This window comes from Chaetodon auriga, chromosome 22, assembly GCF_051107435.1.
Source record: "Chaetodon auriga isolate fChaAug3 chromosome 22, fChaAug3.hap1, whole genome shotgun sequence".
In the NCBI taxonomy this organism is placed as follows: Eukaryota; Metazoa; Chordata; class Actinopteri; order Chaetodontiformes; family Chaetodontidae; genus Chaetodon; species Chaetodon auriga.
Window position 1 is genome coordinate 12,671,933 of NC_135095.1, and position 288,358 is coordinate 12,960,290.

Consider the following 288,358-nt stretch of genomic DNA (forward strand, 5'->3'; position numbering starts at 1 on the left):
CTAAATCTTTAATTTCAATGTGCTATATTTTGGATTTTTATGTTACCCTTTAAACATCTCGTTCATATTACATTTTTAACCTGTTATCAGATCAGCATCTTCTCATATCTTTCTTAACCTGCTTCTCCACCTTCTCATTCCCCTGTAGATTTGGTGCTGCAAGCCGCCGACCTCCCTGTGACAACCCCTTTTCTGTGACCTCTGGGTTTGTGCTGCACTAACTAGCTACTGTACTGTGTGTGTTTACAGCTTTCTGTGGTGATGTGTCAAATAAGCAGCTTGAGGCAAATCCTGTTTCTTCTCTAAATGTTCGTCTATATTTGGAGGTAATGACACAGAAAAGAAGCTTTAAAAAAGCATTAGACTGGTGGATTCAAGGGTTTAAACAGAAAGAAAAACACACATATGCGCGCACACACACACACACAGCCCGACACACAGCAGCAACATGCTCCCCTCAGTCAAAAAGTGTTAATTGGATTCGGAGGTGAATCTCTTTTCAACCTCAATGAAACGAAGCAGCAGATAGAAATGACTGACAGCAGAAATCAAACGACTGACAAAATGATGACGACACACTTTTGTCATTCACTGCTAATCCATTTGACCCAACTCAAAGGTTGGCGGTTAACTTTGCCTCAGTTGAGCTGAAACCACAAGTTGCCTTAATGAACCCGACTTGTTTCATCTTTTGTATCCGAACTGAGCTTTCTGTAACAGTTAATGTGAAGCAATGTGCCAGCACTGCTCAAATATTCAGTGCTGGCACATCACTACACATGAACTGCTTCAGAGGTATAAGAAGATAATGTTAACACAATGTGGCATACATTTAGGCGGCAGTGAACACAACATGGACATCTTATGCCCTCGTAAAGCTGATTTGGCTAACATGTTAGCAGTTACCTGTTTACTCGTCCAGCAGACATGGAGCAACATTAGCATTCATTTAGAGTTTTGTGTTTCTCGTCATCTGATCAATATAAATCCAATTGAACTACATTTGTAGCTCTGTTTTTGGTCTCCACCAGCTCTTTAGCTGCTAAATGTTTCACTATGTTCACTAGCTAGTTGCTAACTTTGTCTGTAGCGTGGTGTTGGGCAGGCAGTGTGCAGTAGGTTTATCAGAGCTTTTTCGCAGCAGCTGCAAACTCATCATATGCTCTATTGAGAATATGAAAATATTGATTGGTGCGCCTTTAATTTAACCCCACACTCAGTTATCTACTATGTCTGAGTTATAAGAGGTGATGCATTAAATGGACCATAAAGAGAGGCTCTTTCCACATTTTAGTATTTTCTGTGTTTGTGTTTCTCACACATGAAAGCTGTTTCAGGGATGTTTCATCAGCTTCAGCGGTGGTTCCCAGCAGGTTAGGCCTCATTCCACCCACCTTTGATGGGCTTTGGTCTGTCTTTGTTTCACCCGTACAGTATTTTCACCTCGCTGAACAATGCTAGAGAGAGGAAAAGGGAGTCGATATGCACAAGCTGCAGCCAATATGCATCTTAATACCAGCGCTGCACCATCCACAATTTTTACACCCATCACCTCTAACAGTTAAAGTTAATCTACAATGCCTGTGGCTTCACTCCCTTCTCATTATTGATCTCAGCTGAGCCAATAGGGACCGGGGGGCCTGATGGGTATTGGTTTTGGACACCAGAACTGGTCAGGGGTCAACAAGATGCAGCAATTAAAGATTCCCCTTGCTTTAATCAGGTGGAAGCTTTCAGAACAAACATGTAGTAGAAACAGATTTTATATTCAGCTTAACAAGAAACAGTTGAGATGCATTCATAAAAGAGATTGTGAGGAGACACACACCTGCTTAAAGCATTATGAATGACTGGATTTCAACAGATTTCTGGACGTGTGTGAATGTCGCAGTGCCATCCTTTTCAAGAAGATAGTTGAACAAAGCCATTATTATTATTGCCATTATGCTAATTGGAGTATGCACAGCTGCAGGTAAACAAGAAAATTAGTTAGACATGTAAACAGCTTCATGTGGGAATATTTAGAAACAAACCTCCAGCCTTTCCCCAAGTCTGTATGTTATGGACAAGATAGCAAACTATTGGTGATGTCTGGGGAAAGCAAATCTTGGAATCAAAACCCTCGACATGACACAGCGAGGAAGTTGCTCAGCTGATCCTATGTCGCCTCAGGTTTCCCTGGAGCCACTGTGTGAACAGCCTGTCTCAGTAAATTATTAATAGCGATGCTAGAATTTACCACAATGGAAGATTTTGGAAAAGTGCAACCTTGGAGGAACAGGTTTGCACAAACAGCACCAAATATGTAAGCCATTGTTTTCCAGATCTTCAAAGAAGTCTTGGTATTTTTTTTTGTGAAGACCAGAACCCAAAGAAACTCATTTTCAAGACCGAAAAAGTTCAAGAAGTTTACTGAATTCAAGGTTACAAACAAAGCAGAAAGTCAGGCTGGCAAACAAAGCAGACAAGGAGCCAGTAAAAAGGCTGAGAACAGTAACAGAAGGCAAGAGTCTAAACTCAAAACCAGGCAGAGATAAAACACCATGAAACAACACAGGGAGCAATGGTGGCTGGAATACTGGTCTACAGGGAGAACAATCTGGCAAACAGGTAGTACAGCTCGGAGTAGAAGTACTGATTGGATAATAGAGAACAGGTGATGAGTGAAACCGCTGGGAAACTGAACAATGGCAGGAAGTAAAAAATACTGGAATGCATGAAGGTACGTAATTACAAAATAAAACAGGAAAAGAAGTTGCCATTTGTCACATTTGCTTCAATGCATAAATAATGCAGAAGTATGGTTACTAGAGTTGCAGCTGCTTTAAACCACATCTCACTTGTATCAAAGCTACTTGTTTGCTCCTCTTCTATCTCCATCTCCTCTTCTGTGAAGAGATAATTGGTAAAGTCAATGAAGAACAATGAATTTTACCTGGACCCACCTCAAAAATTGTTTGCTGTATTTTCTACATTCAGTGTTGGTCTCTTTTTGGATTACATATTCAAATTGAAATAAGAGATCTTGAAGCCCCTCTTAGCAGGGTGGCTCAAAGGAGGGCAGAATCTGGTCCGAACTGAAATATCTTGAAAACACAAGGATTTTGGTTTTCAGTAAAATGTCTCTACAATCATTGGATGGGTTGTCATGAAATTTGGCACCAATATTAATTTTTTGCTCAGGATTCATTGTAAAACCTTTGGTGATCTGACATTTCATCGAATGCCACCAGCAAAAAAAAGCCGACTCTTGATGGATGGCACAAATTTTGGTACAGACACCCAGATTCCCCAATGATGTGCTCTGTACCTTTGACTGCACCTTTGATGTAACTTCACTGAACAGACTGTTCATGTAGAACCACTAGAAGCTTGACATTTGTGATTCAGAGTAAAATATTTGAGCAATTATTGGATGGATTGCCATGAAATTTGACATTCATGTCCCCCTCAGGATGAAATAAAATAGCTTTGGTGATCCTCAGCCTCAGCTGTACTTTGTGTTTAGTGCTAAACAGCTAATGTTGGCATGCTAATATACTGAACTGGTGTAAGCTGGTGAACATGGTAAACATGATGCATGCATATTAGCGTTGACATTGTAAGCATAACGACTTGCTGACATTTGCATTTATCACTGTGGTGCCCAGGTACAACCTCACAGAGCCATTGGACTCTTGTTTATAATAAAAGATGACCTTTAGAACACACATTTTTCCCTTTCAGTGTTATATTAACAGTCCTAGTGGTCACTTGGCTGAATCATTTAAAGTGCTGTTCTTACCACATGCTCACCGTATCAATGACTTGCCAACTTGCTCACCTTTACTGGCACTGCTGCAGAGTGTCACTAATGAAGAGTAGCATTGCAAGTAATTAATCTCTACCTGACATTAATTGCTTTATCGTGTCGTCTGCTCTTATCGCATCTCTTAATGTCATTAATGCTCCAAAGTCCTTGGAAAAATGTTTAATTCCTTTCTCCTTTGCATCAGGGTTTGACTTTCCCCTCTCCGGCAGTTTTTTACCACGTGACCTTGCTCGACTTCTCCGGCATCGCTCATGAGCAAAAGACGTCAATGACAGCTTCATTTTGATGAATCTTTCCTTTTCCGTTGTGGTTTTTTCTAAAACTTTTCATGCCAAAGGAATAGCGATGACACATAAAACATCCATAACCAACGAGTCATTTTAGGCCGTAAAATCTCTCATATTCTCAGTCAAGTCGGGTGCATGCAACAAACCATTTATCAGTATTAATGAGAAGTGCTGCCCCCCAAAAGAGCTAAAGAACAGAGCAGTTTTCTTTTATTGCTTAGTCTGAAGATTGGAGAAAAGAGAGAAATCACTTTAAATGCTGGAGTGATAGAATGAATGAGAGCTGTCACTTCAAATGGAAACTTCTCATATATAAATGCAGGTGCTGAGATCCATGGCTATTCAAAACAAAGGCAGGAGTCTAAGGCAACTTTCTATCTCTTCAAATGCTGCTTTGGGTTCACAACAGCTCAGTCAGTCTGTAAGTGTTAGACTCTGCATCAAATACTGCTGAATAATGAGAGAGAATACAGCTAGTCTGCTTTCAGCTTAGCAACAAACCCGAGATACAACAGCACCCTGGGGAGTAAGCCTATATTGATATAACACAGTTTGAAATTACAAGTTCTGGAGGAGGAGCCGAAAATGGGACAAAACTTTAACACTGCCAACCAACTGTCAAACTTCTCTCTTTCAGGAGTTAGGAATGTGATTTTCAGCGATCTCTCTGAGATGCAACAGGTTTTAAATGTAGTGAAATTCAACGTTTTTAACTCAGGTTTGTGTGCTTTTTTAGTCGTTTTAGTGGCATGGCTGTAGGGATGGCAAGACCAGTCTGCCACCACTTTGGTGCAGACTATAATATCTATATCAAAGCGGAAGAGGATTCCTTGATGGACAAATACAATCATATTTAGTACATGACATCGCCATCAGCCATGGCTCGACTTGGTGTTTAGTGCTACTTAGCATACCAAAAATGGTGAACATGGTTAATATTTCACCTGCTTAGCATCTGCATTATTTATTGTTGTGGAGATCATATTAGCAGGCTGACATTAGCATTTAACTCAAGGCAAGGCTGTGCTGAAGTACAGCCTCATAAAGACTCTTACCAAAACATCCTTAATGATTCCTCATTTGCAGAAGCACAGTAACTGAAGGAAAAACTTGATTATTCGCATCACACTTCGTGCCCCGTCCTTGTTGTTTCAGATCAAGGACGTGTGACCCTCTTAGGCCTCCGACTCCCCCAGAAGGTAATTGGTGTTAAAGGTGGGTCGTACCTTTTCAAGCAGAGAGTCCATAATAAGCAAGGCTGGACCTTGCAGACGTCACCCCAGTACCAAAGTCACTGCCGGCACCATTTCCATTTTCACAATCCCACTGCAAACTAATTTTTGTCTCTGTCCAACCATGTGTCGCTGGTCGGGTGCGCAAGCCATTTTTCACTTCATGCAGCTTGTAAAGCAGCCACATGGAAGGAGGGACCTGGCTGCACCCACAATGGCTCACCACGGTGGTCCTAATATGTCACTGTCTCAAGGTCTTATGATATTTATATTTCCTCTGAGCTGTTTAAAAAAGTTTCATGAAACTTTCAACATTGTCGGGAGAAAATAAATGTACAAATCCATTGCAGCTTTGCCTCTGCTCTTATGAAAAAAACAAAAAACAGCATTAGTCACAGCATATCATTAATGTCACTCTTGCTCTGGATTGATTTGGCACACTGTCCTCTGCTTCATTAGACTTTGATGCTAATTAACAGTCATTTACTTGTGCTGAATGTGGACACCCTTTGGATTTTAAAAAGACCAATCATGAATAAACAATTAAGATTTTAACAAAAGTTTTCCTTTGAGATCATCTTGTCAGTAAAAAGCGTTCTGTCAAACAGAAAGGCCTGTTAAATATAACAGCACAATTCATTTGCCAATAGACTAATGAGGAATATAAATCCCTGTGCATTTACAATGCAACTGAATGAAAGGGCAAATCTGAGAAGCATCACACTGCAGCAACCAGCACTCTGTGAGATATCACTTAGTGTGTATCAGGAGGGATCATCTCTGCAAACCTAAAATCCATTTCCTTTCCTTGCTCTGCTTGCATGCTATCTGGCTGGTTGACTTGCTTTTTATTTCCCTTTTGGTAAAGTCAGAGACGCCAAAGTACAGACTAAAAGGCAGCCTCCTTTGCTTGATCCAATTTGCACAAATCCATACTGCTATCTCACCAGAGCAGGAGCAGAGAATAGTTTTTTTTTTTTTTTTTTTTTTTTTTTCCTGAAAAAACTTTATGATTTGTTTGCATTGCAAAAGAAAATGGTGAATGTAAACATGCTGAAGAGAATCTGCATCTACTCTGTAAAAACAAATCCGCTTTTGATCAAATCATCTTCACACTGTGCTACTAAGTGAGCTGCATTAGACCTTAGTGATTATCCTCCACCACACCATTCTTTTTCAACCCTTCAGGGCAACATCCAAAAAACAAAACAAAACAAAACAAAACAAAGAAACAGTTACCATCAAACACACAAAAAGAGCACCACAAGCAATTCTAATCTCATCGCACATTCACACTGTCTTCATTCCTATAATTCACATGCTGAAGTCACATCTAAAGCACCAGAAGCAAATTTCACCAGATTTTGCAAAAGGCCATATTCAAAGAGTCTATATCCTCTTCTGTGATAATATAATGTTTGAAGTGAATGGGAAATGGAGAGGTAGTTGCTGACAAATGGCAGTTGTTGCAGCGTTGTAGACAAGAGCTCAGTGCGCTGCGACTTAAGAAGACACATGAAAGATACAAGCATATGAAGAAAACATCTAAATCCATTTGAAAACATGTACAGAACTGAGGAAAAGCTGTACAGAGTGAAAACACAACCAAATACACGCAGCAGAACCAAGTACTTCGATGTTTAGCTGAAACTTTCTGATTGCCTGGTTCAGAATTTGAATCAGGAAGCTGGTAATCAGCTAAAGGCGAGCGCCAGATTAACTGCAGATACCTCAAATAATATCTGAATCACGCAACCAGAATGTTAAAAGAAAAATTTGTTTGTTTTCTCACTTGGCCGCTTTTTTTTCGAAATGCCGCGCACGTGAACTTGGTGAAGATGTCCTCTTAATGTGCTTGAGTTTCATCTATTTGCATGTGCTTTCTTAAATTGCTGTGCATTGAGTGTTGAGGGCCACCATACGTCAAACTGCTCAGAATGCATCCCCAGATTGGGTTAGCTCTGTAGGATTAGTTTAAGTTCTCACCTGACATCTGAAAAGACAGACAAGTGACCAGGACGTGCAGTGGAGCGTGCGCGCGTAGAGTGAGGATACCTTCAGAGACAAAGGACAGTCTTTAGGGATTCTTTCTTCTAGGTATTAGTCAGTAAAATGGATTTATCTGGCAGGCAAAGACACTGGTCAAAGCATATGTGAGGCCATGAGATGCAAAAACTGTGGATTTACATGTGAAACGTGCAGAGCAGCCTCACTCCTTCCCCTGCGTGTTGACATCATCGGTCCACTACAGCTCCGCCTCCGCACACTGATGCTGATCCTCCGCTTGCATCAGCACCATTTCTGGTATCCTCACAAAGTATCGAGAGAGAGAGAGAGAGAGAGAGAGAGAGAGAGAGAGAGAGAGAGAGAGACTACACAACCCCAGCAGAGCGTAGAGGCGTCAGACGGCCGCCACAGCATCCCGGTTACGCACTGTTCAGAGGCCTCATCGACGGTTTGCAGCGCCAGAATCAGCTGAAGAAGAAGTCAACACAGCCAGGCACACGGCCACAGCTTCAGTCAGTAATGGAGAGCCTGCTGGATAATCCAATGAAAGCCGTTCTTTACCTGAAGGAGCTCACCACCATCGTCCAGAACCAGCAAAGTCTGATCCAGACGCAGCGCCAACGCATCGACGAACTCGAGCGAAAGGTGGAGGACCTGATAGGAGAGAACAGACAGTTGCGGGACCCTCATCACTACGTCCAGCAGCCCGCTCAACATCACCACCACCACCACCACCCGACTCACCGCAGCGCCAGCCCTCAGGCACCGACCCACCTCCATCAGCACCCGGGGAGCAACAAAGCCGCGGCTCACCTCGGCCAGCAGGCGCAGCAGCAGCAGCCGCCGCCGCCGCAGCAGCAGCAGCAGATTCCCGGTCTATCGGCCCAGCCTCAGCAGCACCCGACCCCTCCTGCGCCGTCTTCCCACCACCCTCAGCAGCTGCAGCTCGTTCCCACCTCCCCGCAGTCACCTAAAGCGAGCCAAGCCAGCCCGGACTCCGCCGAGGAGGACAAGCGGAGCCCCTGCTGCAAGTCCCTGGTTCCGCAGACTCCCACCGCTCTCTGCCGCTCAGTTGGATTGGCCAGGAAAGCGGAGTAAGTAGCTTTCATGCTGTGTGCGATGCAACAAAATAGTCTCCATTTTAATGAGATTTCCAGTAACTTATGCGGACTGTTCGAATTTGATTTTCCAGATAAAACCAACAATTTTTACACAAGAGGCTCTTAATGCAAACGAGCTCTGCCTTTCTGTCTGTATACCATTGTGGTCTTTTGCCTTTTCCAACATGACCTTTTATTGAAATGCTAGAAACTGCACAGTGTGTCAAACAGGAGACACTACTTCACTGTCAGTAGCTTCATCCCCCGTCTCATAAGACACACATGAAAGACTTGCATTCAGTGACCCTAATAAGATGGATATTTTCGCAGTGTACTCTGGCAAATTTTCCTGTCTAAATATAGCAAATGTGTTTGGCCAGAAAACAATGTCACTGTCTCAAGGGCCATCAGATGTGAAGCCATAGCCTGTTAAAACACGAGTAAAGACTGGCAGCTGAACATTTTCTATAGAAGCTACTGAAGAAACGGAAAAATAAGCGATACAGTCCAAAGTGAAGTAGCCTGTAGAAAGAAATCATATCACACTATACGAGCTCTGGGCTGGATTGCACATGATTAGCATTTGATTAACTTCACATCCCCTGACAAGCTGAGGCTTAATTTTCTGACAGGTAATTCAAGCTCCTCCTGTATCTTCACATTATGCACTCGGTTGTTGCCCTTTTAAATCAATCACATGCGTAATGGTTATTGATTTCGGGGGCCCAGGCCGGCATTTTAACAGTGGTGGTTTGTTCATTCTGCACCAAGGTAGACACTGCTCGGTGGGACTAAACTCTGGAGATAAAGTGTGTTTGGGTGAGTTTTAACAGAACAGAAGCTGGTTAAATGATGCACTCAGTGCTTTGGTCATATCCCTTGCAGGGTTGCTGCTCTTTCCGGTGAGGTTACAGCTCTCTGTTTTGTGCCCCCTTGTGTTTCCACACTTTGACTGTGCAATGAGCTGAGTGTTCTTTAAAAAAGTGTCTGTTTTTTTAGGCTTTGCTGAGGTAGAGATTTCACAGGTGCCAGGGGAGCGTTGTCACATTGTAAACACACGTTAAAAAGCGAGCAGAGCACCAGCTCCTAAAGGCACGCCCCTGACTTTGAGACAAATGGCAGCACTTTCACAGCGTTAAAAAAATAAACACCTACGATCAAGGCTCGATTGTTCAGACTATAGCTTCACAGCTTGTTCCTCATTAAGACACGAGCTGAAAGATGTTACGCTCAGAGGAACATAACTGGGGGAGGGGGGGGTAAGAGCAAAGACAAAGACATTAGCGGCTATAAATCACAGTCCTACAGCCTCCTCAGAGTTCCAGTACTAATAAGCCTGGAGTTTAAATCTACTTCCTTGCAGATATGTTGTGAGTCAGTGTCTTTTTCTGGTGTCATACAGATTAATGCCATTAAAATTTTGATCTTCAGTCTGTCACCCACTTCATGCTGCAATTTTCTTCCATTCTTTTTTACGAAACTGCAAGTCCAGCCATATATTCTGGGCTGGATTGAGATCTGGACTCTCTATGACGTCAACATTGATGTTTTGAAGCCATTCGTGTTCAGCTTTGACTTTATGTTTGATGTCATGTCTTGCTGGAAAACAAGTTTTCCAAGAAACTGCAGCTTTCTTGCAGACTGCATCAGGTTTTTGTCCAGTATCTCCTTGTATTTTTCTGCATTCGCTTACCCTCACAAGCTTTCCAGGACCTGCTTCAGAGCAACATCCTCACAGCGACGTTGATCAGTGTTGATCAAAAGCACATTAAATCCCCTTTGATTCAATTTTGTAAAACAATAAAACATGAAATCTTCTTTTTATTCGCACTATATTCAGAACTGTCCCGAGTGCTGACTGTTCTTTGCTTGCGACTATCAAGGTCACATGAATTGCCGCTGCCAGAGCTGCACACACATGCACACTACACACAGCGCACTGCACTGAGCCCCATCTGTTCCACTCGGCTGCATTTGCATTGTTTCTGTTAATCCAGATTGATTTATGGTGCCATTAAGACATAATTCCTAAAGAGCACAGGTCAGGAATAGTATACATTAGCATGCATACTAGAAAAAAAAAACTGCTTTCACATGGTTTCCCCCAGACATGGGCAAACAGACAAACCCGCAAAGATATGAGTTGTACAAAATAAATGCCAGAGGGGGATTCAATAAGTAGGTTCATTCGTGACTTACCAACCATGCCCCCTGACAGTTCTGCAGAATGATGAGAGAGGAAGACAACTGGAGAGAGAGAGCACGCACTGTACACTATCTTATCCTTAATGTAAAAGCAATGATACATGAAAGAAGGAGATGTGATGGCGCATTGTAATTTCCACTCAGCATTGATCCTGGTCGGACAAGATGGTTTATCACTGTGCTGTCAGTGCCGCCGGAGAAGTGATACATTTCTATTAACGGGTGGACGACAGGGACATGTCACAAACTTACTAATGAGGGTTGAGTTTTTATGTGTCTGTATATTTAGCCACGTTATTCCAAGCCTCATGTTACATGGCCCCACTCCTGGTTACTCCTGCTGCTGAACTGTCTGTGAGAGTTAGCGGTATGCTACAGGTGTAATAATTGATGTGGGATCAAAGTTTGTCACACTTTAAAGGATAGGTTTGACATTTTTTTTGTATGCATTAAAGAAACACGTTATTTCAGGTTAACTAGTGAGCTTTTGAGGTGTGAGTAGGTGAATTTTGTTACCTGTGTACTAAGCCAGGCTAGCTTTTCCCCTGTTTTAGGTTTGTAAGTTAAGTTAGCCTGGCTGCTAGCTTTACCTTCACATTTTGCGCACAGGCTTAAGAGTGGTATCAATATTCTCATCAAACTCTCAGCAAGAAAGCTATATTTCACAAAATGTCGTGCTTTTTTTCTTGAAACTAGAAATGTCATCATACCTGTGCCCTCTCCTGAGGAGGACAACCAGCAGAAGTAGCCTCAAATAGCAGGAACAAGCTAAGCCTTAGTTAACAAGGTTGTGCTCAACCTCTATTTAATAAAATATGCCCGACTTTATTTCTATTGAAGTACCGATAAGCTTCAGAGCTTTTCAGATTCGTCGTCGCTTCACTGGCGGTCGCAACAGAATCAAAAAAGTGCTACTGTTCATTATCCAAAGCCGCTTCTTCAGGTCGTCGTCCCATCCCTTCATAGTGAAAGGCAGAGGTCTAATCACATTATCCTGTTTAAGGTTTGACTGGCTGTGTTCCCACATCATTTATTTCCCCAAAGTCTCTTAAAAAAGGGGAGATACCTGTCACAAACTGCTAATTTTCGCAGGAGCTGGTTCAATGAAAGGAATAACTGAATGCAGGGTCCTAAACTCGTTCAAGGTATCATGGGGCTAGGAATAATAACATGAATAGGTTCTTGTGTTAATTAGCAAAGTAAGGAAACAAGGGAGCAAGCAAGTAACCAAATAATCCCTTAATACTGGCATGTACTGGATTTCCAACTTCACCACCATTTCCCCAGCTCATCTATGGTTTTACTTGATTGAAAGGAAGCAGAGAATCCATTTGCAAAGCTTGAAATGAAAAATTAAATGCTCGCTCACTCACATCATGCATTCCGCATCTCTTCCAGTGGCATAATTTGAAGAATGCAAATCAAGGCAGCCTTCAGCTTTCGAACAGTGAATGTGGTTTAAAAAGTTGTTTCCGTCCCTAGCAGACTTCTGCTCTGGTACGAGCTCAAACTTCTCAGACGGAGGAATCTGAAGTGTTGCAATTGTGTTACTCAGTCTGAGAAGGATTCTTAAGGGGCCCGTGTGATGTGAGGGAAGCCTTCAGCAATCCTGTCTACTCTTCTTTCTTCCTCCTCTCCCTGTCAACTACACCTCCCACTCTCAGCTTCCATTGTTCGCATCCTCATTTTCTCCCCATCTTTGACTCCTTGTTCCCAGCCTACAAATGATACCTTTGTCCACCGTAACTCATTACTCCTTCCCCCTCCTTGACTGTCCTCGTCTCTTCTCCCCTTCAGACTCACTGTATTTTTACATTTCCTCTTCTCTCCTCCCCACCTCCCCGTTCCCCTTTCCTGTAATCAGCAGCTTATGCTACAGTGGCCACCTCTGCAGTCTGGATCAGTATTCAGCCCCATCCTCTTACCGTCAGGCTCTCCACCACTTAACCCATCTCCATCTCCTGGCTGGGCTGTTGCGTTCAGTCCACCCTGTCCTTTGGTTCTCTGCATACACTTGGGGGATGCCGTGTGTGTTGAAGTGAGAGAGCGTGATGGTTGGACCCTGTGTTCAAGAAGAGGGACAGCAAGGTGGTGTGTTTAGAGGCGTGTGCGTGTCTAAAAGGCAGCAATCCTGTTGCCTGAGGTGGAAATCCCAGGGTTCTCACAATGCTCTAGGTGCTTCTCTGCTGCTTTCCTGCCTCCCACACAATCCTGCAGATATATTAGGCTCTTACACGCAAAACACTCACTAATGCACACAAACCCTAACAGGCCACCTGGCAGTATATTTTTCCGCGCTGGCCGTGACGCCCACCATGCCCTCGTTCCCCTCCTTCTGGCTTTGTACCAGCTAGAGCACAATGTATGCCATCTGATGTGCCATCTCCTGCCCTCGTCTCTTGCAGGAAGAAACTGGGATGAACAGATAGCACTTAGAGTTGGGAAGTTCAGCACACTCTCACACATGCATATATTCCAGAATATCCCTGCTGACTGCCTGCTGGATGCTGCAGTGTCTCCTGGTTCTGATGCTCTCAGATCAATGAGCCCGAAGCTTTGCCAGGCTCCCACAACTATGCTAACCCCTTGGAGCCACTCTAGCCTTCATCTCCAGGTGCCACATCCTTATCTTCAAGCCAAAATATCTTTTATCTCAGTTTATCAAGGGCATTTTTTCCAAATAATATATTAAGCTTTAAGCTTTGTGGGAGAAATGCACGACCAACACAAGGTGAAACAAACTAACCTGTGTTAACAGTGTGCTGAAGAAAAGTTAGACTTCTAAAAGCTTACACAGCTGTGTGGCTCGCTGGACGACACCGTCCTCACCATAAATGGACAGTATCAGTTATTTGTTCAAAGAATCAAAATGACCTTTATGTACATTTACCCAGAGAGATGCAGAGTTTCCATCTCACCTCTTACCAAATCAGCTATGCATGGTGTTCAAATGGCACACTGGTCCACACCATCCTTCTCTTGCTCTGGCCCTGTCCTCCTTTCTACATTTCCCTTCCTGCCATCGAGACTTGGACCCTCCTCTCTCCTCTCCACTTTGCTTCCCCTCCCCTCGGTCTGAATGGGAATCACGTCTGCTCGGTTATGACAGGGTGGCTTGGCTCGGCTGCTGCTGGAATGCAAATCATGAATATCACATTTGATGCGTAGTGCTTTTAAATTGCTTCATTTCTCAGAGGACGTAGCTGCCGGGTGATTCCTGACTCCCTGGTAGAATATTAGCTGTTTTCATGCACAACTTGAGCAAAGACAGTCCCAGTTGTCTGTAATCCAGCAGTGTGCATTCGTGTTTGCCTGTTAAAGATTGCATTTGGGTGTTAAAGGGAAGAGAGAACAGCTGTTGTAAGGGGATATAGGGCATCATTTTCGGGCTTTTTCATTTATGTGGTGGGTGTATGGTAATCAAGGATATAACTTGCTTAGGCTTTGGTTTCCTGGACATCTCTGTTGGTCTGAGGTGTTGGTTTGATCCAATTTAGTCAACACGTTACCACTGCTAAATTGATTATACTGAGTACAGGTTAGAAATAAATAAGTTTGCTCCACTCTGTATCTTTGCAAATAAAGTTACAATTACCCGAATGTGTATTTCTCAGAAATGTGGTCGGAAACACAGAGAAACAATTCAGGACTGCGCACACAAAATTGGATCAAAAGTCAGAATTTCCTGATTTTATTAAATTTTAAACAGATCCCAGACCTACATCCATATGAAACCCCTGAAAACATTCTTCATTCGTTCAGTGTTCTTTCAAAAATACAGTGACTAAAGAAATTGATTTCTTTGGATCTCTTTCTTTATGCGTGTCAGTTCCAGCCAGCAGCTTTTGATTGATGGTATATTTTGGCAGTCTTTATGCACCTTTCAGGTTGCAGGGGAAGATGATTATGAAGAACATGGTAAAATGATACTGTAGCTACAAAAGAGAATGACAGACAGGCTAAATAATTAGACAGATTAAAGAACAGGACAGGGGCAGAATAATTTAATACTGAGAGGCTTCACAGGGCTGAAGAGTCCAAATGTTGTCCCACTTTCCTTGCTTGTAACTTGGCTAAAATGCAGACAGATTCTTTCCAGTGTCCTCTGCCTCTATGATCCAATCAATCAAAATGACAACGTTTGGCCCAACCATGAGTTTTTCTTTCAACATGGCTCCCAACTGGCAGTCACTTGGGCAAGATGCCCGACTTACTGAAAGACAGACGTGTCATCTTCATCCTTGACACATCCAGATGTCTCGGATGACATCATCTTTCATATGTAAATACTGCACTGCCATATTATAGCTCTGCATACGATTTGAATATGTTTTTGCTGTTAGTCATGTTACGCTGGCTGCATAGTAAGTTGCGTCCTTCATGGTTGGAGGTAAATTATTCACACATCTGATTGATGCATTTCAATTCTTCTTCATGCAAGTGAACAGTATGCCTAATGAGCAATCAGGAGACAGCGTGGGACATCAGTATGCAATCTGCATATTCCAGAGTTATGGCTGCAAATGGGAAACTCATCAGTGTTGTCATCTGGCGTCACTCAATCTGATTGCATAATATAAGCAGATAATTTGATTAAATAATCAAAAGTCTCTGCAGATCCTTACAGTTTTATTATCATTAATGTAAAAATAATAGAATTATTATGTTAAAAGACATACTTAAATTTGTTATCAAAGCAAATCTCTTGTTGTTTTTACATAAAAGAGAAGCCTTAGCCAACAGTTACAGTATATTTTAAGCAGTTGGCCACTTTAACAGCAGCTTACCAGCGATACAGTTTAATAGCACAGTCATTGTGGAAGTAAGAAAAAAGTGGTAACGTGTAGATGTGATAAGTGTAACACTTGATAATACACCCCTCTTATCACACTCTTTTCATGGCCCTGTAATGCATTACAACCAGTTTTATCTTTCAGCACAAAAGGTCTTATTAGCTGGCAGTCAGCGGCTGCTAACATATGAGGTGTTGTAATAATGCAAATGTGTGGACCGTAGACTAACACTTACAGATGTCTTGAAAATTATGCATCATTTAAAAGTGTGTTACTCCAGTGTTTGTCCTTCTGAGACGGTGGGATTCCTCAAGGGCAGATAATGCCGTGGCGCGACTCTCATTGGTCAGTGAGCTAATGACCTGTGTAGCTCTGGGAAAAGGGATGTTTGAAAGAAGGAACCATGTGCAGTTGTGGAAAAATGTCCACCCATCTGTCACAGAGATTTCACCTCCTGAGAGCTTAGTGCTGAAAATCCCTCAGCAGACAATCCAAATTGTTTTGCACCATGTGTGCTAGTGTGCATCTGTGTGTGTGCGCGTATGTGTGTCCAATGAGGGTTAGACGAGTGGTTAAATTATGGACTTGCATTAGAGCTGAACGTTTTGATCTAGTAGTGATTTTCTGCATAATTTTGTAATTGAAATTTTGATTATTAAGCCTATATCTGTGGTTATGATAGTATAAAGTTATTTTGCTTCTAAAAACAGATGAAATAATGCAGTTATTTGTTGCTGAGGACCTACAGGTTCCATTTGGAGGCAGCAGCAACCCCAAATCTGAACCTTAGCTGCCTGAGCTAGCTTCAGCTTCACAAACTGACATAAAAAGACGACTTCATAGCCCCAAATCCTGGAGGTCTCAGTTCAGAGCTCCTAATCTGAAAAGCTTAAGGATGACATCATATGCTTGAAAGTCTAACTGGCCGACTCAGACATCTCTGTCCATCAGCAATGTCTTTACATTTATCAACTGCCAGGCTACCTGCTATTTTTATGTATAAAAAGACAACATTGGCCTTCATGAACAGCAGAAAGACACTCTTAATCTCGTTCCTCATTTTTTCGTCAAAAAGGACACAAAGACAGAGTAAACATGAGAATCTCTTTTTTTTGTCAATGTCCATTAAACAGTTGAGTAAATTTACTGGTGGCAGTAACACATTGGTGAAATCAAACGTCGCTGGTTTAAAATTGTACTCGCCACAGCTTGGTCACACACTGTTAATTATGTAGGTTGTAATAGCTCGTGCAATTTGAAAATTGCACTCTTTAAAATTCAACATAAAAACGATTGATTGTTCAACCCTCGTTTATGTTGCAACAGTAATGTTTATTTCATGCAAGGTTGCGGTTAAGAATTTTAATGTGCATTTGTATACTATTTACAAGCCACATATTGCCTCTCAAAAGGAAAGATGTAATGTGATGTTATGTATTAGTACAAGTATTACTGGGATTCATTTGTTGGCCATTGCTCTCCATCCAGTCTAATCTCCATGTCCACTGTTGCTTTGTGTACAAACACACCGATGCACAGGCACACACTTGCCATGGGAAACGTCAGGTATGGTTAACTTTACGACCCAGAGTAATGTTCAGAGCTATCCACCTAAGGCTGCGAGGCATTGGAGAGCTGATCGGAACAGGCACAGCATGTCCAATCGGCTTTCCTAGTCTTTTCAACACATCACACAAAGCCTCAACTGAGGCCAGCCTTAATTTTCTTGTACTGTGCATGAGAAAAAACAGGGGACATGGTCCTTGGCTACTAATTTACACCCATGCTTAATTATTCATTTTATTTTTTTACACATTCCTACATCAATTACCTTATCTTACCTCTCATATAAATGATCACTTTTTGAATTGTTCTTGTTTATGTTTGCTCGCCTGCAGTTTTTGTTGTGTGCTAATATAGAGGTGGGTTTGTTACGTTGCATTAAATGCTTGGTTGAGTGGAGAATTGAATCTTATCCTGAAGGCCACGACTACAAATGACTAACCTGCATTGGTGTGAGTGGCCGTGCATTAAATTCTGTGTGTGTGTGTGCCTCGTTGGTGCTTCACCTCATGACATTTAATAAGAATTTGGGTTTTCCACATAGTAGACTGTCTTCACATTCAGATGACCATAAAAGCATCTTGCCCTCCCCCTGCACTGTGGTTATATCATCAACGCCTTTCTGTCAACCCCTTGATGCCAGGATTACATCATCAGGTACGCATTGCCAGGGGGAGGAGCTGATGACTCTGCCAGTGATGTCATTGGAGGTTTCATCCTAAAAGAAGCGAATGAGATGAGCAGGACCTGAATGAGTCATACGTGTGGGAACTCAAGGAAAGAAGTTACTGCACGTGGATGACGTGATCTTTTTCGTCACGTCTCCTCCATCATCTGCCTACATCTCTTCCTCCTTCTTGTCCTGCACAGTTTTCCTTCCTGGTGCAGAAATCCAAAACCATAATTTACAAATGCTGAAGTTTTGTGCCTCCCTCAGTGTATAAATGAAAATAATTCAGCGCAAAATGTATGGGTGCTGTTGCTGATCTGCTTGATGGGATTTTCCTAATCAGCCCAAGCCCTAGTTCATATATGACAACCACGTCAGCTTGATAGCTGTCAAGCAGCAGCATGAAGCATGGAAAATATCTGTGAAATTTGACCCACTGCCAAGTCTTCAGCAGATGGCCCTGCAGCAACACAGTGTAGCGTGATGCTCGATATGAGCTGCTAAAACTGCTCAGTAATGGAGGCACCAGCTGGAGATCAGATGAAAACAGTAGGAAAAACTTCTGCTTTCATGGAAAAATGAGTGACGACAATTTTTTTTTTTTCCGCTACGAGTTGAAATTCATCCTTTTGTGATTTTTTTTTTCTCTTTTGATGGTGGCAAAGTTTCCATCTTGTAAGAATGTCTTTCTAACAGTAGTTTACCCTGAGATGTCATGCGTTGCAAAAAGAACGATATTAAAGATATTTTCACATTTTTCCTTTCTAAACACAAAACTAGTTACATTTTAAATCAGTATGAGAATCATTTCAGTCGGAACAGCTAAGCTAACAATGTTTGCAAGCTAGCTGCTAGCTGTTGTGTTTTTTTGTGGCTAAAGACAACACACCTTTTACGGCTGTTCCTCTGTAATGCCTGTACCATACTGACTAAAATTTCTGTCACAATACTGTAACTGCTTGGTAAAAAACACTATATTTTCATTTCTAACACAAACTTGTCCGGTAGAAAAAAATCCCGCTCGCTGTCAGTTTGAACCCCTTCAGCTGACGGAGCTCTTTCTTGACAAGCGAGCACCAGGAAGTGGTTCGCTCCTGCTCCCCCCCGGGCTCAGCTCTCTCCTTCTCTGCTTGTTTTACTCCTTCGTCAAAGGCTTCCCTTTTAAGTTTTATTGAAGGGGGACCAGCAGTGGGGAGTTGAGTTGAAGACGTACGTAAAATGTTGAGAATCTAGTAAGAACTCCTCCTTTGATTTTTAGGGGATGACATCAAAACTTGACATTTACGTTTGATATTTTCGATCGTGTGTAGTTTTTCTTCTGCAGCTGCTGAAACCAATGACGTGCTGCTCTTAAACGGCCTGGTAAACATTCAAATGAAATCTTCAAGAATCTTCAAGAAGGTCCGATTTTCATATGAAAGTTATCACCCAGCACATTTCCTTCTCTTCTGTCTGTTCTCTTACAACTGTGCGATCTTGACTTGTGATCTCAAGAGGCGTTCAGACAGACATGATGCAGCATAAATGAAATCGTTTCGTATTTACTTTTAAGTGCCGCAGTGGAACCTCATAGAGGTGTGAATAAGGCTCAGATGTTGCTGCTTTCCTGGCATTGGAGTTTTTTAGGGGATAGAATTCAAGGCCACAGTGTTTTCTTCGTCCTCCTTTGTTTGCCCTCCTCTTGGGAAAAGTGGTCTCGCTCTCTCGTCCATCTCCTCTTCTCTGGGTTTTGCTTGCAGAAGGCGAGCTAAGCCGCTTGGGATGGCCCGCGCTGACGTAAATCTTTCAAGGAAGCTTTTTTTAATTCACTGTGCGTGTGTGTAAAGGAGTCAATGTGGTAGGCTTTCAGGACTGAATTTTGAGGTGTGTATCTGTGTGTGTGTGTGTGGTGCAGCTCACACAAGAGAAGTGTGATTTAGTTCAAGGATATGTGTCTGCTTATAATCCTCTGCACAATCATGTTTAATACATCACTTTAACCTGACACTCCACCACAAAGCTCTGGGTGTGTGTGTTAATTTTTTTCTATCTGCGACAGCCTTGCACACTTTCAGCCTGTAAAACATAGTGATAAACTGCCACTTACAGCGACTGCCAATTTGCCAAATGGAAGTGAAGTATTGCAAAAACATTCTGAGTGTCTTTTTTTTTTTTTTTTTTTGATTTTACATGATAGAAGTGCTTCCAGCAATACCGCCATGAGATGAGTTGACTTGTGGAATCCATATATTAGCCAGTGTAAATTTAATCTCAAGGGTTGTGATGATCTTTTTGCTGATGCAGAGCACCCTTTTTTATTACCTTTTTCTAAATGTGAAATACAGTAAATATGCATGACTGACAGAGCAGCTTGGTTGAAACCATTTTAAATAGAAGGTTGTTTCGCTGAGGATTTATAGCCTGTCCACACGTATACGGATAGTTTTGAAAGAGCGTCTTTCCCCCTTTGCTCTGAAGAAAAGATCCTGCCTACGCAAGCACTGTTTTAAAAGATCCAAATCCATCCAAATAAAAAAGGAAAAACACAGCTGAAGCACTATCAGGAAGTGACATGACCCTAACCTTAAAACCACGCAGGCCAATCAGAAGCTATTACTGGCATTGGCTACCTGCAGCTAGAGGTCCAACTGGGTGTTGGATTATGACCTCTGTAGCACATTCAGCCTCTGTTGCTCAGTATGGTGGAAGAGTAACTGTACATGCGTGCGCGTGTGAGTGAGGGATTATTTTTAACTTGCCTTACTATCGCTATATATGCATGTTTTTCTGACTCTTTCCAAATTCTGCTTTTGATTTGACTTTGACCTTGACTCTGAAATTCATTTATTCCAAAGTGTTGTGTCAAAACAAACAAGGAAAAGAAATAATGGCAACAAACCCAGAAATCCCTTTTTAAGCAAACAGTTGTGCATCAGCCGTACCACTGTTGTTAATATGTTTGCCTCCTCCAAGGTCAATTGTCTTTTTGTTTACCATGTTTGGCCTTCATGGGCAGCCTAATACTGCATATTATGTTATTTCAATGAGTGAGCATATTCACAACTATTTTTTCCCCTGACTGCAAAGGAAATGGTCTGTGAAAACTAATCCATCAATTATTGTGAGCTTTGATCCCCCCCCCGTCCCATGCTTCAAAATGCATCACTTCAGCGTGCACAGATCTTTTTCTGCCTTGAGCCGAGTTGAATCAGCCGGAGAGCTATTGACACAGCAAAGCCGAATTCAACACAAGGAGGAGTGCATCGACAAACACATTAGACACGAGAAGTTAAAACAAAATACAATGAAACCATGGTGTGCAGATTACACTCTCCCTCAAACAGACCCAGTGTGTGGAAGAGCTTATAAAAGCTTATAGATTTTTTATAGGTGGTGTTAGTGGGTTAAGACCACGAGGGGAGCTGAGTCAGTGGTGTGGAAGATCAGAAACCAAGTCATGTGAGTTCAGTTTAATCTTCGACTCCCGTGTTGATCAAACAGCGCGTGGCGTTCGGGGGAGGCGTGTTTGAAAACGGAGGAGAGGGTTTGTATTGCAAAGTTTCCAATGTGCCGAGCAGAATTCGTGTCGATGTGGAAGAAATGCGTAATCCTGAACATGGGAATGTGTGTCGACACAATGAGTGTGAATGTGGAATGAAATGCGGAGATTAATTAGGGAGCTATCGCTCCTAGTCTTCTCATATCAGCTTGTTTCTAGCATGAGCAGATGAGAGCTGACTTTTATGCAGTTTCAGTCGTGTGTGTGCTATCTCTGCAGCACAGCGGTGCCTTTTAAAAGGTGCCCTCGTAAACCAAAGTTGTTGTAAAATGCTTGCAAGCTGTTTTTGAGCGGAAAGATGGAGGTGATAGTAAAACTGAGGAGAGTGATGGCAAAAGTAATGGAGAGAAAATTGTGAGGAGTCAGAGATCAAAGGATGGTGAAGATGAATCAAAAGGAAGGTGCTTTAAAAGATAAAAGGGCTTCATCCGTGAGGTGATTTTCTCAAATATGGTGTGAAATCAATGATTCAGATGTAACCGTATTATTTTATTTATGACACAGTTTGGCTCAGCGAGGCTACATGTCACTTCTCCCTGTTTCTGTGCATTGTGCCTCGTCATCAACTAACCCCTCTACACGCTTCACCCCCTCGCCAATAATACCCATTGATTAAATTCAAATGAGCGCCACGCTGTCGTCAAGAAAAGGACGACTCAGCAGGTTTGGAAATGTCTGAGATCATGTCGTCTTTATTCATACCTACTGTGTATCGGTCAGCACTCAGAATCAGCTTATTCACTCACTTGCTGAGAGTTAGATGAGAAGAACGATACCACTCACATATCTGTGCGCTATATATGAAGCAGAAGGGAGCAGCCTGTTAGCCTAGCTTAGCACAAAGACTGGAAAAATGGAAACTGTCGTGTCATCACCATGGGGTTGGCAGGCAATAACTAATAAGAAATTTTCAAAGATGCTGGTAGGTGGATCTTTTAATTTTGGGACAGAGCTGTTTCCTGACTTTATGCTAAGCTAATCTGCTAGCTCTAACTCCATATTTAGCGTACAACTCTTGGCAATGTTGAACTATTCAGAGATGCTCAAGCCACTGACTGTATGAAAATTCCATTCTAGCCCAAAAAATCCCCCAAATTTATTCAATTATAAAGTTGGCATGTTTATAATAAGATCATTTTCTGTCATATCCTGAAGAATTACTGCTTTTACTCATGCTGACACAGTGGATGTGACTCACGGCCTTTATTACAGCAGCACTAATTCAACACCGTTGATTCACGTCTATTACCCTGATGTTTTTCTACCTTGTCCTGTAGAATATACACCCTTTATCTGTGTGAACAAGTGGCTCTGCTGCTTCCAACGCTTGCACTAATCGGTGTCCCCCCAGAGACCGCCTGTGTTCTCGACCTATTAAAAACGGCCACAGCGGTGTCACGGTCGTTAAGGCGAACACAATTAGAGGAGACATTAACAATGGGAATTAATTTGCTGTCATACCCTCCCTGTACTGTCTGCTATTGTTGCTGTCAAATACCCCCCAACCTCCTTTTTTAAGGTCTTCCTCTGTTTCTGCCGAGCCTAAAAATTCTAACTTCAGTTTTTTCAAAGGACCTTGTGTGTCGTGTGATAAACTATTGCACTTCACAGCACGGAGAACAGGGTGGTTAGGCTGAACAGATTGAAGTGCTCTTGAGGTGAACCAGCAGTCACGCTCTTGAAGGAGGTATACAAGAAGACATGCAGGTCTCCTTGTTTTCTCTGTCCTCCCCCAGGGGACAGACAGGAAGGGGAACAGAAAGAGATGAGGCCAGGGAGATTGACTACAGGGCAGAAGATAAAAAGGCAACAGCGGGGTGATAAGGGATGGAGGTGTGGTTGCTGCTGGGAATATTAGCCTTGCTTTCTCATCTTTATATCCCACCTGTCTGCTCTCCGTCCTTCTCCATGTCCCGTGTCCAGGGATAGGACACGGCATATGGAAAGCGGCTGCTCTTTTTACTGGCTACATCTTCTGACAGCAAGAGTAATTGAGCAAATTCCTCTCTGGCATAACACACCGTGCCTGCAGGACGCGGAATGGGGGGATGGGGACTTGCAGAGAGTGATGGAAAATCAGTGGAAAGGGGAGCAAAGGAGAGGAGTGGAGTGGGGGGAAGGGACGATACTGAAGAATGAGATGGATGAAAGTCAAGAATGTGAGCATTCAGGTTGAAGGAGAGGACACACTGATGGAGGGAGAAAAGCAAATGCACTCATGGCTGTCTCACATGCACATTAAAATTTGATATTCCTGCTCTTTCCTCACTATATTTCAGTATCAACCTTCACTCGTGACTGTATATCTGGAGTGCATGCCAGTAAAATAAGGGAATATCTTAAAAAATGCTTTGAAGCATTACAGGTAGACTTCCACTATCCAGTAAGCTGTATTTTCCTTTTCTTCTGCCAAAATGTGAGAATGCTTTGCAGTCTGTCCAGATTTACCTCTTTTCATTGTCTCATTGTTTCATGGGTCATGAGTCATCATGAGTTTTGGGAGGCATTTGTCTCTATTTTTCAACATTTCATACACAGTTAATCAGTGACCCCAGAAAATAACAGGCAGATTAAACCTGAATGAAGATAATTATTAGTTGCAGTCCATATTTTGTTTGGCAGGCGTCTTTTTTCTGAACTCTCCTGCGTCTCTGTCCGTGGTGCTGAAACAGTGAAACCTCGTCTCTTTCTGTCTATCTCCATGGTGATCAAACACTCAAACTCTCACGCTCTCCGTCTGTATCTCTCTCTTCAAATCATTTTCAGATCAGCTCAGCGCAGACAAAGCATACCAAAGCATATCAAAAGCCGAGCACACCATGTTGAATGTGGCCTTTCGCTTCATCTGCAGCTTTTATTAAGTTTCTTTTCCAAAGCCAAGAACATGAGACCGTGTTCAAACTGCACTTTTAAGACTACAAACACGTTGCACTTCATGTTGATATGATCTGGATAAAGGTGACCTGCAGAGCTTTCTTGTAAATGAACAAACACTGCCTGAGAATGTAATGGACATCTGGTTGTACCATGGCCCTGTGTGAGTGGCACTGCTGTAAACCAGGCGACAAAGCTGTCAATGCCTCAAATGCAAGCAGCCATTGTCTTGTGCCAACCAAACAGACACTGGGTCAGTGATTTTATGCTAGGGTAATCTCCCTATAAATAAACTCTGTGGCAGCATTGTGTCTGGGTTGAGTGAGGGGGTGTGAGGACTGGAGACAGTCGCTTTAAAAACATGGACTGAAAACAAGCAGACAGTGCAGGCTGAGGTTGTGGTCGGGTGAAACAGTCTTTCCTTGGTCAATAATCAGAAAAGAAGTTGTGTCTGGGAGATCACACAAAAATGCTGACAAAACCAGAAGGCCTGAGGCAAGAGGGAGTAAAAACCAGGCAACGGGTCAAACAGGCAAGCAGGCAAAACAGGGGAAAGGCTGGAAATGCTACAGCTGGGAAGCATCGTAGATAATTTGGCAAGAGGGTGAATGCTGAGTGTGGAGTATGTACTGGGCCTAATGATGGATGGGAAGCAGGTGTGCAGGTCGGAGACTGGTCAGGTGATGAGCTAGAATAATAATTACACTGAGGACAACTGGTGGCCAGGTGAAGAACTTACCTCTTCTTCTCAGTAAATTTTAAAACAGTTAGTCCTTGACTTCATTTGTTGGCTGAAAGGGCTTTTTCTTGTTGACCTTTTATGAGTCAATTTGGTTTAATAGCCTTTGCAAAGTCTAGACAAGGTGCAGCATTAAATCATTTTATCCCCATTCAAGTGAGCAGAGAACTAAACTGGAAGTTAGCTGGCTCAGCCGGTGGAAGTCTCTGGTGCACGTTCTGCATGGCCACTGCAGCCCATAGACAATGTACAGCATGCATTCATCTGGGAAATTTCTTTACAGCAGGAAGTGGCTTTTTTTTGGCTTCATGCTCCACAGAGCAGCGTTCAGAGGCATGAACGGAGACCCGCCTCCAATGCTGTATCCAGCTCTAATTGCACAGTAATGACTTCCACACAGCGGGTAATTACTCATGGATGTGCTGTAATGATCAGGGCTTTTTTTAAACATAACCTGTAATAATAAAGTCTAGTTTGTGAAGTCACGCTGACCTTGGAAGTAATACTGGGTTACCACTGCAATAAGCTACTTAGCTGCACAAGATAACGTTTGCATGTTACATTACAGTTGCTAAGCTATGATTGGACAATAATTAACTGGGGGAGGGGTTAAGAAAATAGCCAATTTTAAGGGATAGAAAAAAATAATAACCAAAAGAAAGATCACCTTTTACATGAAGTACATAACGAAACCCTTTTGATCATCTGTTGATTCTGTTACTCTGTTTCTGCTCTTCACACAGCAATCAAACAGTGCTTCACCAGTTCTGCTGCCCCGCCCCCGAGGCCCCCGAGGGGGAGACCTCTACTGCCTGTGTCCCCAGGTAAGACGACTGCATCCTTGTAACATCTGCACAAATATTTCTTTTACTTCTTTATTTACTTTGACAAATTTGATTTTTATTTTCTGTAAATTTTAATTGCAGCCACTTACCATGCATCCTGTTAGTAGCGGTGCTGCAGTAGCTACTTTAGGCAACACAACTACCCCAGCAGTGTTCCCTAAGTTGAAGTGGTTGTAAATGCTTCAGTTTCCTCCAGGGGCAATCTGAATTTCTTCCCCTTCGTGTTAACAATGAGCCAATAAGAGGAAGACTTCTGTCCCATCAGCTTGGGTTAGGGTCTCTTTGAGGCTCTGAGATTGTTTTCCGAGTGCATCTGAGACACACTAGACAAGACTTGTTGTTCCCACAGAGTGTCAGCGCTTTGTTTGCCAGACTATTGAGATGAATCCACTGGAACACAGTAGTAATATCCAAATCAATCACACCAAGATCCCATTTCCTGGACAATGGTCAAGTCCTGGGTGAAGCTTTGAATAATTGGAAAAATATTACATTGAGTTTAGCAAGCAAAGCAGGATGATAACGCTGTTATCTTTCAGTGGCATATGACAATGATAGAGCTGATGCCGCCAGTTGGAAATCCATCTGTGCACAAACACTTCTGTTTGAATTCCAAGTCTTTTATTTAGTTTTTCAAGTCAGCCAATTTAAAAGCTCTAATGTTAGTCTGATGCGGTAATTTGTACCCGTTATCCTGGGAAATATGAAAATAGAACAACTAATAATTAGCTGCCGGAATAACTGTACCTTTGTATGACGGCTTTGGGGGAGTATAATAATTGATATTTACTGTTGAATAGGCAGTCTACAAAATATAGAATGACAAAAAGCAATAATAAAGGCCTGTGATGATTATTATCTCGCCCCCTTCAAGCAGAAATGACAACGCAAAATGTTGTTTGCATGCTGCTTTTATTCACCCAAGTGCACTCTACCACCAGAGCTTCACTGAAAATTATGGCATTCATCTGGCCAAGGCTCATCAGTAGCAATTAAGCCATCCACCCCAAAATGGTTTGTTTGTTGTGGGCTGCACATTGCACAGGGCTGCTTTGCTGCATTGTCTGAGCTTGGCAGAAAGTAGCAGATAAGCAAACGTGTGCTGATGGCAAACCGTAGCCCCCGCGGTGCTGGATATAATAAGTGGCAGGCCAACAAGCACAGATCAAAATCACACTTTAAACACCGCAGAGGCCTGGTGTGTATTAAATCAGCCACATGGATGGACTGAAGGACAGAGAAATGCAGGAGATCAGGGAACTCTTGTTATGGATTTGTTTGCCACTTTAAAGAAAAGCAAAAATAAAAAGCAGCTTCATAAAGCTGTTTATCAGATAAATGGTGACTGAGTCAAGTCTCACAGTCTTGCAGTATCCCAAAACACTCCTTGAGCTTCCATTAAATACATGTGGAGATTCCAGAGGCAGCAGTTAAAATTGAACAGGTGTGACTTTCATAAAGATCAAAGCTGGAGGGGAAATTGGAAAAGCAGACAAAAAAAACCAAAACAAAACAAAAAGAAAAAGAGACAAGAATCGATCGGAGTTCAGCAGCTTGAACTTTGCTTGATAGAAGCCGTTTGGTGCTGTTGTGTTTTGTGATTGCTTTGGGCTTAGGGACCATTAGCTAAAGGTACAAACAAAGTGCACAACAGAAGGTCTTTGCTAACTTGTCAACTCCTCCAACTCCTCAACTCCCCCCCTGCACCAATCTCTGAAGCAAACCACTTCAAAGGAGGACTCTCTGGGGCCGAGACAGAAAGCAGCTTGTGGTTTTGTCTTTCTTTTCTGTTCTTGTTGCGTCTTATCTCTTTTTGAAAGCTGTATTCTGTTGTTGTTGATTTCTGTATTTCCGCATTGTTGTCAGTGATTTGTTGATCATTTACTCACGTGGCATCACCACATCACATCACAGCGACATAACTCCACATGGCACCCACACCTCATTGCATCCATCGTCACTCATGTTCACTTCATTCGGGCTTGTCTCTCCACTGTGGTCACGTTAAGTTTGAAAGAGTCATGTATGAATATTACCATGTAACAAAAGTGTAATTTATGCAATGTAAAACTACCATAATGCATTGATGTGTGTACTGTAGGGTCTTTCCCATGCTGGAAACTGGTGAGCCTCCTTGTTGACACATGTAATGCATCTGTGTTCATGTGAAAAAAAAAAAAAGTTCTTATCATGTTGCATGCTTTGGCTTGGCAGTGATCAGAACATAGCTCCCCGTCTATCTGTGCGTGTGTGTGTGTGTGTTAATGTACGTGTGTGTGTGTGCCAGTGTGTCACCACGGTACACACGGCATACGACGGGAAATTCACATACTCCAGGAAAGCACACAACACTGTGCACGACACCAGATCAGTAGGGACCGGCCGAAAGAGATGAGTGAGTCGCACCACCATTACTGAACCCTCTCTTTATTTACAGGCTTTTAGAGGAGTCACAGGCAGGCTGTATATTGTTCTTCTCAAAGGACAAATCCAGCATCTGAGGAGAGTGTCAGTGCTACAGGAATATGAATACCATGTTGGTGGGACAATCTGAGCCTTTGTGATGTCGAAAATATATATCAATAATGCAACGAGACACTAATAATAATGGATCATTCCTATCTTTATCTGAGGGATAATCATGCTCTAAGTTTCTCTACATTGTGGCCCTGCAGCTCCCACAATGCTTTGGGAGATAGTTACACTGTGGGCTACAACTTGAGCCTGTTTGGGTTTTTTTTTTTTTTTTTTTGGCAAATTGGCAACATTAAAAGTATGCCGAATGAGGAAGTGGCCCCTCATGTTTGCACAGGCAGCTACGTTGATATTGAAGAATGCAAGTTCTGAAGCTATGGAGCATCTTTTCTCTATGATTTCCAACTTAATTTATGGCCATTTATTTGCAATGGAGATCTGAGATTATGATATCCTCGAAAAGTTCAAGTCACACTGAATCAAAAAACATGTGCATCATGTCTGCATTATCGTATCGGAGCAGGCCTTTACAGCAAACTGCTGCAAGGAAATAACTTACACCTTGCAAAAATCAACAAAAGCCTCTTATAGAAATAAATGTGACTGAATTCTGTGGTCTTATATTATTAGGAGCTCCACTTGCCACCAAACAAGATCTGATTAACATATAAAAAGGACATCTCATTGCCTCTTTGTGCACGGCCTCCACTCCAGGATGTAATGAAGCCTTATTTCACACGCTGAACCTGACAGACAAAGTGCAATCATTGATATTTCATTTGCACTGCTCCTTCTGCTGAGGGTAATTCAAGCCTCTGTGTCAGAGGGGTCAGCTCAGAAAAGGGCAGCGGCGTGAGCTTCAACGAGAACTGATTGTACGAATTTGAGGCCATTCGTGCTCTTGGTTTGTATCTGTCTGCAGGGGAGCTTTATGTGATCAGTTAGGAAGCGGGAAACAAGCAGGTGGTAACGGTGGATGTGGGATCATTCAAATGGGGAGAAAGTAGAAAGTTGTGAGCTCAAAGGAGATGTGAGGGTTTCACTGTCACATATAATGAGGACCCCACGGAGGCTGGAAACTCACCCTGACAGTCTGGTCACTCTTGCCAGGCTTTAAGGAGGCACCGGAGGGTTTAGAGACTATAGGGGATTTGTATTCAGGGTCACCAAGTCAGATCTATAATCACTCATGGAAGGGGCTGATTGTGCGGGATCTCCACAGCCTTTCAATTAGTAGGCAAGAGTGAGCCATCTTCTGCTGCTCTGTGCTAAAATTGCACTCAGGAGTTTTGTTGTTACTTTAACAGTTCCATAGGGGACCTTAAGTTTAACTTTCTGCCTTGCAGCAGAACTGAGAACTGCTGTGGTCAACACACAGGCCCCAGAAACCTAATAAATGGAAGGAAAGCGTTATTAGAATATTCTAGCATGGAGAGTGGCACAGCAGAAGAACTATAAATAATGACACTCAGCAAGATGCCTGGTGGACAAGCCGCAGGTAGAATTATTACGTCTGAAATTGCTGCTGTGTGTTTTTGTGTGTGTGCAAGCGTCCTCTCTCAGAACAAAATCCAGCCTTTAGGGTTAACTGGAGTGCAATGGATGAACCGCGTTTGAGTATGTAAGTCTTTAAGATTCACATACACATGATCACACATTTATGCAATCTCTGCCTGAGTTTCCAAGTGGCAAACTGATCATATTCAAAGCTTGATTTCAACTGCCGCACGAGGAAAACCTTGAAACAAACAGGGTCTGCTTGTTCTTCATATCACTTCCAATACACAAATTTATCTTTGAAGTTTTTAGTAATTGCCTCTTTTGTCCAACTCTTCATTTACTGTCATCAATGACAAAGAAATACAGCAAAACCTTACATTTAAGAGGCTTGAACCAGTGAAAGTTTGACACATTTGCTTGAAAAATTACAGGACTGATTCATCAGCAGTTCATTTTCTTTCGACTGCTCCACTAATCGCTGCTGCTCTAGTGCACAGTACACGTAAACAGTATGGACAGTGTGAAGTGAAGCTCCTACCAGCAGATCAGTAAGAGTGCAGCTGCTTTCTCAGCTATCTTGTCCAGCAAAGCAGCCAATAAATCTTTGGCTAGGGTTGGTTAGAGGTGTCACTTAACTTAAAAGGTCACTGGTGTGGTATCTGGCTCTGATAGAGCACAATACTGCAGAAATCCCCCAGACAAAGGGCACATTACTGCCTTATGGGCTGAAAATATAAACATTAGTGATGCTAACTTTTTCATATAAAAGTGAAGCCATTTTAGTTTATTGATTTCTCTCATTAAATTCACTCCAGCTGCAAAAGAGGAGATGCAGACAGAGAGGGTGCAGCTGGTAAATATAAATCAGTATAAGAGATACTTTTACTCTGTGGTAGTTCTCTCTATTTTTCCAACAAAATGTCAAGATGACTGTGAGATAGCATTTTTGCAAGTTTTAAACAAGCTGGGTCCTGCATTACTTACTCTGTCCACATTTCATCCTGTCTGAAGATGCAACAAGCACACAGAGTCACTGCAAACTACACAAAACTAGACTCAGTCAGTATGATTTATTAGCAGAGCCACAGCCCCGATGGTCCAGATCTGCAGTTCAAGACACAAACAGCCAGCCATTAACCTTCATTAATTAATTTAACTAACTGACCGTTAGCAAACTTATTAGCTTGTAGAATGTTATTCTCCCTTTTCAGTAATTTTTTTATTGAACAGAATGATTACCAACTAGACTGCGAGTATAGTCACTCCACCACGAAGAAGTATTTTGCAAAAACGCTCGGTTAATTTTGCTAAACCCTGGTGTTCTCGTGTTACCAGGCCTGTAAGCAAGAGTAGCAGCAGCAGATTAGCCAATTTGCCCCATCTACAGACAGGGAGAGGAATAGCTTTAGCAATTTTAGCTCCTGTGCCACCTGCAGGTAATGAGTGGCAAAGGCATTAACTGGGGTCTAAACTGCTGTTGCAATTATTAATTAGTGAATAATCTAATTTCCTGTCGTGTCAAGTGTTCAACTTTTCTGACCAGCCTCTATGACAGAGAATCTGCGTCCTGCAAAATTTAGATGAATCTGAGTCTGTGAGTGAGTTACAAACTAGTTTCATGAGCTGCTTCGCATGTAGAAACAAATAAATAAAGAGAAAATATGAAAGCAACGACAGCAGACTTATAAATAGAAGAATATTTCTGGAATAGCATCCCAGACACACAGAATAATGTCTTGCAGAGCAATGTCTTTAAGACTTTTATGTCTCCGGTGAGTGCCAATATGTATTGCAATGCCACAATTTGCATAAAAACAACCGTGCTGAGTCTTCACACTTGCAGTTTAAATTTAACTTAGCTTACCTGAACTTTTTTTAGGCAGAAAGTCTGACAAAATATACTGTTTACATGCTTCCAAAGTACTTCAAGCTCAAGTAAATCACATTTTCTTTCTGGCTGAGTCATCCTGGACACAAATGATGGTGCTGATGGGATAGTAAACACTCACTCTTTTCCTCACAGAGTTAAATATAAACTGACCAGTCAGCCTTTGGCAGGTGACAACACATATTTTTGGCATGATCCTCGAGCCTGTCGGCGATTCAGCTGCCAAACCGACTGCTTTCCCCCACCAGCTCACAGTGCGCACGCAAACACTGATATCCTGCTCGGCATCAAAAAACCCCTTTAAATTAGTCCTCCTGCTGCACTCCTGACAGATGACTTGCACGCACATGTACACACCAATGCTTTAATGAGGGATGCTATGCTAATTAGCTAACGCAATCTGCCATCATGATTTACCTTGTCAGAGAGGAAATTAGCTATCTAGTTCATGTGACTCCTGTGTCTCTTTTTTTTGTCAGAGAAGAAGTTCTATCCTAATGAACACATGATTAAAGTTTATTTTTGGGGGGCAAAGGTTTGTTGCTGGGCAGTAAAACCATTCAAAAGTTAAAAGTGAAATTTGTAGGTAAATTTAGGCTCGTCTAATCAGAGTAAATTAGAGGTGATCTCCACTTTTGAACCCCCATGTAATTAAAGTTTACAGCCTTATCTTTTATGATAGGCTATAAAGAATGCTAAAGTAGAGGAAAAGAAGGCTTACGCTGTACATCTGGTGAGGCATATGACTTTAGAGAAATATAAAAAGAAGGACAACACATTTGGATCATTGCCAGACCAGATTTAGGAGGCTTGTGTCATCATTTTTATCTGCAACTCAAAAATGTCCTTGATCACAAACCCGAATAAAATGTCGATAAATGCCACGAGTGGTTAGATGAAGCTGACACCTTGAGAGAGCACGGCAGGCAGAGTGATGGCGTTCTGCAGGAAATGAATTCACCTCTGGTCGTGGCACGAGTAGACAGCTGTGTCATCTCGCCAAGACACCTTTTTCTCTAATTAATCATTGGAATTAATAATAAAGTGCACTAATTAGTGGAGTCATGCTGTCTGCCAAATGGAAAGGTGACGTGGGATGAATAAGGACACAGCTGGAAATGCTTTGTCACTTTGGATAGCAGCGGAGACAAATAGGGGTACTTGTTGCTGGGCAGAACTACAGGGACCATGATGCATTGAGACAGATGGAGGAACTGATAGAATGATTGATCCGTCCTGCTGGAGGACGTTCAGGGACATGTTGGGAAAGTGTGCCCGAAGCTTTTCTTTCAGTCGTTCAGGACTTGCCTTTGAGATGTGCAGCAGCCACAGGCACAGCAGTGTTTTCATCACTTCAGAGGACATTACACTGACTAAAATACATTTTTTGAAGCCTTACCCAAACCCTAATCCCAACTTTAATCTAAACCTAACCTTACTTCAACCTTAAGCCAGGTCTAATGGGAACAGATTTATGTCCCCACAGCATGAGTAATACACCCACGCACACGCACACACATTCTCACTGTACAAGGCCCGGACTTGTTGAAGTGCAAGGTCACGTCTGCTTTTTGTTTTCACAACAGCAGACACCCAGCATTAGTCTCACCTGTGCATCCGCAAATTAAATTTCTCACATGTGCTGTCCCTCAATCACAGTTCGCCAAATTTTTATCACCTCTTCACCCCATGATTTAATATTTGTCCTCCGCCTCTGTCTCCCTGCGTTGCATGCCGCGGTCTTGCTATCATGCTGCCTCAGCTGGAGAAAGTGACCTTGTCGGCTTGCTGTACTGTTGTCATGGGAACAGAGGGCGCAGCGGGAAGATACGACATAACATCCAGACACTGTCTGTTAGGAGCTAGGCGTGTCTGAGTGTATGTGCACTTGAATGAATTTGTCTTTTTCCTCCATTATTGTACTAATCGCAGAGCCATCAGTGTGTTTAATTTCCCTGTCTTTCTGTTGTCATCATCCCATTGGCTCAAAGGGTTTGTCTGAGCCAATCAGAGGAGCACTCAGTGTCATCCTCCTCGGGGGTCCGTCCATTCAGCAGTAGGTTTTTGTTCTCACTTCTTCCTCTTTAAACACATCCTCTGGGATTTGAGTAGCCTAAATTCACTTGAAAATTGAAATCAGCACTCAGCAGCATTGTGAATGAATGAAAGGAGCCTTTAAAGAGTGTGAGTGCTTGGAGTAATTTCTAATTAAAGTGATGCTGCGACTAATTTATTTTCACCCTAAGGCCTGCTTTATGCAAGACACTTACCACAGAACAGTGATACCAAATCTGCTCATGCATCATCACAGACATCATTCACTCTTTTGTTCCTTTTAATGCATGTAGATCTTGATCAGACTAGACATGCTATACATGCAGAAGACCCCAACGCTGCGCACTTTACACGTTGCTCTGCCGCATTCCTGCACGTCAGCGGTACAGTGGCGAGCGTCAAATGTTCAGATCTGAGAGCTTCTCCTCCTCTTCTCTCTTGGTTCTGCAGCTTATCTCAGCATTGTGAAGCAAGCGGAGGGTTTTATTACAGAGGAGATTTAATAAAAGCACAACATTTTGATGACTTTGCTGCAGCGTCTCGTGTGTGTGTGTGTGTGTGTGTGTGTGTGTCTCAGTATCAGCAGTCTTTTAAGTTTCAGCCTCTGTGTAAATGTCAGGGCCTGGTTCTTAGATCTTCTTTGACTCAGACAAACTGCTTTTAAAGGCAGAATGAAAGCCGCTGTTAGTGATTTAGATTATTTATATTTTTAAAGGGGCACTCCACCAATTTCACATGTCAAAGTCGGTGTGTTAGTCATGACGACTGCTCCTCAGCCTGTGTGTTTAATGTCTCCTGCGACTCTGGAGGGGCTTTGTCATGTCAAGACTACAAGATTATAGATTTATGACCAGACGTATGTGGTACAGTCATGCTGGCGTATTTTAAAAGACTTGGATTTTTATCCACCAGGCAGGATTGACTGGAAAAAACGGTGTAAGAGTTGTATCATGGGAAATGAAGGATTCATTGCTTTTTTTTTTTAACCATTTGAGGGGCCACTGTCAGGATGTTTCAGCCTCTGTGGCTTCAGTTTTGATTAAAAATCTGTCTCTTCAGTCTTTATAAAAGTGCAATACTAAATTGGTGGTGATCCACTTTAATATATTTCATACTATTAGTAACTCTAATAGTGCAAGTTGGTAATATTGCTACTATACACTCTATATTCTTAATTAAAACCAAGTAAATGACAATGACAGAGGCAGGAAATGAGACATTAAAGGTATAATGTATGCAGTTTTTTTTTTTTTTGATTCTGTTCTTATATATCCAACAGTCGTTTTGGTCATTTAACTGACTCACTTCCCCCTGGAGGCGCAGCTCCTGCCATAAAATCCACTGAAATATGCTGCTGGAAGTAATCATAAAATCATAAATACAGCACAATGATTTTGATTTTCTGCAGAGGCAAGCAGGGAAAAAATACATGAAATGCCTAATGTGTGCAGTTTTTCTGACTCCGTTTTAGGATTTATGATCATTTTTATCCCGTATTGCACCATGTTAAACAATGGTTTCGGTCATTTCTAGGAACCAAATCGCTTCTCCCCGGGGGCACAGCTACTGCCATAGCATCCACTGAAATATGCCCCAGGAAGGCTTATTTTGTAGTAATAACCATTCTGTGCTAGCAGAGTCACTGCAAGAAATGAAACAATAAATGCACATTTTTTGGTAATGTTTTCCATTTTTCAGAGAAAAATGAGGCGATCATTACGAGCTGAAGTCGGATCTGTCGATTTCTTAAAGTCTCAGATGAATGTTACGGCTACAAGCAGCTATGCTTTCAGATAATGGAGATTTTGAGTACAGTGGCAGAGCTGCGTGATGCATAGGCTCATTGACATACAGTGGCATCCTTCTCTTTTCACTCATTCTCTCACACACACACACACACACACACACACACACCTGCTAGCACGCATACACACAGTTTGTGCCAAGGTAGTATTAATGCTCTCCCTTTCCATTCTTTTGTTCCTCTCTCCGTCCGTCTTTAATGGTCTGCCATCTTATTAGTCTCCATCATCTCAGGAGTCCCAGAATACCCATAGTCCCATTCTGCAGTCCAGTCAATAGCTCAACTCCTGCCTGACTGCGCTGCGATAAAATGTCCCCTGTGTGTAGGTGAGTGTTTGTGTATGCAAGAGAGAGTGTGAGCCAAGAGAGAGCAGCATAATGTCCAGGGATGAGTGTCTGTTTGTGTTTCTGTTCTTTGTGTTTAGCTGCCCCTCTATCTAAACTGCCAGCGGCTCCGCAAATGAAGAAAATAAGTCTCTTCTGGACAGCAGGGGGTGCTAATGAAGGCCAGAAGTCTTGGCAGTCAGAGACATCTGTCTGTCTGCATGCTGGCTGCACATTTTGTCCTGACCTTTCTGCTTTTGGCTGTCAGCCCACGTTTTCATCCTCTGTCCCTCCACCTAGTCATCTTTGCTCTTCCTATTAAACTGTAAAGAAGTCAACGACTGCAGATTTAAATTTTGAGCCCAATGACCATCACTTTCACCCACGCAGTCCATATCATGTCAGCCAGTGCCAATGTGTTACAGCATGCCTCATTGTGGGATAAAACTCGAGCCAAATGCCCCAAAAGCAGGCATCTGGAGCCCTCAGCTGCACTACTCATCAGCTTCAGAGGTAGTAGAGAGGGCAGAGTGTGAGCTGTAAACCTCCTGTGGGTTCAAATGGAGGGAAGAATTAACAATCTGCTTCATTCTGCAGTGCGCAGCAGATAACAGAGGAGGTACTAAGAGCTTGGAAATGTGAGGCTCTGTCCGACCTTTTAAATACAAATTATTCACATCTTTATCACGTGTGAATCACTTTAATGTGGTAAGTGCTCTCGCCCCCCATCGTCATTTTCTGCATTTGATTTCGAATGCTGAATCAGAGTCATGCCAGAAAATGATGTCTGTTCCCACACAAGTGATGTTAAACAGGCAGTGATACACCAGATAACCTCTCAGCTAGCTTTTAAGGTAGTCCCTATGGAGGAAGGATTTTTCACTAAGCTGAGTGGGTGTTTTTTTTACCTCATTCATGGGTCAATGTCATCTTTCTGAATAATAATGTGTGAGAGCACGTCCCTGTAAATAAAACAGCACATGGCTTCAATTAACAGAAGGAGTTTGGGGACAGTTGGCTGTAGGATTAGCTGCTGATGCTATTTGCCATGTTTAGTGTCACCTTACAAGAATTTTTATGACTTTCTTGAGGAATCTGGAACACATCTGTGGTTGTATATTGCTGTAGTTGAATATCTGACACCCTTACTTTTCCTCCTGACATTCAGATGTGCTGCTCTGATTAATTACCATGAAGCAATAGTAAAATGTTCTTGATGTTCTTTGTGCTTTGGTGGTCCCAACAAATCTTCCTCTCTCTAGCTGATCGCCTCACGTCAGTTTCAAGAGTCACATTCATCCAGTTATCAGCTTTATAGTTTTGGGCTGTCAGTAGTTGGATTAAATAGCTTGGGAAAAATAAATTAAAAGGCTGCAGTTGTTCTTCAAAGTGTCAGCTACATACCTATTGATAAGCCTAGTGTTGTGCTGTGTTTTATAATTTTCTATGACATTATCTAGATACAGTTCATAGCAGCTTTCCAGCTGGTTTGTCAAATATTTGATGGCTAAATCTCGCACAAACACAACCAAGATTGTTTATTGCCTTTAAACACAGCTGGGTGCCATATTGTACATCTGGGTTTGCTGCTGGTGCCAGATCCTGTGAAGGTAAATACAGATCATCCGCGTGTGTTTAACTTAATCCACGCCACAAGCAAGTTGTAAATAAGTAACTGCAGGAGCACAAGAGAGAGAGAGAGAGATTCAAAGGCACGGAAAGTAAAAGAAAAAGGGAAAATGTGTTGCTGCACACCTGCCGTACCCAACACACGCTCTGAAACAGGTAGTGATCAAATGGGTACAGGTTGTTCCCCCCTGTTCCCTGTGAAGGGACATTAGGTGTCCCAGGCGTGGGTGACACTGTCAGGTTCAGCGTACATCTCGGGTAGAGTCCTTGTCCTGACAGCTCGCCGACAGCCTCGTGACGGTAGATCAACAAGGAAATGAGTTGAGAGGAGGTGGAGGAGGATGTGAAAAACTGCTGACAGGGCGACCTGCCTCTGCTGTCGCCTCGCTCACTGTAATGAGAGACGGGGATGACGAGGAGGAAGAAAGGAAGGAGCGTGGTAGAGGTTTAGATTAGAGAATGAACAAAGACAGGGAGATTTAATGATGTAGATACTCGTCTCCATCTGGTAGAAAAGAAACTATCTTCCTCTCAATTATGTACGGAGCATATATTTATGGTAAGACGGACTTATGTGAGGACGATAAATCTACTAAAAATTAGCTTTTGGTGTTTCCTTGTTACACTGAAGTGAATGACCCACCTTCAGATGGTTGAATGCTGATGAAAGTAGACACAGAGCGTCCCTTTTTACTCTGTCATGCTTTTGAGCGCACTGTGCAGCCGTTACCATGACTTCAACTGTGAGGCTTTTTTTTTTTTTTTTTTGTGGTGAGTCATCTTTGCAGTGTGCATGTCAGGCTGTGTCATTCCCTGTCAGCTCGAGCCTTCTTTTGAAGAGGTGACGGGTGGTCAAAATGAGTTACTTGTTAAGAAAGACCAGCGGTGCCAGGCCCCCCCAAAAAAAACATTTTCCACTTTTCTTTGAACGGAGGCACGAAGGAATCTTCAAGATGAAGATGCCTTAAGAAGCCTTGAACACAAAGAAAGAAAAAGAAGCTGAGAATAGTGCCTGTGACTCACGATCATTCAAAGTTAATGTAGCCTCTCTTCGCACAGCTTAGTTTTGACCTTTTAATGTAAAAGACATTGTTGGTGGAGTCAGACTTGTTATTGCGCCAGTGTTGCAGGCCAGGTGTCCTTCTCTTTTTGAGTCGGCTCCTTCACTCCATTTGGTAACCATAAAACGCACCATTAGTCAGCTTCTACAGGAGCCCACTAAGCCCATTTTCAGATAGCCCTGCTTTGACTTTGCCAGCCGGTCTGGTCGCTCTCTCACGGCCCACATCACCTCCAGCGAGGACCAATGTCAGAGAAAAGATTAAACGTGAGGGTCCACACAGGCATGGACGGGCTCTCACTCTGGAAGAAAAACCTTTCACATTTCACTGAGATGTAATTGAATTTTGTCCCGCTCTTATCTGCACCGTGATGGGATAGCATCTCACCGCTTTCTGGTGGAGAGTCAATGGAAACACAACGCTGGCCACCTCCTGACTTAACTTTAGTTTTGCCATGGAATGAACGGAGTGAAACTTTTTTTTTACGCCCTTCCCTTGAAAGCAATTTCACCGATGAGGAGAGACTGATTTTGAGTGTATGGGTGTGTACGTGTGTGCATGTGTGTGTGTGTGTGTCTGAGAACAGTGACAGATAATGGAGAATGTGCCAAAGAGTGAATAGTGCTGCCTGATGCCAGACCATGCCTCTCGCGCCTCCGCTCCGTCGTTACGATAAACAACCTCCTCTCTCGACTTTTTCTTGTGTAGCGCTGGTGACAAATACACCCTGTAAGGAGGAAAATAAATGACTTCACACTGTAAGTCTGCGCACATAATCAGGAGACTGTCTTCTCCAGAAAAAATCGACAGCATCGGTTGCTTCTCCAAACTGTTCAAAATGACCACAGACTACACAAAACATGGACGTAGTCATTGTCATTGTGAAGCTCAGTGGCAGTCGCCATCTCTGCAGTACCTGACTCCACCCAACTCTCGGCTAATTCTGCTGTAAAGTTGGGCATTTTAACATGGGGGTCTATGGGGACTGACTCGCATTTGGAGCCAGCTTCAAGTGGCCATTTGAGGAACTGCAGGAAGTAGTCTTATAGCACAGCTGAAGGGTAAATTGTCACGATATTCGATCTGCAGAATTGGTGCACACAGATACGGATTTTCCCTTTGTCCCCGACACTCAGCATGACTTTCAAACTAATGTATTGCAGCTGTATTTAAAAAAAAAAAAGAGTTGCGTTATTGTTGTGTTATTGTTTGACAAGCCCTGAGCCCCTGCTGTGTTTGGCTGCATGAACTATCTGTGCTGTGCCGAGTGTGTGTATGAATGCATGTGTGTTTACGAGCATCAAGACCCACTCGGGCGTAATACACTGAAGAGCTTACAATGTGTTTTATCAGATGCCAAATGTGCTGTCTTGTCCCGTTATCTCCTCTTCAAACATGGATCAAACAGATCATTCTGTATGTACAGGACAGCTCTCACCCTGACAGTGTTATGTATACTCTCTTTACTGACAGAGACGTGTGTGTGAGTGTGTGAGTGATCATCGGCAGGCTTTTAAGGTTGCTGAAGGTGAATTGCAGTGTAAGGAAGTGGATTGATGTTTTCCATTTTGGTTATATTGGCACTATTTTAAAGTCACATCACAATACTGCAGAGTGCAGTATAAAGTACATCAGCTTTTACTGTGAATATCATTTGTTTCATGAAGGATTGTAATTTACTTTAGATCACTAACTTCAGAAACTCTCTTTCTGTTTTCAGTATCCATAAATAAAGCCGGCAGGCAATTTGAACGGGGATGAGGAGGGATGCCATCTCCTTTGTTAACCTGCCATCCCCCCTTTCCATCCCCTGGTAGCAGAGAGGGGTTGTTTAGTTGTTAGTCAAGGCTGTCTGACTCATCGATCCTTTATCTGATTAAGGTTTGTGTAAGTTAGAATCTATGACTCCAGCCATGGCTCTGAAATATCAGTAGCCTAACTGTGCTGTGCATCGATAAATCCATGCTGCTCCTGAAGTAGCAGACGGCTAGTGCCTTTTTCTGTCAGTTCCGCCCTTCTGTCAGTTTAATCTTGAATCTGTAATACTCTCTAAACTATATACTGTACATACTCCAATCTATACAACACCATAACCTATATACTCTACAAAGTAGTGTCACCTTCAGAATCAAAGTGACAAGTCGCAGAAGAGCGAGAGGATCATAGAGACGCACTGCTGCCTGTAGTATTCCTATAACATTCCTATGATATTCATGTACTGGCGTCCTGCAACAAGGTTTACATGGGTTTGTGTGTTGGTTGGTGGTATTGGGCCATGACCAACATAATTCGCTTTTTCAGCTCATTGCTTTGGTTATACTGGCCACAACTTACTGATTTGATTCGCACTCACCGCTCTCATCAACTTCATCTCCAGCTCCGATGTTTCCCTCAGGAGCTGGTGGAGACCAAAGCAGAGTTAAAAGGAGAGCAGATATTGGACTTAGATTTGAAACTCGACACTACGTGATGGTAGCTTCATCACCCGCCATATCAAATTCACATGACACGATGCCAGTGTTGTGTTTACAGCTTGCTTTGCCTCACTGAGAAGCCAAAAAAAGATTTAATGCAGGTTTAAAACATCCCATTCTTTATTCTCTTTTCTCCTGTTGGCATTTTGCCCTAATCCCTAGCAGCTGTTCTCGCTGACAATTTCTCAGTCAATCCAGTTTTTCTGAAAAAGTTAATGGGATCACCATTAGTGTAATTAGCTTTATGACAAATTCTACATCTGTTGCTTGTTTGTGTCTTACATTTACAGCGTTTTTTTCACCCGTTGTCTCTTCAAATGTTTGAGAATCTGTCAATATTCTACAGAACATCTCCACACTTGATCTTCCATTTTAATATCTCAGCCTGCACTTGTGTTATTTTTGTCTAAATTGTTCTGGAAATTGGTGTATTTCCACTCCCCCCACTTGTCTGTTTGCTTTGGATGTAATCTCCTAGACAATCAGTTTCAGTACTGTGTTTATAATCTTCTCAAAAGTCATCTTTTTCCACCATACAGCGAAGGCATTCCTCAACACAAGGGAAATTTCTCATTCGCAGCCTCTTGTTTGGTGTTAACATTTCAGCCACCGCCACGCGAAGCAGATCTTATTTCCATTTAATTTTCATTTTCCATGACATGTCTTTCTGTTGCATTTCAGTCTGTCTCCTCTGCTCCTCAGAGGGCTTCATCCTCTCACTTTTCCCACTCTAAAAAATCACTTCATAGATATTCTTAAACAACTTCCAGCTCCCAACATAAATTTGGCCACTCATTCCCTCTCTCCTCCTGGATGTAATGAAAGTCTGGATTTATCTCCATGCAGCTGCCTCTGATTTCCCTGGATGGTCTGACAACTCCCTCAGCCATTTGTCTATGGGTATTTCTTTTCTGTCAGCCGGGCCATGTAATGTACACAATTCATCTCCTTGTCCACCTGTCTTTCCAGCCACCTTTTCCAGCTCATGATGAGCAGCTTTACTCTTCTTCCTCTTTGTTCACTGTTCATCTGTTGACTATAGCCTTTTCCACTGCAGCTATGTTGCCAGTCTTTTTTCTCCTTGATGTGAATTGGCATACTCTGAATTGACCATTCATAAGCCCATTTCAAGTTAGCTAATGGCTACGCCTGTCAAGCTTTCTGCTCTTGTATTGTACATTTTACAGTGATAATGATGACAGATTTACCACTCGAAATTCGCAGCAATTTTGGACACAATGAGTCTTCGATTTCACACAGAAGTAAACAAAAGCAAGCCTCTCATTTCTAACAAACAACCATGGATTTTGTCAGCTGAAGTGACAACTGTTTTATCAGCTCTGGCTCAACTAGTGTAAGCTAATGCTAAAAACCCCATGCAGAGGTTGTCTCTCTCTCAAGCTGATGTTTAAATGTTTCCAGCTTATTTGTTTTAAAAATGAGAACCATGGGTCTTCAGTATGTCCTTGATGGCTGCACACATGTAAGTATGCTAAAAGAGGCTAAAGCTACATGTTCCAGGTTTAAAAAAAAAACAAAAAAAAACAAAAAACAAAACAAAACATAGAAACAGACAAACAGCTCAGTAGATTGCTGCTCTTGCAACGATCACTTGAAGTAAACTTCACCAGTTTTCTTATTATGAAACACCCCTTTTGTCTGTGTTTCATACTCAAAAGAGATTGTTTGGGTGGAGCTTTTAAGTGCGCTCATATTACAAAGAGCTTAATCAGAAAAACATGGCTTACATAAACACCTTCATCCCAATAAACTTGCTGATTCCAAGAGAAATTTCATTATATTCGAATGTGTTATATCTGTGCATGCTCGCCCACATGACGTTAAGTAGCTCCCGGGAGATTCTAGACCATGGTGGGTGGCTTGTCTTCTCCCATTTAATAACTGCATGACTAATAAAACAGTCGCTTCAGTAGAAAGCACTGAAGTGAAATTGTAATAGTTCAGAGTTCAAACTTTTGTCAAAAGTTCAATCTTTGCTTGTTGTGGAAGGAATTTGGTCTTTCTTGCGGCAGAAATTGTGACTGTGGGAGACGTGAAGAGGACACCCTCGATGATGCATTTCATTTATATCACGTCAAGATTGTCATTCAGATTACATTTAATCAGAAGAAAACAAACTGTCTTGTGTAACAAACCAACAGCCACGACCTCCTCCACTGGGCTGGCTTGCTGTCCTTTAATGAATCCTGAGTGATATTTCCCTCAAGAATTGGTAGAGTCTCTTCAGTCAGAGTTATTCCTTCTCATCCTCTTTCTGTCTCATAGCTATCTGTGTGATCTGGGGGAGATACTGCAACATGTTGGCATTGTATATTCATTCTTTAAAGACACCTGATTTGATTTCATGTTGTAAGTTTTTCTGAATAACCAGGTGAAGAAAACTCGTAATCCTGGCACACTCCAAAGTGGGCTAACCCCGACTTTAGCCTAGGGCTTGCTGGCACTGCTCCGAAGCAGGGTTTGCTGGTTTATCCCCTGAAAATCGACTAAACAGAGAGCTAAATGGTGCCAGTGTGAAACAGGGCTAAGAGTAGTCAATGCAAACGTTCGTCACGTGTTCCTACTGACATTTAACCCAGAGCTAGAAATGCAGTATGAATCGTGTAGCCCTGGGCTCAGGTTAACCTTGGGTTAACAATGTGTGTGTGTGAAAAGGGGTGAGTTATCCCAGGGTCAGCTGTAAGGGCTATCCTCAGCCCTGAGGTAGGAAAATGCTCTGAAAAATATGATTCAAATATTGCTTTGTTCTGAGTGGTGTCCACCTCACACCAGTCCTAATGCTCAAATACCAGTGTTCCAACTCAGCAGATTATTTCATGCTCATGTAGAACTCCATCGGTCACGGTAAGAAGCTCATTTAGAAAATATACTTTCTGGGTCTTTTAAGTATATTCTGCAGCAGCAAAGAGTTACAATATTCCCCTAATTTAATCCTAAAATAATTTACACTTACCTTTTCACTTTATGGCAGCAGCTCTTTTTCAAGTCTTTTTGTTTCATTTTCACGTCTTTATTACAACCTCCCCGAGCGCACAGCCAACATAACTGGGGTTGACAACCTGCACTTTGATCATAACCACTGTGCATGAATTACAATACATCAAACACTGTACCAGCTGAATTATGATGTCATATCTTCCATTTACCCTCAATAGACGAACGCAGGAGTGGCATGGACTAACTGAATGTACAACATTTAGAAAATTTGCCATAAACAAACAAATTTTCTGCGTGTATGTGAGTGGATGTTCACTCATTGTTTATGACATATAACATTATAGCTATATTTGCTAGAAGCTCTGTTACTCAATATAGTTTCCCCTCCTTTGGAGCCAATAACTTGATCATGCCAATATGGCCATTGCAGCGTCATGGCAAAAACTTCATCAGATGTGTCTGAACCATCTCCCGTGTTATCCAAGCTCCTGTGATTTAGCGTCATAGAGCCTCTGTCATGTGATCCTTGAAGTATTGAGCTATGTTGTTTCAAGGAGTCCAATTCAAACAAGAGACTCATGCGTTGTGAAGCTGCCTTAGGATATTTTCAAAGATGTGAAAAAGGAAGTGAGCCAAATAAGGAAAAAACAGTTATTTCCCCCTGACGGGCCACATAATAGGCAATTAGCTTGTGAAATCGTCAGGGTGGGGGGGACAGCTCAATTGTTTGTTCCACTCACAGCGAGGCGAAGCAGCAGCTGAATCCTTTCTTCGGGCATTGTTGTTCTTGAACGCACCCTTTTCTTTCTGCCGCTCTGTTGTGCTGCTTTTGCCATGAGGTATAAAAATAGCATTGTGATTCGTATTTGTAACAAGATGCGAATAAGAAGCAGGGAAAAAAGCATTAGAAAAGACAGGACAATCTAAAGCTGCTACTGTACATGGTATTGTAAGGCAAAGCAGGAATATTGTCATTCAAAGAACCACTACTGCATGCATTTCCCCAAATTTAATATTTTTTAGTTAAATTAATGTCTTGTTACCTCAGAGAATTATAGATATGACCATCCACAAGCAAGTCTCCCTAAAAAAATTCTATCAAATATATTAGTGAACTACGAGATTCATACTGGACAAATGTGCAAACTGGTTTATGCTCATCTGAAGGCAGCTTCAAGCACTTGGATGAGGTTGGTGTGTTAGTAGCCAAAACCACTATATGTGGGATGCAGGACAGTTGTTTTGAAGTTGTTTTGAAATTATATAATAGGGCCAATGCTTTTTCGCCTGGACACTTTTTATCTGTTTAGGATTTTTATATGGCATTGAATCTGGTGCATTATGACATGGGGCTCGTTGTGACTAACAAAAACAATAAGTTTGTCCCACCTCTGAGGATCTCAAACTTCCTCAATTGGGGGGAAAAAAAAAGTGGAATGAATGTTGAATGCAAACAAGGCAGCAATTAATGTTTCCTTTAAAAGCTAGTATAGTATATAATATAGCTTTTAGCCTAAAGAGGATGATACACAACCAGGCTTAAAGATGACATTCTGTAACACTGAATGTCTGTCATTTGAATTCCTGTTGTACGAGGACTTGGTTGGATATATATCTGTGTATTTGCAAGGTGTCAACCATGAATCTACTGTGCAGTTTCCACTGCTGCCGCCTCTCTCTCTCTCTCCTTCTCTTCATTCTCTCTCTCCCTCCATTTTACCCACATCCCGGGGCATCGGCTTTTGAAGAGATTCAATTTGAAATCCTGTCTTGCATACTTCACGAGCCTAACCTGTTTTTTATACCCTGTGCCGTGTTGTTGCTGGAAAGATGTTTCGTTGACATTGCGTGGGAATGCCTGTGGTCATACTGGTCTGTGTATATACTTGCATACTGTATGTGAAAGCAGTTTGTTCCTAAATCTTTTCGGGCGACTATCTTTGCACACCCTTAAAATTCAACACGATAAATAAAAGCCTCCCCTTTTACAGCACGAGGCGAGAATCTTGAGTCGGCTGTGTCTTTTTTTGTCGTCTCACCTCAACCTGCTCACCCTGTGATACCAATCACTGGCCCTCCATAAAAGAACTGAGTGCCTGCATGGGATTTTAACAAGAGCCATAGGCTGATTCTCTGCTTTTCAGATACATGAGTTGGTGGACACTGATCTCAGTTCCCTTCAGTCGTGCTCAGAATGTATGGATTACATATAAAAATACAGAATTACACACTGCCTTTATATTACACTGGGGTTCATCTCTTCTCTTTGCCTCCTTCTTGCTAAATACCGCTATTTATGAGCTATGTCACCCCGCCTACATCAGCGCAGTATTGATTGGCATCTCCATAACCAATCCATCACTTTAGGATTGATCACATGAGGCGAGCGGAAAGCACCAACCATGCATCACTGCATGTCTACTCAAGGTGAATTTCTAAGGCAGAGTTACCCGTGTGTGCTGTAATGTAGTAACTCCATGCATGTTTTCGGTTTATTTAAGCATTAAAATATGACTTTATTGCCAGTTTTCATTCAGTTTTTACATTTTATCCCATTTTCCAATGTTTATCAGATCATTGCTCTGGAAGGAATGATCAGTTTTATAACAGTTTCAAAATGACCTTTCCCCCAGCATGCTTTAAATCATAAGGAAGAGAAGAGGCTTTGACTTCTTGTCCGTGGGGAAAGAGTGAAAGCCCAGATACCGTTGTAGTGCCATGTGAGTCATCCGCTGCCTATCTCATGATTTAAACATGTCATGGCTATATTTGTTCACCATTCTACACTGAAGCTTCAGTCAATATGGCCAAGATTGTGCTGCCAGCTCTCTGGAGATTACACAACATGCAGAAAGCATGTGAAACGGTTTTCCAGTCCTATTCTGGACTTTATTGTCTGCTGTGAAACAAGAGGGTGGCTCTTATGGGAGCGAGGGTGCTGCAGATGTGTGTGGATGCCTGATGTGCTCAGTTTGACCTTGAAGATATGTGGCTTTTCAACTGCTGATGAAGGGAGACCCAGAAAGATGTATTTGATTGCAGAGAGATACTGTACTGCTTAATTGATATTGTAGGCCTTTATTCTCATTAAAGGCTCTGTCCTCTTGAACCGTACTGTGCACTCTCGACAACCATACTCATCTCAACAACTATCGGATGGATTGCCATGATTGATAGACACATTCATGTTGAATTGATTCCAGTGCCTAAAAACCTTAAATTGTATTGCAAGGTCAGATATTTTGGTGGAAATCAAATGAAACATATTGTCAGTGATGACTGTATAAACATTTCAACATTTCCTCAGTATATTAATAGAAATCATAATGTTTCCTTTAAAACAAAGCATGGTTTAAGATGACTTTTAGTCCTTGGGGTCTTTCCTTAGATCCTCCCTGCCTAAATGCGCCCGTCTCGAGCCTTTAACATCATGGGTCTTCTGCACATCAATATCGTTCAGTGTGATTAGGCTTTCGCTCATGCACTTCCCTCACACTCTGCCTCATCTCCTCATTCCTAATTCAATACCTACCACATCTCCCAGTTGACACTCTCCCCACTGCCCACACACACACTCAGGGTCTCCCACTGAAGCCCCAGCCGCTCTCACTAGCATGTTATAATTTAAAAAGTGACACAAAATAAGTCAATGGAGCATCCCATCCGGAACCACTGTAAATACATCATCACAGACAGGTTAACAAGGGGCTAGGTCATAGATTACATTGAATTCAGGGAGGAGATTATGTTATGTACTCTTTATGATTGTTAACATTGAAGTAAAGCAACTCAGCTTGACCTCATTATTAGAGAGAAACAGCGTTTTTTTTTTCTTTATGCTAATTTGAAGCTGACGTGCATTTTAATAGCTTGTGTTTTTTTTTTATCTGGGGTGAGAGCTTCTGAAATGAACTGGAATGAAAAGGATTTGCAGTCTGAAGAGAAATGGCGATGGTGCAAAACCGGGTTTGGACGTTGTGTTTTTCCTGCAGTTTGAGATGGGAGCAAATTAGCTGAAATACAGATTTTTTTTTTTTTTCCAGGATCAAGGATTTGTTTCTTTTTATGGGAAATAATGCAGTAGCATAACGTGGTGAACGTTCAGAAGTCAGTCTGACGGTCTGAATTCTCTGCTGTGGACGTGGCACTAAGTCATGTTTGTCCTGCTCGCAGAGACTGAAGAATTTCAAATACACTCGGGTTATATATTCAGCAAATTCACCCCATACATTACCCTCTGCATGCATTGGAAGAAAGAAATATGCTTATTTATGCAGGAGCTTCTGCTCTCCAGTCTGCCCTTGTGTTCTGCCTGATGAACTGATTAATTCTCCATGAGCAGTATGAGAAACAGATATACGGGAAGCAGGAACGGATGAGGAATTTAGCATAAGTGACAAGGCAGCTGATAACTGCTTCGTTTTAAAGAGGAATTATTTTGAGAGGCAGAAAATAGGACAGAAAGTGAAAGTTCTTGCTGGTTGCAAATATTTCAATAGGAACCATTCTTCTATATGGGAAAATAGAAAATCCATGTCCGAGATTGAAAAACAACTACTTTCTCGAGCAAGATGTGGTAGCTGCTTCTTCTGGGATCTCATTTGCTATGACTTCTGCTGAGGTGGTTTTCCTCACATAATGCCCTCTTCAGCGGTTCTTTGGCTGCAGTCCACCAGAGGATAGACCCTTTGAACCGCACTCGTCACACAGGCTGATATCTCATCTCTGCTGCTGTGCCCCTCCATGGTGATGATGCAGCAAAATCCCTGCGATCAAGGTTAATGAAAGTCGAAGCAGCCCACAGCGAGCGAGTTCACACTGAAGACGTAATCAGTGGACCTCCTGCATAAAGATGGTGGTGTTCCTGTCGGATGTCATCACCCTTACAGACAGTGCAACAGATGCTCAGTGGCTGTAGTCAGCACTGGGACTCAGTTTTATCAGTGTTTTACTCTCGGTCCCAAAGGAACCACTCACCCTGGTTATTAACTACATCTGAGATACAGTGCAAAAGAATTCAAGCACAGGCAGCCCTCCGGTTAGCACTTAACGTTTTAAAAGGGATAAATATTATTATATTTAAAGGAATAGTTAGAAATTTTGTCTTCTTGCTGAGACATGTCTGCTACAAGAGTTAGCATTACACTCCTGCAACATTGTGAGTCTCACAAATTCAAACCATTACCCACAATGCAACTCCACTGCTGACAGTTTCATGATTCATGTGTATGTTACACTAGTGGTGGCTAATGTAGCTTCGACCTGATGCAGAGATGAGGCCCCAGATGTTATTTTCCATTATGTCAAACTATTCCTTTATGCCAAAGCTAGCCCTCATCCCAGGCTGCCCCTTTAGAAACAACAACATTTTTCATGTGGGAGAAGAATTGTACATGTTCAGTGAACTTTTTAGACATCATCATACCTCCACAGGTTCGTACTTCACTGTTGGAGTTTTATAATTTCTTAATTGGAGCAAAAAGCCAACAAATCCCAGGCTTCAAAATGTCCCTTTAAAAGCTGAGATTCTACTTGTACGTTTATGGCAGAAGAGCTGAATGATGTCCTTGTTGCTGCCCTTCGGCTCCCTCTCACTCGGCTACAGAAGTAATGAGTAAGAATGGAGGGAATGCAGCATCTCCTCGATGCTCTTTTGTTGGGGCTGAAAACAGGGACCACAGCTGCATCTGAGCCACTTGGGAGGAAACTAGATTGAGAGAAAATGTGTTGATACTGGTGACATCTTTGTCACCATGATAGGAATTCTTAATGTCATGTTTATTTTCTTCGTCTTCTTCTTTTTTTATAAACCATTTCTGTCAGCAGCATCACTGTGTTTGAATGCTTGAGACTGGCAGCAGCTGGAGAAAGTGGCTATGAAGAGGGGCTGGTGTACTTTATACTTCTGCTGTGTCTGATTCAGTGGGAAATACTGTACTTCTTACTCTACTACATTTATCAGATGATTATGATTACTAGTTGTTTGTTAGTAGAGATTTTCCCTCTAAACTTCTCAGATGGTTTCATTTAAGTAACATTTTGAGGCCCCAAAGAGGTAAAACTATCCAACTTTTCGCAGAAATAGCTAAGATTAAGGAAAGAAAAATGGGAGTTTGGGCCAAATGGGACATTTTTTTTTTGGACTATTGGGGTTTTGGAATAATGGCATGGCACCCAAGAGGTGCTGGAAAAATCACAAATTTGTCAGTTAATTTGAAGGACTTAATTAACTCAAAGTAAGGTTTAAAGTAGCTCCACCTTGAGCAGCTACTACAGTAAAATCCTGCCGACACATTGATGCATCAGTTTTTAAAACAGGTAATGCTTATTTTTTGAGGAATGAGTACCTAATACTACAATACTTTTGATACTTTAAGTGCATTTTACAGATTTTTTGTGAGTATTTTTACATTGTTGTACTGATACTTTTACTAAACAGAAGTAATGAATTTAGATATCTGGTGCTCCGCTGAACAAAGGGCCTGTGCTTACACACACATACAGAGAAAGATAAAAACTGTGAGAACACACTACATTCACACGTATTTAGCACAAACATGACATGTTTCACACGTTTCAAACATTTGCAAAGGCTGCACATATGGAAACCATGTGCAGCCCAAAGCAGAATGAAACCTAGACTCTCAGTTCAGTGCATATTTATTTTATGGCTCCCATCATTTTTATTTACGGATTAGATGTCCTGCTGAATTTCACAGCTATAAATCAAAACTGTGCTGCACCTGATTTCTTAATGTTAAACTAGTGGACACTTGCTTTGCAGGTCTGATTTTGTAAGTTGTCGCTCGGGTTAAACACTGAACAGACGACACACACCACCAACAGTCAGACCTAAACTCTCGTCACCCTCCAGCACCAGCCTGTTAACAATCATGGCAGAGCGAGCAGGAGACTTCAGCGGTCACCGTAATTATATTCTGGAGGGAATGCATGGAGGCCATGGCGCTCATCCGTCTTCAATATTAACGCATGGGAAGATGAGAGGTAGAGAGAGAGGCAGCATCCAGGGCTTGTCTCCGCCTCGTCAGTCTCGTTGACACCTGGAACTGCTCAATCTCCTTACCTGGTGGAGGACGGAGTGTCAGGAAGCGATGGTTGGACAGAGGAGGATGACAGGGATGGATGAAAGGAATGAGCATGATATGCTGAGAGGGAGCGTGAGTGACAGACGTAGAGGATGGAGCCGCTGAAGTTGTTTACAATAACTCTTCTGCTTTACATAAATATACACACATGCATATATTATGTTATCAGTGACTGTCCACAGACACATGGTGACTTACTTGTGGTGCCCCCTCACAAATAATCCCTTTTGAGTACTTTATCCACAATGTGTGTAACTTTTCTTGGTTCCCTTATCGGAATTTCGACTTAAATCCAGCCGCATGAAGCCTGTTGGTCGTCAGATTATCTCTCAGCAGAACAAGTGCTGCTGCAAAATGCAAATAGGAAAAGACTACATTTAGATTCACAACAATGAGCGGAAACAGTGCGAGCAGAGATGGTAGGCTACGCTCTCCTCCTAAGAGAAGTCTTCTGTTTTTAGAGGCAGGTCTATTTTTCGCACAAGAAAAAGAGCTCACCTCCAGCCGAGCGTCGAAGCAGCAGACTTTATTTCTCTATTCATTATTCATCACTCATACAAGCTCTATTTTAGAAGCTGTGGACCCAGCTATATCCACGCTAAAGATACTTTCTCCTCAAGCTTATGTGCTGCCATGCGTGATTAAAATGAGAGGTGAGCCTCCTGTGCAGGAGGACCAAGCAGATGTATTTTTTGCTGTGCACATATCTGTTTGAATCTTTTTTTTTTTGCTCCAGACTTTAAGACTTTGTACACATAGAACAGACTCCAGACTAGAGCGGGAAATAAGCAGATACAGGGACAGATGCACACTTTTATGAATTCACTTTTTTATATAAGATAGCAAAGTTTAGCCAGAAGTCCACACATACGTTAGGAGGGTATGTAGAGGTTACATTTCCCCCCGTTTACTTTTTTCACTTGTCTCTGCAACTCTGCAAATACACAGATTTCCACTGTTTAGACTCGAAGTTTGTCATCTCACTGAAGCCTCCTCCCCCTCTGGGGAGAATCATGCTGATTTTCTTCTGCAGCACTCTGCATATGGCAGCCTGAATGTCCTGATTTTATGCTCACTGACTCCAGTCTCATCACCATATCCTATACGATTAAAAAGAAGTCTTAATCTGGGTAATAACATGCTGAGCTGTTATTACAACCACTGTCAACTCGTGTGTACATCTGGCTTCAATTCAAAAGGATCTTTCAGGAAAGTCTGATACTCATCACGTCCTTATAAAATGTGTGCATCAGCAAAACACAACAACTGTGACAACACTGAAGCAGGGACCAAAGCAGGACTTGCCATTTAATCTGGATACTGTTATTAATGTTCTGTTCAGATGTTGATTCATTTGCACATATAGCTGTACCATGCTAGCAGCATAGCTCTCGTGATGACGTCAATCTGATACTTCTGTTTAGTCTGGAATTTCTCAGCGACTGTAGGTTGTGGATTTCCATTTACAGACATTCATAGTGCTCTGGAGATGAACTCTAATAAATATGATGACCCTCTGATATGTAATACAGCGCCACCACCAGGTCAAATTCTGATTTACCCAATGAATATCTCAGCATTTACTAATATTTTAACTTGTTTGTTTTAATTGTGAAATGTCTTGAAAACTGCTGAATGGATTGCCACGATGAAATTTCCAATATATATATATATATATATATATGTATAGACACCCTAAATATAAATGCAGATGGCCTAAATATAGATTGGCTGAATTTTTTGGTGGAACGCCTACACACACCATTAGAAACTCTCTCTCTGTGGTAATATTATCCATTTGTATTTGGACTAGGGTAAGGCTTCATGCTGTGGTCCCATTGGGTTTTCCAGCTAATAAGGGGGGGGGGGATCATAATGTAAAAATGTATTCAAGAGGAAATAAAATCCTTTTACTTCAGTGTGTTCAAACTTGTATTACTCAATGCCAGTAGCACTTACAGTAATATTGACTGCTGGGGATAAAACTTCAGAGCGTTACATTTCAAAAGAGACCAAAACCATGCATGTACTCCAAGTGGACCAAGAACAGCTTTCAATTTACTGTGGGTTCGCCTTTGATCGACATTTTAGGCTAATTTGACAGGAATGGGAACAAAAAGGTGTGAGGTTTCATGTTTTGGTGTCTACTCTATTATTTATGTAGCTTGTGGCTGAAAGATGTACAGATAATTTGCTCCAGTCTGTCACTGCTAACACCAGCATGACAGACGACTGCTGGGCTACCACAGTTTATTCAGTGCATGACTTCATCACAGAACGTCAGAGACCAACAGAAATTATTAAAATCAAGGCTGTCACATTTAAATGGAAGAAAAGACACTGAGACGAGGGTGACAAAGATAGAGACTAAGAAAGGAGATGCTAACCCATGTTTTTCTGACAGAAACAGATCAAACCAAACACAGAATCCCCCCCCCCCCCCCGTGTTTCACGTTGCACTTCTTGTTATTACACCATAAAGAGCCACCTCCCACACTAACACTCTTACGTGCAAGCATTCACACATATACAAGCACACATGTAGTCTAAAAGGCGTGGAGACATTCGTATTAGCTGCATGACTATCCCCCATGTCTGTGTGTGTGTTGGGTGTGTGTCAACGTTCTTGTTTTTCACATTTCCTCCTCTGAAGATTTCTGAAATAAATAATCGCTTTTGATCTTTTCCTCACTCTTGCACACTGTGGTTTTGTCAGCTGTTCTGTGCTGTGCGTTTTAAGTCCGTTTCACTGTCTGTCAGTGTCTAGACAGACAGGAGAAGCAGACAGAACAGACCAGGTAGACAGATAAGCTGGCCCTGCACACAGTTGGTAGCAGATTGAGTGAGATCATACAAAAAAAAGGTCATCTTCTTACCACTAACCCAGGCAGCCTGGAGAAGAGGTCAGAGCTCACCACGGATGCAGCAGCAACCTCACTCTGCATTTTCTCCTCCTTTCTGCAGCGATGACCTTTCTCCAGACTCATCTTTGGGGGAGGAAGGGAAGGGAGGAGAGGGGGAACTGCAGAGTGAGGTCGAGTCACAACCACAGCCCCAGCAACAGCAGCAAGAGGCTCAGCCACAGACTCAGCCACCACAACCGCAGCCCCAGTCGGAGCCCCAACCACAGACTCAGCCCCCCGGAACCAAACCTCAGCCAGAACCCGAACCGAAACCCCAGCCTGCGCCGGAGCCCAAGCTGGATCCCGAGCCTGAACCCGAGCCTGAGCCCGAGCCCGAGCCCGAGCCCGAGCCTCAGCCCCAAGTCGAGGCTCAGAGCGAGGAAGCTGCACAGGATACCCCTAAAGTCCCTTCGCCTTGCAGAGAGGAGCAGACAGGAGGGGAGCAAGAGAAGGAAAAGACCGAAGAAGTTGCGGATAAAAAGAGAAAGCAAGAGGGAGAGGAGGCACAGGCCGAGCGGCGTGAGGCCGAGGCAGCACAGGAAGAAGAGGAGGAGGAGGAAGGGGGAGGAGCAAAAGGAGGTGGGGCAGGGAGGAGAGCCAGCCTGCACCACACGGCCTCGCCCTTGAGGGTGCAGCGCAACGGGGCCGGCTCGCACTCCGCCACCTCCGACTATGAGCTCTCGCTTGACCTCAAAAATAAGCAGGTAGGGTTGTGTTGGGGACGGGGGAGGGGGTGAGGGTTGTTGTGTTGTTTGGGTGAGGGGAGTGGGAGGGCGGCAGGTACAGTAACTCTGGCTTGTGTGTATTGTACGTCTTGTGGTCTGACATGTTTGTGATGTTTAGCTTTTTGTCTGAGGAGGCGGACCTTTGGTTTGGAAAAGCTGGTGTTTGATGACGTTTTTATTTCTGTTTGTCACTCGTATCGATTCCTGTCGGCAGACTTTCCAAACTGTACCAACTAATGATGAGCTTCCTTTTCTTCATCATCATGAACCATCATTGTCATTGCCATATCATCATCTCATCAGCATCCTCACATGGTTTCGTCTTTCACCAAATCTGGATTGTAACAGTATGTTTTCTGAGAGTACTATATAATATATGGCCAGGTATTTCACTGCTGTGTTGTAATTTACTGAAAGTCGAGTGACTCATGTACATTCAGTTTTAAATTCAAGTCTTTTATACACTGTATTGTTTTGACAAAGATGCACACGCACACACACACATCAGGGTATAAAATAAAGACAATGTGCAAACATGTTGCATTTGTATCTGCATGAATGAAAACCCTTTTAATTTGTCTTTTCTCTGCTGCTTTATGAGATACTCTGGATGATGAAAAGCCCTCCATTTCCACGGAGAAAAAGCATGTGACTGCTATCTGATCCCATCTTATTACAGCCAGTTAAACCAATTTTGTCCGAAACTGATATGTCTCTGAACTGTGACTGTATTTAAACATGCATTTCCATGTTCTCATGTTTGTGTTTTATCACGCTGTTCATCAGGGGCTTGGAAATCATTACATAATCATCTCCATTTCGAGAGCCATCCAACATTTCCCATCTGTATTCATTATCATCCATCTAACCAACATTCTTCAGTCCATGGATCTTCGTCCAGGTAAGGCAGCAGCGTTTGGGTCTTATTTGTGGGGCTCCTGATCATTTTTCTGCAGCTGCAGTTTAAAGGGGCACCAATTTAACACATGAAGTTCAGTTTACTCATCTCTATGCAACTGTTTTCACAGCCTGTGCAATTTAATTGTGTCTTCTTTGCTTCTGAAAGGAAGCATCCCAAAGTTTGAAGACATAACCCTAATGATGTCATCATGATGTCATCAGGGTCATCTCGGCCTGGGCTTGAGACCTACAATTTTTTTACCAGTTTGCATTACAAACTTGAAGTGTGGGGTTTGAAAGGAGTGAGCATTTAGGAGTCGTATAAATATGTTGTTCAGTTGGATTATGGGAAATGTAGGATCCAGTGTTTCTCGGCACTTGACTCATACGACAGGGTATCTCACGTCTGCTGCTTTGAGTCTCATGCGAGTCCCCCAACTTCATGGAGGTGTTGTACTAGTTGGAGGACCAGTTTAAGTGATTTTCAGGCAAAAATGCCAAACTTTCCAAATTACAGCTTCTCAATTGTATGGATTTGCAGCTTTTCTCTCTGTTTTATAACATTGTAAACTGATTATGTTTGGATTATGGACTGTTGGTTCGACAAAACAAGACATTGAAGACTAATCACAATGGATATATACATTAGTTGCAACCCTAAACAGGTTTTTTTGGGGGGGGGGCTATTTGTGAAAGTTTTTGGATTAATTGGTTTTTTGAGGCACAAAGGTTGTTGACCTCCCTCCCCGAAATCTTTACTTCAATCGCTGTCACTGTAATTGTGGTGTGGCATACTTGACCACCCTTAATCAATAACCAATAGCAATCGGTAAACATAGTCACCCAGTGTTAAGTGTTTCTCAGCCTCGGGGCACCTGACCGTGAAGATGAATCTATTCAGAGGTGACACTGTCAGAGCCATTTGGATCTGGTCCTTCTGTGTCAATAATTGTTTATATTCAGTGAACAGGACAAAAACATACAAAATTACAAGATCAACTACTGATGCATTATGGCGGATCTTTACTAAAATCCATCTTCCAAGCAATTGGCCACCGAAACTAATGTATTCGAGTGAGATAGTTGCATTGTTTCACTCTCTGTCAGCTCCATTTTCACTCTGATTTGACTTCATTTCCTCCCTCGTTGCTTCTCTGTACAAGACTAAAGGTTCTTTACACCTCAGCTCCTAACCTGTGTCTCCCACTCACCTCCATTCTCACTCTGTTAATCTCACATCTTTAAGTCTCCCTGTTCCACTATCTGCCTGTCAACAATGCTGGAGATGCGCGATCAGCTCGATTGATCTTCTGTCTGTACAGTTGGGGGTGCAGGAGCTTGATGCATCTACAGATCAATGTCAGGGTAATTGGATCTGCGGGGCGATACCTTGATTGCTGTGGAAAAACCTCATGACAAAATATCTGAGCGTTAACACATTTCAGCTTGAGCGTTTGAACTCTAGTTCTTTTTTTTTTCATTTTTTCAAACTGGGTTAAATTTTATTTCATGCCTTATAGTAGAAAGCCGGTAAATGAAATGTAATTTTCATGCCAATAGCAAGTTTGTGCATCACCTCCTTCTTTACTAAGATAAACAACACACACAAAATTTACAAATTTACATGCTTGGGATTAATAGGAAACACACGCTGGCACTCTAGTCTGCTGGAAGACAAAGACATCCTGGCAAACAGGTAGTGGATCACTGGGGTTATAAATACTGGGGAACTGATAGGATGATTGAAAACAGGTGGTAAGCAAAACTGGCGGGAAACGGAACAAAGACAGGAAGTAGAGAAATGCATAAGGAGACTACTACAAAATAAAACAGGAAATGATGTTAACAAGAGTCCATGCACAGCGTCACACTGTGTTTGTTTGACCCATCCATCCACCCCACCTCCTCTATCTGCTGACTTTCTTGCTCTTTATGTCACCGAAATGGTCCCGTGGTTACATTCCCAAAACCAACACAAGGCAAAAATTAGCTTCCCTTTCTGTCTGAATTAGCTTTAGTCCATTTTTATTGCACCACTACACTAATTTGTCACTTGGTTTGAGCTTAAGAAGGCCATGATGAGAAAGGAAAAGGTAGCTCATATCCCAAACACAGCTCAAACACTGAAAAATTAGCAGTCCACAAACCCACTACCACCAGTGTCACGCAGATTAGTCTTAACGTCAGCTGAAGTCATTTTGCAATAATTCGAATTCCTTTCAAATGGTTTTTAAAGGACTCGGTGTTTCTCAGACTCGTTTGCTATCTCTCATTTACTCTGAGTCTATTTGAACTCTCTCAGCCAAAGCCTTAGGAGGACAACACGTTTTCCCCTGTTTATACAGCACTGACAAATTGACTAAAAAGTTGTTCCTCAAACGGAGAGATCTTGGAAAAGTGATGCAGGTTTAGTCTTTGCTGACTGAGAAGCTGTTTGTTTTACAGGGTGATGAAGTGATAGTTAATGAGAGCAGACTGCTCCTGCTCTGTAATCGCTGCTAATCTCTGCTCGAGTCGACTAATTGTGGTGCCCGTGAAAAGGCATCTCTATACATCTCCATAAAAGTGTTAAATATCAGACAATTAGCTAATGTGATGACTTTGTTCAAGAGGTCACTGCTGAGAACAGCGAAAATATGTCATCTCGTAGTTTTTTGCCCCTCTAAGGAGCCCTCAGCTTTCTGTTTGACTGATAGGAGTCAATATAATCCAATTTTTTTGAATTTTTTTTTTTTTGTCTGCATCAGATTATAGTTTTAGTAACCGCTAACATTTTTCAGTAACTGACTTTGGTCAAGGATGAATCAGCTTAACGGATCACCGTCTTCTGATGACATCAAGTCTTTTATTGTCATCCTCCTTTTGTAATACAGTCAGCATTAGTTGTGTCCCAGTTTTGCTGTTATATAATCATCTCATTAATCATGCAGATGTTTCTGTGCTGTAAGACAGGGTGCATGAGCATGAAAGCTAATAATCAGGGCTTTTGCATTTTGCCCCTTATTTCTGAAGCATGGGAGATCTGATTATCTGCTGTTTTACTTATGCACATCGGTCTTTTCTTGCATATTTAAGGGGAGAACCGTGAACTCTGATGATGAATGATTTATGGCTAAATTCACAAAATGATAGATAGGGCTGTATTTAATGTCACAATTTTACCATTTTAAAATTAAGCATATCTAGAATATTGTTTCTGTCCTGTAATAACTCTGTATTTCCAAAACATCGAGGTTTCATGAGTGAAGAAAATAATCGTGATTTTTTTCCAAAATGCTTGCTTTACATGATAATTGTAATAATTACAAGTTGCTGTTTGACTCAGTAACAAAGCAGAGAAAACCTTTTCACCCCAAACCACTGTCTGGAATAAAATGTAATTTCTGGGCAGCCAGTGTGCGGCACCCTGGGAACCTGAACCTAAATGTAGTAGAATTTAATGGATATTGGGTTCTCTAAATTACAAGACTGCAGATGCAAATGTCACAAGTAAAATGTGTGTGTCAACAACTTCACCATTTGCTCAGCAGAAGGTAATAAGGCAGACATGTAATGGCAGGTTATATTTGGGGAAGGACATAATAATGACGGAACATGATTCTATATAGCAATATCTGCCTCTCCAAGTCACCAAAAAGGAAACAGTCTGCATATTGCACTTTTGGTTGACCTTTCTTTCCGAGACACATTTCCATTTGATGCACAAACATTTTCCAAACTGAAACACGTTGCTTTTCCAAAGCTTCTGGGTATTAATATTTCATATATAGGACAGAGAAAGTGCCATATTTCAAGCCACCATCAAATCAGCTTTTGCTCCTGCAACTCAAAAATATTCGAAATGACTAAGCTCATATTTCCATTTCAGTGTGATCATTACATCAAATTTCTACTAATATTAACCCCCTTTTTCTTGACTTGATATTTTTATATATACAACACACTACATATCCTCTCAGTAGTGTGTTGCCAGTTCTGCTTAAAGGTAGATCTGCATACTGCCACTTTGCACTGGTCTGTTTTCTACCTTACCCCTCCCCTCCCCTTCATTCAGAGGGGAACATGAGGTCAGCATGGTACTGATCTGCCCATCAGAATCGATTTAGAGACCCTGGTGGAACAGAGCACTGCCATCACCGTTATCTCTGCGTCTCCGGAATAATCTCTCTCCATCAGCGCTTAGTGAAGTGATCAGAGGTAGAACTGACAGTCGGCTAATGGGGGGGATTTTCAGCAGTGCTACTCTTGGCACGGTCATCTGTCTCAGCGCCTCTTTCTATATCTTACCCTCTCCTCAATACCCCGAGCGACTTGTTTTCTCGTTTCCTCAGCGCTCTGTTCATCCATCTTTTTCCCATTTCTTTGTCTTTCCCGTTTTTTTTTTATATGTATCACAGATGCTCAGCACTCTTTACAGTGGTCAAGTCCCAACCTGGGGTGTGCCTGTGTCAAATTTTCATGCTACAAGTATTGTGGCCTTAAATATCATGGTATTAACACAATAATCATTCCTGAAATATTACTATTATCGCTAAAATGAAGCAAAGCCTGCAAGCCAGTTCAGGCAGCCCAATGCAAGTCTGCCGAATCCCTCATACGACACACTCCTCTCACACCAACACATATCCTATACACTCTTTTTAACATGGCGGTGTATTTAAGCCGTCAGCCGAAAGCTATGCTGTTGCTTGCTGTGTTTAGCTTTCCCCTTGTGGGGGAAGTATCGTCGCTCACCCCACTCCCTGCTGAGCTGAGCTCAAAGTTTCTTCGTGGGATGTGATCGTCAGAGCCAAGACGGCAAACATTAATGCTGTACATGTTCTTCATTTGAATAATCAGTTATTCCACGTGAGTTGGCTGACTGAAATTAACTCCTGAACAGTGAGTGAACTTCACTGCAATTGTACCATCATCAGATACGCTATAAAGCACTATATAAAGAAAAGCAGATTTGGGACTTAAAGTTTAAAACAGCTCGCTGGCCGTTACTTTGAATTCAAGTTTTAGCTGTCTGCCCCACAACTTTACTGTTCTGGTTCACTCTCACTGCTCTCATCGTGCCGCTTTCGGCCACAGCAGGCAGCTGTCTTCAGTGAAAAAGCTTTTAAAACTGTACGCTACATGCTCAGCACCAAACGGCAGACAGACGCAGTGACTAGCTGGTGAACACAGTGGAGCATTTAGCAGCCAAAGAGTCAGATATTTCCCTCAGGCGTTGGTAGAGACTAAAAACAGAGCAAACGGAGGAAATAACACCAGGTGGCCCCCCCCCCCAAAAAAAAGCATTTTGGCATACAAGAACTTTGTAGCAACTGTTTCCTTCAGGGCTTAAATATTTAAAAGGCAGAACCTTAAAACATGATAGCGATGGACAGTTTCATTGGGCTCTTACAAGCCACAAGTGCACAGCATCTCCGCGTAGCTGCTAACAAATTCCACAGAGTTGAAACTAACCTGTGAGGAAGAATGTAGTGTGTCTGATCTCTTTCTTCTTTGTTGGACGTATAAAATGCATGTTCTCTCTCACGGAACGTTATGACTTAGAACACATAAACCCCAGAAGGTCTTAGAGGTAAAGTCAGCATAGCTTGTCATGGACAGAGTAGCTAAAGTCAGCTATATAATGAGCCTGGTTGTCTGGTCCTGCTGTGGTTTTTCTGCACTCCCTTGTGGTTAGTCAAAATCAAACTGCTAATAAAGGCAGGAGCGCTGTTCTGTGTTGTGAAAACTTTGATAATTACGCTATCTGGCATCAAATCCTGTCTGCTTTCCTTACGTTCTTCCTCCTCTCCTCCTTCCTCATGTCCCAACTCGTCCTGGTGGCTGTAATTCCATTTGAATGGCAAAGTGTATCAGATACACACACTGATAAAGAAAACAACGTGACCCAAATGCTTTATTCATCATCCCCGACCCGGCTTACGCAGAAGGCAAAACAAACAAGCTCGACTGCCACATTTAATCAAACGCAGCCACACTGACGGCCCTTTCTCACACTCAAGGGCACCTCTGCAGTGGAACTCTTTGCAGAATTTGTTTTGATGAGGGACACCTTTCTGAGTAATGAGGTCAATCATATTACTGCTGCGTCTGACTTCAAAAAAACCCTTCACAAGGTCTATTTTGGAGTGCAGTCATGGCGATAAGGTAACCTTGTCATTCTAAGAGTGCACACAGCGCAGTCACAGAATGATCCAGATTAAAAAGTGATGAATATTCAGGCTGAGTTCGACCAGTCTGCAAGAGTTGACAGCGACGGAGAAGTCGCCATCAGCAGATACAGTAGAGCTCCAAACCAGCATCCTATTCAGAAACCACCTTAATATTCTCAGTACGTCTCACTTTGCTCGCAGAGGCTCTGCAGCGAAATGTAAATGGAGTAGATAAGATGGATTTTCGGTGTCATTCCACTTTTCTAAAGAGCTTTGTATGTGATTCCATTCCTCCAGTGACAACGGCAGAGGCTGCATCTTGTTGAACTAACCACTTATCAGAAATTGCAAACCCTCGGGCATTACAGCATATCAGAGGGCTGTACGAGGTGGTTGGGTGACTTTGTCCAGGACTAAAGCGAAAGGAGATTAGCGGCCGAAAGTCACATTTTGATCCTTCGTGGCCACAGTAACCATTCGTTCAATTGCATTTGACTTTACAGGAGGGATGTTTTACACGGACCAAATTAATCCTCGTGTACGCATCACTGTGATACAAGAGGCCCACTTCTAAAGAAAACACTGAGGGAGTGAACAGCAAGGTTTTCTCTTCCCTAGAATTAAATGGCATGTTATTTTAACTCACACTTTCAATGCAGTATATTTAGAATGTGTACATTTATTCATATTTGTAAAATGGCATAACGTGACACTGCCATTCTTTCAAAGCTGAATCCTCCTCCACACTTGTGCCCTTGATAAAGTTAGAACAGAAACAGAATTATATTCATTTAGTCTGAATGAATAGGATTTCAGAGTGACTTAAGATAAGAGCTCTTTCTGGGCACTTCCAAAGATACCCACACCGTGATTGTTCTGGGAAACTCAAAGAGGTCTCATCTAGTGTTTGAGCGGCTGCCAGATGAGGATGGCTATATTACATCTCTATCTATTTCCCACAGTATTTGAGCAATTTTTCACAGGCAAGATTAATGACTTGTTCAGTTTCAGACAATTTAAAGTTGTGTGGAGGACCTCTCTATGGAATTCGCAGAGATTATGAGTTGCATTTGCTGAGGAAATGAACAGTTTGTCCAAATGCCATGAGTCAGCCTTTGCTGTGTTCTCTCTCTCAAACTGTGGCTTTGACTAAACTGTAGGTAGTTTCAGTACACACATTGCAAAGCAAGCTTGCAAAATAGAATTACTGAACCATCTGAGGATACTATTATTTGAATTTGGAGTACTTTAATATTTGAATTTTGCCTACTCCCCTCAAAAAGTGGGCTTTACAGCCCTTTGCATCTCCTGGGATTTTCAGTTATTTTTCTTTTCCCACCACAATTATCCCATCCCTCTTTTCACATCCAACTCATTCATTTCCCACCCACATACCAGCTGCTTTTCCACACTGCTATTTAACTCATATACCATATTCATCACAAGACAGTATTCAAAATGTTTGAACACTGATAGTGACATGGCTTGCATGTTCCCTTTCCACGACTGTGATACAGGGGATTAGGGGAGTCACAGGTGAAGAACCCTCTTGGCAATGTTCTATCTTACCTATCATTGTGTGAACCCTGTGTAACTTTTGCAATTTCTAATCAATATCTAGCCATAACTGTCAGATATAATTGAGTTATTTTTTTTTACCAGCAATTGCAGATTGTCCTGAGAGATTGTTATCTGTTTTTACATAAACTCCAACCTCCAAAAGAAAACTCAGCAATTCATTTTTCCCTCTGTATCCTTCTGTCTTCTATTTGTTAGATCGAAATGTTAGAGCTCAAATACGGTGGCCACCTCATCTCCCGCCGTGCTGCCTGCAAGATCCAGACTGCCTTCCGCCAGTACCAGCTCAGCAAGAACTTCGAGAAGATCCGCAATTCGCTACTTGAGAGTCGCCTTCCTCGACGCATCTCCCTGCGCAAGGTCCGTGTGCAAAACACGGAAGGTTTTTCTGCTGAACGGGCCCTGGCCGAAGGCTGCAACTTGGCAGGCATCCCATTGGTGCGCTCACCATCTCTGCCTACCACAGTTGGTAGCACCCTGACCGACCTGGAAGACTCATTCACGGAACAGGTCCAGTCACTTGCAAAGTCCATAGACGATGCACTCAGCAACTGGAGCCTGAAGACCATGTGTTCACTGCAAGAAGGCGGCACCTATCAGTTCAGTGCCGACACCTTCAGTGCAGCAGCGGCAGCAGCAGCAGCAACAGGGGTAGGAGGGAGAGGAGAAGGAGGTGGTGTGGGAGAGTCAATGATTCCTCAAGGTCCAGTGGACCCAAGTGACCTGTCAAGAAGCGCAAGCAAGCTGATGATGGCGTTCCGAGATGTGACGGTACAGATCGACAGCCAGAACTTCCGTGTTTCATCCTCCGTCTTGGAGTCATCCACTTCCGTCACCCTCGGCAGCTGTGTCCAACAAGAAGGAGCATACACCACAGTCCCAACCACTTCCACAACAACAAACTCCACTTCAGCCTCTATTCCTTCTGTCCCCTCACAAGACCCCCCTCCTCCTCCTGCAGAGGTCCCAGCTGAACCTGTTAATCCCCCGCCTCTCATACAAGAACCTCCACCGCCCCCACAAGAACTTCCACCGCCTCCACAGGAACCCCCACCACCCCCAGAATCAGATATAGACAGAGATGAGCAGGATGTTGAATTCCCTGCACCTCCTCCCAGTGAGGAAGAGCTGGGGGAATACGAGCAACCTCCCCTAACCCCTCTGGATAAGATGGCTGCCCCTCAAAGCCCAGAGGAGGTTGTGATGGTGGCACCACCGCCTACAGAATCCCCTCACGCTCCTCCACCACAGGAGGCTGTACTGCTGGGGAGCTCGCCTGTGGTAGAGCCGCTGGAGGTCAAGAGGTGCAGCTCAGAGACAGCAGACAACAGCTCAGAGCAGATGAGCAGCAGCAGCACGTCGACAGAGGCACGCTCCACATCTGAGGCCTCGTCCAAGGAAGCACTGCAGGCCATGATCCTCAGCCTACCACGCTACCACTGTGAGAACCCCGCGAGCTGTAAATCACCCACGCTGTCCACTGATGTCATGCGAAAACGCCTCTACCGCATTGGCCTCAACCTCTTCAATGTGTGAGTACCCACTGCTTTTTCATTCTTTTGTGTTTTCGTGAGTCTAATTAAATCTCATATCCGGCTGAGGTTTCGTGTTTTGTTTTGCCATGATTACCTGCAGTGAAACTCAAAGTGAAATGAATGATCGCAAAGAGATCTGGACAGAGTGAAGACAGAGAGGAGTGAAATGAGCTACTCCTTTCTTCCTTCTTTCCAAAAATATAACGGTACCTCAGTAACACAAAGTACAGTACGCTTCCAAAAATATTTATACAGACACACACACACACACACACACACACACACAATAAGACGTTAAAGCCAGTCAGGGAGTTTCATGGCATTTGGGAATAATGTGGAAATGGTTATTTTAGCATAACTCTCCAAGAATTAGAGGCCCTAGTGTTGTCAGCAAATCAGGGTTTATGGGAGATTTATGAAACAGTCTGTACCTCCACCTGTCCTCTAAGTGTACCTGAAGTTTGATGAAGCACTTGTCCTCACGGGTCCTTGTAGTACTAAAAAAACTAAACAGAATGAAGCCCAATTCCCAAGCTGGATCTGAGGTGCCTTGTTTTTTCCTCAGAAAGACTAATCAAAACAGGGACAAAGACACAGAGCGTGAAGACTGATTAAGAGGAAATTAAGGAAATGTTGGTACCTGTTACAGACACATCTGGACATGGTGGGAATGTTGGCTGAGCTACATGCCTCTTCCTTACTGTTGCCAAACCTGTTTCATTCATGCGCCACACATATGCAGCTTACAATAACAGTGACAAATTTTCCAGTCAAATTTTCTTCTTCTTTGTATTTCATTTGCAATATTTTAAACAAAAGACCCCTGCTTTCAGGCAGAGGTAGACAAAATCTCTTTTCTATCTAACAACCATTATTATGCCGGCTGACGGGGCATCAGCTGTTTGTGACAGATCAGCTGTAGCTAGCTAGCTCCTTACCTTGACTTGCTGTGCTTAGCGTGGGGGGCATCCTGTTGCACCCATATATTTTCTTTTTTCCTAAGAACTTGGTGATAAAATATATCTGGCATGTCAGGTATGACGTGCCAATCTTAAAGTGTTTCTTTCATGCCAAGAACCCAGGTGTGAAGCCTGATATACTTCTATATTCCTACCACTACCCAACTCTCATTGCGTTTTCCTCTGTGGCTTCACAAATTGTCAGCAGAAGAAAAACATGTCTGTCTTGAAAAGCTTGTTTGTGTTTGCAGCTTTTCAGTCGTTGTGAATTCAGTTCCCCCCTGCTGCCTAGTGAAGAGTGACAAAGTCAAAACCAGATAAGACCTTCCCAAGACGTGCTCCAGACAGGTGCAAGGTGGTTACATGGCAGCGAGAGATAGGAAGAAAAAGCGTTGCCATGGTGACTATGGTGCATGGCGCCAGCGCTGAGTGAATCTGTCGTGTTGGTTTGGTGAGAGAAACACAGAATCCACGAGATGTTTGTCAAACTCAATTTTGTAACACAGAATTGACAGCTTGACCTCCAGCTGGTCATCATGATTTACATGATCACATTCTGAGAAGCACTGAAAAAAATCCTGACATGTGATGTAATACCTGTGATACATTTATGTTAACGTTTGTTTCAAGCTTTAAAGGCAGAGTGAAATCTAGCATGGGAGCTGATTTTATGTTGGTTTACGCCTCAAAACAGCCCTGACTTTATTTGCTCAACACTTTGAATCCTCCTTTTAGAGATGTTTGTAACCACACACACAGCACACTTGGAAGGAATCTTTAAATAGGGATACTTACCATATGCTCTATTAGCTTTTCCCCCAGAGCGTACCCTAAAGGATCCAAACAACCCACATGGTCAAATAAGTATACTGGACTCACATACAAGCTGAGCTCAACCACTGATGGAGTAGCTGCGTACAATTAGGGGTGGATTCAAAAATAATGGCAATGATCCACAAAGCCTAAAATTCTCATTAGTCATTCTGCTGCCAGTTGTGAATGTAATTAAAAGTTCCTTCAGCGCTGTGTGAACTGGCACCTTGGGAACTGGAATGAAAAATTTGTTAACATTTCAATCCAAGCAGGTGTTTTTTTTAACCTCAACCATTTCTGTAGAAGCTCTCCTTGCTGTCCAAAATATCTCGCAGTCATGCAGAATGCACTGTGTTCCCTTGGGTGTTAAACCACTACAAGATTTTGCTAAGATATTGCCCCAATTAAGCCATCTCATACAAATTTAGAAGATTGGAGCTCATAAACACACATTATCTTTTTTGCTCACTGCCAAGTTCTGCAGCGCAATAAAAGCGCACAATAAAGCCGATTAACTTTGACTCAATGCTGGAGCGTGACGCTGAAAACAAGCAGAGCAGGAACGAGCTGTGCAGTTGCTGGATGGTAGACGCAGGGGGCATAATCACCAGGGGCAATGTAGAAAATACAGAAAATGAAGGAAATACGTAAATAGATACAGACACGCCTAAGAGAGAGTTGTCAAGTAAATTTGAGAATGATAGGTGTTTCAATTTTCAAAGGCAAGGATGGAGTTGGATTAAACAGAAAGTGCATTAAAGGCACATTTTTATTTAGATGAAATCAACACATCTTTTTAGGAAAGAAAATTCTTTATTGTGTTGTTCTAGAGGTCATACGAACAGTGTATTTTGTCATTTAATCTGAAGGACTTTCCAAACATTATTTCTACATTAGACTGTGTGTTTGTACCTCATGTTACTTTATATGTGCAGAGGACAAAATGGTACCACTTTCGTGAAAGACTGAGCAAGTTTAGGTAGAAAGTCGCTGCCAGTTTGAACAAACCCGATCACTTACATTCACTGTACATTCACCATTCTCTGCACTATTAGTTTTTCAAACATGTCCACTTTGATAGTGTCAGTCTGAATGGCAGCTAGAGTGGCAGCAGGATTTATCTATTTGTTCAGATTGTATGTGAAACACTCAGCAGCTTTGTTTTATACATATCTTATGAAGGGAAGTGAGGACTGCACATATTTGTACTGACTGTTTAATGACAGCTTCCAGTTTGATTATGAGGTTCTGTGACTCTTAAGAGATGGTTTCATGAAATGAAATTGTTTCATGGCCTTTTCTCTCTATTTGCAATCCCCTCTTCTCATTCCCCCGATCAAACACCTTGAAAGATAAGCTGACTTTTAATAAATTGGCTACAAGGGAAGGAAGGGAGAGCAAAAAAAAAAAAAAAAAAAAGTAGAGAGAGGGCAATCGAGCTTGAGGCTTATTAGTTCCACCAGTTCATATCCTCCCTCTAATACCTGCTCTGTTGTATCCTTTGCATCTTAAACAGGGCTGTTTGCTTTGGGCTAAAACTTGGGTATTGCTTGATCATGCGGACAAAAAAGCTCACACATATGCCCGCAGTTGAGTAATGTAATGTGTGAGTGTGTATGAGTGTGTGTTTGTCGTGCAGCAAGTGGTCTCTGCTCCACCTCAGCGGGAGAAATAAGAAAGGCAGGAGGGCGGGGGGTAAATTAAAGAGAGGGAAAGTTTTGGGTATATGTGTGCACCAGCCTGCGGAGGCATAAAAAGATAGAACAGTGAGAGAGGGAAATGGAGTGCAAAAGCAAGAGAGAGCAATTGAATGGGACACAAAGAGGAGGGGTGTGGGGTTGAGAGAGAGACCACTTGATAAAGTTTCCACCTTGAGTGTGGATGGAATGACAATGACTCCATTATGGAAGGGGGGAGCGTGTCAAGGACACTGCCATCACACAAGGGAGCTGGTAGCAAACCTTCAGCAGGGAATGGGCAACGAGAGAAGGGAGGATGTGGCATTAATGACAGATCCCTGAGTAGATTTCTCTTTTTGTATGCTTGACTTTTCCATTTTATTATCCTGGGGTAGATATGTCCTTAATTCACTTGTCTCCCTCACACATTCTAGCGTAGTGAAGCATTGATTAGACATCAGAGCAGCTCGTGGTGGAATCACACCGACTTCCGAGCATGCATCAAAATGGAGCACCATCACAGCTTTATGAATTAAATAAAAGGTGGCATAAGAGATGTATAAGGCGACGGCGTAAGGGTGAGGAGAGGGTGGGAGAGAGAGAGGGAGAAGGATCTGAATATATATGTCAAGGAAGGCTAATTAGCATAGCAGATCGGCAGAGTCGGACCAACTCCTCCAGAGGGATAACATGACGCCAGGAGGAGAGAGATCTCCAAAAAACCCAGAGTACGTAGCCCACAATTTGTGCTTGTTTGTGCATACACGAACCTTGCCTGTGTTAACATTCTGTCCTCAGTGCTAAATGACCCCGCACATAATTACAAACTCTGAATTCCAGATGGCCAACAGAGGAAGCATTTCTAATTTCTCTTCTGCACTTGACAAGTGGTACATGCAGAGATTGTAGGGATGTTCAACTGATTAGAAAAAACAAGATAACAATATGATTTCTATATATATATATGCATATATATATAGAGAGAGATGAGAGAACTGCCTACTTAGCTCTAGTTAGCTAAAAATAACATATAAATGGTTGAGATAGTCAGCTAAAAGTGATGGATGAATGGTAGAAATGTCCAGCTTCTGTCACAATTAAGCAAATGCGATATGCCCAATCTGAATATCCACTGTTAAATAATTAATTGCATTAAAACCAATTCAAAATTGAAATGAACACATTTGGACCAAGACATGTCAATTTGACAGAGCTCTGGGGTGTAAATTTGACAAAAAAAAGGTTGAAAACCACTGCTTTAAAAACAAAAAGGTGCTAACTTAAGGATGGCAACAGCAGCCGATTCACAATATACTTGCCTTTTCAGCAGAAGCATACTTGATGGACAAGAGCAGCGCTTTGCAACAGCAAGTCCACATCAGGGTAATGATTTGGGGCTTTGAAGCGTTTATAGTCACACCACACAATCGTGTTCAAACTCAGAAAAATGCACAGGGGCGCTAACCGGCCATCAATCTATCACTGCTTAGTAATGAAACAGAAATGTGCGCATCTGGAGAAATAGGCAACATGCAGTGCTGACAGTTTAGCACTTGTAAAGGCCATAAAACACAGCTCTATGGCCACTGTGCACATCTGAAATAGATCTACAATAGAGGGCCAATAAAAGTGGATATCAAGGTGGTGAGGGAGGTGTGTATTTATGATAGGGTGCGAGTGGAAGATGAAAAAACAATGTGTGTGTGACAAGGAGGCAATAAAAGTATGTGTGAAGGAGAAAGATTTCCGGGCAAGTCGCTGTTTGTGGGCTTTGTCATTTCGCTGTGACATCTGGGTCCTGTCTGCCACCGTCTCTTCCCTTCAGTCCCCTGTGTTTGTGTGTCTCTCTTTATATTGTGCTCTGTACTGAACCCAGTTTTCTGTCGTCAACTGTGAATCACCTGCTACACCTACGAGTCCTCATACATAAATGACAAAAGAGGCCATTTGTCTGTGTCCTCCAAAATGACCCACAAAGGTTGGTTTGAAATCAACATTGACTGTAAGGAACTCTATGTCCTACAAATAAGGTTCTGTGTACTGCACTGTCTATCTTGCATAATGTTGCTACTGCACATAAAAGTTCACTGATGATGTGTTTCATTTGTTTTCCCCACAGCGTCCACTGACAGCAACTAAAGCGTGATTTTACAGCTATGCTCACAGGTTAGGTTAGGGAAAATTTGTGGTCCTCGTTAAAAATTAATAAAGTTAACACTGAAACATAAGTCAGGATGTGTTTACTGTACTGACATTTTACCCGAGACTACAATCGTTCTTAACCTTTACTGAAGTGCTTTTGTTTCCTCAACCAAACCACTCGGGACTCAGGATACAAACCCAGGTCTCTGGTTTCAAAGCGCTGTAGTTTGTTAGCCTGAGGTAAAGACACGTAGCACTTCCTTCAATCGAAAGCACGTTGCTTATGAACAGAATCCAGGTGACAATAACAATCCCAATCCAAATGTCACTGGCAAAATAACTCAGCAGTATATATGCATCATTTCAAGGAGACAAGGTTGCAGTGTGAGGCTGTCTCCTGTGTTGAAGTCACCAACGTTGTCAGTTTTGCTGCATTATAACATCACAATACTTCCACCTTCGCTCTTGAGAAAGGACAATCATCATCTGCACAATCACAAAAGGTCCACGTCATGGAAAATGCAAAAAGGGTTGCTTTCGGCGTTTGAACAAACAGTCCATGCCTGTGATTGTCTGATCAGGACGGTCTCTCCACACCACTCCTCTGAATCTCTCCATCTCCTATCTCCAGCATCATTTCCTCCCTTTCATTTCCTATCTTCATCCCACCATCCACTCCTGACTGCGAATAATAATCACCATGTGTGATCCATCTGTTGTTGGACAAACATTAAATGAGTGATATCTGCCAAACTCGTTTGGCGAGACATCACCTTCAGCTGAGAGGGTGAGCTCGAAGCTGAGAGTGAGCTGAGGCTGTCACAGCAGATGCTTTCAGGCAGTCTGGCCTGCACTCATCATCCTCCCTCTCTGTCCTCACATTCCCATTCCCCAACATCTGCTCCGTCTGGGCTTCTTCCAGCCTCCTCCTTATATCCTGCCCTTTATCCTCCCCTCTCCCCTCCCCTCTGTCCCGCCCTCGCCTTACTAAACCCATTAGCTGTGGTACACACACACACTGCTCTGTTATGTAAAAGCTGTGGTTTAAACACTGTATAGAGACTGGAGAGGGAGAGCTGTGGCAATAATGTGGTAGCCTCCCTAGAGCAACTATCCTCTGTGTCTAATAGGGTTATAAATAGTTCCAGTATTACTCCCTTGTTCATAGAGAAGTAACTTCTGCCATGTAGTCAGCTGAAAACCATCTGCATATTACTGATAGGATCATAGGAAAGAGATGATTTTCAAATACAAGGATTTATGTAAACCAATGAGATGCTTAGACTTTTTTTCTGTAGATATGAGCATTGGAGTATACCTCACTATCCAGGCAAATAAATGTTCACTCACACATAGACCTGTACAATCTCAGGTGAGCACATATCTCACATTGAAAATCACCGATGCTCAGGAGATGGAGATCAGTGATGGTCTGGCCACCCACTGCAGAGCCTTACTGTCCTGTGTCGTGTTTCTAGTCAGGATGCTTCCTGTCACTTCTCGGTAAAAGTTGACAAGAACATGGCCTGAGAAGTTGGCCTTCCTTAAAAGTTTCTCGAAGAAATTTGGCTGTTTCTGAGCTTTCTTAACAAGGGTGGAGACCATGTGAGATGACCATGACAGGTTCTCTGTCATGCTTATTCCCAGGAACCTAAAACTGCTCTCCTGCTCTGCCTAAAACTGTTCTCCTGCTCCTCAGCTCCATTGACGTAGACAGGAGTGTGTGTATTGTTTATAATCTGGCTGATGATGGTGGTGTGAAAGGAGGAGGCATGACTGCCAATCTGAACTGTTCGTTTTTGAGGATGTCCAGTATCCAGTTGTAGAGTATGGTGCTTAAAGTGCTAAATTTGCCAATTTCAAAACCATATTGCAATATTTTAGGCTGATATACAATCTGTCAGGCAGCCAGTGGTTTTTATCAATGTTGGTAAACTGTAAAAATCAGCTTGGAGAGACCTGAAATATCTGTCGCAGTGAAGAATTTCTCACTTAATTAATGAAAAATATAAGCAAAAGTCACAAACTCAGGCTAATCTTAGACAATTCCCTGTTGATCCCTGTCTCAGATGCCATCGCTTTATCACACCCCTCTGTGCCTCACACAAGGTATCTGTAAGAGACACACCGGGCTTTCAACTAACTCCACTGTAAATCCATCCAGGCCAAGGAGCAGGTGACCTCATATAAAGAGCAAGAAAGTCAGCAAATGGAGGAAGGTGGGGTGGATGGACGGGTCAGACTTTCACCCAGGAGACCGAGGTTTGTGTCCCATGAGAAACCAAAAGTGAACGATCTTTCCCTAAAGTAGTTTTGGTGCCTTAATGCAACTAAACTGCAACTGTTTCACAACACTGACCACATGCCAGAAAGTCTTTCTGCCAGGAAGTCTTTGTGCGTCACTGGGATGAGATTGCGTTGGACGGTCAGAACGGATGCTCTGAGTGTCTAAGACTGCCGCAGACGGGTTTACATTGGAGTTAGTTGAAAGCCCAGTGTGTCTCATAGAGACACTAAAGGATTCCTTGTGCATCTGTATGAGACGGTGAGGGATGTGGCAAAGCATCAGTATTGGTATCGGGCACTCCGGGACTGAGACCAGGTTGCCCTGTCCAACAAAGTCTGTTTGAGGATGCCTCATAGTCTGTACATACAGTATAAACAGGGGTTTTCAGAGTTGCTAATGAATGCTGTTATTCAGCACAGGAATGAATATGAGATTGTGCCCTGTGTGTTTTATCACCTTTAGCCCACCACACTGGTGTGTATAGTAAGCACCCAACCTAGATTTTCAGACCTCATTACTGCGATGCGTCATTTTTATATATCTATTTTTAATTTTTAATAGTCTCTCAGCAACTATTACAATGAATAAATTAAAGATAAAGGATGTAGCTGTAGTTTGTGTTGGTGTGGTTTGCGTGTCACATTTACACCTGCCCCTAGATACTGTTAACCAGAACAAATGGGCTCATTATGCTCCTAAGTGTGGTTAAGTACGTTAAAGAGCAAATCATCTGTCACAGTCACACCACTTCCACCAACGTTTAAGGAACTGCATCTCTGCACTGACAAGATCTCCGTTCACTAACTCATTCCTTTCCTCTCTTCTCTTCTGTTCAGAAACCCTGACAAGGGCCTTCAGTTCCTGATCTCTCGAGGCTTCATCCCAGACACGCCCATCGGCGTGGCCCACTTCCTGCTACAGAGGAAAGGCCTGAGCCGGCAGATGATAGGAGAGTTCCTCGGCAACAGCAAGAAGCCCTTCAACAGAGATGTCCTAGAGTGAGTAGCACACTGCATTTCCTGAAAGTGCTTCAAGATAATTTACTGGTCCAATAAAGTGATTGTCCATGGTAATCCCTCCATTTTCTGGGAAATCAAGAGTCGGGTTCAGCTACAGGACTGGATTCGATAGGGGTTTTAGCACAAGACATTGATTTTTCATGGTATTTTTCATCACCATTAATAAACTGGGAACAAGCTGATATTGAAGTGTCAGGATCCAACAAATAAGCCCTCATCTGATTCCTCAAATCTTATATCTAGGTTGACTTCCAAGACAGAATCGTAGAAGTTGGATAACAACACAAAAGACAAAAATAAAGTAATAACCTTTCCTGCCCCTTCTTGTTTTTCAGGTTCTTTTATCAAACTAAAGCCAAGACAAGGAGCAATTTACCTGTCATTTGAAAATGTAAATATTATTTTTGAGATTTCATATCTTATCCCAGCAGAATAAAGGATAATTTAGCTCCTGTTCTTCGTATTTTTAGCTGTGGTTTTGGCATGTGCCACCTTTTAATTAGATCTAAACCACCACTGGGAGATACATAGGTGTGTATGGGATACACTTGTGATAAACTACAGTTACTTTGTGTGGTGTATGGGAATATGTTCTCCTTAATACCTTATTTTTTATTTATGTTGAGTCATTGCTGCAGAACTTTAAGGTATATTTGTCTTGTACACAGACAAAGACCACCACAAGGGCTTAGGAACAATCCATTGCACGTTAATCGATTACGAAGCTTCGTGAATTTTCATTTCGAGAATGAAAGACAGATTTTTTGAGAATGACTTAAAATTCATAATAAAAACACCATGCATCAGTCATGTCAACCCAAGCTAATGTATGTTGTTTTTATGTTTTCAACATAAGCACTGATCAGTGTTTTTCTGTGCAGTCTGTACTTTACAGCGGAATAAAAATGAAAGGACGTGAAAACCCAGTGGGTTTAGAGAGCAACAGCAGATGCTCTTTGTTGTGTTGCTCATCACATACATGTGAAGACGCTTTAACACACACATGTGCACGTGACTCACTTCACCCTTTAATTCCAGGTCATTAACCTAATTGGCATTATTTGCTTTGAAACTGCAGAGGTCGTTTTTCCTCTTTCTTTTATTTCCATCTTTCAGAACCTTCCTTACGTTATCTCAGTAATTGTCCTTTTTATTCTATTACATTTTCCCATCCGCAAATTACCTCTAAATTTGCATATCATCCGGAGGAGGTACTGCCGATCTTCCCTTTATCCTCCCTTTTGTCCAAGTTATCAAACCAAGAGCACACTTTTAGTCTTTGCAAGGTCAGACGTACACGACACAGCACTCTAGCAAGTTGTTCGCCCGGGGTCGACCTCATTTAATATCTATATTTTCTTAAATGGACACTAGCATGGTTCCAAATACATTGTATTTTAACAGGATTATGCTTTTAAGGCTTGAAACTTCAGTTCACAGTGAAGACATGTTCAGCACAGGTGACATTGAGTTATATACCGTAGATGTATATTTTTCCCCTATTTTCATACAGAGCAGTCATACAGCTGCACTCTGACAGTAAGTGATGTGGAAGGGGAGCATGATAGGAGAGTGCAAAGTGTGTGTGAGAGCACTTTCGATAAAGTGTAGTCACAGGAGAGCGGGTGAGGGATTGCAGTCTAATGTGAAAATCACTCATGGTGATTTACTGAGAATGTGCGTGTGTGTGTGTGTGCGTGTGTGTGTGTGTGTGTGTGTGTGTGTGACCTCTGTCTGTGTGCGTACTGGGAGGGTGTGCATGCACACGCCTGTGTATATATTTGTGCTTTGTTTGCGTTGTCACCTGCGTTCCTGACGTCCTCTCCCTATAAAGCTGATTTTCTTTATTCTCCTCATGTTTCCTCAAGCGTAACCAACAGTAGTTAAAACGCCTCAAGTCAATTAAGCCAAATTGTAGTTATAGATTTGGGTTCCAAGAATTGTGGCACCCCGAGGACTCATTTACTGATAATGTAGTGTACTTGTTAAGCAGGAAAAATGAGGTCTGTTTTCAGCCTGTCATCTACTCATTGGCTGCTCAAAATATGGTTCCATCTGGCCTGCTGTTTCTCTTGATTCGCATTATGTGTGTGTGTTTGTGTAAACATACAGTTTAAGCCTTGCTATGCAGACAGATGTGTCTATTTCCCTGCCAGGTACTGTATGCAGATCAACAAAGTGCACGCATGTGTGTTCACCCGTGCATGCTTGTTATTGAGTGTGTGTGGGAAAGAGATGGGAGGGGAAGGAGAAGGCTGATGTACTTAGGCTAGAGAGCATCTCGTCTGACGTTACATAAACAAGGAGTGACAGCCGGGGAAGAAGGGAGAGAGGGGTGGTGGAGCGAAGAAGTGAGTCATGACGAGGGCGATAAGAGAGGCTCGCCAGTCAAGAGAGTTGATCAAGAGGGGGATCAAGGCAGAGTCACTGTGTGCTATAAGCTTTACCTTCATAAGCACTGTGTTGAAAATAGCCTCTGAATCCAATCACGGGGGGAAATATTATGCAGTTGAACTCTTGAAGTTATTATCAGCCAGTCATGTTATGATTATTAACTCCTTGAGTTGTGTTAATGGTTGCTGGTGTTAGAGCGGCTGTACTGGGATAAGCTCCAGTCCCCCGCAACGCCGCACAGGATAAGTGAATAGATAATTGATGTTTGTGTTAGTATATGTGGTATTAGTGCAGTACTGGATGCTGCTATTTCAAACAGCAATAGTGATGATGGTGCCTGCCATAGTAAAAGATGGAGGTGGCAGTTACAATGAACTGTTATGATTATAATTACAGTAGAAGAGGTAGCAGCAGCACGTACAACCACAAAAGTAGACATCAATCCAGTCCAAGACGTTTTATACTACTTCTGGTGACCAGAGTAATATAGTAGTAGTAGTACACATTAGCACAGGTAGAAGTGTTAGTTTTGGTAATAGTGATTGGATACTAGTAATAATAGTAGACATAGTACAAATACTAGTTGTAGCTGTAGTAGTCGTAGTACTATACAATAGCTATACTGGTAGTATACATAATAAGTAGTAATAACTGTACTGGACTAGTGGCAGCAGTAGCTGAAGAAGTAATAAAGTAATACATGGCATCGCACAAACACTAGTAGTAGCTGTAGTAGTGGCAGTAGTCAAGCTGTAGTAATACAAATGGCGAATGGTGAAGTATTGGTAGTAGGAATAATATATATGAGGAAAGTACTTGTGATAGAAATAGTAATAATGATATGTGTAATAGAAATAGACACAGGACAAGGTAGCCATAGCTTTGTATTGATGGTGGTAGTAATATTAGTTTCATAAGAGCAGGAGTGCTAGGTGTACTGTAGTTCTTGCTGTATTAGTGGTGGTAGTTATAGTGTAAGCATAGTACTAAATGAAACAGTGTACAGTTCATGGTTCAAACCACAAGCAGATTTTCTGTGGTTTTATGTTGTAGTACTGCAGTGTCAGGCAGTACTGTAGACTCAGCTATCTGACTCTTTTCTGCTGGAGCAGCATGTGTCACAGTCAAGTACTCACCTCATTAACTCGCTTTGTTCACAGTAATCCATCTTCACGTAGTGTGTGTGTGTGTGTGCGCGCGCGTGCATGCACCTCAGTGTTTCCCATAATACAGCAAACAGAAAAGATCTGAAACAGAAGGCGATGTCTTGACGTGACTACAAACTGTATGTTTTAAGGATTTTGAGATCAACAGCGTCATCTTTCTTTTGAACACGCTGTCCACGACCGTCAGCAGGCTGTCAAAGATCTTCATCTCGAACTAGTGTGGGTAGGTTTGGAGTAAACCACATGAAAGCCTATCCGAATGCTAAAAAGAAATACTTTAATTTCACAGTTCGATCATCACTCCACTTTGCGCCTCGACAGAACCTCTCACATCAAAGCGAGGAAAACTTTAAAACCTCCCAACTTGTTTCCAAAGTCACCTTTCACTTCAAAACCTCATTTCACCTCCAAATCGCCCACGTTGTACTTATCCCCCCTGAACTCATTGGACAGGATATTTTGCTTTTTTAATTAAAGTCATTAAGCTGGGGTTGTCAGGTAATAGGAGGATTTTCTGCTCGGAGGGATTGTATGCGTGTACGTGTGCGCGGCTGTGTGTGTCGCTTGGCAGCTGTGGCACAGAGAAGATAGCTGGGCCCAGTCTTATCCCTGGTGTCTGTGCGTGGCTAATACCTGCAGTAAGCAGAGTGCTGCAGTGACCGGGAAGAGTATGAGTGGGCGTCTGCATGTTTTATCTTGGGTGTACATCTACAGATCCACCCATGCCATCAGTGAAAGGGCAGCCACTACCATCATGTATATATATTGCTAGAAATGTACATATTTTCTTTACTCCTCCATCTTCCTTTCCACTGCTGTAACTCTTTGCATATCTCATCCCTTCCCCACTGTGCTCAACAGTTGTGTGGTGGATGAGATGGACTTCTCGGGCATGGAGCTGGACGAAGCTCTGAGGAAGTTTCAGGCCCACATTCGTGTCCAGGGAGAAGCCCAGAAGGTGGAACGTCTTATCGAGGCCTTCAGGTAATTATAAAAGCAGGAGTTGCTGCGAGAGTCGCAGTATTCTTGCTGGTATTTAAAGGGATTTAGTTAGTTAGTTTCCATTTTTACTGAATTTCAGCACTAATTCTGGGTGTGCTTTTCTTGTTCTGAATGAACCGTTTGCTCAACCCCTTCCAATTTTCTACTTTAACCCTGACCACGTATATCAAGCTTTGGATTTCTCTAGCCTCAGCCTTTTAACATAATGTCACGTAACCATCAAGTGCATATTTTAAATTCATTTTACAGAGTAAGCTGGAAATATTAAAAAGTCATCCACAGACAACCTTTTCAACGTACTCATGAAGCAAATGGTAACTTAGTTAGCCAGCTAGCTACAGCTACTGCTAATGCTATATATGAAAAGCATGCATCCTCTGAAATAATGGACCCATTGTTTCAAAGATTACTAGGAATTGTGAGAGGTAGATCTGTCACTGTTATATGTGCCACTTGAAAAGAGAGAGCGTGACGAGCCAGTGGTCAGTCGCCAGTGAACAGACATGCAAGAACCAGAGATTTGAATGCAAATGTATTAATATTCAGGAATCCGATTATGCAGAGAGAACAGTTGATTTGAAGGAGTTGGATATGAATATTTATCATCTTGTAGGTTATGCAAAATATCCCTCATTTGCCTGGTGTCATTTCTTTTCTACTTTAATATAACTCTGGGTGTGTTGATATTTGAGTGGGTGTAAAAAAAATGAAATGAAATACTGTCACTCAAGAATTACCTCTGGCCCAAACTTGTCTGGCAGTGCTTTAAGATGCAATTCATAGGTTTTTTGATCATGAAATGTGCCGACATCAAGTTTTGAAGGCGTGCTGAGAGGTACAGATGTGATTTTTTTTTTTTATTTATTTTTCTCATGAGATGTAAGCTCAAGCTTCTGTGAGGTTTTCTTTTTTTGGCCACGGTGGACAAAGATGACAAAGAGGGAACATGAAAACAAGCTGGTATGACTAAATCTAATCAGGCAAAATCGACATCCATGCAAACAAAAAGAGGCACATTCGCACTTAAACACTATTTCTGCAAAGCACCGGAGAAACCATGCTCTGTCAACCTATGTGAACATAAATAGGGATGACTCTTGATCTCAGCAGTCGAGTCACGCTGCCACACATACGCACTTTATTCTATCCTTTTTTCTCCACTACAATAAAATGTTGACAATGCAGCCCCCGTCTGAATAGCCAGGCAGCGTGTAATTTCTGGCCTCAATTTGCAACAGGGACACAATTTGCAGTGCAGCTGTGGCACTGTGTGTTAATGCTAACTGTTTGCCGTAGCCCCTCTGGAGTAACAACCACCTGTCACAGTTGTCGAGGTGCCCAATGAGGAGAAAAACGGCGGCATTGTCATAGTCAGTGGGCAGAGAGGTTGGCACTGGTAATGCCTGGACATCAGGCGGGCTCTGCGTGTTATCAGGAGCAAGAGAGAGGGGGAGGATTGGGGGGGGGGGGGGGTGTGAGGAGACACGAACTGGGAGAAGGAAGGAAGGAAGGGGAGAAAAGGAGAGAGGGAGGAAGGTTTATAAATAACCAGCATTGCGTAACCGCCACTGCCTCTCTGTGCCTGCCTCCCCTGCTCCTGGGCTTTGATATGCCTCCAAACACACACACACACACACACACACACACACACACACACACACACACACACACAGAAAGAGAGAAATCTCCAAAGTAAGTGAAGGGATTTGAAGCAGCAGTGAAAAAGAACGAGGGGAAAAGTGAAAAGCAGCCAGCCGCCTCAGTATCTGCTGCGTCAGTGTGCTAATGAATGAGCAAATATGAGCCAGCTCCCAATGCTGCAGATCTATATTTCCATGTCTGCATTACGGTGTGGTATCCAGACACCCTTATTTACTCACCCTGCAAACACGCACAATTGCTTTATTATCTATTGTGGCTGTTAAAGGTTAAAGATCATGCAACTTGTGTAATCTTGCACAAAAATCCACCCTCACAGAGTACATAATGAGTGTTGGATTACACCTTGTTTAGCAATCTGTAACAAAAGCAAAATTGGTTTGGAAGACAGCAGTGAAGGCCAAATATGAAGACTGCCAAATCAATCTGAGTGAGAAATTTTACCCTCTCATTTTTGTTTTTCTTTCTGTGCAGAGTAAGAGCACACTTAGACAGGAAGCAGCATAAATGGAGGTTTTTCACTGCGTGGTGCTACAGTACATTAGGATTTACTGACAAGGGTATAATTACTGGTTGCTGTCGAGTCACGGTTTTCAGACACTGAGATGTGAATAAGCGTCTGTGTGCAGCCCTGTGATTATCACGCTAAAGCAAATACTGTATGATGACAAACACACATGAAAGCACTGCTGCTAAAGTGGGGAGACACAATGAAGTCAGAGGTTCTTCACCAACGAAAAAGACACAAGTACATACAAGTGAAATAAATGCTATTTTCTGCATTTATATAGATTTGTATCATCCAGCAAATAATACGTTGTGGTTTAATTGGTTATCATGCTTCCCATGATGTTAATATACCACAAACAAGCTCCATAACTTGCTGCAATATAATGCACTAACCCAATAATTGTCTAGAATTTCCCTGATACAGGCTCACTGATGCTACTTTTTATGACTATTATATAAAAAAGAAAACATTCAAACTACCATTTCCATTGTCAACAAAAACCTTAATAAATCAGGATTTAACTAACTCTAACCATTATAAAGAGCGCTGTCTTCTACTGCATTATCTTGATCTATTATCTCTATCTATGATCAGTTTGCGTCCTTTGAGGAGAATTATCAGCAAGTTTTTGCTGAAAATGCAAAGCAATTTGGGGTGTTTTTGAGCCCTGAGTACTGTCTTGATTCTTGGTGGAGGTTGTTGGGGTTGTATGCAGCTTATGAGGAAGACTGCAAAGCAGCTCATACTTTGCCTAAGAGGCAAAATCTGGGCCACAAAAAGGTCTGGCAATCATTCTCTACTGCTTGTAGAGCTTTGTTTTCCCGTTTGCTAATCTTGGAAGGCTTAAGCAGTGTTGGAAAGCACATTAAAACTGTGTGTGTGTGTGTGTGTGTGTGTGTGTGTGTGTGTGTGTGTGTGTGACAAGGTATGAACCTACTGTATGCAAACCAATATGTGTGTCTTTACTCAGTCCCACAGAGACATTAGTTTCCAATCATGCGGCTCAGTGGGTCTGCAAAACGGTGCTACAGCCCCAATGTGGAAATGATGACTGATTAAAGTAACAATTACACTGTACACTCCAACATAGAGCCTGCAGGGTGCGCGCACACACACACCCACACACACACACACACACACACCTTCTCATTCTCCTTTTACGCTGTATCTCTGATTGCTCATTCACTCTAGATGTTGTACTGTTGTATTATTCATCCCATAACCAGGAAGTATCCATGCACCTCACTGAGAGAGAGAAACAATTTATCCTCTCCTCTGGGCACTTCTTTCTTAAACACACACACACACACACGCACACACACACACATGCACACACACATATGCATCCATCCAAGAGCAGGTGTCTACAAATCTTTTTGAGTCATAGTTTCCATAACCACGCTACGCAGAGCCATTTCCATCCTCCATCTCTTTTATTCAGGGTTGTTTTTTGGGAACTCCATCAAACTGAGCCTGGCCTCTGTTGCGTTCTTTTGCAGAGAAGTGCCTCTGTAAGGGATTTCAGATTTCAAACTTCATTCTGTGGCTCAATAGCAACCTGCATAAATCCAGCACCCAGACCCATAAATATAGGAGTGTGTTTAACCGTGGCTCAGGGCTCAGTAGACTCCAGATAAAGTCAAACACAGACACATGCACCCACACACCCATCGTTTTTCCGTGTAATGCTCCATCCATGTGACCATCCAATCCGGTGGGACAAATGTGTTTATACAGAGAGACTGGGTTTCAGCAGTGCCTGCTGTGAGGTTCATCGTTGCTGAGGGGCAGCTAACAGCTTCAGATGAAGCCACAAGCTAAATTAAAGCCATAACTCTTATTTCGGCGTGACACTCTCATGCTCAGCTTGCTTCAAGGCATTTATGAGCATGTCATGTGTTGAAGAATGTATTTAGTGTTTGAAAATGTTTTATCTCTTTTGCCCCTTCTCCCATCTGTTATTCCTTCCTATACCTGTCACTTATATTTTTATATTCATCTCTCTCTGTACTTGTCTTCATAGCTCTTTCTCCTTCATTCCTCCTGTCCACCTTCTTTGCCTTACACCTTTATTCTTTCGCCTCATACACTGTCACGTCTTCCTACTGTTTTTTTTCTCTGAATTTTCACAGTTTTCTTTCTCTACCTCCTTTGCACCAACAGTCAGCGCTACTGCATGTGTAACCCCGACGTGGTGCAGCAGTTTCACAACCCAGACACCATCTTCATCCTGGCCTTCGCCATCATTCTGCTCAACACCGACATGTACAGTCCCAACATCAAGCCCGACCGCAAGATGCTGTTGGAGGACTTCATACGCAATCTTCGAGGTAAGTGACGTGGCGACATGGTGTCTTCGAGAGGTACGGGCACATTAAGGAGGTTAAAGTAGCATTAATTATTTCACATAATTGCCAAAAACTGCAGTTCCTCAAATGGTCACTTGAGCTCTTGGCTTTGAAAAAAGAGTCAATTCCCATTGGAATGTGCAATTTTACAACGGAAATAAACATGTTTGTTATTCAAGCCTGGTACAGTATCTATAGCTAATTTCATAACATCTGTACATCTGTATATTAAGGCTTAAATCAGGAGTCAGGCACTGCCAAGATGGCGATGGCTGGAGCCACATCACAGGGACTATGTCCATGTTTTACGCAGTCTAAACACAAAGTACATCTGAGGTTAATGGAAACGTTACTAGTTTTGCAGAAAGTTTTGGCCATAAACCAAAAAGCACTGAACAAATTAAACATTTTGACCTGATTATGGCTCTAGATGAAAAGTCAGAGGATCACGAAAGACATTTTAGTCCGATGCGGAACTTGAGTATCAGAAACACATTTCATAGCAATCTATCCAATTGTTGTCAAAAACACTAAAAACACTAAACAATAAAAAACGCTCTCTGCTTGAGTCAGATTCACCAAAGTCAGTAGGCTTCCTCCTGGGTTTCGCGGATGTCTGCACAAGATGTCATGAACGATCCACGTGATAGTTGAGATATTACAGTTTAGATGAAAGTGGTGGAGGGAAAGACAGACTGGCCGACCAGTGAAAGTGAGACAGTGTCCAGCAAAGCTTGGATCTGTTATGAAACCACCCTGCATAAATTTAGGTGATGAAATAAAGCTACATTTCTATCCCTGCCCGCCGTGCTTTACACGTTCACAACTCACAGCGACACCGACAGAGAGCACCTGTAATTCTTGTCTCCCGTGTGCAGACAGATGCTCCTCCGCCGAGCGTTGCGGGAGAGACGGGAGCGTCGCAGTTATGCTCTCCCTCTGCGTAATCAATCAGGAAACACCGAGGTCGATGCAGAACAACTTTAATAGATTCATCCAGACTGTTCCCCACAATTAAATTAAGTTGGAAAATCAATTTCTGCATCTTATGCAAATTAAAATATGCCACTCTCTCTTGGCCTCTCTATTCGTCTTCTGCTCAGTTTACTGTTTTCTCTCTATCCAATCTCTTGTCTTGCTTTGGCTGCAAGAATACTGTTTTGTCTGTTTATTCATCTGTCTTTGCTTGTTTATATTCTTTTCTCCTCAGTCATGTCTCTCACACTCGCTGACAGAAGAATGGCTCACTCAAATAATTGGCTGAGGTGAAATGCAATTATGCAGCAGAAACCAATAGTAATGAAGAAGCATGGAACATTCATTATCTCAATTAAAACAGACTGTCAGTGTCAAAGCTATTTCACAACATAATATAAACCAGCATCCACCATAAATTAATCCACTATCGCTGCTCACTGAAAATTGAAATTGTTGTGTCTCACTCACTCGATGCTTTGCCTTTAGAGAGGCTGATGTCTGATTTGCGCAGAGATTTCACATCTTAGTTTAGCTTTTGCTAATTACTGAAACAAAAGTATATGCGTTTTTACCTTTACTCTTAAGTTAGCTTGCATGGCTAAAATCAAAGCAGTGAGGTTATGAGTGTAAGGGAGAGAACTCCAAACGTTCTGCAGAAGATGTAACTTATTAATCTGACACTTTACACACACTTCCCCCTGGACATCTCCTGCTCTCCCTCTGATTTTATGATGTGCAGCGATGTCTCAGCGGTGTCCCAGGGTGCCTCACTGTCAACGCCATCACTTGCGGCGGCTTCATTTTCTCCAAACACACCCCGGTCCATTGAAAAGCCAATGTACCTCACAGCGCGGTACAGCTGTGCGGATATAACGGGGAGCATCTCGAGGGCAACCTTTCAGCCTAATGACATGCAGTTCTACCTGCGTCGAAATGCCACGGCCTTGAACTGCACTGTGTTCCAGACAGAAAATGTTCGAGGACTGAGGCGGGCTGTTAACCTTTCACTTCCCAATTAACCTCCTCTCACATTGCCTTCTGTCATTACTTAATGGAGACAGCGAAAGACAGAAAGTCAAAGAAGGACAGACAAGTAGACTGAGAGAAAGAGCTCTCTTTTGCTCTGAATGTAGATTTTTTTTTGCTCACTCTTTGCATGTCGAGGCAAACAAATGTGTGTCAGTACAATATGTATACAGCCATGTGTATACAGTCACTCCATGTCAATTAAGAGCAACCAACCTTTAAAATAGAAATGAAAAAGTACCATGGTCTTCTCTTCTTAGGCCCCCCCCCCCTCCAGTGGGTTGCATCTCCCTGCATCATGCTTCAGATTTCTTGAGAAGCTCCTCAAAAATGCATCTTTGCATGATTGGATCAAAGACACCCCCCCCCCCCCCAAGTGTTACCCTCTGGTGCAGAGAGACTTTTAACACCCTCCCCCCCAAAGATTACAGGCTGTCTGAGAAGGAAAGGTTGAGCTGTTTCTGAAGGTTTGGTCACCTTTCCGAGATTATTTACCTGCTAAAAGGGGTAAACACTTTTCTGAGTGGGAGACCCCTCTCGTATCCCCAATTAGGAAACACACAATATGATATAGCTACTGATAACTCACACATATATATATAGTGGACTGGAAGCAACAATTTACTTAATTTACTTGTTTGGTGTCACATTCAGTTCAATTCTGTGCCTTTTTTTTATCCAATTATTTCTATGTGTTTTTGTTGGTTGTGCTGTACAGCTGTCTGGGGTGGGGGGTGTTGAGTGTTGTGCTGCTCCCTGTTCAAACAAAGCAACCGCTCTCTTATGTGTGTATACTTGCATTGAATCATCCTATTCCTGTCTTAGGTGTGGATGACGGAGCAGACATCCCCAGAGACATGGTGGTGGGAATCTATGAAAGGATACAACAGAGAGAATTGCGCTCCAACGAAGACCACGTCACCTACGTCTCCAAGGTTGAGCAGTCCATCGTAGGCATGAAAACGGTAAGATCACAGACAATTTCATTCTATACTTGTGAGGATCATCACTGATATAATGTATTCCCTAGCCCTTAACCACAACAGCATAGCAAATCCTGAAATATCTGGCTCTTTGGCTGCTAAATTCTCCACTATGTTCATGAGCTACTTGCTAACTTTTGCCAAACTGCTGTTTGGAGCTGAGTCCAGGAGGAGTCCATATGTTTTAGAAGAGCACAAGAGAAAGATATGTTTTAAATGAGCTCAAACATCCTCATTTTTCAGAAAGGTCCTTACTCTCAAGGTCTGAAATTCGAATTAATCAAAGCAATAGAGTACACACAAACCCAGAAGTAATGGGTTGAAAAGAGTGATGGGACAGACACTGCTGAACCTTCACCAGCTCCTCATTGTGGATATTAAAATACAGATTGACTTTCCATGACACTGTAGTGCAAATCATTCATGCTTCCCACTGTCCCTGTTTTTCTTCTTCTTTGCCAGCTCTATGCCAAGTCACTCATTCATTATTCAAGGCCTTATCACATAGCCTTAGTAGTGTTGGCGGAGCACATTTATTAGCCATTAAGTGTCTCATCAGCAGCTCGATCATTACCTCAGGTCATTACTCCAGCTAGATACGTCATTAACCACTGCTATCATTAGAGTCTATTTTTTAACTGTATAAGGTGAAGGCTTGGTCAGTGCACATGAGCAAGGCAGTGTTCGACTCTAATACTGAATATTCTTTAGTTAAGAGTCAACTTCAGAGATGAAAATGCTCAAGTAAATGCTAATGTGTTTTTTGTTATCGTTCACTGTGTGAATATTTCTGAGGAATGCTTTATGTGTTTTAGACGAGTCTGAGGCAGACACAGAGGCGGACGTATTTAGCTTCATAATTGATTACACTGATTCATGTGGGAGTGTGCTGTGTGTGCCCACTCATCGCACTGAAAGGCTTTTTAAAATGATTCAGAGGTTCAAGGAATTCAGTTTGTATCTTAACAGTGCACCAAGGCCTTTTTTGAATCCTTTATTCATGAAATATAGATGAAAGTTGTTGATTTTTCTCCCCATACACTCTTGAATTTAACACTGTAAAAACATTACATCCAACAACAAGTAGCTAAATACAAATTCTTTCAAAACTGAATTCAAGTCCCTGCAGATTCATTCAAACTGATTGTGGAGTTAATATCACATTCCCATCAGCCTCAGCTGCACTCTATAGTAGTAATTAACAAATGCTAGCATGCTAATAGGCTAATCTAAGCTGGTGAATATTGTGAACATTGTACCTGCCTAGAGTCAGCATGTTAGCATTGTCTTTGCGAGCATTTTAACATGTTCACATTAGCCTTTAGCTCAAAGAACTGCTGCGCCTAAGCTCAGCCGCACAGCTAGCATGGCTGCAGACTTTAAAGTAGGAAAAGACACTGTAAATTGTGTACAAGATGCTGTGAAAGTAGAAAAGAAAATGAAAGTCAAGGTAATAACTAATGGCATTCCCATCAACCACACCTGCGCTTTGTATTTGTGCTAATTAACAAATGCTAGCATCCTAATATGCTAAACTAAGATGGCAAAGGTGGTAAATATTATATCAGCACGTTAGCATTGTGTTGCTGGAGTCTTCTTGATCAATATGTCTCATGCTACTTCCTGTACATCAACAACATTAACCAACTTTCAAATGAATTTCACAATAAATTTCCTTTTTAATTTGTTTTCAGTTTTAATCTCCGTGCTCTCCTGTTAACATTCAGGATGACATTGGAGCTCTGCCATCTTTGGCTCATGCCTTTAAGTGTCTCAGTGATGGATGAGTAGCCATAGGATGACAGAAGGAGTGTTGTCATCGCCAAAACAATGATGAATTGTTGTGACAGGAAGTGACTGTTCCTGTGCCGCGGGCGCCGTCTGCCATAAAAAGAAAGACTTAAATAAAGTTTCTTCCTTATCAATACTCTTATTGCAGGTGTCAGTGGCCTTGTGCTGTGGATTTAAAACTCCTGATCTATTATTCTAAGGGGGAGTAACACTCACGAGAATGTATGCAATAAAATTAAGTTCTCCATAAAGAGTTTGCAAATAGGTGATGAAAGTCATATAACTCATCTTGAATGTGATGAAGCAGCGTTACATCGAACTGTTTTCTTCCTCAAAAGGTCCTTCAATATTTGATATGGGTAACATTTGGAGAATCCATTTGTCTTCAGGCATAAAATTAATTTGTTAACTGTATGTCTAAACTTTCTCCTGTCACGCTGCTTCTTAATTATCCTGCCAGGAAAGGATTGTTTTTTTTTTCTGCTTTTTTGAACGCGCAAGAGGCATTTCAAGCTAATGATGTCTTTACATGTTTCTGACATTAGTGTAATGAGAAAACAGGCTGGCTGTGGCCAGCTGGGCGGGAGTCTGTACACCCTGCAGTGATGAGAGATGAGAGAGCAAGAGACAGAAGCTCTGTGTGTACTCACTGCATTGCAAACAGTCCACAGGGAGCAGAGGGAATAAAAACTGAGAAATGCAGCCCGTGAGTATTTGTATTTTATCATGAAGGGCGGATGAAGTCCACATCGACTGACAGTCACTCCGCTGCTGTTTAGGACCGCGGTGCACAGAAAGCTGTACGAGGCAAGTCAGGGAGACAAGAGTGTGAAGGGCCGAGGACATGATTAGATCAGTCTCCGAAGGCATGAGCCATTTCTGTAGTGTAATCTGCTTTAACAGAGAAAAGCACTTAAGTCCAAGAGGAGAAGGCAGGCCTCGAGGGACACAGCTGCAGCATTTTGGAAAAAAATTTAGACCTCCATGTGTAGTGTTATCACCTTTGCTAATCCAATTTGGTCTAATGTCAGAGCTAATAAGTAAACAGCAATCACCTTGGCTGTTTTGGTTCACTCTCACGCTCTCTTATACCACTTTTACACCAAAAGAAACAGCGACTGACACCTTTACCATTTCCAGTCTGTCTTTTACTGCTGTCATGTTCAACATCACATCAGGCTATATGTATGTGCTGACATCTGGGACATCAACGTGCTTCATCATTGCGCTGGAAAAGGGGTGAAAATTAGCATGTTCACCTGGGTTTCCATCGAGGCCAATCGGAGCTGGAGTCGATAAATACTCAGTGACTACTTCCAGGAAGTAATGCCACTGCAGACAAAGGCCAGATGTTAGTGGCTTTTAGTGGGTTTTTGTCCGGGGTGAAAGAGGCTTACGATTTTTGGCCACAGCAGGCAGCTGTTTGCAGAAAAATCTGGTACGGTTAAGAATCTGTCAATAAGCTCATATTAATCTATGAATAAAAAGTGCCCATTGGAGGGAGGAAATCCTCCCTGTTTTGCACTTTTAAATTACCTCTCCTCTCTTTCCAAAGAAACAAAATTGGACTGTTATCAACCACACCATGAGTTTGCATTGTTATTAATGGGGGCAAAACTCCTCAGGGGGAACACAGTTAATATTTGGATAACCTTGAAACAACATGCAGTCTTATCTGTTGCTCTAATTACTGTTTTAATATCTCTTAAGACTCTTAGGTCCGTCTTCATGACACTAATTTGTCTCAGCATACTGTGTTTAATGGCTTTTCCTTCTAATATTTCAGTCTCAGCTTTTAACCCCAGTGAATAGTGTGCAGAACTCCGGCCAAAAGTCATTTGTATTAAGAGTCTCCCAGTTTGTCCTTGTCGCGTCCGTCTCTTCATTTGGTCTTTTGAATGCTTTCAAAGCTAATCTGAGTGACTGAAGCCCTCTTCTTACCTGGATGTTTGTTTCTCTGCAGGTTCTTTCTGTCCCTCACAGACGACTTGTCTGCTGCAGTCGACTTTTTGAGGTGACAGATGTCAACAAGGCCCAGAAACAGGCAGCACACCAGAGAGAAGTCTTCCTCTTCAATGATCTCATTGTGGTAAGCATTCAAAAAGAATTGGGATCATAATGAAAAATTCATGCAAAAATGCACATTTGTCATATGTTGTTTACATGTATACAGCTTCCTTTAAAACACCCCGGAAACGTCTTTCTGCAGCACACAGTCAAAGCTTTAAAGCTGCTTATTTTGTTGTGACAGCTGCAATGCACCATCACCTACTTCGACTGTGAGCTCCCCTCTCTTCTTTTATGTTGTTTCATAACTCAGGACTCTCGGTCCATTTCTTTTAATAATGGATAGCAGCAAACACAGTGTTGCGGTGCACTCATAAGCAAAGGTCTGTCCCCTACAGAGCAGTTTTAGGGGCCAGAAATAAAGTCTTGTTTCACTGGGGCTGCAGCACAGAGGAGTTGTTCATTTGGTCCAAAGTCGTGTGGATTGGAGAATTATCAAAGGTTTAATGGTGGGCATAATTAACGTGCTCATTAGGAGCCACATAGGGGTTATCCATCCAAAGTGCTTAACTACTTTCATAATTATATGACATTTTGATCTCATTCCAACAAAACACAGCAAAAGAAAAAGCAGTGTGGCTGTTTCTCCCCCTTCCTTTTTCTGCTAAATCATAAAAGTAATTGGTAGCTGCAGGAAAAGGAGGTTAAAGGGCCGATATTGAAGAAAGAAGAAGAGAAGTTATCCTCCAACATCACAGTGGAATTCTGTTCATTTGGCACTAGCAGTGAGCGGTGCGATATATTCCAGTGAGACGTCTCCTCCTGACAGCTTTGAAAGCATGGCAAGAAACTGTCTTTGAAAAATTTTAGTGCGAAATTAAAGTGATGGGGACTTCTCTTTGAGTTTGGCCCCTGTTCTAGCAGCTTGAACACGTCAAGAAGTGTTTAAATTGCCAATGTGATGTATTGGTTTAATACGGCTCGCCTGGTAAATTATGGCCCACAGTAGCGCTGCAAAAACAGATTCGCCTCATCTTTCTCCATCTGGAAGGTCGTTCAGTGAAAAAGCATAACATCTCTAATACATCCTGATACCCGCATGCCGTGGTGTTGCTTTTTATACAAATTAGAGCACTAGCACACAATCTGAAATGCTTTGAAGGTTGTGGTGTACGTTAATATGGTCTCCGTCTGCTCTTTAAATGTTTTTTACATTATCAAAAAGTTTTCCGAGCTTTCTTTGAGGTGACACGGAAAATCTCAGCAACAGTCAAACAGAAGCGCTCAGAACACTGAACAAAACAATTTAATGGGCTCTCCTGTCATTCAAGATTGTTACTATTATTTCTCATCGTTTTTTTTGGTCGCCTTCAGATCTTGAAACTTTGTCCAAAGAAGAAGAGTTCTGCAGCCTACACTTTCTGCAAAGCCATGGGTCTGCTTGGCATGCAGTTTCACCTGTTTGAAAATGAATGTAAGTATAAGAGCATAACAAATGATGCTTCGGACTGAAAACAGGGAAAAGTTCCCCCGAGTTGTAGAGAACAAGGATTACAGGAGTTATGGCTGTAATTGAAATGCATTTAATATTAAACTTCTTTTATTGCTAAGTGCACTACTTTTTGTTTTTTCCATTTATGATGGCAGAAATTCATCATCCTGGACTCATCTGGTCCCAGAGAACATTTTTAAAACTGATAGTTTCACATTAATCATATATTTGCAGTTTTTAAGATGTAATTACACCGAGCCCTCCTGTGCACATTGCAGGAAGTGTTTAATGCATATTTGAAATGCCTGGCTGAGATGATCATTTTCTTAAAAATATCTGCAAAAGGAGAAAATGAGTTTGCAAATCTGCATTTTCTAGCCATTTTATACCTCAAGCTCACAAATACCTTGCAAAGAGTTCTTGCAGTTCCTCTTTTTTCATTTTGTCTCAACATCTCAATGTCCCCTGTGCTCCCCAGACTACCCTCATGGCATCACCATCCTCTCACCGTTTGGCTCAGACAAGAAGCAGGTACTTAACTTCTGTGCCCAGAGTGCTGAGGAACTGCTCAAGTTTCTAGAAGACCTGAAGGAATCAATCGCGGAGGTCTCAGAGATGGAGCAGATACGCATCGAGTGTGAGTGTCTGTCCCTATGTGGTTTGATAACACAATGAAGGACTTTCCATACGCTGTAATCTTCTTTGATGAAGCAAAGATTTTCATAATGAACAAACTGATTTTGTGACTGGAAGTGTGGACTTGAAGCACCCAGATACGGAAGGGTAATCATGCCTATATGTGAGTTAAAGACGGCCAAAGTAATTTGCAAATGATTGATTTGAACACCTGTAGTTACTGGTGGTCACAGCAATTTTATACGATGGGGCAGCAGAACAAACTGTTGATGTATTAATAAAGAAGTCAGATAATAATTGGCCTTTTTCCATCATTCTGTGAGCCACTGTGATCTGACTCCATGCTGCACACAGCACGAGTCTGCAAACAGCAGCACACTTCTCTGAAAGGAAACTGAAAGGAGTTGTTTACCTCGCTGAAGTTGGACATGTGCAGCCTGTCGCCTGCAGCTCTTCATCTATCAGCTCACTGTGGCTGCTTCTTCTTGTTCCGTTGCTCCCTGCAGTATTTCAAAATGATCCTCCGTCAAAAAAAATGCCACAAATGACTGTTTTTTTGAGGAATGATACGTGTTGCATTTCCTGTGATTACTTCAAAATAAAAGTCAGTTTTGCCAGTTAAATAATTTAATGTTTAGCTGCAGCAGGAGGAAATGTTCGTTTTGCATTAGCAGTAACTTAAAACAGCTTTTTTGGGGGGGGTGAATGATGCTGCCTAGACTCAATATAGATGGTGACTTCAGTGTGTAGGATATTGTGGCATCAAGCCGCAAGGTTACAGATTACAACCAACTGTCAGTGCTCTATTTGACGTAGGTCTTGTGGCTGCATGCATTGTACAGTATACTTGGGTTGGATTGCATCCATCACGTTTGTGTGCACCCAGCCATAAAAGAAGGGTCAACATCCCATTACATTGTGGACTAAATCAATAACCTCACATCTTGGGAAGTGGGAGGCTACAGTGGATTCATAGAAGCTCTGTGCGGGAATCAATAGGTCCTCAGATGGTACACATGAGGCACAAGCCTTCCTTTGTTTTGTACTATTTGCCAACTTGCAGTCAGCATTAGAATTGTGTAGGTGCCGAAAGACTTTTGCATTTTGTTTCCTTTGGTGCACTGCAGCTCCAACAGACTGCAGGAGGGCAGTAAATTGGAGGTGAAAAGAGGCCACTGTTCCTAAAAGCAGCCGAGCATCTGAGTTGCTTGGGCCTGTGTGCACGTGAAATTCTCCAGACAATAGCACATGCACATACTGAGACACACATGGAAAACCAGAGTATCTAGAGCCTGGCTTGTGCCAGTGGGCATCAAAGAGAGACTCCCTGCTGGGATTTGACGCAACCGCATTACCCTTCGCAAAGGGGGAGGGCCAGCAGCCCGAGGAGAGCAGGCAACAACATATGGAGACAGGCAGAGGTTGACAGAAGGAAGTTATTTCTCAGCTATGTGCACAAAAACACATACATAAACCAAGGCACACAGACAAACACAAAAACAGCCCACATTTCTTCTTAAGACACAATATAGGAACAAAACTTGGAGCAAGAATGATTGCTGGCGCTTGCACAGACAAACACATCATCTCTTCTCCTTTAAGTGCTTTGTATTGTTGGAACATTAGTAAACATGCCTGCGGCTGCCAGACTTGTGTTGGGCTTTCCCTGCTTGAGATAGGAAGGAGGACTTAGCTTTTTATCTTTTCCTACATCTGGAAATTCATAATGGCGAAAATTTGTAATTGAACATTTTAATTCAGCCCGACACTCACTGTTCCCTTCAGTCAATATGCCTGTACTGTAGTCTGACCAAGTAAATAAAAAGATTAAACTGGAAAAACTATGTAATCTGGCAGTAATTATAGGTAAAATAGGAATTTGCTTGATAGAGCTGCTCCATTTAAGACCAGGCAATTATTATTTAAAATTTAATTCTTCATATATTCTTTATTCTGTATATATGTTGAATTGTTTGCTTGCTTGTCTCTGTACTGTAGCTTACACTAGAAAACATCTCTATTTTCCCTACAATTAGGACCAAAATAGTTACTTCCAGGAAACATTAAAATAATTTTTGGAGCAATTTGTTCTGAAAATGGCGACTGCTAAAATAAAATGTTACTTCTGTTCATTTATAGCTTCATGTGATGCTTTTTTCCAGCAGATAAATGATAAAACAGGACATTTCCTGTTCAGTTTGACAGATTTTTCTCCCACCAACGTGAGTCGGAGGACGTTGTGTACTGCACCCCTGAGGTCTCACCTGGCAGTTCTGTGGTTGAGCATCAGAATTAGAATGCAGCGCGGTGTTGGAGACAAAACAACATTTAGTCATCGTGATTGGAAATGACATGCAATTACCATCAAGTGTGAAGTTTAATTAGAGAGATGGAGAGTCGTGTTTTGAGCTGAGAGAAGAGAGTGGGAGGGTAAGGCAACACGAGCATATGTGTATATCATATTTGATAAAATAAAGTCGAAATAAACCACCTTCCTCGACTTGTTCATGTCTGCTTATTTTGCTTTCTGTCATGGTGATTATGATGATGATCATTTTAGTCTTCTGTTCTCTGCAGGGGAGCTGGAAAAGCAGCAGGGAGCCAAGACTCACTCAGTAAAGAACAACGGCACACAGCTCGAGCTGCGCAGCAAACAGGGCTCCCCATCAGGTGTGTGTGTGCGAGTGTGTGTGTGCACTGTTACTGTTTCAGAACCCACTGCAGAGACCCTGTCCCCAGTAGAGTTAATTTACCCGCTGTTGAAATACAGTTCAGCCACTGTTGTTTGTATGAACTGATCAACTGGAAATAGATATTTTATACTTTAAAAAAGAGGTGTTACATCGAGCATTTTAAAATGAAGTAAATGTTGGATCACTAAAGACTTGTGCTATGATTGCAAATACTCTAAATGAAGCAATTCACCAGCCCTCTTATGTGAATGTATAATGCCCAGCTTTCTGTTTACAGTGATAAAGGTGGTAATTTACCATCAGACTTCTAAGCAGGCTTCTCATTTCAAGTCAGTGATATGAAGTGACGATTGTAGCCAACAGATTTTTCAGCTGTAGCTCGCTAGGTAATGCTAACTGACGCGAGTTTGCATGAAACTGTCTCACGAAAAAAAGTCAGCATCCTCACCAGTTGATGATCCATGCAGAAGTAATGAGCAGCATTGTTCTGTTTGGATGCCTAGCGTTAGCTTACTGTGGAAAACATACTCGGACAAGAAACAGAAGTTCGGTTTATGCTTTATTGTTCATATTTTTGACTTTTGCATGAGCAAATTAGCTGAGCTGAAAGCTGTTTTGGAGAACAGGTTTGGCTAGGTTTGCTGGAGTCTAACCTTACTCTGATAGTATAGCATCCAGGACCGTAGCCTGCAATGTTAGTACTGTAGGTAGGAAGCTAGTTGGTGGACTAGCCAACATTTGCAGATTAAGAAACATGCTTTATTCTACTCCATATATTTTGGCTCTTTTGCACTTTGCAACTCTATTATCACTCTTATTCTCTGCAGTAAAGATAAAATCACTGTTAACAGATATTTTGCTGCCACTTTTGTCCCTTTTCCCTTCATGTTTTCTTCTGTCCAGGAAACCAGGAGATAGATGACAGAAGTGGACACAATGCAGTAGAGGTAAGTACTTAGCGATAGGGCAATGTCCCAAATAACAGGTAAGTCAGTGCAGTCATTATCGAAGTATTGTAGGATGAGAAACCAGGACTAGTCTTATCTTTAGGGCTAGAGGCGTCAAGCACGAGTGGTTGAAGAGCGAATGAGAGAACGTGTGCTGCTGGGTAAAGTGCTGCGGGCATGTGAGGTAACCCAACCAAACAAAATATTAGATAAAAGGACTCCTTTGAAAATTAAAGATGGTTTTGGGGAAATTAATGAAATCATAGCAGTCAGGTTCTAGTCACAGAAAACGCATCAGACTCAGAGGCTTAAATACTATCTGTACGCCTAAAAAGGAATAGATTGTAATTAGTTTCACAAGCTCAGGCAGAAATTACGACTCCTTTAGGGCCTTTAAAGGAAAAAAGAGAAAGCAGACATTGCTAAAAGTAGCTGAGCACATGTGTGAAATACATATACTGTGTGTGTGTGTGTGTGTGTGTGTGTGTGTGTGTGTGTGTGTGTGTGTATGTACCCACATTCAGCACAGAGACCTTAATTAACACAGTAACATGCAGGCGGATAAATTTAACGCTCATTTGATCTGGAGCCGTCACCTCCTCACCCCTTCCGAGACCTCTGGGGGAAACATGAACATTTCGTGCAAGCAAGGAAGCAAGCCGAACGACAGTACCCATGGGGCTTTGCAATTACCATCCGAGAGGCATCTGATGACCTTTCCTATTCCTTTCTGTGGCTGTGGAGTCGAGGGCTGGAGTGAAAAGCCAAATACACAGGGTCAATTTGACATTCAGTGGCTGTTTAATTTCACACAGCTCACTGGTACGCTATGCTAGGCTGTAAATCTTTACACAGGTGCTGGTTAGAGCAGGAGTAATTACAAATACATCACACTGAAAGGCTTCAGAGCCATTTCAATTTCAAAGCTATAAACGGCTGTAGAATGACAACAATTACAGCAGAGCAAACACGCGTTCATTGCTGCTGAAGAGACATTTAGGGGCATAAAAATAAAACGATTTTTTTTATTGTGCAATGGAATATCTGCTTGTTTTATGCATACAAGCTCTCTCTCTCTCTCGCTCTCACTTAATAGCCTTTAGGTCCTGATAATAGAGAGCTATGATCAGGTCAGTGTTCATGGTTGTGTGAGCTACCTTCACCAGCCATCTTCCCCTCTACCATGCAGCCTGCAGTAAATGTCAGTGGCTGGTGGGGAGCCGTTAGCTGTCGAAACACATTTATCTTGGAAACCAGGAGGGTCAGGCAGGGTATCCTGCTTATACTAGAGGCATGAATATGGGGATGTCAGAATCTCATGGCAAGCTTTTAACCAGAATTTGATAAGGAAAGTGTTGAGATTTTACCGTCTCCCTCAGAGCAGGAACACTGTGTTTGTCTGGGCTGAAGTTTCAGAGTGGCTAACGACCGGCAAGGGTGTAATTTACATGTCTCCTTCACTTTTCAACATCCTGTTTTTTTCAAACTACACCCATGAAGACACTCACGGTAATGGATTGTCAGTCAGCACTACTGTTGACATGGGGGACACATGCTTGAACAGAAATGTGGGTTGTTTTTTCTGACATGAAAAGCAAACCAAGCACAAAGAAAGCCATCATCACAGAAAGGAAGAGCAAAGAGAGGCCCGTCGTAGCCCTTTTAAGCTCCGCCAGCTTCTCTTCAGGTGCAACCAATCCAGCTAACGATCCACCCGCTGTGTCCACCAGCTTCACAAGGCGAGGCGAGTAATCAAAGCAGGGGGCCTCGTCAGAGCAGAGTACCGTCAGCTGATTACAGCCCAGTCCAACTCACATGCATCTGACTTTTAACCAGAGTGTCTATGGCCCTGTTCACACATGGCATTAACATGCATCTTGCGTAAATGACCGATTACTCAAACCACTTACTGGGACACGTGACTACATATCATGTGTAGTCTAAAGGCTAATGGGTCGCCGACAAGGACGTAACAGGAGCACGTGCACGGCGGTTGCACAGTCTTCACAGTGACATTTTTCCACTACACATTATATGCATTTCAGATTGTGCTCATTCCATGAATTTTTGATGATACTCCCCATATTTTGAGCTTTCTGATAAACGCAGTGTAAGGTAACTTGAGACGTGACAAGCTTCCTAAAATAAGCTTCATAAAAGGGACGATTCAATAAGAGCAGCAGACAAACAACTTTGAGGGAAGGAAAACAGAGCTGAAGAAACTGTGACATGTGGAGGTTTGCATTCTGATGAGTGTTGCCTGTGGACGTCTGTGGTTGTCAGTGTGCTCACCTCCTCTCCTCCTCTTCTTCCACCTCTCCCTCTTCTTCGTATGACCTCCGTCTATGTTCTGGTTACTCCCAAATCTCCTCGTGTCCGCTGTCCCCATAGCGCCACACAGTGGTTTGGAAGGGAGACACGGGGGCCCTCAGTGTCCCCTTTGGAACCACCGGGCCCCTTCTGTTAGTGTCGCACCAAATTTCTTATTCCCATTTCCCCGCCACTGTCCTCCACCTGCTCCCAGTCACACACCGGTGTCCCCAGCATCCGATCTACACTGTTCCCAGCACCTGCAGGGGTGGAGGGAGGGGAGTGTGCAGTAGTCACGATTTTACACCTCCACTGACCCCTCAACACCTAAGCCCCCACGCATGCCCTGTGTGTGTGTGTGCTGTGCGTTCACCACCGCCCCCCCCCCCCCCCCCCCCCCCAAAAAAACAAAAAAAACAAAAAGAGGGCTTGACGGATTGTAGAGGAGGAACCAGTTTTATAACATTTGATGCTGTTCTCTTGGCTGTTTTCTAAACTAGGTGTCAATTCACAACAGGCTTCAGACGTACCAGCTCAGCAGCAGCACGGCTCGGAGTCCCGAGAGCGTGGCCCTTCTTAACCATCGGGGGGAGCTGCTTTTCCAGCAGGTGCCCCAGGGGCTAACCCAGGGGCCGGCGCCTCCACCTCAGCACCCGCAGCTGCAGTCAGCGGCAAGCACCCCCGCCCACCACCTCCACCTCCAGCAGCTCCACCAGCCCACTGTCAGCATGGCTGATCTGCGGCCCGAGACACTCATCCAGTGTCAGCAGATCGTCAAGGTCATCATGCTCGACAACAGCGGCCACGGACGCATGGAGGCCTTCCTCAGCCAAACGCCCACACACCACCACTACCAGCATCACCACCACAGCCACCACCAGCTCAGTCAGTCGGCCATGTCCACCCCGGTCCGCTCGCCGGACGGCTCCCATGGCAATGACGGCCACCAGCCCCCGCTGCCTCCTCCGCCTCCGCCTTACAACCACCCGCACCAGTATATACCCCCCGACCCCCGCCTCAGTCTACACCGGACCCCAAGTGGCTCTCGGAGCATGGTGTAAATAAATGAATTAGTATTCTTCCCCTCAAACACACACTTCCACACACACTTCCTCACAAACCCCAACCCCACCCTTTCTCTATTTAAAAGTACATAATGTACATATATACATACAGATGAAAGAGCTATAATGAAAAAATGAAATCTCACTTATATGCATATATTTAAGGAAAAAAATAAACTAAAAGAAAAATCAAGGTTTTAAAAGAGATGCGGAGAAATAAAGTGCATATATGACGTTTTACTTGATTCCACATGTATTTTGAAATATTATGTAGTTTTAACAAATTTCTATAACTTTTTGTCAGTTTTAACTCTTGCTAGAGAAAACACAGATATTCAGTTTCTGGATGGATCCCTTGTAGTTCCACTATCCACCAACAACAACGGCAACAGAAACATGTGAATCCCTCAAACTTTTGTTTGTTTGTTTGTTTGTTTGGATTGTGATGGATGGACACACTCCAAGGACTTTCCGCTTCCGTTCGCTTCTATCATCCCAAACCTCATGCCTACTGTGCTGTATGTGCGCGTGCGTGCATAGTTGACACTTAACTGAAAACGTGTGCCAAAATACATACGCTTCCACTAATCACTGACTTCTTTGCACTTGACTAAAACGCTAGGGCTAGAAGAAAAGAAAAAAGAACAAAAAAAAACAAAAACAACTCCTTCCTTTGCTTTGAGAAAATAGTCCTTTCACGCTTCTCCCTCAAGGAGCACAAAAAAAAAGAAGAACAAAACTGATATTTCCGCTGTTGCTGATTTATTTATGTGATGGAGAGCCTCCTCTCTTCTTCTCCGCTCCCCTGGATTAAAAAAAAAAAAAAAAAAACATCCTCCGATAAGCTGTGTTTGTCATCCGCGCCTCTGTTGTGTTGTGGCTCTCTATCATCAGAAAACACTCTCACTCAATTGTCACTCTCCATAGATCATTCTACGGCGAAGGATGACAGGAAACAAAGGCAACCAATCACGTGGATTGCGGCCAAACCAAAAAGTCAGCCCAGGGTGGTCCTGCTGATTGCTGTTTGTCTTCATATTTAATAATGTTCACGCTTCCCGGGAGTCTTTGCCGCTCTTATCTGCTGATGGAGGGAAGGTTTTTCATACAGATTGTCTGAGCTGCTCTTGGACTTTTCTAAAACGATTCAGCATTCACGTGTAATATATGTGCAACACATCTGTTGTTTATGAGACGCTTCTTCGCTTTTTTCAGGAAATCGCCCTGAATTTCGATGAGGATGCTCCTGCTACAGCTGTTAAAAGTCAAGATCTGTGTTTATTTTCATTCGCGTAAAATATTCCAACCTTTGTGTGTGTGTGTGTGTTTTTCCCGTCGGTGGATAAATGCAGGACTGAGTCCACCCACGACGCGTCCCGATGCTGTCTCTTTATGTCGGTACAGCTCCCAGGTTTGGTTTCAGCTCCTTGTGACTGTTTTCTCTTCCCTCCTAACCTTTCAGTCTGACATTTTCAAAAAGGCAAAAACTACAGAGGCACACACACAGCTTATATCGCAAATGCTGGCATTAATGGTATTATTTGTGCTGCTGGCTAGCCTGCTTTAAATAAGAATGGGACAAAAAGAATGCATTATCTGATCTCTTTCTCTTTCACCCCAGCCGAGATTGTAAATACCACATTCAAGCAGTGTCAGAAAGGACAAGCAAGCTACCTTTAGCCCCCTTCAAAATGCTACTGCCCTGTCAGGCGTCCTTCAGTCTGAAATAGGTCAGCGACTGCCCCAGCCTGAATGTGTCCATCTTTTAAACATAAGCCCCACCAGGTACTGTGGAATGGATGTTAGGTTAACTCTGCTCCCATCTGACCCCCATCTGTCTGATTTGTTGATTTATAATCACAGAGCCACCGCAGGGAGGTCTCTATCTCATCTTTTTGTCCTTTTCCACTCACGATTTCACCCAGCGGAAAGACAGAGGCTGCAGAAAAAAAAAAGCTCTGGCTGGCAGAGATGATGAGTATGAGTGTGTGTGTGTGTGTGTGTGTGTGTGTGTGTGTGTGTGTGTGTGTGTGTGTGTGTGTGTGTCGCTCACGGTAGCGTCCTGACTTTCCCATAAACAAATCCGACCTCTCTTTTGTTATTATTTCATAACACAATGAGAAGAGTTAGTGCTTCAGAAACGAATGAGGAGCTGTTATGATCATTTAAATATTTTTACTGGCTGTAAACAAACTTTTGAAGGTCATGTATTTGAGCATACAACATGAAACGTTCTCGTTTATGGATTTTACACTGAAGGATGATGATCGTGTGTTTGTTTAAATCAGCATTCAGATATGACGTGATTCTTTTCTCATGCATGGCGTCAGTTTGGAGGCCTGTTGGACTCTGATTCCCAAACGTCTTGAATTTGTTTGTGCATGACTGAGTTTGCTGTGAGCGCACAAGTGGGAGATGAAGAAGATTTTTTTGTTGTTGTTGTTATGCTGTAAAAGTCATGGAACTGAAAAGAAAAAAAAAATCATTATTTATGACAGCAAACATCCCTTCAAACAGAAAACTGGATTTACAGTGGTAACTTGGAGGCCTCTGCTTTGCCATCCCTGTCTTTCACTACCCTTTGTTTATGGTTGCGCAGTTTTTACTACTTTACAATGTGTTTAATCATTTTGAGAGATAGATGTGCTGTGTGTGCAATAAACATGAATATGAGGCACGCTGAAAATCAGGAGTTTCGGTTTGAAAGGAGAACCAATGTAGCATTTTGGGAGTGCAGCATACGGAAGCGCAGCAGTAGCTAACTTTCTTAAAGACGCTGAAAAAAGGGCTCTGCCATACCAGTGCACTGCTTCATGAATGATGTGGATCGTTTGTCTGGCTCTTCAACACTGTGCTTGCTCATACTAGTTCAAAAAAATGACAAAAAAGTGGACATATTTAGGGGAAGACAGGTGGAAACTGAGTGTTGACAGAACCATCACTTCCCTCAGTTGGCTTTGAATCCCTCTCTACCTGTCATTGCAGTATATCAACATGCTATTAAAGATGATTTAAGTCTATTCACTACAATGGTTTGCTTTGGTTCTTGGGTTTAATGATTTGATTGTTCAAAAGTTTAAAGCCGCCATCAGTCTGGAGTTTGCTGTGGAAATATTTTCATTTTGAAATGTCATCTTGCACACATTTACTGTCCAATACAGCATGAAGTTAACATTTTATGGTGTTCTAAAAACAGTATGGTCATACATAGACACAGCCTCTATTTGAAACCGCCTGCCGTGCTAGCAGTACGCACTGATTTGCCCAAAATGTAGCATGTAGTATGCGAACAAAAGTAAAATCTGAACTATCCCAAAAATGCCTGTATGTCTTACCGATTTGCCAGAAATCTTAAGTATGCATCGGCCCAGTCTACCTTGCCTACCCACAATGCAAAGCGCTGGAGTGGTCACAACAACCAGCTGGTCCAACAACAGGAAGTTTTTATTTGCATGGTATTGTATCACTTAGGTCACAACTTTTGAGGCTAGATGAACTGCTGATTTTGAATATTGCGAGTCTGACAAATCAAAAATGTGCTCTGATATTTATACACTGCAGTACGCAGTAAATCGTACATAATATCTGCCCAGCACCAGGCTTGTAGACATACAAAGTTAGTGACTAGCTGGTGATTCAGGTGGAGCAGTTTGCAGCTAAAGAAGCAGATATTTCCCTGAGGAGGTGGTGGAGAGCAAGCAGAGCTAAGAGGTAAGTGAAGGTGGGAGTTTCCTTTAGCGGGTCCCTTCAGACATTACTCCAGTGTTGCTCAGTGTTTGCTAAATGTGGAACAATCCTTGTATCTTTTAACAAGGATATAATGTCAGTGTTTTGTTTACAGCTGCTGCCCCGCATTCAATATTTCATCACTTACCTCAAAGTAGGACAGGACAACATTTTCTTAGTGCTGATGCTTTATGTCACATCACTTTTCCCACCATCTCAGTTATGTATTGTATTTTCAGTAATTAAAATGCATTTTCTGGTCTCATGGAATTAAAATGTGTGACATAAACCAAACACAGATTTGAGCATCATTTTTCACCGTTAAGTCGTTGCTTATTATCATGCATACTGACTTTTTATTAGTCATAAGAAAGCATTCATCATTACCTTATTCTGCATGAGCAAATTCTACAGCTACAGCAGAGTTTTTCTTCAGTAACCTCCAAATTACTACAATCTCAAACTATCCCTAATCATTAATAACCCTAAACTCCAAGATAAGCATTATTAAGTGCTTTATAATAAAGAGCCAATATGCTACTTGTATGCATGCTCATAGGCAACTATTTAATGGTGAATGACTTTAATGTAAATTTGTATTAAGTGCCCTAAAATACTCACATTTTTTTCACATTTTTTGGGAGAATTACCAAACACTACACCACTACATACTGCAAGACACTGATGGAGAAAGGAGTAACTAGATGCAGTTTATCTTATTTTTATTGACATTAAAAACTGGAGTAAAATCAATGCAAATCCTTCATACATCTCATTTAACACATTCCCCAAAATGACAAAACAGAGCGTTTTATCGTACTTCGTCATAATCCACAGTATGAAACAACTCTTAAAAAAAAACTCACAGCACACTAAATATGGTGACACGATTCTATACACAGTTTTCTAATATTTTAATCAAACAAGCTGCCCTGAAGGCGAACACTTGAGATTATACGACATCATTTAAAACTTCTTAAAGAAGTGTTAATTGAGAAACTGCCTACGGTCAATAGTCTGTACAACTTTCACCACATTAACATGTTGTAGGTCCGGATCAGCAAAGACAAGAAATAAAACTATACAGCCTCCATATTTATCGCTGGACAAGAATATCACAGTAGGTTGGTCGGTTCTTATATTTGATGCGTTATATTTTTACGCTTACAGTCAAGTTTTACCAGATTTTAATGCCTCTGTAGAACAACATTCATGACATTTGTGGCTTTTAAACAAAGACAGTGATTTTGTTGAGTAGTAGAGAAAATGTACAAGTACAATGACGTACATTAATGGTATATAAGTGGTATATGTACACAGGTTTAGTGCTGATCTATAGCATTCAATTTGTGGTCACTTTTTTTATTGCAAAAGGAATTTTTTTTGTCCTCTAAATTTATCAAAAGCCTCATCTTCTTCCTCCTTTTGCCTAATTTTTCAGCACAATTTAAGATGGAGGAGCGCATCGTCGTAAAGTACTGTACAAGACTCCATCTGTCCAATAGTCACATTTCAGTGTTGACTGCAGTACGTCGAGGCAGACAAGGAAAAATGGCAGTCAGATTATTTCGACCTGAACAATCCTGGCTAGACAGGAGCTTCGCCCACGCTCCCTGTGTGTGTAAATTCTTCATGCCCCGATGGCTTTTTATCCTCCTGGGCGGTTGTCATCTCCCGCCAACGCTGGTCATGTAAAGAGAGTTACATCAGCCTCAGAGTAGTGTTAGATGCTTAACAGTTATTCTTAAAGGTGAGTCCAGACGAGGAAAGCTAGGTGGGACTAAAATGACTAAAATAAACAGATGAATAACATGAGAAGTGAACAACATGTGCTTTTTTGCTGGAATTTACATGCCTTTAACAACAAAATGTTAACTGCAACATGCTGTTCTCAGTGACATCATACAGTACCTTCTACAACCAGGATCATCATAACGACCTTTAGCCAAACTCATTTTTTCTTTTCCCTTCTGAATGACTGCAGTCTAAATAACTCCTGCCCTCCTGTACTGTATCTCTCAGCTATCGCCTGTTTCCCTCCTTGCACCGTTTCCACATAGCAGCATCCTTCCTCTAACACTGCAGGGAATACACATTAAAAACAGAGACAACACTGAGTCATGGACGAGGTTTGTACCTGTTTGATGCTGCCCTTGGTGGTACAGAACATGTAGATGATGTAGCCCGGGATCAGAATCATGGAAGACAAAGCCATGAACCAGCCAATCACTTGACCCCACAGCGGGTACACGTACTTCCCCAAGGTCAGAGGGGTCATCTCAATGGCACTGAAGGTAAAAACCCCCTAAAATATACAATTATGTCATTTAGTCCATGTAACCTTTGGCCAGTTAACCAATAACAGGCTCCAGAATCAGATCAGCAAGCACTTATTTGGTGATTTGAAAGACATCTTGGTTAAAATTCAGTAGAAAATTATGTTTTTTAGACGTCTATGTTATGTAAAACTGAAACAAAATGTGTCTCACACTCAAATATAGTGCAGCTCAACAGTTATTGTAACACTGATGTCTAAACAGCCATGTTAGTGGCAGCTAGCAGCTGACAATAAGACTGCGCTGAGACACAGTGGTGATTCAAGCTGAATGCTAACTAGCATGCTAACATGCTTACGATAACGATGCTAACATGCAGACGTTTTAGCCAATATAAAGTTTTCTGTGTTTGCCAAGTGTGTTTGCATGTTGATAAAATAAACCCCATGAAGGGAACAGAAATGATCTATCCAATAGCTGTCAAGATATTTCAATCCAGACCAAAATGATAAACCGACAAGAAACATTCACTCTTCATCCAAATTGAGCTCAGTTTTAATCTATACGTCTAGATGTCTTTTGACCTGCAAATCATCAAATCAGAGCTCACAGAGATCAAGCTGCACTGATTCATTTTGGCAGAATAGCCTTAATTTCCCACTTACAGTGTATAGCTTTCTTTATCACTACAGTAGTGAAGATAAAGACATTGCAATGATTTCCCAGAGGGCCTGAAGTGCACATCACCACAGAGGAAACCAGTTCTGCAATGTCATCAATTCTCTACCTATCGGCACTTGCTGCAGCTTGATGGGTTCATAGATCTCAGTGAGGGAGGAGGAAGCGCATGTTAGAGTTCGACTTCAGAAAAGGGCACATTATGGGGCTTAAATCGATAGCTATTCCCTGCCTACCAGGCAGATCAGCGGAGTGAAGAACATCCAGCAGAGCTTCCACCAGCCGCAGGGCCGATAGCCGATCATGTCCTCAATGTTCTTATAAAACCTTTCAGCTCCTGTGGCATAAAGAGAGGAGGACAAAGAAGAAGTGTGTGTGTTAATATGGAGATAATGACTACAAGAACAAATCCTTATGGGGTGAAAGAGAGGCAAAGCTGATTGGACAGAGAGTCTAATCACAGAAAGTGGAGCAGATAAATGTAATTTCCTGTTGGACAGCGACAGTGTATATAAGAAATCTACATGCTCGATTCATTACAGTCCTTTCTGTCCAGGTTGTCTCAACTTATTTCAGCTGCATGTGATTTCACTGCAGCATGGACAGCATGAAACAGATTTCCTACCATAAAGCCAGGATATGGAAACGGTTTCGAAGAAGACGAGGAAGAGAAGGCACATCCCACTGGCGGAGTAGTAATCAAACAGCTTGAACACGTACAGACCACCCTGGGAGATTTCAGCACACAGAGTCACACATACAGTATCTGCTTTAGAGGCTGAATATCACATCCCTGTCTTTATTGAATAAAATATGCATGATGAATGTACACCGCAGGTTGTTGTGAGATCATTTTGTCATTATGTATAATGCAGGAGGGGGCTTTATTCCCTGGTGTTGGAAAAATGTGCAAATATTCACTTGTGTCTGGGTACTGGGCTTTAAGACAACCAGCTGTTATGTCTTAGTCATATGTGCACACATCCTGAAGCACAATTCAAACCCGAACTTAACAGATCCTCTAATATTTTTTAGCGCAGAATCAGCATGGACCGAGGGCACTGAATATGCAGAGATGAACACAGCTTTACCTGTGTGATGTTGGAGAAGCCGATGACGAAGGAGATGAGGCAGACGATGAGGATGAACACCTTCTTCCTTTTCCTCAGCAGCAGGGGGTATTCATCCATCAGAGCTGTGATGAAGCCTTCCACTGTGCAGAACTAATACATGACATTGTTAAGAGACTTGGGTCAGAATGGACTGCCAAAACCTGGTGGCTACGTTACCCACAGTGCACTGAGGTCAGTCGGGTATTCAGGTGTGATATGCTAATAGCAACTAATGTAGCCTTGAGCTGCTAGCCATGAGCATTTCGATTCAATGAAAGCATCGTTTTAGGCAATGTTGACTGTAAATAAAAATTCATGAGCTTTTTCAGCCCTGAGTGGCGTCTTCAGGTGTTCATTTCAGGCCGAATGCAGCCCCAACAACCTTCATCAGTCATTCACAAATTCACTCACTGCATCACATGCTGCTTGTCAGCCTTATCGTATCCTAGTGATTGTATGCAGTTTACTCCAAGGACAAAATGGCAAACTCACATAAACAAAGTTATGTAGGATACTTCTATGCAGTATTTAGAAAATATTACTGTATATAAGTTGCTAAAATGATTTTGGTCATTTTTGCGTCTCGTATCCACATATTATTACCAATGACAAGCATTCAGTCTTATTTTGAGAATCTCTCCCAACGAAAGAGGACGTGAGTATTTTTTAGAACACAACTGCACTTTTGCCCATTATTGTCTCTTAAGCTCTGAATACCAGACACTCCTCGGTGTTACTCAGAAGGGTTTTTGGCATTTTCATGAGCAGCACACTGATCTAAATCATTCTTAATGAATAATTTCCTTCATTTACACAGCAGCTTCTGGTGGAGTTTCAGAGTAATGAATACCCACTTAGTCAATTAAGAGGAATGGACCATCTGTTGAGCAACAGGTAAAGTGTGTGTGTGTGTACCTGACTGTCCAGGCCCAGCATCATGAGCATGGAGAAGAAGAGGATGGCCCACAGAGAGGACATGGGCAGCTGGGTGACGGCCTGAGGATACGCTAAAAACGCCAGACCTGGCCCTAAACAAGAGACATCATATCACATTATACTGAAGCTTACTGACAGTCATGAGCATGGACGTATTTAAATATCTGAAAAACATTGGAAACAGTACAAAAAACAGCATCATATTTGCTTTGTAACCTTGTTTTTCTTTTTGAATTGAATTGAAGTAGTACTTCTACATGAGTAAAGGATCTGAATACTTCCTTCAAAGTATATTTTATACCTCAGTAGTTTGGAATTTGGAGGATAATTATGTGATAACATTTTCAGGCAGATTAGTCTGAAGATACACACAGCACCAAGGCAAACATTTTAAGATGCTCTGCTCTCAGCACAGTACTGCACCTGACGCGGCTAATTCCTGGACAGGTTTCTTGGTGATATAGGACATGAAGCCTACGATGGAGAAAATGACGAAGCCAGCAAACATGCTGGTGCAGGAATTGATGCAGCACACGATGATGGAGTCCCTGAAGAGAAAGGAATGAACAGTTAGGATGAAATAATAAAAAACCTCAGCGATCAGAGAGGATGTACAAAGCTTTGTCTGCGTGTTCCTACTTGTACACATCGTTGTGGTAAGTGTTGTAGCTGCCCAGTGCGATGAGCGAGCCCAGGCCGAGTCCGTAGGAAAAGAAGATTTGAGTTGCTGCGTCCAGCCACACCTGTCAAGACAGCAGGTACAGTATGTGCCTGAATTCACCCCCGTTTGACTATGAACATGTTTTTGTGTGATTGGATGTGTGCAAACCTCAGAGCTGATAAGCTTATTAAAGTCTGGAGTGATGTAGAAGAGGATCCCATCTATGGCTCCGGGCAGAGTGACCCCACGAAAGAACAGGATGAACAGCATGAAGTAGGGATAGGTGGCTGAGAAATACACCACCTGAGAGGAAGAGAGGGGGGATAACTTCTTTTTAGGGTTCAAATTAGCATGGATATCTGTTCTGTCCAAGCCAACAACACACACTTGATTGAGGTATAATAAAAAATGGAAGAAAGTTTGTGTTAGGATGGGATTTTTTTCAAATTAATCACAATGACAAACAAGCCATTTTTCTTAAATAAATAAAAGTCAAACCCTTGTTTCCACAGTAGACAGAGTGAAAAATGCTACAAGAATATTTCCATGGCTTCTCTTGCCGCAGGACGTGGCGAGCAGTTCTGTAGCATAATGATTATGCTTAATTGGTAATGTCCGTCAAGGCCAGGGCCTTGGGGGAATTCATTTTTCTCACACACATTAAAATCCAATTATCCCTGGCCGTGAATGTGTAAATGTGTTTCTGCTCACATACATCGCTTCGACTTGCTGTAATTTAAAAATCCCAGGCAGTCGGCAGAGTGATTCTTTTTTCTTCTTTTTCTAACTCTTTCCTATCACCTCCCAATCATCCAGCAGTTTGGATTAAATAAGAACTTTTTGAAACCGTTCCTGAAATGTGGAGAGAGGGATAAAATATGCACAGTGGAATGACTAAATACTTACTTACTATCTCTATCAAGTACAAAATAATCATTCAAATATATTTTTGGTTTGAGGGATCAGAATCAATCAAAGTCTTCTAATCAGGAGTGCACTGGGGCTTAAATAAAATCGATAAGCTATAGAGAAAATTTGAAAAAAGAGCCATCAGGTATTTCAATGTTTTTGCTCAGCAATGCAAATAAATGATGGCAGAATTGTCGGTATAACATTAGTATAAATAAATACTAATAAGCAAATAGCAAAGTAGGAAAATGGGCATTAATGATACCCCATAAACACAAAGGACTAATTAGCACTCACACCAGAGCAGCAGTGAAATTCTAATAAAGTTTAGAACATTTTAGTGGACAATGGGCTTAAATGTCACCACCACAGGATTTGAAACTCTTCCCAAAGTCTAACGGTCAATAAATTATGCCGATGCGAATTTTTACGATCAATGGATGAAATCCTTTTTTTCGCACATTCGGGGGCAGATCAATAGCCCGAGCAATGATGAATGATATCCAACAGAGCTATGACTCATGCCAGTGTGCTTTGTGAATAATAAACACGGCGACAATCAAGGAGAAGGGGCATAAATGATCTAGTAACCAATCGCACGTAACTCGTCAAAGCCTGAGATCACTTTTCCAAACAGGAGGGGACACTTAAATGATAAAACAAGCCAGTTCTTGTGTTTAATGGATTAATGGTCCAATAAACCTCTACTATCTCCTGATCATAGAAACAACAGGACTAGAGTCTGCAGCCATGTTAGTCTCTCTGTTAATGCATATGCTATCAGGCTTCCCATTTTTTTTAACTGGTGCTGATATTGGGTTTTATTGGGTTTATTGGGTTTTTAAGGTTAGATATCTTTCTAAAACAGGAAATATTAGAGATTATTTATTTTACAAACTGCATTTGTTGCACGTCTGCTAGATTCACTTCCACTTTGTTACATACTGAGAGCAAATACATGCCATTAAATTCCTCAGACATTGTCGGGACGTTTTTTTAAACACACACCAAAAGCAGAGTTATATCGACTACATAAGCACTGTGGTGCTTCAAGCTAAATGCTAACATCAACATGCTAACATGTACATAAGTCACAAGAAAACAAAAAAGCTGGTGATGCCAGAGGAAAAGTCAGGGGATGTCATTAGGGTTCATCCTTTGGGCTCCATGAACTGCAAATTTTTAGGGAAATTGGGAAATATGTTTCTCCGTTATCAGCTCCATCAGTCCAGACAGGACTCAGCCAACAACATCAGTTCTACATCCTGAGCAGCCCCACGTCGTCATGTGTGCGTGATAAAACTTAAAATATGCAAAAGGCAGAGGAAGATTCTCAGATAAAGCAGACTGTGTGATGTAGCAGAAGCAGCCAGAGAGAGTACTCTAAGCTCAAAGAGAAGCTTAAGCAGAGTCTGACCTTCCCAGTCCACTCCACTCCTTTCCAGATGGAGAAATAGACGAGGACCCAGGCCAGCGCCAGAGTGCCCACTAAGGGCCAGCGTAGCTCTCCTGGCTCCTCCAGACCACTAGACATCTGGTGCATGTTCCGCCTACAGGAAACACACAGACAGATAAGCACAAACAGCTTCCAGAAATAGCTTCAGCACTTACACATACTTGTACAGAGCGTCTCGTGCACACATTCACATGCTGTAGGACAGGGACCTATCTCGCTGACTTACTCCCAAAACTCGGTGACGGCGCTCGTCAGGTTGGTGGTGTCTGTCAGACTGTAGTTGGAGAAACATTTCTCTGTGTTCCAGGGGTTGTCGCAGCTCTGCCAAGGCAGCTCCTGCATCACAAAAACATGTGCTTGGCTCCAGTAGCACAAAAATATGATGAAATATTTCTCAGCTTTCATCCTATATTCTGCCTCAAAACAATATGGGAGATTAACCAGATGTAGCATTTTAATAAAGAAAATGGAAAAAATGAACTTCCATCATGTGTATCCTTGACTCTCCATAGTGCCTCGTTTTAATGAGCCAAGCATACTTTTCAGCCTTCACACAAAAACACAGCAATGAACAATATCTAATTTTCATCCCTGCTTCTAAAGTCCTCCAATTTCCCACCACGAGAGCCTCAAGCACAGTGTCTGCAAAGTCTTTAAATTTCTTCCTCCAGGCTTCTTCAAGCCAGGCGGTCATGCAGAGATGCTTAAAAGCACAGTGAGAAGGGCTGAGACAGAGAAAGAAAGGCATTGCAGAGGTGATAAACAAGACCTGAGCAGCTTTTCTTGGTTTATGTGAGGTGAGGAAGGCATGGCTGACATGAATCAGCTATAAAAACAGAATTTAGATTACACCTGCTACCATCCTTTTTTAAAATGCTTGTAAACAGAATCTGTAAAAGCTGATCTTTTTGCCACTTAGGGGCAGCAGAAACCGGCTGAAAACACGAAACTAGACGTGTTTCCAGTAATGTATTTTTATGAGCATTTTGATGTACGGCATTGAAAGGGTTGATGGAAATGGAAAAATTCAAAAGACTTCCTCCGTTTTGCAAAATAGCTTCTACAGTTGCTTCAGGTGGTTTTTGACTTTTTTGAAGGAGTTTAGCGCTAAATGGGAGATGGAAACTGTTCAGAATGAGCTCGAACTTAACAAACTCACTACTGATCAGCTGTTTCTGCCTGGAGAGGAGAAGAAGAAGAAGAAAAAGACAGTGTTTCTGTATAGATATATATGTATAAAGTCTCTGCTGGCTCTGTTTTAGTCTCCACCTAAATGCTATGTTACTTTCACCATCTAGTTGCTAATTCAGGTTGCTTTTTAATGCTGAGTAGCAGCATAGAGTGAGTTTTCAGAGCTCTTTCACAGCCGCTGACAGAAACGAACTGATGAGAGCTGCGAGAGTGAACCAAGTGAACAGTGAAACTACCCGACAACCAAAACAACGAGCTGAAAGACACAAAACGCTCTGGAGACTTGAGGGGAATTGCAGAGTTTGGTGATAATTCAACATGGGTTCGTCATTACAAATGATAATTTTCATCATTTACATCATTACATCACACATCATCATTTGCCTCATTGCTAATATAGAAGTACTGCTTAGTGCAGCTGCCTGATTGACACAATTAATCCGTCATCAAACTTATTAATTCTGTCACATACCGAACCAAAGGAGTTGAATAAGTAGTAGAGCGCCCATGCAATGATGATAATATAGTAGATGTTGAGCCAGAAGGACAGGACCACTGCAGCTATACCAACACCTGAGGAAGGCAGAGGCACAGACATCAGCATTTTACAGAATAATTATTCTACAGGTCAGCAAACATGCAAGTAAAATGTAATTTAACATGTAAGCGGCAGCAGAGAGAACACCAGAGCAGATGGCAGACAGAGAAAAAAAATGTTACACAGTATGTTAGTTGTAATCTTCATCATCCTTATTGTTATTTTTCCATTTCTTGTTGTTTATTTGCCCTTGGCTTTGAGAATCATTTGGCACAGCAGCATACTCGCTATCAGTGTTACCGTCTGTGCTGGCAGAAGATAAAATGTGCTTCACTCGAGCTCTAAGAGCTCGGAGGCAGTGGCATAATTGCCACCAACAAGCACTGGCTGCAAAAGATTCTTAAATGAAAAAAGTTGCCAACAAACTATTGTTTCTGCATCTCTTTGGTAGCTTTGTATGCATTTGCATTTGAATATCTGCAACAAGTGTGATGCAAGGATAAGTGTGTGTCCTGATGTCAAGTGGAGTAAAAAAAACTGCACTGAAAAAGAGACAACTCAAGCATCATCAAGGTAGATTTTAATCTAAGGACTTCCATCTCCAATTCTACAAGTGAATTCAAATGATATAACAACAGATGTCCATCCATATCGTACCTTTCATCATAGGCATGAGCCTCCACACCCCCAGCCCTCCCACTGAGGTGAACTGTCCCAGAGATGTCTCCAGGAAGAAGAGAGGGATCCCAGCAAACACCAGGGTCATAAAGTACGGGATCAGAAAGGCCCCTGATAGATCACCAGAAAGCAGATAAACAAAATAAGGTTTGGTTTCATTTGGTAAGATTATTCAGATAGTAATTAAAAGGACTTCAGCGTTGGAAGTAATTAGATAAACTCAAAGACTGCTGGAAGTTCTCAACAGGTTTTATCTGCAATACCATAAAATATGTCAGAGTAATACACAAAATGTATTTTAACATACTGATGCTTAAAACAGAGATTGACAGCTCGTAATATCGTTTAGAAACCTGTATGAAACCTAAATGTTTGATTTGAACAAATTAAGTTTCTTCATTCATTTTAGACTGAAGAACAAATGAATTATGGCTGTAACGTTGTGGTCTGAATGGCATATCCCTTTCTTTAATTTGATAAACCGCGACTCTTGCCTGAAGATGTATTTTATTATTAAAATTTTATGGAAATGATCCAGGAGACACACATCTTCCAGAAAATATGCATTTGCCCAGAGAGAATGTTTTACAACTGATTAAAAAAAGTTTCCGTAGATGTTAATTTGTTGCTAAGGACCTAAATATAAAACATATTCTTAAGCGGCAAGTTAGTCAAATAACAAGTCAAATAACTTTTGAAATATGTTCCTACATTAGTTTTATTGATTAATAAAGCTTGTGAGGAGGGCATATGGGCAGTTGCTAATTCAGATATGATTGGTGCACTGGAAAGGCTGAAAGGGGCAGTTTGGGGTTTATGAGACTGGCGAAAGGTTAGCTTTAGTAGGAGTAAATTCAGGAGATTGGCAGGCTCGTCTGAGAGCAAAGGCAACTGTAGGTAATGAGAAAGAGGCCATCAGTGTGCTGAAAAAATGTCAAAAGGACGAGCTGTATAAGTTTGGAGGATAGATGGAATGTTAAGTGAATGTTACTTCTGGGTCTGAAAAGTGAAGCCAATGCCAAAGCAGCTTGGACCTGCATTCTTTCTAATGGCCAGCAGCAGGTCTCAGGTTTCAAAAGGAAGTCTGATTGTATGTAAGCTTATGAGAAAATTACCCTACTTCTCACTTGATTTTTTGTTTCAGTAAACATTTTTCCTAACGAGTTTATGGTCTCAGTCGCTAGTTTCATAACTTCTTCAAAAGAACATGACGTTCATTTTGTAAATTATGGTCTCACTTAGAGAAAATAGACGCTACCTCGGCGTGGCTACCTTGTAAGTTGCTACCATGTTCTCCACTTCTGAGTCAGATGCAATCAGAGGCGTAACAATGCATATCCTCCCCAGCTCCACCCTTTCATTCAAATATGGTCAGTTTTGCCTCCAAAAAACCAGCATGGCGACAGCCAAAATGCAAAACTCAAGGTTTCAAAACACAAACCAATGGGTGACGTCACAATGGCTCTGTCCACTATCTATATACTCTGAGGTTTGGAGGGAGAACAGTGTCTCACTAAAAGGACTAGGAGGGAGTCACAGGCTGCCTTAGAAAAGATGCATACAAATAAAGATAGGAAAAGGTTCAACCGTGCCCCCCACTGGAGCAGTGGACCACCCAATGGATTTTAAAGCCTCCACTTTGAAAATGAGGGAAAGCAGTTTGGCAATTGTAAAGGGCACGCTTTCAAGTAAGAAGTTTTATATATATGAGGAGGCATTTCTAACTGTTTGAGAGGCCAGTTAAAAGTTTAGGGTGGGAGAATGATGCTTAGAGATAAGGGGCAGATCCAGGTTTGAGACAGTAGATAATGGAAGTATTGAGACATCAGGCCTTCCAGGCAAACTCAAATTGTGGTGCCTGCAGCTTTTTTCTGCAGCCATCTTTGTTGTGGCCCCTTACAGCGGAACCAGGTTATTGGTAGAGTGAATGATTAGCTCTTACATTAGAAAGGCTGGGAGCCCCACACCACTGAGGAGGTCCCCATAACCAATCTGACAGAGGAATCTAAACGTGCAAATCAAGGCTGGAGATGACGGGCGTAGTGATAGCAAGAGCAGTAATGAGTACAGTGCCAACAGTCTCAGCAGGGAGGAAGTGAAACCCAAGGGAGGCAGTTTTACAGACCCAGGCAGCACTTAGACATGGAGATATTGTAGGCCAGGTACAGCATGGGCCTGGCGGTATCTGGACTAAGCATGACGCAGCCATCATGGAGCAAAGCAACAGCAGTTGGCAGAAGAAAACTGGTTGTAGAGGCAAGAGGGTGACTACTGCCAAGGTTGGGAAAGCTGTAGAAGATTGTTTGGTTATACTGCTAGCATGCTACTTAGCTTGGCAGGCTAGCTAATTGAAGAGGTTGTTTGGTTCATTTGATGGTTCAATAGGCATGCTAGTTAGCCTGACATATTGTTAGCTTCACTGACATGGTAGATTGAACTGTATTTTGTTGCTTGCTAAAATGAGGTAGCTGAGGAAGATTATTTGGCTGTTGCTTGGTGTATTGAACAACATGCTGCCAGCGATAGAAGCATGCAGGCTCACTTGACATGGTGTTATGTAGTTGATTAGCATGGTGTTAGCTGGTGATACTGTAGACAAAAGTGAATATAGCCTGCTATGCTAGCCTGTTGAGTGTATGGGTACAAGGAAAGAGGGGGGTTGTGTGATGCTGGAACACACTGTTGAGCCTTCTTGGTGCTCTGGGTCTAAATCACATGAGAAGGTGCCCAGCTGATGACTAGCCTCAGTACAATTTTATAATAATAGTTAACTTTAAACAGACAGAAGTTCTTTTGGTGCTGTCAGTCACATGGTAGCACTTACCTCCACCATTCTTGCCACACAGATACGGGAACCTCCAGACATTTCCAAGGCCAATGGCGTATCCCACACATGACAGCAGGAAATCGAACTTTCCCTTCCAGCTTCCCCTGTCTGGTGGCTCCTCTGTTTGCTTCTTTTCACCTGCAGGGGGCGCCACAGGATCCAGTTCCTCAAAGGGAACTGCTTGTTTGACCTCTGTTGGGGAGTTTAAATCCACTGTACTCTGCCCAGTCTTCCCCATGGTGGACCACTACAGACCAGTGGGGTCAGGAAGCCACTTGGTCCTCACAGCCTGTAATGGTGACGGATTAATGTCTCTGTTCGTGTCCGGCTGAGTCTCTCACACTGAGTTTGGTTCTTGATTTGACAGATTCAGGACAATGTGCAGACACTGAATGTGCAAAAAATCTGTAGATAGAGAGAGAATGCAACAGTTTTGGCAGAGGTGTGATAACAACTGAGTACTGAAAGCTTTTTTGTTGTGTTTGGCAGTGTTGTAGTGGAGGAGAACACAACTCAAATTACAACTTGATGACGATGAGGCATTTTTATGGTCTTTTACAGCCATTTTATTAACTTGAGCAACTACGTAGCTCCCAAAACAAAAGCTAACAGCTACCACATAAACCAATGAAAGAATATAAAAGTAAACTTCCTGCACGAACAATTGAATAAGAGAGGAAGGAAGAGTGACAATGGTGGACCATATAGATTACATTATTCTGATTCAAAGGTGATAGCATATGACCAGAGAGGTCAGGAGGAGTCAGGCGGACCTGTTGACTAGAGAGTTCCTTGACTTCACTGCCTTGACTTTATTTTTGTCCCACTAACATCTACCGACTAGCTACTGATGTTTGTGACATTTCTGCTCATGGAAGAGTGTGAAAATGAGTGCCTTGATGCTTTCAGTGTTGGTCTTACTTGGTGAGTGGGCTGATAGGTAGTTAGCATAATGGTAACTGTTACCATAGCTGATAGCTACCAGAGCTAATACAGTAGCACAAACATCGTCTTTGGTTGTTGTGTTCAAATATTTCCCGAACTATTGTAGAACTATATGCTAGCAAGGCATAATATCTGGATGACTCATGATCAAGAACGTGTTGAATACTGTGTTGTAATCATAAAGCAAGTGTTTTTTCCCAACCCATACTGAGAGCAAGGCTGCAACTAATAGCAGGTATTATCATTATTGATTAATCTATTGGTTTTTTTTTTTCTGATTAATTGATTACCTGATTAGTGTAAGACATGTCCAAAAATAGTGAAAACAATGCTGATTACAACTTTCCATAGCCCAGGCTGATGTGTTCAAATGTCCTCTTTTTTTTTCAACCAGAAATACAGTAACGCAAAATGGAGAAAAGCAGCAAATCCTGTCAATTAACTAATAAATTGATTGATTAACGTGGGGTATTTAAAATGTTTTTGCTTCTTCAAATGCAGGTATGACACTAGAATAGTTGTAATTGGTAAAACTGCCCTTTAAAATCATGTTTTTGCTGAGCAAGTTCTGTGTATTTCCCACAGGTCAAAGGTATAATAAATCAGGAGGGCATAATTCCACTCATCTGACTTGAGGTCGTCTTTGTGGGTGTGCCAACTCAAGCCAAAAAATAGCACAGAAAAAGCACCAATGGCTGATATGAGCAGGCAGGTGGCGTCGTCCTTGAGAACGCTGCAATGTGCATCTTAATCACTGCTGACACGCCCCCTACCTCACCTTTCTTTCCAGTCCACCACAGTCAAGTTCATGGTGAGTCATCACAGTACCAAAAGATGGGAAAAGATGAGAAAAACCTTGACAAAAATACCACATACGTTCCACTATGTGCTAATGAGGCGTTCAATGTCTTGGATGGCTCTGCTTATTCTGGAGAATACACAGGCCTCTATAGTAGCTGTAATGTTGATTTAACTGCTGAATCAAGTGGTAAATTCATATTAATAAATATTAAGTCATTCTCTGTCTCTGGAATAATCCCTCATCTCATTGTCTAGATGACATCACATTGTCAGGAATTTAACTGGGAGGAAGTTGTTCATGATTAGTAAATATTGATTGACCCAGAAATGATCCAGATCCCTTCATGGCAGCCCTGGAGACTGTTTGCAGATACAATCAACAGAGATGTTCTCGGCTCAACCCTGAAATTTTCAAGGAAATTTCACTGTTTATTTTCACACGCGGAAGAGCTTTGAAACAGCAGGATCACGCTGAGCTTATTCTTCTGCGTACTTAATCATCAACATGTTACAGCGATTTGAAAAGCCTGCTGTATTTCATTATCTGTCTGATTCATTGTGCTCACTGTCAAAGAATTCAAATGTATATTTATGTTCAGTAGCTATTTCTAAGGATGAAACGCCTTTGCATGATTTAACAGATGCATCATTTATGCATACTGGCCTTTGATGTTTCTGGAAAAGAGTATTGGAAAGATGTACTGCAGACATGCAATGGACACAGATGATCCTCATTCAAAACACAAGAAAAGCGCAATGTAATGGAAAAAGTCAGTCTGATAAGTTTAAAAAAGTGCGCGAGTGAGTGAGTGATCATTATCAATCAGACAATGTCTCCCCTGCTGAAAGATGAGTTATGTTCGACACTGTATAAAAAGCAATCAGCTTCAATATACTTTCAAATTGTTGTCTAGGTGAGGACGGCAATCTGCTTCAAAAGCTTACCAATAATACGAAACACATCAGAGATTCCCTTTGAGGATTTCATCCATTTAGAATCAAAGTAGATTGTGCTGTTTATGACTGTAGAGACTTTTAAGACGTCAGTTTTTATTTTGCCTGTCTCTCTCGACAATCACAGCAAAAACTATTAACCAAGAGTTTCATCCAGTTAATGAATTTGTATGGTCTGTGCAAGTCCATTGAACTAAAACTGACTCTATCTTTGTCTCTTTGTTGTGGACAAACTATTCTGTCACTGAACAATTCAATTTAATAACTTCCTCGATGACAGACAGTTTAAAAGCAGAGAAAGGACGAGGGGGAACGAGGTCAGTCCTACCTGAGAGATTTTCCAAGCCCTTCGTCAGGTCATCAGCTTCAGTTCTGGACACCACAAAAGTCCTGGGACTTAACATCCAAAGGAAGAATTAGCATCTTTGAGTCAGCTGTGAGACGCTTCAAGCCGGCTCTCCAGGCCCGAGGGAAGCCACAGTGTATCTGCTGCCTGAAAAGCCGTTTCTGATTTTGCAGCTCTTTCCTGTATGCTGTATTTTTGGAGGACCTGTGGCTGTTCCTGCAGCTGGTATCGAGTGGTTGATAATAAACTTCGACCTGTGTGTCTGCTTTGATTACTGCTCAGCTCTCACTAGTGGGCCCCGAGGCCATGGGGGATATGTCAATCGCCCAACTCTGGTGGGGAACTCTAGTGGCAGCAGCAGTGTGTGTTTGTGCTTTGTGCGTATGTGTTTGCTGCGATAGCCGAGGTCGGCTCTTGCCAGCGCCGTTACCATGGTGTTTCCCAATTGAGAAGGGCCGGATCAGTGAAGGCGCTTGTGGAGTTTTGGAAAATGAAACGAGGGATGCCTGCTGGCAGAGACCCTGGAAATTGTATGACCACAAATGCGGTCATGCCAGTGTCAGACTCAACAATCGACACATAAAGTGACCCAATATTCATCGTCAGTGTCACCGCTCAAATGATTGGAAGGAAATGAAGGACAGACTGCAAAATAATTTTCATTTCTCTTCAAACTTTGAATACAATCAATACTTTTGTGATATGTAGATGTGTACAAGTGATAGGCCTCATTGGACTGACCCATGACATATGGCCATTTGGCCTGCATGCACTCAGCAACTCTTTCTGCTAGGTTCTACAAACATCTGCCAAATGGACCTTTGTCTCATCACATAATGCAGACGAACATGCACAGACAGAGAGAAAGGAAATTCAAAGATTGTAGACCAGAGAGAAAGAGACACTTGATTGTTTCTAAACTATCTGCCATGTTATACCTCACTTTATTTCAATAAACTCCAGCTCTGCTTTAAAGCAATTAGTGACAAATAGTCCCAGTTGCTAAATCTAAGGGACATCCAAGCAAGACTTTGACTTACTTTAACTTGGCCACAAGTGGCAATTAATGGCACATTAAATCTCCCTTCATTTCACTTCAAGTCGGTTGAGTGAAACTGAAACTGGACAACAACTGTTAAATAGACATGTGGTGGTAAACCCCTTATTGTATTTCACTGAGTATGTTTTATGGTTATGTATGGTTAATCCAGCCACCATGAAGCCGTGTTCTTAATATAAAAACAAGCACACTTGCTACACCCATAACGTTAAAGTGACATTATGTATATTGTCTTTTTAATTACTCTCATGACAGTGAAACAATGTCTTCATTAATATTAATGAGATTAGATATGAGGCATGAACCCCTGTTGTCTCTCCTGACAGGTAGCCTCCAAATGTTAATATCTGCTCCCGATACTTTATCAACAGCCAATTAGAAAGACTAATGAACATTCCCACAAAGGCCTTGGCAGCACCGTATCCAATGCCCATTGGCGTGCTGGTGGGTGGGGACATTTGATAGATATGGGGTTTCAAAAGTGAGAGATTAAATGATATTAGAGGCTTAATTACACCCGTAGCCAGCCGCTCCTATCAAGAACAGATTCAGCGTAATCTCTGGTGAGGTTCATTGTCTATGTGGACCCAAACGATGAAAGCTGGCTGGATTGGAGTTGTCAAAGCTGGTTTTCATCAATCTGTTTACAGCGTCCCCCGATCAATGCAGCCTAATTATGATTCCAGAGTGTCCACAGACAAGAATAATAGAGAGCGATTATGTAGGTGACAGACGCAGAGTGACAGAGAGATTGAGTGTTATAAAGAAAAGTTAAGTTTGCCAGAGTTTTGAAGATTATGCAACTATTTGATTGGTCGTATTTACTTCTTTGAACGTTTATGTTGAAATGGGCCTAGAAAATGGAAAAAAGCTGAATGTAAATATAGTGCTAAAAAAGTGAGAGGCTAAAATTTCACAGAGATTATCATGCTCTGTGCGACGTCCTATTTAACAGCATTAAATAACCCTTCCTGCAGTGATGCTTGTTGGCTTTCCAAAACATGGTGTGAATTTAAGATCTTCTTTGTTGCAGACTTAAGTCTCCTGCAGGTTTCTTAATACGGAGCAGTTCAGACTTTCATATAACAAATGTAGTGTGAAATTTGAAAGATAGGACAGGACAAACAAAGCCATGTTTCATTACACATTCCATCACCCCGACGTAGCGTAAAATCAATCCTATTTTGACATGTCATGTACTGCATATACACTTTTGTTTTTCCATTTTTGAGGCATGTTGTGCAAAGGTCACCATTAAATCCATTGTGACATCTTGTTTTCTTCACTTTGTAACAGCACCTTAACTTGGTGTGGAAACCTCTCAGATTTGCTGAGTCTGCAAAGCCAGAAACAAACTTTAGCAGCACAGTCATTTGTATGCATGAGCTCTGGCCCTGTCACTGCGTAATGATTGCCTGCAGCAACATCCAAACAATTCCTCAAAAAAATCAGAGAAATGGCTCATGTACCATATTCAAAATAAATCATGTGTGCAGTTTTTGAAAATGTTAAAGTTCTCAATATTTCTTTGTACAAATGTTAAAATAATAACATAAGTTTCTGTAAATCTATTGTGTTCAACAGAAAAGGTGAGTCTCATATATTCTACTTAGTGTCAACAATACATAAATGCTGCCACTGACGTTGGCAGATGTTAAATGGGAAAAGTCCATGGCGATGAAAACTTTGAGGCATTTCCTTCATCACATTCAAGAGCTGCACTGCATTATGATACATATGATTAATGACACAGCAAATCCAGATGTTGTTTTGCCACAGAATAAGCAAACTGTCCCAGAAGTTGCTTAAAAAGCTGAGTAATGGCTACCACACAATATACAGAATAAATCATCTGTCTAAATATTAGCATTAGAGGATTTTTATCCTTGCTAGCGATATGACTCTGTGGCTATCACTCAAATAAGATGGTGTACATGGTCAATGTTATGTCTGCTGGTCATTGGTATGTTAGCATTGTGAACTTGTTAGCGTGCGGACATTAGCATAGCGACTCTTTGTCTTCACAGAGTGACAAAGTCTCGATTAAAGTGTCGAGCATAAGTCGAGACAGACTAAAACTCATGCAGTTACTAGAGTCTTTCAAGTAAATGGAAAGTGCACATCGTAATAATTTCAAACAGTACAACTTGAGTTTTGAGTCCATACATCATAAAAGTGGGAGATTTGTACTCTTTTGAAAAACTACCCCTCAGCAGCAGAAATGGGCCACTGTTTGGAAGAAACCTGCGCCTTTGAGGCCTCCTTGTGAGCTGCCTTTAATTCACAACACGTGTTGCAGTCTGTGAATCAATGCGGGGGTTATTATAAAGCAAAGAACACCCAGAGGCGATTGGCATGCATAGATAGGAGGCTAATATTACCAACATTTTCATCCAGTAATGCAGTGGGACGATGCATGCCGCATAAATTTCCACAGGTTAAGGACAAACGTGGGGCGAGGCGCCCATCAGAGAGAGCATGATTGTGTTAAAGAGAGGGGAAAAGTGAGAAGATGAAAGATGATGGGGGAGGCAGGGGCAGAGAAATCACTGAAAGGAAGGAGGAAAAAAGGTAGAGATATGAGTTGGGTGGCAGAATGAAAAGATTGGGAGATAAAAATGGGAAAAGTTGATATGTTGCAGTAGTTTCTGGGTAGATAAGAGAGGAATGAGATGAAAAGATACACAGAAACCGGAAAATGACTGCAAGACACCACAGAAGATTGTTCCATCACTGGAGATAGAAAAGCTGAAAGAGGGAGAACATCAGATAAAAGAAGTGACAGGGGGCATTGAAATGTCTTCATTTACAGTTTGCTTGATACATGAATCCAGGAGCGTTTCATTGGCATCGCTGCAGAGTGTGTGATTCCTCCCTGGAGATCCATCAAGCACCTCATTCTCCATTTCATTCTGCTACTCCCACCATAACCCCTGAGTCATGTTTTATCACTGTAACTGTCTCAAACACCTGTGACCTTGTTGTATGCAAAGTCATTGTCCTTATATGCCCCTCAATAAAGTACAGACACTGTCATCATAAAAGCCCCCAAAGAAGCAATCAAGCAGAAATACAATCTTACACTGTGACGCATTCAGCTTTGCCTTTATCTCAGTGATTTTGATCAAACGGTCGACCGAACGATAAGGTCGCACATTTTTCCTTTTCTCACCTCGTGCTCTGTGGGAATTGTTGCTGAGTGCATCAAACAATCAAAAGCTTCATTAAACACTGATGAAGATATACAGGCTGGGACCGAATGTAGGATGCATGCCCTGCAGTGTGAGTCCCTGCCGTGTGTTCACCTGTTTTTACGCACATTTACAATTTGTGAAACAGGAGATAAGTGAAGAAATCTACTTTAATGACTCAAGAGTGTCGCTAGTGTCTTTACCTGACTCTTTTAAATCTGATAATGTGCACATACGCTGAACATTTCCTTTAATCAACTGTATAGTATAAAATTAACAGTCTGGTTAAGACATCAATAATTACCTGACAAGATAATTATTCAGCCCCATGCTAGTAATGAGCCAATGATAATATCACATTGCCTATAAAAAAAAAATCCATCATCTGATCCTGGAGACAGAGAGCCAGTGACAATTTTATGTGATAGTATAAGCTCATTAACAAAAGAGAAAAAAAGGGGAAGGAGCACTAAAACTAAAACATTTCTTAAATTACTGAGCTTTATAGCAGTCCACACACAGGAAATACCTACACAACTGCATCCCACAGTAGACTTTACAAACTTTTTCCAGTTATTTTTGTCAATCAATAATCTGATAATGTGATGCAACCAAGTTTTAAATCAGTATTTCAACAATCTGCTATTTCAAGCCAACATGAGAAAATGTTGAGAGAATGAATTGAAGATGAATTTAGGTGAATTGTTCTTGTTTTGGTCTGCTTTACTTTCTCTTTCTACTTCCACGCGTTCAACAGGACAAAACACAGTCAAGGTGTTGTCATGACCGAACTCAAGGTTGAACAAAGAGACAACACGAGCAACTTAAACTGTGTCTATTTTACTAAACCAAAAGACAAAAGCAGCTTCAAGCAAAGCAAATGAAACTGAACGGAGTGACTGCAACCAGCTTACATAGTCATGAGGCAGTGAGTCCAGGTGAGCCGAATCTCCCTGATTACCCGACTCCACCCTCCATGCAAGGGACACCTCTCCAGGGGGTCATCACGGCATTAAGTATTTTGCAAGATGTGAAAGCATGCTGATGGGTCTCTAACATGTGGTCACATCTACACGTCTGAATATATTATTGTCAGTGACTCCCAAAATGATATATTTGACCATATATTTCTTACCTTCATTTACCTTTTCTCTATTTGCAACAGCCAACTGTGGAATCGTCCTCCCACATTTAACTTAATAGAAGAAATTTCCCTTTAGACCTGAAATAAATTCCCAGTTTTTTTACAAGCCCATTTTTCTTATCTTCATTTCGGCTCGAGCAGTGTTGGCGTCGCTCCTGCTGCTTTCTCTTTGCCTTTTATGAGAAAGAACAAGAGAAGGGAATACAAAGATATCAGGTATCATTTGGGGAAGGTCCCAGCTCATTAGTGAGGGGAACTAATGATGCAGCAGAATTATCTCAGTGTGATGTCCCAGCATGCTCAGATTTGCCTGATGATTTCAAGTCCAAGCCCAAACATGTATTTTGTAAAAAGTTGCTTTCTTGATTATTTGCTGTCTTATTTTTGTTGTTTTGGATTTTCCAAAGCTCAGTGGTGTGTCTTTAAAGGGGAAACAGCTGAAAACAGTTGTATAAACTCTTCCGTGGCTCTGAAGGGAGCTTCCTGAGAAGTCTGGAGAAAATAACCCCAATGATGTCATAGCGATGTCATCAGGGTTATCTCAGATTTGGCTCCAGACTTCAGATGTTAAGCAGAAAGCCTGCATGACAAACTTTATTTTGTTAACCTCAGTGGATTCTGTATTTTGTTATAATCTGTGTTCTGTACTTGTAGATGTCATCAGCTGTTGGTATCAGTGGTTGGAGTTTTCCATTACAGTAACTCTATAATGTTCTGCAGCAGGTTAGTGGCCGGTTATGTAAACGCTGCTGGGTAGATTCTAATTATAAACACTGGAAGTGCTGCATTTGTGCACCACGTGTGAGAAAGTATAGTTCTGTACCCACCCTCAGGCAACCTGCAGCTTCTAATTTAAGAGTCATCAATGTATAAAATGGAGGCATGACCTTATCTATTTCTACTGCGGTTTTCTATAATTTGAGGAACAGTAAACTGCCAATTGACCTCTGGTAGCTTCCAGCTGTTCATTTTTATCTTCTGATGAATGAAAAAACTAATCCAATGTCAGTTTTAAGATGCACTTTGACCCAGCTGACCTGACTGGTGGGCTTTTTGAGCTTTGAAGGCCACTGTTTTTCAGGAGTGAGGGTCATTTTGTCTCGTCGGGGGTGGAGTGGAAGTGGTCCAGAGAGGTAGGAGGACACTGGGTGGAATAGCCTGTTAATTGAATGCCGGTTTGGATTACACAGATGGCTGAACTTGGCATTATGATGGATCAAGTTCACCAATCAAACATTTCCTGTAACATTGCACATACATGTACATACACAATAGCTTATCAAGTTACGTTAGGAGGTAGGAAGACACACGGGTCAGTGGAATATTTTAGTTTTCTTGCAACAAAACAGGAAACATGTGATTAGCTCATTGAACCGACTGAACGGCTGATCACGCTGAACTTGTATTGAATGTCTGTCCTCTCTGAAATCGATATGGACAGAACCAAAAGAGACACACTGCACCAGGATATATAGCATACCAATACTTTTAATGAGATTCATAAAGTTTATCGCCATTGTTTGCACTTGGAATAAACGCTGGGTATAAATTCTGAAACACAGTCCCGTCTGGCTGCATCAACCTGGATACTTGTTTTTAAACTGCCCATTGTCAGTCCAACAACATTATGGGAGTGCAATGCTAAATGTGTGGAGAACTCCCTTAAGGCAATAACAGTATAAAGGACTATAGGTGTACAGGAAAATGTACATTGCAATTGACTTTCACATATTCATTATAAAAAAATAAGGTAAAGATTAATGTAACAACAACAACGACAAGAGCAAGAAAACATAACAGGACTTCCCTGAACACTCATTAAATGTGTAAATGTTTGTCAAACTGTGAGGAAGATTTTAAAAAATGTGTTTGTTGTCACACACAAATCACTGAGACCATGGATGCACCATAATGTTTCAACCATCAAACCCTGTTAAGCTCTTCTATCACGATCTTCTCGTTTGTCTCGTCCGCCCTCCTGTTCGGCTGCCCCTGTGCCTTGAAGATGACGTATTTACACAGTGTGAGAATGGGCTTGTGTGGCCAAGCCTGACGCAGATCACTGGACGGTGTAGTCATGTTTTGGGAATCCTGATTAGGAGGAAAAGGCAATTAAAAGATAATGCAACGAAACATACTCATGCACCCATTACAGTATTTTAATATCAAAGTGACGTAGTACAACGTTTGAATCCACTCACCTTGTACAGCGAGACCAAGATGAATGCTGGGATGCAAATCAGTGGAATGATCATGAGCAAGCTTCCCACTGCGGTGGCCCAGGCGCCGACTACATAACCAAACACCACTAGAGTAAACGTATGTGCCAGGTTAAACAGCAGCAGGAGCTAGGGGGACAAGAAGTGGTCAAGTTAAAAGGCATCACAGAAAAACAAGCATTGCATAAAATAATAGAATCAAAGATGAAAGGCCAGGAGAGAGGGAAACAGGAAGAAGCAAAGAAGTAATATAGGGCACGAAATAATGGATACAAATGGAAGCATGAGAGGAACTAGACGTTAAAGCAGAGAGACGAGTCCATGAATCAAGAGGTGTGACTCAAGTGTGAGCGTCTCACTCCACAGATGAGCGGCGTGATGAACAGCCAGCAGTACTTCAGCAAGGAGAATGGTCGGTACCCGATCATGTCCTCAATGTTATCATAGAAACGGTCCGCACCTGCAAAGTCATGGATGAGAGGTGTTGGCCAATCAAAGGGAACAAAATGTTTACCTGAGTATTTCCATTTTATGTTACTTAACATTTCCATTCTGCTAGATTTACTTTATACATTAATTTTAACAGCTGAAGTTACTGCTCTGTCAGACTTAGTCCTGCGCACATCCTAAATACTCATGTACAGCATGGAGAAGTATATTCAAAGATTGATTCAGTCATCTTGATTTTATTGTTTTTATTTCTGTTGAATAATCGCTGAATGTAACTCTTGTTTTGGTGTGTCATGGGAAACCTGTAATGAAGAAAAAGTGAACAATTAGTAAGGAGAGAGGGGGGAGGAGGAAGGACGCGCCCAGGGAAATCAAAATCCAGTTTAATCTCAGTAAAGATCAGGCGCTTCAAATGAGGAGGAAAGGTGAGGTGAGGAGGAGGAGGAGGAGGAGGAGGAGTGAGATGGAGATGAGAAAGCTGCTAACCTTGAGCTGCCAAAGCGAGGAGAAGAGAAGAACGACAGAAAGAAGAAGAGACGTTAAAACACAGGAGGAGAATGATGTGAGATCGATAAAGTGAACGACGGGGCTGATGGAGCAACATCCACAGACTGATTTCTGCAAATGTGCAATAACAGAATAAGATGTCTAACCTATTCCAGAGAGCAGACACGGCTACATAAATGATGGAGTAAGCAGCCCTGAAACTAAATACATTTACACAGAGGAGGGAAGCGAGTGGTCTCATTTAAATTTGGTTCAGGACGTTTCTGCACACGTAACACAGACTCACTCTGAAGAGGCAGAGAGGCCGAAGCAGCAGCAGCAGCAGAAACTGATCCATATCTGTGTCAGTTCACAGCAGAAGATGTGTGACTGGGCCCTGATTCCAAAGAGCGAGGACTATTTGGAGGTGGAAATGCACTTTCAGTGAGCCAAAATTGAACACACACACACACACAAACACACACACACAAGGAATTCTCAAGGAATGTGCTGAGTGGTGTGTGTAGAGAGAAGTGTACGATACAGATGCTCTGAGATGTAGAAGACACATATGAGAGCATCTGTCATGTTGTAATTTAGCCAGTAGTACTGCTGTTAATGTCAGAGTGGGAAGAGGTGAGCATCTAAAATGATGGCAGTGGGAGGGCTGGGATGCAAAAAGGGAAGATTTCTGCCATAGAGAAAATAGCAGCAAGACACAGGCCATGGCAGGAAGTGAAGATCCAGAAAAGGAAGAGGGCAAACAAAAGAAAATCCCTCAAACAGTAAATCCTCTGTTTGTGTTTGAGTGTCAGGTCTCTGACTTTACAGCCGAAGGTTTGATTTCAGTCCAGTAGATGGAGCACTTGTCCTTCTGGTTTAGGATGAACTCCACAAACCCCGACTCCTCACAGCTGAGAGGAGGACTGTTTGTTTCCCCTATCCTATCCTTAAAATGAGCTGTTAAATGACGGTGATCTGCTCTAGGTGACTATGACTGTTGTACTATAACCGTACAAAAAGCCGTATTATAAAGAAAACTTTACTGTTAACTGATTAAAGTTGAGGTCCAACATCTTTAGCAGTTGTGGCATAGTCATGATTAATTTCATGGCGATCCGTTCAATAGCTGTTGAGAAGAGTAAAGCCATACCTGTTCCAATAATTTCTTCCATTGTTTGAGATAAATCATGTATTTAAAGAAAAACAGCTGGAAGCACCTGAAAATGATTTATTGAGGCTTCTGAAACAAATAACCGAAGTGCTCAAAGAGCAAAGGCTGCATCCTGTGTAGATATTGTTATCAAAGCCTTCTTAGAAGAGTGTATGTACAATATATGTGGCGCAAAGCAATGGGAGGAATAATGTTAAGAGAAACTCTAAATAATCTCACACAAAAATCGTTTCCATCTTATCAAAAAGCCCCTATTTGTTTTGTTGTTGGAGCTCTCTTAATGTAAAAATAAGACGAGCGTGTTTGAGTTTTTATCAGACGCTGCTTTATTACAGATAAGATTACACAGATACAGTAAGCCGACTGCACTGTTGAAACAGACGCTGTTGTCGGGATTCAGTTCAAGAAATATAATTTCTTTTTAGTTGCTACTGTGAATGCAGTGCGCTGCCGATGATGCTGATACTGAGCAAATAGCAAAACCATTTAGAGGGCACATTTTCACAAACTTTTTAGAAACCATTTGAAGTTGGTAATGGCTTTTGTGTTGAGACATGGTGCAGCAGTGGCTCACCGGTGCATGCAGCGTAGAATAAAAAGCAGCGTGTAGTGCAGTGGTAACGTCCACTTACCGTACACCCAGGCAATGACAATGGTCTCAACACTGGTAATGATGAGGAGACTGGTTGCACTGCCACCATACGAGTCTATCAAGTGATAAAGGACTATCCCTCCCTGAAACACGAGCAGAAAAAAATATGCAGGAAATAAAGCGTCATGGTAAGAGATTATCTGTTAAGAAGACGGTTAAGATGTGTTTTTCCATTTGACAATGTAGACAACACCCATTCCTATACAGCAATTTCCTGTGATGTGCAGAAATAGACTGATGTTACTTTTTTTAAAACTCAGAGTTTACTGCTAAGGTAGCTGCTCTGTGAGGCTGTGCATAGGCTTTGAGCTAAATGCTAACACACTGATGTTTAGCAGGTAAATGTTTATCATGTTCACCATCTTACTTTGGCATGTTAAGATAGTAGGCTAGCTGCAAAGATATACTGAAGTTAACAGTCAATTTCATAAGACTACAGCTTAATACTACAGTCTACAGCTAAGTTATGGTAGCAGTTCTGTGAGGCGTTATAGGCTGTAAGCTAAATGCTAGCATGCTGATGATATGTAGCAGGTAGATGTTTATATGTACCATCTAAGTTTAGGGTGCTAACATTTGCTAATAAGCGCTTAACACAAAGTATAGCTACTGATTTCAAGATTTCTGCTGCTCAGTACCTCAGTGACGAATGGCAGCCCCAGTAGAAAACAGACAACGGTGATGACCAGGACCAGTATCTCTCTCGCGCACCGCCTCCTCAGGTGCCGTGGGAACAGGTCCGTGATGGCTGTGGCCAGGCTCTCCACGCGCACAAACTGTGAGGACAGAACTGAAGCAGATTAGCTTATTTGGACTTTGTAGATTTGTGTGTATTTGTAATACAGCATGAACACTGTATATGATGCATTACATACAATACCTGACTGCCCAGGGCCAGGAAGAAGACCATGAGGAAGAAGACTACAGCCCAGAAGGATGAGCCAGGCAGCAATGACAGGGCCCTTGGAAAGGCCATAAAGACCAAACCAGGACCTGGAGAAAACACATGAATGCATCTATCAACACATGATAGTGTGTTGTAATCTTCAAGGCCAGACGGGGATTTAAAGCGCTTTAAGAAGGTAGTGCCCAACCCTTCCAGCTTGTGACACCTTAAAATGCCTTTTGAGCCTTCTGAGCCTCAGTACGGACTTAAGTTTCCTTTGAAGGACTTTTCGACACTCAAGAGGTGGAAGCAGCAAAAGTCAAATAATATAGAGCAATGAGATAAAAAAAAAAAAAAAAAATCATGAAAGATAAATATTTTTTTGTCTCATAATCTTTAATCATTGTATGGACCCTCAGAATTTTCTTGTGACCCTTTCAGGGGTCCCAATCCCCAGGTTGGAAACTACTGTTTTAACACAACTATAACTATTTTTAGTTTAATAGCTTTGTTTATGTAGCACATTTCTTGGAGAGATGCGGTCCAAAGTGCTTTAAAAAAAAAAGAAAAAGAAAAAGAAAACACAGAGTTAAGAAGAACAAAGACATAAACAAATTTAAAAAAAAAAAAAAAACAACTAAAATATTAAAAACATGCCACTGGCCACAACAAAGACACTTTCAAATAAAGATCTTTTGACTGTATGTGAACATAAGATGCCATCTTGTGGACATTGTTGGTTGTGGTCACCACTGCCAGAATTAAAGCCACAGTGCATTAGAGCGGCAACGATCCGTCAATTAATCAGTTAGTCAATAAAAGGGAAATTACAACTAATTTGATGATCAAAATATAATTTCAGCATTTTTTAAGCAAAGATTCCAACTGTTTGGTGTTTCCAGCTCCTTAAATGTAAGGACTTGATGCTTTTCTTTGTCATACATGACGCTAAACTGAGTATCTTTGGCTTTTGAATCACCGAATGGACAAAACAAGACATTTCATTTGAAGATGTGGGAAATTACAGCAGAGATATTTCAACGCCATCATTTATGAAATCAACAACAAAAGCAAAAAAAAAAAGAATGCAGACAATGAAAACAGAATTAACTCACCAGAAGCAGCGACCTCATATATTGGTACGTTCATTTCAAAAGCCATGAACCCCAACACTGAGAACACCACAAAACCAGCAAAGATACTGGTGGCACTGTTCAGACAACATAGTGCTAAGCAGTCCCTGTAACACAGCAAGAACAAAAAAGTCTTCACTGTCCTGTGAATGGAAAACTGTAAACGTAAGAGCGACGTGTCGGTGTGTAAGGATGCTGACCTGTAGCAGTTGTATTTGTATTTGTTGTAGCTTCCCAGAGCGGTCAGCACTCCCGTACATGTGGTGTAGGAGTATAACACCAGCATCCCTGCATCATACCACATCTAAAGAGGGTAAGAGATTGACTGGTGAAACATTTGAGAGGCACCTTGAAAATTGACGATATAATCCAGAGCATGTGCTTTCCATCAACTTCTTTCCTCACAAGGCAATTTAAAAAATCATTTGTCAGGTCAAAACAATTAAACTGTACAATAACAAACAGCTTTGCTTTATGCCAGCGTCAATAATGATTCAATCCCTGTGAATTTGTGTTGAAGTGCACATTAGACACGCATGCAGAATGTCCACTTTTGTCTTTTTCTGACAGTATGTGAGTGAGTGTGCACCACATGTACGTTTGTATATGTGAGTATTTAGGTTTGTGAGTGTAGGCGGGCTTGTTTATAGGAATGTCTGTCTACGGGCTCTCATTCCAGCAGCATCTGGTTAACATTAGCAGCACCACAGCGGTGTAAGTCTCGCCCACGAAGACATAGTGTTGGCAAGGCTCCATAGTAATGTACATGCCCCTGCTCTGGCCCCACGGTCGGCCCGGCTTATTCCTCAATGGAGGCCGGAGTCTGTCATGAAGGATCTTTACATTTGACTCTGGATAAAGGAAGCTGTTGTGTGTTTTTTATTTAAGTCCTCTTGGCTGCTCTACGTAAGGATCCACACACTGACACATGGACAAAAGGAGGCGCACTCACAGATTAAACAGACCCCAGATGCGGGCCAGAACTCAATTACGATTTCCTCTGTGGTTCGAAGCAAAACAGGCACTTGCATGCTAAAGCAAGAGTCATTAGAAACAGAGCTGTTTTTAAGAGCATATGGCATTGCATAACTCTGCCCTCTGCCCCGTAACTGCTTTCACCTGCTTCGACATTACTTGAAATAACACTTTCACAGTTTTCCCTTTGCTTCCTTTCATGATAAGATTCCCACAATGGCACAGAGCTGTTCAGGGCTCCATGAGTCGTGGTCTTTTTTGGGTTCTCTGAGGTGTAGCCACACAGCTATGTTCACACAAACACATGCAGGCTTTCACATCCACACAGAAGAAGAGGAAGCGACCCCCATCATCCACAAAGATGGACTCTGAGGCTGAACCCTCTGGTGAACACATCTGAACCACGAAGCTGAGAGTCATGCTCCAAATTTTCAAGGGGGAGACAGAGAGACAGACAGAGAGCGTAAGAGAGAGAGACAGGGGGCGGGAGAGGGGTGATGACTAAGAAAGACCCCTTTTCTTCAGCCGTTGTTCCTGCTGGCAGAAACAGATGCTGTCATTGTGCAAAAGCATGCCAAGTAATCCAAAAATAAGCCTCTGTTGAATTCCATATTCGCTTTAGAAGTGACATCATTAAGCTGAGTGAATAACACATCTGTTGTAAGAATGTAATGCAGAGCGCTGGTTCTCCCAAAAATAAAAATCAATAACTTGCAAAGATGGTAGATTACTGACTTTGGTTTTAGCTTAAAGCAAGTAATACTGACTTTCTATGAGGTACTCAAGGGGAAAGCTTTCTTTGACAGACGTCTAACTCAGAAAGGATCTTGGTTTGCTTTTCTTGTTAATGCTCTGCCTTGGGACCGGAAACAAGAGTAGAGGCAAAGAGAAGGAGGGGGATGAGAATAACAGGACACTGAGTTCATCCTGTTAGAAGAAAGAGGATTCGAAGACAGACAGAGGATTGTGAAATAAAGAGATAAATGATGCTCTGGTTGTTCGTGAGGCCAGTCCCCTAAGTTCTGATATGTTCACATGTTTACTTTAGAAAGTCTGTGCACGGCGTCTGTAATGTTGTATTTCAATCAAACAAGAACAGCTCTTACTCCTGGATCAGTGATGACGTGGAAGTCAGGGATGAGGTAATACCTCAGTCCCTCCCCGGCTCCTGGGAGTGTCACTCCGCGGAAGAAGATGATGAGCAGCAGCAGGTAGGGGACGGTAGCAGTGAAGTACACAGCCTGCAAAAAATTGCATGCAAACAGGTAGGTCATGATTTCACATGTGCACACAAGCACTCACTCTTACCATTGAACCTGTATTCACTGATATTTTGGGTCATTTCGGAACAGCAGAAAAAAGCTGAAAACCCCACATCAACATATTAACAACCTATAAAGTTGATGTGTTAGAACATGTGGGCCACATAGTGACCGTAGAGGCAGTATTCACTCTCCTTTTAGCTCTGATTTTGGTCTCCACCAACTGCTAAGGGAAATATCTGACTCTTACCTGCTAAATACTCCTCTATGCTAACAGCTGGTTGCCAACTTTGTCCGTCTGATGCTGGCCATGTAGTTTACAGTGGGTTTATCTGAGTTCATTTTGAAATCTGCACACCTGAAGCTGTGGGACATAACACTAAAACAATGAGCTGAGAGGTGCTAAAACGCCATCCTGAAGTAACAGTGACAGAAATCTGAGAGGTTAGGAAAGAGTGATGAAGGTGAGTTGGATGGAGCATAACTCAAAGATGTTACTTATGCCCCAAGCAGTACTCGCCTTTCCTGTGGATTTGATTCCCTTCCAGATGCAAAAGTAACACATAACCCAGGCAAGCAGGAGACACAGAGCCAGATCCCAGTGTACCGTGGTCACAGACATGTCATCTGACACTCTCAACACGCGGTTTCTGTGAGGAAGCCATCAGACACGTAAACGTATAAATAACACTGCACGCTCTGCATGTAATAAGCAGAACAATGACTGCGCACAGGCACGCAAACACACTTTGTTCTTTCTAAAGCTTTCACCCGTCACAACACAGCCTGCTGCAAATGTGTCATGACTTAACATCATGAGAAGAATGCACTGAAAGCCATGTTTCCTTTTAGTGTAACCATGACAGTGGAAACAAATTTAAATACGACGAAAAAGGGCCAAACATCTGCATCATGAATACAGCTGCTTTAATCTGTTTTCGTTTATTCTGGACGGTTTCAGTTTGCGTTATAAAAGTGCATATTGTTCTCATCGTGGCTGTATGGAGCCGAGTGATTTCCCAACGTCTGCTGTCACAACAGATCAGGAGATGATCATGTGAGGAGCAGCAGCCCAGTTTGAAAGTACATAAAGTGAGGAAAAAACAACGAGTCAGGCTGCTTTTAATCAAAATTGGGAGTTGAATAGTGAGGTGGTGATTGGTTATTTGTGGCTTCACAGGAATGTAACAGGCTCGTTTTCCCTGCTGTGTTACGGTGGTTTTGGTTGACCATCAACATCACGTTCACTCAGTACCCAGGCGGCAAAGATGGCCTCTTGGTATTTCGGATGCATTAAGAGTTATTGCTGAGGAATGTTCCACCCAAGGACTAGCACACAGGGGAGGATGATATTACTGTCGAAGCTCTTTTCATGTGTTAAGAAGATAAGTGTGTGAGTGAGGGTGTGTGCGTTTCTCACGTCCAGAACTCCTTTTCCGGTGTACTGCCGTGAAGTAAAGACTCAGTTTCATTCCTGGAAAAATAAAAAGACACTTCAATCTAATGATGATTCTGAACAGCGCTTGTTTTAGCTTTCAGTCACCAATAGTGATTTGATATTTAGGTGAAAGTTGATCATAATACATCAGACAAAAGTACATTTTTTTATATAAACACACACCATCATCAATATCATCACAGGTAAAAAAAAAAAATAATATTTCAATTTACTTTTTGAGGAATGTACCAAGTGGAATTAAGCGCACTCAAGTAGTCCTTGAGTTTAATCATTTAATCTCTAATGGAGACATGAACACAGAAAAGGTGCCAGTCGGACTGGATCGCCAGTCAGCCGTCATTTTGTGCAATTAACTTTTGCTCCATAATGATCCGTTAAAGCAAAAAACGTGACTAGTGCCAGTGTAAACAAACACAACGTGTCAATTAGCGAGCTTTAGAGGTGCTGGTGTGAGGATTTTGTTCGCCTTAGAAAGAGCCAAGCTACAGTGGCTGTTTCCCCTTGTATTCATGTTCAGCTAAACTAACCAGCTGCTGGCTCCAGCCTCATATTTACTCCACAACAGTGGTATCAAACTTCTCAACTAACTCTAGGATAGAAGGCAAGTAAGCGTATTTTCCCACGATTATTCTTTGTTATGTTTCAACACGGTGTTTTTCTACCATTCGACAGCCAACTTTTTTTCAGCCACTTTTAAACTATGGTCTGATAAGGTGTTTAGATTTATTGGATGTACTTTTCAACTGGAAACTGTCCCAAGACAGCAGTTAATCTTGTTTTTATTACAGTAACAGATGTAAGAACCTCTTACACTGAACACATAAAAGTAAGGGTGTGTCCCAAAGCTGCTGGCTGCAACTACGGAAGAAAACACTAATCTCATACTTCTTATTATTTCTTTGTATGTATCACATCAATATGATGGATTCCCGCTCTGCAGTCACACAATTATTAGCTGTGACAGTTCAGCTAGTCCAGCTTGAAAAACAACTCACAGTAAAGTGTCTTCAAAGTAGTCAGGGGAGGTGACGTTGTTTAGGAATGACCAGTTGGAGTCCGGTTGAAACAAATGGGGGTTGGCAAAGATACTGAGGTGACTGTGACATAAATCTAAGAGGTCGAGCAAAGACAAGAAGAAGGTGAGTTGAAGGTTGCACACTTCGAAGTGTTCAGATGTGTATACGAATTGTTCTTGTGCTTCCTCTGAGGTCTGTAAGAAAGCAGTAAGTCCACTACTTATCAAAAGCAGACGTGTTTAAACACACCAGCGTTGATTTGTCACAGAGTGGCTCTCACCAGTGTTCCACACGTTGTCACATGTGGACCAGGGCAGCGGGCTCTTGATGGAGTTATACAGGTAGAAGATAGTCCATGCCAGGATCATGATGTAGTAGATATTCAGATAGCTCACAATCACTTGTGATGCAATCCCCACCCCTGCAGGAAACAGTTGTTTTGCAGGCAGTTCGTGAAAAGCTGTCTTCTTCTGTATTACGCAACAGATTGGTTCCTAGTCTCCAAAGCTGAGATATACGTACATATCTACCTTATAGTGCCTTACTGTTCTCCTCAGAAGCATTTGATGTGAACCAATCAACCACCAGCAGTGCCAGCATTCAACATTACCTTCCACTTTGCATTTATTTTAATATATTCCCCGTTTTCGCTTAAGATAATAGTATAAAAAAAGTCACAAACAGTGGATGCTGAGGCAGCTATTGTTGAGGGTTGACTGCTCCTGAACTTTTGAAGAGGTGGTAAAATATCTCTCCAAGTTCTCCAAGATCTCCTGGGGAGATCTGGATTGAAACATTCAAAATGTATATCTTTATACCAGCATGCAAACAGCTGTATTTTCCAAATAACAATGAAGAAAGCACAATGAAAAGTATGCATTCCCTGCATGTCTACTAACTCCTAGGACAGAGCCTTGTTCTTACCCTGGAACATGGGGCATATCTTCCTCCAGGCGGTCACCCCGCCCTCGCTGGTGTACTGGCCAAGTGCTGTCTCCAGGAAGAACACAGGGATGCCACAGAATACGAGGAGCACAAAGTAAGGGATGAAAAAGACACCTGAGAGTAGATACCCATGAAGAAGAGTCATGTGTTAGAGCTCCACTGATGCTGATGCATGCCGCACACAAGCAGGTAAACACAAAACAAACCATAAATCCTCCACATATTGATAGTTTGGAATGAGTGAAATTCTGGTGAGATTGCACGATTTTCCATGTTACCAAACTTGCTTGTGGACACACACACACACACACACACACACACACACACACACACACACACACACACACACACACACATCTGCAATGCTTGCATTAAACCTCAGCAGCCATTTATTCTACATTACAGCCAGCAAAAATCCCAACACGCATCCAGTCCCTTACCTCCTCCATGCCTGAAGCACAGGTAGGGGAAAGTGAAAATATTCCCAAGGTCAACGACTGAAACAGTCATGGAGAGTATGAACTCCTTGTTGTTGGCCCATTTCCCCCTTGGATGAACCCCTTCCTCAGGAATCTTCTTATCTGGCCCGGGGTCTCCAGCAGGAGCCCCTCTGGCTGTTTCTTCAGACATGGTCGCTCAGTCTATTGTATGCACACATAACACGCACAAGTGAAATGCAAATCGCATGAACCCTCTTCCACATAGAACTGAAGCTTTTACCATTTCGTTGATTGTTCCCATATTTATTCTAATAGCTCACACTGCAGGATCCTCTGGTCATGTCAACCAAACGCTCAAATGCCAACAACTGCAGATGACTTCAAGAAATGATCGATTTACTTGTGCTGAAGGTTAAAAAAAAACTCGTACAAGAGACAAAAAAAAAAAATGTTTCTAGTTTTTGGAAAAAGATCTGAATGCATGTAACTCACCCGTGAGCTTGAAGTGGGCGCCGACAATACAACTCCTTGACTGACTGAGAGACGATTCAAGAAAACCTTTATTCTAAACAGGGGTGTGTCCTAAAGAATATCAAATACACTCACGCACACACGCGCACACACACACACACACACACATACACACGCAATGGCTGTTCCCATGGACATGCAAAGTTTTGCGCAAGAAGTATACAGATGTTTTAAGCGCAGTCGTGCGTGCAAACAAATGCAGAGGAAACAAATGCAAAATGTATTTCAGAACCAAATTATGCATAATCAGCGCACCAGTTTAGTTCGCTACTGTCGTGGATTATTTACTGCATATGTATTAATGTGGTCGTAGGTATGAAATGCATCGTATTTAACGAGCTGAGTGCGGTTTTTTACACAACATATTATTCCGCAAAGTCATCCAGACTATTTACTATTTATTACAGGGAGGTAATTGAGTATAATAAAGTGGCTACAGAGGTAAAATGTGTGTCTTAAAAGTAGAGGATTACATTTAACTGGCATAGAATTAAAAATATACAAAAAAAAGTAAAGTACTCAAGTATCCAGTAGTTGGTTGTTGACTTTCCGCCATTGTTCTTTTGCTTGCTTTTTGAATCCCTACAAACCCCCAAAAATTGTTTGAGTCACAAGCTGTAAGATGGTCTACAATCTAGGTTCCCAACATAAAGCCCTATATGGACCTTGGATATAATATTTCTGTGCTCAGGCGCTGTGTGCCAGGCGTCCACCTCTATACCCACAACCGAATGTCATAACTGTCTACGCTATAGATATCTATTGATACGTATTCTAAATCTAAACTCATTAAATCGCTTTGTTTGATGCGATTTCAGTACAGATTGTCCACCTGTCAGGACAAACTCAGGGCACAAGTACTAGAACGTAACGGAGGCGTTACATCACATTGACGCAATGACGCTTCGTGCGTAACCAACCAGGAAATAAAAGTAAACAACGCATAGGAAGACGAAAATGTTATGTAGCGCTAGTCATCCCTTCTCGTTCCGAGTGTGCGGTCTTTGTGCTGAGTTATTCATAATGCATGAAGGATTTATATCCCGATAAGGACAGGGACCCAGTTAGAGGCAGCCTGAAACCTGGTAAGATACCCGGAGAGGTGACAGGAGTCGGGTGCGGCAGCCGCTAATGATAGCTAGCTCGATATGGCAATTTCCTGTTATCATTTGAATTTGTTTACAAGATGAAATGCCCTCGCGACCATGACTTAAAAACAGCTTCTTGACGTTAGGTTTGACACAGGGACAAACCCCCGCGTCAGCCCCCTCCTAACGCCCTCTCATCCCACCCATAACTCTTCAGCTGCTCTTTGACTGTCCGCGTGTTTTCAGTGTGTCCGCGTGTTTTCACGTATTCATTTCAGATTCAGCAATGTTAGCCATCAGATCGTCAGAGGAGGAGTCCGCTGAGATTGAGGAGATGGACACCTCAGAGCCCAACTGGTGCTGGTTCTACCTGGCTGAGTGTGGAGTGTGGCACATGTTTGAGGTAGTTCACAGGACATGGCAACTTCACACATCACCATGCACTTTGCAGTAGTCCTGATGCTGCACTCTCCGCCTGTTGCCCCTCCCCTGGTGATACCTGAGTCTCTAATCCTGTGACATTGAGAGTCAGAGTCTGCAGGTTTTAATGTCAGTCCTCATTTGTTAGTCAAATTCCCGGGTGTAGACCTTGGTTGGCTGGAACAATGGAAGTCAGTGGCAAATGATTAGAGCACTTCTGTTAATTTATTCACCCATAACCTTTGCATACTAGTTAGAAGTTAGTGGAGCTGCAGTGATTAGTTGATTAACCAATCAGGCAGTAATCAGTTCAAGTTAATTGTGGAGCCAAATGGTGAAACATTTTGTCATCTTTCTTGTAAATTCAGTATTTGTTGTTTTGTTTTATTTTCAGTCAGACAAAACCCAGAGGTCCTAGCATCACATAAACACAATTAATTTTCTGGCAATCAACGTATCGATTATTCTTTTCAGCTCTCCTTTTGACTAATTTATGTTCCTCCATTTCCCTGTCAGATCGATCCCAGTGCAGCCTGCTCCGTGACCAGCGCTCAGATCGAGCAGTGCTACAACAGAAACCAGCGAGGCGTCATGGAGTTCTACACAGCCAAGTACACCTACAGGCTGGACTTCTCAGGTAAAGTGAAACTGAAGGTACTTCATCACACAGACAGTATTCAGCCCTCAGAGTTGTAGCAGTCAAGAGTTCTGCTGAAGATTTGGTGTTAATCCTGTTTCATAAATTATGCATGAGTATGAGCTCCTGTGGCTCTAATCTTGATTAAATTCCTCACCAGTTATGCGGCAGATAAATGTGACGACAGGAAAGCAGCGGCCAATCAAACGCTCCCTCCACTCTGCAACTGGCTTCAGGTAAGATTTGGTGACATTTATAGAACTTTGTCTTCAATTTATCCCTTCATCTTAACAAAGACAAGATGTTATGAGTACGGAGACCACACTGTGAAAGAAAGCGCATCGTACAAGCAACTGCTAACCTCAGGAATCCGTGACGTAAACCTTGAAATCCTACCAGCTCCACAGGGAGCTGCCCTGCAGCCGACCCTGGAATGTGGTCCCAAAAAACACAAGGGCAAAGACAAAAGAGGATGTCTGCATCAGATACAAATGCTACCCTGATTCCACCAAAGTTGACAGTTGTATAAAGGCTATTAAACCGCTGTCAGTAAACACAGTTTGTTTGCACATGATTGCATTCTGTTCTTTGTCATGTTTTACATGGCGTCCAAACTTTGTAGGAACTGGGGTTGTACCATAGAAGAGGGATTTTTTCTGCATTGCATGCTCTTCCTGAATGATATTGGTGCATTGACATAATGCAGATGCTGTTCTTCTTCTCTCTCCTTCACGTCCTCTCTCAGGTTTATTTGTGATAATCTTGCCTTGCCTGTTCCGTGTCACTGGGAGAGAATCAACACAGATGAGCCCTACCAGGTGAGTTAAATGACACGTTATCGGGACGCACACTGGCTTCCCACTTGGTACACACACAAACACACATCGCTGGTGGTGGGTGGAGTTTGTGTTTTGCTCTTGAAGAATGAGATTCTTTGAAGTTCACATTGAAAAGGTGCTGGGAATATTCCACTTGGATCTTTGCTGGTGTCTTGGAAATGTGTAGCCGTGTTGGATAAATCTGAAGTCAGTGTCATTTTACAGAAGGCAATGGATTAAATGAGATAAGGTTTATTACTGTTCTCAGTGATGTGACTTAATGTGGTAGCTTTATAATGATTCACATGCTCACTGGTTATATAAATATAAAAGTGTAATTTACTAACTGGACCTAGTCACAAATTACAGTTGAAAACCTTCAATATTTCTTTTGAAATCACAAAATAAAACCAGTGTATGTGAGCTTTTCCTACAACGAATGACTGTAGAAGCCTTAAATTCAAGGAAATCACAGAACTGATTCCAGTTCTTAAAAGATGTGCCATGAAAACAGACCTAAAATTTGTTGTTCACGGTTGTTTACTGCTCTTCCATGATTCCATTTCTTTTCCTGTTTGTGGGTGTGATTGGTGTTTCTGCAGCTCATCCAGCTCGGAAGAGACACCTACGAGTTTAAAGAAGTCGCCAGACTGTATGAAAGGACCATGGATCATCCAGTCAAATCCATCCAGAGGATTCAGAACCTGGACTTATGGGAATTCTTCTGCAGGTACACAGTTGTTGTGAATGAACAGCGCGTTGTCCAAAGCGCTCTTGTGTGTTAGCAGAGGATTCTGATATTGATTTGGGTAATTGTAGGACAATTTTTTGTGAGAAATACAATGGTACTTTTCTCAGCTCCTACTCCAGACGCAGCTCCTCCTCTGTCAGAGTAAATCAGCAGAATGAAACCCGACTGAGAGCATTCTCTCACTTTTCCTGAATCATTTCATAGATTTTGTCTTTTTAGCGTAGTTTTGAGCACATCCCCGCAGCCCCGTGCAGCTTGATAACACACTTTATAACAAAGTGATCAGTGCTCTGTGTTGTTGTTGTCGTTCCATGATTCTCCCCTAAGGAAGAAAACACAGTTGCGAAAAGTCAAGCGCACTTTGGATATTGAGGAGCGAATGCTGTTTCATGGCACAGGGCACAGCAACATACAAGCTATATGTACGTTTAACTTTGACTGGCGGCTGACAGGGAGCCATGGCGATGTCTACGGCAAAGGTAGATCCTTCTGTGCTGTGACGTGACATCATGAAACAATTCACTTTTTTAGGGGGGGCTGATTTTAACGCTTTGTTCGATTTTCCCTCACACAGGGAGCTACTTTGCCCGGGATGCCAAATACTCCAGTAAATTCTGCCACACCACAGGGAAGCACAACACCACCCTGCAGAGACACGGACTCGCCCCGCCAATATTTGCCAGTGAGCCGCCCTACAAGACCATGTTCCTGGCCAGAGTGCTTGTCGGAGAATACACGGTCGGTCATCCCATGTACTGCAGACCGCCCTCCAAGGATGCCAGCTTCACCAACTTCTACGACAGTTGCGTGGACGATATGGCCAACCCAAAGATTTATGTCATTTTTGACAGCAATCAGATTTACCCAGAGTATCTGATTGAGTTTTATTGAAGCCTGAAACAAGAAGATGTGTACGTCTTTCTTTTTATAGAGGCTGGATCTCAAACCTTTGGATGCAGAATCAGATGACGGGATTAAAGGGAAGACGCTGGAGGGATATTTGCTCTTTCTTTCAGCAGATCCAGTGCCTAACTGGAGCACGAGTCATCTAAAGTGCCTTTGGGGAAAATCAACGAGACAATAAAGGCTTTGTGTATAGTTTGTATACTGTACAGTGTATTCAAAGACGGGCCCATATGGTTGGAATGTGTCTGTGATCTGAGAAGATTGAAACACTGACTAAAGATGGGCTCTCGTGGCAGTTTCGTCAGAAAAGCTGTGCTTGCTTGTTCAATATCTGTGCACAGTTGTTAAAAATAAGAGCGGCACTCGCAGCCTGTAGGTTAGAGGTGACGTCCTGCCATCAGCCACAGCCCTTCCTTCACATCCACAGTGCCACGCATGAGCTTATTTACAAGTCATGTCGACATATTTCCAAATGACAAAAACCAAAAACACGTCCCCGCTCTCTCATTCAGCACCGTGATGCGTCAGTTAGTGACATCCACATCTGTGTGTACCTAGTACGATGTATTATGTAGGCATGGATTTGATTTAGTTGTTTTTGTTCAAAAAAACGCTTCTACCTCTACATGTTTTTTAACCATGCATCAGTGCACTTTTCCCCCCTTTCCATGAAAGGTTTTGTAATTGTGTCACAATGACATAAAGTCGTGATGTCGTGTTCACTTGTGGTCCTTGAGCGATATGTCTCTGTGTGTTTCTGACCAACGTCCTCGATCTCTTAAAAAGACTTGACAGCGACTGAGGTTGAATTTTGTCCTTCAGCCCGAACTGGAACAAGATAAAGTTTCAGCGTCACGTTTGACTTCACCGCCTGCTAACATCTTTCCTTAAAGGAATAAGCAGGTTATCTTTGCACCTGGTGTAAATCTATGAAAAAAAGAGAAAAAGAATGTAGCCAGCACATGTATAGTACTGTAATGAAATTTAACTAAACCATGTGATATCGCTTCGCTGTGTGTGTTTGTTGAATTCATTGTATGATTGTGTGTTTTTGAGTGAGGAGGACAACAAAAGCGTTGAGGGTTCTACATTTTCCACAAGGTGGCGTAACAGTACAACACTGGATCCACAGCCGCTTGTGAGTTTCCTCATAGTGAATGCAGACTAAGTGAAGAAGCAGCCGAGTGTCTTAAGTCTTAAAGACTGTGTGTAAGTGTGGGTGTGTATGAAGCTATATGTGTGTAATTTGCACGTTACAACTAATAAAGTTTTCAACAAAAGCATGTTAAAGTATCTCTTTGAGGACATAGAGAAGAAGAGGAAAGCCGGCCTCCCTCAGAGGTGTGGCCATTGATGCCACTTGATTCATCTGAGTCACAAACGCAATATCAGCCTTAATAGATACCTGAGTGGATCAGGGAGAGGAAGTTTGAAACATTTGATTAGCTTGAGCTGTGATATAATCAGTCAGGACAATGTGGGTGGATGAAGACATGGAAGACATGGACACACTGGACACCCCGTGGTGTTGGTATTACCTGGCTGACTGTGGACGGTGGCACAGATTTGAGGTAAACTGCTGTGAACATCTTTTATTTCAGTCAAGCTTTAGAAAAATGTACAAAGCGCAGAATGTCTGAGGTGTTGTGTCCAACCTGCAGGACGACCCCGATAACCCCCTACCAAGTGAGTACATTGAAGTGTGCTACAAAAGAAACCCAAAAGCAGTTTTAGACACATCTTCATCCAGCTGTCACAGCAAGATGGATTTCTCAGGTATGCGACCACATTTTGTTCCTCACATTATATCCTTATGAAACTGAAGGACTTGCTTGTCAAGACTTCTGTGTTCTTGTGCAGCAATGATACAGACGGACCTCAACACGGGGAGGCAAAGAAGAATCCATCGAGGCTGCAACATTGAGAGAAGGTGAAATGAGGATTAAAACGGACTTGTAACAGATGATTGAGGCTCACAGCTGTGAGTCGTGGCTGAGTCGGTATGGTTTCATGCAAAATGAAAGTGAAACTGAGCACAATCCCTCCTGTTAACTCTTTCCTCCCACAGTTGTTCCTGCTTCAGTGCTTCGCCGGTCTTCTGGGAAAAGTTTGATCCGGCTTGTCCTTATCAGGTGACGCTAACAGAAATGAAAGTTCAAAGTAACAGACTTGATCCCTGTCATTTTAAAAACAGCACTATGTATATGTTTCAATAGTTATTTCAGCTGAAGCCTTCATTAAATGTGCATTTTGAATATGTTTCACAGTTAATCCCTCTGAGTGAGCTCACCCCTGAGTATCAGTGTGTGGCAGGCTACGTGAGGAACGAGGGGCTGCTGCACAGATCCATCGTATCCATCAGCAGGATACAGAATTTGGACCTGTGGGATATCTATTGCAGGTCGGTTGGTCTCTGAGTGGTCTCCATTCCCTTCACCATTCCCCTGCTTTGTCATCAAACTGGTGCCTCTCTTTGTTTGTGTCAAAGGAAAAAGAAACAGCTGATGAGAATTCAAGGCGTCAAAGAAGTTCAAGAGAGAAGACTCTTTCATGGGACCCAAATGAAAAATGTTGACAACATTTGCAAGTATAACTTTGATTTACGGCTAACTGGACAACATGGCCACATATATGGCAAAGGTAACTTAAATGATAATCTAATAACTGTCTGTGCAGCCACACGGTGTTCACCAGTGTTTCCCCTGTTGATCTGACTTTCTTTGTTTTTATTTAGGAATATATTTTGCGAAGTATGCGACGTATGCGGACAAGTACAGCAGGGAGAGCACGGATCCGTTGCCTGTGTACGGCGGGGAAGCACGAGGCCTAAACGGTGAATACACTAAAATAATATTTCTGGCTCGGGTGATGATTGGGAAATCAAACGTTGGAGAAGCACACTTCCTAAAGCCTGATCATGGGAGTTCTGAAAACACTCACTACAGCTGCGTGAATGACATCCAGCATCCCTCTGTTTTCGTTATTTTTGACCCCAATCAAATATATCCAGAGTACTTGATTCAGTACAGATGAAGTCCAGAGAGGATGTGGAGCGTGTGCAGTGGCTGAGTGACAGTTTCTCCTGCATAACTTAGTCTTACAAATTTTACCAGTTTGGTTATTGGAAGAACTGTTTATAAAATGCATTATTCCAGGTCGACCCCACGTTACACAGATTTCTTTTGGAAGAGCCTCATCAATAAAGTTCCTGTCCTGGGAGAACCAAACCAAAGTCTCCATGTGTTTATTCCTGTGCCAACTTGTCGTCATCGGTATGATTACTGGAGATAAAAGGCCTAAAGTGACAGCGGATTCGAGATCACAGCATTAATGGGTATCACAGTTCCCCACTGCTGTCCAGGTGACTGCAAACATCTGTGTCACAGCAAACCCATTCATGTGATGTCGTCAATACAGGAGGGAAATCATTCTCATTGCAAATTAAGGCTAAGTGTGAGAAAATTCTTAGTTTTTACTACTTTAAAAGCTCATGTGTCTATATATTTTCAAAACTAATAAGGTTTCTTTCATGTTTGACAATATCAGTCAGCAACAGTGGTTCCATCTTTGGGTACAGTATATACTGTATTCAGGATGTGACCAGGTCAGATGAGTGAAGAAGACTCAGTTATCGGCACATTCAGTAGATCTGCCTCTAAACCATTAACAAGCACATTAAACAGGAGGGAGGAGAGCGAAACTTGTTGCACTGGTCTCTGTGGGAGTCAGTTTTCAACACACCCCAATCAGTGACGTCTAAACAGGTGTTGTCCTTTCACAACAAAAGCAATTACCATACCTGCACTGGCCTTTTAATACTGGAAGTGTTGCTGGAGTTTGGACCGTTCCTGCTGCAATGATAAACAGAGAATTCAATATATCGATATCTTTATGAATTTGGGTTTCCAACAGGCTTGTTTTATCCACCTCCTCCGTTTACAGTGAATCTTACTGACAGGGTATTCATTATTTATTCCGGCATCTGTTCAAATAGAGAGGAAAGAAACGTACTTCAGAGAAAGTGCCAGCAGAGGGCGCTGTGGACACGTGCGACATTTTAGAAATGAGAGGTTGAACTTCTGGCACAGGTCAACGCTGCCTGGTCCACGTTAGATTCAGCGGTTTCCACTGGCACATTTTGGCCATTATTTCTGCACAAAACTCCTTCAGAGGGAGCCAGAAGCTCATCGTTATATATTTCCAAAAAGCCAGCAGTCCTGCTCCTGGAAGCATCATTAGAGTCACAGCCAGTGGTTATTATCTAGTGGTGGGAAGGGAGTATATTCACTCAAGTGCTCCATGTCAGTCCAATTTTGAGGTATTTTTGAGTATTTTAATTTCATGCTACATCATACTTCTACTCCATGACATCTTTTTTTTCACTCCTCTACATTTATTCAACAGAGGGAGTTTTTAGTTACTTTTCTTGACATTGAAAGACAAAGATTAAACCAGTGGTTCAGCCTTTCCAGCTTGTGACCCCTTTCAAAAAATGCAGATGTTAATGAGTGTTAGCAGCTCCACCAAAGAGACGTTTCCCCTCTAAACTTCGCACAGTCTATCAAGTCCATAAAAACACACATTTGTGCAGTAAAACTTTTTAACTTTTTTTTTTTAATCATCTCATGAAACCTCAGACTGATCTTGACCAGCTACAACAGTAAAAGGTTTCCTTCTCATTCATGCATCAGTATTAACAATCTAATAATGTCATTATAATAATACATCAGTCACCGGGGCCATTTCTATGCATAATTAGTACTTAATTTTAAGTATATACTATATCTGCACTTCTGCTTAAGTAGTATTTTGAAAAGGACCAATTGAACCAAATAACCAAACTGATCTTTCCCCTGTAAGAGAATATCAGTATTCTTTTAATAATTAACTAATTGAATAATTGTTTTCATGTCTCATTGTTCAGTTAAACCATATCCAGTTTAATGAAAGACATCAGGCACCAGCCGTCAGCTTCCACTACTCCCCTTGCAGGCGTAGCACCGAGCGGTGGGAGGAAATCTTTCATCTTGTCATGGGCCGGCTGAACTTCCTTCCCCATTGTGTAGTTTTAGTGGTTTACTCTACATGTAGGCCCAGCTGTTGAGCCATATATGGAACGCCTGAACACACGTGTAGCCTCCATGTGTGAAAAACGTTCATCTTCTGACTGACAAAGGCAGCTTACAGTTGATTGGTCGTTAGGCGTGAGGAGCAGACAGAGGCACAGGCTGCCTTCACTGAAGGAAAGGAGGTTCTCAGCTGTAATTAGACAGGAAGCGACTTAGTGATTCACACTAGTTCCTGGAACAGAGGCTCCTGCTGACTATTTGCCCCTTTGATTAGAGGTTATCAGCATGCTTCCTCATTGCATGTCGAGTGTGACCTCGGATTCAAAGGTGGGAGCAGGTTTACAAAAATAGGAGCTCTTAACAGGCAGTTGGCTTCATCACTATAGAGAGTGTGAGCAAGGTCCCAGTTCTAGAAATCACTTAAGTTATGGAAATAATTTCAGTGTTACCTTCATTTTTGAGTTATGCCCTGAAAGGTTTTTACTATCATCACACCATCACAGGATGCAATATTTCATCACATTTGTGCATCAGACAGAATGTTTGACTGCAGTCAATATAAGAGCTCCATGACATTACCATTCCACGCGCACGCACTCGCACTCGCACAGACACACTAATTCTTTTATTATTTCATCATTTTTATGGACCAAAATATTCATATTTCATTTGGGGAAAGAAAATCACATCCACTCTCCTCTGTTTATATTTTTACATATTTATTCATTTGTTCCTGTTTATGTGGCTGTTTATTGTCATTGCATTGGTAGTTTTTGTCGTTGTACATGATTTAATTGGTCCTATGGGCAGATTCAGTGATGAGTCTTGCAGATGGGGTTTCAAAAGAATGTTATTTCTGTGCATAACAAACACATTCTTGATTCAGTGTTATTACTATTGCACAACAAAATCTGTCCTCACAGATTTACGCTCGCTTCCAGTTCCGAGTTTGAAATGTTTGAAACTGGGGCTGCGAGTTCCTCCAAGTCAATAAGTGAGTCGAGTTTGATATCTTCTTAAATATTTACAGCCTGGTGTGCTCGGAGTCTGGCGCGTGATTAGAACCTCTTTGATGTCTGCTTGATCAGATGATATCAACATGTAGAGTCTGTGAAAAGGCTCAGTCTAATTAGTGGTTCCTCTCAGAGAGCTGCCTGTGTGTCGTGTAGACAGACTGTGTGTGGCACTATTCTTCTCTGTCTCCACTGAAACCACGACGAGGTAACAGCCCTGGAGAGAAATTACTTCCTTTCTAAATTATTTAACATTTCAAACATTCAAAAATATATTTGGGATTCTCAACTGAATGGAGCAAAGTCGGCAAAACTAGTCCAGGAAGACGGATGCGTCACTGCTACACTCACATGACACACTCCTCTCCGTGTTTATCCAATGCAACAAGACAGTTTGTTTAGCTCTGATGTTCTGTTTGGGGCGCTGGAGACCCTGGGCCCTCTCCAACAGCACAAAAAATATGACTTTCATTGTTTATTCAGCTTGATTCTTCAAGAGTTTCCCTGATTTTATGTGAATTCCTCACAAAGATGATTTTGAACTGTCAAAAGTCCACAACATCAAATCAGAGAATAAATGTAGTACAGTAGAAAATACAATATTTGCCTCTGAGATGTAGCAAAGTAGAAGATACTAATACTCAAGTACAAGTACTGCCTGCTGCTGCTGCCTTGCTCCTTTACTGTAAGTGTGCTGTAAACACTTGCTGCTACCTGCTGCTGCTGCTGCTCCTGTAGAACAGACCTTTTCAGACCTCAATGCAGAGAAATCCCCGCTGTGGATGCGTGTAGTACAGTATATCTAATATATAGCACTTTACTGCTGCTATATGTTGCGTTGGGCTGCAACTACTGATGAAATGTCAAACCTATGAACATTACTGCAATATAAGACAAAAAAAAGCAGCAAATTGTCGCTATGACCATGAAACATTTCAGGGATTTTAGCTGAGAAATGACTGAAATGATGAATCAGTTAACGAAGGTCAGTGACAAATTTTTTGATAATTGATGAATCAACTAATTAACTGAGTAATCATTAAATTTATCATTTATGGATTATGTTTTAAAGGTGCTTCATGTTTTGTTCATCAAATCTGCATTTGCAAAGTAACTAAAACTGTTGGATAGTGAAGTAAAAAGTACAAAACCACACTCTGAAAGGTTGTTGAAATGTAGAAGTGTCATGAATTGAAATACTCATGCACCTCAAATTTGTACTTAATCATACTACATGAGCACATGTACTTAGTTAATGGTGGTGTTAATGGTGCCTGTGATTTTCCTGCTATGACTGTTTGCAGAGGCTGAATGTGCTGTTTTTTCTTTTGGATGTTTTGGCACATCCTGATGTCTTCATGCTGGATTCTTAGAGTGGTGAAATAAACTTATGTTTGGGTATTTTCTGGCATATTTCCTCCTTTTTTGTTGCTTGGTTTAGCAGGTTCATATTATCTCACTGCCGTACCTTGATCTCGTCACTGTGAGAAGCAGGTGGAGGTGTATGCTTGCATGCAGTGACAGGACTGGAAGCCAAATATCAACTGTGTGCATACTCCGTATTCATAAATATACATGTGGGTTGGCTGACTGAATTTACACGGTGGAGAGGAACAGGCTTCCCAGAGCACATCACACTGCTGAGAGCAAAAATCATGTCTTTTATTATGGAAAAAGGTTCACTTTTCTTTACAAAACACGACACATTTTTCAGCTACACATTTTCTATAATTTAACCAAACATCACAATCTTCAAAAACATCTAACGTCGTTTTTAAGAAGCTCTCTCTGTGTCACAGACTCATTCTGTGACAGGAAACACAACCTGATGTCCCTGAGCACAGAGAAAAAAAATATAAAAAAAAAAAAACATTTTAATGTAATTGTCATGTTGCCTACTGTAGCCTATCTATGTGGAGAAATCAGAGGGGGTGGGCTACTGTGACAGAGACGGCACAGTGTTGGCTTTTTCACATAAAACAACATGTATTAATAAATTAAGTTTGATCATTTGATCACATGAAGTGGAACATGTTCATCTGACACAAGGAACACAACACATAAGTGAGAACAGTTCTTGCTTGGCACAAGAGGCGTAAAGACTCAGTACACGCTTTGGCACCGCTGAGGAGTTTTCTCATGATCATCTTTACAGTCACAAGAGTTTAAAATGCACCAGGTGCGAACAATCTTCAGTGACTCGGACAACAGAATGTGACTGGCTATGCAGTACTGTGTGTTTTCACCTGCTCTTTTAATTGAAGCAATTTACTGTACAGCTCGGGATTACAGGGTGGTACCTGAAGACGTCTAAGCACTTGCATGCTTTTAATGTTATGCATTTACTGTCTTAAGAGTTAAAGTTGAGCGCACCCTGAGGGTAATTAATCAGGGTTTTAATTCTGAATTTGTTAAAAGAGTACTCCACTGATTTAACATGGCACTCTGACCACATTGCTGGACTCACGGTGAAGAGTTTAAAAGAAAAAGGATCAAAATTGCTGCAGTGAAACCAGAGATAATCTTGCCTGTCTGCCTGCTGCCTACAGTACCCACAATGCAACTCCACCACCAACAGTTTGGACAGACATTCTGGTGTGTTATGCTAGTAGCAGCTAGTGTAGCCTCAAGCTGCTAGCCTCAACCAGGCATGAGGAGCAGGCTACAGAGGTCCCTAAAGCTCACATCTTTCTAACGACACACCCTCAAATTTTTTCACTTTCAAGCTTGTCGTCTTCAGCCCCACCGGGCGCTGACTCTAGTGACATCACTTGAGGCAATTTATCAGCCTTCATGCAGCTCCCTCTGGAGCCACTAAAGGATTTGTACTTCACATACGCAGTATTACTCCCAAAGAGCAGTAAACAGACTTTGATGTGTAAAATTTGTTGGAATTCCTCTTTAACACAATCCAGCTGGCACCATGGGAGACAAAATGAAACTCATTCACCCAACGATGCCGACTGTTGCTCTATCCTGATCAAATTAAGCATTTTGAAACACCCATGTTTTAAATAATGATTTTTTCTTCATGCCTCTGCAGTTATTTGCTTTTAGAACGTCATTTAGAAACTGAGCATTACTTCAAAAAATGTAATGATAAAAGGTGACATTAGTCTTAGTCGTTTGAACCACCACACAGCACTGTTGGTGACTTATTATCGGGCTGAACACCCTTGAATCCCAGACATGCCAAGCCTCATACTGTATTCCACAAGCATCACAGGCCACAACTCAAAAGAATCTGAGAGCGTTTAGCCTCCAGCTCTTTCATAAGCTGTCATGTCATGTCATTCATCCTCTGGAGGACACGACGTCATCGTTTAAGAAAGACCTCAGCAACTCTCTCAGTTCAAAGGTCGCTCTTCTGCATCCCGAGCCCATGCTTGATCCTGAGTCCCTGCCTCTCCATGATGTTCCACAGCTTGCGCAGGTTGGACTGGGTAATGGCATCGTCAGGTTTGAGCTGTAGTGCACGCAGGTAGTTGGCCTCGGCTTCGGGAAGTTTCCCATTCAGGTGGAGGATGGCACCGAGGTTCATGAGAGCAGCCGCGTACTAGGAGAAGGCAAAGACACAGCAAAAAAGGGTAAGAAAAACACTAGAAAATGAGGCAGAGTTGTGCATAATGCCATATTACAGTGAGTTCCAAGGTCTTAGGCTGTGGACTTACAGGATTACTGTACTTACAGCAACTGTGTCGACCTTGGATTTATCTATCTGGGCAAACTATTTTAAACTTGCCCTTCTCAGTTCTACATTTGACACAGACAGTTATGTGAGACATACACGGTTTTTAGGAAGCTTGCCAGGTTTTTTTGGGCATGGAGGATTAAGGCAAGGGCTCTGGTGAAATTTGCTGAAGGCTAGGAAAATCAAATATGCATTAAATTAGCCGGAATGCATTCTCACTGCACAGTAGCAGGCATGACCAAAGACAAAGGTGTATCCTTTAACAGTGCTACAGAGCAAAAAATAGGTAGCTACAGTTTGTGTGTGAGTGTATGTGAAGCATTTTTTATGATATAATGAACAAGCCCATTTAGAGGTGTGTCTGGACTCTTATTTAATAAAATACCATCTTTTGAAGTTGCAAAGTGAAACCACCTGGCCCTGAATCATGTACCAGTTCTGGAAATCTACAAAATCCAGGTCATAGACATGACTCTCAGCAAGCCATAACTAACAAACGCACCCAAAATCTCATCCTAAAAGTCGTCGGCACCTCATCCCCCAGACCTGGCCTTGTTCCCAGGCCCGCGTCCTCAATGCCTGACATATGGCTAGCAACTTGGCAACTAGTTCACAGATTTTCTCTCTCTAAACGCAACTGTTGGTCTCCTCTCAACGCTGATATTTCACTTGTTTACATTCCACTCCTCAAGCAGTGTTAAAAGACTAGCTTTGGGAGCGGGAGCTTGTTTTTCTCACCTAATGTATCAAATGATCGCTTAAAGAGCTGGATTATTTCAAGTAGTGGCCTGGAAGACGCTGGAAAATTAACTAATTAGCAGCTGCAATGCCACCCCTTTTTCGGGGTGGGTTTGTTTTTCTCACCTTGTACACGACAAATGATTGTAGTTGAAGTGCTCCAAACCCCTGTTCTGCTTTTTGTACCATTATGGAACTTCGTGAGCAGCCAAGACACACTAAGCAAGATAAATGAGGGTCTCTTTTGTCATTCTAAACAACTGGGTGATATGTAATACACAGACTGGGCTAAATCATTAGAAACTGAGCCCTGGCTACATGTGTTCTGTGCACTGGAAGGCAGCCAGAAAATAAGTCTGCAATTACTTCTTTTGCCTTTCCTTTGACTGAAACAATTATTTCTGAAGTTGGGTCTGGTTTTCTGTAATACAGCGATGAAAGGGATGTAATGTCTTGACCTTCAGCAAGTTGGATGTACAGCATTTTTAAGATAGCATCTACCTCTGATCTTCAGCCTTTCAGATGCACCCTGCCCTTCGAGCTATAGCTGTAATCCTTAAAGATCCCCTCCAGGCATGTTTTAAGACACATAAAAACACTCCGCTTTGAATAATAATTGATCAAAAATATGTTCGAGATAAAAGAGGGGACATAGGGGATATGCAAATACTCAAAAATAATCTTTTTGACACATATTTGGCATGTGACAGGAGATAAATGAGCAATCACACATGGAAACACAAGATTAGACGATGGAAAATGTTTTTTTTCATTCAAACATACTCTAACTTAATAACTCATAGAATTACAGGACCAATTTCCACACACTAAACCGCCTATTTTGCTCCGTATAGAGCGTGATACTTGAGATGAACCTCTATCCGAGTGGTGTTATAAAGCACTTCAGTCTGTGTATGCAAAAGGAAAATCTCTATTTGCACCTTTCTCTCGAGGCACACAATCATTGGCTTTCTTAGCACGTTGAGCCAGCGCTGAATCTTTCATGACCTGAGAGCTATTGGATTAAGTTGATATTTGAGAGACTGTCATTCACTAAGCAGACGTGTGCAGGGAAAATGTCATAGACAAGAAGCACTTTACCCGTGACAAATGACAAGCCTGTCTGAATGTGCACATGAAGGCTTCCAGACTGTGAATTATAATGACTGTGACTTTGAGGCAGCTTATTTTTTACAGAATAAAATATAAATACATGCCTTTCCAAATTAAAATGGACAACCAGCTTTCTACTCTTCTACGGTTTTACTCAGCCTTTAGGATTTAAAACAGGATATTAACAGACAGACAGACTTTATCTAAAAAGGGGCAGATGCTACAAAGGAGTGATTCCCAGCCAGTACTTGTTCCCCATAGACCAGCTCTGCAGTTGCCAGGAGCTACGTGGAAAATTTGTAGAGTAGCTCAGCTAATTCGAAAGAAAATGAAATTAATTGGAACTCTTCATGCTTCCATTGAGAATGAGTGAGCAAGTTAGCAGAGAGGTCTAACAGTTAGCTAAAAATCATGCATATGCTTAATGGTTGAAGTAGTTCACTAAAGCAGGAACTGAAAGTAAGGGATAAATGGTTGAAGTCAACTAAAGGTATCAAAAACTGTTGAAATAGTTAAAAGAGATAAATAGTTGAAATACTTAACTAAACGTATAATTGAAATAACTAAAACTAACAGATAAAATGGCTGCAATAGTCTGCTAAAAGTAAAAATAAACAGTTGAAGTAGCTAGTTAGCTAAACATAATGGATAAATGGTTGAAATAGCTTAAAATGTGGTTTGAAGGCAGCTAATAGAAATAGATAACTGGTTAAAATAAATAGCTGATAGTACCAATAAACTGTTGAATTAGCTCAATATATTTAATAGATAAACGGTTGGAGTAGTTAGTGAAAAAGTAATAAATGATAGTTGAAATGGTTAGCTTTCAAAAGTATGAATTAACAGTTAGTTAGTAATAGTTAGTAATAGATGAATTGTTAGCTAATTAATGGATAAACAGTAGAATCCGATAGCTAAAAGCAAGATGTATTTGATAAATGGCAGCTAAAGGTCATGGATTACTGGTTGAAATATACCAAAGATTGCTTTATGTAATCAAAAGTGCTGAATCATATCCAGCTGAAAATCAATTAAAATGACCACATTTGGTGGTGGTGTTGATGTGGGGGTACTTGAGTTTATCTGACAGGGCTGTGGGAGTAAAAAGGTGGGGAAACACTGCTAGAAAAGGTGAGGCAATATAACAGGGTTTACTCAAGTGAAGGGCATGAAGATGAAAGTGTAACCCTTTCTGCTCACTGAACTGGCAACATAAGTCACAGAGCAGACAGTCACTAAGCAGACGACCATGACAAATGACTGCAGGAAGCTCCTTCTAGGTCTGCTCTGAGAACACAGGGGTTCCTATGACTCTGAGCGTGCCCCAGACCGGTCCACGCACCCTTTTCCTTTGAAGTGACTGATTCATACTGGGCAGAAACAGGATATAATAGCTCTCAACTTCCTCAACCGCATGTGCTGACATGGAGAGACATGATATCCCACAAGGCTCTGTCTGTTTAACTGTGATCAAGTATTTACTCTGAAGCTGAATGTGCGAATTCAATATCAGGCGACAGTAACCGCTGAACTCTTCTCACTTTTATGTTTGTATAAGCACATCGAGGCACGAACCAGTTCCCAGCCACGAACAGAACACAGTTTCCATTTTATATTCAGCTGCATTACTGTTTGCCAGGAACAACAGTACTATAACATAATGTCAGAATGATGGGTAACACACAGTTTGTTGTAAATTGAATTTACAGTACAAGCGTGTGTGTGCATTTCCATGATAAGTGGCACCAGGCCCACCAGTCCAGGTACTTACATCTGGTCTAAGGCTGGCTGCACGCTCGTACTGCCTCTCTGCTGCCTCGTTTAGACTGGCCTGTCTGAAGAGAGGGAAGAACAGAGAGAGAGGAAGCGTAAAAATCTGACATAACACACTACATATTAATAGAATTGTACTAATAGAAATTACTTATTATAATTGTATTCATTCATTATTGCACAGCTAATCATGTGAATTACTATAATTAGAGCTAGCCATTCATTAATTGTGTAAATTGCTGTAAAATGCCTCAGTGTTAATTTTACTTTGAATTTTCATTGGAGTAGTCAGATTCATTGCATGTTAAGATTATGTTAATCTCGCTGAAATTATCAGGAATCAAGCATTCAGTTAAAGCCTCTTGCCTGAGTGTTATGACATTGCAGTGAGTTTCATCACAGGTGATGCTTTTGTCACTGTTATGTGTTCTATAAAAAGGTGGGATGTCTGTGCTGCACATTATTTATATAAGGCTACACTGGAAAAACGGCCTCACTACTTCTGCTCTACAGACTCATCTAAATACAGTAATTATAATGTCGGGTCACAGGATATTTTAACTTTACCTTATCTTCAAAGAGAAGAACATCTTGGAAAAACTGGTTTTAAATACTATACTTTAAATCAAAGTCACTCTCTTCTATGCGGTGAATTTCTGTGTCTGGATATACGTGCCAACTTGTGACCCGAGTGATGGTTTCACTTATTTGTATGAATATCTTGAAGAGTCCTGACGAAGGATAGTGTGAACAATAAGTATAACTTTGTGTGGCAGAAATGTATTTAGTTTTTCTGCTTTTAGCTTCTGTTAATCATCTCAATACACCTTCAATTTCATCCTGGGGCCCCTTTATGCCCATATTGTGAATGCTTTGCACTACTGTGTTTTTTATTGCATACTTTTCAGTAAATTCTGATTGGTTAATGATTATTACTCAATGATAACTGTTGCTCAGCTAACCTTTTTACCCCGCATTAACATATTGCATCCTTTTGGGCAATTAGGAATTAATTTCTGATTAAATAACATTATTTCATGCCAAAATTACATAAACTCCTGCAGACAGAGATGTTTCTTGCCAAGCCAGCTCACAAACATGGACTTATTTGTTTATTCAGTAGTATCTGAATAAATCACTCCATACTACAACATAATAGCCAACGGTGGGTACAGATCCGTCTTCGGGTGCAGGGATGTTGAAATATTTTTTATGCAAGCTTGTAAAATACTTTTGTTTCTCATAAAATCATTAGGAAATAATGTTCTGTGTCAAGTGATTAATTTCTTTGCTGTGTAAGAACTGTGATAATGCAGCAATGACTTAGAGATGACGACTAGCTCATTGTCCATTATACTTCACATAAGAGAGATGAATGTTTTTATAATGACAGACAGCCTTCACCAACTGTTCCTCCCTTACTTGTTACAGCTGGGTTTATAGGATGGCAACAGTTAATCTGCTCCATACATATAATATAAATAGTGCATGAACCGGACTTCGCAGAGCCAAAGTTAATAAAGTCAAGGAAACCATTCTTTCCTGACATGGCAATTAATATTTATAAGACTGTGACTGAAGTAAAATATGCCTTGAGGATGCATGCAACACTTTATCAGGGTTCACTGGAGTTCATACGGGACTATCATAGCCATCGTCTTATAACCTTGGTCTTTGTTTTGTTTGGTCAATAAAGAAGACTGATAAAGACTCAGGAAGTCTTTTTAAGAAAGCCGCTTTGGGTTGAGGGAAAGGTAAGTCATTTTTCTTTCAAGAAGAAAAATGCATTCTAGTTTCACCCAAAACGTATAAAAACTAACCGCTTTATTGGAGAGATCACACACCAGATTACCAACACAATATCTGTATTATACGAGTGGTTGGCAGCCATGAATGTAGGCCTAGTACGTGCAAAACATTTAAAGGAAAACCTTCCATCAAACTGGATTGTGGGGTCATTATTAGAATCCTGGTTATGGTCAGTCAATATATGCAGCTCACATGTATTATCAGTGGAGCATCTTGACCCTTAAATCCAGCTAATGACAGGTGTGTGTCACATTCATTAAATCCTAATTGCTTTGGATTTATGTCAAAGCCGGCCCCATCAGAAAATAGCCAGTTCGACCAGAGCGCAGCACAATGATCTGTCATTTAGATTTACTCTCACGGTCCCGAAAGCAAAGCTCTGCCGAACGCTGAGACTTTGAACTGTTTGAGAAAACCTCTGCGGAGCTGTATTTAGAAGGATGCTCAAGAGCTGTGATGACTTTTCCAGATATGTAGAGCAAAAAGGAAAGAAGGCACATTGCTCCAATATTTCCTTGAGTGGCTGAGAGTGGAGGACTTTTGCAGTCCCTTTTGACACGTTTAAAGACTTCTACGCCGTCTGTGCGCGTGCTTGCCAAACTTCGAGGGAAAAATTCTCCAATGGCTTCTTTACAAGGCCTGGACTGAAACATCACCATGATGGACTGAAACTGTACTGATGTTTATGAATGTTATACATAATAGTTTTTACGGCAGCTATTTCCATAGAGAGGACATTTACTATCCTATAACATTGGTATAATTTATATTTCAAAAATGGTTATTAAATGGCAGCGGTACAGAATAAACCCACAGATGGTAACGCAGCACAGCGGTAAACTCTGATTCCACCCCGCCCCTGCCCAACATCTCTTGAAATATACATACTTTCATTGCATTTTCTGTACTGTGGGCTTTTTCAAGTGTTGTATATCAGCAGCTTAGCCAACCTGAGCATGTGAGCAGCACTGAAGACCACATCAAACTCTGAGCTGTCCAGCTCTGCAGCCCTCTCCGCCATCTCCGCCGCCTCACCAAGACGGGACTGCTCCAGCAGAAATTGACCTGGAGAGAGGGAGGAAGTGCACTTATTTCTTGGGGGTAGCAGAAGTTCTGTTAAGGACTTTTTTTTTTTTAGCCAGCTGGTGGTTTTGCTGTAGGGGCGGCAGTGCTGGTCTGTCGCTCCACCACTTTGGCCCAAACTGGAGATGTCAACAAGTTTTTCATGAATTTGATAAAATTGTGTATGTATATATTGATGCTCCCCAAAGGATGAATCCAAATGCTTTTTGTGACCCCTCACTTTTTCCTCTAGGGTCGAGAAGTGGTTGATTTTTTTGTTTTTTAGTGGAATAACTTGACAACTCAACAACGATTGGCTGGATTACACCGAAATATGGTACAGATATCCAGGGTGGCAAGAGGATGAACACATGCGAACTTGGTGTATATTTACAAAGATGGAGATCGGTGGTGAAAAAAGGAAGACGAATGGAGGCGAAGAGAAGAGCAACACAGGAAATGCAACATGGAGGCAGATACAGTGAGGGAAAGTGAGGCAGTGAAAGCATTGTTGTTTTGTTGGAGCGCACAGATGAGGCAGAGGTATTTCATGTGTTTTCCTGTGGGAGTCCGGCCACCTGGTGCGGCACCCACAAGTGCCTGCCTCAGTGGCTATAAATTAACAGCCACAAATGTCCCTGAGTGTAGGAAGAGGGGGATGCTGGGAGGTGCTTTCTGCTGGCTTTTCTTGTGCTGAAAGCATTTGCCTGAGTGCAGCTTCCAAAAACAAGCTATTAGGCACCAAAGCAGACTATTTAGGACTGGGTCGTATGAAGGACAGTTTGCATTAAAATGTGTTACTGTGAACAATGGCAGGAAAGCTTGCCTTGTCTTTGCCATCACCATCACTGAGTACACACTTCCTTACACTCTCTCGCATGTGTTATTGTGTGCGCATCCGTTGTGTTACAGCGAGGCCAGATATCATCACTCCTTACACACTCACACCTGGAGCTCATCCAGTGAACCCAGGATAGCTAAAGCAGCCAGATTTGTGATAAAGGAGGGGACCAGCCCAAATAAACATCACCTATAACAAAAAGCTACAAGATAACATTGAAATAAGAAAACAGTCAGATGGGCAGAGACAGAGACAAGAGTGTAAGAGGAAACAGCTCAGTCCAAAGACAGCAAAGCACCCCTCGTCGGGGACCGAACTAAACTCCAACCCAAAGATATCCAGCGCAGAGAAAGCACCAGGAGGACCAGAGAGAGATAAGGAAGAGGAGAATGGGACGACGCACAATGGTGTTTTCAGCCAGACGGCACAGATTTCATTTCCTGTGAATACCCTAAAGATAGGGACATGGTGCAGCACGGAGCCTGCTCCTCCAAGCTGATATGAAATGCTGCATTACCAGCAGCGCAGGCGGAACGTGCCATCGTGTTTTACTCTCTGTTACGAATGGTAAACAGTGTACTCTGATCCCATCTCCACATCGAGATAAACAAAGCGTGCGTGCCTGTTTATGTGTGTGTTTGCACCATCTGTAAAACCTCAAGCAGCTCCAACGCTCCCAGCGCTGGTACCGACAGTGACTTTAATGACAGCACATTTCAAATTAGTGACTGCGGCGCAGAGATTGTTAAATGTCCTGCAATTATTTTTGGGGGGAAAATGATAAAAGCAGTAGGGTATTTGACACTTTTAAATTATTACCACACTGCTTCGGGTCTTTCCAAAAGTCTTATCAGGTTACAGAGGCTATGAGCTTCGATCCAGGGTGGTTTACAACATAAACTGTAAGAGGATGTGGTCCATTTTACGACTCTCGGTCTGAGGGTGAAGCTACAAAGTTTAAGTCAAAAGACCTCAGCCAAAAAAATGATCCTGAGTACAGCTTACTGCAGCAAAGCCTGATCATTATAGAAAAGCCTACGGCAGAGGTTTGGATTATGGGCAATCAGGCATGTTAGAGTTGGTGGAGAAGGACTTCAAATTATATTTTCATAGCTCTGTCAACCACAGAGAGTCGTCTCCTTTTTACGATTCTAATGTCAGTTTTCAAACAGGCTTTGCTGAAAATGTTCAAAGGGAAGCCTTTGATATCTCCTCTTACCATAGTGCATGTAGCAGTTTCCTTTTGTGGGGTCTAGTTGAATAGCTCTCAGGTAGTACTTCTCTGCTTCTGTCTTCTGCCCCTAAAGGGAAAAAGAAGGAAAACCATCGATTACACCTGATATTAAATGTACTGTAATTGCAACTCCATATTTTCTTATATCTATTTTGTGTATTTACTTTTTTGCAATGACACAATTTGTCAGTTTTTTTTAATTCCACATAAATATATGAGACTGGGGTCTAAACACCTGATGCAACCAGAAGGACCAGGCCATCCCTGACCACTGACGCCTGTGATTTAACAGAAGTTTGTTTGGATGCTTGGGCAGGATGAGAAGCTCCAGCTTTGAACTACAGGAGCCGCAGGAGTCCTTTCATTTTCTCCTAGTTTAGGTACCGTTCCCATTAATACCCATTAAATCCAAGCAAAGAGAGTATATTTTTTATCTCCAAACTAGAATTATACTATATTATTATGGGCAGAATGAAATGTGAAATAATATGAGCAGGAATCATACTAAAATCATGAGTGTTAGGTATAACATGAAACTTTAATGTGTCTGAAGGGAATAGTTAGTGATTTTTGAATGAGGTACAAGCTTAGCACAGCACTATCAGACTGGAATTGAGTCAAAGGTTTAAATTGATAATAAATGAGAAAAAATGTTAAAAATTCAGATTTATCTTGGACACCGAGAGTCTTTACAGTATAACTTTATGCCATGAATACTGTGTAGCTGAACACAAATGCACACAGACACATTTAAGCACACACAGCTACAAAAATCACTTGTTTTTTACTGGTATTTTAGAGCACAGACATGCCTCAGCTGAAGAATGGTAACCCTGCTGTTAAGCTTCAGCAGGAAACCGACGCTCATAAAAAACACAGTACCCCACCTCCCATGCTGCACCTTTATAGAAAAACCTCCAAGGTGTGTGTGCGTGTGTGTGTACCTGCAACCAAACAGAGAAAGATATTGCTGCTATGTGCACGAGGCTCGACTTCTCCACCTCTTTTGTTCCGTGCTTCAGCACTGATTGCTTCCATATTGCCAATGGACTTGCCATGCAACAAGAAATGAGAAAACTGGGCATATTAGGTTTGCTTCATTAGCTCTTTCCCATGCCCGCAATCGCTCCAAATGAATGAGCGGAAATCGGGCCTTGATGGCTCATTCCACATTTTCTTTGGCTCTTTTCTCTTTACATTCAATTAAACCTTTTCCCCGGCCATCCGTCAGAACTGAAAGTAGGGTGGCTCAGTCCAGTGAGGCTGGAGCAGGGCATCATTTAGCAGATTTATGAATGGTTTCAGGTCAATATTAAAAAAAAAAAAAATTCACATTTACATTTTTAAGACACAATCTTTTTTGAATTGATTTATTGCACGTCTCCAGTCTGAATATTTGGCACACTTTTATGGCATGTAACGATATGTGCGTGTATTGTTGATCGATGCTCCACCGTGACAGGCAGTGGTTAGCATCAGTGCTGAATGCATCTAAATACACAGTTTATATTCATAAATCAGCTCAGCACTGACTGACCACAACTTTCCCCGTGTGCACACCACACCCGTCTGACTCCAGCAGGTCTCTGAGCGGCAGCGGGGCTCTAATGTTACACTAGACTCATCTGAAAGCACTTTGACCTTGGGAAGAATAAGGCAAATTAGTGGCTTTAGGAGTTGCACTTGCTATTTGCTGAGGGATGTCTATGGGTAGAAGAGTATCGGGTTCCTGCTTTATGATTGTGTGGATTTACTTTCAAATGAAAGGGGAGAGGGTCACTGTGAGACCTGGAGTAAGACTATGCATCAACTTTAAGAGAAAAACAGCACTGCAGCACATGTTGGGGTGAACCACGGTACGAGACTTCATTTTGACCTTTCGTCCCTGTGTCTGTATTGTCGACTGACTCCGGCAGGACGGCCAAAAATGTAGCCGATGGAGTGATTCAATAAGGAAGGGGAGTAATTGCATTATAAGCCTGTCCACTGGCCCATTGTCCAGGGTCCATCCAATCTCCTGTTCCTAAAGCCCTGTAGTAGTATAGGGGGGCCGCACGGCGAGGCAGGACCCCGCTTAGATCTGCAGCCCTGAGCACAGCAGATGTCCAGCTACACTGGGTGACTCTAATCTGAACCTGTGCTTCAGGTGTGTGTGTGTGTATCTTAAAATCTTTCAACAAAAGAGGGGAAACGATCAGAACTAAGGTTTAAAGCCTGTGAGGGCTGCAGCTGCAAGCGCGTAAGGCACTGCAGGTCTTTACTCAGCACCCACGGTTGTGGAAGGAAGGAGGTCAGACGTCTCTAGAGGGGTTACAGAGGACGCACAGCTCAACCCCCACATCTAAACTTGACTCAGCTGTGAACACATCTGTTGTCACATAAGTGCATATTTGTTTTCATGGAAAGGGAGAGGTGGAGGGAGGACAGGAAGTGTGGTTTTTTTCCTGCAGAAAGAAACAAAGTTGGTCAAACTTGTGTGCCCTTGACATCTTCTAATACTCACATGTACATACAGATACACACAGTGAGGGACAGAAAAAAACCCAGAGATAATCTGGAACTCATCCAATCACAGCTTTCACCCACACCAGACAAACTCCCCACATCTGTAACCTTCAGCGATCAGACATGAATTTATGCACAACAATGTTTTTTTTAAAGCTATTTGGCATCAGTCCTGGATCAGGGTCAATGCAAGGTCACCAAAAAAGACATTTATCATACAACCCTCAGTCCAAAAACTTGGAAACACTAAGTAAAACAGCATGTGATAGTTTGCTAATTCTTTTTAACATAAACTCAAACAAAAACTAGATATTTAATGTCTCACCTCATCACTTCACTGATTTTCCTAAATATGCTCACTTTGAATTTGGTGGCAGCAACACGTTTCCAACAAGTTGGGACAGGAGGAACTAAAGACTGGGAAAGTCGTGGAATGCTCCAAAAACACCTGTTTGGAACATTCCACAGGTAAACAGGTTCATTGGTAACAGGTGATAGTATCATGATTGGGTATGAAAGCGGCATCCTGGAAAGGCTCAGTCGTTCACAAGTGAGGATGCAGAGAGGTTCACCACTTTGTGAACACATGATTGGATAAAGGATATTTCTACATGGGCTCAGGAACACTTCATGAAACTGCTGTTTGTTTGCAAACGACTGTATTCTGTTTTATTTACTTCTCACACAACGTTCCGACTTCTTTGGAGTCGGGGTTATAACATTTCTGCCATAATTCCATCTTTCACACTGTGCAATGTTTTCATCCATCTAGTGCCGCTAGAGGTCACACAGCATGCTCCTGAATGCATCACAATGGCTCTTGTTGATGTCTGTTCACGGGAGAGGAGTTTGTTTAGCATGCGGCGTGCAGAGTCAGAAGCCCACACCTCATAACGATTATCACAGCTCTTCAGGCTCTGCAGGGGAATCCATAGGATGAGTTCGCCTCACGCCCATGTCCCATAAGTCACTCAATATGTATCATTCACTGCTGTGCTGTGCCTCTTCAGGTTCCATTTTATTACCCTCTGCCAGGTAATTAACCACTGCAATCATTAAGATAATGCGTTGGCTCGCCTCATGGTTCTTCCTGTCTGTGTGTGTGTGTGTGTCAGTAATGGGACTCACGATGATGGACAGGAGTTTGGCATAAGTGAGGTGGGCAGGGATGTGGTCAGGCTTGGTCCTGAGGGACTCTTTGTACCAGTGGCCTGCTTCATCCAGCCTGTTCAGCCTCATGTAGGCCTCTCCTGAAAGAGAACACGGATCAGGAGTCAAACTTTTTTTGTGATAAGAAGAAGAAACATGAGGGAACAGAAGGCTTTTCACGGCACAGTGAAACAGTAGTATAAAAGAACACTTTTCGACACATGCATTTCATATCTATATTTGAAATAAATGAAACACAATGAAACATTTACAGCAAAAATACAGTTTTCCTTTCATTTTTTTTTTCTAACAGGTGCAAGACAAATAAACTGCCTTGAACTCTCATCCATAGTGTCAGCATACCCCACATGCTGAATAAATACCCCACTGTAGTTCAATGTGGGAAACACTCTCTGAAAGAACAACTGTTGTGTTTAAAACGTTCAGATTTTGTTTGATCTGAGCACATGCTGTGGGCCCCTGCCGTAAAATGACATCAGTTTTCACAAAGAATCCCCTGGACATCACACTAATGCAAACACTGCCGTCCTTCAACCCCTCCCTCCACCTGACAAAACACACTTCCTGTTCTCATTTAGTTTGTCCAAGGAATTTCTGCAGACATCTCCCTGCAATCTAAACTATGCCGTCAGGATGAGCTCTCAATAATGTTATTAGTGTTAGAATAACAAAGAGATGGATGTGATCTATTACAGGGATTAGCTTCAGTCCTCTGCAAGAGGACACGAAGTCTGTGCACACACTGAGAGCTACAGCGCTGGAATCGAACAGGTTGTTCGAGTCCTCTGAAGGGTTTTTTGGCAATGAGTTCATGTCAGTTTGTTGAATTACATTCAAAGCTCAGATAAAACAGAAGACCAACATCTAAAATGGAAACAAACATGTAAAATTCATCCCTAAAGCTCAAGACAAACTTGTCCCCGGACTACACTGTTTTACCGTCGTCCTAAAGCAATCATGACGCCGTTCTTCTTCTTTGGTGCAAATTTAATTACATGCAAATGGATATACGGATTAACATTTCAAAGCATGTGTTGCCAAAGTGGGGAATTCATAATCCTGCAGTTTCAGTTTCTGCCTCACAAACAAAGATTTGGGGTGAAACAGGCTCCAACAGTAACTTACCCATCATGTTGAAAAGGCTGTGTGGTGCAAACTGTCTGGGCATTTTCTGCACCGCTTCCTTATAAATAGACAGGGCCTCCTGTAGGGGGACGGAAAAAGTTAGACTTAGCAAGTCCAGTTTTTGTTTTGCATCAGCATAATGCAGGCCTTGTAATTGATGAGGGACTCGCTGCAAAATGGGCTTTACTAACTGCAGTTTCCTGTTCAGCTCTAAATGGTTGAGCTTTTAGTCCCACAATAAAGGATAAGTGGCAAGTGGTTAAATCATAAGCGGTCGTAAAGTCATTGTGAAAATACAACAAGTATTTTGGCCCTGCCCTGATGATTCTGATTTAAAAAGCTCCCAAAACACTCCCTTGTTGCTTTTAGCACAAACTAACCTCCTGCTGGCCCTGTTCGTGGAGCAGTTTTCCCAGGTTGTACAGGCAGCTGGTGACGGAGCTCTTGTGGGCGTGGGGGTCCTTCAAGTTCTCATCTGGAATGTCGGCACATGTCAGAAAGGTGCGTTTGGCCTCCTCCAGGCTGCCCTGGTTCATCAGGATGATTCCTGTGTTCAAGTAGGCCGCTGTGAGGAGGAGGGGAAGGTGATTAAAACGGCACAACAGGGTTTCAACCTGCTGTCAATCACACATTGAACTAAAACGAAGTCACTTTCTGATGCCGTTAAAGAAAGATAGGACATAGAAACTATTGTACTATATAAAAAAATTAATGGAATAAAAAATAAACAAAGAGATAATGTAGGTTTTGCTTATTTCTATTTATGAACAGTTGAGACGAGAGGATGTGAAGGATGTACAAAGCTAGTTAGGGATGATGGACATGTACTAATATAGCCAAAAGGAGACAGGACAGAGGTCAAAAGCACATAAAATGACCATAAGAAAAGTAAGTGAAAAATAGAAATAAATTAGGTTAAAAAAGAGATTAGGCTGAGGATGACATATCAAGGAAGAAAAGCAGGACTGAACCGTGTCCCCTCTCTTAAAATTGCCCTTGGTACAGTAAAAGACGGACCCTCATCTCACATGCAAGCACTCAAGTGTGAGATTGAATCTCATCATTTCACCGTCGCGCTGAAATAGCCTGAAAATGGCCTTCCAAATGACCACGTGGCGAGAGAACATCTAATTCAGCATTAAAGTTGGACCGTGATGGTGATCCAATAACGGACCCTTAGCTCACATCTAATTAATCCAAACAAAAGACTCAGCCAAAATGAGAACATCTAATCGCTGATAACTCTTCCCCTGATCACGACCATTCCAGTCATCACGTATCAGCTGCAAAATGAGACTCTCTTTTAAGTTTACTTACATGCCAGAGTTGGCCGGCTCCCAATGGCCAGTTTGTAATAATGGAGCGCTTCGGAAAAGTGTTCATTCTCCTGCAGCAGCAAGCCGCTAAAAGACAAAAAAAAGGAAGTGAAAAAGTGAGGCGTTTTTTCAATAAACCGCATAAGAACAGATGATTTGTCTTGCATTTTTTTGAATCTGTGACGGTGAAGTCAAAAGTGATGAGGGCACTTTGGGTAAAAGCTAAGAAATAAAAACAGAAGAAAGAATGCAGCAGCTTCAGTGTCCCCTGCCCAATATACCGACGCCTAACCCCAATGCACCCAACCATCCATCATACTCAAACAGCACCTCTGTTTTAAAGAATGCAAAAACACATCATTTGCTTTTGCCGTCTCCCTGTGTTGCTTTGCCAGCTTCCTGTCACCCGTAACTTGAGAGGGAGCGGAGACGTGGAGAGAAAAACAGCGTCAGCGTGAGGGCTAGAGACACGGGTCTGCTGTGAGGTTTCGGCACCTTTGACACCTCGTGTTGCAGGAGTGGTACTGTTCTCCCACAGGCCCTGCAAACCACGACTAATCAAATCAGACGCAGAAGGTACAAAGAGCCACCGGGGACACACGGAGTTATTGCCTCTTTGTCATACTCTTGCATCACACTTAGCTCTGCGTCTCACTTGCTCCTTTCCTCCTGTATTAGATCTATTTTTGTTTCAGCTTCTTTAAGGCCTTCCTGTCTGTCACTCTCTCTGTCATTCTGCCTTTCTTGTTCTGTCCTTTCAAGTGACGGATGGGAGGAATCAGAACTCATTCGTGTCAAGGCTTTGCACACAGGAGGAGGGGGAACTGGCATCTTTAGCACTCACAGGTTATACAGCATGTCAGCCATGTTCCCTCGGTGGTGCAGAGCGTTTCTGTACGCCTTCTCCGCCTCCGCCATCTTGCCCTGGTTCTTCAGTACGTTCCCCAAGTTTCCCCAGGCTACAAGAGACATGTGTCAGTCAAAAGTTGTACTTTCAGAGTGGAAAAACACAATGTTGTGGTGTTCATTTAAAAATAGCATAACTGCAATCAGTATTCAGTTAGTTGAATAGCAAATAATCACAAAAACCTGTGTACAGATGTTTAAACAGATACAGTGCTTTTGTTCATTGATGTAATTTAGAACTCCTTTTGTATTTAAATTGAACTATTTCAAAGCAAGTCTTGCATGAAGGAGTCTGAAACTGTGGTTTCCTCTGTGGGCTTAACCATGTTCCCCAAGCAGAGATGTTTCTGGTACTTTCTTGCATACCTTCCAACTTTTCTGCACCTTTCAAGATCACAAACAAGGCTGGCTACAGCGAGCTTCAGAGACACCCTGCTTAAGGATATGTAAAATGCGCAGGACTGGGTATGGTTTGAATTTCTTCCCCTCATTTAATAAAATAAGGCAAACTCTTCAAATGCATTGCTGTGTGGAGTTTTCTTACAAACACACAAAACTTATGTTTCTTTTCAGTGTTTCTTCCAAAAACACACTGCGTATATTGAATGTATTCCCTTCCTGTGATGTTTTAAATATAGATGTCATCGTGGCTACAAGTGGCATTGGATAATGTTAAATGTTAACACACAGTGTAAAAGTAGCACAAGTAAATACAATAAGTTAGCAAATTGACTCATGAAGTCGTATCAGTTGTGCAGTAATATCTTAAGTTTGCTAACCTTAGCTAACATTAGCCACCATCAGCTACTAGCCATAGCAGGCCAAGTAGGCTTAAATAACAAGGAGTCTATTTGATGAAGGATGTGTTATTTCTTCATTGAAAAGTTAGGTTTTCTTGCTTTAATCAGTTTGACGGTTTTGGATACTCAGGCTGGGTAGACATTTCTGTCAATACACAAACCGTATTGAGGTTTGATACCCATTGCTAATGATAACTGGTGGCCTTCTCTCACCTTTAGCAGGATTCACACCGATCCCAGACTTGTAGAGATTCTCCTCATTGCTCCAGTCCCTGTTTCTTTGAACAGTTCTGAGCCCATTCAGCAGCACTAGTCCCGTACAGAGACACACCAGTAAGGCCTTGTAGCCTCTAGTCCTCAGTCTGACATACAAGGTTCTTGCACCAGTAGCAACCAGTAAACAAAAGCCTATACTGGGGATGTACAGAACCCTCTCTGCAATTACAAACCCGACATAAAAGAATAGGTTTGTGGCTGGGATGAAAGGTAATGACATGATGCCTAATGAAAAGAGTACAAGGTTTTCTGTAGGGGGCAGGGACGTCCGTGGAGGGCAGTGGTGGAATCCTGCTGACCCATTCAGGACGGTTTTTGGCAGCCCCTGGTCCGTGTTGTGGTTTGTGTCAGGGGCGTGCCAACCATTCCCATTAGTGATTGATTTCCCATTAGCGACATAGGCTTTCCCATTGGGCTCCTTGGCTTTGGAGGTGGGGCTGCGAAGGCCAAACAAAGCCAGGAGGATAAATCCAACGTAAAAGGCAACAGTGTGAAGGTTCCTCCAGTCAGCCAAGGACCTGATCAAGGGCACAGCGTCCATGGACCAATCGAAACTGAGCTTGTCGGGGCAGAGCAGGAGCCAGGCGTTGGCGGCGGGCAGGTGAAGAAACGTGAGCGTTCGAGTGAGAAAATGCGGCGAGTCAGCTGCAGGGTTGTCAGAGTTGGAGAAGTTGGGAGGCTTGTTGCCCATCCAGTAGAGGCGTGCTGACAGCAGAATCACTCCCCAGGAAGCCAGCACACCAAGACTCAGCAAAACACTGATGTTCTTTTTCTGGAAGAGAGAAGAAAAAAAAAAAACCTCATGCTAAAGGAAAACACCTAAATCAACATTTCAGTCAAAAGAGCTTCGTCAAAGCCACAGTGTGTTATTGGTGCTCCAAAGCAGCTGAATTTGTTTTCGTTTTAGGTGACTATTTTAACACCTGCCAAGCTATTCAAGGTCTGCATCAGAAAAACAATGTGTTTGTTGTCTCTATAGACCAGTTTTTAATAAGGATGAGCCAGTCTTTCAGTGTGAGCTGTTAGGGTTTGATTTAGAAATCTTCAAAATGTATTATTCCACTATTACATAGAAAGAGAAACTATGCAAAGTAATGTCTGGAATGTTTTTGATAGCTGCCTTGGGCAAAAACCGCACTCATGTACAATTATACGCTTCTTTGTAACAAGAGCACAGTCCTTAAAATTAAAATGCACCGTGGCCAGAAACAACACAGCTCTGTTTACATGAAAATAGTGAAATATGATATATTCAAACTGGTGAAAGAGGCATTGGGATTCGGACATTTGTGCGGTGTAATGAGTGTCACTTTCAGTCAGCAACAATGTGACTGTTTCTATCACAGAATAATCATTTTTAATGGCATATGTCATACTCAAACCGACAACAGACATATTATTTTGAAATGTCGAGAACATTTCATTGAGGGGAAAACCCAAAAGTCTGAAATCAAAGAGAAAAATCAACATACTTCTATATCGATGTGAGTACAGATTATTTCTAAAATTTTCCATACATTAGTAAACCACACCCGCCTCAGTTGAGACCTAGCTGGGGTCAACTTTGAAGTAAATTTGAGGCATGAGAGGCTTTCTCTCTAAGTCTCTCCTTGTTGCCTGTCAGGGTTGCAGTGAGTGTGACTGGTAATCAGCTTAGGACTCATTGTATTGGTATGCAGATGCTGTTTACATCTCATAAGAGCATTAATTCTGCAGCATGATCACCATTAGGTCCTCTGTCACGCAACACCTTTAAATGAACTGTCACACGCCAGCCGGGCGCTCACTGTGAAGTGAATGGCCCCTTTATAAACTGGAAATCACGTTAAACTCGTGAAAATGGCTGAGTTGATCCATTGATCCAGAGGACATTTGGTTGGTGACTCTTGAAAAGAAATCAGGAAAGACGGTCTTTGATGCATAAATTACATTCATAGACAGGAACTATGTGATACTGCCAAGAGCCAAAAGGATAATTCAGCATAGGATAATTTCGGTAGGGCTCAAATAAGAAAAGGTTCGAAATTGAATGAATAAAAATGTATTTGACACAACATTACACTGTTTTTTATGAAATGGATCTTCTGCAGGAGAGCCTCCAAATGCAGCTCCAACGAGCGTGTCAGACAGACGCTACTCTGACGCTCAGGCGAAGCGGGGCTGTGATGCCTGTGAGAGTTACAGTTACTAAGACAGGACATGGCTGTGTGATCACATCCCTGACCTCCTGACCTGTGATCACTGGCTCGTTAGATGACATCCATCAGTGACAGCCGGCAGAGAAATGAGAAGGCGTAGCCGCGAGACTGATGACAGTTCTTGTCTGGTTTTCTGACTCGGATGCTCTGATGTCGGATTTCTTCAGTACCACAGTTTGTTATGATGCTTTCTGAAATCAATTACAGCTTGAATCTGATTTAGTGGTGTGTTTTTGCCAAGATTAAGTAAATCTGATTTCATTTCTTGCATTAAACGCTGATGAAAGTGGAATGTCATACAGGCAGGGGCTTATTGTTGGAGACAGCCTGGCGCGGGCCGGACCAATAAGTGCTTGTTATTCATGTTCCTCCCGGAGTTTTCCTAGTGGACTGAATACGACATAACATCATGAGTGATGATAGCGAAGATGCTGCTCACTTCCTATTTTCTGAGTCCATTTATTCTTTCCGAGCAGCAGTGTAATATGAACTCTATTTGAACCTGTCCAGGGGGAATTAGAGCTGGTGCTTACATACTGTAGATGATGTTTATACTGTGTAATATTACTGCGCAGGACAGGAGAAGTTTACATATCAGTGGTCTAGCAGTTGTGCTATCAGGGTTCACTTCGATATAAATAATCACCATCTATAACTCAAAGTGTTGATCCAGTGAAGCCCAGCTTTTGTTTTCATCTTTAAAGTGAGTTTACTCTACTATAGTAATAATTTAGACTCCCAGTATAATCCCCTCTGAATGAATTGCACAATAGGCAGATAAAACCTTTTTTTACAAGCTACACAGAACACAAAGAACTAGCTTTCATTTGCCTCATTAATAAACTTTAGAGAGAATTATTCCCTCTCTTACAATGAGCATGCCTGAGTAAGCTCATGCGTGCACTTTCAGGAACCACGATGGAAAACGCACATTATCCATAACAAGGCCATGTTAGGATTACAATAAGAGGTTTAGCATTGACTCGGCTGACCTGCTGGCTCCAGTTGATTTCTCCAGATCTGAAATGGAAAAAGCGTGCCCCCTCAAGAGTTTAGCTGAGGTAGGAAGTGTAGACACAGCTAGTTACAGAAAGACGCTTGTCAATAGTAAGATGGAAAAGGGCCAGTTCAAGGAGTTCAACACTTTGGAGCACTCTGAGAGTAAGGAAGTGAGAGGGGGGAAAAAAATTGGATATTGATTTGGATGCTGAAAGGTGGTACACAAAGGATAAGAGAGAGTGCCTTTTACACAAAAAAGGGGGGGAGCTTATTGATGGATGAGCCCATATGGGCTGTCAAGGGAGGAAACTGCCTGAGAAATCCAATTCTGCTTGGTATCAGAAGATAAGCCAATTCCAGCAAGAGAGTCATTCTTGGTATTTAGGTGAATGAGCTTCATTTTCCCCCTCGCTGCCTTGTCTATTTCTAAATCGTTCCTTAATTGACTCCCCGATCAATCACAACTCAAACAGCAAGCATGCTCCAGCAGAGGCTGCTTCTGCTTTTCAATGATGCATCACCATGAATTCACAAACTCAGCAGCAAAGAGCTGCTGTTTTCTGGCCAATTTGATGCAAGCCTTCTAATTAGAGTGTTTTTAGAAGCAACAGGTTGCAGGTTGGTTATCGGAGGCGGCACGAAGCGCGAGGATGGCCGGGTTTATTTCCTGTGAGAGCAGCGACAATCCTGCCAAGTGTGATCTTCACTCTCCACTCAGTCGAGCCTTCTGTGGTCCGTTGAAAATAGATCTTCAATAACCCAACATCACCTTCTAACAACTGAATCTCTCCCAATCAACCTCACCCACTAATTGTTCTAAAAAGTCTGTGAACCTATCGATTTAGCTGCTGATTTATTGATTTTCCTAACAATTCCTGCTTTCACTGTCAATATGGTCTGAGCAATGTTGGCAGGGAAATATCCTGACTGATACAGCCCTCAAAATGAGCTCTTTTGTGCTTCTTCGTTCTCAAAATGAACACACACTTTGAGCTAAAGTGAAAAATAATGAACTCATGGGGATTTTAGACAAAGGTCTGGACATTTCTTGAGCTTGCAGAGTTTGACTCCCGGCAGGAGAAGCACATGTGCAGCTAATCTAACTAATGATGGCTCTGCCACATTCAAGTGGGCCAATAAGCACGCCCAACACCAGGACAGGCCTATTTAAGGTTATATGTTACACCTGTGACAAGCCAGACTGCTACTACCAGAGAGCGTTACTCTGCAGTTATATTCAGTGAGAATGAAAAATCCAATTAATACTGTAGCAGCTTAGTTTTTTCCTCTAAAGGTTAATTAAAAACCACCTTTTGTCACTTCTGTTACCTGTTCCTCAAAGTGAAGTTACATCATGTCAAATTACCTCTAAATTTATATTTTTCTGTGGGAAAATAAAACCAAATCTCTCCACAAATTTAGACACATCACCAGTGTTTCTTTCTAGTTTTCAGGATTCCTTCTAACTTCGTTGTTTTCAGCTTTCCTGCTGTCTAAATTAAATACATGGGAACTGGTTCTGGCTGTGATTGACTGGCCTTCATGAGATCCGCGTGTATCCATGGAGGACGGCTGGCGTAATCCCCCGCCAACTGTCAAACACAACATCCCGCTCGCTCCAAGCCTTTGAACCTCACGCTCTTCCACATATCTCCCCCACTTTGGATCCTCATTTGGAAATTCAGTGTCAATCTTTGTGGCTTTCCCTTTACTACTTTTTATTCTCTTTCAGTTTATTATCCACTCTCTTTGCTGAATTAAACCTTCTCTCATTCTCTCCATCGCTCTCTTTCCGCACATAAACATACAGTATTAAACTCCCAAGCCTTCATCTTTTAACGGTGCCATTCATTATAAGCTCTCATTTTATTAATCCCAGAAGTGTGTGGTCCGCCTGTTGACACTGTAGCGTGCAGAGTGTTTAAAACATGTCTGAAGAAACAGCGGGATACGGCTGACTTCATACGTGCACTGTTTAAAGCTGCTGTGGACTGACGCAAGACAGCGGGGGATCAATCTTCCGGACTTTTCTTGTTAAAGTCATGTCCAATTTAAATGGCTCGTAACTCAGCTCAGTGCGCCGGGCGATTTTTTTCTTTTCACTACTTGTTAAAGAAATCTTAATTAAATTGTTATCCTCCAAAATCTATTTTTAGCGAAAACTTGAATGTTGATCATTACGAGTATTGTTCATCAAGCCAAGCACAATGTTTCATCGCCCGCTATCATCTAAATACTGAGTTGAGGTGGGAGCTACCTCATCCTACTGTGGAGTGAGTCCGCCTCAGTAACACGTGCACGGAGAGCCTTTCAAAGTTTTGGACGCACGATGTTTGCGCAACACACATCCAGCAGTGCTCATATTTGATGCATTACCAGTGACATGCTAAACTGTGATGAAAGGTACAATGAGGCATGCGTCCAGGTCTTTTTCCAGCTCTCCTAATGTGTCCTGGATTCTGCTGACTTGGCGCAGCTCACCCAAGTCATCAGACAGAAGCACCATGGCTGCCATTGAGAGGGCTGACTTTGATAGAGTGACCTAATTACCCCGTAGTTCGCTCCATGAAAGCCGTGCTGCTGCTGGCACACAGACCTGTAATGGGATGGGTCACAGGTTGAAGCCTCGCACGCTGTCCACCAAGACAGCTGATCAAAGCAGGGGCGCCGCTGGTGTTAGCTTGACATTTAAGAGCTTCCTGTTAGAGGAATGCATGGATTTTATATATAGGGTTTTAGTACACAGGGATTCTTGATGAGATGTCATGCATCTGATTTAGCTTTCTTGCTCCCATTTCTTTCTCAGTTGCTTGAAAGACTTTCATCAGTTGATTTGCGCTATTGAAGATAATTATGAACAGCTTAAATGCATGTTCCCAGAACAAAAATACAATAGGCCTTTGCAAGACTTAACCGTACGAACACATTAATTCTTAATTGGCAAGTCAGAAGTGATTTAAAGCCCCATTTATACTTGACATTACTTCAAATGTCTTGTATCTGGATGAAATCTCCGTGTGAATTTAGGATGCAACTTAGCCACATATGCGTCACCACTGGCTAAATCTGCCAGCTATCTGTCTTGGTGTTCTCATGCTACATGCACATCAGTGGTGGCGATTCTCCAGCTGGTGGTGAACTGAGGCTTTTTGGTGACTGAGAAAAACATGTTCAGAAAAATAACTTCTGCACGTAAGCATTTTAGTTACAACAGTTACCTCATCCACACATGTCATTCAATAGTCAAACGAGTCAGGGATCACAGACAGGCTTCAGTTCTGTTGTAGTTTCAGCTGCCATTATCACAGAGGACACACCCTGCAATGTTTTCATAGAACATGCACTGACATAGCGACACTTGGGAGGAGTAAAAATTACAGGTTGATCTTTGAGAGATGGATGCACCTACACATTTAACATGGGGCTTTGCTTCCAGGTTTTATTTACATAATCTGCCCCAGGCACATGAGGTGCAAACAGGGTCTGAGAACTTACTGCATTCAACAATTTTCTCATAGGAAATGTACACGTGGTCCAGACCTGTCATATAGTCTGCCATTGTTCTTAAAGAGAAAACACTTGTTTGACGTAAGTATAAGCTATAAATGTCTCAGGATATTTTTTGGTGACAATATGTTAAACTAAACAAGAGCCTCTCCTCTGTTCTCATCTCGGTGAAGTCACATCCCCCTCACCTTTTGGACCACTAAGCATGAGAAAGACGTTCGACTATTCCTTCTTTATGTCTTTCACAGAGCTGCAATAACATGGCGTTGACAGCTGTCGTAATATTTCTGGTTTGCTTTGGGTTCCACGACACGACTGACACTCCTAAAAGTTTTATGTTTTTTGTGCTGATTTCACACGGCATTCATCAAGCAGAGCCGAGCAATTCACAAGTTTGTGCAGTTGAGATGGTTTGCTGAATACGACCTGGAACACTCGTACGAGCAAGTCTTATTTTTTGGAGGACAGGTTTAGGATAGGAATAAAAAAAATGCTCTTGCTTGTGGTCCAATGTCTAGATGTGCCAGAAAGTCTGAGCATGCACTACCTTTGGCTGTACCCAAGAATGAAGGCTAAATACAGAGCATGCAGCAGAACTTGCAACAGAGGGCATCAGTTTGCGGCCGAATGCCTCTGCTACGAGATAATTGGCACAGCATTCATCAAGCCGTCAACTGGTTACACCAAACTTAATCTGTCTGCAGCGCTCATTGAGACAGATGAGGAGGAGGAGTCCGTAACACTTTAATTGCAAGGACACAGCCAGATTAGTCTACTGTCCATGTGCCTCCAGTAAAATGCCATCTCTCATCTTTCATTGATTCCAGGTGCACATGTTAAAGCGTCAATGTAAGAAAATCCAAAAGGATTTTCCAGCTTTCCTTTGACTTGAGGAGCTGTATTTAATCTGACACCTTTGATTTATCTGAATCACCGACATCTTTGTTATTCAGTCCAGTAAACGCTTCAAATCCTCGCTCAACATTTAAACAAACACCTTTAATGATGCCTGCTAACGTTTCACAGTTTACCTCAGGCTTAGCAGAGAGATCCCCGACTTTCCCTACTACCAACAAAAGCAAACTATTTCCCTGGGCCCCGTCTATAGCCTGGAGCCTCATTCATCAACACATTTATTTTAGTCGCTGACACGCTGAGAGTGGAAAGAACAAAGACATTATCTTCATATGATCCTGGCAAATAAGAGTGCCTTCTCAACAGTGCTAACGCCACACCTTCCTTTGTCTCCATCTATCGCTTTCTAACTCTCCCTCTGTCCTACCTTGTCTCATTTGAAATCTCATCTCAGTCTGATTAGAGAGTTAATAGGATGAGAAATGGAGTGCTGGCTGAAGCGCATCTGTCTCCTCTGCTACACGGCAGCTGATTTGCATTTCCTCATTGTTTGTGGCTGCTGTGAGGCAGCGGTCAGGTAATGCGATGTGGACGATTTTTCAATCTCTTGCTTGATCGTGGAAGAAATGGAACATTTTTGATTGAAGGGCTGCATTGTTCGCCGCCACCAGCGTTTGCAACCTCCCTGCCTACCATCCAATTCAGCGGCTGCCGACTGTGCCTCGGAAGCAGAATGTGATACAGCAGAAGCCGAGCCGTCTGTTCCCAAAGTGCTTTCAGGGCACAGTAGGTGAGAAAGACCAAGAACAGATAAAGGAAAGGAAGTGAGAGCATAGTTTCCCTCTCCCTCACTTATTCTCTCTCGATATCCCTCTCCTTTTGTGTTCCCAGGCGTCCTGAGACGTCTGGCTCATAATTGAGGGAATGATTGCCCCCGTGGCTGGCCCCGGCACATAACGAGCTCCCTGCCAAGATAACCGTGACTGGGGCAATAGTGGAGGGCACTGCCTGAGTGATAAACGAGCCAGATGTGCCGGTGGTGGCGGGGGGGGGGGGGGGGGGGGGGGCGCTGGGGGGTTGGCACCAGGACCTGCTGGGCTGGCACAGGGAAGCCTGCCAGGGCTATTGTGTCCGGGCATAGACGTGGAGGCTGCTGATGAGATCCACGCTCTCCTGTGTGATAAATACGCAAGGAAATGTGATTTTTCATAACGGCTCCTGACAAGCAGCGAAGGTGATGAAATCTTTCAGACCGTAGTGCAACAGACTGGAACAAGTGGTGCGGTTTCATTTCCAAGGCTCTGTCTCTACTGTCTTGGCAGTCAAGACAACGGGAACGCATGATAACACAAAACTATGCCAACAAATACAAGACTGCAGCTGAAGAAAGTTTGAAATTTCTCACTAAATTTGATTTCCTTGCATTAATGTGTACTAAATTTTGATTTTTTTTTTTTTTTTTTCATAATTTCAGGTTGAGGTTTGCTTTACTCAAACACATCAAACTTTATTGCAGATTCTCAGCAAAAATCCAGAGTTTCCAAACATAAATATGTCATGTGCGCGTACTAAACAAAATTCAGAAGCATAGATCATAGAAATTCATAGATCGATAAAACCCTTAAATAATCTGGTCATCAAGTTTTTTAACAGTGTCTCAAAGGCCTGGAAAAGAAGGTAGGACGCACTTTTTCATCAGTATTCACACTAGTTCCTCCAGCATTATGAAGTAGAGTAAATTATCTGTGTTTTATGCATTTTGTTGCCGAAAATGACGGTGTGAAGATCATATTGTGAAAGTTTTTGGGAATATCTAGTATAAACCATCCACTCGGTTGAATGAAACCTAGCTTCAACATGGAACCATCTGACAGCTTGTGAAATTGCTTTTCAAAAACAGGCTGCTCAGGGTCAACATAAGGCAAAAAACTGCATTTTAAGAGTGCTGTGCTGCACTGTATTGATATTTTCCTCCCTCTTCTCTCGTTTCTGGATCGCATTTATGATTATATATTTGTCTGCCTCATCATCTGCAAATGAGTTACATCCTTTTTCCTGCTGCGTAGCTACTCTAATGTGATTTAGCAGCTTTAATAGATGACTGGGTACAATTTGAAAGACAGGTGTTGTTTTGCATCTGCTAAGGTCTCACAATCATGAAAGCGCAGGCAGACACACACACACACACACACACATTCGACTCACTCCTGCCAAGCGCTGCAAAGAAAAAACATCATATTTCTCCCCTCTCTGATCGCCGTGGGCCGCTCACCACAAGCCCTCTAATAACAGTTGTGGTTTATCATTCTGCCAAAAAGGACTACTGGAGAAGCCGCCCCACAGGTACGCTGAGGCCTCACACACATGCAGGCAGAACATGTTTTCATCTGGATGCCGGCTGCGTAAGTAAGACAGTCACGCATAAGTTTGTGATGGGCTGCAGTTTGTATTCCACAGAAAGTTCCAGAGGACATCTGTCATGAACTATGCAAGGTTACATCACAAACAGAGGTATTAATAGATGTTTCCTCAAGAAGAAACCACCATAAAAAGACTCACACACACACACACACACACACACACTACTGAGAGGCAGGCTGCCCTTGCTCAGTAAACCCAAGGGGACTTTTTATTACGCCAGTTATGCTTTTTACGAGTACCATCACGTTGGCTAAGGAGCAGTTTCTCTAATCAAAATGCAGAGCGCCTGCGAGAGGAGGTTTTCCAGTCAGACACTGCTTCCCAGAATCAGCTGGGGCCACTCCTGTTTATTATTTACCTCCTCCCTCTTGGCAGCATCTTCGGCGCGGTGCTGTTCATTTTCACTGCTACGCTGACGACACACGGCTTTATACGTCCACTTTACTCTCCCCTGCTTGTCTCCGTGATATACAGATATGGATGACAAATGGCTGCCTAAAATTCAACAGAAGTAACACTGACCTACTCCTCATTGGCTTTAAATCTACGCTATCAAAATCTTATTTTTGTCTAGTCCCATTTCTGAGGCCACCATACCTGCCTCCACACGCCTTTTTCCATCTGCCAAACATCTCCAGATTACGCCCTGCTTTGTCACATCATGCGCTGACTACTGCAGTGTAATCCTGGCAGGCATCTCTAACAAACTCATCCAGAGCAGCACAGATTGTTACACATTCAGCGTCCACTGAACATGTCACTCCTCTGCTGATTCAACTGCACTGCACTTGCTGTGTCACCGCGGATTAACTTTAAAATCTTACTTTTAATATTTAAAGCTCTCCATAGCTCTCCATTACTCAACAAAGGGAGCTAATTATTTACCAGCATGTGATGTGTTATTGCTTTTCTGCATTTTATAATCTTAAATTGAAAAAAACAAAAAAAAAAACGGTTCACCCCGAAAATAGCTTTTCCTGTGCAACGGCTCTTTTTCCTGAAACAAATAATGAGGCTGAGGTCCTAATTTAAATTTCCTTGCATTAAATGCAGCAAACTGACGTTGAGAGGAAGTGGAAAACTTCCCCCTCCGCATATAGTTCCTTCCTGTTAAGCAGATGACAAATGAGAATAGCTTACTTTTCATGCGCCAACTGTGCACCGGCAAACAGCTTTCCTAATTACCCTCCTAATGAAAAGCAAACAGCAAACGACACACAATTTCCACGCACGACCATGTTAAGTACACACACAAAACTTAATCCACCATGCAGGAACCATTAACAGCTGGCTGGATGAGGTTTGCCCCCGAGGAAAGGAAGAGGAAACTTGATACACAGAGACACCAAGACAACAGCCAGAGCACACCAACCCCCGTAGCATGCATTAATTTACCTTTCCAAGCAGGAGGAGAAGCACCTGGCGAAACCGGAGTCTCTGGAACATGAAGAGGTCGTACACAGCCGACACGGCCAGCACCGTCACCCCCTGCTCCTTCCACAGCATGCTGGCTGCTGCACACCACAGGCTGCCCAACATCCATCCCCAGCACTGGGTGACTGGGCTGCTCTGAAAAGTCCCACGTGAGTCCCTACGAAGTCCACAGTGCCTCATGTAGCAGAGAAGTGACAGCAAAAAAAACAACGCAGCGCCAACATCCGCCCTCCCGACAACACCGGCGACCGCCTCGGTGTGAATTGGGTGAGAGGCAAAAAGAAGGCCAGCCAGCAGGCTCCACGGTCCACCGCCGAGAAGCGGCCGGCTGAAGGCCGTGAAGAGGGCGGTGACCAGCCCGTGCAGCACCAGGTTCAGCAGGTGGTAGCCCCAGGGACGCAGGCCGTGCAGGGTGTAGTTGAGGCGGAAGGAGAGGGTGCAGAGTGGACGGAAGGACTTGTGGCTGCCGCTGTGAGTGAGCAGGGTGCCCCAGAAGTCGTCATACAGGATGTTGGTCCACGGGGTCTCAGGAAGAAGGTCCTGGTTGGTCTTGATGGCTCGGCTGAAAGGAGCAGCAGAAACACATCATTCTTAACCATGAAGTTCATCAAGTAACACTGTCGCTAATATCACGTTCTGTTGTTTCATATTTTTATATTTTAATCTTATCAACAAAAATGTAAAGCAGCTTTAAGCTCAACAAAAAAAACATGCAATTAAAGTATTTTAACATGTGAATATGAATAAATCATTTATTTTTAAATGGCATTTGTTGGATCTGCATCTTGAGACACACGCTGCATCAACAGCAGGAAATAATATGTTTTCCACGTTGCCGCTGATCGAGTCATAAGTGAAATTTAATACAATAGACAAATGCAATAAACAGGCCACAGAATGTGTGATTAAATATACAGACATGTGTTCTCGCTCTCTCTCTCACACACACACACACAGCATGTACATATGTCACAGGTACTGGCGCACACACACACACACACACACACACGGCCAGGTGGTTTCACACCCCGAGGCTGCTGTGGATTCTCATAATTAGTGGATCATTACTGGGGACACGAGCTGCATTCGTGTACGCTCCCAGACTGCAACAAACGAGCTTCACCACAGGGATTAAGAGAGATGAATGAAAGCTACGATAACTCAAAGCCGAGTGGGAGAATCTCCCACAAGACGTACTTCTAAAAAATAAAAAAGTGAAAATCTGATATTTGATCAGAGATGAAGCCGGCATAGATATCACTCAATATCTCGGTTAAATCTTATTTCCTGACTCAGGGCAGCCCGTCGGAAGCAGGTGGAGAAAACTAACAAACACCAACAAAACAAAGCCAAAGGAAGGTCGCAGGCGTGAACCCGTGTTTCCCAGACATTGTTAACATCTGGGGTTCTACCTGGAGTTCACTTCTGATGCTACCCTTAAGGCACGCATGTTTAACACTTCCAAACAATTTTCAGCTCATTTGAACAGAGTTAATAGGGACTGTTTGAATCTTACAATCAGTCAGATCAAAGTTGCTAAATGTTGCATTGTCATTAGCCTATTTTCAAGTTTAAGAGACCTAAGTGTGTTGAAAATGATATGCCATTGAGCTTAGTGAATGGAAATCTGCACTATGGCTTCAGGGCTTTCTCTAAAACTGTATTTTTAATTTGTCAGAACAATGTAAAATTAAGATTTGACTCCTTTTTTTTCAGTGCTCTACCATTAGACCGTGGGCTAAGGGGGGCACTGGCTGTGCATAAGCCTCGAGCCCAGGGGTGGAAAACCAGTTAGACACCAACAGCAAATGAATAAACAGGAATATTTATCTTTAAAGAGATATATCACATCAGGCGGAAGCACCCTGGCAGAGGCACATTTCCACAAAATGCAAAGTATTCTAGAAACCATTCTTGGATCAACTCTGAACGCCCATTAAAAAGTATGAAAAGACATTGTGCATTGTATTTTCCTGAAGCTATTCAGCCTGCCAGAAGAAGACAATAAGGCTACCAAACACTGACAAAACAAAGAAAAAGTAAGGTTCAGGGCCGAAAAGGGAAAAATGTGTTTTGTGAGAGCAGTGGTTTACATACAGCTGAAATGAAATGATGTTTGAGTTAAATGAGGCGAATTAAAAAAAAGGAAGTGAAAACTGGTCATTCATATCTGCTTCAGAGCATGACCGCCCTGTCATGTTGAACGCTACAATTAATTTATTTCACGTTCACATACAAGATTCAACTAAATGAACAATTCTTGCAAACTGAATAAAGAATTCATCAAGATAAGAGTAACTTCATGCACTTCGGCCTTGACCACACGTACATGAATGCGAGCTCTGAATGTTCAGCTCTGGTAATTGACGCATTGCCGGTGTAGACTTTATCACCACCTACTGACCCGACGTGCTTGTTTGAGCGTCTGGAATCATTTTTGCGTTGTGTGTGAGTCTTTGTGTGTATTTTTTGTGTCTTTGTGAGATATTTTAGAAAATATCCATTTGCGTACAGTCAAGGCTCAAGGCAGCTACTGCCTTTTGAAAATGGGGCTTTTTAAATGACATTCAGCAGTAGACAATGCCATCTAACCAGCACCTACAAGCTGACTCAAGCACTGGAGCAAACAAAGAAAATCCTGTTTCAATCACCTTTTATAGCGAGTGTAGAATGAAAGTATAAAAGAAACTCATAATACAAGAGATCCACGCTGATGACCCGTGCGCTGCAGAGGTGATGGTTTACAACACGCAATACAATATTAAAAGATAACGAACAGAGCGGAGAGATAACACCTTTCCCTCTGCTGATTTTTTTAACCAGGCCACATAATGTTTTGCTTTCTGCAGTGTGAAAACACGAGTCATGTGAGAATAAATGTAATTAACTTTGAGTTTCCAAGATTTGATCACACTGACTTGATGGCAATCTTCTTTCTCTGGGCTCGATTACGACCGCCGCTGTTTTCTGTGCCTGAGCATGGCGCACCAGAGAGGGAAAAGGACAGCGACACGGGGGCCAGCCGAGGACTTCCTTTGTCTGGAGATTGTAACTTAGTGCAGAGTGCATAAAGAAGAGGGAGGGAGAGAAGACGAGGGCGATCGAGCTGCCAGCCTGCACCCAGCGTGAGTGCAGGCAAGGTAAAAGGGAGCGACTGACAATGAGAAAAAAAGAAAAAGAGAGAAATTAAAAGGCACAACTGCCTACAAATCCGGTCAAAGCCATAAATTGCTCAACGTGTTAATCCGAACTTCAGTGTTTTTTCCCTTCAAGCCGACAGCCTTGTCATCGCGTGAGCTGTATAGTAAATTCCTCCATTTCCCAGGATTGTTCTCCGTCAGGGAAAGGCATGCGTCTGTTTCTCAGGCTCTGAGCTGCAACAAGCCAAAGTGGAACTCTCCCTCGTCCGATATTTCTAAGAACCCAATGCATTACATCACTCAGAGCACTTCCTATTTTTACTGTAGATCCACAGTGAGCTATTATTTAGAAAACGTCTTACAGTCCCAGTACAGTGCAGGGTATGATCTGACGGCGGGAGGACAAGGGCAATAAACGTATATTGAAAGGTAATGATTATAAACACTGAAAGTTTTATTGATGCTCTAAATTACATGAATGTCTTGAGCGTATAGACGGACTGCTGCAACCTCACATTGACTCTGCAGACTATGATTAGAAGTAACATGTCCACCAAAATCAGCAGTTGCGTCCCTGCTTTTCCACTTTCCTGTCCCTTCAGGCAATAACAGCACACTATCTAATCCAAACATGGCTGAATTCACCCTCGCCCGGCTCCCTCGTGTCCCTTGGCATGGCTTGGATCTCAATACTCTCTGGTGATAAATAATTTAAATATTCAAATCAGCGCCAACCACTCATCTCCCTCCCTGTTCCTGCCCGCCACTGGAGGATGAAAAGAATGCATTAGCCATGAGGGTTTGAGAATGGGTTGAAAGTACTGGTGTGTGTGTGTGTGTGTGTGCATGTGTGTGTGTGTGTGTGTGTGCCTTTAAGGGCTAGGAATAAACAGCTACATGCAAAGGTGTGTGTCGTTGTGTTCGCGAGCGTGTGCAAGAGTGTGTGACAGCAGAGCCCGTGCTGATGGCTTCATTGAGACCTGTCGCTGCAGCCGTGCAGATAGAGTGGTCTCCCGTAGTGATTGCTCTTACAGAGGGGGTCTTTTGTATTCAGCCACCGTATGTGGGGCAGGCAGGCAGGCAGGCTGTGGGGCACTCTATTCACAATCCTCAAAGTACAGGACGGGTTTGGTCTTTTCAGTTTTCTCTCTTTTTTTTTTTGTGGGTGGAGGTAAAACCGGAGGGATTTCCATCAGGGCTGAAAGGAGACATTAGCGGGTAGGGGTAAGGATTTTTTTTTTTTGTAGTAGGTTGAGGTCTTCTTTCACCTGTCCAGTGCTTTAAATGAAGAGAAAATTGGCTGTCTTTCAGTGTTTGGGTATGTGTCTTTTCAATATGCAAATGCGGCACTCCACCACCTCCCCGACAGTGATCTCACCACCAGTGATTTGCTTTTTCATGTGCTGTGGCTGCCTACAGATGCACACTATAGGCCTCCTTTAGGGACAGTGGGCGAATACGCAGTGAATGTGCAAAAAAATAAAGCACCGACTGACACTCTCTGTACACTGAGTAGGTGAATCCAAGAGAAAGCCGTTACTCATTATTACACTACATCAGTCACAAAGGAGGAGATGTGGACAAAGAGAGGAAGAGGAGCTACAGAAGGGTTTCTTTTTTAAGGACGGCTCCATGATTTTGTGTGGGAGGAACGGAAATCATTGCATCTCCCAAAAATACAGCTAAAGTGGAGCACAATCTACCGGCAGACATTTCAGCAGTTTGTAGTATCTATTGTGCAGCAAGTCTAAAAAGAGCAGGCAGACCCTAATCTGTCAGGATGCTCTTTTAATTAAAAAATATGTTCAGCACAAGGGAATGAAATGCACAGATTTAGCACAGGTTCCAACCTGTCACCAGCACAATCTGTTAATTAGGCTATCCTCTGGTAAAGTTTAGTCACTGAAAATCCTCTTAATATTAAAGGTGCTTTGTGGTTTTCCCACACACAAACAAAGTTATGTTTACATTTAGTGTTTCTTACCATAAACACTGCATTTATCCATACTGACTTTCTCATAAAACAAAGCTAAGGCGGCTTTTTTGATATTTAAAGCCGTGCACGTTTTTACATTAATATTAGCTAGCCTGCAGTCTTCTTCTTTCCTGCCTTTTACGAGTCTTTTACGCTACTGCCACCAACTGTCTATCAGAGGAATAGTCAAAAACCGGCGACAGGAGTGTGTTTCCCCCTCCTGAACCTGCATGTGAGTCCTTGTACAAACAAAATGGCAAGTTGTGAATACATGGCTCCGTATAGCTGTAAACATATGGATCTGCACCAGTCCTGTCCACAAACAAGCAGACCCATTTACGCATGTTAACATAGGATGACCGATTTTAACTATTACATAACAGTCTGTTTTTATAATAAATGCTACAGGGGGACCATCCTCTCAGCTACAAGTATGAATCCTCAGAGTCAGAAAGTGCTTCCTGTGAAGAGCTCATTCCTTGATTGCATCCTCATAGTTTACACATTTCAAGTTTGTGCAGACCCTACAGCACAGCACAGTACATGACTCTCCCACTCTATGAGGTCTGGCTGAATAAACCTACTGTGTCTTCAGTTTAAATGTTTTCGTGTGCTCCTTTAACAGAACAGGAATTATTAGCTGCATTGCAAACACTCCACTTGAGTCTCTTTTAAACATTTGGGCTCTGGTCCAGCCCGTCTGTCTGCAGCATGCGCGCTGGCCGGCCTGCTCCACTCTAATAAACATCTGCAGTGCAAAACTTCCATCACTTAACATAATCAGGACTGGCTGAATTACAACCTTTTGTAGCAGAGTGTATCCTCCTGCCCCCCGACGGCAGTAATGGGATGGATTAGCCGATCATCATGAAAACAGCGCTGTTAATGCATACTTGCCTGGTCATTATTTCATGGACATCATCACCTCTTTTGTTCTTTTTCCTTTTTTCTCTCCCGTTGATATCATTTTGTGCACAACCTGCATCTTTTCCCCAACTTGTCATTACTTACTTTCTTACTTTTTTGCTCCTTTATCCTTTATATCTTTCTTCTCGCCTTAATAACTGAACTGGTTTACTTTGGCACTTTGGTACCAAGCCCAAGATCTATTAAATTTCCATCTCCTTACTGAGCAATCTGAGTGTTAATTAAGCGCACAGACAGAGAGCTGCAGCAGACAGGCCTATTCACACAATGCTAATCTCGGGCTGGCGCACCGCTGAAGTAAACACGCCACTGATGCTGCTGGCTTTGTGCAGGAGCAACGGGAACGCAGATGACTAAGACTCCGTGATAAGAAAAGGCCTCCGAAGTGAAGTGACAAAACAAATCCGCATCACAGAAGCAGAGAGGAAAATGTGTTAAGGTGGAGCCACTAAAGAGGAGCGTGATTACAGAGCTGCCACCTTCATAAACAAGTGAAATATGCCTGGATCAGCACGCTTGCCCATTTAGTTCTTAGATAGTGAAGAGAAATCAAGAAGAGTCATAGAGGACTTCTCAAAAAGTGAGGTAAAGGTAAAGGATGTCCTGATGGTCGTATATATTCCCTGGTTTCTGTTTCACTCTTTCCCCACATTTCCTGTCTAATGTTCATACACACTGCAATAACAGAGATCTCTCAGGTTCGTGCATGTTGCTCTGCATGTTATTGATCGAACAAATCCTTGGTCACAGTCTGAGTCAGATTTGGGCTAAATGGCTAACTAGCTAAATGGTAGCACTACAGTGTACAGAAAAATGTAGTAAAAAACAAGCATTGGTTGGCACTTTGCTTTTTTTCCTTTTTATGTATTTAAAAATGGCGACTACAGAGTAGAATGAAGAATTGGTTGCCAAAGCCCTGCAGTGTATCAGTGGCCATGTTTCACAGCACAGTCCAGGACCTTTGCTTTGGACTGCCGGCCAAGGATTTCAACATATTCCTCTCACTATTGTCCATTTTTGGCTGGGAGAGCCCAAAATGGCACCATTTAAGGGCCTTTACACCAAACATTCTTTTGTTTGGCGTCTCCAAGCTGTGTTTCCAAATACTGTCAAGCAAATTTTAAGCAAAATATTGAAACATCGCAAAAAAGACAAAACAAAGAAAATCGAATCAGCCGTGTTTCCATAAATAGTAATTTAGTCAGAAGTTGGTAGTCTAAGCTATGTTACACGTCGCTATAATAAACAGAGTAGAAGAAGAAGAATGTTGAAAACCAGCAACGACATGAGTCGCCTTAGCCAACTGAGGGGAACATGGAGAGACGTCGGCAGGAATTTGTTCCATTTGGGTAACTTGGAATTGTCAAGTGAAATCGAGGATTTGATGTTTTTAAAATTTTGCCGTTTCCATCAAGTTTTCTGAAGGCAATAAGTGAAAATGCATATAAAAACACCTTAATGGAAACATGCCTATTGAAAACTGAGCATATCAGATTTTTGGACAGTTGGTCAGACAAAACAAGACTTCTGATGACTCACTTTGGGCTTTAGAAAATTGTGATGAACATTTTTTCACTATTTTCTGGCATTTCTTTGACCAAGACAATCTGCAGATTAATTGATGAAGGAAATAATTTTGCAACCGCAAAAGGATCATACAGACAAACACAGAAACATAATGGAGAATGTGTTTAAATAGGTCATATAAAGCCTGTTCTCCCTCCTTCATCCCTGCTAATCTGCAGGAATTATGCTTATAATGACCCTGATTAGGTTAAGAACAAACGCTTGATAATTTACTGGCAATAAATCGAATGCATTGACTTAAACATCGAGTTCTCAAAACAATTTGCATTGGAAAACGGGGCTCTCACTGCTTCCACCACCAGCTATTGATTCAATCTTCATTTAGATTCTGTCTCACATGCACTAGCTGTGTGATAAGGAGCAGTGTGTTTCAGGGAGAGTGTATGTGTTGGTGGGTGTCAGGGTCCAGATCACCTCTGCGCTAATCCAACACTAACAGGATTAGAAAGTGATCATAGAGTGCATGGAGTTTCTGAGACATGCACGGAGGTCGGGGGTCAACGACTGATGTGATTAAAGGTTGCTTGTTGTGTGTGCTCAAAGCGCCACACTCATGCTGCCGGACCCCATATGCAATCTATATGAAACAGTGTCCTAATTCCATGTGGTGTAACAGTTGGCAGGAAAACACTGTTCATGGCTCTGTTCCCAGTGAACACCACAGCTGGTTGAGGAGAAAAAAAATCCCATAAATTTCACCTCAATGGTCACTCCAGGCGGGAGCGTATTGTACTGCACCACATGAGGCGACTGAACACGTGGAGATGGTGATCTGGTCTTTTTCTTTTTTTCTTTTTTTTTTAAATCCTGGAGGTACCTGCCCATCCATCACAGTGCAAGGTTGAACGATCATGCGGAAAGCCATTACGCTTGCTGGCTGGGCCTGAGTGATTCATTCACTGGCTGATTATCAGCTGCTATAATTCTGTCAGTATGTGGCCACAGAGCGATGGCAGGCGAATAAGGAGATGGCGACGAAGATGAAAGAGTAAGATGGAGAGGGGGCAGAAGACACGAGAACTCTGTCCTCATCAATATTCCTCCAACCTTAATGAAGATGTTTTTCCTATTTCAATCATATTTCTCCTCACTACATTCTCATGCTGTAGACAACACATAAAGAAGTTAATACAATATATTTCCTTTTTTTTTATCAACTCCCTGTATCTGTTTAGTTTGTATATCTGTAGGCTGAAAGGTCAGGAAGTGAGCATTGAGGGTGTGTTCAAACATCATACGTCAACGACACCACGGGCAGAACAATACCCCGACCAGAAGTGGCACCACTACTTTCCCACACTCTGTCCCACGCCAAACTGGCACGAATACGGGAGGAGAGGGAAAATGCATAAATGTCCAGATAGCATTCATAAAACACATACTGCCATTGGGCGGGTTGTGAAAGATTTATGCTTAGCCTTAGCGGAGGCTCGTCCCTTTCCTGGTGCGTACGATGAAATTTGACATTAATTTGGCAGATTTTATGTCCAGCTCAGATGCAATTATTTGTTTCTTTCCATCATTTCAAATGTGTGAACACTGATAAACTGCTGCTGGATGGTGTTCAGCATAGCTCGGAACTGATGACGCGAAAGAAAAAATAGAAGAAGGAAAAAAAACTGGCAAGATTTTCATCTTTTTTTATATTGCTGAAAATAAACTTGAGACACAGAGGATAAAACTTACTTTGTATTCAAGGGACTAACCTACATTTTTTTCCCCTCTCCTGCTCAGTTCACTGGATCTATCTTTTCATTGATTAAAAATAGCCCATCCTGCAGCTCCCAGCAGCCTTCCCATGAGTGCAGAATAACCAGTCAGATGTTTTGTGGAATGAAAAGGCCAGATAAATGACTTAGTTTAACTCCTCATGCAGAGATTAGTGCGAAAGCACAGCAAATTACACAAAGCAGACTATTTTAGAGCAGCTAATAAAGCAAATATGTGATTATTTTACTCACAGATTCATGGATTCATACATTAACTCTAAGGAAAAGCTTGTTGATCAAATGTGAATTGAGACATTGATTACTGTATAAAGGTAGCTGACACATTCACACACGTGCACGAGCACACTATGGGGCTACTGCAAAGCTGCTATCTGTAGAGGATGTGTTGATTCCTACACAAATATTTGCATCTGTTTACATCCCTAGAAACAGACTGCATTCCAGGGATGTAGCCTGGTTAACACCATGATGCACACTGACACAAAAACAAATATCAATGCTCCTAAAAGGGCAAAAGAAGATTTCCCAACTTGATAAGGGACTGAGGATAATTACAAACTCACAACAATATGTCCAACAAAGACATAGAATTCATGGATTTAATTGGTGTGATCAAAAGAACACACTTCTGCATAGTTACTCCTCATCACTGAAGTCCAGCTGTTTTAGCTTCATCATCAAGCTGGCCCAACAGTCAACTCATACCTGATTAAGATAAAGTCTCCTCTACATCCTCAGTGTGTCCAAGCAGCCAATCAGGAGAAACAGATTTCTTCCGGGGGCTGTCGGCTTCAAAGAGGCTGCACCGGAGTGTGAGCTAAGCGTCAGGAAGTTGGCTGTCTCTCTTTTGTCAGGCCAAGGTCTTGCTTTCATGTCCCCTGTGAAGCCGCTTTCCTGATTAGCAACAGCTAACTCCAAATAGGCCAGGGTCAAAAAATTGTATGCACCATGGCTGAGCACTGAACTAGACCATGACTTGAAAATACACAGTGATTGATAAATAAATAATATTTATGCCCATTTGTATGTAATATCAAACATTGTCACCCTTAGCCATCCTATAAGCTGTTTTCAGGTTATTAGTCTCAAAAGCACTGACTGAGAGCCAGCGAGTTTGGCAGCTGGAAGTCAAACCAATTGGAAAATGGAGAGTTTTGAAGACGCCCAGTGCTGTATTTTGAATTTGTAATGACTGTTGACTCTCATCTCTGAACTTCTAAACATCAGAACTCCTTCAAACAGATAGCGCAGATCTAAAAATTAAGCATGATTCAGCTTCTGTGGATGCTTGAAATTTGAGAACATTGCCAGAATGGCTGCCACGTTTTTCCTGCTTTATGCTGATGCTGTTCTCGGCTGTGGGAAGAGTTTGCCTTGATGGCACATACGCATATTGATGACAAATCCTATCCTTTAAATGCAAGGTCAAATTTGCACACTTTTGAAATAAACTTATTTGCTTTCCGTCAATACAACCCTCATGTGTGTCCATTAAGTATGAAGCTACTGCTGGGGCAAACATGTGCCCCAGATTAGTCTGAAACTCATAAAGATGTCTTACAACAACTCTAACTTCAAACTTTATTTATTTATATGGCACTTTTCATACTTAAAAAGCAACACAAAGTGCCTCACAGAGGCTAGAGCTCACATTTGTTTAATCTGAACACAAGCAGAAATGTAAACACAAAAAGTTGTTGCAGCTTTTGCTAAGAAATACTCCCCCTGCTACTTGTTGAGAGGCTAAGCTAAGCTAAGCTAACTGCCAAACAGACGGACGTCAGAGTACCATCCATCATTATTTCGTCCAATCAACTGAAATTAATCTTCGTTTACCACATTACAAGTGTGAAAACAAGTCCGCTGTCATTGGAGTATATCTTACAGACATTCTTCAATACGCTACATTTAGTGGTTAAAAAATTATGAACCCAATCATTGAGAGTGCGACTCCTTCATCTATTTTTCAGCAGATTGATTGCCGAGTCTTTATCTCCATCTAAGTGATGGATTGATCACTTCCCATTAGCTGGTCGTACAAAATAGAGGTGATCTGACAACAAAGCCACCACTGCCACCTCAGCTAAAAAGGAGGCCGAGCCCACCGCGGCGTTCCTGAGTGATGGTGTCAATAAAAGGCTGTGATGAATCCTCTGCCTCACCAGGGGGAAAGGCTATGGGAAATCAATGGCTAATAAAACTAATGCTTTACTCTGCCCCAGGGTATAAGTATCGTGGACACAGTGGAGGGATAGACTGCTTGGATTTAAGGGGGGTCAAAACTCCGCCTCAAAAAAGCAGTGGAATGAATTCAGCTTTTACTATCCAGTATGAACATGACAACTTAGTGTTCAACTGCAGGTGTACAAGAAGTCTTTGTAGGTGTTTGTCCTTGCAGAACAGAAGCTTGCTGAAGCTTTGTTTTTCAAGCAAAACCTGCCACATGGATTATTTGTACTATAAAAAAAAAAGGCAAAATGTGTGAATGCAATCAAACTGAAAAAACACTTGAGACTGAGGTTTGAGGAGTCTACAGTTCAGTTCAACAGCAAATTACAATTTCACACCTCCATGAACATGCCGAAGACCACCAGGAACTTTCTTTCTTATATGCAGTTTTGTTTCTCCCTTATACATTAAGATAGGAGCTCTTAATGTGAAATTCATAGGTATTTTAAAAACGTCTCACCCAATAAATATGCCGCACGCCTACAGTACAGTACTGTGCCCGACAGCATTCACAGTGAGAAACACATTTAAATGAGCACATGTCCAGGAGCGCTGCATTCTGAGTTTTATAGGGTTTCTAAAATCCTTGGCTTTCCCACACGTCCAGCTCTTATCAGTGAAACAGTGGCCAACCTTAACACCCTCCATCCGACCAGAAAACCACCTCCAGCATGTTACAAGAAAACAAATGAGCAGCCAATCAGTCTGTCCAAATTCTGCATCCAGTATGGTCCCGACAGTTGATTACAGTGTCTGACTGTGGACGGGTAATTAGGGTGGCCTCCCCGAGTCGCCTGCATCCACAGTGATAAATGTGATGCTTGATTAAAAACGGACTGAGTGCTGTTCTCTGACTTAGCCAAACAATACATAAATCACAGCTGTGTGGGGGCTGGGGATATGATTTAAAATGCCACACAGATGTTGCTGTATCCCAGCTCGCCGCTGCAGATACAACACTGTCGCTTCTACAGGAATTCATGTAGAAATATGCTATTTTACTGGGATCTTAATTTGATGCTGGCAAATTTTACTGGATTGATCATACTGAACAAAAATGAGCAACAAGGGGAAATTTCAATATTTGCACAGTAATTATCTGGACTCAAAATTCAGTGCAACAGGCACTGCTCTGTTGCCCTTTCAGTAAACTAGGCTTTGCTAATGGAAAACTAGCTAGCAGTTCTCAGTGGAAAATGATGACATCAAATCATCTGAGAAATAACGTGAGGAAGGATTTTGTATTTGACACAATAGATGGAAAAAATGTGTGGATAAAGGCGATTTGATTTTGCTGAGTGCAACTGCCTCTCAGTAATGTTAGCTTAGCTGTGAGAGGTAGTGAGGCACCACAAATAAATGACCTCAAGTCTACACCGTGTACTGTGTCTGAAATCACTCCTTCATTCACTGAACTGATCCTCGGTGGATAAGGGACACTCAGTAGTTTACTCTGTAGTGACAATGGACATCTTCTGCATTCAATTAGTGTGATTTTTGCATTAAAAAATGCTCTAGTTCACTAGATGGTAAATTAGGAGTGATTTCAGACACAGCCATAGCTAATTCAAACAAATTTTGTTAATTTTCATTAGATTTTATTTCATTTTTGAGAAAAAATGACTAAAGAGCGGTCATTTCCCTTTAAATATTTTCCTATTCAGGTCTATTCATCTAAGGTTACTATGGTTACTATTACAGTTTCCAGTGGCATGACTGTTTCACTATCACCAGCACGTGATCATGTATTTTTTTAGCACCAGGTTCTCCTTTTCCCTTTTCCCTCACCTCTTTAATTCACCGTACCTTCTGCATCTACAATCAATTCCACTGGCCTACTTCCAGAAAAGCTGCGGGTGCTGGCACAGTGACCTATAAAGACGTGCACCTCCAGCCGCCTAAACCCATCATCGTGGAGGCCCCCCCTTCCACACTTGAATTAAAATGGGGGAGTTGAACACCGAGGACGAATACATTGCCTGGCATTGATTCGTGTCTACAGGGAATAGATGAATGTTGATGGGTCAGGAAGAGTCATGGCTTGGAAAGAACTGCCAATGTTCTCGGCTCACTTTCACCTTAGTTCAGCTGTGTGATTTGCATGCACACATGCAGAGCACCAGGTGTGGACACACTGCATCAACAATACCCACCAATACCCTCTCCAGAGTACTGCAGGCCCACTATATTCACTGGAATCAACAGCATGACAGACCTTGGCAGTCTCTTGCTGGGTCTACTGTCCCTTGCCAAGGAAAGAAAGTTGACCAAAAAACTGTGTATCAGACCATGAAAACCATTGGAACTCTAAGTACTGAACTGTTATGTTCCCCTGACACTTGTTCTGCTATAAAGTAGCACACAGGAATAAAGAGGAAAGAGTACTTTCACTAAGGGCCAATCAAATGTGGATATGAGACTATAGTTTGTGGTACAGGTCTATTCCACAGAGGCCAAACTTCTCTTCAAAGTTCCTCTGAGAAACCGAATCATTTTTGATCTGATGCGGAGATTATAACGAGGACAACTTTAATTGCTGATGACAAATCACGAAGCCAGTGGAGGATCTAAGTGCTGCAGTGCTGCCAAGGGAGCAGCTGGAGAAACAAAGCAGCATTCTGTTTGTGCTCAAAAGCCTTCTGTCTCTGATTAAACAAAAAAAACACTTTAATGCTCCATCGGAATCGGTTTGTAATCTGGTCACAAATTAAAAAATGCAGCTATTTTGATAATGTCAAGGATTTGTGCCTTTATGTTGTATGTAAAGAACGGGGAAGAGTTGTGGAAGAAACAAAACACCCTGCAGCGTCACACTCTGGCTTCTTTCTGCTTTGACAGCTTTCACTGGTGAGATTCACATGCAGCATTTGTAATGGCCAAGTATGCCGCACAAACAGACCGTACAGCACTGTAACCAATCCAGAATAGGCCTTCCTTTCTTCTGCCGTGACCAGTTGTCACATTCCAGCATTAGCGAGAGAGAAACGGCAGCTATAGAGGGGTACCACAGGGGCCAGCCCAAACCAAATCTGTCTTCTTTTCAAGGATCTGTGCTAATTATCTAAGATCTTTTGAAATTCTGATCTGTGATCTGTTGAACAAGGCTGGTACAACGAAACCATTTGCCTGAACTCGACTCTCACATTGGAACCAATGAAGTCATCGTTTAAGTGCAAACCCCATCCATTTGACCCTTAACTTAGGACAAAGCAGAAGTTGGCTTAAGTGGATCAAAGGTACTTTAACTCAAGCCACATTTTCATTCAGCTTTAAAACACCTTAGCAATACAAATTCTCTCAATTGTCCAAAGGCAAATAATTATAGCCTTTGAATTATGAGACCAACAGAATTCAGTGCAATCATAAAATATGTCCGATGCATTTCCCTGCAGGAGGTTTAATATAATCCAAGTTTGTCAAACTATCAGCAGGGGTTTCAAAATATATGGCCCTGTTTAAAATGCTGCAGGAAACTCCATTATGAAACCATAAAACGCATCGTATAACATCATAAAAGTACCATATTCCCTTCTGAGATGGACTGGAGGGACAAGCAGACATGATGTCATGCTACGACGTCAAGAGATTTGTACGGAGGACTGGGTTACAAGTGATTGCAGCCAAGTTGTTCTTTTTGTTATTCAATATATAAATATAAATCACAGCGATACAAAGCACTGACGGAAAGAAACTGAACACTTCCCTTTCACTTCCACAGTTAAAAAGGACTGACATGATGCTATGCGTAAAGGAAAGGTTCAACAGCCTGTTAGCTTAACTGAGCATAGACTGGAAATGAGGGGAAACAGGTAGCCTGGCTCTGTCTGAAGGTAAGAAAATCCACCCACTAGAACATCTGAAGCTCACTAATTAACACATGGAACCATTTGCAAAATGTCCTGCACGTAACTCCATATTAAACTTGTTGTTTTTACGCTTCCATTTATTGCACAAATTAATACACAACGTGTTAATTAGTGAACTAGAGGTGCTGGTAGGAAGATTCTGTTACCTTTTTTCAGAGCCAGGCTAGCTGTTTTCCCTTGATTCCAGTCTTTATGCTAAGATAATTTCACCAGCTACAGTAGAAGCTTCATATTTACTGTAGAGACAGATGTGAGAGTGGTATCCATCATCTAACTCTCAGCAGGAAAGCCAATAAGCATATTTCTTCTTCTGTAACTTCTCTATAGCTGCCAAACAAAAAGAGTTGATGCATTGACACACTATGGTGAAGACAGCTTGGATCTCCATGTCAATGTGCAATGGGGAAAAAAAAAATCCCAGGATGGGTTCATTTCACTTCCCAGACAAACATCTCTCCTGTCTGCAACAGAGATGACACATGGTATCAGTGAGTAGCTGCTGCTGGTCACAGCAGGAAAAGAAACAGCAAAGCTGTGGTGTGGAGATTAAATTGTCGTTGTCAGGCGCCTCTGTAATGGATTGACTGGATGTGGTGTCACAGTAATGAGCGAGCCTTGGGGGGGAAAAAATCTGTGTGGATTTTTTGATGAAATGCACAGTGTGGTGGATGAGCTGACACTGTCGCACTCAGTGGTGACCTCTAATCTGTCTGCTCTCCATGTCTACAGAGCAGAGATACAAATCTACGACAGGACAGTGCCTTTGGAAGCTCAAATTCACATGAAAAAGAAAGAGTGATATGCCTTGGATGCTGAGTTTCTTTTAAGCAGGGGGCAACCAATCAAAGTATTGACAGAGTCCAGGCTCCCTGCGGCGTGTCTCTTATCAAAATGAAAGCGTAAATGCGTCACAGAGCTCATATAAACCATCAGAAGCAAAACATGCATAATTCAGTGACCTTCAGTACAGTCAACCAGATTAAAAAGATGAAAATAATAAATTCAAGGGGTGAACTGTGAAGGAGATAAAACAGTGTGGTGTGGTAGATTTACCCCAAAACGCATCAAAAATAAATTACAGTGTTGTCATAGCACATTGTGAATGCACAATAATCATACAGCCTCTCCCATAGCCGCTGATCCATGAATATCAGAACGATGGTGTGAAACAAATTGCATTCTGTAAAAAGATAAATACAGTGGCTGGTTTATCTCAGGCTGACTGAGGCGGGAAAACAGCCATTATCAAATGCAGATTTCTCCCATTTATCAACTTCCACTCTGGCTTGCTTGCAGTCAGGACTGCCATGTTTACTTAAAAAGAGATTCACCTTATCTCCTGCAAGCTCAGGGTACCTGAAAAACCAGCGACTGATCCCATCAGAGACCAACACCGCAGAAATGAGGAGTTCAGCTCCCCTCGCTGAGATGGGTGAGCAGACTATTGAGCAACGCTTAAATGGGCAGTCCATCAAAATGGGGAAATTGGCTTAAATGTTTCCTGACCCCGCATAGAAAATTAAGGAGGATAGTTAACTTGAAGGATCATGTGCTTTATGGTTCTAAACGCAGAATAATTACCTTCCACCCGAGCCAAACATGAGTGAATTGGTGTTTCGATTGGGCTGGAAATGATGTACCACAAAACCAAAATCTGCAGCTATATGGTGAGGCAGGAAATTACAATTTCAATTCCAGCTCTGAGCAGCTTAGCATCAAGCCATGCAGATTCCCTCTTTTTTGAACAAATCCATATGTTTTCAACCACTTTGCAGTCCCTTCTAAGTCCAACTATCTCTAACAATCACTATCATTTCACTTCATTCCTCTAAATAGCCTTCCATTGTGCCACAATGAGAGAACGCCTAAACAACACAGCTGTACTGAGACGTCCACACTTCCTCTATCTGTGTTATCTAGTGTGGTTCTCTTCTTTCAGGCTCTTATCAGGAGGAAACAGGAAAAGGAGAAAGGCTATTTCCCCCTACAGAGTAAATCATGTGGATGAGAATGAAATATGAAGATACTATATGCCTTCTAAACATTTAGAAATCCACTAAGTGTGAACAGAATTTGGACAGATCCCAAAAGTTCATCTTACCGTTTTGCACACACAGCCATAAATTCAGAGCTAGATTAAGGCATACCCATCTAAAACCCCTTACAGCACTTTCATGACGACCTCCTACATGTTCTATTTCTGCAAATTTCTTGAGAAAGTCTCCGATGTCATGCTGCAAAGACACTGAAGGCAAACAAATACCAACTGTAGCACAATTGAGCGACAAAGCTTCCAGTATAATCATTTCACTGCTCCTACATCTCAATACCAAACACTCTAACTGTGCCCTTGAGTAAAGGTAGCAGGGCTGCCATCTGATCCCTCCTGAACCTTAAATCTCTCAAGCCCTCACAACAACTCTCTCAATCTCCCCCTCTCGGGTTTTTATGAGGTGAGAAGCCCAAACCGAACTTCCCCCACATCCCAGGTACTCCAAAGCTGACCCAGATCTGACCCAGAAAGCCTTATGCATATTAGTATACTTAACAAGTTTTAGCTGGAGTAGCCATGCGTGAAGATGGAAAGAGTGTGTGCAGTGCTCAGCTATGGTTCAATGCCAAGGTTACCAAGCTAATTAATCTCTATTGGTTTCATCATAGCTTGCACAGCACAGTAATTTTTAGCTCATCATATTTCAGATATTTGTCAAACAAATATTTGTTTTGCAATACTAAAACCGTTATTTCTCACTTTATGTTCAGAAGCAATTTCTCCCAACTCAGCTAAATGCATGAGGCTTGGGGAAAACGATATTGCTTCAGGTGATGATAACAGCAGGCAGCTTAAAATATTAGTGCAGCTCATTTCAACCAGCTGTTATGTGTGCACTTTATGTTCAAAGAATCTTTGAATACGTAAGCATTAGCAAGATTAGAGGAACTGTTCAATAATTTGGGGAATTACATTTATTTGCTTTTTGAAAAGATGGATATCAGTGTCATGTCTTCAAGGTGGAAATAAAGCTACAGCCAGCAACCAGTTAGCATAACTTAGCATTAGCACTGGAAACAGGGAGAAACAGCTAGCCAGGATCTGTCCAAAGATAACAAAATCTGCCTACTGGCAACTCTAAAGCTAAGGCATGAACATATTATACATTGTTTTGTTTTGTTTAAGCCATAAAAAACCAAGGACTACACACTTAGTCTTCTTTCAGCTAAGCTTAGCATCAAGACTGGAAGTAGAGGGAAACAGCTAGCCTAGCTCCACCCAAGTTCACAAATATTATTTCTTTGCAATCATTGACCAGTTACAGCACATAGCTGAGAAAGCTGGGTTAGCCGTTTCCCTCTGCTTCCTGTTTTTCTGCTAAATTAAGATAGTAATTGCCACCTGGTTCTAGCTCCATATAATTAGGGCACCAGCATGAGAGTGGTATCAATCTCCTTCTCGACCTGATGCAAACACATCAGTATCACATGTCTGATGCTGCTTGTAACACTTCAAACCATTTCAGCTTCCATCGACTAACACCTTCCACCACCTCGAAAAGACCTGCATGCACAGCTCACAGATCATGCCAACCACAAGCAAGAGAGCAGAGCCTGCTTAACTCTGCTAATCTCTCTCAGTCATACTGGGATGAGAGGAGGGGCCCATGTATTGGAATACAGCCTAATTTGGGGTGGGCGGAAACTGTCCAATAGGTACAAAATTTACGCTAAATTATCACAACCTCCCCAGTTAAATAAAAAGTGGTCTGACTGGGCTACTCTGGCAACACTGGCTCCATCATTCTGATCACTGACACCATCAACTACTGTCAGCTGTCAGTGCACATGAAAAACACAAATAGCCTGCACATGCACAAGCAGACGTCTTCAGATTCTGAGTAACTGGCCGATGGAGGACAGACCTCACTTTACAGTTCTTTTCACAATCAGAACTGGTACAAGCTGTAGTGAAATAGGAGCGCTTTGTCAAGCGCAGAAAAAAAAAGAAAAACGCATTTGATTTTCTGTTCTGACAGCTGTTCTGGACTCCAGACCAAAAGAAGAAAAACACACAGTCACTGAAAGATGATACTCAATGGCTATTGATTACCAAAGGCAGAAAGAGTAACCGCTTGCGATACTTTTGATCCCGAGCTTGAGTTTGGTTTTCTATTACGCCCCAACTGCTGTAAGTTGTTCTAGAAGTTCACCTGGTGGTTTAAAGATAGAAAGTGGATGCCAGCGCATAAGTGTAATCTAACTCCACAAAAAGGAGCTTTGCTTACAAAGTGAGTTTAGTGCGCTGAGGAGGAAATTCAACCCCCTGCTGCTGAACATGGTTGTGAAAGGTCTCAGGGAAAAGCATGATGAACTTACATGTGGTTAGCCAGATAAGAAACTTGTGAGATGTTTTCACCCCTTTATCTACGGTTTTAGGTTGTCATCCTCCCAAATCTAGCATGGGTGTTACATGACAAATCTAAGGCTTTGGCATGTGCATCTTACGGGAAGATGGCAAACTTGTAAGCCCAGTTGTCCGTGGATACCAGTGTTTTGGGATCCACATATGGTGTGTATACAGGGAGGGTCCTGGGACTGAGGTTTGGCGGTTATGTCTTGGCAGAGGGGTGGGTCGACTGCGGCCTGCAAAGCATAAGGGCCAGCCAAGGGTTAGCAACAGCCTCAATCAGTATCGTACATCACAGGGACCCAATGGGACAAAAAGGGACAACCTAAAAATAAACAAACCCATCTCTTCTCCATATCTCATGAGTAGTAAGAGTGGTTCCAGAGGCTAGTGTGGGATAGAGTATTATAGTTATTAAGCCTGTCATGATATGCGCTACTTGCAGAAGAATTAACCAAAGCTGACACAAACAGCTGCTTATGATGTTTGTTTGAGGACATTCTTGCTCTTTTGTACACACTTGATACATCAAGTTGACAGCCACAGTTTTGTCTGAACACTGTATGAATTAATATTGTAGGGCTGTAACAAACAATGATTTTGAATACCAAAATATCTGGTGATTCATCTTTCTTTAGGACAATTTGCAGAATCATTTAGTCTAAAAAATGTCAGAAAATAGTGAACCCCAACCTTGAGGTGATGTCTTCGCATTACTTTTTTCTAAATAAGTAACTTACATGACTATTCAATTAACACAATTGTTGACCATTAATTTTCAGTGAATCGACAGATCACCTTAAATCAACAATTCATCCCTGTTACATTATGATGCCATCTGTGCCTGTCTTATCTTGTTTTTATCTATGTATGGATGACTGAATTAATCACATGTAAGAGCACAAAACAAATTCAACTAATCCATCCATCCATTAGCTATGACTGCTTATCTTTTGGGGGGTCTAGGTGGGGCTGGATTCCATCCCAGCTGACATTGGTGGAGAATTATCCTAACCTGCATGTCTTTGGACTGCGCTAATAGCACTAAAGAACACACAAAATCCAGGGTTTATGTATACATATGCTTCTTTGTAGAGTAATGTTGGGCAGCAGCTATTCCAAACTCTTCAAAACTGTCAAAACTCAAATCATAGCCCCAAACCCTACACATCAGCGAAGATGTTATACAGCAAGGACAAAGAAGTGTACATGAAGGAGACTTGGTTCATTATGACAATACCTTTCATAAAATGTTTCTGATTTTAAAAAAAATGTGCCCTGTGCATGCTTCAGTACCCTTCAATATGAAGAAAAAACCATTCAAGCTCTTCCCTTCACCAGAAGAATGTTTTTCCTGCCCCTTTAAGGATTGTAAAAGCTGGAGCACATCCCAGCGCAAGAAGATAGGCTTTAGCATTTCATCCTGTCTTCCACACATCTACTGCCATTTCTTTCCTTAAACACTGAACTGGACACCAAAGAGAAATTCTAATTCACCCCATTCAACATTACTGAGTTCAAGCCTTCATTTGTGGTTTTAAAGCAGTTTCAAAGCCACAACATCTGCAGAGTTGACCACTAAGTGCTTTCTTGAATAAAATCTGCTAGTAATCAAAATGAGAGTCTTTGCTCCCCCCTTTCTATTGTTTAACTGATAGTCCCAGCCCTCTGCCACCAAATCTGAGGCTGTGGACTGCAAAAACAAGACATCAATAGCACAATTCTTTTTATGAACCATGAGTGAAAAATATGTTAGCACTTACATACAGTGGGATGGTGCATAAGATGGCGACCTCTTTCTTTCCACCACCACACCACGCCTTTCATGAGATTTCCTGTTTCTCCATGAAAACACATAATCCTTTCCAGTCTGTACGCAAATCTAATCAAAAGCATATTACGTAAAAACCATCTCAAATTACTATTCATGAGCACTTTTTTTATCAATTCAACTCACCGCCTTGTTTACTTGATTTCCCTACTTGTGTTAGTCATTTCTGCAACACTTAGTGAAATTCCTCCTGACAGACGCAGACATTTTCACCTCAGCTGTATTACTTACAAAACTCAATTAAACAGATTTCCTTTAACTCATTTCATTAGCCTACATCTTCACTTAATATTTATCTGCTCCAAGCACACACAGTAACTTAAACAGCCTCAACACAACTAGGGTACATGTTTCAGATAATTATTCCACAAGAGGCACAGATATTCCTGGCAACATTTACTACAGTGGGCTGAAACTGATCACAGAGAGCATGGGAGTGGCAACCCATTAAGAGATAACAATTATGAGCAGTTAGGATGATTCAGAGATGACATGGCTCCTTTTGATGGAACACAATCATATACATGCATTAAATGTACCCACCATTTGTTAAGCCAACAACGTTACAACCCAACTGCGACCAACACCCTTAGCAGCAAATATGAGAGTGTATTTTCATCTTTTAAACAAAAAGGCCACATGTTATGGTCAATATTAGGCAGAACGCATTAAAGTCCTCATGAAAAGGCTAGCAGAGAGCTATTTCATTTTGCAAGTTTCCTGGCTAGGGAGAAACTTCTCAAGGCTAATAGTGTTGAATGTGTGCTATCACCACCACTCACCCACAGGCAAGAAACTATTGAGGTGGTTTTCTTTGGCTCCTGGCACCACAGGCCTGAGACAGCTAAAAGGACTGCTAGCTAGCTAACCAAGCTACCTAGCTAACGGCAGCTACAACTGACAGCAGTTTACTTCAGTAACAAGTAAAGCTATCTGTCCATCAGGAAACTTCGTTCATTAGTTTGATGTTGAGCAATGACTAAGTGATGCAACAACTTTTCCAATGAGTAACAAGTAATGACGAATAGATTGGATTCGTCATGACCTGCCCAATCCTGGTCATGGTACCATAAATCTAAGTTTGCTGCCTGCAGTAAGCAGAAACACCTTAATAACCTGACCTCCTGGTTGAAACTGATAGAATTTACTGCCCCTCTTACCTCAGTCGATACGAGAACATGACCATTCCTGACAAAACAATTCTTATTATTATCTGAGTGTACATCCACGTGCTTGCTACTGTACGCAGAGATTCATACACGGGACAACTGGTAGCTCCATGAAGGACAAAAATAAGGAGGGAAGGAAAGAGCTCTTTCCATGTTTTTGTTTTGAGGTATTCTTCACCTTGAGAAGTGATCCAGGGGGTTAAACCGCAGCTTTAACATACATAAAAGCAATTCATTAGCACTTCAAGTCACAGCACTATGGTTTGAACTCCAATGAAAGGGCACTTCTTAAGGACAATCCCATATTGATGCATTTATCGGTCAACCTCAGAAACCAAGCTAGAAAAGTAACAGATGTCGCAGCTGACGGACTCTGTGATCTTCTGTCGTCTCTAGAGCCACTACTCTGTGTCACCTCCATGTTATTTGCGTGGCATATCTAATTGTTTAAACCGTTCCTTGGGATGAACATTTTCAGTTTTAACAGTGAGGACATTTCAAACAGAGAATGAAAGTGAAATTATAAAAGGAATGTGCCAGGGAAATCCAAACCTCACCAACTCCAAAAAACCCAGCCCCTCACTCAGAGATTAAATTGTTTTGCTCTTCTGAATCAAAGAGGGAAGATGTTTTCACTTCAATCCCCTGGGGGACCATAATGCACTTCTGAGCTGGGCAGAGGGCCTGTGACGTGATTGGAGGCACAGATGGTTTGGGATACATGACTCTGAATGCTGAATGCCATTTAGGATGCATGTCATTTCACAATGACGCCTCCCTTACTTCTTATCCTTACTTCACTTTTGGTGTCTAAAGGATAATGCCCTAGTCTTCCTAGTAAAGGCAACCATTACTGGGTTCATTTGTCAAAAGCTATTGTTAAAATCCAGCATCACTGAAATGTTTGCATCATGTGGAGCCTCATTTGTTAACATGTCGAAAGCCTCGATGATAGGTATTCAAAGGAGAATTCAGAAGTGACGGTAAATATATTTTCCAATCCATGACCACAATTCTCAAGCAATCAATCTAACAGCCTGTACAAACATGGACCCATCAGCACTGTGAATACATTTGGCCAAACCCAAGAAAAGCCGGACTGTAAACCAGCAGATCACGTCTTGATTTTTTTTCCCCCCTGAATCAAAAATGGCCTGGCTCAAGTCCTCTCTCAGCTCCTGTAAAACTTAGTCATCTCACACGCAGAGGCTTTTCATTGGGATTACCGTTGGCCAAGCGAGCGCTTGGCTGGACCCTGAGCAGTGCCCAGGAAAAACACTTGACATGATTGAAAAAGCAGAGACCGGCCAGAACATCCCCACAACTTGGAGTGCTTGGACGTAGAAGATTTATCTGCCTCGCCATCTCGTCTTCCACGTTAAGAACCCCATGTGACATGCAACGAGAATTTGATTATAGGGTGAAAGGTGAGATAAGATCGCCTCAACTCACAGCAAGGCTGCATAAAAAGACAAATGGAGAAAAACAAATTTGTGTACACCCAGGGCCATCTTTTCCAGACAACTCCAGACCAGAATGAACAGCGCAGCGCTCCTCCACTTCAATCTCTCTCTTGCCTTAGCCTTCTGCTCATAACTCTCCTCTATCCCTGAGGGAAGAGACCGCGAGCACACGACTCTTGACCCCGAGAGACGACGCCGTTTGATGAATGAGCAGGGAAGGTCAGACCTCTGATTGGTATTCAACCTCCTCCATCTGAGGGCGCTGAACCAAAACGCCAGCATGTGTCCCCCAGAGTGCAAATTACCATGGTGACTTTGATAGATACCCAGCGTCGGCGAATACTGAACTTTCTCTGAGGGGATGGACTGCGAGCGTGGGCCGGAGCAGGCAAGGCAGCGCCACAGGTAATATGTCACCAAAGGGCTTTTTTGACAACCTCGCTGTGTCACAGTCACATGTACAGACGAGGCTGATGGATGAATCGCTGCTGGGTGCTTTTACAGGGATACTTGGCGAGGTGTGATGGAACTGGAGACGGCACACGGAGCTCATTTCTCCCACCACTCTATGTTTCTCCACTGCCTCCTCCTTCACCTCCACACACACTCCGTCTTGCTCACACACAACACACACAGGGGTCACCGATGGTGCTGAAAAGTAAAGTGGGGGGATCTTTGACCTTTAAGGGGTGTCTGGAGACGCATACCAGGCAGCAACTGACTGAGCTGTGCACGAATAAGGGAGGCGACCTGTTTACTGTCTATTCATTCTTTTAACCCACAGAGAAATCTACCACATACCTTACATATCAGTAGTTTTCACCCTGTGATTTAATGCTTGATAATAGAAGACTAATTAATTTCAATTTTGACAGAACTGTTGCAGGAGCCAAAACCCCTTATGTCCGTATACAGTATTCAGACTCGAAGAAGAACTACCTGTCCAACTCCTCTTTTTTATAAGGAGACCAGCTGTGGTGCAACTACTGAACAATTACACGAAGGGCAATTATTCTTACAAGCACAGATGTATGGCAGGCACCTAAAAAAAATGAACAGCATATTCTTCTTTTTCGTGTATGTGGAGCACAGTAGGCTTGTGCGAGAGAGAGAGAGAGATGCGGAGAAAGAGAGATATAAGTATGGAATCTTTAGCAAGAAAAAGGCAAAAATTTAGGAAAACTCAGAGAATCAACATCATTTTAGATCAGAAAAATATATATCTTGGGGAAATGGTTAGTTGATCAACAGAAAAATAATCTCCAACTATTCTAATGCCAAATATTCTCTGATTGTACTTTCTCCAATGTCAAGATTTGCTACTTTTCTTCTTTTTTCTGCATGTCTTTGGCCATTTGGAGACGTTCCCTTGGACACTGGAGTGGACTTACTGTTTTCTAACACTTGCACGTTTTTCTATTTTCTCACCTCCTGAGACATTACTAGCAAAGTTTCTTATTTTGATTCATTAATCAAAGCCCTGTTTTGTCCACCTTTCCCTTTACCTCCACAGTGCATCACGGTCCATCAGGACAGCACAGGTTTTCACCCACAGCATGATAGTGTTGACATGTTTGTTCAGCTGTTTGCAAAATGAAACTCCCGGTTTAAATTAGCTTGAATTCCCTCGGGTGCAGGGCATTGTTATAACAGGCATGAGTGCTTCATCAACACAAAGAGCATCTGAACCACCTCATGTGCGCAGCATGCGATGGACCGAGGCTGTTCTCAGCTCCCAACGTGTTGAACTTCACCTCTTTGGCTGTTAGTTACAGTGGACATTGGCCATGTGGTGCGCGCTTTGTTTGCCAATAACAGGCAATGGACTTATAATTAGATAATAAAAAGATCAGGATTTTTTTTATCATCTTGCAAAGTGCCCTCAATGACTATTACAGGCGCATAGGGGACAATTAAGAGCGATAAAGGGATAAGAACTCAATAAGCAGCAAAAGCGCAGTACAAGTTATTCACCGCTGCAGTCATATTTTGGTAGTATAACTACAATTTCACCGTTCAGGTGTTAGCACACTCCCCTTTCGTCTCCCTGTCTGTGTGCCTCTGACTACAGCTGGGAAATAAGCAGTGATTTATTACAGGCTACGGACAAAAGCCCATGCAAACATGCGGGCAGGCGCAACGACCCGTCCCCCCTCCGCTTCCGTGCGGAGGTAACAAGAGGAGATGACAAGTGGAGGAGCGGAGGGAGATGTTGTTGGCAGCGGCGCTGGGCGAAACCTACCTGTCATCGTAGCAGAAATCTGCGTCCAGCGCGTTCAGATAGAGACCCACAGCCACGGCGGTGCACACCAGCTCCGTGATCATCTCTCAAAACCAAAGTGGCAGAGGAGCTGGGCTAGAAATGACTGGAATCAGGTCCCCGCTCTGTCAAGTCTCTGTTATTGTGCTCTTAATTCAGCCGCTCGGCAGCACAGCTCTCCAGACAACGCAGGGCATTTCCCATGGCATGCAAAGTGTGTCAAAGTTTGCCATATTCCCTCTAACCCATTGTGTTGAGAGACGGGATAGGGGTGTTGGGAGGTGAAGCTATCGCCGGGTCCGGCTCGCAGCTGTGCGCATTTCTGTGCTGCGGTGTCCTCAGTGTGCGCATCTCTCCGCCTTGGCACTGGAGAAAGCAGAGCGGGGAGACGCATGTGGTTTTCACGGAGGCTGGGCATGCGCACTGGGCTCTGCACAGGAGGGGAAAAAAAGGTGGAGTGCTGGAGACAAGTAATTGTGTTTTTATGCATAACTGATGGACCAGAATAAGAATCAGTCGTGTACAGGATGTCAAGCATGAACGTTTAAATATGAAGTCCAGCGTTCAAAGCATTTTATGTTGATTTAACAGCTGCTGACTGACTCAGCTGGAGGAGTAAATGAGAGTAAACAATGTAGTTAATGTAACTTCGCACTGTTTTATCTTCTTAAAGTAGTCTAGGTCTAATAAATAACTAAATGAAAATATTTTTACGTGAACATAAATTGAAAGTTACCCTAAAAATCTGCTGATGCGACATTATACATATAGAATAAAAATAAACAAAAATGCATAAAACAGAACTCAAAGTCGGTTTTAAACGTGATCTGTTGGACTTTATGGAAAATGCACTTTTGACCATAGTACAAAAAGAGTTTCTTAATAGGACCTCTGTCTCATAGACAGTAAACTATTGTACATTTCACTGTAACATACTGATATATCACAGTAACCTGATGGGTAATTTACTGTAATCTTACACTTTAAGCTTGATATTTAAAGTGGAGATGTCCTGCTGACCTGCTGAGATGGAACTGCAGCTGTTGGTGTCATATGATCTCATTCTAACCCCAATCAATATAATTAAAAATATTGATCCATTTGCTATACACCAGCCCCCCACCGTCTCTATGGTGAGGCTAAACTGGGACAGTAGGCGTGATTGATTAACTGGTGTACCTCACCTTAGGTGAGGATGCGCATGAGCGTCAGTTTGGAAACATGCAGCCTGGTCCCGCTGACTTCCAGCTGGACCAACGCCTGTCTCTCAGTGGGGGCTCCGAGCAAAGAAATCCAGAGCAGAGCAGCGGAGATAGAAAAACAGATGGTTGGAGAGGGATGTATAGAGTGTGAGGGTGTCAGCTGGTGATGGGTGAGACAGTGGATGGAGAGTCATTTGTAACAGTGCCATCCTGTGACCCTGGTGCTGAACAAGGCTTGACCGTGACCTCATGGAACCTGCTGAACTGTTTAGAAAGTCAGACTGCTGTGTTTTTGTGGCTGTGACTCATGTTGAAGTGCGTCCTCTTCCACAGCATTCATCAGTGTCATTGGGTACCAAGTCTGTGTTTGGGTTGTGGGATGACTCTTTATATGTAAGGCATCCTTAAAATATGGCCTTGTTGTCATTATCACAACATGCACCCAAACAAACCCGCGTTTACATGCAAACACAAAGCCTACAAGATGCACACTGCTCCCTCACTCTGCCCCATGGGGACAAGGGCTGCTCTGTCTTGCAGTCGTCACAAGTAATTAAGAGATTAGCTAAGAGGGGAAATATTCCTGTGGAGAGTGTAAACAGGCCCAGGGCAAAACAAACACATTACAGGAGAAGGAGTGTTTACTCCCTCTGACTGATTACCTGCTATGTCCTCACCAAGGTGGAGCGTAATGAATATACTGCTTGCTCTTTAGGTGTAAACAGGCAACAAACCTAAATAAAAACAGCATGTTTTAGTTTTAGATGCAGGTCTAAAGGGGCAGCTGGGGGATCTGGTAAATGGATGATGAGGAATTGATCAGCATGCGTGCAGTGTTTGCTCTATTTATCCCTACATTTCAAAAATAAAGTCTAAATATTTGTCATATTTGATGAATGTATTTTTCTCCTTTCAATGCCTATTTGGTTTCTTCTGTTTTAGGAAGTCACAATCATTTGTGGAGCTTTTAATTTGAAGCGCATGGAGTTTCTCATTTAAACCACATTTTGTTCTGCTCATGGACAAAGCTACGCTTGCATATTTTACTTGACAAAGGTCCAAACTTCCTTGTTGAGACCTTCAGCGTGGCCCTAAGTGCTTTAAATGAGTATTTGCAGCTGGTTAGCTTAGCTCAGCACAAACACTGGAAACAGGGAGAAATGGCCAGCTCAGTCCAAATGAAACAAAATGTGGTCTCTAGCACCTCTAAAGCTCACTATTTAACACATTTGTTTCATGTTTGTTTTATTTAATCCGTACTAAACCTAAGTGTAAAACAAAAAGACCTCAGGAGAAAGTAAAAACTGCAGCTTTTCACAACAAGCTAGCTGTGCGCTTGATTCAAGTCTTTAAGCCAAGCTAAGCTAACTGGTAGCTGTAGCCTTATATTTAGTAGTAGTAGTAGTAGATATCTGATCTGAAGCTGAATTTAGAGATTAAAGGAAGTGTCATTTGGATTAATTTAACTGCTGGACAGCTTTTTGATTGTTGATTTTTCTCCAAGCAGCTAATGTCTCAACTGTAGATGTTATCTGTGAGTTAGCAATTAGCCATCACCGATCATGTCATTCAGAACTCACCAGAAACTCAGCATTTCTGTTATTTCCCTCCAGTCCCTTTTCCTCTCTGTATGATTATGAACAAGGTTCTTTAAGTCCTGTGATATGCAGGATTTTTTCTCTGTCTAAATGTATTTCCTGAAGAGCATCATTATGTATGTATTGTGCATGGCTTTCTTCCAAATCAAGAGACAAAAGGTAAAAACCGGCCAACAGAACAAACTTTTCTAACAAAGTTGACTTCCATCGATGCTGTTATTGAGAGATTCCACTTCCCTTTAAGCCACACAAAGCGAGTAATGGTAATTTCCCTGTGCTACATACTCCGGAACCACTGCCTCTTCACCCCAGCAGATAAACATCACACAGGAAACAGATAATCACAGCTGGAGGGACTGGGCCGGGCCCTGCCCTCATGGAAATAGCTCACTTGTGGTATTAATATCAACACTGAAGCCCGACAACCTGAAATCAAGCGATATCACACCCCAAATCAAATCCACCCCGGATTGTGGAACATCCAGGAGGGTGTCACCTCCTCATTCAGGAAGATGAGAAATATAACTTTGCCTGGAAAAAATGGTTGTTTGGGTTTCGTGCCGAATGGAGACGGATAAGTTAATGAGTGTTTGTTATTTTACGCTTACGGTTAAACCACACCAATGAGGATCCGTAATAGGGCTTGAATGGCGGGTAATGGGGTCAGTGGATTTTATTCTTCCGGAAAAGAAAACACAGATTTTGAAAATAAAATAAAACAAAAAGGGATAAATACACAAACACCATATCATGACCATAAAATGCAGCAGCTCATGATTCCCTTTACTATTATCATTACGGTGTACAATAAATTTGATGTGTTTTGGAGCGTGAAGCTGCCCTGTCTGGGAATACAACGGGAGGGATGCTAAACCTGACTGGTTAGATTACCTTAGAGGCTTTTCTACTGACAATATACGCTTCCTGAGTACTGCGCTGCTGTACAATAAATCCAATTTATACAACTCAACCTCAGGAAAGTCTTTAAACCCACTGACAGTAAAGGACAGTACAAGCACTGAGTGGTTTATTCTACGTGACAGGAAAAACCTGTGTTCCACTTGGAATAGAAGTATTTTACAGCCTGAAATCACAGCTCATTGGAGACATTTACAGAGTCAGGAATTATAATCTTCAAACAGTTTATTAGATTTAAGTATAATATGAGCAGTTTGGTGTTTTAATCATGTGAAATGTTAAGACAGGGGGAATAAATCAATGCCATTTGTTTTGCAATGACATGAGAGCTTGAAGCCGTAGATTTGGAATACTGCTTCCTACAAGCCACATAGAACAATGTGTTTTCTATGACTTGGCAGATGTTTTAGAGTGATCTAATTTGATATTAATCTGGGTAACATTGCAATAGAATGGGCAAGATTAATGGAAAATATGATTCAGAGGGACACGTCTTGTGATTGTAAATATGTGATGGCTGTGTTTCACATTGAAAACAGCAGCTGTCGGTTCCTCGAGCGTTTCTCGAGGGTGACATTGTTTGAGGCTCAGAGTCAAACATTTACGTGGCTTGACGTGCCTGTGTACACACGCACAGATACATCTCTGACAGGTGTGAAATGCATTTTTGTCCATGCGGCTCCTCGGAGAATAAATCTGCAGTGACTTGTGGTGATAGCGGTGATTTTAATCTAAAACAAGCAGAGTGCGCCAGCTTAACGTCCAGCCAAATCCCCTCTTTCTCACAAGCAGGGCATCTGGCAGAGAAATGTGGTCTGTTCCTCACTGGAGGGGCATGATGATGGACGCCAGGACCACTTCCTGGCACCCTTCTTTCTGATGGCTGCCTGCCCAGGCCAAAAAAAATTTGGGTTTGGGACAGTTAAAACAGGACAACATGATGATTATGCTCAGATGGAAGACATTTGGATTGAATGTGTGTGTGTGTGTGTGTGGATGCAGAAGTAAAGGTGGTTTAGTATCAGACCTTTGAATGGCTTTTTCACCCTCGCCATGCTTCCTGATGTTTACCAAATGATCACTTGAGCTTGCCGTATCTTTCTCTCACTCCTTCGTCGTGTTGTTGCTTGATAAAGCCTGCCACTTCCCTTCCAAATTTCACCCTTTGATTCTCTAGGGTTCATTAATTAAGCGTCAGCCTCCCCATTCACCAGAAAGTCCAAAACACAGCATTCACCAGCTGAGAACTAATTACATAGACATTATCGGATGAAGTCTACAAACTGCGAATTTAGGCCCCTTCCTATTCATGAAGTTGTAGGAACCCTGAGATGATTTTTCAAATCAAGGAGGGGAGCAGGAAGTTGATTCATGTCCAAACACGACCGTGAGAAACTGATCTAAGGGCTGAAGTGTTTGACGCACACACCTCACTTCCCCACCGCTTCCTCTCATTCCTCCCATGCAATGAAAACTCATCTGAGGTGGGATTGCTTTGCATGATCCCCCATGCTGGCTATTTCTGTCTCACAGCCTTCATCACATCCTTTTCCTTTCTGATTTTTCCCTACAGGTTTGCATGTTTGTTTGGAAGCAGGCCTTTTATCATGTCATTTTCTTGTCTTCAGTGCGGGCACATGAAAGAGGTCGTGCCAGGTTGTGTTTATATATACACAATGTGTGCAAACATGCGTGCAAGCATCAAGGACGGGACAGGTTGACAGGACGTGACTCACTTGGCCACAGCAAAACCCAGCAACAGTTATATCCCAAAACAAGCCTCGTTCACATCTTGAATTGCTTGCATTCATGTCAGTCCAGTTCGGCCGGAGCAGGCTGTCAATGTGAAATACTGTGATGGATCCAGGCGAAGCGGAGAGCTTCACCATCTGCCTTCAGCGAGATAAAGATAAAGCTCTGGGACACGGTTTCACCACAGCGATATTGACAGACCGATGGGTGGCCTACAGATGTGCATGCTGCCGCAGCTGCAGTGACAAATAACTGAAGCAGTGCAAGACGTGACAGGAGGAAGTACTTTGTCCCAGTACTGTAAGGGGGGGGGGGGGGGGGTGCATCATACTGCCTTTGTTTCAGGCTAATTTTGTTCAAAATATTCTCCATAATTTTGCAAAATAACGTTCATACGGAGCTTCTCTCAGTGCTGTTCACATGCGCAGTTGTCATACCATTACTCAGACTCAGTGGTTGGTACTGTGAGACAGAATGAATGTTCATTATGAAAGAGATAACTGAGGCCAGTGGCTCCCAACCTAAGCCCTGTCAGATGTTTTTTAATATTTTTCTCATACCATTGAACTGTTTATCTATCAGCCCCATCAGGCTGCTGATGGTCAGCCATTATGCTCTTGTATTTACCCATTAGACTACTTAGCTAACTACTTCAACCATTGAGCCATGACTTTGTGCTAACTACTTCAACCAGTTTATAAGGATCCCACTGAATAATTTTGTGTTTTGGGGCACCTAAATACTCAATTTCCCACCTTAGCTCTGGTGTCTGCTTTCTCTCAGCTTTAGTGTAATTCCCTCTACCATAATTTATGTGCACACTCTCAACTACAGCATTTGTTTGCAAACACGTAAGAAGAGGGTGGTTTATTCAATGACCAAGGAAAGATGAAAACGGGGTCAAGGGCGCCTCTTGCCCCATCTATCTTTTCCCCTACTTCCTCTGGTTTGGGAGCCTAGAAATGGGGTTTCCAGACCTGTCAACAGAGGGGATCCAAGCCTCTATAAATCCCACAATGCCCCTGGCTCCCAAAACAGTCCTTAAAAACAAGTGTTTTCTCAAGAGTCGCTAAACATAAAGAAAAAAGTCGGAGACAAATACAATCCAGATCAATCAAACAGGCCCGACAGCTTTTCCAGGTGTTTTGAGCATTTTTCCATGAGAAGAAGAGGATCAAGGCAAAAAAAAAAAATACTGAAAAGATTTATCTTTCATCAGAAACACTAAAGTGTACAAAACAAAATAAGATGTTACTGAAAGTGATACAAAGACTCCAATAATAAATTACAAAATTGAGATTAAATGATACATGTAATTAAAACAGGCAGGAGACAATGCATACATAATACAATAACTCCTGAGGTATGATTGCTGGTATAATCACGGCCAGCATATTCTAATCATGCGCATATGTATAAGTTCATCAGCTCGAATTCCTGTCCTCATAACTCTTCAGTCCAATGACGGCGTAACATCTTGGTGACAGCAGGGGATCAAAGAGTTGCACCAGTGCAGAGAACGCTAAATCCTCCTGCAGGACACAAAGACACACACACACCAGAAAAACAGTAAGACACAACAGCGCTGAATAAAAAACACATGCGCATAAAAATCTTGATTCTCCTCCCAGTTTGGCTCCGTGACCCCTGGCAGCCTCTGCTGCATGATGTTCTCACTATTAAAGATTTCTCTATTGCATCCCCAGAGAAGAAACATCTGTACAAATATTGTGTCAGGTGGACTCCTGTTCATGTGTAAGACAAGTTTGTCATCCTTAATGGCGAGCTGTTCAGTTATACTGTGGGTCACTTTGGAAGAGAAACAAGACTACGTCTGCACATCAGCAGAAGGGGAAGAACAGGATAAACCTCCCATTATTCAGCGTTCAGACTATCCTGCTCATCACACAATTAAAATCACTTATGAGCTTCCTCTGCTGTGTTACGTATTTGGAGGAGCGCCCCAGCAAGTGAAACCAGATACAAACAGCGTGTGGTGGACCGAGTCGATGGAAGCAGACGCAGATCTTCAGTGTGTTTCTCAGAGCCTAAACAACCTGATCTGTGTGTGCTTAAATCCTTCGTTAAGGCCGAACCTGCTTCAACACTCTTATCATCACATGGATCGCATTCACATCCATCCATCACCTCCTCCTTCCCCTCCGCTGCTCCTCCTCGAGGGAGATCTCTCAGAGCCGACCAGCGCTCTTGATGTGATAAAGTTTGATTACACGACCCGATTAAGGAAGTCCATCTGACACATGTAATCACAGCTTCAAAGCTGTCGGCTTGTGCGGATCTCATCACAGCGACTCAGAATAAAGATTAGCATGTTGTGTTTGGCTGCAGGAGCATTAGATGTTAAATTGCAGGCTGACTTTCATTTAGGCGACACCTATATTCCTGTCAGTGGTCCCGATCGAAAGGTTACCAGATTTCAGCTGAGATTTCTTCGTCTTTGCTTTCATCATGCGGAAAACAAACGTGAAATCCCAATCAACGAGCTGCACGAGCAAATCAAAAAAGACGATTCCAGCTGAAAAAGGAGAATAAGTGAGGCCTGCGTGTCACGTGACTGCTGGTTTGAAATCACTGGGAGTTGTGACTGCACCAGTTGCAACGTTAGCACAGTTTGGTGTTTTTGTCATTAAATTGTCAATTTTATTAAATTTAGTTGTAAGACTTCTAAAAAAGCTGTTCTGAAGCATCATGGGAGCAGAGCCACACCTCCACAATGAACTCATGTTATTCTTGCAATGAAGGCTTGATGAGACTGAAAAGATTTTACCTGCTCTTTCAGGTAGCAGAGGCGATCGAGGAGAATCAGCCCTTCAATGCAAGGAGCCAGGGCCACCTTCAGCTACGCAAAGATGGTCGCATGAGAGAAGAGAGAGCTATCAAGATCTATTAAGGTCACTCATGAAGATGTATTTGTTTGTGTTTTTCACAGATCTGCTAAAAAAATCCCACTTTCCATGTAAGTGGTCTCTTTTAGGCTTTTCCCATTTCTGATTCCGCATATGAAAAAACCCACCAGTGTCTTTCCAGTAGCTGGTGGGCGATCCCCAAAAACCGTTTAACTGCTTTATATCATGAGGGAAAATTGGTACGTTGGTTGACACCACAATTAGTGGCCTCAACTGAAACCAGAGGTTGGTTTTCTTCCCATTCTGCATAATCATTTCTGTATTACTTCCCCACAGAATAGAATGATCTCACTTAATGATCTGCAATTTATTGGCATTATACAGCTCATTTTACACAAAGTCGAGTTCAAACAGGTTGTTGTGGCTGGAAGAATCGGATAAGGATTGAAAACGAAGACGCTGTGCGGGCCGGGAAGATGGGCTTACCATGTTAAAGGCATGCATCTCGGCCACTCGCAGCCTGTACGTGTCGTGGTAATCCTGGATGTCGCTGTCAGAAAGCTGAGGAGAGAGAAAGGGGGTCTGAGTATGAATGCAGGCGGATGACGTCATGAGGAGTTGTGAGTGACGTAGTTCCAGACAGAAATGCATCATCCTTATTCGCATGGATACCCAGCCCTCCACCCCTCAACATCCTAGTGCATGGCAACATCCTAAACCAAGAGAGCATCTCAAACACCCGTAGGTTTAATACCCTGACATGAACTGTAATATTTAAATTAGCAGAAACAAGACATATTTTCCCTCAATGGTGCCAAAACAATGAGCTTTCCTCTGACGGCGCTGTGCTTTTCGGTGTACTTTCCACACTTCTGGTAGGTGTTCTGTAATAATCTGATCCTGACCTTTGATTCATCCAGTTCCAGTCTGTGCAGAGCTCGACGCACGTAGTCCACGAATGATTTAGCCTTGGAGTAGACGTTCCCAACTCGCTTTTCACTGCAGAGCAAACATACAGGACAATACATCATTTCTCAGGCCCTGAACGTCCCATTTCAGCCCAGTGAAATAAACATTCACTCCTGTAGTCTCATGCTTTTCTTTTTATAAAATCACACCTTAGCAACCACAACCACACTGTTAAACACTTCTAAGAGCACTGAACAATGATGAATAGGCACTGCTTAGGGGAAAGTAATGGATATTCGATCCTGATCTGATGTTAGTCATTAAACTGAAGGTCACAGATCAGGGGGGACCCGGCCAAGATGAGTGTCTTTGATCGTGTTGCACCGAGCACATTTGATAAGGGCTGATTGAAATCTGCAGCATTCTGTAATCCAGTTTATTTAGACAGAGGAGAGCAATGACCCGTCGTCCACCAAAGATTTAGAAATGGCTGGAAATTCGCAGTCATTAGGAATGCAAAATAAAAACCACAAATGACCCCAGAACTTCAGATTTTATGGGTGTAAACCAGCAGGTTTGGCCTTTTAAGAGCCAGCAGTCGCTCATGTTTGGAAAGTAAACCATAACAAACTGAAGGCCAAATGAAACGAGTTCACCCTCCCCTTCACGTTCTGTCCTGCAAGAGCAGAAATTCATTTCCAGAAATTAAATACGAGGAGTTCATTAAGGGTGAAACGAGTGACATGTCACACAAAGGAAGAACGAGCAGAACCACTGAATGCAGAAAAGTGGGAGAAGTTTGAATCATGTATTAATCTCCTTTATCCAATCGTGTTCACAAAGTGGTGACCCTCGCTCCATCCTCACTTTAAATATATTGTCCTTGTGCTGTTTTCAGTTGAGTGTATGTCAAAAAGGATCACATCATGCTGTACTTAGAATCACATCTGAGGAGCTGGAACTCAGAAAACATTTGTCGTTTCGGCTTGAAATGACTGAAATCAATGAGCTTGAAATCGTTCTTGATGGAAATTGTCTGTCGATCGACTAATCCCGCGCTATCATGCAACTCCTGGTCCACTACTGAGTATGTGTGATGTTTGTTTGCAAGTCTTGGTCCATTTGCAACCTAAATAAACCAGAAACAGAAACACTTTTCAGGTTCAGGGACAAACACAACAGTGAGTGAGTTTTCTATCCGTCAGACTGCCGCTGACATGCCTGCAGAGCACATGTGTTACTGTATGTGTGGACGCTGTGAAACAATGAACAATTACAGGGGGAAAAAAAACGTCCAGAAAATATTTAAGGTGCCAGACACTTGCTGTAATTTCTCATATTTAAGTGCTGCCAGATGGAAAAGGCTGTGCGTTACCTTTTAAAGGAGCCGTAGTGATCCCTCAGAATGACGTGAAGGACGGCCCGGTAAAACAGAGACTCCATCTGAATCTGCAGGAAAGGTCAAAGTTAACTTGATTCCACGTGATGCAGATCTAAAAAAGTTCGCTATTCCCCAGCCCCTCATCCAGTACGAACAGTTGGAGAATACACCCGACACGTTCCAAGCCCGACGCAAGACCAGCAAGCAATCAAGGCCCCCGCTCCGACGAGCAATCAATCTTACCGTGATTGCATTAATATTTATAAACATTCCATATTAATGGCTGGTGGTATTGTGTATCAGCTTTGGCCCGGAGCCCCGAGCTCTACATTTCAAATAAATATACTGTAGTCAATCAGGGACGCGCAACAATAGCAGAATTAATGGGCTGGTTGTTTGAATGCGGGAGGAGATGGACGATGAAGATGATGCAGACTGTGAACACTCGTGTGTGCGTAGATCCAACTGATCTGATGTGTTTGTTTAGATGGGTGTGAATAATGACAGTTGTGTGATGATGATTATCAGCTCATACTTACCCCTTGGCCGAGTGAAACCCTCTCAAGTGCCTGTTTTTGCAGAAAGACGAGAGATCGTTAAGTATTTCTTTTAAAGAAACTGTGATGCAAAGGTAAAAAACCCCTCTCATCAAAAACTGCTTCATCCACATGCCCTGCTTATAACCCACCATAAATAATAACAGCATTAAACTGTCAATTCGTTGCAGATGCTTCTGTTTAACGCTGAGCCGTCTGAAGATGTTTACGTAGGAAAGAAGCTGCCGTGCACATTTTTTTCGTGGTGGCGTTCAAACTCACCAAGCACGCAGACATCCTGGCGTTTCTGCCGCAGAAGCAGGACTGGTCGCGGAGGTACTGACTCAGAGGGAAACCACACACGGCGCGCAAACACTCTGCGAGGGAACACACAGAGATAATGGGGGTAAACTGGCTGACTGATTTTCAAACAGCTGCAATCAGAGCGTTTGAATCTTAAGTGTTTGCCAGGGAAACTTGATGATAGCGGGAGTAGGAAACATTTTAATTTGGATTTATGATGACACAGAGTCTTCTTCTTCTCTGCACGACTGTCTTAAATCAGCGAAGCTGGAACTGAATGACTCATCAAATAACTAATTTGTTTGTGTTCAACATCAGCTTCAATGTCTGACATTTAGGGAAAAACACTCACTTTTCTTGCCCAGAGTTCAATGAGATGATGGATTCCACTCTCATGTCTGTCCATAAAATCTGAAGCCACAGCCAGGAGACTGTTAGCTTAGCTTAGCACAAAGACTGAAAGTAAGGGGGAAACAGCTAGCCTGGCTAAAGGTAACAAAATCTGCCACCCTTGGTGTTTTACACTTAAGTTTTTTTTATACAGATTCAACCAATAGTACAACTTGTTAATTAGTTAGCTTCAGATGTTCTAGCTGTTTCACTGTTTCCAATCTCTGTGCTAAGCTATGCTAACTTATTGCTAATCACTAAGCTAATGGAGTGGTATCAATCCTCTAATCTAATCATGGCAAAAAAAAGTCAAACTAATCCTTTAAAACAAGTCTATGAACTGAAGATAAAGCCAAAAAAGTCAGATTTGCTGTTGTGAGAGAAGCATTAAGCACCACACACAGCGAACCACGGCAGAGCTTAGGACACACACGCGCACGCACACACACACACACACGCACACAGATTCCCAGTGGGAGTGTGACTACTTGACAGCCTGCCATCCTTTTCATGTCATTTGTAAAGAGGTCAGTGAGCGAGGCCAGGGCGCAGTGAATCCAGAGGGAAACAGTCAAAAGAAGTAGGAATAACATGTGCAGCTGTGGCCGAAACACGCTAACATGTTAGCAATCAGGTTAGCTTCCATTCTGCCCGGCACATGGCCTGCTGACAGAGGCCCTCATTGAAGTGGACAAGCCTTTCCCCCGTCTGAGGGGTAGATTACAGTACATGCACAGAGCTGTTTATAGTAGCTAGCCTCATGCTGGCCACAGAGTTCACATCTGAAGTGGCCACATACATGCACTGCCACTCAGGAAGACAAATATTTCTGATGTCCTTGTGAGCGATGGCGCACTCGCAAATACTTGGTGAAGAGACACGCTGGCTCCAGACCTCAGACGCCTGAATGCACTCATCTCAGAGAGGTTGTTGTTGTTGTGAGTAACATATGGTACTAAACATGGATGATGCATTTAAGGAATTGCTTAATTCCTAAACGGATGAACGAAAATGACAAAAAAAAAGAAAATAAAATAAAGTGGCTTCTATAATGAAGCTTTTCAGCTCTTTAGCTCCTTTTTTAGGGTGAGGTAGGCCACCACAGGAGCTGGCCTGCATCCCAGACTGCACTGTAAGGCCAACAGGGGAAAGTGCGTGTGTGTGTGTGTGTGTGTGTGTGTGTGTGTGCGCGCCTTTGTTCACTTCTTTAAAAGATCAAGTTCGAGAAACAAGCATGGAAAGGAGTGTTTTCAATCAGCTGTAGTGATATCATTTTCCGCTCTTGGCTGAAGCTATGGCGGGGCCCCGATGACGCGAGGGTCGAAGGTCGCGCCGTTAACAAGCGATGACGCGATACTCTATCGACTGTTTTCATATGGATACGCGGAGGCTACAGTCACAGCATGAGGACACATGTAGACGATTTCATACCTCGTAAACTGAGCGGTGAAGAGCGTGAAACGACGATATCAGTTTATCATCCCGCATGTTGGCACCTGGATTAACCTTTGAGGTGAGGCGGCGGTGGAGGACGACGTACAATCTCCTGAGTGTGGAAGTCCAGGCTAACCAAACAGTCCTATTAAACCACGATTAAATACAACACTCTAAGTTGCAGAATCAATCACTTCCAATTGATTCCCTGCTAAATGAAAAGGTCAAAAAAAATCTCATTTTCAGTGGCCTTAAACAGCCATCCTAAACCCATAAATCCACTCTAATGGCTCAAGCAGCGGCTTTCTGAGCTCAACTCAATCTCCAGAGGGGTAGCTTGGCCGAGTTTCCCAGAATCTGAGCGGAATATTTGACTTGTTTACGATAAAATATGAATATAAGTGTTTGTGTGGCTTTATGTGGGATGATGGTGATATGGGTCAGAGTGATGGATGCAGGTGTTTGAGGTGGGATTAAGGGACGTGTGAGAGTGAAAAAGAAGGAGAGAGTCAGGAATAGAGATGTAACTGTGAGCTCAATAGAAACCATATGCTTTCAAAAAGTGTGTGTGTGTGTGTGTGTGTGTGTGTGTGTGTGTGTGTGTGTGTGATTACCCTGTCCGGCTGGGTCAAACTCCTCAGACAGCAGGTGATAGCAGCAGCCCACGCTGCAGACTGCGGCTAGCTCCGCTTTAGCCACAAACATCCTCAGGGTGCTGGGAGCCAAGTCACCACAAGTGTGCAGGCCGACCACGACCGCGTCCTGGAATTCAGAGGAAGCACGCAGAGAAAGGAGAGAACAGAGGAAGGGAAGGGATGAAGATCGATGGTAAAATTTATTGATGATGACACGCTGCACATTTGGCACCGTTATAACATCCAGCACTTGCTCCAGTAATGCAAACTCCAGCCGTTGCGACAGACGTGTAATTTCAGGAGCTGCTGTGGGAATCGTGCTTCGCTTCTCTCCTGTACGGCTGGCCTCCTATCAGCACCGCCGCCGCCACCGCCGCAGCTCAAACACACACTAAATCTATTTTCAACATTTTACTTTTCTTTGGTTTTGCTCACCTCCAGCTCGCCGATGAGCTCTCGCAGCTCGGTCTCTGCAGTCACGTAAGACGTGAGGGGTGAAAACACGGTGCTGGCTCCGTCGGTTCTGTTCTGAGCCTTCCTCTCCAGGTTCTCCCTCTTCCTCCTCTCCCTCTCCTCGGCGCTCAGCTGGCTGGGGGGAACTCTGGGGGGTGCAGTCTGTATCACGTCCACTGAGAGGGCACTAAGGAAGAGCTCCTCTGTTTCTGTGTTTGGCTCTGAGTGCATTTCAACTGCAGGGTTGACATCTGATAAGCCGATTAACACCTTCTCTTCCTCCTGTGACACAACTCCTGCCCCACAACCAAATGAAACATCATCGTCGCCATTCACTGCAGGCTTTAACTCCTCCTGTGCTCCCTGTGCCCCCTTGGCCTTGCTGCATTTCTGGTAAGCCCTGGAGTACTTCTTTAGCTTCCTGTTCCTCTCCTGGGCTCCGTGGGTGTTGGTGGTGGAGGAGTCGATGCCGTAGACCTGGAGGCCGTATTGCAGAGACAAGAAGGAGCTCAGGTAGCCCTTCCCTGAGCCCACATCTATCACCTGGAAGGGGGGAGATCGAAGTCAAATCCAAAAGTCCTTCTGTTTGCAGTTCTATCAGACTCTCCTAAACAGAATCTTTAAGGTATTCATTGCATCATTTGTCTACCTGTTTGACTCCACAGCGCCGGGCCAGACAGGCCACCACCTCAGACATGGACTGGACCTCATGAGATTTCTTAGAATTCATAAACTCCTCTGGCTCTAGCTCCATACCTGAGTTGGACAGAACAAAAAAAAAAAAAAAAAAAGCAAATCTTTCAGCTGGACATTCTTGGACAATCCTTGACTGGTTTCCTTCTCTCAGCATGAAACAATGCATTCAGACGGTTCATTCTTCCCTACCCATGAGCTCCCTGCTCTCTCTGAGGGCCTGCAGTAGCTCATCCCTGCTCATACAGACTCCAAGGCCAGGGAGAGCGTGGGCCTTGGCCGCCTGCAAAAGTTCACAGGCATCAAGCAGCCGGTGTGTGTCGTTGCAAAACCCGAATGTTGTCCTGGATTGCTCTGTTTAAGGAGACAGACATAAAAATAATGATAAAGCTGCACAAAGCATCACAGATCATATATCACAGATTTTAGTGCTCAGAGTGAAATCGTTATGAGAAATTCAAAAAAAAAAAAAAAAAAAAAAAAAAAAAAACATGACAGATTTGGTTTGATGCTGCAACCCCAATGCAAAGGACTACAAAAGTGCAATTGTTTGTAGCGCTTTCAGCACTGAAAACCTATTTTAAAAAAGGGGCAAATATTAAGGAAAAAAAACATCTGCATGGCTAGATTGTGAGATTTTATTCTCTTTTTGTAATGAGCATGACGCATTAACTTGGACGCATTTTGACAAATGCATTATAATATATTTGACTCTGAAAAAAAACAGGCATTAATTGAGCAGAGCAACATTTTGGTTGCCAGAAAAATCCATTTGGTTGGTGTTTATGCTTTTCATTAGGTCAAAATGCAGTCATAAATGTTGGTAAACATTTCAGCATCATACATCCATTAAAGAAAAGCTTGTTAATAGATGGATTTTGGTCCAGATTCTCTGCAGATTTTTTTCTGGAAGTGGTCATACTTAATTAATGGCCCCTAACTCGCGACATCTATAAAGCATTAGTAAAAAATTACTTAAACATTCATACATCTGGTCGATTCAACTCATAAAACCTTTATACAGGATTCCTTATTACAAAGTTGCACTTAATTGTGCAAACCATTTCATTTCATTTCCTACAACTGAATGTATTTACCTTTTGCTTGGTGTTCTGGCGCCCCCTGCTGGTCACTGCAGGCGCTAACAGCTGACAGGACCTCTTCAGGTGGCACGGCCATGAACCGGTCCCACACGTCATGAGTGTAAAACTCCACAGTGTGAGCATTGGCGATATTCAGAGTTACTGACAGAAACCGCTTGACTTCATCTATCCGTCGTTGGATTTCTGTGAGGCTGTATGAGGAGGATATCATAGTAAAAAGCTCTATAAAGAAGACCTGAACGAAGCATGTAAGAAGTCGCCCACTTCCGGTGTACGCCTAGGCATTACCAGTCGAAAATACTGTTCGATGATCTCACGATATATCCTGCAACGTTTTTAATGAAATATACTTTAGCATACTTAAAAGGGGAGGTGTTTAGAGTGTACTAAAAATACAGGACTTTTAGACAAGTTTAACAGCCCGTTTCGAAGATAAATGTCACTAATATCCTTATCTAGCACGTTGTTAATAACGTCCATTCATAATTAATTAATTAATTCAAGCAGTTTGTCTATTTATTGAGAATTCTGTTGGTGAATAGAATTTTACACAATGGCATGATTGTAGAAATGGTATCGTGTTAAATGAACCGACTCAGAAATTACATTTTTCTTTTTTCTTTTTTTCTTTTTTTTCAAGGTTGGATGATCCGCAATCGATTTTTCATGTGCCTTTCAGACGTCATCACCCTGCGCCTGTAGGGAGATACACGCAGTTTGAGCCCAGCGTGAGCTGTAAACAGAGGATTTAACTTAAATGGCACCGACAGATCAAAGAATGAAGAATAATAAATTTACAGCGAAAGGCGGCAACTGGAAAAACTCACAAAACAACTCACACGGTGTCAAAAAGAAGAGGAAATGGGTCCCCGAGCAGAAAGTATTCAAAGGCAATGTTAAGGAAGGTAAGCTTTTGCGATACACAACGAAGAGCTACCCTGTTAAAGTACGAAGGAATAATAGTTAGATAATTGATGGGAGTTTGGTTGACTCCTCCACCTGTATTTAATGAGAAAGACAACTAGCAATGGGGCACAGCCTATCCACACATCTGTATAATTTCATCCCATGACAAACATGTTGCCAAACTCCACTAAGAAATCTCTCAATTTAAACTAGTATTTTTACATGACAAACTTTTATCCTACATAACGATTTTTTAACTTTATTTTACAAAATATCTAGGTCTTCTCATAACTTCGGCATATAGTGATCTACCAAGAAACCTCTATTTAAATAAAATACAATATTTTATTTAAATTCAAAAATCATTGAGGGTGGCCTTCATTTGCTATAATGTCGTTTGAAAGTTTAAAATGACTTCAGAGATAACATTAAATGTGAAAATTAAAAACTTCAAACAAGTACATAAATGGAGAAAAAGACAGCTTCCATATATATATTCGATGGTATACCTTTGTCTTCTGTCAGGTCAAGGGTTTGCTTTAAAGAGGAAGGAAAAATTCAGACATGAGTATAACAAGCTGCTGCGGAAGGAGAAGAAGAAGAACCCTGGGTCCAAAGGGCTGTACAAGGACGAGTACCCAGAGCACCTCAGGCATCTATACGTGGCCGAGGCAGAGAAACTGAAGAACGAGGCGTGGACCAATAGAATGAACAGGATGAAGCTCAGGATAAAAGGGCAGGAGACGGAAGAGGAGCCAGGTCAAAATGATGCTTCTGCACCCCAGAGTGAAGCCGCTGATCCAGATCCAGAAGTCACTGGTGGATCTGAGCCGACAGGTTCTGAACCAACAGCTGCCTCGAAGAAAGAAAGGTGAGACAACGTCTGGACTTGCATCTTGAAAGCATAATTTTCACATGAGCTAAGCAGATTGGGAGATGTTGCGTGACTTTAAGTGATCTGAAGGACTGTGTTAAAGGGCCAGTGTGTAAGATTTACGAGGATCTATTGGCAGAGTATGGCAGAAATGGAATATCTATTCATAAATCTGGTTTTATTAGTTTATTATTGTAATGCATCATTTTTTATCCACTGATTTATTTAAAGTCTCATATGAGCAGATCGGAATCAGTTTAAGTGGAAACATGAATATTGCCTAAATTTGAGTGCAGTTTCATTATGTCATTTATTCTGCTTCTATCAGTTTTAAAGTTTGGGAAACAAATGGGACACACATTTGGGAGTAAAGCTGCCTTTATAATATTCTCTTCCAGCCTTCCGATGAGCAACCGCATGAGGAAGAAGCTGCTGAAGAAGACGTCCTACCAGCAGACGAAAGAGGAATTTGAGAAAGTCAAAGAAAAACGGAGGAAAAAGAAAGAGGTGGAGTTTTTCTCTTTATTGTTTATTGTCAACTCTTACCCTCGAAAATGAAAAAAATATGTTACAGATTTAACTTTTTGTGACTTCGGATCAGATCGCAGACTTTCGACTGACAGGCTGTCTTTTTCTTTTTCTTTAAATCCCAGGAATACCTGAAGAACAAGCAGCAGAGAGAAGAAGCCATTCAGAAGTACAAACAGAAAAAGATGGAGACGTTTCAGATGCTGAGCAAAAAGACCAAGAAAGGACAGCCCAATCTGAACCTGCAGATGGAGTATTTGCTTCAGAAGATCCAAGGAACTGACAAATAACTCCCAAGTCAGAGCCGACACCGGAGAATCATGGGAAAAGAGTGGACCTTGCCTGTGTTTGACTTTGATTTTTAAAAAACATTGTAGCAAAGGATTACCTGAGGACAATCAGGACTGTGCTTTTCACTCCCTCCAGTGGTGCTTTACAGTTAAAACAAGTTTGCCTCTTTACGTCTGTATTGTATGTTTTTTTTTAGTATCTTCTCCTTGAAAATCTAATACTGTGGCCCATTTTAATCTCAGACCACAAGAGGGCGTTGTGAGATATGAAGAGATGCAAAAGATTGCTCATGTAAAACATTTTTTAATCCATAAATGTTGAAAGTTTCCTGCAAAAAGCTGCTATTTACAAATGACCAACAGATTCCAGCTGTAGCAATGAAACAACGTATTCATTAAATTATAAGTAATCTAACAACAGCCCATCAGTTTTGGTTTACTTACCCTTAAAATGACTCCAAAATGTGTAATGTTCTGATTGAACAAAGCCACGACGGCATAATAAAACCCTTTTCAGTAACACATTAGCATTCAAGGTACTTGTGGTCTTGTGTCTGCTGTTGTCACAGTTACAGGCGATGTGAACCTGTTGCATACATGCAGCCTGCATGAAGAGAGTCTGCTCTGCAGCCCTCCCTCTTTCTGTGTTGGGGGGGGGGGGGGCAGCATGTGGACGCAGGCTGCCAAGCCTCAGGCCGCTTCCTCATGACATCACATGGTTGCAGAATGACTTCTCTGACATTCATCTGTGAGGCAAGACTTCCTAAACGAGGAGTGCGCTCGCTGCTCTGTTGATACTTGAAGCGGAGAAGAGCTCCTGTGTCTTGTGTGTGTCGTTTGGAAAAGGTGAGAACTTTCTTTGTGTTTCTGGGTTATTTAAAGGAAGGGTTTGTATTTTACTGCTAAGTATGTTAAAGTAGGAACTCAGGGTGGCCGAGAAAGAGTCGGCTGCAAGTTTTTGTTTTGTTGTAAAGGAAGGCCCAAAGCTTTTCTTCTCTTTCATTCTTGATTTTCAGAGGAGTTTAACTGCTTTTTCACTCTACTGTTTCACTGCAGAGGGTAGCATACTTGACGCCTGTGGATAAAGGGAGTTTATTTGAGGGAGCTAATTTTTCAAATTTTCAGTTTTTGAACATTTTTGTTTGCTGCAAGGCTGAAACCAAGTGAATAAAATAGACTTTTCCATCACAGGAGTTTAGTTGATGCATCTCAAAATCACATATTTGCCTCTTATGTTTCACTTCTTGCTACTTATTCAGACACTGAAGACAAAGAGCACCCCGGCAAACAACGCAGTACTTCAAACCCTTGTTTTGAGTCTTGAAGTTGTGCTGAAAGCAAGAAACGGCTGTGAGAGCACAGAGGGGAAACATTACGGCTCTTGCAGTCTTGCAGGCATTATGCTGTCATGTGTTCTGTATGGCTGGGTATTAAGATAATCCTCGACTGTGTTTACATACCTTTGTGAGTAGAAAAGGGAAGTAGAGTATCACAAGTGTTGCATTAATGTGATCGCTTGTGTAACTTTGTCCCACCGCTTTTCTCATAGATGTCACCTTTCCCAATACTTCACTGTTCGTACAGTTTCTCTGTCCCACAGGAGCCTGCAACCAGTTTTGAGTTTGTGAGCCGCAAAGTAATCAGCCATCTCATCATCTGATGCTGCTTCCTGCCTCTGTCGTCATGGCGACCGTGAGAGCCCCGGAGCACTGGATCCAGGGCCAGTGAGGGGGGGCCTGATGTCTGGTTCCACGCCTGACTGCTGCTGAAATACATGCTGCTCGAGTGTCCCTGAAAAAGAGTCCCAGACATGGAGGAGGAGGGCAGGGTGAACGGCTTTGGGCTGAGCCCAGGGAGGAGGGGCTCAGACTGGGGTCGCATCGCCCTGCTGGACAAGACCAAGGAGTTCTTCCGGACCTGCGATATGGAGGGCAAAGGCTTCATTACCCGCAAAGACATGAGGGTTAGAGAAGGAGGCTGTGTGTGTTGTTAAAGTGTGTGTATCAGGTTGAAGTGGGATGGAGTGACTAAGGTTAAAAGCACATTTGTAAAGTCTGCACACTGCTGGGGATCAGGAGAGATGAAGACGGCATGATTTTAGAGCTACGACTCAGGATTATTTTCTTACAGATGAATGTGCTGGATAAGTTATCGATTAAGTTATCAATCAATTTATCGTTTGCTCTGTAGAATGTCAGAAATTTCCTAAAATGAGCTTGAAAATGCTTTTATTTTATTAGTAATTTCTGATTTTTCTTGAAAAAAAAAGCTCTTCTTAAATGTCTCACATTCTCCTAAAATGCACGGATGCTCTCGAATGCATTAAGCCTCCACTAAGAAGAAGAATAGGTGAAGGGGACACGCTTTTACCTCTGGCATAATTCAGCCTCATGCGATGCTGTAATGACGGTGAAAGGCAAGCAGAAATCATTTGCTTCTGAGATTTTTTTTTTTTTTTTTACATATTATGTCACCATTGTTAAAGAAGCGCTTCACCCACTCAACACGCTCGCAGCAGCCGGTGAAGTGTCGGAGTAGCACCATTGATGGAAATGTTTATGAGTATAGGTTCAGCTCACACATCATTTCACCGGCTTCAATGAAGAACGCAGGCAGGAACAACACGCACAGGCCTCTTCAAAGCGGCAACAATGTCCGAGCTGTGGCGGCGGTTAATTAGGACGGGGCCCTTGAGAGCATCATGCCTTTTGTTGCTGTTGTTTGTGTTGAGGGGTTCAAAGTAACGCTCTGCACAGTGACACAGAAAACAGCCACTTTGTGCCAGTGTTTACTCTGCGGTGGGCGTGCTGGAGTTAGAGCAGATTTAAAGCTCCACAATGTTACGTGATATTTACTCATATACTCGTTATAGTGTCTTTAAATGGTTTATAAGCCAACTCCTAACCACATTCATAGTCATTTCGCATTGCTGATAATTCCTGTTCAGTCCAGCTCGGCACAGCAGCCCTGAAATGTCCTGTGTGTTTATTTTTTCCTGGCAGAGGCTCCACAGAGAGCTGCCTCTGTCTGCGGAGGAGCTGGAGGATGTGTTTGACTCTCTGGATATGAAGCGCACTGGTTACCTCACGCTGGAGGCATTCACCTCTGGATTCAGTACGTTCCTGCTGCCCTCATACAGCGATCATACAGAGAGCCGTCAATCAAACCTGGAGCAAATGATGGTGTCAAGTAGAACCTTGACAAAAAATACAAAAAAAGTAGTGGCCTTTAACCCAGATAATGGAAAACAATGTGCATGTTACGCTGTTTGTTTTGAATTTGAAGCCTATAAATGCTCAAAGCTAGACTCATTTTAGCTGATGAGGCCACATTGGCTACAAGTGGAAATGACAGGGTAATAATAGATGCTAAAATTAACATCCATGCTGCCATCCTGTGTGGGTGTATCTCAGGTCAGTTTCTTCATGGCCGGAGGATCTCTGTGGCAGACGACCAAAATCAGGCCCCAGGCCCCGTCTTTAGGGCTAAAGAAGCCCTTTATCAGAGCCAATGGGAGGCCAAGCTGGCAGGAGTTGAAGACGAGGAGGAGGGACACTTCTGTATGCTGATGGAGAGCCTGGGGGCCAGTAATGTGTTTGAGGAGTGAGTGTAATCACTGCAAACCCTTATGCGTATATGTATATTTTGGCGTGTTTTGCATATGAAAACATGCTGCGTGAGTGCCATAATCCATACTTTACATGATTTAATATGACTAATCTCCCTCCTCGTGTCCTCTCCTGTTCCCTCTCTCCAGTCCAGGGGAGGTGCGCAGTCTGTGGGCCCAGCTCAGGCGCGATGAGCCGCACCTCCTGTCCAATTTTGAGGAGTTCCTGGCCAGGGTCACCCACCAGATCAAGGAGGCCCATCAGGAGAAGAAGGAGATGGAGAGTGCCCTCCAGAGGTACACACATGCACTCATGGCTAAAAGAAGGGACCATATTCCCTCCATCTGTGGTGTTTTATACTTTTAGAAGATTTTCTTTGAGGGGAGGATATGAAAAGAAAACACAAAGCACAAGATGAAGGGAGGGAATGAAAAGGGAAGCTGACATATGGAATGCAGGAAGGAGAAATGCACGGATTAAAGAGACGTGGTGTTTATTTCCTGCTGCAACAGCGAGTGTGGATCCTGGGTTAAAAAGGCCGCATTTCTCAATTGGTTCCCACACTTAAAGCGTTTAAGAGCTGTACTTCATGCACCGCATAAAGCAAACCTTCTTCCCTCTCATTAGCCACCTAAAGAATCAGTGACATAACAGTCTGTTTGTGTGTGTGTGTTTACATTACTGCCCCATGCTGGGCCCACTGCCTGAGAGCGTTTGCATGGATTTACCTGTAATTCTCTATAGATCAACCCCTTTATCCATGTCAAATGACCACTAATCTGGAGGCACACTCTGAAGTCTGACCACCCTCTGCTGGAGTGGAAATCCATTCATATTATGCCTGATGGAGACATGAAAGCAGTAAGAAGTGCATAGTGTGTTGGTCTATATATTCTGTATATAACACTATAGATATACTCCCATAATATACAGAGCCACATGTTTGAAGATAAACTGCAGCTTAAATCAGTGCGATTTAGTGCATATGGCTGTTTTCCCATGGTACTGCATGGTACTGTGTGTGCCACAGCTTGTTATTCCTCTAGACTTTACTAATTGGCTGTTTGGGTCTTAACAATTGTCAGAGGGAATGTAAATACCACTCAGCATTCTTCTGAAAATGAAGCTCAGCTGCTGTGTGTGTGTGTGCATGTGTGTGTTCACGTTTTTACATGTAATTACAGACACAGAGTGAAAAATACAACCTTCAGCTCAACCGGAAAACCAAGCTGTTCTGTTCCTAGATTGTATATCACTGATTTATTATTTATTATTGTAATGCCTCTATTGTAATACTGACCCTCTTTGCAGGAAAGCTGCAACACATGACAGCGAGATCCGTCACCTGTATGAAGAGATGGAGGCGCAGATCAAAAACGAGAAAGACAGGCTGCTGCTAAAGGTGCGACAGCTCAAACACGTTAGCACCCATGTTAGCAGTCAGTCAGTCAGAGTAATCATTTCCTCTTCTTTGCTTCCACTCAGAGATGTGTTTCCCTTATTGCTTCCTCACTCTGATGTTTGAGCTTCACTGTGCAGAATGATGCATGTGCACAGTTTGACACTAGAAGGCTGTAAAACCTTTCAGATAAACATTATTTGCATATTCCTCGTGTCTGGATTTTTCAGTGAGGGTGATGGAGCAGATGTCGGTAGTTGGACTCTGCTAATTAAACAAACTTCATCTTCTGGCCGTGCAGGACTCTGAGCGTCTGCAGCTGCGCAGCCACGACCTGGAGCACCAACTGTCTGCAAAGGAGAAGGAGCTGGAACATCTTTTCCAGAAGCAGAGAAGGGTGAGCACATCTGATCACAACAGCATCCAGTCACACAACATCTAGATACTAAACATCACTTTTAAATTACTGCCACTATATTTAACCAAGAAATAGCTCGATGCAGCCATACAGATCAGTTTCCAGTGTTTCCCTCTCCCTCCAGTTAGAGCTCCAGTGCCACGAGCTGAGCAGCGAGAAGCAGGAGAGCCACGTGGAGAACGTCAAGCTGAAGACGACCAACGACGAGCTGTCGAGAGCGCTGGAGAGCACCAGCCAGGAGCTGACGCTGGCCCAGGAGCAGCTGGCCATGCTGCAGGAGCAGGCCGCCCGGCTGCAGCAGGAGAAAGAGATGTGGGCATACGCACCTGTTGTGCATATTTAAGTGTTGTTTGGATTTAAGAGCGTGTCCTTCCTATAGTTAATTCTCAGCTACGTCAGAGATATGCTGTTAACTCACGCTGTGTTCGTCATTTTGTGTTGTTTCAGGGAAATGTACAGAGTAACTGAGGGACTGCAGAGGGAGAAGCAAAGTCTCATGAAGCAGCTCGACCTCCTCAGGTAGGAAAAGAACATCCCATGAGAGCATATCAAGTCTGGCCAGCGCTTGGTTTTAATCTTTTTGGCTTCTTGTTCAGGCCTAATTGGCAAACCTCACAAATCTGGTTGCACAGTCACTCAAAGACTGCTTTTTATGCTTCAGTGCATTCTTTTCCACAGCAGATTCCATCTTCCTCATTAATTTCCCTTTTCGATCTTCCCAGAGAGATGAACAAGCATTTAAAAGACGAGCGAGACATATGCTGCGGTGTAGTGAGTATGCGTTTGATCTTACTGCATTGCAGCAGCATCTGTCCTGGCATTGGTAAAATTCCTCTGTAACGCGAACGTACGTCCCCTTTGTTTAAATCAGCCTCGGACCTCGCTCAGAAAGAAGCAGAAGCAGAGAGCGGGCCTCGCCAACATATTTGATGACACCAGCCAGCCGGCAAAAAGGTGATTCATTTATCTTCCTGGCGCTCGTTGACACAAATCATCTCTGTCAGAGTGTTTCCTGTGTGACAAAGAAGAATTTCAGCCTCAGTGTGATGTGAAAATCATATATCAAAAGGAGGAAAAACAGAGGATATCTGATTCTGTGCACTGACAACAATCAACTAAAATAACATTTTAGTTTTTAGCCTAAAAGCAGAAACCTTTGAGTGCTTTGGCCTCCAGATTTTCTCCTCAGTCAATTGAATTGATCCAGTATATCCTCTGCCTCTCCTCTGTTTTTTAAAGAGCCCCACTGTTGGTGGACGGGTCCTACCAGTCTCTGGAGGCCTTGCCTATAGAGCACCTTCAAATCGTGTTTGTTGCTTCCTCCTCCTGCAGTGAGGATGACACCACGCCCTCCTCCACCACCACCATCAGCTCCCCCGTGTGTCAGCAGCGCCCTGCAGCAAAGAAAAACTCTGGTTTAGCCAACGGTTACAGCAGCCCCGCTCCGCCCAAAGTGCACGACGTGAGGGCAAAGGCCAAAAAATCACCCAGCAAGATGGCCGCCGCTAAGAAGGTGACGGGGAAAGACAGAGTGAGAGCGAAGAAAGTGGAAACTGAGAAGAAGATTGGGGTAGAAGAGGAAGTCTTGGACGCCCCTCCAGATGGGTGGCCCCTTCGTCGTGTCATTTCCATCGAGGAGGACCACCTGCCCCACCTGCTCCAAGGAGGGCCTCAACCTTTGCTGCACCAGCTCAGCGAGGAGGAGGACGAGGAGGAGGAGGTGGAAGAGGAAGCTCAGGGTGACCTTGAAACAAGTGTTGTCATGGCTGCCACCCCACCCTCCAGTCACCCTCTTGTCCCTGTGTCAGAAGAAGCTCCTCTGGTGAGGAAATCCCGCTCTACACGCCCAAAAACGACGCCCATGTCTCCAAGAGGACAGCCTGTGGGGAAGGAGACCCAGCAAGTGCGTCCACAGCTTAGGAGCTCCAAATATGTTTTCATCTTAAAAACGTTAGAACCTGCGGAGAAGTAACTGCAGAGGTGATGAAACGTAAGAAATGAACTAGATTACCATAAATTAACCTTAATCCTTGCTTTATCTTCTCCAGAAGGCAAATGAAGCAGCACTGCTTGCCCCTGACCGGCTGTTTAAAGTTGTTCTGGTTGGGAACTCGAGTGTAGGAAAGACGTCCCTGCTCCGCTCCTTCTGTGAGGGCCGTTTCCACCCTTCCACAACTGCTACTGTGGGTGAGAAGAGAAACACTGCAATAATATTGCATGCGTGTACAAAAGCGTTGGAGGTTGTGTTGAACGAAGCCGAATGGCACGCGTGTGTGTGTGGATGCAAGCACGGGAGATCGGAGGGCGACTTAGCATCACATGAAAGGGCTTGTGAAGTCACACTGCCTGTCTAAGAGCCCTGGCACACATTGTACTGCAGATTATGTCACTTCTGATGAATTTTCCTCATTGCTTTCATCTTTCTCAACCCTCACTCGAGCCTTGTTATCTTCACTTTGTTCCCCAACTTCTCTAAAATGAGGCACAGTCCGATCACACCTCGCTGAACCCCCTTGTGGCCATTTTTGGCTTTGCTGCTCTGTCAAAAAACAATGAATTTACAAGTGTTGGCACATTTTTTTGACTAGGAAATGACTCATATATCCTGGTTATATTATGATCTTGATCAGGTATTGACTACAGTGTGAAGACACTAACCCTGGACAATATGCAGATAGCCATGCAGCTTTGGGACACAGCAGGTCAAGAGAGGTGAGTTTGAAGCCATAACAATATTTATAACATAATATAGAACCTAAAATATAATTTGCATTTGCACGTTTATTAATCGTACACTAATAACCAATATTTTCTGAAGCGCACTAGAAAGCAACACATAATAATGTTCAGCTACTATAATACAAGATTTACCAATTACTTTTGTTACATTTTCTAAAAATATCTTTTTAATACAGTATTGCCGTGGTAGTATTTTGGCGCATTTATAGAATACTAGTAGTTGTGTACAGTGGGTCAGTGTGGTGACCGTCAGACTCCGTCATTGTCAGGTACCGCAGCATAACCAAGCAGTTCTTTCGCAAGGCGGACGGTGTGGTGGTGATGTATGATGTCACCGTGAAGGAGAGCTTCAAGGCTGTGCAACCCTGGCTCACCAATGTGCAGGTATGACCTTTGACCCCAGGAAGTCCTCTACAACTCTTGTTTTGTGCATGTGCAGCATGTGCAACTACTGTGTTCTATTCAAATGTCCCAGTAAGACATGACAGAGAGCCACGTCAAAATGTCTTCTGTGAAAAACGGCTGTACGAAGTCACGTGGCTGCTGTTTTTCAGGATGCAGCAGGAGAAGGGATCCCCATCCTCCTTTTGGGCAACAAAATGGACATGGACGGACACAGAGAGGTGTCATTCAAGGAAGCTGAACAACTGGCTTATGTGAGTTTAATCCACAGCTTGTGGATCATTTTATGTGCAGCGAGGCAGCTCCATGTCTGTTCTTATGAAAAAAAAATGACTGCTCCTGTGTAGGAAAACAAGGTGATGTTCTTTGAGGTCAGTGCCTACACTGCCAAGAATGTGGCCGAGTCCCTGACACACCTGGCCAGGTAAGATGGAAGCTGTGAGTAAAATAAGTGTGGAAAATAATAATGGCTGCACACCAGGCAGCAGATGCATGATGAAATGATCGAGGAGCAGATGGACTTTTGTACTTACCTGAGCTTGAAATTGATCTGATTGTCCGTCTGTCTTTACTCAGGGTGTTAATGGAGCAGGAAGACACGGTGAGAGACACAACCGTCATCCTCAGTGCTCAGCCCATAAAGAAGAAAGCCTGCTGCAAGTGAAGCGTACACTCAATTTACTGAGTTCTTCTTGGACATTGGATATCCGGTGTTTTAAGACAACACATCATTCTTGGACCTTTATCGTAGAATGAAACGGTGTCTTCGTTTTGGCCCAAAAACGCACGACATGTTGACGTCGACATGAAGGAGTGTGTTGCCCATGTGAAGGTGAAACCTACTGTCAAGCTTAAATGATGAGGCTCAGAGAAAGAGATTTTGTTAAAGTTAAAAAAAAAAAATGTGCTGCATCATATCCTGTAAATAATGTTGCCAGATCACAGTAGCTCTGCCTGTAAGGTTTAAAATAGAAACTGTATGATAATTACTTTTGGCAACCATCACCCAAATTAATCATAAATATACTGTAGCTGTTTCCTAACTGAATGTTAGCTTAATTTATCTGTATTTTTCTGGGGTCATATACGTTAATGCACAGGCGGGTGACAAATGAAAGGAAAGGCCTAAATAAATGAGTGGAGAAGCATTTAAAGTCCAATCATGCTCCGTGGCGTGGCGTGCATAGAAATGCTGAGCAGGCATGGTTGACTCTGATTTAGTATCAAGATGGCAAGAGGAGAAGATCTAAGTGGCTTTGAAAGAGGGTTCACTGTTCGGGCATCGATGGCAGGAGCTTCAGCTCTGACTGCTCGACTGGCTGGTGCTTCAGGGACAGTGACTGAAGTGACATCTGCATTTACATCTGTGGGAAAGACGCCAGCGAACGGGGTCGGAGACTGTGGTCGACAGCGGACATTTGATGACCGCGATGCTCGTGCCTTAGTGCGGCAAGGAATAACAGAAGAGCAGGACGTGATCGGACTGTCAGCGAGAGCAGGGCATCGAAAACTACACAGAGAGGGATCCTGTGGGTGGGTTGCAGTGCATAAAACCCTCATTACAAGTAGTTCAGTGATACAAAAACCATCTGCACTGGTCTACGTCTACATCTATGATGTGGAAAAAGTGTTCAGATGAGTCATCCGTCAACATATTCTCTACAAGTGGGTGAGCAGGTGTGACACAGAGAGAACAGTACAGGCCTGAATGCTTGACCCCTGCACTGAGGGGATCAAGTGGCTCTGTTCTGCTCTGGAGGGCATTCTGCTGGCATGGTTCGGGCAGTATCTCCATCCTTGAGGCAACAGGGCTCACTGAATGGTTTGATGAGTGTGAAAATGATGTGACGCATATGCTGTAGCCTTCGCAGTCACCAGATCTGAACCCAGGTGATCACCTGTGAGAGATTCTGAACCATTGCTCTCCATCAACCATCATCAAAACACCAAATGAGGGATTACCTTTTGGAAAAATAGCGTAGAATCATTGCCAAGACACTTCATGTTGGGTTTTCCTCTAATTTGTCACCTGTCTGTAGTTATATTTTATGCTGAAGCTAATCCTCAAATAAATGATTTGGAATTCATTAAAATAGCTGTTAAAATGAAAATCATGTGAGAAAATCAGACTCGATTCTCTGACGTTTTATTCATCATCGTGTTCATCATTCATTTTTTCATATTCTTTGTTTCTCTGATCTCCAAAACAAAGTGGTACGTGACATATTGCATCTGTGTTTGTTACTGTTCTGATTCATTGCTCGGTTTCACTCTGGCACCAAAGTACAGTTGCTCTGAATTATCCTCAGTTAAAGAAAGAAATAAATTACATTTCACATTTTTCTGAACTCAATGAAGCAAAAAACTTTCACATGCAAATAATAAATAATAAAATAGAACACAATTGATTACTGTACCTTTTACACAATTACACAGTGAGTAATAAATCCTAACAAATGACGAAAGGAAAAACAGATAATGGCTGTGCTGTAACCCTCTCAACATCACGCAGATCAATGCTTTTCAATTAGCTGCGCTGACAATATAAAGACTCGTAAATGCTTTTCATTTTATACTCAAAATAATAAAATTTCCAGAAACTACTGAGAAAAAAAATCAAGTTCATTTAGGGTGTTACATTCAACGATGTGCCCGAGTCGATCACGTTGGTGCAGGTGATGGCACTATTGCTGATAGATACTTGCCTTTTCTGGTGACATCGTTTGGTGCTGGCATGATGGCATCCAATGAGATGCATCTGGTCACTCTTGCTGGCCAACTGGAATACTTGTTGGAGAGCCTGTGCCCTCCCCCTCCTCTCCAAGTGGGTCGCAAAGGACTGAGGGTAGTTGGTTGGTTGGTTGTTGTTCCTAACGCATTTTATAGTCGTGGGAAATGGCAGCCTCACATAGCTGTCCTTTAAAGTCTAGCTCCAGGGTGAACTCCAGGTCACGCTGGAAAACATTCAAACAATTTTTAATTGACTGAGAACATTTTTATTAATTATTAAGAAAGGCAGAAATTTCCACTTGGCATGAAAGCAGCCAAAGAAAACCACACAAAACAAAAAATGTCCTTCAAATGTATTTAAATGCCATCACAGTGGCACTGTACTGACCACCTTAGCTACCATGCTAATGTTGCTAGCACGTTGCTGTTGTACAGCTCTGGAAATGCAGTGACGGGCTGATTTTCAGTTCACCGCCCACATAACACAGTTTTTCTGTGTTAATGAGTGTTTATGTTTTTACACAACCAAGATTCAACATGCTAATAACTCAACTCTATTGGCTTTTTGTACCATTTTTTGACCTTTGGATGGAGACGACCTATTTCCCCTTTATGCTAAGCTAAGCTAACCAGCTGCTGGCTGCACCCTCATATTTAATGGACAGATATGAAAATGGTGTCAGTCTTCTCATCTAACTAATAATATTTTCCAAAATATCAGTTTTTTCCACCATTGCTTAAACCTAAACTATTGACAATTTTGGACGTATTTCCCATAAGTCTTACCACATTCTTCTCATTGGGCCTGACGGCAACACTGCCAAAGATCTCCTCTCCTTTCTTGACAGTTAAGTAGTCTTCTAAGTAAAACACTGTCTGCTTCCAGTGTGTGCTGGCGGCATCTGGAGCTGAGGTAGAGGAGAGGAGGAAGGGGGCAAACACAAAAAGGAATGGGACAGAACATGATACAGAGAGGGTAGACGATAATGTGTGAGGAGGTGAAAGAGGAAAAGGGTAAAGCAGAGGCAAGAAAGAAAAGTTAAGGGGAGTGTGAGAAATTATAAAATTTACAAAACGCACTGGTTCCAATGGGCTTTCAGCTCCCTCGGGCATGTTAACATGGAAGAAAATTAACAGCAAAGTGTCTGAAACTCACTCACCCAGTGGGAGAAATACAGAGGCTGACAGCAGAGAACTCTTTCAGTGATGCTGAGCCTCAGGCCCAACAGACTCGGCCAAACATAGAACCTCCTCTACACAACATTATGTAAGCGCTGGATGCATGAATGTATTAACATAAGCTTACATAAGCCTAGCTACCCTCTTTATAACAGGCGTCCTCAGCGCCATTTTTCCAGAAGTGCCTGGTGATTCCGTCGCTGTAAACAGCAGGTCGACTCGTGCAACACCAGCAGAGTGTAGCCAAGAGCTAAGATGCTGACGTACAGTAGCTTCTTTTCAGGGGACATTGATTTTACGGCTCACAAATGCTCAAAGATTTCTAAAGAAATTTGGAATACTTGCTGGATATTTCACCGCGGGGCGGGCGGAGTGCAAAATATTCATGACTTCCATTACTTTAATGTACTCTTTTCTGAAATTTGACATTCTATTAATGTCTTATGTGGACACTAAAGCGTAAGGGGTTGGTTAACTCGAATAACACCGCCAGCCAGATTTGACCATTTTCCACACTTGTCCAAGTGCCATTTCTTTGGTGGAAAGTGCTTCCAATAAAAACAGCTTTTGTGAATTATCAAGAGAAACAGGGACAACGTTTCTGAAAAGGAAATGCTGCTGCTCAGTTTGCCTCTCACCTTTAAATTTCATTCACTCATGTCCCTTCCTTATATGCTTTGCCATTCATGAATACTATGTAGATCTGCATAAAAACGGGCCATATTTTAGCATGTTTGTGGTCTAAAATTCAATTCAGTGGTATTAATTTGCCATCTAAGGACTGACTGACTTGCTCTTGACTGTCAAACTGGGCACATCCCCATCAATGTGTATGATACACAGTATATTACACACAGTTTCCTCCTGTTTGTTTTCTTTTAATATTATGTATGTATGTATGCATGTGAGTTATTGTCTGTGTGAACAGTTTGTTACAATCTGAGGATCCTCACCAGTGGAGAAGCCAGTCTTCTTGTGACACTTCGTGAACTCGATGTTGAAATAGGTGACCAAGGCGTGGACGTAATCGTTGCGCTGGATCTGCAGGCAGAAGGCTGATGTGAAGGACAGGTCCTCTGGCTTCACAGTATAGATGTCCACTTCCTGGAAACAAACATACTGCTTTCAAGAGATACGTGTGCTTTTCAATTCATCAAATACCCTGTGTGACTAGCAGCTCAGCAAAACAGCACACCACATGTACAAGCAGACACACGCAAGTTGTCACCCCCACTCGCCACCTCTCACACACATGCGGGGCATATATATGTCAATGCTTCTTGATTATTCACCATGATTATTGTGCATGTGTAAGTGTTTGTGTGTGAAAGCCCACAGGTTGAATCACGGCTGGCAAACGAAGCCTGCTCACAGTACACATGCTGTGTGGGTGTCCTCCCTCAAGTCTGCAAGGGAGGGAGGCTGTGTGTGTGTGTGTGTGTGTGTGAGTATGTATGTGTGTGTGTGTCTGTATATTTGCTTGCGTCTAAATCAAGCGCTGCCTGATGAATATGTTCACAAATTCAAGGATCACATTTTGTTACCTGGCAGGCGTCAGTGTGGGTTCGAAAATAGGAGTGCAGCAGGTGTGTCCCTGCTTTGCATGTAGATGATGCTGTATTTAAGAGGAGTGTGTGCGTGAGTGTGTGTGGGTGGGAAGGACGTGGGGGGGGGGGGGGTATTTTACACTGCAACCTGTTCATCTTGCCCGGCCTCACTCGTCCATGTGGCGTCAGCATGACAGATTGTGATTTAACACCTCTGTCCTTTCCAATGGTACAAGGCCAGTATCGTATACAGCAAATTGTAGGAGGAGAGGGAAAAAAGTCCCTGGGAGCGACTTTGTAATTTTAGCTTGTGAGGCATGAGTGGCAGTTTGAATTAAGATGGGGCTGGCAGCAGGGGGACGGGGTGACTAAGCCCTGAAGACATACATGTAAAAAGCAATACAGAGAGTGAGAATTAATCTTGAGACCAGCGTGTCACTAACTAAGGACTAACCACCCTCCTCTGTGCTTACTGAAGTGACGGAGAGCTGGTTTCACCCCCACAGGTGACTCTCGTGTGACATTTCACCTCAGCACAGAGGGAGAGACAGAGCGAGACCTCCTTAGCCGCTCCGCTAGTGAGGCCTGACATTGTTTAAATCAGAGAATGTGAAAGAAGATGAAGGCTAAGAAGAAGTGAGAGGGAAGAAGCGAGGAATGAGACAAGATATCTGATACTCAAAATAGAAAAGAACAGGATATGAAGCAGAGAGAGGGAACAGTGACAAGCAATGAAAAGAAAGGTTGAGGTGGAGGGGACAAAGAGGACATATTGCCTCCCTGAATGCTTCTATCCTCTGTTCATTTGTGAGATGAAAGACAAGCCACTGTTGTATCTTCAAGCATGAAAACAGAGCCGCAGACTATTACAGTTCTCCAGAAACCGCTGTAATGTACATGAAGACAGGCTCGGCAGACTGAAATGCTCTGAGGCTCTGGGATTGATAGCTGCCTCGAGTAGCTCACAGCACAGCACAAAAATGAAAAACACTGCAATTTTTCAAGGTATAAAACAATATGGCATGAAAGACAAAAGCTTGACGTGCGTTCACACTCCTTCATCGTATCACATCGCACAGACTAACCTTTAGGAGGCAGGCGTTAGTCACCACCTGCTTGGGATCTACCACATCCACCAGAGGCTCTTTGATGGCCACATTGCGAATGCAGCTCATGTCGAACCCGTACACGTTTTCCCACCCTGTGCACGCACACAACATAAACACCTGAAGAGCAGCTCCCATATGAATACACGTGCACCACAGTATGTGTTTTGTGAATTTCTACTTTGTGAATTTTCATACACTTCTCTGTTCCTGCCGAGCTGTCAGCATGAAAAAAAAGTAGCAAAGAAAGTCAAACAAAGCACTTAACCCTGCCAGGAAACACAGACCCGCGCTCACGCTGTCTCTCTGTCTATCCAGCCCCTACGTGGAGAAAGACAAGCCCTCCTGAAAATAGACTCCAGCCTCCTCCACCTCCTCCGCCATGTCTGGCAGGCTTTTTTAAATAATAATTTGGACTGAAAACACATCGAGCAGGCTTTTCCTCCCCCATTCCCTCTGTCCCTCCACTCCACCTTGCTTTGTCAGGGGGCCAAACACTATGTCTGAACGACGTGAAGGTGGAATATGCCACCGACGCAGAGAGAAACTAAAAATAAAAGCGTGAGGGTTTGGGTTGACTGAATTCTTTTGGGATTCATGTGAAAGTATGGATGTAAGAGAACAGAGAGGGCCACCTATGCAGTAAAAGGAAACTCAGTAGGAGTCGTTAACCCAGATTTGGTGTCTAAATAAGTGTGAATGGCACCTTTAATATTGGTGCTTTGACCTGGACCACTATGTTAAGCTCAGCACTCCTGCTGTGATAGTTATTTGAACAAAAATAAAGCGGATAATGTACTGTGGGATAAAGGCACCTCACTGTTTAAATACCTTTGGTACTACTGAGAGAGCACTGACATTAATGTGAGTGTACTAGTATATGTTAGTAGTTATACAGGACATCAAAGTAATCACAGAACCAGTGCAATCCTCGGTACAACCACCATCCATCAACATCAGACCATCATCGTCATCATCACCAGTGAAGGTCAGTGGCAGTGTTCATTACAAAACGTCCCCGCAGCAGGTACAAAGGGCTTCCTGAACCTCCCTGAAGAGCACAAAGCCTGTCGCTAAAAGAGCTCTTCAGCTCGCTAACAACATTATACACCTTTGCATAACACTCTTGAACTTCCTACCCATTCTTGTTGATCCTGTTCCTGTCCTCTGAGCTTAAGCTGCACCTCCAACAAAACCAGCATAAATCAGGACACTTGCTAGCATGCTTGGATAAACGAGAGTGACAAAAGACCAAAGCTGGCTGAGGAAAAAACAGCCTGGACTGGGTACTTTTAATGATGGCACTGGTCTAACTTTTACTTACATTTGAGAATATAAATTGGGTTGCCAGGTTGTGAAAAATCCTTTTTGGCTGTTTTATATCCTAGCAGACCTTGCTTTCTTCTTAGCTCAAGTTAACTCAGCTAGCTTAGCCTGACATTTCCACCACGTCTGCAGAAGAGCTGCTGACCAAAATACACTGCAAACCCAAACCTGATGAGTTATTGTGGTGGAGAAACTCTTTATTATTGACTTACTAGTAATAATAACTACAGTCCTGATGGCTCATTAAAACGTGACAAACCCATGACCTTTTATTTAGGACTTACTCATTTCACACAGTCTGCAGTAATACATCAGCCAAACAGATTTTTCACAACCTGGCAACCCAAATGTTGTCCTTATTAATGGCTTATTGCTGGTCAGTAAAGCCTCAAAGCTGCTCTAATTAATATTTTTTACATTAACAATGGATCAAATGACTGTGTGTAATGTAACATTAGTCACTCATAGTGAGGAATCCACTCGGTTCTATTTATTCCATTTATGCCATCGCCTACTGGAAAAAAATATTGAATTGATGCAAGTTTAATAAAATATCTGTTTATGCTGATTTTAGCTATCTTTCACAGATAATGGCTTTAGAAAGTGAAATCATAGTATTTTCTATCTAACTTGAGTTTGGTTTTGCTTCATCTGCACAGTGATCGTTAATTATGCATCGCACAGCTGAGAGGAAGACAGAGAGACAGAGGAAAGCAATGACTTAGCAAAAACATGAGAAAAAAGGCTAGCAAATCTGCCATGAGTACTCACAATGAATCTTGAAGTCCTTGTACTGCCGGTCTTCAATGGCTACCACATAGAGAGCGGCTCTGTCCGGGAACATCAGGCCTCCAGGTTTCTGAGTACAAGAAAAGCTTCATTGAGTCATTGCACGCACACTCAAAGGCCATCCATCACCTTTATTATTCGCACACCTGGTATGTAAAATAAGATCACATGTGTTGAGTTTCAAGCCTGCAGGCAGCTACTGAGGCTGGAAAGCAAATCATTCGCGTTTGACCTCAGCATCTGAGCAGCAGACACATGCAGCAATCACAGTAAATCCTCCACTTCATCACTGCTGGCCGTCTTTATGTGTTAAAGCCTTATTTGTCCAGCCAGCTACACCCAACCCTCCGTAAGCCTCCAGCAGCACCCTCATACCAGCCACTTGTCCCTGGCGAAGATGACGGTGTTGAGCATGGACTCGTAGAAGAGGCAGTAGCCCATCCACTCTGAGATGATAATGTCCACCTTCTCCACAGGCAGCTCCACCTCCTCCACCTTGCCTTTGAAGATGGTAATGACTGTGGAGTGGAGAGCCACAAGACAGCAGGCAACAAATTACTACACAGCATCTTCATCACATTAATGCAAATCAAACGATGACTTTATTCTCAGATGACACTGTTTTTATGCCATGGGATTGCTGAGAATTAGCGCAGCCTAATTACAGCGCCTGTATGCCTCAGTGTTTTATGCATCAATTTGCTTTGTCTTGTTTTCTGTTTTCCATTTTGGCCTCTTTGACCCACGGAGATACTTGGAAGAAGACACAGTGAAGTAAAATACATGTAACACGGCAGCGAGTTCAGCAGTAGCAAGTCTGGTAATTACACAATGATAGTTTTTTTAATCGGTAAATGTGTGAAATAAGTGGAAGCACTGCCTGTTTTTGACAACACAGAAAAGAACTGGAAGCAAATGATGAAGTAGCTTAAAAAGGGAAAATGTGTAAAATGCTCTACAGGTGTCCACAGGGACTTGTCATCTATGATTGCTTCTACCTGAATTCCTTTTCAGGCCAGCTTGGTCAGACCCATTCTGTTACTTTATGTTATTCATGAAAAGAACGTGTATGTACGCTGCTGAATTATTCATATAAACTTAACAGAGAACACCTTTAACCCCTCTGTGGAGGAAAATTAATGCATTGAATGTGCACACACTTTCTCTGTAAACTAGCTCTTTCTTAAACAACTTAAAAATGCAGTAATTCCAATTTAGTTAATCAATGCATTTTCTACTTGTTTATTCCTAATCAATAACCATGACTGAATATAATTTGCCTGGTTACTGATTGGATGATATTATCTGCAGGCGTTACTGTATAAATAATGGCATATACATTAAAGAGTTACTATTTACACTTGGATCTTAATATCTGTACGCCTTAGTAAGACCATCAGCTTTAAACACCTTCAATGTAAATACAACAGATAAAACAAAAAAACAGCCTAATATCAAATCTGCAGGCTATGAAACCCACCATCTGTTGCCAGTCCTCCATCTGTGAAGTTCAGGGTGGCAATTTACAATGGTAATCAGCACCACTGAGGGAATTCTGATTGATGGCAGAGATTACGGTTATTTGACATCAGAGGCAAGCTGCCAGTTAACCATCAGAACTGTGACTAATAATGTCGGGTGTGACGGTAATGATGGAAATATGCAGATTTTTCACGCTACTTCTAATCCAGATGTCATCACGCTCTTCTGCACTCAGACAGATGGATGTAAGATATATAGAAGTAATGGAAAAGCACTTCAACTTACCATTGTGTAGGTGATTTGACTTGATAATCTTCTCTGAGTATTCAGATATACTCGAACATTCAATCTGTAGGCACAAGGACAAAAACCACAGGTCTGGTGTCTTCTGAATGAGAAACCGCTGAATGTCTGTGGCAATGACACGTCATGACACTTCCTTAGATGGAAAAAAGCAGTGGTGTTAACTGCATACCCCCTCCCCATACAGAATCAAGTGTCAGTAATGTATAACCTGTGAGCTACAGCCCTGATTTAGTGCTGCCTTTGAGACCGTGAACCGCACAATTGAAAGACTAGAAAACTGGGGGTGGACTCTCTGGAGCTGTCCTGAAGTGGTTCAAGTCTTCACGACAGGAAGCACTTTGTCGCCATTGGGAACTGTGTAACCGAGCAGATGGCCTCGACTCTCAGGGTTCCACAGGGGTCCGTCTTGGGACCTCTCCTGTTAAATCTCAAGATGTTTCCTTTAGACCAAATCCTACAAAATAATAAAGTATCCTACCACAATTATATAATTGTCTCTGGAGCACAGAATGAAAGACAGGATGCCGACTCTCACCTTGACTCCCTGGATCTCATAACTAAGATTTAAGCCAGAAATCTCAGATAAATTTCAACAGCCACATTGAATCGGTAACTGTTGGCTCACTACCATCTAAAAAATGTGGCAAGAATCAGAGGAATAATGTCCAAACTGTCACTTTCCTCTGTTCCCTTTCTCTGCTGTGGCATGTGTGTTTTCTCTCTCTGGGCATGCTCACCTGCCCCTCCTCCAGCCATCCCACCCGCACACCTGTGGCTCATCATTAATCAACCTGCACAGTATATCAAGCCCACTTCTTCGCTGCAGTCTCCGCCAGCTCGTCCTTCATGGTATTTCATCTTGGCCCTCTTTTTGGATTTCTGTTCTCTATGCTCCTGACCTGTGATATTACTCTTGTGCCTTGTCTTTCTGCCCTAGAAAACCCAGAGCCATACACACCTGGATCCCCTGCTGCAGGTCAGCCAACTCTTTATGCCTCACCTCCCTAGCCCACCATTCCTCCCAGCTAGCTCAGCTCAGCTCTACTGGATTGCCCAGTTCATGCTGACTTTCCTGTTCACAATAAACTGTTTTTTTTCATACAGGTAATCTGCCTCATCGTTCTGGTAAGGCTTACTAATGCCTTTGTTTCCACTAGAGTGGATTACTGTAGTAGTCTGTTCACAGAGCTTTCCAAAAAAGCTCCTCAAAAACTCCAAATTAGTGAGAACACTGTTGCCACGTTCCTGACAAAAACTAGGAAATGCGACCACATTTTACCATTACTAAAATCCCAACACTGGTTAGCACACGCTCAAAGAAAGCACTTCATCAGGCTGCACACAGTCTGGGTAATGATTACTTGCAGTGAACAGTGCGGGGGGGCAGAGCTTGACTCTATATGACTCTCATCCATCTGTGGATTGTGACATGTTTGACCAAAACGAGAATCCATTGTACATTGTTCTTTTTTTGTATTTCACTTGATTTGAACTGCATTTTTTCACTTTTTAAGTATTCAAGCTTTTGTTTCCAAGTCTGCTCTTTTGTACCATTTAATTGTGAATCTTTTACTGTATTTGTATTACTCTGTAAAGCACTTTGAATCAGCCCAGAGTATGAAATGTACTACATAAATAAAGCTGCCTTGCCTTGGTTTAAAGGGAGTGTCTCTCTTAGTGCCTGTGTATGTAAGATTGTCTAAGAGAGATTACCAGTTTCTGAACTCAACACAAAATGTTAGCCCTTAAGAGGAATTTTAAAAAGGCAGGATGTGTGTGCGTGCATGATTTGGGTAAGGGAGGCCATGGATGAGAGATAATGTGATGGCGGAGCCAGATACGATATTAATTTGCACATTTAATTTGGCTTTTCTCTCTCATAAAGATTTAAACAGAGCACGGGCGGTTGGATGAGTCTAACGAAGAATCTGAACCGTGGAGTGTTTGTCTGTGGTCAAAGGCCGTATCTATCTATCTCACCCCATACACGTGTTTGGCGCCGGCATTGGCAGCAAACATCGAGAGGATCCCCGTGCCACTACCAACATCCAGGACGATTTTATCTTTGAACACATGCTTGTTGTGGTACATGGCGTTCCGGTAGGTCAGCGTCCGCACCTCGTCTTTCAGCATCTCCTGTTTAAATCAGAGATAAAACTGAGAGTTCATAGCTGTGACGCATAATGACTTTTGCAGTCTTGAATAACATGCAAACCTCTATAGTGTCTATACTGAACTGCTATAGATGGCCTGTGGAAGAGCGTGATTCATAAAAATGCTCAAAGGAATACATCATACACATAATGTTACATAATGAACATACAAATGTGTATACATTATGCTAAAAGCTGGCAGTTGCATATTTTCTTCAGCCTGCGAATCTATCAGTTTTTCATGTATAATGAGGTAGATAAGTCAGTATTTAGGCCAAAAGCCTCAGTGACAGTGGCAGAGCTTCTTGAAATAGACAGGAGTACAACACAAAGCCTTTGGGGACCACCTGATATCCATCTCCCTGAGCCCATTCACACATCCCACTTTCCGTCTTCCTTGCTTTGCACTCCTCTAATCAGGACACTCTCTTTGTCTGCAAGCAGACAAAAACCTGACCCACATGCTAAATATGGACACTATTTAAAAAGGTCTATATGTCCCCAAACTTTTCCACCACCACCCTTCACAGATCAAGGTCGTTAGCTACGGTATAGCTTCACGATCTTACAGTATTTTGCAGTTCAGTGTGGTTGACTGTAAAAGACAGACAGATTGCTTTAATTTATGGAGCACTGCACGTGGATTATTACCGTGCATCTGCTGTCTTTAGTGACAGTTGGTAATGGAAAAGCTGACTCTGTTTTCTGCTAGGAGACGGTTTCCCACGAGATATCATTCTCAAAATGTAAAGTCTGGTTGTTAGTAAGCGGACATTTGCCTCTGAGGTTTATGTTTGGAGTTGCTTTCAATCTGGGGTGGAGGTAATTAAGTTACATTTTTAAATGAAATGTTTTGTTTTATTTTTTGTACAAGAGGTGCCATATGCAGCGTTTGACCTTCGGTTTCTGAGAGAGGTCCGCAGTGTCGTGTTTTTGATGGTGTTTGGTTTCATACTTTGTTAAAAGTCCTGTTTGAAAGCGCTGGAGGACAGACGACTCATCTTAGTTTCTATTTACTTTGCCTGGATCTTTGTTTTGTTGTTTTTAACAACTGTCTGGGTTTAAACTTTGCTTTTTCACTGCTACTTTCTATTGATTTTCGGATTCAATGAACTGAGAATTTGCAATCAATTCTGTGTACACAATAGTTTTTTAGTTATGGATAAAACATCATCTATTCCAGAAAGAAGATTTGGCTCACTACCAAAATCAAAGCCTATCAGCCCATGAAAACCTGCTGGTGTTACATCAGCCGCAGTGTTTGACATATCCTGCTGACAGAAAGCCAGACAAACAGGGTTGAAACTCCTTGGCAAGTTAAAGAGCATCAGGTTAGACCGAGCAGGAAGCATCTGGTGTCATTCTATACCCCGACCACACCAAGCTGTCACTCGTGTGCCTGACCTGCCTACCTCATGGATGCCAAAGTGGGCATAAGAGTCAAAGTAGTAATCCCGTGATGTCATTTCCTCCGGGCTGATGAACTTGGCAATCTTGCCTCGTCCAGGACAAGTGGCCAGGGCCGCTACATGAGGCGTATGGGGGATGCAGGGCACATGGTGGGTAGTAGGCACTGGTTTAGGCAGTGGGGAGGGCTGGGCTGACTGAGAGAGGGGGGATGTGACAGGCTGTTGCCGCTGTTAAGAAGAAATAAGAAAGAAAAAGGGTTAGAGCTGTATCAGGATTTATAAATTACAGACTGAATGAATCATAAAGCTAAGGGTTTGAAGATTTCAGGGAAGGCAATTACAGAACTGCAAGTGTCATTGTGAGCGAGTGGACCTGCCTATAGGTTAATACAGGGCTGATACAGGCAGGGTCAAAGAACTGCAAGCCAAAGGGGAATTATATAATAAGCAGGCAAAAATGCATGAAAAAACATAGTCACAGTCATTATACAGACAAGAGACTCAGAGAAGACACGGCAAAAGATGCAGGTTCCGTTTCAGCACCAAGGACAGCGGACACAGACACGTTCATCGCGTGCATGCATCCAAAGCTGATCATTTCACCGCACTGCAAAGCATCTGCATGCATTATCACTATTATTGCAATTACTGCAAATTGATCTACCGTTAACATCTGCAGGACGCTGGGAGATGCACTTTCGCTTTGCTTGCGCGCCATGATATTGCAGCATTCATTCTAAATGTGGTTGCGATGATGTTGATAAAAAAAACAAAGATGTGCACGTAATATTCAAGTTTAATGTGTTGTCACCATTAAAACAGCCATATTGAGAGTGTCCCGGTCCCGCTTTTACCGGGTGCAGGACATCACAAGGTCCCTACCTCCGAGCTGTCCGCCTCCGCCATCTTCCGCCGTAGCAGCAAACAACGCGACGAATGCCTCAGTCCCATGAGAGCCGGCGAGATTTAGGCAACAACTCTTTTAAGTGTACGGAGGACCTGAATTCTTAACAGAAACGTGTCAAAAATAACACTAAGCCAGCGAATATGTGGCAGGAACACATGTAAAGATGAAAGTCATCATAAGAGACGTGTAGGTATCACAGTTCCGACCAAATTAAATCCGTTCCCCGAGAAAAGTTGTTAAATGGATTTGAAACGTACAGTAATCCATTCTTTAGCTGTGATACAGGTTGTTTTAGTGGGAGGATGAGGGATGGCAGAGCCGTCTATTGGCTAAAAGGTTGCAGGTTTGGTCCCGGCAGGAGTCGATGTGCCCGTCAACACCTGGGCGCCCCGTTTAGGTGTCCTCGTGCAAGACACCGAAGCCCTACCTGCTGGCTCATTTCAAATTTTCTGAGTAAGAGTATCCGAGAAAATGTAAAGAGTCACCCACGACGAAAAAGGCACCCAGTTGCGCACTAGAAACCAAAAAAAGAGCCTGTTCTCCTCTTCTGCTGTCAGCGTTGGGACTCGCATTGAAAGTCGCGTAATTCTCCCCTTCGCGCGCGCCGCGGAAAGTCCTTTGCGTAGTCTCGAGGGGTTTCCCGGAGACAAAGTTGGGGGTTCAAACTGTGAACTTGCGCTGCCGTTAGACACGAGCCCTCAGGATGTCATGAAACGAATCGTGACAAAAATATTAACATAACAGTCACAAAAAAAAAAGATATAAATCTCTGCTTTCCAATGGCAGGTGCCTCCTCACACCAGGCTTTACCACAGAAGAAGAGACTCAGCTCTCCGTCAGCCGGTGAGCTCCTCAGCCGTTCGCTTATATAACACAGGTGTTTTATACTCCACCTGTAATTATTTTCACCGTCTGCTCAAACAATTTCTTGAGCCACGACAAGATAAAGTATGAGTTCTAACGCTTACAGCTTCCAGTAGCTCATTACTGACCATTTCCGGTGATATATGCGTATTTAAAATCAACGTAACGCAGTCACAGGTGTGCAGTTTTAACTTAAACGTTAGCAAGTTCGTTAACGGCGTAGAATTCATTTCAGCCAATGAGAATCGAGGGTCAGTGTACTAGAATTACAATAATTTTACACTCGCAGGGGCCATTCTGCATAATGAGTACTTGATAATGAAATGTGCATTTCATTGTCAATATTTCATTACTTTTTTAACGTATGATTTGCAGTTGTTTGTTCTGCTACTGAACTTAACCCACTGAAAATGTAACCTTTTCACTTTGTTGAAACTGTACTACCAAAAAGAACCAAACGAAAAAAACGCCCATCTGCGCTCGTCTCTTTGAATTACAACTTTCAAGCATGTTGCCCTTTTTCTTCATCCCAATCAGTGAGGACACAGCAGGTACTGTGCATTGGCTGCCAAAAATCAAAACACCTACTGTGTCATCACTGATTGTGGTGTGCAACATGCTTGCATTCTGAATCCACTGAGAGCCGCGTTTGGACATTTTAACACCTTCTCCAGGAGTCTTCCAGTATTCACTGCCCTCTCCTGGTCTTCTTTCAGGTCTCATATTCTCCCTTTTCACTTCCATTATAGAGCACATTCACTTATATTTGACATCAACTTCAGTGCCGACCCTAAAATCCCTGTATTTCCATTTTCCACCTGATTACACAGCTGACCCTTATCTGTCTGGTGTTGAGATCTCTACAAGAAAAAAGGTATGTCTCAAGCTTAAAACATGATGGAGGACTTTCTCACATAACATTTATATCCACTTTAAATACCGTCTTCCTGGAACATATCTCCCACTTCAGCAGGTTTGATTTTCACGCTCTATAGCCTTCTGTTGATGTGTACATCTGTACCTCTTCCATTACGTACTCGCTCACTCTTTTCATACTGCATCAAAGGATTCAGTAGTAACCTATTTTGAAAAATATCGCAAGATATTTGTCACTAAAGAAAAATGGGCTCGTGTCCCATTAATGAAATCCAAGTACAATGAAACACACCAGGTTTTAGTCACAGTTATGGATGAGCTCCATCAGTGGTGCTTAAGAACATCGGCCCACGCATCACACTCGAGGATAATGTGTGCATCTACTCTATCTCACACACATGCATACACACACATACAAATCAGTGTGGGGGCAGGAGCACATAGGCAGGAGTCAGGAGTGAAAGCAGTGGGCAGACCACTGCTGATTGACTTGCCAGCCTCACAAAGCAGGTAACATGACAAAGACTTGAAACAGTGTTGAGTTCCATTTTACAGCTAAATTGTTAAAAACTGCAACTAGCTAGGACTCACTGAGACTGACTTCTGGCAGCAGCCCTGTAGTTAGATGGAGTGTAGCTGACCTAAATGTCCCAAGTGCAAACCACTTGATATCTATTTGTTTTTGTGCAAAACACTGAACCTATCAGCTCCACGACTGGTGGCCATGGCTGCTCTTGTGATGTAATCCCTCTAGCAGTGAACATAACAGAGGTGCTGCAATCAAGGCCTGTAAATGCCTGAAGTCTTATGAAAAAAAAATGGCAATTTATTTTTTGATGGAAGTACGTCCGTGGGCACTTTACAGCGTCCAATCTACTTCAATTTCAAAATAGCGCAGGGAGGGAGTCAGGTTCCTCCACTTGGAAGCCATTACGCTCACATTATGCTACGTTTTTATGAGTTATGCCCACATTAAAGATTCAGGAGCTATGAGTTTAATATTGTAACAGAGCTTCTAGGTATAAATGACATGAGGAAGTCAGCCCAGATGTGTAGTTTATTTAGACCACAAAATCCCTTCATTTCAAGCCACAAGGAATTACGAGAAACATACAAAATGAAGACATTATATGCACTGGTCTATTCCTCCTGTCCCTGTCTGTAAATCTCCATCTGATAAATCGGTCAAGGTTGTGGCTGTATGTACAGGAATGTTACACTTTACTGCTAACACATATTACAACAATCAAAGTATGCATGAGAGAGCAACAGGATATCTTAACAGACATTACATCGTGATAAATTACACTGATAACCTCACACACGGTTAAACAACTGCATCTGACAATATCAGTCAGTACACTGCAGAGAAAGGACCAGGATGCCAGTGATGATGACGTGTCATACTTCCATGCATGGAAAAGGCTAATTTGATTACTAATATCAGTAGATTTGTGAAGCATGTTTCTCGAGATGAAAGTTAATTTGGGAGTGGTCTTTTTAACAAACTTAATGTGTTTGAGGTACAGGCGTTATGATGAGAGGGACAGAGTTTGCTCCACTTGTGTTGACTTGAGGACTGAAGTATGGATAAAGTTTCTCTGTGAAGTGACAACCAGTGAAAGAATAGATATGTGATTTAGAGTTCACCTCATAGAAAGAGACGACTCCCCCTTCATAGTCCACAAAGATTCCCACCTTCTGAGGCTCTTCTTTCGGTTTGACTTCAACATTTGGTTTTGCATATGCTGTATATATACCCTGTTTGAGCTCAATGGTCCAAAATCCATCTTCAACTGAAAATAATGTGTCCTCCTTTCGATCAACTGACTCTCTGACCACTCCGACAACACACTTTATCACCCCCTTCACCTGCACCTCGTAGTAAAACTTCCCTGTTGTGAAGCCCTCCTTTGCTAAAACCTCTGGACACACTTCAAATCTGTTTGGACTGTGGGGAAGCTCCTGTGCTGTGACTCCATCAGTCACTTGTTTTCCATCCTGGCTTATGACAAGTGAACAATATGCCGTGTCAGGGTCAAAGGTCAAGTCCACTGCATGCTCTCTCATTCTCTTCATTATGATCTCAGGAAGCTCTTCCATCACTTCATCAACTCTCTGTTTCAGCAGAGTCACAGCATCTCTCACTGCCTCAAACGACATATCGCTGTGAACACCAATGGCGGTCCAGTCCTTGTTTACAGGAGAGCACAAGGTTGGGAAGCTCTGGAGAAAATGATGGCGATCCACAGACTGTGACAGCTGCTCCAGCTGGCTGCTTCTGCTTTTAAGCTCAGCGACTTCCATCTTCAGATCTGTGAGAAAACCCTCAGCCTTTTGCTTTGTTGCTCTGTACCTCTCCTCAATCGCCTCAACAAGCTCGGCCTGGCTTCTCTGGATGGAGCGGATCAAGTCAGTGAAGACCTGCACGCTGGCTTCTTTCTCTGTCCCAGCTTCATCAACTGACTTCTCAATTTCAGCTATCTTCTCGGACCGGGACTGCATCATATTTTGAATATTTGCCATTGCAGCATCCTTTTTTGCCATCACTGCTTCATATTCTTCTTCAAGCGAGACGACATCATGACCCTTGTGACTGGTTTTGAAACACAAGATGCAAATGCAGTCCTGGTCGGTCCGACAGTACAGTTCTGTTATCTTGCTGTGTGTCTTGCACATCCTGTCATCAAGATTCTTCACAGGATCTAATAATACGTGGCTCCTGAGACCGGCAACTCTCTGATGTGGCTCAAGGTGTATTTCACAGAAAGACGCCAGGCACATCAGGCAAGATTTAACAGCCTTCTCCTTCATCTCAGAGCAGATATCACAAAGAACGTCTGGTGTTTCAGGAGGTTGTGGGTCTGGACTTGAGGCTTTGACTTGAACTAAAGTCTTAAACTCAGCAGTTAACTCAGAGACGACAGTGTTGACTTGGAGTTCGGGTCTTGTAGAAAACTCCCTTTTGCATAGTGGACACTGGCAAACGTCACTGCTGTCCCAATACTTATGGATACATGCGCTGCAGAAGTTGTGTCCACATGGCGTTGAGACTGGCTCAGTGAACACGTCCAGACAGACAGAACACAGGAACTTGTCCTCTGACAGCAGACTGCTGGCAGCTGCCATATCTGCACAATAAAACTACAATTACAACTCATACAATTCAACTCAATGGGCTGAATGAAAGCAGGATGTTTGTGTTTATTTTATCTCATACGCGAACCACTGAAATATTGTCCTTCTTACCTGCAAAGTAGCAAGTTTTACGAGCAAAAACTGACAGCGAACCACACCGAAAACGCGCCGCTTCTAACTTTCCTCATTCACTTTCGGTTTGGCACATGACGTCAGTAAGAGCTCCTCCCTGCGACGGAATTCTTCTTCTTTTGTTTTTTTAATGGCAGTCGGCAAATAGGTTTCGGACGCATTACCGCTAACTTCTGGATAATCATACTAATACATTAAATTCTCCTTTTATCGCTGTGTTTTCAAAAACTCGGAACGTATCCTGCATCACGTGAACTGATGTGCAACTTTTCTCGAATACCTGTGTGGTTTTTCCTTTGTTGACATCTTTGACAGTAGGAAAATACATGTTTCACCATTTCCTGTAGTCTGTAATGTTTCCCATAAAAAGCATATTCGTTATTTCATTTCTGATTCATTATACTTTTAAGCTCATTGCTCCATAGCCATACACTTCCTGGTCTAATTTAACCTTTTCTACTCCACTGACAAGAGTATTTGTATTTGTGAAGTTAGAAGAAGACACTTTTATTATTCCAAAAATATCACACCAAATTCAATGTTAGCTTATAGCTTAATGTACATATCCTACAAATTATAGTCTTGATATGTATTGATTTTTAGGAGATGTAAGGATGTAATTTATCCACAGGGAACCTCACCTCTCATCTTATTTCATGACGAGAAGGGACAAATTTATGACAACAAGATTTAAGTTATGCTAGCTGCTCTGTGAGGCTGCATTGCCATAGTGGTGCTTTAAACTAAGATGCTAGCATTAGCATAATAACATGCAGTGGTGCAAGAAGTACTCAGATCCTTTCCTTACATACAAATAGCAAGAGCCTACCACAGTGCAAAGCAACTCATAACTAATGTTGTGAAATAAATGTAGTGAAGCAGAAATTTGGCTTACATTTGCCTTCATAATGCAGTGGAGTAGCCTTGACATATGAAGTAAGAAAGGATAGAAATACTCAAGTACATGTCATGAATTCCCTGGTTACCAGCACCACAAGTGTTTCTCTTGTTCTTCGATCGTACGGTTGTGCTCTGAGATAGGAGGAGCAGTCCTGAGCTTTCACTGTAGCAATTTCCTGCTTCACCTGTAAAACGTGCTGTTGCTTCCTGTCCAAGAAAGAAGATTCTTATCACTTCATCCTGGCATTTCCTAATCCAGAAGTTAGCGAGGAGGATTGCACGGTCTGATAGCGCTACATTTCTTGTTCGACTAATATCTCTGTTGATATTTTGATCATCTGCCTGAACTGTGCTGTAGATTTTACTGCCTTTGTCTTCTCTTTGTGACTTGTAATAATAGAACTGTGCTCTCTTTGAAGAGGCCAGTCTGTCATGTGGCTTCCAGGTGAGTCTAACCACAAGAGGTCAGGCACGACAAGCAGGAGCTGGGCTGACTCACACTTGGCTCATTGCACTCTTAACAGGGCACCTCTTTGAACCTCTGATCTATTCAAAACAATACAAAACTACTGATTTGACTACATTTAATCTCTGCGCACAATGTCTGTGCACAATTTCAGCCCCCTGCTGTCTACAGGCTCACATCCAAGAAAAAAGATGTCAAAACTTGCTAAATATAATGTGACTTTTAAATGAATGGATGCATATCTGCAAGGAAGTGTGCAATTCTGAAAGTCTCTCTGTATTTTTTCCTCTCTTTTTAAACATACCTCTTTTCTCTTTGTCACTCATACAATCACACATGCACACAACAATGTACATCATGTTTGCTTTCCCCTTAGGCAGTTTGTATTTGACTTGCATGCTCAGTCATGCCCTGCTCCTACCCTCCCTGTGGGAGAAAGCATTAGGTGATTTACAAAGCAGGAGAGGTGATAAACCAACTCCAGCAGAATGAGACTGGACACAGAGGCACAAGCTCGGCATAGAAATGAGCTGGCTTTTGGGAAAACCACATTTCTGTTTGTTCCACCATGTGTCACCTATGCAAATATGAGAAAATGGAAAAACAGACACGCTTCAAATTCCTACCCATAGAACCATGATATCCTGTAGTTTTTTTCATGTTCTGGTTGGATGAGGAAAACTTGTCCTGATGGATGACATCCTCTGCTAAATAATGTTGTTTGGTAGACTGATTGTCGCCAGTCCAGGTGACCACTGCAGAGTGCCTCCTCCTGCAGCCATTATCTACTCCTAATAGCTTGCAAGTTTATTGAATTACTGAGGTGGAAAAGAGGCAAATACATAGTGAAGAGTGTTTTGGTTAGAGAGGAAGTCTTGCTGTGATGAAGACTCATGATTCCATAAAAAAAAGGACAGCAACAAGCTCTTTCATTTGCTTCATACAGAAGATATTATTGGCTGGTATATCATGAAAATTAACATGCGCTGATGCCACAACAAAAACTTTTTATTTTGAGGGTTTAATGTCTGTATTCTCCTTGCTTATAAATGCATTTCTTTTGGATTTTGTGTATTGTTGCATTTTGCATTTCTTGGGTGATTAAATGAGTCATGAGGGGGAGAAAAAGCAGATAAGTCCAGACAATCAAATCAGTGCTGATCTGCACTGTACTGAAATACCAAATTACCATGTCTCCCATTGGGGTCACAGAGGCACTCTGTTCAGTCATTTCCTAGTCTTCTTTACATAATGAAGATCAATTTGAAAATGAATTGTTAGTTTTACTGGCTTGACTGGAATTCACAATGAGATGTAACCAAGTCAAAACCAAGAGCTTACAATACACATCCATTCACTGGCCTTGCAAAAACATTAAGTTTGACACTATACTCCATGTAGTCTGTGTTTTTTTTCCCCCTTTATCTGTGTTTATTCAAGTTCACCTCATTGTGAAATTCTTCAGGGGGTATGTGGTTACATTGTAACCAAGGTTATGCTGTTAATGGCACGGCGCTGTTCAGCCAATCTTTTGGGTAAGGGTAGCAGCTCCATTTCCTTCTTTGACGCTCCACATGACCCTTTCCACAAGTTCATACTGCGCCGCCTTCATCGACTGTCGGAAATCTGACCAGTTAGTGAAATTAAAATTAATAAACAATTTTATGTTTTTTGCATTTTACATAGCCTAATAATTTCATATATTCAATATATTTGAAGTAAAAGTAGTAGTAGTTAGTTTAACCCCCCCCCCCCCCAGTAATTTCAACATCAGTTTGACACTTGGAATATCCACATTTCTATTTTTGTATATCAATAAAATGTACCTCAATTTCTGTATTTTGCTTTGTCTGTCTACATGAAGGTGTTACTTTTGTTGCAGATAGTAGCTAAATTTGGTGCAAAGCCTTTCTATTCTTTGTATGAGTTTAATGTGTAATGTTTGCAATGACCCTGATACATACATTTAATATTATATATATCGTTGTCATATTTGAAGCAAAAAGCATGCTGCTTGGTATCTTGACTTGGTTCCTTTCTGCTACTTCTGAGCAGAGTGGAAAAGTCCCGTCATGCTTATCAACGAAAAAACGAGGTGCACTTAAAGGCAGCATCGGCACAAACCTGCTCCCGGACACCCTGAAAGCAACAAGCTTGTCTGGACCAAGCGCTCTCTGCTGCAGTGCCGTACACTGTGTGATTTGACGGAAAATAGCATCAAAACGAGGTTATTGATCCCCACTAAACGCTGGTCTGGTGAGTGTGTTCTCGAGCATGGGACGAAAACGTTTGTTAGTCGTTGTAACGGCAAGATAATTCGGTTAAACTTTGTCCTGCGCATCAACAACGCAGGTGGAGGGATGTTTTCTTTTCAGGATGCTCGAGCCTAACCTAACCCATCCTGAAAAAGGGAGGCAAGAAAGTTTCTGTTACACCGTGAAAGACGTATATCCGCTTGATTTATGGGTAGCTTAACACACCGAAGGACACCGGCAGTGGTCAAAGTCCGAAATCACCGAGGAAGAGCCTGTCATCCCTAAAGAAACCTGAACTAACGTTGCCGGTGGACTATACAACGGTTATTTAACGTCAGGCTAACCGCTAGCTTAAGTTAAGTGCTGTAAAATCACCATATTAATAAGAGGTGCCTGTTTAAAGGACTAGGCTTTATTTATCATAATATTTGTCGTCTAGAATGAGAATATTAGTTAAAATTGTGTGTTTGCGTCCCAGGCGAAAGATAAAACGTTATATATAACTTTTGTGTAGCGCATTAATGTTTAAAGTAGTTAGCTGAAGTGCTGTCACAGGTGATTTAATGAGGTGAGCACGAGGCGGGAGCTATAATGCAGCTAACCTTAAGTATGAATTAGTGTCCAGTCCTGTATGACATTTTTTTGTATTACTTTTTTCAGTTCTTCCACAATGTTCACCTCAGTCTTCAGAAATTTGGCTGTTAATCTGCATTGTGTATGATCTTAGACAGTGGGAGCAGTGACAGAACCTGAAACATTTCCTCACACTCCTCTGTTCTGCCATGGAGATAGCCTGGTTATATGTGCTAAGGTCTCGAGATATCCACCTCTGAGGTTTCTGAAACACCTTTAACAGGGCCACTAGGATGTTTATGTACCATACTGAAGTTAAGGCCAGGCTAAGTATTAAGTGTAATCCAACACAACCTACCCAGACTGTTGTGAACATAGTGTATGCTATACAACTCTGGTCAGAAAACACAAACGCTGCACTATGTCCTGTGGTGCAATCTGCTGAAGGATACTGTATAGATCAATTTTATGGGTCTAAGTGCTTCCCACCCCATGGCCTTTTATTTACAGAACTGAAACTGTGCTCAACTCAATCAGTGATTCAGAGGTTTATGATCTGTTCAGTGCTATGAATAATTTAAGGTGCGGTTTGTGGATATAACAAGAGGGTGTCATATTGTGAACTTATATGCTGCATCACTTAACAACTAGTAAGATGTACCCCCGATGAAGCCCCTCATTGTACAAGTACAGCAGAAGGAATTTCAGTTAGAAAATAGTCAAGATTAAAAGTTTGAAGTCGCAGTGTTGTGAAAGAAATGCGCCTTTTAGCTCGCTAGCATGATTCAAGTTTTTTCAGTCACACTCAAAGGGCCTTTTAGAGTGTTCCGTGATCCTGCTGTGTGATCAGGCTGTGCGTTTTGGAGCGTATTTGACTTGGTAATGTGGCAGACTGTAAATGCTGAAAAGGGGACTTGACGTTGCTGTTGAGATGATGCTTTTGTTGTGACATTTGAGAGGCAGCTGTATCCCTTTGGCAAGCACAATCACTGTGATTACTTTTATGTACCGTGGCGCACATTTGAAGCAGAGCAGTCAGATGACAATAAACTGAGCCTTGACATGAGTAGGTTTGTTTTGCCTCGCTAATTTGGACCTGCATCAGTTACCTGTCAGTGTCTGTCTTTGTATGTTAGCTGCCAGTCTCTTTTTATTCTGTTTCATGTTGCTTTCCTTCAGATAAAGACAATGACATTTGGGTAGCAGAAGCCAAACTGAGACGATGTGTTTTTGCTGAGCAGGATCTATACAGTTAAAATGAAAGTTTTGTTATCATGAAAGCTTTCCAAGCATGGATCCCTCAACTTTTCCTGTCAATTGTTTTTATTTCCCATTATCCTTTTCTTGTAGTAAGAATAAATCTGCACTTTCAGATTTGGAACTGGAGGAAGGAAGATGTCGGCGGTTTATAAAGATGACCAGGAGGATTGGATGACGGTGTGTCTCAAGTACCTGCTCTTTGTTTTCAACTTTCTCTTCTGGGTAAGTTCGAGCTGTAACTGTAGTGGTCCTCTTTTAAAGATACCAACACTGACAAAAACCTTACAGGAACCCCCCTCCTACAGTGGTTACACTGCCTGTAGGTATCAATTATTCCTGTTTTTAAGGGTAATTAGAGCTTATTTTTACTCTGTATGTGTAGTGAATGGAAAATCATAAAGTTTTGCTGTAAGACACAGTAGAAAGGCTTTAATGTTCCTTTAAAACTGCAGATAGAGACATTAAAGGGAAAGCACTATGTAGAAACAGGGAGGAGGATTGAGGAGAGTTCTGATTCTGAAATGACTGTGCTATGGACTCGGCCCAAAGTGAGTCATAGATTATTTAGGGCTTGTCAGTGTACGATGGGGAACAGTGTGTCAGACCTGCTCTCTGGCACCGCACTTTATAATACTGCAATTTTGCAGCTAAAACTGTATACACTCACAGCTACTGTGCAGAGTGCCTGGGGTCATTTTGAAACGCTGTTAAAGTCTGAGGCAAAGAGAATATTTTGTGTAGAGAGAGGCGCAGGTCTGTGTGTGGGAGTGGTTCAAGATACAAGGGATCAAGCTTCGTCATCAGGCTTGGGTTAATGCTCTGACACCACCTTAAAACTCATCTCTTGAGAAAACACACCATCTCTCTCTCCCTTCTTGGACCACAGACATATTTTTTCTGACAACACCTTTTTTACACTTTTCATTTTTTTGTGCACCAGTGCACCATTATAACTTCGGTCTTGGGGGCAGTACTTTTTCAAGGACATTGCTGGATTTTCATCTCACTACATTTAGTTGGTCATCTTGCTAATAATCAGATCTATGCACTTTGATAGAGATGCAGCAGATGAGATTGATGCATCCCTAGTAAATGTATTCTGTAAGGGATATGTTTTTAGTAAGTGGTTTTAACTCTGGATTTGGGTTTGATAAAATGCTATTGAACCCCAGGCTTATCCCAAACCATGTCAGTTTGAACCATGTATTTATTTTTCAAACCCTAGTTTAAAACATTTATGTGAGTATATTGTAATTTGGTGGAACTTGCATATCTTAGTTGTTGTAAAGAGAAAGCTCTAAATGTGCTGTAGTTTGGCAAGGGTCGTCTTCCTCTGGACCCTGTGTTTGTCCAAGTGGTGCCTCTTTGGTTGGGCATGTGTTGTTGTGAGTTTGTGGATTTTGCTTTTGACGGAAATGGAAAGGGAGGATGAAGGCAAGAGACTCTCTGAGGCATTTCCTATCTGCCCGCCTTTGAAACTGATGAGAAGAACAGCTCAGGACACCACCCTTGATCTGGTATCCAGGATTGTTTGTAAGGAAGTGGTCATTACGATGGCCGTTAATGTATGTTTATGCCTGGCCACTTCTCCCTATTTCCTTTCTTTTCTTGTTGCCCTGTATTATGCAGCCTTTCACTCCCTTCCACTGTCCTCTCGTGTTTAGATTTTTGAAGCCACTGTGACGTCACCCATCGCTTTGTGGACTGCTGTTTGGAAGCCTTGAGTTTGGTGCTGTTTTGGCCTGAAGTGACCGTATTTGGATATTACAGTTCATCTATCGTGATTGACCCGTCTCCGTGGTAGCAACTTGTCAATCACAAGGAAGCCACTCCCTAAAGAATACCCTGCTTTATCATCTACTTTACTCTAAACAGGAACATAATTTACAAAAGCATCATCATGCTGTATTGAAGAAGACATAATTCTTGCGACTGAGACCATAAACTAATTCAGAAAATGTTTAGTGAGGGAATAATCAAGTGAGAAGAAGGGTCATTTTCTCATTAGCTTTCGTACAATCGGACTTCTTTCAGCAACCAGTGCAGTTGCCCTCTGCTGGCCATTAGAAAGAATCCTGGATTAAAGCACTTTTGCTTTGGTTTCACTTTTCAGATGCAGGGGCTATGTCCTCTTCTTTGATACAGACTGAGATAGCATTGAACTGCCTTCCTGTTTGTCACTTCCTGTGTAAAGTGCTATGCTTTGTTGTCTTTTTGTAAGATTGCATTGACATGACACACTCACTGTTCTCACAATATTTCCTTTCTTTGTTCAAGTCATCCATATTTCTCTCTTTTTCTTTTATGACTCAACCTTTTCACCATGCTTTTATCGTGCCTCTATCATGTTTTTAATCTTTTTCTTCTATGGAACCATTTTCTATTCCCAGATCAGTTTTATAGTATCTCTTTCTTTACCCTATCTTTTTTTTTTTTTTTTTACCCCACTACCTCCTCTCTCCCTCTCCCCTTCTCTTCCAGGTGGGCGGAGCAGCTGTTTTGGGTGTTGGAGTCTGGACACTGGTAGAGAAGAGTGACTACTTGAGTCTGCTGGCCTCCAGCACTTTTGCTGTCTCGGCATATATCCTCATCCTGGCTGGAGGCCTGGTGGTGGTTACTGGCTTCTTGGGCTGCTGTGCTGTCATCCGCGAGCAGAAAAGCTGCCTGTCCACGGTGAGACTGGGCACCCATAGAGGGGTTTTCTACTGAAGTCACTGCATTTGTGTTTGTAGTTGTTAAGATGTGATGTATGGTACGGTATGTGTGGGATGAAGGAATGTGAATTTTAGCAGATTCACAAGTTGGGCTGGGTGACAAAGCAGTCTTAATAGAGGATCATGGTAAAATTTACATTGATAATGATGATATGCTTTACACATTGTTACTATATGCATAGATCTAACAGCCTATCACACAACAGAAATAAACCGTTTTTTAGCGGTTTGTGGCTTGCACATCGAAACACATGCCCTACTGCACAGCATTGAGCTACCCGTGGTGAAGAAAGTGAATGAGAACGACGATGTCCTCTGAAAAAGAGGGAAGTTGATGACTGGAATGAAGGTGCACAAAAACAACTTTTCAGCCTCACTGCCTCTGCTGTCTCTCTTTGCTGCCTGTTCACACAGAACGAACAGCAGCATAACTTCAGAGCAGAGCCCACAGTGGAGGGAATAAAGCAGACTGCAGGATATATTTTACTGGCACCAATGATAGATCCCACAAATCACATTTTTGGTCACAACTCAGGAATTCATACACTGATTTTGACAAAATTTCAGACAAATGTCTCAGAGGACAAGATGATGACATTTTACATCCAAAAAGTCAAAGGTCAGTTTCACTGTGACATCGTAATGTTCTGCAAGAATATATTTAGATTTGTGTCAGTATGTGTGTGTATGTATGAGTGAAACTAAATTAACTCAGCTGTGCCTTGATCAAGTGCAATCTAGGCTGAGGACTGAATCATCCTCAGTCATCATCGTTTATCACTTATGTTACGTTTCCCCTCAAAACAAACAATGGTGGTCGCTGGTAGGGGAAACTAACAACAAGACAAACTGCACTCAACACAAAATGGGTCTCTTGTGGTCTAAAAGGTGATGGGGAATAAGTTATCCACAAATGCCCACTAATTCTATCAGAACGACAGAAGAACAAAAGAAAGGAGCCCAAAAACAAAAATTGAGAGTCACTAAAAAGGAGAGAGTGAAGTTCTGGAAAAGAAAGAATCACTACAGTTTAAGACCATTCACACACTCATTCATCAATGCCACACACAAAACCAGGAGAGCCAACTGAAGGTGTTAACTCTCCGGTATCACACACCCAACTAAAGCAGAGCCACAAGCCTCGTTTTATAGAACAGCCCGGCTGATTAGTTCCAGCTGCGCTAATGAGTGCAGGTGCCAGCAACAGGTGCACATCACTGAAGGGGTGGAGCTTACTGCCTACCTTCCACCGTAACACTTGGTCCTTTGGTGGTATGATTTGAAATAAATATTAGTAGATATATATTGTCACATTTTCCTCCAATGATGATGGAAACAGATGATTGCATTCTCTGTTATGCTGGGCAGAGACTGACATTTAAATGATCTTGTACATCGTGTTAACTCACACTACTCACCAGAACCTGCAGCTGACATGGATGCTTGCACGGGGTGTATGCACAGAACCTCTGGTCCATTGTTCAGACCAAATGGCTATGTCTTCAATGATGACAAAAAGAGAGAATGGCAGCGCTATGTTGTGCAGTTCTGCTATCAATGGAAAAAAAATTCCAGATGGCTGGAAGACACAGAGAAGATTTTTATATCACAGCAGTCTCAAGACTTTGGTTTGAGCCGCAACATGTGAAATATTACTCCAGTTATCTTTAAAGCTCACAGGTTAAAATGGATGTTTTGACAACGGCCAAATGGGATATCGAACTGTGGAACTGCTCAAACTGCAAGATAGCCCACCAAAATATCTGATGTGCCAGAAATCTGTCCCATCATCTGGGAGCCAGATCGTTGATCCTTTCAGCCTTTAATCCAGCATCGTGACGTGCCTCAAACTGAATGCAACAAGCAAGCAGCAATTTCACCCAATTCTAAAATTAGTCGGGTGCGAACAATTCTGTGCTAAAATTGTGCTGAATCCTTACAGTGGCTGTCCAGCAAAATGAAAAACTTCCCTTCACTTTTACCATCTGAAGTCCATCCTACTCATTAATGCTGAATGTAGTGTATTACATACAATTGTTTGTAGTATATCTTTCTTGCAGTTAGTATATAAGAAATGTATGACTTTACATTTTTTTGTTAGGAATTGGGTAAGATGTGTGCTTATGGACATCATTCAGACTGCATATGCTCAAAATGGATAGGATTGGTGTGTACAGTCGTGTGTAGTGTGTATTGGGATACAGAATGATGTAAAACAAATGTCACTCACGCACTAAAGGATTCTCCAAACTCGTGCCACGAGAAGCTAGAAACCCATTTAACATTCTGATATAGAAAGGTTAGCGTTTCCTGTCGTGCGGCGATACTGTCTCATGAGTTATGTGATTTGAATAATCATGTGGGCAACAATGGTGATGGTCCAGGCTACTTATTAGTGGTGCTAGATTGTGTCATGTCTGCGCTGAGAAACCAGATGCTCGCCCACATGTACGCAAAGGTTAGCTTTCTCTGCACAACTAGACAACAAGTATGCAACAACATGGCATGGAACTCCTCCATTCTCTCCCTGGCCTATGGTCTATCACTGACAAATGGCTCTGACAGGACCCTTACTGTCCTCATTATTTTACAGAGACAGAGCCCAGTGGGAGAGAAGCAGGCGGGAGGTGAACGTTCACTGCCGCAGGACTATTTATAGGTCTATCCATCTACGGTTGATGGATGGAGCAATAGGAAAGAGAAATGGGCTTGTAGGAGTGAAGAGGTACATGCTTTGAGGATTTGGATTGTGTGGTGCATTTTGGTTGATTATCAACTGCAATGATGTGCTATTTATAGATTTGTTTGAGGAGAATAAGTGATGCTAGCCTGTAAGTGTGTGTGTGTGTGTGTGTGTGTGTGTGTGTGTGTGTAAAGAAAGAGTGAGAGAAAGTTAGCATTTTGTGTGGGCAGCAGGCACACAGAGTGGAGTGTTTTTTACTCTTGTAACCATGAGATACAGAGCAGTCTGTTTCTGCCCGACGTAATTACTGTGATAACTATAAAACAGAAGACAATGTTTGCTAAAGTGTCGTGTATTTGTTCAGTGAGATCATTGCTCTCCTGCGGCTCTTTGTTTGACCAGTAGTTTGCCATCATTTTGTTTCCTGCATGGCACAGGATGGGGAGTAGCATCTGTCTCTCCATAATGATCGTGAGTGAAGCAGCGCTGTTGCTGCTGTCAAACTGTTGTTTCCCGCTCTGCGACAGGTGGGCCTAATTAGTTGTTGTGTGTGTTTGCATCTTGCGGCATTGTGTGCGTGTGTGTGTGTGTGTGTGTGTGTGTGTGTGTGTGTTAAATGAACCATTTTATGGGAAGGCAAAAGTTTGTGTTATTTTAGCTGATCTCACTCATTCCACAACTGTCTGCCTGAGCCCTCAAAATGTGTGGGTGATCTGTTCGCTACACAGTTTACATAACTGTGCTCTGCATTTCAGTGTACAATAATGCTTATCTTTAAGGATGAAGCTTGCAGTTCAAACCAACAGCCTTTCTTTTTTATTGACTTTTTTTTTTTAGCTGCTCAGTTATTGATGCACTCTGATCTGATGTCTGATTTGTTATATTCCTTGTACTCCAGAGGAATTTAAATGAATGTTTTTGCTGTTTCAGGTGGTTGATATTTAAATGACCTTAATTTAGCTTTTGCTAAGATGGTGTTTGGTTTCAAGCAGCATGGAGAGCTCTTTATGAGATGCCCAAGAGATATCTGATTCTACAGCCTGTCCGATAGATTTTCGGTCGCCTCTTTCTGTGCTGCATGGCCATCTGTGTTGGAAGTGACAGATGCAGCACAGTGACAGTTGATGGAAGTTTTTATTGAGCTGTCATGGGTGTGATCAACTTTCTCAAATGAGTTACTTCAGCATAATACTCTGACTGGCTCTCTGTCCTCTTTCTCATCTACAGTATTTCTTCTGCCTGCTGTTGATCTTCGTGATTGAACTGGTGGCTGGAGTACTGGCATATGTGTATTACCAGAGGGTAAGTGATCACTGCTCAATTACATTAAAACTACTGCTCAATTATTGGTGAACGATGATCACTGCGTTTATGTAATTGTATGTCGCAGTGGTCGCCTGAAGGCTTTTTAAGGTTGGCTCACTGCATGAAAAAGTTTTCACCAATCTGTTGTGATATGTCTTTTACAAAAATATTCTTATGTTATTATATATAGAGAATATGGGATGCAGACAGGTAGGCAGTGAGGGTGTTTTGCTGAGAGAATGTTTTAATTGCATTTTGATGAACTCTTCGTCTTCTGGGAGCGTCTGAATATCGACACACCTTTAGTATCAAAATAACTAGTTTCAGTGTATTGTTTAGTGTGGACTTTTCACTGTAACTTCAGAGAGAAGTTGTGTACCGGGCATCATTGCATACTTTTTGTGTGTCTGCCTACAAATGAATCTATTGAGGACATTTTTCCCCCCCCATGTGAAAAGGTTTCCTCGTGGTCTTTGTTCCGTCTTGTAGGGCATGGACGATGATAAGCCACTGGAGAATCCACATAAGATCTTTAAGCTTTTCTTTTTCGCTGTTCTCTCTCTCCTTTTTCTGTGCGTATGTGGGTTGTCACCATGTACCACCTGCACCGAGTGTTATGTTCGGTGTCTGGAGTTCATCTAACACACACTTCTTAGGATCTTGTTATCTCACAAACATCTGCCTGTCAGTCAGCTAGGACTGCAAAGAGCACCGCACTATCTGCGGGCAAGCACAGAGATTTATTAGAATGGAAAAGGGTTCAGCACAGGATAGACTCACTTTAAAGATAAGGGCTCTCATCTCCTCTCTGTGTTCCTCATCTCTCCCATGTGTGTGTGTGCGCATGCATGCGCGTGCACAAACTTATACACACATCAAAGCCTATATTTAAAGTCTATTTTTTCTAATGTCTTTTCAATCACAGGTCTCACAGATGCGTGGGAGTTGCTACTTATCTGTCTTGGCCTAATCCTCCCACTCTTTTCCCTTTTGTCAAGATTATCTCTTCAAAACTCTCTTACCTTAAAGTCTTTGTATTTGATGTGTCCCCTTGTGTAATAAATGAAGCAGCCTGTGGTTACAAAGTATATGTTTTTTTTCCCGTCCCATAAACACTCCCCCACACCTTCTCTGTCTTACACACACTATTTCCTGTTGTGTGTGTGTCTGCTGTCTGTCTTTGTTCCTCATATCCAGCTGAGTGAGGAGCTGAAGCTGCATCTCAACCAGACTATGACGGAGAACTATGCCCAGCCAGGGAAGGAGGCCATCACATTAGCTGTGGACAGACTACAACAGGATGTATGGACTATATTTACAAAAGCCTCTGAGGTTTTGTTTGGTTTTTGTTAGATTATATGCTGCACTTTTTTAAGTTGGTATGGTCAAGTGCAGTCACACTTGTTATAAAGTCTTTTTCCATGACTCAGTCTGCAGCTACCGTCTGGGACGTAGTTTTAAATTATGCTGAAATTCAGGAGAAGAAATTGCTCCAAGCTCTGTGTTATCCATTGGGGTTTGCTTCAACTATTGTGCCAAAAATGATTGGTGAAATTGCTAGAGCTAATGTCATTTTGTCCAAGTTGCTGAGAGGAGGGAATGCCACTCCCTTCAGCTGCAAGAATTGTCAAAGTTTACCCAATACTAATGTGAGGAAGTTTGAGCCAAATTAATTAATCTGAGTAAACCTTGGCTTAGTTCTAACGAGGGATAAAAGGAGGGATTTGTGCTAACAGTGAGTGATGTCATGATGTCAAACTCCTATGCTTCCCTCTCTCTGCCTCACCAGTTCAAGTGCTGTGGCAGCAACAGCTCCCACGACTGGATGGTGAGTGTTTACGTTTCATCAAAGCTGGCAGAAGGCAGGGTGGTGCCAGACAGCTGCTGTAAAACCATCACCCCTCGATGTGGCAAGAGAGACCACCCCTCCAACATCTACAAGGTGGAGGTCAGTGGACTACACTTCTGGAAGATAGGAATGTTATGTGGCTAGTGCCATATTCAGTCTAACTCTTAAATATCACATTGCATTTGTGGAATTGAATGACCAAAATAGACTGCCCATGGATTTCACTGGACATTGCTTTGCTGCCATTAGACAATATCGCAAAAGTATTTTTGAGATTTCCCCATGTCCTGATATCTCCCGTCTGGAAGTAAAATAGAGACAGAAACAGTGAAGCCACTATAGTTTGAAACTTTTCTCTGATAAAATGAGCTCTCTGGAAATGAATAAAAGATGAGGTTTTGAATGCTTTGCTTATCTGTGCTGCTTTGGTGTTTCCACCTTCTTCTGTCAAACCGTTCAGCCCCCCCTTCTTACCGCTGACAGTACACTGCCTGCATCATGTGTAAAGGCGTAAACATGAAGATGCACCCTCAGAATTTAACAAAAACATGTCAACATGATATGGGGGAGGAGGGGAGATAGGTAAGAGCGGTCTGAAAATGTACAGAAGATAAACAGGTTGGAGTGTGCCAGCTTTAATAAACCCACGTTCTCTGCAGGATGTTTTCTTGTTTGCTGTAATGATTTTGAAAGTGGCCATGGAGAGTGTGAGCCAAACGGCCATTGGAACAAAGGTAATATTGTCGATTATGGCTTTTTAACTGTCAGCCTTTGGCTCTGCAGGGTGGTTGCATCACTAAGCTGGAGCAGTTTCTGGCTGACCACCTGTTGGTCATTGGTGCCGTGGGAATAGGAGTGGCCTGTCTGCAGGTAAGTGATATGTAGTTCACATAGTTGTTGAAGTTGTGCTCATCCTGAGCAAACTCCACTTTATATAAACCCAGGTATTATTTTATCAAAAAAAAATTACATAACCCTTTTACCTTTCTGAATGAAATGCTGCCCTTTGTGAAGAAAACCTTACAAAACCATGGACAGATGTGTTTTATTCTTTCCATTACTGAAAATGTACCATGGTAGGTCAACAACCTCTAAATGGACGTTCCTTTTCATCTCACCCCAGACTATCTGTTATCATTACCTGGTTTTGTTCATTCCTATTATTTGATTTGTCCCAGGCTGAGATGGACTGGAGCTTTTAAGCTTTTAAGCCTCACAGAGACCAAGGAGGCATACAGGGAGGCTTTTTTTTTTTTTTTTTTTTTTTTTTTTTTGCCAATTTTGTGCTGGCTGACAGCCCTCGTACAGCTCTGCACCATCTCTTTGTAAATTAACATGAGGGAAACTTGAGACCAAACAAACCTGCACTGATTCTTCCCAGTGGCATTCATAAGCCTGACATGCCCTTTAATGCCCAGCATTTTACATGCTGAACAGTTTTCATCAGGCACATGGGAACTGAGAATAAGGCCAGATGTTCCTGCTGACTTGAGGCCAGAAGTTCTCTCCCATAATAATCAATGCTTGCAACAGCATAAGATGAGAACTCACCAGACTATGATCTCCTTGATGGTTGAGGCAGGTGACAGGTTTTTTAATCCCCAAACGATCTGAAGGGATTATGTTTAACATATAGATGAGGTGCTGAATATATCCATAGAACATATCTGGAGAAAGTGCTGCATGAGTCTGTCCAAGCACATGTTTGCTCTCCTTTTGTACTCTCGGCTTACTGTTACGTCTGGTCTTTGTCAATTGCTCCAGTCTGTCTAAATGTTAGTATACCTTTCTAACTCCGTAGGGCCCTATGAAATCTATGATAATTTTTTCCAGATTCTGTTTTATTTTTTTCTCAAATTCCATGTTCAAGATTTAAGCACATTTTGTGATCAGAAAATTGTTCAATCATGTGGTGGATTAATAACATTTTCAACAGTTCAGTAAGAAAAATTATTCAAAATTTAATGAATACCAACAAATTTGATGTAAGACAGCATTAGACTGTTTTTCATGAAATGGATCATCTGCAGGACAGCCTCCATATGCAGCTCAAACACACCGGCTAAGTGGATCTGACGGAGGCCGCTCTCACGTCCATTCCATGCTCCTACTCGTTTACAGTGTCTTCCATCTGTCAATGTGGTTGCACTTCTGAGAGTCTGTGGAAGGGATGAGCTCTAGTGAGCGCTCTGCCTCTTTCACAAATGACTCTTTCTGTATGTGTCACTGGACCAAAATGGAAGGGAAAGCCCTGTTTTTTCTAAACGGGATCCACATTTTGTCAGTTTCTGCCATGTTTCACAAGGTTTTACAGTTGATCCTGTTTTTTAGATTAAATTCTGTGACCCTGTGAGTGTTTTCTGTATTGTGGAAGTCGTGGGGCCCTCCTAGTAACTGTCAGACTCACTAAAATAATGTAGATTTGTTGAAATTCATGTTAACTTAGACTAGCTGTAGTTTTTTGTCTTTGATTAATGTCATAAACTACATGTGCGTCTCATGTACCACACTAACCTGTCTATGGTGAATTGCACTGTATGTCTCTATGTCCTTGTGTGTGTGTGTGTGTGTGTGGTGTCACAATAGCTGGCCGGGGCAGTCTTGACAGCCTGCTTTATCTATCTGCTCTATAAAGAAGAGGAGGAGGACTTCGGTACATTGTGATTTAGCTCTAGAGCAGCTTTGTGGTTTAATCAACTGGAGAGACAAGGTTGGAGGGCATTGTGGAAATTTGATATATGACTGCATGTCCTTGTGTGACTGTCTGCTCTCTGTTAAATGTGAAATCTGCAGGCTACTTGTATACTAAATGAGCACATTTATGTTTTTATGTGATCTTTTGCCTGGTGTGAAGCATGCAGCTGTCTGGCTTTGGCTGTGTATTACAGATTGTTGCTCTGCATGTTGTGATAGTGGGCTGTTATGGCTGATAAGCATGTGATAAAGGTCAAACACATCATGAGAATGGCTTGAATAATCATAGCTTGTGCCCAATGTTGTTGCTAGCTAGAGTGCAAATCTTTATCTTTATTCAGTAGTAGTACTACCTATTTCTGTAAACTACCTGTGCTGACAGTACAGATTTTCTCAGAGTCTGACTGTCCTCATGGTCTGTTAGCTGTCCGTTCTGTGTGTGTGCTGAAAATACAGTCTGGTGTTCGTACACAGCCCTGGCTCTGTAAATGGGAAACGAACAAAGTGGCTTGGACTGAGCCACACAACACTATTCCAGCCAATCCGCAGCAGGGGAACCATTTGCACCCTGACCTCTAACTTCCTCTGCTTCTGCCTCTGCTTCTGTTTCTCTCCCTCTACAACATCCTCGCCCACATCTACACAATAATAGTAGTGAAATGTAAATAACATTAGACATATTAACTTGCCAACTTGGGATAAAAATATTTTACTTGCTACCACAGAGTATTGGAATTACACATAATTGCCTTTGAAACATGACTTTTTGAGGCTAAATTACCTGCAGGCAGCAGATGCTCAGGATTCTGCCACGTTTCTCTTTTGGTCAGCTAGCGCAGTTGTTAGTGTTGTTGCCCTGGCAAAGCATTTCATGGGCTTAACTTCTAAAGGAGCACTGAAGGGAGGGGTTTATTTGTGTAGCTGTTGAGTTCTGTAATGAGGGCTGGAGATGGATTTCGTATGCGGTTTTTATATTTTCCAGTTAATTGATATTTACAAAAGATGGTGGCAGGAGTGATTACCTAACTTTAAACTTTTCTTTTTCTAATTACTGAAATTGACAGAAGGGTGATGACTGTACACTTAAGTGACTGTGGAGTCTTAAATGTACGCTTTTTCTTTTTCTTTTTTTTTTGCTGGATGCCAAGAATTGAAAAATGTTGGACTTCGGGTAAAACGCTGCACTCTTTACAATCACTTTTTACTCAGCTGTCCAATCACGGCTTAGGGGCAGGATAATAACACTTCAGACTGTCCTGCTCATGTGAAATACTCCTTGAACTGGGCTCCATCCAACCTCAGCTCTTGAACCAAACAATGGTACTCAGCATTCTTAGGAAGAGCACACAGGCTGGTCTGTCCTCTCATGCTTCAGCCTTCTCTTCATCCATGGCAAGGGCCAGAGAAAGTATGCTGCCTTGGGCTGACATTTTTAGATTCAGTATTTGATGGTCACGTGAGCCTTCTCAGACATTAGGTACTTGCGACACGTAAATAAATTGTTACTTGTGCAGATATTCTGTACCATAGTAACCAAAGTGTCTCAGCTGAAAAACGCTGCGCCTCCAAAGCGCCATCAGCACGTGGTGTTTCCAGCTTTGAAAAAACAAAAGTGCTTTTGTGGACACAGCAAGCATAGTGTTGTTGCTATAGTTAGCTACAGTCTAAAATAAATTAGGCTATCATGGATATTGACTTTCTTGCGCAGTGTTTTTTTTTTTTTTTTTTATTACACACAGTTTCATCATCACTTCTTTTGGATCAATGGCCCCTGTCTTCTGAAATTTGGCTTCAGGAAACCAGAAATGCAGAGAGGCTTTTTCTCACTTTTCTTCTCATATCATTGTTCCTGAGCCAAAATGTTGTGCGTCTACATACCCATTACTGGTGGTGGTAGAGAAGGGGAAAATAAAACTGGAAACTTGCCTGAAGAGAGGTTGTGGTGAGTCAATACACAATTGCTCAATAAGGTTTTCTCAGTGCGCTTTCAGAGACTCAAAGAGTGAATCTGGGCACTTTCTTGTTTATCCATCAAGCCAGGCAGGCCCAGTGGATTAGGTGAATGTCTGTTCCTGCTGTACTTTATTTTTGACCTTTTCTATGGTAGTGCGCAGTGCTCCTGTAAATCTTGTCTTGTGGATTCTTTAAGGTTCTGCATAGAGTCTGTGAGCTTACAGTGAAGCCAGGAGATTACATGATAAGATCATATGTCTTTATAAATGTTGACACTTCCAGATGAATTTACAACATCAGTGTTAGTTTATACAAAACCTCATATTGGAATATCATTTAGATCTTGGAAACCTGACCCCATTTTTCTTGAATTTTTTTTCATAATCTCTCATTGTAGAGTATAGTCTAACTTTTCTTGAGAAGAGATTACGTAATCTAATACTAATAGAAGTGATTTTTATTTGTGAAATTGATAACATACCATATAATCATCACATAGGAGTTTCTGTGATCAACACTAGCATTAAGGCTGAAGTGATGTCACTGCGTTCTGATGCAGAACACAGTATTTAATCAGGCATTGGATTGGATTGGTATTGGATACTCTGTTTTCATTGCCATTACAACCTGACTTTATACCTCTTGGAATGACCTTCAGTCTAATCTCAGATTTCAGTCGTATTCATGAACAGTAGTTGCGTTTTTGTGGAGCGTTTCCCTGTGAAGAAAATGGACAGCGAAGATTAATATTTGTGCATACATTTTTGTTTTGACACCACTATCAACTCCTCATTTTGCATCTGCTTGTAAAAGCCTGTACACACATGCTGCTGCAGTAACAGCTGCTTGACTGCTGACAACCCCATAGTAACCAGACTTTTCCCTCCTAACCCCATCACCTTTAACCCCTTTCTATTCCCACAGTCAATATCATTCAGGCTTCCTGCAGTCTTCCATGGTGACTGAGCAGCGCTTTTCTTTCCTAACACATCCTGTTTTCAGATCTGTGGGATGGTGTTCACCAGCTGCTTGTACAGAAGGATCAAGATGGACCCTTACTGAGCACGCCGGGTCCCCAACAGACCACCCTCAACAGGCAGATGGAACAATGACCTGACACCTAAACTTCAACCTCTGAATCTTGAACTCTGACCCAGTGATCTAAGCTAAGCAGGCAGACGCAGGAAGACATGTTTCGGCTCCATTGCAATCATAAAGAAATTGTGCCATTAACCCAGCAGGCTGATTTTAAGTCCTTCTTGTGCAGTATTGCACGTACATTGAAATGGACTTTGATCCGAGCTAATACATCTCTGATACCTGACTGTTTTTGCATCATGACCTTGGCTTAGATGCATGATTTAGTTTGAGCTGGACAAAGGAAATGGACACAGATACTCAAAATGCATTCTACTCTGTTCAGCTAATGGTCAAAATTGGTTTATCATGTTTTCACTGTGCAGATTTCTACGTTAATGTTTTTTGCCCATCACAGTGCTTGAGAAAGCTGGTGTCAGTGTTAAGATACAACCATAAATTACCTTTCCTTTTGAAGTAAACACAATGTGCCTCTTTCACAATTCTGCTGGTAAGTGATTATATCATAATTGTGTGCCTGAGCTGACAATGCACTGTGACAAGCGACAGCAAATGAAATCTAGTTTACTGTCTTCATATTTGTAGTTATGTCTGTATTCCTGAAAATAGCAGCCCCGAATGTTGAACTGTGGGTTAAGTTAAATTAACCAAACTCTTGGTAACTCTCAAGGCGATGACTACAAACATTAAGATGGTCTCAGTGGGAGTGGAGTCATTTTCTTAAATTCCTGAATTCATAACTCCACCTAGTGGTTGGTCCTGGTCACACGTGTAATTATGTCTATGCTGCACTAGACACCGAAAATGTGTGTACATGTCAGATGATGGATTTAAACATTAACACACTTTTGTGACTTGTAGACTTATTTTCAGATTTTCCTAAACATTGAGGTTTCATTCTCTGCAGTGAAGAAGCTGACTTCAGTGAGAGCCAGTGAAAGCTGCTGTCCTCGCGGTCTAATCGATCACATGCCATCCCTTCTCCCATAGATGTTACAGATGGAACGCTGTAGAGATGATGAGTCTTGGCTTGGCTGTTGTGGATCACTTAGTCAGAGAAATAGTTTCCGTCTTGATGTAGCTGTTCCTGTCCCAAAGGTAAAAGAGTGAAATATTCATTTGAATTTTTTACTGAAATCTTTTGCAACAATACACCATCTTTGCCAAGACTCAGCACACTGTAAAGGGACGTCGTAGACTTTGGGTTTGTTTTTCTGCACTGAGTAACTCACAGATGAATGTATGTCGATGGTATGTAGATTGTTGATGAGTTAATGATGAAACACTGGCATGTGCTCCAACTACTGACTGTGCTATTCAAAATATTGATATGAAACTCATAAATAAATGTTTAAATATTGTTGCATTAAGAAATCGCATTGTGGAAATGAAAGAGTTGTTCTTGACAGGCAGCTATGATGACGTCATTGCTGTTTGGCAGTGTTCTAGTTAATGAGATTATGATTATGGGGGCATTATGTCAAGTGAAGTCAGTTTATTTATTCAGGTCAGAATCAGGAGTGTGTTCCAGAGGGATTTACAACTTTTACAGCACATGACATTTTTAGAGTTTTGGTAGTAAACCACTAGAGGGCGTCAAAGATTTTCCTTGAAATCTTATTACATGAATGACAAGTGCCCTTTGTGAATAGCAGAGGATACTTGATTATCATGTAATGTCATATTTGTAAAGATTCAGTTTTGACACATCTGATCTGTTCATGCTGTGTGTTCTGATACCTGTGAGAACCAAACCCTATTCTGCTGCTTACTTACTGAAGCAGACAAGATGCAGCGATGCAATTCAAAAGGTGGTTTGATTCATGCTAAAAATGATTCCCTTGTCTGTTTTTCATTAGCGGTGCCTTCTGATTACACACATGTGAAATCCAGTTTGCCTTTTTGAAATGGTCTGAACTGTTTTTGGCCTGAGTTTAAAGCCACAGTTTCATGTAAATCTCTCTCTTTTAAAAAAAGATCTGTCTCTGTATTTACTCAATACACAATAAGCAGTGTCAGAGTCTTGCCAGTTAATGTAAGCTGGACTGAGATCTCAGGTTGAGATTGGTCACATTATCATTGAGTGTGTGGGCTTCAGTTAGGGCGCATTGTGAAAACACTCATTATGTGTGGGGTCTCCCACAATTCCACATCGGAAAATCATGAAGGGTTTCCAGTTCAGACCACATTTTATTCATGATGCAGCGCTGGTGCAGTTTTGTGTGGTTTTAGGGCCTTGTTGAGGCAAAGTCTCCATATATCAAACACAACGCCATGCACATATAGATTGTGTTTTATTGTTTGTGCTATATTGTTGCCATATGACCTAACTATTTGTCTTTGAAGCGCAACTTTTTCCTTTTTCTTAGTTTCCCCACTGCTCCATATTGCTTACAAGAGACTGTGTTGGTTCAGAGCGATCTATCATTGTCGCCCATTTAGGAAAAAGGGCCCAAAGAGTTTGGATGTCCTCCAACATTTTGGCTTCAGCGAGCTTATAGAGTCTGTCAGTCTCTTTGTCTTCATCAGCTATAGGAGGATGGCTCTCATTTCCTGCAGATGTCACACATACTATACAGAAAAAGGGCACACTGACAAGATAGAAGCACACACACACAACTCAGAGGTTGCACACATTAGCATGCGGTTGACACCCTTTGCCAGAAGAAGCCCATGAGGGAGAATTAGGAGCAGCTGGAGATTCAGCACTCCCATGTGTTGAGGCCTCTTTTCATCACACACATACACACTACTTACACCCTCCATACTCATCACATTGTAGCTGGAGGGGCAATATTTCAATGGGACAGTGCAAAAAGTTGCCAATGAACTACAATATGTTGCCAAATCATTTATCTGTGCACTGTGAACTTGTTGTATATGCAGAAAGTACAATACACATCAATACCTACAGTTTTTCACAAAGACTTCCAGGAATGAGCAAAAAACAAACGTACTGAAGCCATCTCTAAATTCTGTATGAAAGAGTTTACTTCTGTACAGTTGTGTGTGTGTGTGTGCGCCCTTGCATGTCAGCGTGCTATCACACACTTGAGTTATCGGTTTTCTGTCTCTATAAGGCATTTGTTAAGCTCTCATACAATGGATTCTGGCATAACACAAGCTATTGTCTCAGTGAGTGCACCTGTGTTTAATATGTGCAGAAATCCTCAAAGCCTCATTTGAATAGTGTTGTGCATAATAGATGTGTGGGAAAGAACTTCTCTAACACATTTTGTGCTGAATGTAACAGGCCTGAAGGTGTACAAGTGTGGTTAAGGATCCATTGTGTTAGCATGGTTCTTGAAACCGTCTCTGTCTATGCATCTCCATTTAGACCAGGAAGACAGTAAGTGTCTTGTCCTGAACTGAATCCGTGATTACGTCAGCGTCCAAGGATTGAGTCTGGCCATTGTACCTGCCTGAATAGAAGTGTATGTAAACACTTTGTGGAAAAAGGACTTTGGAGTTAAATCCATGACAGTTGCAGACACTGCTACAAAGGTGGGTCAGATTAGGTTGAACGTCAGTTAGCATTTGTCAGTTATTAAAAGGGTCTGGAAAATGGACTTCAAAGCAGCATGACAATCAACCAAGTCCTTAAAGAGGCTGATTCTTGTACACAACCTGCAGGTGCTTTCACCACAAAGACCGCAGAATTGCATAATAGTTGAACATAAATAAGTGTTTGACTGCTTACCGTTTAGTAGCTCTAACAGAGTTGCTGCATTGACTTAATTCTGAATTTACCATATGAAGTTTAGCAATTCAAGTTCAGGTAGAGTTTGGTCCAAAGCCGAACCAGTTCTTCATCAGACCTGGTTTCTGAATCTACGTTTACCTCCACACTCTGACTCACCTCTCAACAAGTTTGCGTCTGGCCTGCAACACATTAGCTGTGGCCATAAATGTGTTTAACAGATTTCTACAGGGATCAAAGGCGTAGAGAAGGAGATGGCGTGTGTAGATAACTTCAGCACTGGACGTCAAGGCTTAGGAGCCTGGAGACCAGCACGGCAACATAAATCAAAACCTAATATTTGTCCGGATTGAGTGGAAAAAAAAGGGTAAATGAGCGTAGGTACCAAATGGACATATGCTACTTCCAGGCATGTGTGCTTTATTCCATATTTTATTCGTTATCGACCTCATTGAGTGTCCTGATGTTATTCATGGCATTTTGTGATTATGTGTGATTTAGCTCATGTAGCAGTACAATTTCCCTCTGGCATTAATAAAGTTATCCATCCGTCCAGTCTCAACAGTGCTCTTGGTGATCAGCAGGAAATCCCTCAACTTCTCCCTGGAAAAATACAAAATCCACACTTCCACAAACCAAAAAGATTGGGAACCACCGTCTTAAAGCATACAATGTGTTGGGCTTTGTTTGCCATGAATGACAGCTATGCCATTACTCTGAGTTATGATGACTGCCAGTTGTTCAGCTCAGCTCTACCTGGGCTCCGACATGTTGTTGGTTGAACACCGAAATATCTCAACAAGGACCGGATGGATTGCTATGGAATTTTTTACAGACATGTATGTTCCCCTAAGGATGGAGCCTGATGGCTCTGGTGATCCTTTGACTTCCAGTGCCATCACATATCAAAATTAATTTGTCTAATACCTGCAGAACTAATGACATACTTGTCAGCCTCAGCTGTGCCTTGTGTTTAGTGCTAATTAGCAAATGTTAGCATGCTAACACAGTAAACTAAGATGATTTTTTAATTGGACTGAATCCCAGACATGATGTTGCAATGTTTAAATACAGCTATAACATGTCACCCAGTGATTTGAAATGAGGGCTATGAGTACACACCCCAGACCTATAAATGTTTCTCACTTGCTTTCCAGTACCCCTACAGTTGAGAAAGCTGTGGTTTCTGAGGTATGTGTGTGTGTGTTTTACAGTGTGTGTGGGAGGGTCTTTGTCCATGGGAGAATGAGTTTAGATGGAAACAAACTTCAGAAAGTGTTTCAAGACAGCATTTCAAAAGCCTGCTGTCTGATAATGATGATGAGCGTCATGTTGATGAGGGTGTTGATTGATACCAAACAGATGGTGGGGTGCTTGGGAGGTTACACAACCATTTTCTGATGTATTGCACTTCCAGCACAGGTACCACAACGGTACCTGGTGAAACAGTGACATAAAGCAGGAATTTGCACAGAAAATGGAAATGTGAGACTGATGTGTACGTGCTCTCTGACTGAAACGTCCTGCCAAATATAAAGGAGTGACGTTCTATTGTGTGCTTAAGCAGCATCAACCACTTTGATAAATACTGACAGTTACTGTAAATTAGCATGCTTACATAATCTAGGTTTGTGTATCATCGTGTTTGTGTAACACCCATTCTTTGCTCTGGATAATTTGTGATTTGTGGTATGTGATCAGATTTGCTTACATTACGGTTGTGCTTGTTTCCCCAGCATGAGTCAAAGAGAAGTGTCTGCTGGGTAAAAAGAATGTGTTTCAACGTGATGGATGTGGTGTTGCTTATATGTGGTTTAGTGGGCCAGCAAGGCCGTGGAGTTTCATGCTTCAAGTATGTCAGGAGCGCTGTACTTTAGCCTGGCTTCCTCGGCATTTACTGATGGTGTCGTTGCACTGTAATTTATACGGGCTGAGTGGTGTTTCTGTTTAAAGCAATGGTTGGAGTCCGTAAACTTTTACAAGGTGGCTGCAGTCTGTCTCTACCCTCTATGGATTGTTCTTTCAGTTGGTTAGCATGCACAAAGAAAAACTACATAAACTGCTTTATAGTGTTTTCTGTATATAAAAACATCTTGAAAGGGGGAAAATCTGCAACTAGACAGAATAAAGTGCAACAACCTGTTTTCAGTATTCTGTGTGTATACATATACTGCATGTGTTTGCTGTTTTTGGGGCTTTTTATATGTACAGCTGATGCACATATGCAGTCAATGGCTGCAGAACATGGCAGTTTTTCAGAAATAAAGAGCAGCAGCGTTGGTCAAAACACAGAGCTGTGAGCTGGAAAGGATGCGACCTTTGTATAAAAACTGATTAGTCTGTCAACCTGTGTTTGTTTATGCTGCAAGATGAATAGAAGAGGAAGAAGCGGATATGATATGATTCGATGGGAAAGTGTATTTATCATATGCACAGAAAATAGGGGGTGCACAGGAAGAAAATAGCGTGAGAGGAAGTTTTGCTTCTTCCTCTGAGATTGATGGCATGGGGGGGAGCATGGGAGCGACCTTGACTTGGTCATGAGAGTGGCGTGAGTGCAGAGCAAGAAACAGAGAGCGAGAGTTTAGAATCAGTAAACAGGCTCTCGAGTGCCCTTTAGGAAGTAAACACTTAAACAATGAGGCGCTGTGCCATGACAGCGCCTGGCCTTGAGAGGTAAGATAGAGGCACTGAAGACAGATGGCAAATTGGTTGAAAGGAAGAAGAAAGATGTTTGAAATGTGAAAATGCACAAAAGTGAAGAGAGATTTTAGGCTAAATGAGCGCAGGCATCATACTGTGATGTACCTTCTTTGTTTCAGGAAGCTCATATGCTGAGTGGTGTTTTTACATCACTGTGGGCAGCTGATGAAACAATTTTCCAAAGATTCCTGCTCAGTTTAACGGTTTCATCGTATACAGGACTTTAAAAGTTTACTTTCTTACTGAGACGGGACTTTTTTGGTGCGGTCTCACAATTTTCCATTCACCTCCTTTTAAAGGAAAGAATTCACTGAATCTCTTTTGTCGTACAGTTTCAGGATTGAAATGTATTTTATGTCTTAGTCAGGCAATCATTGAATTTCTGGCATATCTCTTAGTTTCAAACTTTTGACATGGGACATTTTAGCCTGTTTTCAACCATAATGCAGATGTTCATCACAGCAATGCCGTGTTGAAAAATCCGTCCCAGCAATTTTTCTTCTTAAGCTTCTCTAGCATCTGTCATCGCTCATATCAGTCATTACTGCCTGAATTATCCCATAGTCCTTTGCTTGAAACACCGCTGATGCAGTCAGAAGAATGTAAACCAAGCATATGGATCTCCTCATGCCGTGGCTCACCAGGAAATCATGTGTTTACAAAAACTAATGTTCTAATTGACAGTTTTCACGGCAGCAGTGCACTTGGAGTGTTTATCTTTATCTTATCCTTGATATGAGTATCATTTTGGCATTTTTGAGTCTGCAGTGCAGGTTTGGGAACATAAACAGTGGATGGTATTTCATGCGGGTGTGATAGTGTTTATGTGGCTCTTGAAGCGTCAGCCTAAATTGTGTTCTCTGCGGACAGGAAGGTGCACGTCAGACCTTAAGGTGTGCAGCTGTGGGAGCTTTACAGTCTTTACATCTGGATATCCTTTTCAATCCTGCCAAGGATGAAACGTGTCTCAATAAATCAGCATTTATCCAGCGAACATGATGTCAAATGTTGTAGTCGTTGGTCCTTCCGGCTGCTGCATCCCATCTGTGAAACACGTCTACAGATAATGGTTACAAGCTGATGTCATTTATAAACAAAGATAGCCTCAGGTATTCATCTAAAGTAGCACTGTCGTCTGAAAAAAACTCCCCAGTCAGTTTGCCTGATGATAAACTGCTCCAGAGCAGTCATGAGCTTTGAGTTTACCCACCTGACAGCTTGACCAGAAAAAAAACAAAAAAAAGTGGGCTTACCTTCAGTTTCATGCACTATTAAATCTTGCAAATGCGAGCAGAATCTGCACTGCCAACACTCTACAAGTGATCCTAAAATAACATAATTTGCCCTGCAAGTGATTTCAGTGTGGGATTAAATAACGAGGGGTGGTTCTCTGTTCAGAAATTGGCCTGAAGCTGCTGTACTCATTTAAAAACACCTTGGTTTAATGGATGAAATCTCCATTCTTTAGCTAGCTTTTCATAGTTTTAAAAAAAGGTTAGAGACTCCAGATGCCAAAAACCACCTTTTATATACTTTGTCTTTAATCGAATGAAACCATATATTGCATATCCACACATTATATACAAGCTCAGTGTAGTTTGTTTTGTATTTTGTGTGAACATCATCGTATGAAAAAACAGCCTGAGCTTTGAAGCTTTAATGCAGCTGATCCGTGAAAATTGAACACCTCTCAAAGCTCTCTCTCAGCCCATGCTTTTGGTTTCCTCCCTCAGGTGATCTGAAATCTAAGCTACATGGGCAAAAGATTTATTGGTGACAGCCTGAACTTAGTGTGTGGTTTGGTGTTCAGACAGTTCAGCAGACATTGGTAAGCTGTTTCTTCTGTGTGGCAAGGAAAGTTTCACCAATGCTGCGACCTCAAGAGTGTGTGTGTGTGTGTGTGTGTGTGTGTGTGTGAGTGAGTGTGTGTGAGTGTGAAAGGAAACTTTGGATGACTGTAAACCATCACAGACACACAGACACACACTTCTTTTCTCTGCCAGAATGGAATCCATGCTACACGTAACAGTATTAAGAGACTGTCTCTGACACACATGCCTCGCATTACTTCTGGCGTCTTCCTTGGGTTTCGTAGTGAGTCGTATATGTTTTTCTGTGTCCGTGTCCGTGCTCATCTATTTACATGTGATAGCATGAGAGATGAGCCCCATGACAATTCAATTTGCTTCAGTGGTACGTACATTAGTGTTGTCTGGAGTCAGCATTAAATCATTAAAACTGCATTAGGATGTAGTAAAATGACACTGGAGCCAAACGTTAGCTACATGCGATTCTCCGTTTATCCACCAGATGGACTCGGTGCTCTGATTGGCCACTGTGGCATTGAGCAGGCAGGACTCCCTCCTTGTTAGAAGTGTAAACCTTCAACTTGGACTGATGGCTGTGATGATGGTATGCATGAATGGCGAATGTGAATTATGTCTTCAGTGATGCTCAGTAAAACACAAACAGGCTTTCCCAAAACATTGTGTGCCTTTAAGGATTAGGAACTGTTTGTACCCCGTGCTCTTTTCTTATTGTTACATTCTGGTATTTATTGTGCTGGTTTATGGTGCTCGGAGAATGCTCTGTAGAAAATTAAAATAGTCATGTGGTTATGAATAAGTAATTGTGAGGTTTTTTTTAACACAAGCAACAAACACAGAAACAGATGCAGGGGGTAAGTTCACATGGGCACTAAAACAATCACCATGGAGACCAGGATTCATGTGTGTATGTGTGCATGCGCGTGCAGGCTCATGTGTGATGTTTCACAAAAGCTGACCCGACGTCTATTACAGAAGTGTCTCTCTGCGTAAGGACGAACATGCCTCCATTTGGCGAGCTAAACCAACCATGCCCGTCTCTGGCCAACTGGTGTTGTGTGATGATAGAACACTGGTGAGGAGAAAAACAGGGTAGGTGTGAGTGATCACCACGCAAGCAAAGAGATCTGGGATGTGAAGGCAGAGTGGTCTTTATGAATAGAAACCGCCTTGCAGAAGCTCCCTTGAATGAATTCCTTAATCGTGCTATTTGACCACGGCATTAAGTGATTCTACTAAGTGATGATTCTGTTACAAACCTCCAGGAAACACATCTAAGATGCAATCTGGGCGTCCTCACACAACAAAAACGATTGCTTCTCCCGGACTCTTATTGACACGCTTCCATTCTAATTCAATATAACCACGCTGTGCCTCTTGAGACAAAGAGTGTCACAGCCTGCTGCAGATTTCTGCCAGTGCTCATTATGCAATCCTAAGCTTTGATAATTCCTCCAGTGCACCGTTTAATTAGAAACACATGGCCCTGAGATCGCAGAGGAGTACAGAGCTTCTAATGTCTATACAGCCTGCGCCATGAGTAATTGTTTCTCCCTCGCTAGTGCCGAGCCATTTTTTAACCTGCCGACAGCCAGCAAGCAGGAGGAGGAGAGGAGGAGGAGGACGCAGAAGGAGATGAAGGAGAGAAAAGATATGAGATTAATGAATCCATATTTTGACTTTTTATTGTTATTATTTGGCTATGACGCAAGGTTAGGAAAGTCTGCGAGGAAGGAGGAGTGAGGAGCAGGGATTTTAGACGAGGAGGCCAGTTATATCCTCCCTTTTCTTCCTTCTCTTCGTTCTCCTCTCGCAGCCAGGAGTTGTTAAGAGTGAGGGAGGTCCCAGGTGAGCTACAGACCGATGGAGGCTGACATCATGACAGGACACTTCATCAAAGCCTGCGGAGGCTGTTTGGATACCTGCCCGGGCTAAGGAAGAACTGTTATAGCTTCTCCTATATACTGCCAGGCAGTGCAGGAACTCTCTCCACTTCACCGGATATCGAGATTGTGATAGGTCATGTAATACGTGTGTGTGCAAGAGAAAGACGAAGTGCAGTCGTTTTTTTTCCTCTGACCAGCTGAGGATATCTTGTAGGCATTTAATCTTTTTCCATTACTTGTCACCCCTTTCGCTCTTCATCTGGAATAATTGATTTGTTGCCATGGACATGTTTTTACTTTTTGTCCTTCTTATTTTTTGAGTAAGTGTTTTTCTCGAAAGGGTCCTTGAGTCACAAGTACACCATATGCACTCGCAGAAACACACACATATGGCATCGCTCTCACAGGGTGAATTGTTTTATGGCAAAGGACTGATTTAGTGGATGAATTAAACCTGGTCTACAACTTGAGGCAGGAAAGAGGAAGAGTATAAATGACACTTCTGATGCTACCGTCTGTATTTCTCGTAGTCCTGCATTTGTAATTATGCTAAAGGATTATTTCAAGACTTTTCTCCATGATGAAAATACACATATAAAAATGGATAAATTACACTTCATTAAATAAGTCTTGATTTGATGACAAGTATTGAAACAATTAGTCTTTTGATTGACTAGCAAAGACAGAGCATTGTCAACATTTTATCCTTTCATCTCAAAAAAAACAAAACTTGAAGCGATCTCGATGAGCATATTTCCTTGTTTTATGACATTTTATGGACTAAATAAATAATCAATTTACCAAAAAATAACCCTGACCTATCAATCTATAATGAAAATAGTTGCAGCCCTAAATGACATTACTGAAGTGAATGACAGTAACACAACCCTGTTCTTCACCATAATTTCACACATTTCCTTTGAGGCGTCAATGGGCAGCACTCAGGGCACGAGGTTGTATTCTGGGTGAGCAGATTTCTACTTGTCATTCATCCTTGTGTCGAACTTTGCCACGCTGTGTTCCACGCCTATCTCCTCTTTGTCAGATGTCAGTCATTCCTGGCCAGTGGGCGCTACCCTGCTGGGTGGTGTGTAAGGCGAACTCAAATACCCACAGCTGTTCACAGCCGTTTAGATGGAAAGATGGAGGGAAAGAGGGAGGAGAGCGGAACTTGAGAGTCTATGGGTTTCTCAAAAGTCCCAGTGAACTCTCTCTCTCCGTCTTTCTGTCTGTCTCTGTGCGCCGTCCAGAATAACCATCAGCCCGCTGTGGTTGGAGTCCCAGCTCACATGACTCAAATCTTCCTCTGTGGGAGCTTACTGTTTGGCACCTTTCACTCGTGGGTTGGTGATGTCACAGATCCGGGTGGCCCCTCGTTGTCATCGGGAGCCGGACTCCGGGCTGATGTCACAAAACTGGTGTTGTCGTGAGCTTGAGCCGCTGACGGACAGCTTGGTGTGTTTGTGTGGCGCAGATGGTTGGGGAACGAGGGGGTGGGGGGGACTTGGGCGCCAGCATGGAAGGTGGCAAAGACGCGTCTTATCAAGTGGTGCCACATGCGGGCTCTGATGTGCCATTGTGACAGGACGTTTTTCTCCCTTTCATCTAATTTTGTCTCCTATTGTCTATTTTTTCCCTATTGTACCTCTTCGCCTCATTCTTTCAAGTCATTAATTAATTTCTCTTTGGCCTGGGCCTTTTTTTTGCTCTCTCTTGCTTGTTCTTTGTCTTTCTCTCTTTGTCTTTCTCTCTCTCTGGCTCGCTATCTTTTCTCTATCTCTTTCAATTTGCCAGAGTGTTTGTGGTGGTTTATCTAAGTCTCTCATCAGTGCTCTCTTTAGCTCTTTCCTGCGACTGTCTCCTCCATCTCGAATTGGAATGCTTTTTAATCCCTGTCTTTGTCCTTCTCTCAGCTCCTCGTGTTGTTTCCCTCTCTCCCTCTTTTCCTCTCTCCTTCCCTCCATCCCTCCCGTTATTCTTTGTCTGTGATTGTGTCTTTTTCCCCTTTGTGTGCTCTGACAGGCCTCTTCCTCTCATTGATAGTGATGGCAGGCTCAACCCCGCTCCATAATGCTGCAGATATTTTTCCCACTGGAGACCCCACTGTTGCTGCTGCTGCTGCACTCCCCTGCATCCGTAAAAAAAAAAAAAAAAAAGGACAGAGACAACCCTCTTCCCCCCCCTCCCAATCCATACTTCTCTGTTTCCTCTGGCTCTGCCAAGCTTCTACTGTTCAGCAGGGGAGCGGTTCAACAAGACTGGTTTGTTTTGGAGAGTCACTGGGCCCCAGGCTCATACAGATTAATGCTTAGACAGACTGGGATGACATTTATGAGGCATGGACTGGAGCAAAGGATAGAAGAAGGGGAAATAGTATGGGGTAATGATGCTGGATCAAATGTGACCCTTTGCCGACACACACCACCACTTTAGAAAGAAGCCTTTTGAGAGACAAAATGAGGACTAAAGCGTGTTTGCAAGACGGATCAAGAGGCCACATCTATGCGTAAAATGAAGTCACCATCACAACGAGCCATCCTTTGCTAGCGGTCATTCTGATTGATGGCGACAAACTCTGAGCCAGCCGAGTGTTAAAGTAACTTAATCAAATAATTCATTTCTCAGCTATTTGCCCAGAGTAACCATTCATACATGTATCGACATAGTCTTCAGTTAGAAGTGATCACTACACACACACACACACACACACGCATGCAGTAGTCATGACCGCATCCATAAATGTCTCCAATTATATCCGCCTTCTGCAGAATGATGGATACTGCTCAATAGCTGTAAAAGCGTGTTTACTCTATTCTGCACTACAATACATCGCTACAAGGAGTACTAGGGGAGAAGTTATCAATATGGAGCCAAATTAGAATGGATCTGAGAAGAGTTAGAACATGCACACGGCTCTCTCGCTGCACCGAGCTCCATCAGTCTTCACGGCCATGTGATCATTCGGGCCGAGACAGCGTAGCCAAGCTGCTATCCATTCTCATTACTGACAACACTGTCCACTGCTGTTGCTGCTTACTCCTTGTTGTCCGCCAGAGGCTGAGAGAGAGAGAGAGAGAGTCTGTCAGAAGCATTGTTGGATTGGATTTGCAGTCGTGCTGAAGGAAGGCTTTAAGTTGCCATGTTCTCCGCAGTGGAATTAGCGCTTTTAATGTGCGGCCTTTGGCTGAACTCAAGATGTGTCTTCTGCAAGTAGAGATGAACCTGCAGAGTTGTGTTTGTGGGAGCATCGCTGTGGATGAAACAACTTTGTCTCTGTCACAGTACGTTTCTTTTCACTGCACTAAATCTAGGACACATTCCCATTGTCTGTCCATTTCAAAATATATGGCATATGCAAAGCATTAACCTACAGTTTCTGCATATGTTTTTAGTCTCAATCTATAAGAAAGTCTTTGTGTTATTGTTGTACAGTATCTCCAACACTTTTTGAATTAAAAGGAATGCCTTAAAACTAGAGCGAGCATCAAGGACAGGGCATGCAATTCCATCCAAAACATAGGAGGAGCATGAATGGCATGACCTCAGTGGCCTTTTGTGCTTCCCCAGTGAAGTCCTGTGGAGTTCAGATTATCATCAGCCCCTCTATAACCAGCATTCCTTGTTTGAAGTTGTCTGAAATAAGCAGAGTCCTCGCAGAGACTGATTAAATTCTGTTTTCCAGAGATGTCATGAAGTCATCTGTGTGGTGGTATGATGCACATACTCGTGCACATACACACATGTGTTTGTGTGCATGCACAAGCAGCCAACCACGCTCAGAACATGAATGTATGGATATACACTCACAACACAAAGGCTTCGTACAATGAGCCTGTATGTACATGTACTGTGGGCTGCAGATGTTCACATGCAGATAAGACACAAGTCCTTCCACACACGTGTGCACATGCACTCACAGTTATGCCGCCTGGTCTGTTGATTCTTAATAGCTTCTGGACATGAACATGCGAGCACACAAGATACATCTTGCCATGTCCAAATTCAATTATTGAGGAAACCTAAATATCCATGCTTGTTTGTCTTGGTTGAGTAACGTATTCATCACAATTGTGTCATGTGCAGTCCCCACTCAGCTTTTTAGAAACAGCTCCATTGTGAGTTAGAAGCCTTTGGGGCCAAGAGGGATCAGGGTAATTAGATTGAAAGGGTAAATTATTTTTCTGCAAACACATCAGAGTGCTGTTGTCATGTAGGAAGCTAATTGTTTTGGGGGCAAGAGACGTACTAGTTGGGTACAAGAAGCCTTTTGTTTAATGTGATGCCTGGTGTAGTCACACAGAGCTGTTTAAACAGCCACAGACATTTGATTTGAGTTTTAGAGGACTAGTATGACATATAGCAGGATCCTTAGGGCTTTGTGGGTAATTCAGACATTCTAGAGGCTATGGGAATTGCCAATTGGGAATGTCTCTGAAGAACTTTTTTCTTGTTAGGGTAGCATAC

The 288,358-nt window shown here is 42.4% G+C and overlaps 12 protein-coding genes across 19 annotated transcripts; 6 read left to right on the plus strand and 6 right to left on the minus strand.

Moving 5' to 3' along the window:
- The first annotated feature begins 7,585 nt into the window (after nt 1–7,585).
- Nucleotides 7,586–99,448, plus strand: iqsec3a (IQ motif and Sec7 domain ArfGEF 3a). 5 transcript variants are annotated; one of them, XM_076721774.1, is made up of 14 exons: nt 7,586–8,431; nt 25,563–25,643; nt 53,902–54,544; nt 63,394–64,727; nt 73,447–73,608; nt 78,051–78,173; nt 82,525–82,691; nt 85,539–85,678; nt 89,451–89,576; nt 90,869–90,968; nt 91,465–91,623; nt 94,200–94,292; nt 95,219–95,262; nt 98,090–99,448. In XM_076721774.1, the coding sequence occupies exons 1-14, from the start codon at nt 7,857–7,859 to the stop codon at nt 98,150–98,152; spliced, it is 3,810 nt and encodes a 1,269-aa protein (XP_076577889.1). In that variant the 5' UTR covers nt 7,586–7,856; the 3' UTR covers nt 98,153–99,448. The 5 variants fall into 5 exon arrangements, with proteins under 5 accessions (XP_076577889.1, XP_076577888.1, XP_076577892.1 ...); XM_076721773.1 differs by having other exon boundaries at nt 98,073–99,442; XM_076721777.1 differs by lacking the exon at nt 53,902–54,544 and having other exon boundaries at nt 7,734–8,431.
- Nucleotides 99,449–103,067: 3,619 nt separating this feature from the next.
- slc6a1l (solute carrier family 6 member 1, like) lies at nt 103,068–118,889 on the minus strand. Its single transcript, XM_076721952.1, has 15 exons — nt 118,653–118,889; nt 115,622–116,029; nt 112,777–112,908; nt 112,054–112,154; nt 110,617–110,726; nt 110,352–110,484; nt 108,194–108,328; nt 108,004–108,107; nt 107,788–107,912; nt 107,344–107,456; nt 106,408–106,539; nt 105,942–106,044; nt 105,553–105,653; nt 104,500–104,667; nt 103,068–104,045 (listed from the first exon to the last, which is right to left on the minus strand). Exons 2-15 carry the CDS (start codon nt 115,860–115,862, stop codon nt 103,950–103,952), a joined length of 1,794 nt encoding a protein of 597 aa, XP_076578067.1. The 5' UTR covers nt 115,863–116,029; nt 118,653–118,889; the 3' UTR covers nt 103,068–103,949.
- A 6,694-nt stretch (nt 118,890–125,583) lies between these two features.
- On the minus strand, nt 125,584–137,687 carry LOC143314785 (sodium- and chloride-dependent GABA transporter 2-like). Of its 2 annotated transcripts, none has more exons than XM_076721950.1 (16): nt 137,655–137,687; nt 137,163–137,363; nt 136,702–136,836; nt 136,058–136,198; nt 135,757–135,871; nt 134,723–134,776; nt 133,823–133,952; nt 133,147–133,281; nt 131,266–131,369; nt 131,048–131,172; nt 129,927–130,039; nt 129,685–129,822; nt 129,027–129,129; nt 126,644–126,744; nt 126,267–126,413; nt 125,584–126,156 (listed from the first exon to the last, which is right to left on the minus strand). In XM_076721950.1, the coding sequence occupies exons 2-16, from the start codon at nt 137,350–137,352 to the stop codon at nt 125,989–125,991; spliced, it is 1,899 nt and encodes a 632-aa protein (XP_076578065.1). In that variant the 5' UTR covers nt 137,353–137,363; nt 137,655–137,687; the 3' UTR covers nt 125,584–125,988. The 2 variants fall into 2 exon arrangements, with proteins under 2 accessions (XP_076578065.1, XP_076578066.1); XM_076721951.1 differs by lacking the exon at nt 137,655–137,687 and adding an exon at nt 137,483–137,547.
- A 913-nt stretch (nt 137,688–138,600) lies between these two features.
- LOC143314787 (protein mono-ADP-ribosyltransferase PARP11-like) lies at nt 138,601–143,596 on the plus strand. Its single transcript, XM_076721953.1, has 8 exons — nt 138,601–138,778; nt 139,060–139,184; nt 139,718–139,838; nt 139,999–140,074; nt 140,584–140,656; nt 141,259–141,386; nt 141,735–141,886; nt 141,982–143,596. Exons 1-8 carry the CDS (start codon nt 138,721–138,723, stop codon nt 142,296–142,298), a joined length of 1,050 nt encoding a protein of 349 aa, XP_076578068.1. The 5' UTR covers nt 138,601–138,720; the 3' UTR covers nt 142,299–143,596.
- Nucleotides 143,597–143,744: 148 nt separating this feature from the next.
- parp11 (poly(ADP-ribose) polymerase family member 11) lies at nt 143,745–145,368 on the plus strand. Its single transcript, XM_076722694.1, has 7 exons — nt 143,745–143,884; nt 143,975–144,089; nt 144,174–144,243; nt 144,382–144,445; nt 144,581–144,714; nt 144,802–144,953; nt 145,048–145,368. The coding sequence occupies exons 1-7, from the start codon at nt 143,789–143,791 to the stop codon at nt 145,344–145,346; spliced, it is 930 nt and encodes a 309-aa protein (XP_076578809.1). The 5' UTR covers nt 143,745–143,788; the 3' UTR covers nt 145,347–145,368.
- A 4,668-nt stretch (nt 145,369–150,036) lies between these two features.
- On the minus strand, nt 150,037–207,122 carry tmtc2a (transmembrane O-mannosyltransferase targeting cadherins 2a). Its single transcript, XM_076722739.1, has 12 exons — nt 206,730–207,122; nt 180,130–180,730; nt 168,692–169,526; nt 167,617–167,731; nt 166,774–166,859; nt 165,837–166,021; nt 165,457–165,535; nt 164,290–164,411; nt 160,642–160,723; nt 158,470–158,584; nt 155,709–155,772; nt 150,037–151,951 (listed from the first exon to the last, which is right to left on the minus strand). Exons 1-12 carry the CDS (start codon nt 206,810–206,812, stop codon nt 151,748–151,750), a joined length of 2,571 nt encoding a protein of 856 aa, XP_076578854.1. The 5' UTR covers nt 206,813–207,122; the 3' UTR covers nt 150,037–151,747.
- A 6,231-nt stretch (nt 207,123–213,353) lies between these two features.
- mettl25 (methyltransferase like 25) lies at nt 213,354–223,194 on the minus strand. The gene is made up of 12 exons (XM_076722400.1): nt 222,916–223,194; nt 222,011–222,172; nt 221,775–221,881; nt 221,108–221,668; nt 220,652–220,799; nt 218,193–218,287; nt 217,914–217,943; nt 217,369–217,442; nt 215,990–216,083; nt 215,571–215,645; nt 215,006–215,077; nt 213,354–213,749 (listed from the first exon to the last, which is right to left on the minus strand). Exons 1-12 carry the CDS (start codon nt 223,130–223,132, stop codon nt 213,642–213,644), a joined length of 1,743 nt encoding a protein of 580 aa, XP_076578515.1. The 5' UTR covers nt 223,133–223,194; the 3' UTR covers nt 213,354–213,641.
- Nucleotides 223,195–223,605: 411 nt separating this feature from the next.
- On the plus strand, nt 223,606–226,052 carry ccdc59 (coiled-coil domain containing 59). Its single transcript, XM_076722376.1, has 4 exons — nt 223,606–223,826; nt 224,353–224,698; nt 225,100–225,208; nt 225,355–226,052. Exons 1-4 carry the CDS (start codon nt 223,679–223,681, stop codon nt 225,517–225,519), a joined length of 768 nt encoding a protein of 255 aa, XP_076578491.1. The 5' UTR covers nt 223,606–223,678; the 3' UTR covers nt 225,520–226,052.
- Nucleotides 226,053–227,329: 1,277 nt separating this feature from the next.
- On the plus strand, nt 227,330–236,479 carry cracr2ab (calcium release activated channel regulator 2Ab). The gene is made up of 17 exons (XM_076722443.1): nt 227,330–227,482; nt 228,522–228,633; nt 228,933–229,122; nt 229,277–229,423; nt 230,439–230,529; nt 230,828–230,923; nt 231,069–231,256; nt 231,392–231,463; nt 231,667–231,715; nt 231,816–231,898; nt 232,184–232,847; nt 232,993–233,131; nt 233,575–233,656; nt 233,953–234,067; nt 234,238–234,339; nt 234,433–234,509; nt 234,662–236,479. Exons 1-17 carry the CDS (start codon nt 227,330–227,332, stop codon nt 234,747–234,749), a joined length of 2,448 nt encoding a protein of 815 aa, XP_076578558.1. The 3' UTR covers nt 234,750–236,479.
- Nucleotides 236,215–249,873, minus strand: prmt8b (protein arginine methyltransferase 8b). Of its 2 annotated transcripts, none has more exons than XM_076722445.1 (10): nt 248,995–249,873; nt 248,116–248,340; nt 246,531–246,686; nt 244,530–244,593; nt 243,138–243,280; nt 242,745–242,832; nt 240,627–240,742; nt 238,948–239,098; nt 237,602–237,723; nt 236,215–237,039 (listed from the first exon to the last, which is right to left on the minus strand). In XM_076722445.1, exons 1-10 carry the CDS (start codon nt 249,061–249,063, stop codon nt 236,956–236,958), a joined length of 1,218 nt encoding a protein of 405 aa, XP_076578560.1. In that variant the 5' UTR covers nt 249,064–249,873; the 3' UTR covers nt 236,215–236,955. The 2 variants fall into 2 exon arrangements, with proteins under 2 accessions (XP_076578560.1, XP_076578559.1); XM_076722444.1 differs by having other exon boundaries at nt 248,777–249,031.
- A 2,387-nt stretch (nt 249,874–252,260) lies between these two features.
- On the minus strand, nt 252,261–254,057 carry LOC143315070 (E3 ubiquitin-protein ligase TRIM39-like). Its single transcript, XM_076722516.1, has 2 exons — nt 254,009–254,057; nt 252,261–253,890 (listed from the first exon to the last, which is right to left on the minus strand). The coding sequence occupies exon 2, from the start codon at nt 253,886–253,888 to the stop codon at nt 252,269–252,271; it is 1,620 nt and encodes a 539-aa protein (XP_076578631.1). The 5' UTR covers nt 253,889–253,890; nt 254,009–254,057; the 3' UTR covers nt 252,261–252,268.
- Nucleotides 254,058–257,513: 3,456 nt separating this feature from the next.
- Nucleotides 257,514–275,897, plus strand: tspan11 (tetraspanin 11). 2 transcript variants are annotated; one of them, XM_076721848.1, is made up of 9 exons: nt 257,528–257,651; nt 259,597–259,705; nt 261,965–262,156; nt 266,108–266,182; nt 267,383–267,487; nt 267,975–268,133; nt 268,818–268,904; nt 270,621–270,744; nt 273,684–275,897. In XM_076721848.1, exons 2-8 carry the CDS (start codon nt 259,619–259,621, stop codon nt 270,696–270,698), a joined length of 783 nt encoding a protein of 260 aa, XP_076577963.1. In that variant the 5' UTR covers nt 257,528–257,651; nt 259,597–259,618; the 3' UTR covers nt 270,699–270,744; nt 273,684–275,897. The 2 variants fall into 2 exon arrangements, with proteins under 2 accessions (XP_076577964.1, XP_076577963.1); XM_076721849.1 differs by lacking the exon at nt 270,621–270,744 and having other exon boundaries at nt 257,514–257,651.
- Nucleotides 275,898–288,358: the final 12,461 nt, after the last annotated feature.

Bases quoted from the DNA above. Each gene is read 5' to 3' on its own strand.
- LOC143315070 (XM_076722516.1), bottom strand. From the start codon at position 253,888: ATGGCAGCTGCCAGCAGTCTGCTGTCAGAGGACAAGTTCCTGTGTTCT.
- slc6a1l (XM_076721952.1), bottom strand. From the start codon at position 115,862: ATGGGGAAGACTGGGCAGAGTACAGTGGATTTAAACTCCCCAACAGAG. The intron at 104,668-105,552 runs GTAGGCAGGGAA...TGTATATTTTAG, and splicing joins TCACTCCGCTGATCTGCCTG to GGGGTTTTTACCTTCAGTGC. The intron at 104,046-104,499 runs GTACAAACCTCG...TTACATGACCAG, and splicing joins CCAAGGGCAGCATCAAACAG to CGTTGGCGGGAGATGACAAC.
- mettl25 (XM_076722400.1), bottom strand. From the start codon at position 223,132: ATGATATCCTCCTCATACAGCCTCACAGAAATCCAACGACGGATAGAT. The intron at 221,882-222,010 runs GTAGGGAAGAAT...TGTCCAACTCAG, and splicing joins AGAGAGCAGGGAGCTCATGG to GTATGGAGCTAGAGCCAGAG. The intron at 213,750-215,005 runs GTAAAATCTTTT...TGTGTCCTGCAG, and splicing joins TCTGCTACCTGAAAGAGCAG to GAGGATTTAGCGTTCTCTGC.
- cracr2ab (XM_076722443.1), top strand. From the start codon at position 227,330: ATGGAGGAGGAGGGCAGGGTGAACGGCTTTGGGCTGAGCCCAGGGAGG. The intron at 230,530-230,827 runs GTGCGACAGCTC...CTGGCCGTGCAG, and splicing joins AAGACAGGCTGCTGCTAAAG to GACTCTGAGCGTCTGCAGCT. The intron at 233,132-233,574 runs GTGAGAAGAGAA...GATCTTGATCAG, and splicing joins TTCCACAACTGCTACTGTGG to GTATTGACTACAGTGTGAAG.
- parp11 (XM_076722694.1), top strand. From the start codon at position 143,789: ATGTGGGTGGATGAAGACATGGAAGACATGGACACACTGGACACCCCG. The intron at 144,244-144,381 runs GTGAAATGAGGA...TTCCTCCCACAG, and splicing joins GGCTGCAACATTGAGAGAAG to TTGTTCCTGCTTCAGTGCTT. The intron at 144,954-145,047 runs GTAACTTAAATG...GTTTTTATTTAG, and splicing joins TGGCCACATATATGGCAAAG to GAATATATTTTGCGAAGTAT.
- iqsec3a (XM_076721773.1), top strand. From the start codon at position 7,857: ATGGAGAGCCTGCTGGATAATCCAATGAAAGCCGTTCTTTACCTGAAG. The intron at 8,432-25,562 runs GTAAGTAGCTTT...CTCTTCACACAG, and splicing joins GGATTGGCCAGGAAAGCGGA to CAATCAAACAGTGCTTCACC. The intron at 78,174-82,524 runs GTAATTATAAAA...TTGCACCAACAG, and splicing joins CGTCTTATCGAGGCCTTCAG to TCAGCGCTACTGCATGTGTA.
- tmtc2a (XM_076722739.1), bottom strand. From the start codon at position 206,812: ATGATCACGGAGCTGGTGTGCACCGCCGTGGCTGTGGGTCTCTATCTG. The intron at 169,527-180,129 runs GTAAATTAATGC...TCTCTCTTCCAG, and splicing joins TTCTCCTCCTGCTTGGAAAG to AAAAAGAACATCAGTGTTTT. The intron at 167,732-168,691 runs GTGAGAGAAGGC...TGTCTCTTGTAG, and splicing joins CGGTGTGAATCCTGCTAAAG to CCTGGGGAAACTTGGGGAAC.
- prmt8b (XM_076722445.1), bottom strand. From the start codon at position 249,063: ATGGGACTGAGGCATTCGTCGCGTTGTTTGCTGCTACGGCGGAAGATG. The intron at 248,341-248,994 runs GTAGGGACCTTG...TCTTCTTAACAG, and splicing joins CGGAGGCGGACAGCTCGGAG to CGGCAACAGCCTGTCACATC. The intron at 242,833-243,137 runs GTATGAGGGTGC...TCTTGTACTCAG, and splicing joins TCGCCAGGGACAAGTGGCTG to AAACCTGGAGGCCTGATGTT.
- LOC143314787 (XM_076721953.1), top strand. From the start codon at position 138,721: ATGAAGGATTTATATCCCGATAAGGACAGGGACCCAGTTAGAGGCAGC. The intron at 139,185-139,717 runs GTAGTTCACAGG...TTTCCCTGTCAG, and splicing joins GAGTGTGGCACATGTTTGAG to ATCGATCCCAGTGCAGCCTG. The intron at 141,387-141,734 runs GTACACAGTTGT...TTCTCCCCTAAG, and splicing joins TTATGGGAATTCTTCTGCAG to GAAGAAAACACAGTTGCGAA.
- ccdc59 (XM_076722376.1), top strand. From the start codon at position 223,679: ATGGCACCGACAGATCAAAGAATGAAGAATAATAAATTTACAGCGAAA. The intron at 224,699-225,099 runs GTGAGACAACGT...ATTCTCTTCCAG, and splicing joins GCTGCCTCGAAGAAAGAAAG to CCTTCCGATGAGCAACCGCA. The intron at 225,209-225,354 runs GTGGAGTTTTTC...TTTAAATCCCAG, and splicing joins AACGGAGGAAAAAGAAAGAG to GAATACCTGAAGAACAAGCA.
- tspan11 (XM_076721848.1), top strand. From the start codon at position 259,619: ATGTCGGCGGTTTATAAAGATGACCAGGAGGATTGGATGACGGTGTGT. The intron at 266,183-267,382 runs GTAAGTGATCAC...CCTCATATCCAG, and splicing joins CATATGTGTATTACCAGAGG to CTGAGTGAGGAGCTGAAGCT. The intron at 268,134-268,817 runs GTCAGTGGACTA...TTGGCTCTGCAG, and splicing joins CCAACATCTACAAGGTGGAG to GGTGGTTGCATCACTAAGCT.
- LOC143314785 (XM_076721950.1), bottom strand. From the start codon at position 137,352: ATGTCTGAAGAAACAGCCAGAGGGGCTCCTGCTGGAGACCCCGGGCCA. The intron at 136,199-136,701 runs GTAAGAACAAGG...TGTTTCCTGCAG, and splicing joins GATATGCCCCATGTTCCAGG to GGGTGGGGATTGCATCACAA. The intron at 126,414-126,643 runs GTGAGACGCTCA...TTGTCCCCCTAG, and splicing joins TCACGCCGCTCATCTGTGGA to CTCCTGCTGCTGTTTAACCT.